General features: G+C 36.8%; 1 protein-coding gene across 6 annotated transcripts; it reads right to left on the bottom strand.

Annotated features, from left to right (window-relative positions):
* Nucleotides 1–49,537: 49,537 nt before the first annotated feature.
* Nucleotides 49,538–246,019, bottom strand: FAM124A (family with sequence similarity 124 member A). Of its 6 annotated transcripts, XM_074217173.1 has the most exons (5): nucleotides 245,885–246,019; nucleotides 244,693–244,804; nucleotides 153,011–153,042; nucleotides 98,146–98,879; nucleotides 49,538–53,936 (listed from the first exon to the last, which is right to left on the bottom strand). In XM_074217173.1, the coding sequence occupies exons 3-5, from the start codon at nucleotides 153,024–153,026 to the stop codon at nucleotides 53,127–53,129; spliced, it is 1,560 nt and encodes a 519-aa protein (XP_074073274.1). In that variant the 5' UTR covers nucleotides 153,027–153,042; nucleotides 244,693–244,804; nucleotides 245,885–246,019; the 3' UTR covers nucleotides 49,538–53,126. The 6 variants fall into 6 exon arrangements, with proteins under 6 accessions (XP_074073274.1, XP_074073275.1, XP_074073278.1 ...); XM_074217174.1 differs by lacking the exon at nucleotides 244,693–244,804; XM_074217177.1 differs by lacking the exons at nucleotides 244,693–244,804; nucleotides 245,885–246,019 and adding an exon at nucleotides 208,433–208,470.
* Nucleotides 246,020–246,997: the final 978 nt, after the last annotated feature.

Here is a 246,997-nt window from a genome sequence, read left to right as displayed (position 1 = left end):
GATGCCAAGAGCATCATGGGAAATATAGTTCTTTCTTTGGGATATGTACTTATATATCCTTCCCCCTTCCAATAAAATAAAAATCTATCATCCCAACAAATTAAACTGAGTGTCCATCTATGGCCATACATCTTGACTACAATTTCATAAAGTATATGGAACTCTTTGTATAGAAACACCTTTCCATATTAACTGTTTGTAGTTTATAATCTTAGAGGGTTACCTGTGATATTAGGCAGTAGGTGATTTGCTCATGATCCCAGAGCTAGAATGTGTGAAAGGTAGAATTTCAATTCAAGTCTTCTTATCTCCAAGCTAAACATTCTGCCTATTTGCTATCTCTTGGCCAAAAGTACATTTAAAATATACAGTAATTCACATATAGTTTACTTACAGGCTATTTTCACAGATACATAGATAACCTATAGATATATCTTATTAAGTTGATTTTAGTTATGTCCAACTCTTCGTGACTCCATTTAGGGTTTTCTCAACACAGGTACTATTGTGGTTTGCTGTGTCCTCCAACTCATTTTACAGATGAGGAAATTGTGGCAGGGTTAAGCTACTGCATAGAGCCACACAATTATTAAGAGCATGAGAACAGATTTGAACTTGGATCTTCCTTTCTCCAGGCTCAGAGCTTTATCCACTAGGCCACCTAGCTATCCTATAAGTGTAGAGTTTATAACATAGAGAGGCAAACATTTGATCAAATTCTGCCTTATATTCAGAAATATAAGACAATAACATATAGTAAACTAAAGGGATCATATGGAAAAGATATACACTATCACATGTTGGATTTTCATAAAAAGTATAAATTATAAATATGCCATTTTTTTGCTGGGGAAAATTATAGACAGCTAAAGATTCTGACAGAAGCATCAAAGAATTCATGTAAAGACTGACCCAGAAGGGATTTTAGGGACAAAAATGTTATTTTAAGTATTGTTGTGGACTAAGGGCCAGGAAACCACTGATTCCTAAACATTCTAAACATCCAAAAAGTTGAACGGTAAGGAAAGAAAAGGATGTGAGAAGTTATCTCACATCCCAAGATGTGAGTTAGCTTCCCAAAGGAAAGAAGTCATCAGAGTATAAGTAGGAATAGGGGCAGGAGAGTTTGGGGGATTAAGATCCCCCTACAGTGGACTGTCCTCCAAAGGAAGGAGAGAAGAATTGAGGAATGAGCAAGGGGGATGTAGGGAGATGTGGATGGTTTGGTAGCTCTGATTGCAGAGATGAGATAATTAAGGATAAGTAGATGAGGAGTGGTAGGTCAAAAATGATGGGGTTTCAGGGAGAGGCAAGGTACTTTATTCAAAGTTCATTGGCCTCATCTCTATAACTTGCACAATGGGATGGAGGGTGGGAAAGGGGATGTAGATCAACAACTATAAAACATATTTTTCTGTCCAACATTTCCCCTACTACACACTGAATGGTACTATCTACTTACATGTATTCCATTAGTTATTAAATGTCCATCATCTTCAAAGCACTCTACTAGACCTCAGAGGAAGGGAAAGAAAAGGTTTTTATAACTCCTGTGCTAAAATGTTAATTGCTTTTTCAATTCTTTCTTCCAGAGCTTACTGTGATTATTTTTTCTTGAATTTCCTAGTCAGGATATGGTCTAGATGTGTCCAGGAATCATCCAGGCAGGAGGTGGGGGGAAAAGTGGAAAGGGAGAAGGAACATCCTACACTTCTTCCTTCCCAATTAAATCCAATGTGTGACTGATGCAGTTAAGGAGAATCTTCAAGTCAGCTTAAGCTTTCTATCTATAGAATTTCTCCAGGTCTGATCAATTGACTATCCAATTCTAAACAAGCCTGTCTCTAGAATAAGAAGACAGACACTATGCTATATCTGGCTACACCAGCAGCTACAGTATGATCTTGGAAACATACTGGTAATAATAATAATAAAATAATAATAATAACAATAACAATAATAATAAATATTTCTATGGCATTTTCAGGTTTACACAAAGTTTTGCATACATTTTCTCATTTGCTGCTCATACAACCTGTTTTATTATTATCCCTGTTTTGAGGAAGAAACTGAGGCTCACAGGAGTTAATTGGCTTTTCCAGGATTGTTTAAGCAATAAGTACCAGAAGAAGAATTTGAATCCAAATCTCTTCCAGAACTCAGTTCAACATTCCTATTGCAATAATGAACTGCTTCTCAAATTATCATAGAGAAAGCAGTTAAAATTAACACAATTATAAGGGGAAGAGAGGCAGTGATTTGGTTGTTGCTGTAAGAATTCAGGATAAAGGCCACTAGTTCTACTTTGCCCCTCTATTACTGCTCAGTATATCACCAAGGTAATATGCAGACATCTGAGTTCAAGCAATTAGGGGCATGATGGAAATTGAAAGACATTTGCTAACTGGAACTAATACATCAAGTGGATTAAAGTAAGTCTCTAGATAGAACTTTAAAGATCTTCTGGGTCAACTCCATTTTTTTTAGATAAGGAAGTAGAATCTATTAAAAAAGGCTGACTTGGGGGCAGCTAGGTGGCACAGTGGATAGAGCACCGGCCCTGGAGTCAGGAGTACCTGAGTTCAAATCCAGCCTCAGACACTTAATAATTACCTAGCTGTGTGGGCTTGGGCAAGCCAATTAACTGTATTTGCCTTGCAAAAAAAAAAAAACAACTAAAAAAAAAAGGCTGATTTGGTCTGAGTGATTCTTCCTGTGCTGGCTAGGTGAGGCTGTGAGGCTAACTCACAAAATAGCTTAAATAACCCTTAAGGCACTAGGTAGCTCACCAAAGAGTTGTTAGCATTCCTTTTCTAGAAAGAAGTTGCCTAGCAGCTGCAATTCAGCTAGCACAGCAAGAGTTCCTATTTTGTAATATTAGAAGGACCATGGTGAAACCATGACATTTGTTCTTCATTCCTACTACTAGATCAGAATGACTGTTCACTCCCCACCCTTTGCATTAATGCATCTTATTCCTTTGCCTTTTGTTCCCTAGAATTAACAGTTCTCTGACAGTATAGCTATAAATAGCTTTATTTTATAATTGTACAATTTAGATTTTACTTCACTCTTCACTTCTCCAGGTCATTTTACAGATAAGGAAACTGAGGCAAACAAGGTTAGGTGACTTCCCCAGAATCACAGAGCAATTAAGTGTCTGAGGCTGGATTTGAACTCCGGTCTTATTCCAGGTCCATCATTCTATCCACTCTATCCATCTTATCCACCTAGATGCTCACTATGTACATAGTGGTTAACATAAACAACTATTTATTGAATGAATAGTTTGTAGACTTCCTGTGGAAAATCTGAAGATCCAAGATGACTTCTCTATGCCACTATGTTTTTAGACAACCCAACTATGAGCAGACTTGGTTTTGTAAGGCAAACTAATTTGAGCTTTTTTTTTTATTTTGCAAGGTAATGGGGTTAAGTGACTTGCCCAAGGTCACATAGCTAGTTATTATTAAGTGTCTGAGATCACATTTGAACTCAAGTCCTCCTGACTCCAGGGCCAGTGCCCTATTCACTGCACCACCTAGTTGCCCCCAAACCAGTTTGAAAAAAGAACATAAAAAACAATATAATCAGGAAGGTCAAATTTCTAGAATAACAATTTGCAAACACTCAAGTCTGTTTTGGAGTACCAAGGCCCCAGCTGCTTTTCTGTGGTGAATGGAAAACTGTGTGACTCATCTACTTAGGATAGTACCTTTCCTAAGAGATAGGGTTGCAATGGGAGCAAATCCCCTAAGGCATCCTTCCTGGAGCTCCCTAGGTCCTTCCTGACCCTTGGGCAAAGGCCGGCTGATAAACTCCCAGAAGCTGTTTTCTGAATCCATCTGGGTTTCTGAAGATTAATTCTTAAACTTTTCTGATCTGAAGTGCCTGCGTATGAAGCCAAAGAAGCATGTTAGCAAAATGCATCTAATCATGTTAGTTTTTATTAATTCGTTTCACTTTATGTACTTGAGAGTTAAGACCTCCTCAGTAGGCTATGCAAATTTATGCAAAAGAGCAGGTGGACCCATGAGTCCCAGAATTCTCCCCTGCCCCTCCCCTCAACCCTCTCCTTCACAAATACAACATTGTTCTAATTCCCTTTTGGACTCTTCAGAGCGATTTCTCTCTATACAGGAAACATACTCTCCTCTGCAGGCCTGTGCAGAATATTCATTCTATCTAATTAGCAGAGACAGCTGAGGTTATGCAGATGGAGACTGAAGAATCTGTACAGACTTGCTGAGGGAAATGGGGCTGCATCGTGCCAGAACCCTTTCCTAGCAAAGGGTTTTTTTTTTTTTTTTAACAAAGATTGAAAAATGAGAAGGGAGAGCTCGGCAGGGGGAAGGAGAACTTGGATGGAAACCGAAGAAGGGATTGTTTTAGAAAGCACTTGACTCACCTTATCCCGAAGGGAGCTTAGGCCAGATCATGGTAGCTGCAGCAAGCCTGGGGGATCTCCTCAGGATAGAGCATGGCCTCCTCATCCAACTTGGCTGGGGGCTTGGGCTTAAAGCCCCTGCTTGGACATGTGCTGCGTCTGCAGTAATCATGAAAGAGTGGATTCAGCTTTGAAGTCCCACACACCTGCTGGCTGAGGTCAGTTTAAAAAGTGGAAACAATGCTCTTTTCACATACCTTGGAGATCTTGTCAGGAGGTAGAGTTAACCAAATGGAATCCATTTTGTAATTTTTTTACATTTTATTGATTTTTTTATTACATTATGGAAAATTTCTGATTATTTCCCTTCCCCATAGAAACTTCCTTTCTTTCTAATAAAGAAGAAAATTAAGTAAAACTGACTTTGTTGACAGCATTCCATATTTATAGTTTCTCATCTCTATACAAAAGGAAGTGTTTTTCTTTATCCATACACTGGGAAAAAAAGAATGGTCATTGCATTTAATTTGAGTTCAGCTGTCTTTTAGTGTTATTTATATTACAGGAGACACTGTATATATTATTCTTTTGGTATGGCTTTCTTTAGCTAAATGGAATTTCCTTTCTCATGCCCTTGCCAGTGACCTTGAGGTTAGATTATTTTTTTTCAGGGTCACCTGTAAAGCTGAAAGACAGAATGAGGCCTATGCATAGGCAGGCAGAGGAGAGTGGTATGAGTATGTGGTATGAGTAGGGAGGCCTCTAAAGGTCTTTTTTTTTTCTTTTGGTCACTCCAAAATTTTCTGGTGCATTAGTGGTCAACATCTCCATCAAAAATTATTTACTCCATGGAGTTGTGGGAAAATCTGGGGGTGGGGTTGGAGTTCAGGATAAAAATCATTTGTTATGTGGGTTCTGTGAGAAAAAGGACCCTGAAGGAGACAAAAAAAAAAAAGATGCAAAAGGAAAAGGTTCCTCAGTAGGAGGGGGAAGGAAGGGAAAAGAATAAATTGATTAAAGCCAATAATGTGCCTAGTGTTTTAACTATCATGTGTTGAGTGCATTACAAATATCCTATCATTTGATTGCATTTGATATCATAGGGAGTGAGCCTTTTAGAACAGCATTGCTTTTCTCTGATCTTATCATCTGAATTCTTAGTACAAAATAACAGATTTTCTTTAATTCCATTTCTGAGATCTGATGACTCCCTTCTTCCCTCCCGTCCTTCCTTCCTTCTCTCCTAGCCTCCTTCCCTCTTTCCTTCCTTCCCTCCCAACCTCCTTCCTTCCTTCCTTGGAGGTTAAATGTCTCCTCTTTCTCTTCCTCTTGCTCCTTTCTGCTCCTGATTTAACACAAGAAGAATGTTCTAGGGACACAAGGTTTGCATAATTGCCCTAGAAGTCCTAGATAAAAGCAAATTCTCTAATTTCTGCTTAGCTTCTACTTATAGTTATTATCTCACAAGTAGCTGAGATGAGTGAGGGACTGCTACTCAGAAATCCTCAAATGGATTGATGCTATAGCATCTAGGTAGGCCCAGAGTATCATTCCTTTGACTCTGATTCTAAAATATACCATCAATCATTCAAAAGATATATCATCAGAGAATATCCTCTCTTACTGACACAGTGGCAAAGATAACCTGTCTTTGGGGTATAGAAGAAATCAGAGCCATACCTATTTTCTAGGTCCTTCCATTCCTTCCCAGGCCAGATAAATTATTTCATTAATATGAATTGAAACTCTCTCCACCTACAGACAACTCACTTGTGTCTTATAGTATTAGATAAGTGCCTAGGGGACACCACAACTACTGTGAATTAGAGACAGAGCTTGAATTCAGGTCTTTCCTATTTGAAGACTGGCCCTCTGTCCACTGCTCTTCAAAACATCCCAAAAGTTTCATTAGCTTTTGTGTCAATGCTGTTTCCCTGTTTTTCTTTCACACAAAAGAAATTCAAAACATTTTCTTTTCAGTTCTTTAACACTTTTTTCTATTCCTATATTAATTAATTATCTCACCAGCTAATTATGAACTTTCCTTGTGTTTTGGGGGTAGGAGACACATTTTTGACTCTGCTTATTTATTTTTGGGCTTCAGCTGCTAAAAATAAAGCGAACTGATTGACACTAACACAAAGCCAGATAACAAGATATTTCAGCAGTACGTCAGGATCTCTAAAGGCCTTTAGCAGCTTTTTTAGCCTGATTCTCTTGTGAACTGTGTGACCTTGGATAAATCAGTTAAACTCAGTTTTCTATTCTGTAAAATGGGGATAATAAAATAATGTAGCCTGGCTGTTCTGAGGATTCAGAATTAATATAAATAATATGCTTAACCAACCTAAACATGTTATTTAGCTATCAGTTATTGTTGCTAATCTAACATTGACATTATTTAACATTGAGATTTTAAGAGAGAGAGAGAGAGAGGTCTTTAAGTCTCATTAGGAAGGTCTAAATTCAATTCTTACTTCTGACACATAGGAATTGTGAGACTCAGGGTAAATCATCTAATCTCTCAGTACTTCACTCAGCTCTCTATATTGCAAATAAGTATATAACCACGTTAGTAGAAGGAGTTCCCTCATTGAGAGACAAAAGATCTCTTAGAAAATATCAATATAGCAAATCAGAGAAGACTAATTTGAAGGGACTTTAGGGATCATCTAGGCCAGTGGTCTTCAAGTTTTTTTAGTCTCAGATTCCTTTTACACTCTTTTTTAAAAAAATAACTTAAATTTTTTAAAAAATTTATTTAAGGTAGTGGGGTTAAGTGACTTGCCCAAGGCCACACAGCTAGGCAATTATTTAGTGTCTGAGATAGAATTCAAACCCAAGTCCTCCTGACTCCAGGGTCTGTGCTCTATTCACTGTGCCACCTAGCTGCCCCTCCCTTTACATTTCTAAAAATCATTGAGGACTTCCTCCACATTGAGCTTTTATATGGGTTATATCTATATATTTATTATATTTAAAATTGAAATTGATAATTTTTTAAAAATCATTTATTCATAAAATTACATAACATAGCCATTGCATGTTAATATAAATATCATATAATTTCCAAACCAAAAAATTGAGAACAGTAACATTGTTTCACTTATTTTTGAAAATCTCTTTAACATCTAGCTTAATAGAAGACAGTTGGATTCTTATACCTACTTTTGTACTTTGTCTGTAGCTATATGTTGTTTTGGTTGAAGTATATAAAGAAAATTGATATCATGCAGCTATATAGTTAGTATTTTAATAGATACAAAATGAGTGCATTTTGTAAAAGGAGTTTTGACCTTGCAGATACCCTGAAAGGGCTTTTAGGTCTCCTGGGTTCTATGGACATCAATGATTTAGGCTTCTCCAACCCCTTCCCCCTTCCATTCATACTTTTTTTGACTCTTGGCCTTTAACAGCTTAAAAAAATTATTTATTAAGCACCTTATCATGGTCATTGTATCTATTGATTGAATTGCAGCAGATAGAGTAACTGGGTCTGGAGTCAGGAAGACGCTTCTTCCTAAATTCAAATCTAACCTCAGATACTTATTAGCTGTGCAACCCTGGGCATGTCACTTAACCCTGTTTGTCTCAGTTTCTTCATCTGTAAAGTAAGCTGAAGAAGGAAATGGCAAACCACTTCGGTGTCTTTGCTAAGAAAACCCAAAATGGGATAATGAAAGTTGGATATGACTGAAAATGACTATACAACAACATGATTACGTAATTTTTTTTTCCCCTTGAGTTTCACAATAGCTTTGTTGAGGTAGGCATAAAAGTCAAATCAATCAACAGGCATTTATTAAAGACTCATCATGTACTAAGCATTCTGTTAAAATTTAGTGAAAAGAAAAAGCAAAAATTGACCACAGTGTCTGCCTTCAAGGAGCTTACATTCTGTTGGTGGAGACAATATTTACATAAATATGTATATAAAAAATCAATAAAGAGGAGATAGAAGGTAACCTTAGAGGGAAAGGTGCTACCAGCTGGGAGGACTGGGAAAGACCTGATGAAGAAAAGGATTAACCTAGATTTAGTTAAGTTTTGAGAAAGCCAGAAAGTCTAAGAGGCAAACTCGAGGAAAGAAAGTAACAAGTATAGCGGCATGATGGACAGCCATGTGCCAACACAGACAGTGATGTAAAATGTAGTGTCATATATGAGGAATAATGAGCAGGCAAGTTAGGATTAATTGACCTTTAACTGCTCTTCCAGCTATGATTAGATGTCGCATCTCTAATTAAAGAGCTTTCCACTAGGTGATCTCTCAGGACCCTCTGAATGACAGATTCTTAGGCTGGTAGATAACGCCTTATGAGTGTGGTGTGGTTGAAAGAAAGTTGGATTTGGACTAAGTATGAATTCAAGACTTTGCCACTTATCACCTCTGTGACCTTAGATAAGACATTTATTTACCTAGGAGCAGGGGTTAGAGGAATAGGGTCTCTTTGGGACCCCAGGGCAACATCTATCTCTTTGACCTTGGGCCACTTAGCCTGTTACAAAGCAATTTTTACTGCACTGTTGTGATCATTCCATCTTCTACACAAGGGTAGTATGTGAATTTTTGCCCAATATTTTACTAAAATCTAGGTTAACTATATCTATAATATTCTTTTGATCTGCTCATCTATAACCCTTTTAGTCAGATATGTTTAACATGACCTATTCTTGGTGAATGGCATTTTTTTTGAGCATCATGTTCCTTTCTCTTCTCTTTTTTGAAAACAGACTTGAGAATGATTAGAGAGAGACACAACTAGGTAATAATTGGCATATAAAGGATAGGAGTTAAGTCAGTTGCAAGCTCGGTATGGTATGGTATGATATGGTACGTTATGGTATGGTATGGTTGACATAGAAGCTAAATGAGATCTTAGGTTACATTGAGAGAAATATAATGTTCAGGACTAAGGTGAAGAAAGAGAGGAATTTAGTACTGTTATTCTACATCTGACCCCTTGTTCAGACAACATCTGGAGATGTTGTTTTTAATTCAGGGTGCTACACTTCAGGAAGAACATTAATGTTTCTGAAAGGGATCAGAGAAACATGCTTAGAATGGGAATAGATCTATAGATTATATCATAGAAAAATCTGTTAAAGAAAATAGGAATATTTTTCCTTAAAAAGACACGACTTGGGGCAGCTAGGTGGCACAGTGGATAGAGCACCGGCCCTGGAGTCAGGACTACCTGAGTTCAAATCCGGTCTTAGACACTTAATAGTTACCTAGCTGTGTGGCCTTGGGCAAGCCACTTAACCCCACTGCCTAGAAAACAGTAAAAAAAAAAAAAAAGACAGGACCTGGGTTAGTTAGGTGGCAGTAGTGACCCTAGAGTCAGAAAAAATTGAGTTAAATCTAGCCTCACACACTGTGTGACTCTACCTCAGGTTCCTCATCTCTAAAATGAGTTGAACAAGGAAAAACTATACCACTATCTTTCCCAAGAAAATTCTCAAATGGGGTCATAAATACATGAACATGAAAAAAAGTTTAAAACTGCAGGGACTTTAGGGTCATGTACTTGAATTTTCTCATTTTACATACAAAGAGACTGAAACTAAAAGCAAATAGATAACCTGTACTAGGACACTTAGTAAGTGGCAGAACCAGGAGTTGACTCCTAGTCATGTGCTTCTGAATCTACCATGTTGTTGTTGGTGTTAAGTAGCTGTTCAACCTGGCTTGTTCCATTCTGTCAATTTCTTTGCATCCTGATTTCTCACCATCTTTCTGGTTTTTTTGAACATCAAACTTATTTTGTCCCATCGATTCCTAGGAATTGGCTTCCTCCCTCTATTAGTTGTGCTGAACTGATTCTGATCTTCAATACAATACAGGCATGATTTTGGCTTTTCAAGTATGTTCCCTGTTTCCCCCAGTTATGGGATCAAAAATTTAGAGTTGGCAGTGACCTAGGTCATATTGTCCAAATCCTTCATCTCACAGATGAGAGAAGTTACCTCAGGTCATATAGGGAATGAATAGTAGATTCAAACCCAAGTTTGTGGGCTAAATCCCACACTCTTCCCAGTATACTAATGAAGTTAAGTTCTCTTGACCTGTTCCCACCCAGTCCATCTTAAGGATGTCATATTAAGTCTTTAAGAAGGTAGTCTTCTATCCAACTCATTTCAGCCTAAAGAACATGCCACGGTACTGAGCATTTGCTTCAATCAGATCCATATATATATGTATATATATGTATGTATATATAGTGTGTGTTTGTATTTGTAACCTATGCACATACATAAGTATAAATAAATATATATATGAAATGAGGCAAAGATGTTGACCATTCTGTAGTAAATAAGTGATCAATTCTTCAGAGTTCAGTTCAGAGATGTCACCCAGATTGTTAACAATCAGGGAGACAGAGAACTAACTTGAAATGTAGGAAGAGGAAGGTGCTGCCAATAACTGCTAATGACCTTAATGAGAACATCAGCTTCTCTCTTCAAATTGGAGGTTTCCCCTAGAGAGTATATAAAACCAAAGAGATCCCTTGGTTGGTACTCCCTGAATTGTTTCTTATATTCTGACTATAGAACCAATTAGGTTGGAAAGAAGAAAAGAAAAGAAAGAAGGTCAATGAAAGCTTTTTGAGACAAATATAGGGCAATACTGTGGCATTTGGTAAACTGACTTGCTTTCCCTGAATCTCTTTTTTATGTGTTGTATATATGTATCTGAAAAGTTATGTGTGTAATTCCAGTCCTCAAACTGGATGGCAAGGGATTCTGTCCTCATTAGTGGAAATCAATGTCCCTTGCCTATGTAAGGGGTGGAGTTGGGATTGGGGAAAGAGGAGACAGAGAGAGAGAGAGAGAGAATGAGAATGAATATGAATGAGAGTGAGTAATAGCTTTAATGTCTTTAAGTCTTTGAACCTGCTTCTGGCTTCCACCTTCAAGTTGGAAGACATGGATGAAATTGTAGGTTGCTAAAGGAAAAGGATCTGGGAATCCTATCTATGTTAATAATATTGTGACCCTGGGTAATTCTTGATTCATGATCTCATCAGGAAAATGTGGTTATTGTACCAGATGAATTCTATGATTATTTTGTGCTCAGTAGCCAGAATCTTATGCTTAAACTCATGTGTGTGTGTGTGTGTAAAGATTAGACAAACATAGAACCAAATAAATGATAAATACCAAATCCAATTTTATTAGCAGAAGCCTATTAATGCCGAAATCAAACAAAAGATCCCCCCAATTTGTGCACACTTCTCTTTTATCTTGATATGAAAAGAAGCAACTTCATACTTTGTGACTATCTCTAAACTACTTATTGACCCCCCTGTCAAATCTATCAGTAGTCATTCTAACATGTTTCTGCTTCTGTCTCTTCTTTTGTGCTATGGTTTCTCAAAATCTGTAGAAAAGATAGTTAATGATTTCTGTACTCCTGGCCTCCATCAGAGATCTTGGGTTTATACTAAATTCAAAAGGCCAACTACTGAACTGAGAGTTGGTGGAAAGACTTGCTAAGAATGATTGGATTTTGCAAATTAGCCTGTAGGTGGGAAGAAACCCCCACATGATTAAAAAAGGAAAGTAGCAGTTTCACCCAAGATCCTCAGGGTCAATTCTGCCAGCCTGGGCTAATTTTCATTCTTTTAGATAAAGCTTCAGAGTGTGTCACTCAGCAGCAGCAAATGAGTGGGTGATCTCGCAAAGCAAATTAAATCTTGGTAATTAATTCTCTTCATTTAGGATTGGGGATGAGAAGAGCAATGAGAACTTATGCCTGGTGTGAGAATGATAGCACTTGTGGCTTAGCCAACCGAAGCTTAAGAAGTCTCTTTAGCAAACTTATTTTTATTTCCTAGGGAAGGGTGTTGAGGGGTAGTAGTTAGAGGAGCTAATAGGAAATTCCTTCAGGGATACAGCTTACAATCCAGCTGGGTCTGGGTTTGGGTCTTATGATCAACTCTCTTGTCCATTGTTGTTGTTGCATTACTTCTTTTCCTTCCTTCCTTCCTTCCTTCCTTCCTTCCTTCCTTCCTTCCTTCCTTCCTTCCTTCCTTCCTTCCTTTTCATAAGGCAATGAGGTTAAAAGTGACTTGCCCATGGTCACACAGCTTGGTAATTATTAAGTGTCTGAGGTCAGATTTGAACTTGGGTCATCCTGACTCCAGGGCCGGTGCTGTATTCACTGTGCCACCTAGCTACTCCATATTGAGTTGTTCAGTTGTATTTGACTCTCTGTAATTCCATTTGAAGTTTTCTTGACAAAGATATTGGGATGGTTTGCCATTTCCTTCTCCAGTTTATTTTATAGATAAGGAATCTGAGACAAATAGGATTAAGCAATTTGCTCAGGGTCACATAGCTAGCAAGTGTCCTTGCCATTCTATTATTTCACCTCAGTATGCCCATCCAGTGGATTAAAAGTCACCTTCTTTCCCTTTTTATATATCATATGATACTCTTCATGATCCCTTTCTCTTGACACATGACCCATCCATTTTCTTTTTCATATAAGATTCTTTGAAAGATATAGCAGCAATTAAAGAATATGAACAGTTCTGGGAAAAGATTGCAAATATTTAGCAATCATATGAAAGAAAGAGTAGAGGACTAATAATAAGAGAAATGCAAATCAAAACAACCCTGGTTTTACCCCATACCCTGCAAATTACCAATGGTTGACAAAAACATTGGAATGTCAAGGTCAGAGGGTCACACTTGTGTATTTTTGGTGGTTGTGAATTATTATAACAATTATAACAATTCTGGAAAACTATTTAAAATTTTGCAGCTAAATACCACAAACCTTCAATTTATAAAAAAAATTAGAATTGTATGAAGTTCAATAAAGCAAAGCACAATAAAATGATGTATGCCTTTATAAACAAATAATATATAGCATAGCAAATTGGGGATAGTCTCAGAGAGAAGGTATCAAGCAAGACAAAGGAGAAGTAAAAAAGACTTCTTGAAGAAGTTAAGACTTTAGCTGAGACTTAAAGAACACAGGTGAGCCAGAGGGAGGAGAGGAGGAAGGAGAGAATTTGAAGCACAGTAAAAATCATGATCTAGACCATACCTTATTTAGTGATTCCCCAATAATCATATGGGAAGATAGGTGGCACAATGAATAGAGTGCCAGGTCCAGAAGACTGAGTTCAAATCCAGCCTCAGTGATTCCTGAGCAATCACTTAACCCTGTTTGCCTCAGTTTCTTCATCTGGAAAATGAGCTGGAGGAGGAAATGGCAAATACTTTCAGTATCTTTACCAAGAAAACCTCAAAATGGGATCACAAAGAATTGGACACAATTGAACAACATAATGGGCACATATATTGTTTCTAGTCCTTTGCTACTATAAAAAATAAAAGAGGCTTATTCCTAATAAGTGATTCTGGGGAGTACCTAGAAACAGGTGTGCTTGGTGGCTGGCTTTCCACAGCTACACTTGAACCTTGGCCTCATACTTCTTGAGTTTCAGTTTGCAGAGGACCCTTCAGTCTTCCTACTGTGCTAATCTTCATCAGGAGTTATTGATCTTTTTGTCATGTCCCTAAAAATGTTGTCTCCTATTCACACATTTTCCCTTACCCTCTATTATAGTCGCTTCTGCCAAGTCTATAGGTCTGTTCTTTCTGCCATCTTCCTGTCCTCTTTCTCTCACTCTGAAAGTCCTCTTCCCTTTTGCCCTATTAAATGACAGGTTTTCCAGTCCACTGCTTGTTGTTGGCTCCTCTTAGTCACCTACCTATACAGTTTTATACTCACATTTGTTTCCTTTTCTCCCACTTCTGTGTTGGGAAGGGTCTCATTAGAGTAAATTTTAATATTTCCTCTTAACTTCTCCTGAAAATTATCTCATATAATAAACATGGTAAGTGAATGAAACCAAATTCCAATGCCTAATATTACAAAATGTTTATTTAATTAATATATGTTGTACAGATTCATTGTTTTTCAGTCATTTCAGTTGTGTCCAACCCTTTGTGATATTTGCCATTTCTTTCTCCAAATAATTCATAGGATCATGAATTTAAAACTGAAAAGACTTTAGAAAACATCTGGTTCAACCTTCCCACCCATTTTACAAATTGTAGAAACTGAGGCTCAAAGAGGTGAGATGCCCAAAATAACACAGAGAGGATAAAGCAGAGCTATATTTTGAATATAGGCCCTCTGTCTAAAATATAAGATTTATGTTGCTACCCAGTATCCTCAGTATTTCGCTCATTCTAGGAAATTTTTTTTCTAAGTCAAGTAATTCTGAACAAAAACGAAGATGCTATTAACCTGTGTCTGCCTCTAAACAACAATATTGCCAACAGGAAACTGCAGGATTGCAATGTCTATAACTCAGGTAGAATTATAACATCTGCTCCTGTTTCCACCAACTGTAGCAATCCTTTCAAACAACGATTATATTGGGTTGTATTGTGTCTGGTTTTATTCCTCCCAGGTCTTGGCAAAAATGGGGGTAACCTAGGTAATGTGTATATGAGCGTGTTTGTGTGTGTGTGTGTGTGTGTGTGTGTGTGTGTTTCTGTATATGTGTACATTTTAATCAATAGAAGGAATATCATCCCCCTTTAATTGGTAAGTGCTCCAAGAATTAAGACAATTTAAGAACAACTAATATTTCTCTTTCTGGTGAGAATGACTGGCCCAGGATGATCAACACCCAAAGTAGCAGGAAGTTTAAAGTTACAATAATAGAGTGGGGGTGGTTATAGCTTGTCTTAGGAGGTCTTTTTTCCCCAAGAAATGAAAGGTTGGATTAGAAGAGAAATTAAATCTGGGTCTGAGAACCATCTTCAAGATGATAATTGAACCTAAAGGAGATGTTGAGATCAGATGAAATAGTATGGAAGAAGAAAAGAAGGTCCAGGACAACCCCCATGGTATATCCACATTAGTCTATAAAGGATAAACGACTTCTTTCTCCACTAATCTTTTCTATTTGCTGCTTTTTTATCTACTACTCTCTAACATTACTACTATTTTTTAAGACCCAGGTTTTTTGACTTAGAGCAGAAGGGGAATTGTTAAAATTTTTGTTCATAGCCCCAGGGCCTATTTTAGCTTTATGTAACTTGCCCTTAGAAATTAAATCTGACTTTTGCACTAAATTTAATGTAATATCACTTTTGAATTATGACCATAAAGTCTTTAAACATCTATTTCTTTAATATACCAGATCATTAGCCTTGAGTCCCTGATAAGATTTTCAGGAACAAGACTTTCATTTAATTTCAGGGGCCGAGTGGAGCTGGAGACCTTTGTCCTTCCCTCTCCACAAACCATTACTATGCCTTTAGTGACTTTTGTCCTCCCACATGTCTGGACACCAAGTTGTTATGCTTCCTACACACTTCCCTAATGACTTCAGGCAAATAGTGCCCGGTGTACAGATACAGTGTGTAGTTTATACATCATAATTATTAATTGACACACAGTAATATAAGTTCAAATAATTATCTTGAATACCCAGTTGGGACAGGTCAAAAGTTTCCTTGTTTATCCATAATAGGGATTTATTTTCTGTAAAAAACAACAAATCTATCTCCATTCCTTAGACTTAACTTGGTATGAATTTGACTGTTGTCACATTAGATTATGAAGGACAAATCAAGAAGCTACTAGAATTAATGGAAAACCCAAGTCTTTCTTCCTATTTTAGTACATTCTCCACTCACATGACAAGTTGATCTTCCTAAATCATAGGTATGATCATATATCTCTATTCAACAATCTCCAATGGTTCCCTATCAAATAAAAATTCCTCTATTTGACATTCAATCTACCCAATGTTCATATTCTCTATTGTATCAATATACAACTCATGTCATCCATGTGTTACCTGTCATTTTCTACTTCTTCCAATAACATCCATCCTGAAAAATATGATTTCTACTTTCTACTGTTTCTACTTTCCAATCTTCATACACCTTACTTACCCCCAGGTACTCTGAAATTCATTGATTCTGGCCTCCTTACTTTTTCATCTGTCTTCCAAGTCTGAAAATTTCTCCCTCCTGGCTTCCTTGGCTTCCTACCAATCTCAGCAGAGATCCCACCTTCTACTACAGGGTTAGGGAACCTTGTTTCTGCCATGGACCTTGAGTCATTCTTGAGTCATATAAAATTCTCAACTTAAAAATTAGCCATTTAATTAATTCATTTCTAAAAGCTCTTAGATTTATTGAATTCTGAATATTTGAATTTTGAGTCCCTCTTGTAATTGCCTTGGCAATGCAGACCAAATGATTTGCAGTCCTTACACAGCCAGTGGGCCAGACATTTTCTGCTCCTGTTCTCTATAAGATGCCTTTTCTGATCCCCTTTAATTTTAGTATCTTCCCTCTACTGATTATCTTCAATAATTGATTGTGTGTAGTTGTTTGCATGTGTCTCTCCCATTAGGCTATGAGGTCCTTAAGAGCTGTCTTTCTTTGTATCCTCAGCCTGAAGCACAGTTTCTGGAAGATAATAGTCACTTAATAAAGGCTTTTTGATGAATTGTCCCAAGTAGCTGATTGGCCCTTGTCCCCTCTGACTGAAGCTTCTTGGTCACATAGGTGCATATGTGGAAGTGAGGTGGGGTGGGGGGAAAGATGGAGAGGAAGGTGGAGAAGGGGCACTCCAACTTGGTAGAATACAAAAGGCTACCCAAGTCAGTTCTGCCCTGCCCTACTGAACAGATTCATTTTCCTATGGAGATTGGGTTGCATCAAGAGAAGCTAGGTGCCAATGGGAAACTAAGTAGTAAAGTGGATAGAGTCAGGAAGTCTCATCTGGAGTCAGGAAGATTCATTTTCCTGAGTTAAATCTGGCCTCAGATACTGACTGCATAATCCAGGCAAGTCGCTTTTAACCTCTTTCAGTCTCAATTTTCTCTTCTGTAAAATGGAGTTAATAATAGCACCTACCTCCCAGGATCAAATGAGATAATACAATTGTGAAGTGCTTACTTAGCACTACATGTGAGTGGCTGTTGCATGTAGGTGCTATATAAATTTTTATTATTATTATAACTACTGTTGTTATTATCTTCTCTATCAGGCTGAGTACCATGAAAGCTATGCCTTGTTTTCATTTATCCTTGACTCACTCTAAGAACCTGGGATGATGCCTTTTGTTCTTATGGGAATTTTATAGTTCCTTTCATTAATTTTTATAAGAGAGTTATTTTTTCCATAACATCATTAAGGCACAGAATACATAATTAAATGGATGAATAAAGTTCAAATTTCATTAGAGAAATTCCAGGAGACAACCTATTCCATTTAAACTTTTCAATAATAAAATTTGACCAGTTTTCATTCATCCATTCAGCAAATACTTATCAAATACTTTCACACTAGGTACAGTGCAAAGGTACTATGGGGAATACAGAGATAAATTCAAAGCTGGCTTTGTACTAATTTATTCAAGCCACAGGATACTAGAAAACCTCAGTGAAAAGAAATTGGTTTAACTTACTGCCCTGGAAAAAGTAAGTGGATAAAAAACATATAATTCCCAGGTTATCATGTAGTTGGGTGGTCAATCATCAAACTCATTATTCAGTTAGTCAGTTTGTCAATAATCATTTATTAATTTTTTACTGCATTTAGACCTTGTGCTAAATGCTGTGGATATTTCTTGGGTAGTCAAGGCAGACGGATGGAGAGTTGGAACTGTGATAGTGATAGATTATATAGGATCCTGTTACCTGGGTGAGGTTAGGCAAGTCTCTTCTTCAACCAGTGTTTCAGTTTCCTCATCTCTAAAAGGCTCTAAAGAATCACGACAGTCTTTCACCTATCTTTGTCTTTCTAGTGTTTAGCAAGGTATCTGGAACTTAGGAGGATCTTATTAATCATTGACCAACTGACCAAACTATCCAAATGTAAGTCACAGAACACTATGAGCTTGGAAAAATTAAAATTGCAAGTCAAACAAAAGCAACAGAAAGATGCATAGTGAATATAATTAGGCATTGATGTTCTTCTAATACTGACACATTCAGGAAGTGACATGAAATTATATTTTTGAGGATGGATGTGATTGGAAGAGGAAGTAGATGGCATGAGTTTTATATTGCTACAATGGAGAAAAAGAATATTGGGTAGATATCTATAGAAAATTTTTGAGAAACATATAGGCAAGAATTTCTTAAGATATGAATGATAACTTACTTGTAAAATGTTTTACACACATTAACTCAATTAATCTTCACAAAAAATCTGTGAGATAGATGTTATCATTATTCCCATTTTGTTGTTTAATCATTTCAGTTGGTCCAACTCTTTGTGTCCCCATTTGGGGTTTTCTTGGCAAAGATATAGGAATAGTCATCATTTCCTTCCCCAGCACATTTTACAGATGAGGAAATTGAGGCAAACAGGGAGGTTTAAGTGATTTGTCTAGGGTTACACAGCTAATAAGTATTCAAGGAAGTATTCAAATATGGAGGAGAGTTCCCATCAATGAACTAATAATTATGTCAACGCATGAATTTACATTCTAAATTCTTTTGTTTTAATAGGATTTGACTTTTACCAGAAATACATGGATCATTGTTTGGAGGGGGGGTGGTTAGATATCTTTTCATTAATTGAGATTTTTATTATAGTGGTATTTGAGGAAATAATACTTATTGTGCTTTCTTGTACAGGAGGAAAATTATAGAAGAAAGGAAACAAATATTTATTAAGCATCTACTATGTGGTGCATGGATAGACATTGACCCTGGAGTCAGGAGGACCTGAGTTCAAATCTGACCTCAGATACTTATTATCTGTGTGACCTTGGGCAAGATAATTAATCCTGATGGCCTGTCATCCAAGGTCATCTCCAGTGGTCCTGATTCCATCTGGCCACTGAATCTAGATGGCTCCAGAAAAGAAAGTGATGCTGAGGACTTAGCCTAGCACCCCCTCACTGAAATCCAATTAACATGCTTGTTAAGGCATCACATCTCTGATGTCATGATCTTTTTCTGGATTGAATGACAAACAGCCAAGTCTATACATTATGCAAAAAACCTTTACAAATGTTGTCTCATTTGATCCTCACATTAACAACCCTTCAGATACATATTATTGTCCTCATTTTACAATTGAGGAAACAGACAGATAAAAAGGTGAAATGACTTACTCAGGTGCTTCACAATAACTCTGTGAGGTAGGTAGTACAAATAAAAATAATAATAGCTAGCATTATTATAGGACTTATTATATTATCAGCCACTATGTTAAATACTTTATAATTGTTATTTCAGTTGATCCTCTAAACAACCTTGGAAAGTAGGACCTATTATTATTCCCCATTTACAGAAGAGGAAACTGAGACAGATGGAGGTTAAATGACATATCCAGGTCACACAACTAGTAAGTGTCTGAGGTTGGATTTGAACTCAGATCTTCTTAACTCCAGTCCTGGACATTTTAGAAGGATAAACTCACATAAATTCATGTAAGTGATTTGCCTCTGGTCTCATAGGTAGCATCAGAGATAAGATTTAGATCTAGACCATCCAATTTCCCTATTCTGTCACACAGAAAATGGTTATTTCCAAGGAAGACTTGAGCTCAAACTTCTTTTCTTTTCACTCAAGTATTTTGCTTAATTCCCAGATCACCAGAAGCCAATATTATTTCTATATTATTATATCTATTCTATTATTTCTATATCATTCTATATTCTATTATTTCTGGTCTATTATTTTTATACTATTTTTCTGTAGTCCATTATTTCTATAAATTTCAGAGTTTTAAGAGGAAAAAATCTTCCTGGACTCTGTAAAGCAAGAAACAATAATAGTCAGATATTGTCAAACTCAATTATCTCCGAACTGCTCAATTTGCCTTTGATCTTAAGGAGCTCGAAGAATTTTAAATGCTTTATCAATATTCATTTGAATTCTTTAGGTAAACTCAACACTTCATTAAGCTGAGAAATAAGAAAAGACTTGATAGACTTTCTTAAGGTCTGTCAAAGTACAAGAAAGAACCGATTATAGCTTCTTAGTCAATTCCCAAGAGGTTTTAGCCTTAGAGTCTAAAATATCTTTACTCTTTGTCCATATAGACTTCCTGATGACTGTGTTTTATGTGCATTTATGGCCACTGACACCTTCTTTGATTCACCTCCACCAATATGATACCACAGTCCTCTCTTTGCTTTAATTGGCACCAAGAGCAAGGACATTTTTTTTCCTCTGTTCAAGAGAAGCAGAACTGAGCATTCTCTATCAATGGGCCATTGTGGTACAGAAACAAATGCTTCTTTAGGGGATTAAAAAAAAGTTGGAGAAGAAACTCTGTTCTTTGCCAAAGTCCCTCGTGGGCACTCACCAAATATTATCATAGTATGCATAGACTCAGCATTGGAACAGACCTTAGAGGTTTTCGAGTCCAACCCTTTCAATTTACAGATGAGGAAACTGAGGCTGAGAGAAATTACACAGTCATAAAGCTAGTGGGAGACTGAGGTGGGATTTGATTCCATACCTAGTACTTTATTTACTCTGTTGCACCATATCAATCTGGATTGAACAGCAACAGGAATGATTTCTCTGTCAAGTTTGGTCTTTACACCCAGTTTTGTGGAGTGTTATTGCTTTATAGACTGAATTTTTTTTTATGGATCATTATAATTGGAGAGGTTTAACCTGAGACCACTTTATTTCTTTGGAATCTATCTAGTATTGTAGTTATTTGTGGATTTGGCTTATCTTTATGGCTGTGAACTATGTGAGAGTAGGGATCATCTTAATATCCTTCCCACTTCCAAGATAATGACGATTCCTGTCTGTTAACACTAGTTTGAGGATCTTGGGATTCATTTACAGAAATGTTGGATAGGTCAGTAAAATACTGTTTTCCTGTTTTAAGGTCTAATAAAAGACATCCCTCCTCCCTTCAACTAGAGGTAAGCTGGTAAATATTTATTTATGCAATATTTATATATGTATATTTATTTATACAAATAAATATTTATTAAGCATCTAATACTTAGCCAGATACTGTGCTAAGGGCAGGGAATATCATAAAGGCAAAAGGTAATCTCTGTTCTTCAGGAGTTCAAAGTCTAATTGGGGGATAGGTTATAAAGAAAGAGAGGTTTTAATATACAAACAACTATGTACAAGCAATCTATATGCAGGATAAATTGGAAACTATCCATCAGAGGAAAGGAGCTACTATTAAGGAGCATTCGGACATGGGGAAACAGAGGGAAGGAAAGAGGGGAGGAGGGCAAAAAAAGTCATCCAGTCTCAGACCCTGGAAGGGAGGTCAATTGCTGGAACTAGCTGAATGACTATGGACAAGCCATTTAACTTTTGTCTGCCTCAATTTCCTCATCTGTAAAAGAAAATAATAAATAATGAAATGAAAATGAAAATGAAAAATAATAAAATGAATATAACCTTCCCCTTGAGTTTATCATAAGGATTGAAAGATTTAGCTTAGAGCTTAGAGTGGGCACATGTTGAGTCCCTTTCTGGAATCCCTCAATCTTCCCCAGGCAAGCATTGGAGGAGCAGGAGACAAGGAAGACAAGTTTCTCCCTATACACCAAGGTCTCCAAGGTCTCCATTTATTTACCAAAATACCAGTGCTTAAATACCTTCCCAGTCTATAATCAACTCTTACTCCCAAGTAGTAAAACAAAGCTCTGGTGCTCAAGGACACCAGGTGATGATAGTTTGCAGTGGTCTGTCACACAACAGTTCCTAGCGGGTACATAATAAATATTTGTTTTCTTTCTCCCTCTCTCCCCTTTGGATATTTCAGACCATATAGGAGGAGGAAGGGGACCAGGTACGATCCTATGAGTATTTAATTTCCGATTTGGTTTATACAGGTTCACCAATATCATCTTCTCCTTAATCAATGAGTTTGGGGAAAGAGGATGATTCTTTTGTAAGTCCTAGACTAAGGAATATCAATGATACAACCATGGACAATGAGTTTGATTAGGAAGGGGACAGGTTCTCACTCAGGCAAATTTTATTGGTTTTCCATCACTGATGTCAGTCAGAATGATCCCACTCAACTCCTTTCCCTTTACTCATAATGATGGCCCTTGGTACTGACCAAGTGGAACTCTCCTCTACTCACCTGGGATTATAGGAAGATGGAAGGGCCCTTAGAAGTCATTTAATTCAACCCCCCCCATTTTATAGATGAAGAAACTGATGCCAAACTAGCTAATTGACTTGCCCAGGGCCTCAAAATTATTATTGGAAGCAGGATTTTAAGTCAAATTTAATTATGTAAACTGAACAAAAATCTATTTTCTTTCATTCCCACCTTATTCTCCATTGAAAAACAGAACAAAATTGAGAGGATGCCTTTTAATTAGGGTAAGGCTAAACATGCTGTGTTATATGATTGTGATGAAATGTTATTGTGCTATAAGAATGACAAGCACAATACTTTCAGAAAAACCTTGAAAGATTTACATGATCTGCAAGTGAAGTAAGAAGAACCAGGAGAATGTTATACCCAGTAAGATCAATAATGCATGATGAAGAACTGTGAGTAACATAGCTATTCTCAGCAATACAATTATGTAAGACAATCCAAAAGGTACCCATGATGGAGCATGTTGTCAGCCTCCAGATAAAAAACTGATACTGCTGAATACAGACTAAAACATGCTATTTTTTACTTTCATTCTTTTTTTATTTGAATCTTCTTGTAAAAAATGACTAAAATGGAAATATTTTACTTTATTGCACATGTATAAACTATATCAGTTTAACATCTCAAAGAAGGAGGGAGGGATAGAATTTGGAACTCAAAACTTTAAGAAATGCTAAAAACTTGTTTGCCATGTAAAGGGGGAAAATAAAATATATTAATTAAAAAATCAAAACCAAACCAAACCCATGAATGACATAGGATTAATCTAGCAAAACAAATTTCCACATTGGTCATATTCAAAAATTGTATGTCTCAATCTGTACCCTGGACTCAGAGGAATCACCTTGAGTTGAGTGGTATATTTCTTCATGGGTCCTCTGAATTGGTTATTTCATTGTTCAGAACCCTTTAATCAATGTAGGTTTTGAATCCAGGTATTCCTGATTACATGTTAAGCATTATAGCCATTCTATTCTGTGTTTCCTTCCAGAAATTTCCAGAAAAGGGCAGGATGTTGAACCATGTCCAGAGCAAAAATGACTTGCTGTAAAAGAAGTTAGGTTCCAAATACTATAGAGGGTTATTTTGGAGTAGTGTAGGATAATACACAAGTGACCAGACAGGACAATATATTTGGAACTGGAGAAGATCTCATTGACCATCTAGTCCAACAGTTTCATTTTATAGGTGAAGAAACTGAGTCCCTGTGTGGTTAAAGAACTTGCCAAAGGTCACTTGGCTATAGGAACAGAGCTAGAAATCTTGGGTTCTATGCTTCCAAGTTTAGAATTTTCCTCCCTATACCTTGATAGGAGAACTTTGTAGCTTTTATAATGTCAGTAGTCATTTCTCTCCTTGGACCTGTTGTGCTTGGAATCCTCCACCATTTGAATAATAGAATTTATGTTGCTGAGAATGGCTATGTTACTCACATGACACCATCTTGTAAAGCCCAATACCCTACCTTGCCTCCCTCTATTTGCCTCTTCAAGTAAAGTGAAATTTCATTCATTTCAGATACCATTGAGGGTCATGTCACCATTTCTGGACTCAATTATATTTTGACCATATTGATTTTTCCTTAATTGTGAGTCATATCTTTTCCATATCTTTCTTTTTAATGTCATAAAAGTAGTTAAGGGAGCAGAGCAAACTCTCAATCTGCTCAAGGACCTGACTTCCTATTTCTACCCTCATATCGTTTATTTGGATCACAGTTGCCTGGTTTTCTCTATTTGTCTTGGTGTCAGTTCCACTTTTGGTGACCAATGCAGTATGTTTAATTGAAGGCAAGAAAACAGTACTTGACTGATTGCAATTAGATTTGCTTCAATTCTGTCAGTAGGTGTTTCACATCATCATTTAAAGTTTTGAAGGAATTGATTGATTTGGGTCAAATATGTGCCTTTCTAAAGGATTTCAAGAGCCAAAAGTAAATTTGATTTGTCTTGAAAGAAAATGGCAGCTGGTAGAAGTTTCCAAATAGAGCACTCATAATTTTTTAACAATTTTCTGTGACATTAAGTATGTGAATAGAGGTTATAGAGATGTGTGATTGCATGGAGTGATATCTCCAAATTCATGGAACCATTAGTAATAAAATACAGCTATTTGATCTGCATGGAAAAGGAATGGAAGATATATAGAGGCATATTGGTATAGCAGATTGGGTACTGGACTGGAGTCAGGAAGACCTAGGTTCAAATCCTGCCTGAGGCACTTATTAGCTTTGTGACCTAGGTCAAGGTAAACTCAGTTTCATCATGTGTAAAATGAAGTTGTTGCACTTGTTGGTCTATGAGGTCCTTTCCAGTTCTAAATCTACACTCCCATGTCTTCACTCTCTCTTAAAAATCTGTACCAGTTGAGGAAAATATTTCAGAGCACAGATGATGAGCCATAGAGATAGGTCTTAGATGCTTTCATCAGAAAAACTCCTTATTGATGTTTCTTTATTCTTACAAATGAACTACCCAGGCCATACTAGGAGCAAGTTAACTAAGAATGTATAAAGCTTTGTGATTTTGCCAATTTTGTTAGCAAATATAGGAGGAGGTAACGGACCTCCAATGGGGCTGAGACAATGAGTAGTCAACATTGCTGGTTGGGGAGCAGCCAATGATTCTGGTTTGATTTGTAAACCCACCACATTTTTGCAATGCTGCCAATGCAGAGTAAGGAAGTAGGGAAGGGAATCAAGTAGGATTCTCTTGGCAGAAAAATATAGCACTAAGAGATTCTAGAATCTCTAATTCAATTCAGTAAGTACGAATTTATGTGATCTTCTGGAACCCCAGATATGGGAGATTGTTAGCGAAAATACATAGCATCTGGAGATGAAGTTTCTTGGAAATGATACAGCAAGGAGATCAGTGTCATGATCTTAGAATAGAGAAGGTAAAGGGTAAGAACTTGGAAAAGTAGGAGAGGACCAGGTTATGAGGAACTTTTAGGGGTTTATATTTTATATTTGAATCTAGAGATAATAGGGAGCCCCTAGAGTTTATTTAGTAGGGTGATGGTCATGTCTATCCTTTAGGAAGATTACTTTGGCAACTGAGTACAGTGAATTGGAAAAGGGCAAGACTTAAGGCAGGGTGACCAGACAGAAGGCTATTGAAATAGTTCAGGTGTGAGGTTATGAAAACCTGGACCAAGGTAGTTTTAATGTCAGAGGAGAGAAGCGAGGTACATACAAGAGATCTCACAAAGATAGAAACCATAAGACTTGGCCTCAGGTTGGCTATAGAGAATGGGGAGTAGATGATGTCATCTAGGTTGCAGCCTGAGTGGCTAGGAGGATGGCAGTGTCCTTAAGAGGAAGAGGAAAATTAAGAAGAGGTGAGGGTTTGGGGGAAAAGATAATGAGTTTGGTTGTGAATATGTTGAATCTAAGATTGGAGAGGTAAGACTGGAGGGTTATAGAGAATTCAGGGCTAAATTATCTGCATGGAGATATTGAATCCATGGGAGTTGCTAAGCCTTGGAGATATAAATACAGATAAAAACAAAGATGTTCCCTGCCCTCAAGGATTCCCTTTAAAGAGACCCTGGAACTCATGGTCTTGCCCTCTTGTCAAATGGTATAATCAAAGGAATAGAAGGAACTGATGACATGTGAATACCAGGAAGATTCAATCTTGTAGGATAATGAGATTTCCAAATGATGAGTTTCTTGGGGAAGGAAGGTATGATGGAGAATCCTAAAGAAGGACATCATCAAACAAATACAGAGGGAGAGGAGAAGAAGCTTAGGTTAAATCCATTGATAATGGATGCAACCCAGACAAAGATCCACCAAAAGAGACTGAGGAGTCATTAGGCAAGAAGAAGCAGGAAGAGAGCAGTGTTTTAAAAAAAAAAACCTAGGAAAAAGAGAGTATCAAGGAGAAGAATGTAATTTTCTGAGTCAAAGTCTTCAGAGAGGTCAAAAATGGATGAAGACTGAGAAAGGCCATTAGAGTTGGCAATTAAGAAATCACTGGTAATTTCAGAGTAAGCAGTTTCAGTTGAATGATGAGATTGGAAGACAGATTGTAGGAAGTTTGGAAGAGAGTGACAGGAAAGAATTGGAGACATTGATTGTAGACAGGTTTTTCTTTTTTTTTTGGCTATTAAACCTCTTTATTTTTTAAAATTTTTTTCTTTAATATTTATTCTCATTTTGTACAAAGAATTTTTTTACATTAATAAGATATTCTTGTTTAAGAGTAAATGAAATACCCCCTCCCCCATAAATATAGACTTGCTTGTGCGTTAAAGTAAAGGGGAGAGAAAAAATTAAAATAAAAAAATAATAGTAATAGTTGTAGGTATGGCCAGGTGGTGCATTGGACAGAGCACCAGCCCTGGAGCCACAAGCACCGGAGCCCACATCCGGCCCTGTATACCCAACAATCACCCAGCCATGTGACATGCAAGCCACCCGAACCCCACTGCTCTGCAAAAACCAAAAAAAAAAAAAAAAAGGAAAGAAAAGACCCAAAATAAAATAAAATAGTAATAATAGTAGGGGTGGCTGGGTGGCAGACAGAGCACTGGCCCTTGAGCCAGGAGCACCTGGTGCAGACAGCTTTTTCAAGAAGTTTGGCCACAAAAGGGAGGAAAGATATAGGGTAGTAGCAGGGATAGATGATTTAAGTGAGGACTATTTTTTAAGGATAGAAATGAGACAGACATGTTTATAGGCAACAGGGAAGCAGTCAGTAGACAGATTAGTGAGAGATGGAAGTCTGGAGGGGACAATCTGCTGAAGAAAATAGGTTAGAATGCCAACATTTGTATATGTCAACAGATATGATTTTGTGTTTAATAATATTAAATTCAATATTAAAATGACAAACCGGCTTTTTGTCTTAGCAAGAAAGGGTTAGGCTTACAATGAGAAAGGCTATATCTTTCATGTGAGACTTGAGTGAAGGAACAATTAGAGAGGGAAGGCATCTGAGTGATATAAGATGAGGAGCAAGGAACTGTCAATAGAAGTAGTGGTAGTGAAAGTCTACATTTCCTCACCTTACAGTCTCATTTTTCAACTTTTGATCTGACTTCTGATTTTGCCACTACACTGAGTTGCATTCCCTGAGATTATTAACTCTCTTAACTTAAATCCAATGATCTAAGTCTTGAGATTTTTATATTGTTGGTCACTCTCTCTCCTAGAAACTCTCTTCTCTCTGGGATTTTGTGATATTATTTTACTCCAATTTGTTGGGCCATTCCTTCTCCATTTCTTTGGATGAACCATCATCCATGCTTTGGCCTCTTTTTGTGATTATAGCCCAGGGCTCTGTTCTGGGATTTGTTTCTATGCATACTCTCCCAGTGATCTTATCAGGTCCCCTGTATTCAGTTATTATTATAACTAGTTAGAAAATTCTCAGATCTGCATCTATGTCCTTCATCTCTCTCTTGAGCTCCAATCCAAACATTATCAATTGCCTACCAGACATTTCAAACTCAGTATGTTCAAAACCGAATTTATTATCTTCTCTCCCACCCCAAACCTACTCCCAAATTACTCCAAACTTGTTTTTCCTCATCATCTTTCTAGACAACAGGTCTGCAAACTATCTCTCTCATATCCAAGCAGTTACCAAGTCTATTGATTCTGTTTCTCAAGCATCACTTTTATATATTTCCTCCATTCTACTCACATGACAACTACCTTAGGTCAAGTTCTCATGATGTCTTATTTGCACTATTGTTATGTTCTCCTAATTGATCTCAGGGATTTGAGTCTGTCCTCTCCAAATTGTCTTCCACATAATTTCTAAATCTATGTTCCTAAAGCACAGATCTAACCATATCACTCTTCTGCTCAAGAAACTAGTGACTTCCTTTTTCTTTTGGAATAAAATTTGGACTTGTATGAAAAGCCCTTCCCAAACCCCAACTCATTTTTCTAAACTGATCATATGTCAGTAAAATTGATGATCCCACAGTCCCCCTTTCTACTCTTTCTCCCACCTCCAGGTTTCCCCCCAGGTTGTACCCTATTTCTGTAATGTATCTCTCTCTTTAAGGCAAAACTCAAATCTCACTTCCTGTTTGATAGTCCCTATAATTAATACTTTCTCTTTCTCAAGTTGTCTTGGATTTGCCTATCTATATACATGTTAACCTTGCCCTAACTCTACTTCCTTGTGGGAAGGAAATGTTTTTCCATTTCTTTCCCAGCATCTCCAACTCTCAGCACATTTGTTGTTCATTCATTTAGTTGAGTCCAACTTTTCAATACTCCATGGATTATATTGTCCATAGGGGTTTTCTTGGGCAATTGGAGTAGTTTTCCATTTCCTATTCTTGGAGAAACTCCAGAGAGTGAAACTCTGATTGACTAGCCATGTTGTTTGAATGCCAAATATACACTTGCCAAAAAGACTATTTTATGAAGAAGTCACACAGGGCAAGTTCTCACATGGTGGTCAAGAAAAGTGATACAAGGACACTTTCAAGGTCTCTCTTAAGAACTTTGGAATTGATTTGTGGCATGGGGGACCCTGGCACAGGATCACACAGCATGGTGTGCCCTCATCAGAGAGAGTACTGTACTTTCTGAACAAAGCAGAATTGGAATAATTCAAAAGAAATGAGAAATATGCAAATTCAGAAAATCCTCCAAATAATCACAAGGACTTTTTATGACCTGTGGTAGAGCATTCTGAATTTTTATTGTTCTGATTAACCACGATCAGACTCTCTGCAATTTGACTCTACCATAGTGATGTCATTTTGGTTCTCCTCAAGAATGAAAGATACCAACCAAGGTAAACAGATGTTAAATGACTTGCCCAGAGTCACATAGTAAGTATCTAAGATTGATTTTGAACTCAGATCTTCCTTACTCCAATCCCAGTGGTGTTTCCCTTGAGCCTCCATTCAGCATGTAATAAGTGTTTAATAAAATATTAATTGGATTTTTTTAGGGTCCCTTACCTACCAATACTTTAATTTGGTTATCTTCTCTGGCACAGTGAGGGTAGGAGGTGACAAGGGGAAGAGAAGTGGATCTCCTTTCCCTTGCCCAGCCTAGGGGAAAGCCAAGGCTGGCCCTTAGGGAGTGAAGCTCCACATATAGGATCTATCCACCACTATAATATCTAGGCATTTCATGCAGCTGAGCAGCTGTGCCCAGAATTAGTTCTTTTTGAGAGTAGGATTCTTCAACGAGACTAATTGCTTTTATAATAGGACTTTCAGGGGGAAAATTCTTTCTCTCATAAAAGCAAATGGATTCCCTGCTCTGAATGCACATCTTCTACCCAGCAGGTACTGAATTACAGATGGCGTTTTATGCTCCCAATCAGGGCTTTAATGGGGAAGGAAAAGGCTCTGGATCCTCCTTCCCCTCCCCATCATTACAGCTGGAAAAGCATTTTCCCTTTTTCTCAGGGGGACAGGCTGAAAAAAACCCAGAATGGAAAAAAGGTGCCAGATCTGAGTCTCAGAGCATGGTGGCTCTTAAATTGAATGTAGTACAGAAATGTCAAATTCCAAAAATGAAAAAGTTTTTAGAAACAATAATGTTAATATACAACGCGGGGTCAGACTTAGGGGTAGGTGGACTGATCATGTTTTGGAGAAGATTTCAGGAATGTTGGGGTCTGCTCCCTCTGCCCCTAATCTCTCCAAAAGTCATTGCCAGAGTCCCATGACCTCCCATTGCAAAGATGCCAGAACTTCTTACAGGGAGAATCTGCTTTCTCATTAACTTTGGGGCATGTTGGTTATCATTTCCAAACTCTTTGGTATTCCTTATGCCTGGACCTTCCCAAGAGGGGATATAAAACATGAGGACAAATACACAAGGAAAAGTCACTCAGGAATACCAGGCCCCTGGAGGTGAACTGTTATGAAGAAAGTCTCACCTGGTTCTCTTGCTTTCCTGTCCTTACAAACATGTAATTCTGCAATTGTGGCTAGTGAGAGGCCTCTAGGGCAGCTCTGAAACCCTAGCTTTTATATTGGCAAGAGCTTCTTCCTTCCCACCCCATTTCACCCCTATCCCCCCATAATTTGCTTCTGGGTTAGTGAGAAAAACCTAAAATTCCAGTTAGAGATTCAGTCCTTTGGCTCATAAATTTGTCTTCCATAAAAATGCAAACTCCTCCTTAATGCAAACATTAAATCTTATCAGTGATTTTTAATTCAGGGTGAGGACCTGAGAGACGAAGCTGGAAGAGTTTTGGAAAGAGTATGAAGGCATTCAGTCTTCAGCCAATAGTGGTTGGTACAGAATGAGTGATTGATGCTTATGGACTGACAGATTGGAGCTATGCCACAAAAAGAGAAATTGTTGGAGCATCCTTGATTCACTTCATTAGATCAAACAACCTTGGGTGGTAGGTGCTATTACCTCCATTTTGCTTCAGAATACAACTGAGGCAGAGGATAAAATGACTAACCCAAGGTCATACAGCTAATAAGTAACACAGGTCTTCCTGATTCTAGGCCCAGTGCATTGCACAGTGTAGCTGCTCATGTCTGCATTGGACCTCAGTCTCCTCATCTGTAAAATGATGGGGCTAGACTAGATGCTCTCCCCCTACACTAACTACTTAAAGTCTCTTACTAATATGTTTTAAAAGAATGTTCTTTCTTCTTTTTTCCCCTTTAATAAAACTACTCCTGGAGGTTTTTTTCCCTGAATGGTATTAGAGACCATTGCTGATGGTGCAGAGAGAGAGGGAGAGGGGTGTATGGAGATTCATTACATTAGAAACAGATTTTCTTTTCAGCAAATTTCTCAAAAAAAAATCTCATTTTTCTTTGGAGAATGGCCTACATCCTATAATGGGAATGAGACAGAGGGCTTACTGGCCTTCTCTGCTTCTAAAGTTGAGGCCATCTTCAGCTCTGCCTTTACTTACTTCTTAACTTATTACAGTCTGGCTTGCATCCCCACTACTCAATCAAAAATGACTTTTTCCAAAGTCAGCCATGCTTCCTAATCCCCCAAATTAAAGACATCTTATTCTTCTCTTTGGCCTTTCTGTAGCATCTAACTCTCTTGCCTATCTCTCATTCAGTTTTCTTCATCTTTGGTATCTGAGATCCCAAACAGTCTAGTCTGCAATTTCCTGGGTTTTCCTTTTTACCAACCCTTGAGTGGTCTCTTCTTTATATTCTTTGATGGTATTACTTCTTTATCCTTGTGAGCATACTCAAAGACTGCGTTACCAACCTTCTTCTGCTCTTGTATATGTAAAGTTATGAGGGAGCTTAGATTTAAAAGCTATGAGTGAATTTACAGCTTTGAGGGATTTAAAGTCTTTATTTTACAGATGAGGAGATTGAGACCAAGAGACCGATGGTTAGATAGTACAGTGATGAAACAGTTTGACCAGGAGTCAGGAAGACCTGAATTCAAATATAATCTCAGACTTGTAGCTGTGGGACTTTGGGCAAGTCACTCAACCTCTGTTTGCTTTAGTTCTTTCTTTTATAAAATGAGGAATGTTACTACCTGCTCTCTCTGAGGGTTGTTATGAGGATAAATTGAAATAATATTTGTAAAATATTTAGTGAAGCAGTAAGATATCTAAGTGGTTAGAACACTGGGTCTATAGAAAGGAAGACCTGAGTTCAAATCTAGCATAAGTCACTTACTAGCTGTGTGATTCTAGGCAAGTCACTAAACCTCTGTTTGCCACTGAGAAGGAAATGGCAAACCACTCCAGTATCCTTGCCAAGAAAATTCCATGGTTAGTACTAGTGAGCTAGGGTCTGCAAGGTTTCAAAGAGTCAGACTCAAGGGAATGACTGAATGAGAAACAAACTGCTTGGCACAGAGGCTAGCAGATATTAAGCACTATATAAAGACAAGTTATTATTACTTGGCCAAGGTCATATAAACAGAACAACCTCCTTACCCTGGAAGACCTCATCCTCACTTGTAGCTTCAATGATCAGCACCAGTGTTGTCCAGTGATGGTGGAAGGAACCGGCAAGCTTTTAGTTGATTATAAACCAAAGGAGTCAGGAGCAAGTCCTATCTAATGGGCAACAGAAGAGCTTGAAAGGAAAGTGATTATATAAATAGATAAGCTTTTATATTTAATCTGTATTATGAATACTTTCTTAAGTCTAAATGATTTAAATCAGGTCTTGATTTGTAGCATTTGCTAATTTCCTACGGTAAAAATGTTCACACAGAAAATGTAACCATGATCTCTCCTGAGCCCTCCAGCTGGTTCCTGCCCACCCCTGGTCTAAAGCATTCATTTGATGCCATATGGTACTTTGTTATTAATCTTCTACATCTAGGCCCTGTCTTTTCAGCAAGTAGGAGTTCAGCAAATGAATATGAATTAGGTAGAGTCTGCAACAGTTCAAATGAGGACTCCAAGAGTTAGGTGAATAGATTTCTGGCTTGAAGTCAAGAAGGCTTGAGTTCAAACCCTGTCTTTGACATTTATTTTGTGACTTCTCTCAGTCTCAGTCTCCTCATCTGTAATATAAAGATGCTGAATTTGATGGTCTCTAAGATTTTTCCCATCTCTAAATCGATGTTCTTACAAAAATAAGGAGATCTGGTTAGTTTCTCCTTTCTCTTCATTTGCCATCAAAGGTTTCTCCAGTTGAGTGATGATGTGATAAATCAAAGGTTGCCCCAGGAAAGGGAAAAGAGAAAATCTGTGCATAGATCTTTCATGTACAAATGAGATTTATTAAGGTAGAATAACTAGAGGTACAGTAGTTTTAGGCTCCTGATCTGAAGGAAATTTAAAGATCCTTACTTTATAGCAGGTCTGTTCTTGAAACTGTTATTATAAAATATGATAGTTCCATGAGGAGGCTCCAGTGGAGAGCAAAAACTCTCTAGCAATGAACTGAGGAGCTGGGATCCCAGCCCTGGGCTAGCAAAGGTCATTTTCTTTTGTGTGGCTTCTAGAGATGTTCCATAAAAAGGGGATATAGTGAAATGCAAGGACAAGAGTCAACTATAGGCAATTATCAGAAATAAGATGAGGTCAGATGCAGTCTTCAATCAAATAAGAGAACACCATTAGAAGACATATTCCTCTGAAATGATGATGATGATGATGATGATATTTGTTCTTCATTCTTTTTTAATTTTTAATTTAATTTTTAATTTTTTTTGAATTTTACAATTCCCCTATCTCACTTCCCTCGCCCACCTCCCCACAGAAGGCAGTCTGATAGTCTTTACATTGTTTCCATGTTATACATTGATCAAAATTGAATGTGTTGAGAGAAAAATCATATCCTTAAAGAAAAAATAAAATATAAGAGATAGCAAAATTACATAATAGATAGGATAACTTTTAAAAAAAATTAAAGATAATAGTCTTTGGTTTTTGTTTAAATTCCACAATTCTTTCTTTGGATACAGATGGTATTCTCCATTGCAGATTTCCTGAAATTGACCCTGATTATTGTGCTGATGGATTGAGTAAGTCCATCAAGGTTGATCATCAACCCCATGTTGCTGTTAGTGTGTACAACGTTCTTCTGGTTCTGTTCATCTCACTCAGCATCAGTAATCTTTCCAGGCTTCTCTGAATTCCCATTCCTCCTGGTTTCCACCAACAATGTATTAGTGTCCCAGATTTCCTATATCCCTTCCAACATTGATCATTGTCCTTTCTGGTCATATTGGCCAATCTGAGAGGTGTGAGGTAGTACCTCAGAGATGCTTTAATTTGCATTTCTCTAATAAGTAATGGTTTAGAGCAATTTTTCATATGACTTTGATTTCCTCACCTGTACATTGTTTCTACATATCCTTTGACCATTTGTCAATTGGGGAATGGCTTGTTTTTTAATAAATTTGACTCAGTTCTCTATATATTTTAGAAATGAGTCCTTTGTCAGAAATACTAATTGGAAAAGTTCTTTTGATCCTGCTTACAATGGTTTTGTTTGTGCAAAAGATTTTTAATTTAATGTAATCAAAATTTTCTAGTTTGTTTTTAATGGTGTTCTCCATCTCTTCCTTGGTCATAAACTGACCATAGATCTGACAGGTAAACAATTCCTTGATCTTCTAGTTTGCTTATAATATTGTCTTTTATGTCCAAATCCTGTACCCATTTTGATCTTAGTATAAGGTATGAGATGTTGGTGTAATCCAAGTTTCTGCCACACTAACTTCCAAATTTCCCAAAGTTTTTCTTGAAGAGTGAATTTTTATCCGAGAAGCTGGACTCTTTGGGCTTATCAGACAGTAGATTACTGTAATCATTTCCTGCTATTTCTTTTTTGCACTTAATCTATTCCACTGATCCATCACTCTATTTCTTAGCCAGACAGTTTTGATGACTGATGCTTTATAATATAATTTTAGAACTGGTAAGGCTATTGTTCTTCATTCTTGAAGATCATGACACCAGGGAAGTGATGCTATGACAAGCATGTGAATTGGATTTGAGTGAAAGGGGATGTGTGTTAAGCACCAGTCTCACCTTCTCCTCCAGAGTCATCTGGGTTCAGTGACCAGATATGAATCAGGAGATAGCTTTGGATGTGAAGCAATCAGGGTTAAATGATTTGCCCAAGATCACACAGCTAGTAACTGTCAAGTGTCTGAGACTAGATTGGACTTGGGTCCTCGACTCCAGGGCTAGTGCTCTATCCATTGTACTACCTAGCTGTCCCCTGTGAAGTAAGGGAAGGAGAAAGGTGAGGAGATTCCATCCTCCAGTTCTGATCTCACATTTTCCCTCTGTTCTCCTCACTTCCCAAGGTGGGAAGAAATTAATTTCCCATTATCATTAACAAGTTATACCCCCTTGAGGGTGGCCAGCCCAAACCTTACCAGAAGTGTTGTTAGGAAAAGAGATTGTGAAGAAATGATGGAGGCCTAAGTAAGGTTGGAGCATGGTAGTGAAGATGATTGGAGGAGTGTGTTGGTAGTAGTGGTGGTGGTGGGAGATGGTCATTGGGATCCTCCAAATCCACTTGTGGTGAGAGAGAGAGAGAGAGAGAGAGAGAGAGAGAGAGAGAGAGAGAGAGAGAGAGAGAGAGAGAGAGAGAGAAGTCAATAAATATGTGAATATCTTCCCAGGTAGTCTCTGCCTCTAAATTACATGGTGAATACCAGGAAGATGATTTCCTTGGATTTTTCTCTCATGTGAGAATTAAGGAAGCTAGGTAGCTCCGTGGATAGAGCATCAAGCCTGGAATCAGGAAAAGCTGAGTTCAAATCCAGCCTTATATACTTAATAGCTATGTGACCCTGGATAAGTCATTTAGTTTCTTTTGGTCTCAGATTCCTCAGCTGTAAAATGAGACTAATAATAAGAATCAAATGAAATAATAATTGAAAAGCACTTACCAGAATGCTTGGAATATAGAAAGTGTCTGAATGTTGAATGTGATAATGATGATACTGATAAAGTTCTTGATACACCTTTCTTCTTTTAATTTCTAAATATAAATGTTAACTCATGTTCTTTTGAGATGGGGGACAATGAATTCTCAATATAAACTGATCCCAATATGGGATAAAAGTTATAAATATAGCATCGCACAAACCATATGTATACATGCCCATATTCTCTAGTAAACAGCATTAATTCATTTGCAGTCCCCAGAGAAAGGGAAAAGGTAACTGTATTTGCAATTGAAAAAAGTGTAAGAAGGAAACATCTCCTTACACACATCATAAGAAAGGTCATAGAGCCCTTGAGACAGAAATTATGAAATGAATCTCACCAACCATAATATAATAGACTTTACAATATATTTGTGTATTCTAGCTGAGAGACATTGTAGAAAAGTGCCTAGGCAGAAAGATTTGGATTCTAGGTGCATATCTCTCCTATATACTGACCTGACAAAAATTGATCCTGAGGTAGTTACTTCACATCTCAGTGTCCCAGACAATTCTCTAAGTATATTAGTCTACAGGGTGAAGAGAATTTCTACACTGAAAGTTCCCAAACCCAGTTTATTTACAGGAGAAAAAAAATCTTAGCCAAAGGTAGATGGGGTCATGCATATTGATTTAACTTTAATCTGTTTTAAGAGTACTTCTATACAGAAGAGACCAAGGCACAATTTGAAAAAAAAATGGTACCTGCTTGCTTCCTGGATGGACAGTAGGGGATGAAGAATTTCCTATATCGTTTGAGAGAGTAATACTTCTTTCATCTCACCTGGTGGGCCTTGACTTATCCATGCTGGGGCCAACTTGAGAAAGAACTTCTCTAAAATGACCTCAGAAAATTTTCTGGGAATAAAGATCAATAACTGGTCTCAGAGACTAGGGCCATCTTTCTGGGACAATGCTTTGGTTACTACTGCTCAGTTTCCTGCCTTATACTGCAGTTCTGTAACCAAAGGGAGTAGATATAACAGAGAATAATGATAAGAAGACTTTAAATTTGGTGTTTTTTTTCCCTCCACATTTCAGTTGCTGTTCACTTGCTTTTCAGTTGTGTCCATCTCTTTGTGATTCCATTGGAATTTTCTGAGTACAGATACTAGAGTGGCTTGTCATTTTCTTCTCCAGCTCATTTTATAGATGATGAAACTGTGGTACAGGATTAAGTGACTTGCCCAGGGTCACACAGGTAGTAACTGCTGAGGCCAGATTTGAACTCAGAAAAATGGCCTTCTTGACTCCAGAACCAGGCTCCATCCACTGAGCCACTTACCTGCCCTTATCCACATTTCAGAGATGTTAGAAAAAACCTTTATTGTTCTTGTATCTCATCCTGCCCACCCCCTTTTTGCACAAGTCATATCTTGCATCTGACCTGGTCTTTTCCATTTCTTCCAAATCATTTTTATAACCATCCCCCTCTCTGCCTCTTGCATCCATCAGTTATGTAAGCTAAGATGTCTTACAGTGCATGCTGTTCTAGAAACACCCGTCAGATGTAATGAAAAACATTTACAAATCAGTGAAGCTGTCATAACTCTTGATGCCAGTAGGTGCATACATAGTCCTTTATGATGAAGGGTGACACACAGCAAGAAGGAATCTCAGATGACTTAATTAAACAACAAAGAAATTCAGACAGATGTAAATTTGTTTTCTGGAAGATTATACTCAGGTTATACAAAATCATACTCTTATATCCCCATTGATTGCACCTGATGAATTAGAGGAATGTCAGACTTCCATCACTGAAGGGAACCCTGCATCTGGCACTGATCCATCCAAAACATCTTTCCCTAAAGTGTGAGATCTGTGGGGTGATGATCTGTGGAATGAGTTGCCAGCTGTCATCTTTACTACCATGCCCTAACACTCACCAAAGGGAAACATGATTTAGATTCACTTTTAAAAAGTAAATTAAATCTTATTTTTTTTTGGGGGGGGTAGTTTTGTGACATCCTAGAAATAATTGGAAATATTGAAAGCTGGGTTCTGGGCATAACTCTTTTATTAATTAGATATCTTGTCTCCTCCACTAGATTTTTCCAAGAAGCTAATCCTTCTCCTTCCTCTCTATTGTTGGACAATGACATTAAATACATGAATTGACTGATTCATACTTGCTATTATGGCTCTGCTGATTACTGAGCCTTTGGGGGGCTGCTAACATTATAGAGGGATGGGGTTGGGAGGGATGAATTGTGGGACTATCAGGGTCTGTAGGGTGGCTCTGCCTATCAGCAGAGTTAAGGAATTGAATCTGCCTATTGGTTTGATGACAAGTGTTATAAACCAACAAATGAGTCCTGACCCATGCTCTGCACTGTTGGTTATGTAGGAGGGCAGGGTGATCATGGGAGAGTCCTTGATTAAATTGAGAAACCTCTCTATACTCCACCCCCCCCCCCCCCATTGAGGAGAAGGACCATTTCTTGGAGGTAAACTCATGAGACTGATTATCAACTGCCCTTCCTCTGGCCGATAAAACCAAGTTGTTAATATTCTCTGAAGCCTTGGAGCATCTCTCCCTTTCACTCTTTCTCTCTCTCTCTCTCTCTCTCTCTCTCTCTCTCTCTCTCTCTGGAAGGGTGGATAAAGCACTTACATGTGTCCTGTGAAGGGAATTCAAGGACATTGTTGCCCTGGAACCCCAAACTCTTTGTAGAGGAGCAAAGTTTTTACATTTTTGAAGCAGTTTGATTCTAGAATCCAGTCTCTGAGCAAAGAAAGATTTCTTAGACAGCAATAACTTTGAGAGCTTCCTTGTGGGTAATTTCACATTTAAGATTTCTTAAGTCTGAGATTTTGGTTAACAAACCTACTAGAGCGATGTCCTGATACTGGGGGAAGGGAATACACATTTATCTAGTGCCTACAATTTTACAACTTTACATATTTTACACATATTATCCAAGTTGAAACTGCAAACTAGGTACTGTTATTATCCCTATTTTACAGGTAAGGAAACTGAGACCAAAAAAGAGAGAGAGAGATTTGCCTAGGGTCATACAACAAGTGACAAAGTTGTGGCTCATAAACCCTGACTTCCCAATTCTACATCTATTTTTCTTTTCTCTATAACCTTCTGCCTCTAGGATAATAATTCACATTTATATAGCACTTTATGGTTTACGAAGATGGAAGTAAATAAATGAAAATCTAACCAGGACTCATTTCCAGCTAATACATTATACAGAATATCATTTATTCGCCAGGGCTTCTGTTGCCTTCTCTGTGAATCCTCTGGGTCTAGTGTACAGGCAGTGCTCACATTTTCCTCTAATGTATTCCTGGAAACCATCCATTCCTTTCTGCCCCTACTGCCACCAACCTAATTTGTGTGCTTGTCACCTCATATATAGACTGTTATCATAGCTTACCTTCAGTTTATCATATCCAACCCATACTACATACAACTATCAATGCAATCTACTTCTTGGTTTGTAATGATCTCTTTTAATTTGCATATTCAAAGGCTTCCCATTTCCACAGAAATAGCCTTAAACGTCAAGGTTCTTCATAATTTGATCTCCCTTCCTATTCAGCCAGCCTTGTTTCCCACTATTCTCCAAATGCTTGTAAAATTGTGCTCCAAGTCTTATAAAATGGGCATAAATAAATTGTATACGTCAGTTATTTATACAGAGGACTCCAATGAACTATAAAGAGTACCTGCAATACATAAAAAGAGGTAGAGGACCTAGAGCTCTTGAATAAGCTGTCTAGCAGGTTTGAACTGACACCGTCTTTCTCTTGATAGATTTCCTGTAAGCAAATAGAAATCAAAATCCAAATAGTAGTTACTTCATAATTTTTTTTGCAGCTGGTGGCAGAGGTGAGGTTGAAGATGATGGCATTTCTTTTGTTGAAAAATATTTTTAAATGTAAGGACTGATACAATATTTCTCCCCTTTACTTTTGTGCATTTTCTCAATTTATTCAAAGCTGCAAGTTATACAAAATCAAGCCATTACTTAGAATCAGGTCATAAAAATGCCATTAGAAAAAAAATGTGCTGTTAATTCAGTCTTTTCTCAGCTTGCTCTGCCATCTCTAACCCAGGCTTTCTAGCTGACCTGCTAAGACTGGATGATGCAGAAGGTGCTAGACCTGATTGAGGCTCCAGAAACACAGGGCCAGGAGTCTTATTTTTTCCCTTTTATCTGCTCTGCTTCTTTCACCACATGATATAACAGAGCAGGCCAGCTTTTAGTACAGCAAAAATGTCTTTCATGTGTGACCACAGGCTACCAGGAGCAGAGAGATAAAACTGACTTTCAACTTCTTGTACTCACAACATTGACACATATCATTTGACATTGCATTGGTAAACTCTAAAACTCATACCTGACCATTTGCTTCAAATTCTCTCTTCCTCTTACTAGAGAATCTCTAAAACAGTCAAAAGAAGACAATCTGACTAAACATGCTCCTTTGTCTTACCTCCTAGGGTCATTCTGAGGTTCAAATGAGATAATATTTGTGATGCACTTAACTCTGACATATAGGAGGAGGTTAATAAAATTTTTCTGCCTCTGTCCTCCCCTCGCTTCCTTCCCTTCCCTCCCTTCCTTGTTGTTGTCTTCCTTCCTCCCTCTCTTCCCTTTTCCAAAAATGCAAATGAAGAGTTAATGCACTGACATTTGGAGGGATGGAGGATAGAGTACCAGATTTTCCAAAACCTTTATACAAAATAGCACCTTATTTCTCAGTGTACTCCATTTTGCAAGTGCAGTTCTGCTTGGTTTCAACTCTCTGGAATTAGATGCCCCTGAACTGGGTTACTGCACCCCTTCCCCCAAGTTTTCCCATCTTTCCTGGCTTCTTTTGTATATTATTTACTCCTTTAGAATATAAGTTCATTGTGGGAAGAAATTTTCTTTTTATTAATTGTATCCCCAGCACTTAGGACGGTGTTTAGAATGTAGTAGGCACTTTATTAATAAATGATCTTTGGGTTAGTTTTAATCAAAACAATAGGACATGGGAATTGAGTAGTTGAGGGATTAGAAAGTTATGGGATTTGAGGAGGCATTAATATATATGACAGGCCTTGGGCTAAGTGTGAGAATACAAAGGAAGGAAAAATAGACCTTTCCCTACCAGAGCTTTACATTCCAATGTATGGGAAATAACATGGTAATAACTAATTATTAATATAGCATATATTATATCAAGTAGGCTATAACTAATTATGATACATAAGTTATAAATATAATAAATGATATATTATCATATATCATAGAATACATATATATCTTTTATACTGTAGATGTCATATAAACTTACTTTATTTAAATTAATATAGATATAGAATAAATTGATATTATATATTGCTAGATTTATATTACCAATATTAATTCTATAATAACATTTCTTTTAGGTCAATATATTTATTAATAAATAGGTATCTATATAAGTATACATTTATTGATATTCATATATTTTATATATTAATAAACATTTATTGTATATTTTTAATATGGCATCTATAGTATAGAAAATACTCTTAAAGAGGAAGGTATTAGCAGTGGGGCCCAAGAAGGGCCCCTGAAAGAAGGCAAGATTTAAGCTAGTTTAAAGTCCCCTTAGGGCAGGAGATGGGAAGGAGAAAAAGACCATAAGCCAAGTAACGAACACATTAAGGAAGGAAGAGAATGTTTACCCAGAAGCAACTTGATGACACAGTGGATAGAGCACTGGACCTCAGGGACACCTGAGTTTAGATACCAACTAGTAAATCATATATTTATAAGTTGTGAGACTCTGTAAGTCACTTAAACTTTGTCTGCTTCAGTGCTTTGTAGAATAGCTGGTACATAGTAGGCACTTGGCAAATGCTCATTCAATAAAATTGTTCAGTGTTCTGGTTGATTAACCAAATAGGTTCTATTCATGACCTCTTAAAGCACTGCTGAAGCATGATTCTAACTTCTTGGTAGATTGCAGAATGAGGCATAGCCAATATGTTGATTTGTTTCTATTGTACTTTATGACAAAGGAGAAGTCTATTGGTTGTGGTAGTGGGAAACAATGGAAATTGACAATAATTATATAAAAAGCAGCAAAGAAAATTTTTTTTTAAAGAAAAGGTAGCAAAGTTGGAGTCAGGTGATTTTTGGTTCTGTCTTTAATCAACTCTGTGGCCTTGGATAAGGTCATTTCATCTTTCTGGGTCTTAGATTTTTCAAATAAAAAATGAAAGAACTGGATTAGGTGTTGTCTAAGTTTCCTTCTGACTCTACCATTCTTTTACTGGAATTTTACTTACCAGATTTTCATGATCATACCAAAACCTGAATTAACAAGAAACAAATATCCCCCCCCGCCGGGGACATCCTGGAGAGGAAAAATTGTAAGTGAAATTATTTAAAATGGTCACCTATGAAGAATTAGGAAAGGGTAAGAAAGTCTCAGGACAAAGAGAAAGATGAGGTGAAAACTAAGGTGGAGGAATGGGAGAATCCCCATAAGTAGGACTCTATTGTAAAGGTATAGTGATTTAATAGTTGTATCCTTATAGCAGTGCCTGTTTATTTGTTAGGTTTAGACACTTGGATGAGAGTATTCCATAAGGAAATCTACCTTCTTTTTCTGATTCTGTAAACTTAGCCTCTCTTAATCTCAGTTGCCTTACTGAGAAATGAATAGGGTAAACTTACTGCTGAGGGTAACTGGTCTGGTTGGCAGCCTATTTCTTATTAGGAGCTTGAAAAAGAAATGATCTTCATGTAAAACTCTCTTATGTTTGAGTAGAATAGTTCAGTTTTGCTCCTGCCTGCAGCTGCTTATACATGGACTTTTGCCATGGGGATCATTTAGGCCAGCAACAAGAGCTATAAGGGTATGATCAATTCAGAGGAAGCTTTTTAGAAAGCAAGTCATTCATATATGATGGGCCACATGGATGATCCAAATGTTCCAAAATGAGATTCTGATTTGGCTTGGCTTACACTCCTGACATGGCTTTCTTGACTCTGAACCTATAACAAAGAAACTAACCTTGGCTTTCCCCCTTGGACCCTCTGGTCTCTGGGAATCTACAGAAAAACTGTTCTGGATAAAACATTTCCCCACTGTCCCAAAGTGGGAAAGTTTCAGCCAATGCTAAGTGGTTCACTCAGTCACAGTCCATGATAGGTATTGACTCTGATCCCTAAGATGAAGCAGGTAGAATAATTATCTTTAGGACTGATCATCCTGGGATCAGCCTGAAAGATTAGTCCTAAGAGTTAAGAAATATTACATTAAAATTTAAGGGCAACATTCAAAAGATTTCCTAAATCATTTATTAGGGAAGGGAGAGAAGAGGAATAAACCTCGCAATAACACTGTGAGATAAGTTTTGAAGTATACAAGGCAAACAGGTTAAGTGATTTGTCAAAGGTCACACAGCTACCATGTAATTAAAATTGGATTTGAACTCAAATGCAAGACCCTAAGCATTAGACTAGGTACAAGTCATAATCAGAGATTTAAAGTTGGAAGAAACCTTAGGAACATTGAATCTAACCCCTTTATTCTAAGTATAAAGAAAATGAGGGACAGAAAAGTTATGTGATTTGTTCCGGGTCATATAGCTAAGTGTTTGAGGAAGAATATGTTTCCTCTCTGCTGGGGCTAGTAAAGCAGAGAGAGGGTTTATAAAGATGAAATATGATCAGTTTTCTGCCCTTAAAACCATACAATCTAAAAGGGAATTGAGGCATGTACACACACATACATACACACACATTGTGATTTAAATTAGCACATAGGAAAGGTCAACCAGAGAAACTTCAGAGATCTTAATAAGTCATTTGCCAACATTTTCACTCCATCATCCTTTCCTTACCTTCCCACTGAAAAGGGCAGTATATTTCTTAACAGATGAATCTTTACAATATGTAGCACTAAAGCACATTACAGTTGGGAGGTTGTCTTCCACAAGGTGAAAACTAGCAATGAGAGAGGGATTATGACAAGATCGGCTGAGGGTAACTCTTTGCTCTTTCTTCCCTACACATTCAAAACTGGTTCCTTTGAAAACTCCTGTCCCAACTGTTTTTTTGTTATTCACACTTATTGCCTGTGAGGTTCCCAGGGCTCTGTGGGCAATGTCTGAGTGCTACATATGATAGGAGTTATTTAGACCAAAGAGTTTTATTAATATAAACTTTGCCTATTTCCTTTATGAAGTCACTATGCTCCAAGAGAGAGATTCTTCTGTGTAACCACATCAAAATACATGTCAACTTAATGTTGTTCTAAGTTTTATGGATGACTTTGGAGGTTATGAAAAGGAGAGCCTGTAGAGAAAATGCTGAAGGTGATGATGAAAATTGATTTCCTGTCTTGGTACTTGGAAACAGGAAGAATCATAGAATCATGGAATTTTGGAGCTGTTAGGGACCTTTAAAGAGAATTTAATCTAGACTTTTTCCTGTAGGAATTAAGGTTCAAAGAGATTGGCACTAGGTTTACATAGCTAGTCAGTGGCCAAACTGAGTTTGACCCCAATGTCCTTTTCAGTGTACCATAAAACCATAAAATTCTACAAATATAATATGCTCAATCAATTAAGAGCAAATTATTGCATGTAGCAATTTTTATGTTCTATTTCAAATAAGTGGAATTAAGTTGATTTACTTTGGACCCTTTAAGTCAGCTTGTGTTTTTTGCCAGTAGCTTTGTAGGTGAAGGTCAGGGAAAATGGCAGTACCCAAGCAGCATGGAAACGCTGCCCAAAGCTGCAGGGAAATGTAGCAGTGTGGGGTAAACATAAGGTTTAGCTGAGAAAACAGGTTTTGCAAGTCTGAGTCCATAAACCAAAAAAACCCCAACAAGAACAACTCTAAAGAGCAAATAGAGAGTGTTAGAAGGTAGAAACATTACAGGTAATACAATCTTCTGTTTGTATGGAGTTATGGTCCATTTGCATTTGGAATATGGTATTGAGTTGTAGTCACTATAGGATATACAAACTGATGAAAGTCTGGGAAAAGGCTGGACATGATTGTGGGGAGATTGGGATTCATCACTTATGAAAAATTGTCAATTTTAAAAATTAACATTAGGAAAAATCATGACTAATATTACATACTCCTGGAAACTATATTCATTTCCTGGTCCAAGGAGAGTTTTTGATAGAATAGAAATCAGAAGGCCATTTTGATTAAAGTTTTACGGATCTTGATTGGTCATGGAGAAGGTGAACATAAACAGATTGGGGAGGAGAGGAGGGAGCAGTGTTTCTTTTGGATTGTTTCCTTGACTGACCTTTTAATGCAGTTTTATTAAGTCAACATTGAATGTTTAACCTGGCCAATTTCACAGCACTAGGCTTTGGGAAATTAAAAGAATCTTACCTAAGTATCCATTCAGGCCAGCTGAGTGGTTTTGTTTTGGGGACAATATTTAACAAATATTTGTTGGCAAGTTATACTGGTGAGGGTTCTAGCAATGAATAAGATGTTGTCTCTGCCTTCCATGGAGAAGCTAGTCCAGGAGGATTCAACTAGAATGACAAAAGAAGTGAATGAATGAATGAAAAGGTATTTAAATGCCAACCACTCCTCTAAATGTGGGAGAAATATATACAGAAATACCTCAAGAAACTTACATTCTATTGCTGGAAACTAACTAACTAACTAACTAACTATATACACACACATATATTATACGTTTACATACACTATACATTCATACACATGCATGCATATACTCTATACACATATAATATGGATATAAGTATACACATGTAACACATAATGCATATATACATAATTTGTAAACACAATGTATATATTACATAGATGCATGTATACATGCCTATACACATATACAGATAGTATATTACAATATGTATATAATATACATAGACATTTTATTCACAGACCATATATATGTGTGTGTGTGTATATATATATGTGTATATATATATGTATATATATATATCCACTCATTTATAGTGCATGCGTGTGCATGAATGTATGCATGAGTATATACTCCTGGAAGCAGTGATCATGTGACTGGTGACTACAGAAGGGAGCCACGGTCAGAGAAGTCACAAGGGTGGTGAGTGGAATAATAAGGCAGTTTATTAATATACCTTCCCCATAGATAATAGTAGGGACAATTTGATTATAGTATTTGGAGAAAGAGGTAGGAAATACTGGGGGTGGGCTGGGGAAATAGAGGTCAGTAGACCTGAAGTTGACCAGGAGAAAATGAGGATGAATGTGGATATACTTTTAGGGAGTACCTTTTCAGAAATTAGGTAATAGAATGCAGGAGAAAGACTTTAGCCTGGAGCAAGTTGCAGGATGATTCAGAGTAGTCTAGATGGGGAAAGCCTGGTTGACACAGGAGCGAAGAGGGAAGCTGATTTTTGAAAAGGAAGAGACTCATTTTTTTTTTTCTTTTTTATTCTGTTACTTTTCCCACAACATGATAAAAATGGAAATATATTTAGCATAGTTATGCATGTATAACCTACTTTAGAATGCTCTCTGTTAGGAGTGGGGGGGGGAGGGAAGGAAGGAGGGAGAAAAATGTGAAATGCAAAAACCTTACAAAAAATGACTGTTTAAAACTATCTTTACATATAGTTGGAAAAACAAATAATTAAAAAAAGGAAAGGAAAGGAAAGGACTAATGATCCAAGAATTAATACATCAAGGGTTTTGAAGAGGGGAAAACATGGCTGAAGAGTACTTGTAAAGGGTCAACCTTAGAAGATGGGCTGGATGCTACAATGGATAGAGCTAGGTGGTATAAGGATAGAGCACTGGGCTTGGAGCCAGGAAGAGTCATCTTTATGAGTTCAAATTCAGTCTCAGATACTAGCTCTGTGACCCTGGGCAAGTCACTTTACCCTGCATGTTTCCTCATCTGTAAAATGAGGAGGAAATGGCAAACCCTTCCAGTATTTTTGCCAAGAAAACTCCAAATGGGGTCATAAAGAGACAGACAAAACTGAAAAAAAATTGAATATTAGATCAATAATTCCATCTCCTTTGAGTTGAGAAGCTCTAAGCTTTAGTCTGATGGTGGAAGTACAGGTTCTTTAACATGGCCCAGGTCTGCCATGCATTTTTGGATCCAGAGTTAGGATTCCTCTAACCTATAACCTCCCTCTGAAGATCTGAGAATTAAGATGATATTCTTGAGGTCTCCCCACCCACTAACCCAAAAAAATGCCTTGGAAGTGGCATTATTCAGGTAAGTATTTACTGAAAACCTATTATGTATATTGAATTGTAGTGTGCTGGAATGAGCAGTGAACTGGGAGTCTCAAAAGCTGAGTTCAAATCTAGATTCTGCTAATAATTGGTAGGTCAAAGCATTTATTAATTGGTATGCTTCAGGGATTGTAATAGAAGCAAGACATTCCCCGTTATGATGGACCTTACATCTAAGGGGGTGAGATAACATGTGTAGGAAGAAAGGGAAGAGTAGGGGTACCCTTGGAGCATGTTGAGAAAATTGTGAGTATCATGGAAGCCTGGTTCCCAGCAAGGCTCACCTGTCTAAAAACCTTGATGGGCAAAGTGTGAAGAGTCACATTAATCTGATGTTTCTACATTTCTATAAGGAGTAAGATGCTAAAGGCATTATTTGCTTTATCAGATGATGAATATTTGAATGAACAAAGGATGAGTAAGTTTATCAACTTGGAGTACTCTAAGTATGATAATAAATAAATGAATGAATGAGCAAATAAATTAATATTAGATAATAGATAATAATATTATCTTTCCTAGTACCTACTATGGGCCTGTGCTCCTAGTACCTACTATGGGCCTGTGCTCTAAGTCCTGGGGATACAAACAAAGACCTGCTCTTCAGGAAATCACAGAATAGAACAGAGACCATCCCCTGCCTGGGATAGAGAGTGAGGTGAGAAAGTTTCATGAACTACTTCAATAGGTTTATATATAGATATAGATATATTTAGAGAGAAACAGATAAGACAGCTAGATATAGATATAGATAGATGATATAGATAGATTGATGGATATAGAGATAGATGTAGATAGATAAGTATATATAGATAATGGATAGTTATGGATAGACAGATATAGATATCGGTAGATATAGATAGACATATAGATAAGACAGATTTCATATATAGGTATAAATATAGATTATATAGACAGATGAATATAGATAGACATTACATAGATAAAGACAGATAAATATAGATATAGTCAAGAATCTGAGCAGATTGGTGTCCCCAAGGTATGGTGGGTAGGTGTTTTGAGAACATTTATCTTCCATTGCTAAGGCTGGGCAGGAGATATTATACAGAGAAAGATACTGGATTTGTTTTTAGAAGTTCCCATCTTAGCTCTGCTCCTGTCTGTGACCTTGGTAAATCATCCTACTCAGAGGACACTAGTTAATTTGCACCTGGGCCACTTCAACAGTGGCCTGACCTCATAAAATGAACCCCAGGGACTCCAATTCAATAATCTCTACATATGAAAAAGAAGGGGGGATGGACTCAATGATTTCTAATAGAACTTCCAATTTTATACCTACAAACTTCTGAACACAATATTCTTTCCCTTGCTTCCCAAGTCCTGCAGTTGAAAGACTGGACAGAGAAGGAAGGTGACATGGTTTGCTACTCTGTCTCCTAGATTAAGAACTCTTTCAGATTGCATGCTTTTGACATTAATTAGTAAAAATATAGCCTTCTCTATGAGAACAGTAGCCACCAGATGGCACCAAGAGCTTTCATGGAGTAAGCTGCAAGTTTGCACTTGAGGCAAGATGCAGGAACTAGATGGAAAGAAAGACCAGGCACTATAGGGGGTGGCTGGGAGTGCTAGAACATGTAGAGAACCTGCTCACAGGAGACCAGACCTCATAGCCAAGAGTTGTCTCTTGGATCTGTTATCCAAGGCTGCATGTCCCTGTCCCCTCCAGGGCTTCAAGTCATTGGCTGTAATTCTAGGCTTAGTCTCCTTATGACTTCTCACAGTTTCATTGTGATGATGAAATTGGTGATGATGAAATTATCTGGAAAGATGCCTCTGTGTAGCCAAGAATTTCATACCCCAACCACATCATACCACACCTCCCATAATTTATACAGTCGATTTCAATTTAGGTCTAGACATTGGGCAAAGCTTTCAGTAGGGGACAAGGGAGCTGTTTTCCATTTCATTTCCATAGTCTTTTAAATTTATAGCATTGGTGATTTCAATACGAATAATGCAATGAACATCAGGGAGGAGCAGTATTAAGTGGAGAATAACCTATCTGTAAGTAGCTGTTTATCCTGTGCTTTCTAAGGCAGTGCAGAAGCATGTGCAGGAATTTCCCTGAAAAAAAATAGCCAAGTGATGAAATGATAGAAGGAGTCAGAGTTAAGAACTTATCAGTTGTATGACCTTGGGAAAGTCTTTAGTTTTCTCATCTTTAAAATGGGAATAATATAACTGTTACCTTTCAGGATTTGTTGTGAAGATTTTATGTATGTAATACAATATATTTTATACACTCTAAATTATAAACATATAAATAATATAATATATTATTTATATGCATATAAATAATATAACATTTTAACATATAAATAACAGAATGTACATTATTTATAAGCATATAAATAATAGAACATATATTATTTATACATAAAATAATTTTCAATACATCAAATAATACATAATATTTATAAAGTCCTTTATAAGCCCTAAATTATTATACAAATTATTATCATAAAGACAAAAAGACTGGAAGTAAAATGTAGCAACACAAGGGAGATTAGATTTCCCACTCTGCCAAATACATTATATCACAGGCATATAGGTTTTTAGAGTCTGAAGAGAGACTTATAAAATTGTCTTTTCTGGTTATTTCTTTTTCCTTATCCCCTTAAGTAGTGAATTAACCCTTAGGTCAGTAGCTTCCATTCCATGGACTAAGTGGTAGCTTTTACTATTGCTAACATAGAAATGTGAAAATGTTGCTTATGTTTATAGAATCATGGATCACTGGAGCTGAAAAGAACTTTAGAAATAATTTAATTCAACAACTTCATTTTACGGTTGTGAAAATTGAGGCCTAGAGGGGTGAATGACTTGCCCAAGGTCACATAATTGGTGTTTAATCTAGGATTTAATCCACATCATGATTCCTATTCCAAGTATTCCTTCACTACAACTAAATTCTTATACCTATAAATTTTTAATGCTTCAATTTTTATGGTCAGAAATTATGGCTTTTAAAATGAATTTTGTAATCATGACTCTAAATCTCAGATAATAAACCTCAAAAGAAGATAGAAGAATTTACATAGTACTTATTCAGTGAATATGGTATTCATAGCAATATGCAGACAATAAATTGTTTAAGTATTCTTTGAACTTATAAATCCTTTTCTACTTGAGAATATCCATGTATTTTGTTCATTTTTTTTTTTTTGGTGATTTTAATGAACAGTTGCTACCTCTGACCACATTTACACCTTTGTGAGGGTCCTACACTTGACATTGTTTTTCCCTGGTAGTCCAGGTTCCCCACTGTGTTTTCTGGGACTGTATTTCTCTTGAACTGCCTTCTTATTGTGCCCCCACCCCCACCTCTACCCTGGACAGCCATCATCTGGGGAAACAACTCCTGTGGCCATTCCAACTAACTACTGACTGGTCATCACCTATAAGTCACTAAGGGAGACACAAGGTGACCTGTGGCAGACAAGATAAAATTTCACCACTCCATCAACTACCATCTTTTTTTTGGACTCAGAGATAGCTCACAAATTTGAATTCACAAGCCTTGGGAATGTCAGCACCCTCCCCTACCCACTTAATTACATAACCAGAATTTGTATACTTTGTGTGCAGTAAGCACATCATAAATGTTTTTTCATTCATTCATTCATTCATTGCTTTTTAATTCCTTACCTTTATCTATCTATCTATTTATTTATTTGTTTGTTTGTTTATTTATTGATCTGCTTGGTCCTTCTCTGCTCATTAATATGTTACTTATAATTTCTAGCTTATGGGGTAGAAAGAAGATGGGGAAAGGGAAGATATATCTAGGAACTAGAGTGAAGCTAGCTATTGTCTTCAGTAACTTTTAGCTTTATACCATGTTAGTCTTGATTTAGGTGGTTTTATTGAAATTACAGACCAATTATAAACCATTACGTATCAACCTTAGAAGCTGTTAAAAGTATTTATCTTTTGATGCAGGGGGAGGAGGAGGGGAGAGAGGGGATGTAGGTATTGAATAAGTTTGTGCCCAAAATACCACTGTAGGCTGAGAAGAAAATATCTCCTTCATGTACCAAACTGGAACTGGCAAGGCCAAATTTATCCTTCCTTCCTAAATGAGGTGACTAGTCTCTGGGGCAAACCTAGCCACATCCCTAGTGCCAAGGCTCAGCAGAGCCATAAACGAAATCCTGTTGGACTTAAACATTTTTCATACTATAAAAGGCATGGACAAAAGGCAGCCTGATTCCCATTCTTAATTCAAGCCTCTATAAGTGCATAGCAGGACAGTAATCTGTAAGTGAAAAACCATCACAATTTCTGTTGAGAATGGGACTGAAGATTTGGGAGGGTGGGGTGAACACTAATGTTAATTTTTTTGTCTTTAATTTTCATTTCTGTTCCTCACTATAATTGAACTGTGATAAGTTTTCACATTTTTTTAAAAAGAAAATCTTAGGAAGTTTAACCCAAAGAGGATGAGAAAGTTTAATTCCCCATTTTCATGTAGAAGGGGGATAATAAGTAATAATAACTAATAATTACCATAGGACTTTTAAGCTTTTGCAAAGTGCTTTGCATGTTTCATCTCATTTGATCCTCATGTCAACTCTGTAAGATTGGTGCTATTATTATTCCCATTTTTACAAATGAGGAAACTGAAGCAGAGGTTAAGTGACTTGCCCAGGATCACAGTAAGTGTATGAGGCAACATTTGAACTTAGATTTTTCTGACCCCAAGTTCTGTACTCTATCCACTGTGTCACCTAGTTATGGGCATAAGATGTTGTATATCCTGACAGGCTTTGCTGATGGTCTGATTAATTTTGCTAAACTGATTTTTTTCTTCTTTCTTTTTAATTCTTTTTATAAGGAATGGCTCAATGAGAGGAATAGCAGATGTTTTTGGAAATGAAGGTGCTGCAAAGACAAAATATAGCAATAAAAATATAAAAAATAAAACCTTAAAAGGATGAAATTTCACTATTACCTGAGGGAACATGATTTTGGGTTAATGGGGGTCCATATCTATTTTGTGTGTGTTGATTTGGAATTAGGAAGACCTGGGTTTGAATTTTGCCTCAGATACCAGTTATCCCTTAACCCCTCTGAGCCCTTGTTTCTTCAGCTGCAAAATGGGATAATAGTGCTTATCTTATAGTCCTAAGTGTGACCTATTATTATTAATACTCAAGAGAGCACCACAAGTTTAGGACAGTAGATTAACCTCTAAGATGTTCCTTTTATATAGTAAATATGTTCCTGAAAAGACAAAAGCAAATGCAAATTGTGTAAAGTGAGTCACATTTTAAATGTACTAAGGCAACTTGTGACTTAAAGGAATTCTATTGTCTTTTCATAAGCACTTCATATTTAGGTGTTTTTTTGGTGATAAAATTTGCAAATTTTTACTTTGTTAGAGACCTATGAAACTTCTTCAAGTTATCAAAAAGAACCATTGTTGGTTACTAACAAGATCACTTTTCAGGACAGCCAGAATATTATATTTTATCATATTATATAGTCATTATATTCATATTAATAATTATATCCATTATATTGTAAATGAAATATTTTGCACATTTCTTATAAAAGTAATAAAGCATCTTCTATGTTTCTAAATTCCAACATCTCAGCTTTAATTATTTTGCTTCATAGGTATAAGAATTATCAAACCATAATTACATGGGTTGGCTCATTTTTTTTTTCATTTCAGGTGGTAAAAAGATATGCTTGAATTATGCAAGCAATAAATATGTCTGTAAGTTGAGTTTCTTTTTAAAACAATATTCGGCAACTTAAAGATATGCATTATTGGCAAAACAACATCAATGTTTCTTCATTGTCTCTGAAAAGAGAGCAGCTCTTTGCTAAAAAGTAATGATTATATTATACATGTTTCAAATTTCTTAGAAAGAGGTCAAGTAATTCATTTCCAGAGGAGTATAGATTTGCTACATAAATACTCGCAGTATTTGTAACAGCACCGCAATGGGGATGAGGGTAGGTGAGAGTTTTTTGAGGCGCCATATATGGGGTAATAGTGAGGAAAACTTCAAATGTAGAATTCTTCTATTTCATGTGTCGGGGGTCCAGAAGACTCTGCAAGTTGTTGGAGGTTGTCACTAGTTTGCTTGACTTCTGAAGAATGGGAAATGGGGGTCTCAAAGGTCTCCTTGAGTGTAGAGGAAGATGCGAAAGGAGAGGCTTCAGGTGATGGGGGGGAGCTGGATGACCCTTCAGTAAATGAGGAAAGGGAAGTACAGGAGGCCTCTGCTGGCTGACCACTTGAAGCTGATAGAGGCCTTCCTTTGGAAGCCTCCTGCTTTGGCCCATGGGGGTGACATTTTCTCGGAGGGAGAAAAGTTTCCAAATTATTGCAAAATCCGCTAGGAGCTGAATAGGCTGAGACCACAGACAAGTCTGAGAAGGAAAGTTTTAGGCCTGTGTCCACATCTGTTTCCTGGGCACCTTCTAAATCATCAACAGACAGCTTGGGGGTCTGTTTCTGTTCTGATGCTGCTTCTGCTGGGAAGTCTCTGTTTAAAAACCAGAGTGGTTCAACTGAGGGCAAGGAGTCGGAGGCAGCTCCTTCAGTGGGCAGACAAAACAAGGACTTACTCCTCTGGAATGACCAGGGAGGCTGATGAGTGTTGTGGTTCCTTTGAGTCCGTCTTCTCTGATCCCCAGTAGGTAGGTCAGGCTGGTAGAGCCCATTGACTGGGCTGCCTAATTGTTGCTGCTGGCTGCTACTGAGTGTTCGGCTCCGTGGAATGAAGCTAGATGAAGGGATGAAGGAAGAAGTCTTTTCTGCGTAGCCATAAAGCTTATTGGTTTTAGAAGATTTTCTATATAAACTGTGTGCCTGTTGGGAAAACAGGAAATATTCCATCAATATGGGATTGTTAGGCTCCCAATGACACAGTTGCAATGTTATATTTGTTCTTTACCTAGTTATACATGTGTAGCCCATATCTGATTGCCTACCATCTCAGGGAGGAGGCAGGAAAATTAATGCATGTACATATAATAACATATCAGCCTACTTGCTGTCTTGGGGAGGAGGGAAGAAAGGCAGAGAGGGAGAAAAATTTGGAACTCAAAATCTTACAAAAACGAATGTCCAAAACTAGCTTTACATCTAATTAAAAAAATAAAGTATGTCATTAAAATTAAAACCATATTATGCTTGCTATATAAGTCAATCTCTTGAATCATTGGAAAAGCATAAAGGATTACAGTGTAAACTCAAAGCAAAGAGAATACCATGCTTAGATGTACAATAAAAATATTAATACTACTATTATAACAAAAATATCATGATTACTAATATTAATAATTTAAGTATACTGTACTTATGTCAGTCAAAAAAAATCCTATTAAACTTATAGAAATGATCAACCTAGCCTAAGCATCAAGAACTTTCAGAAATAGTACTTTATAAATTATGTGGGATGATCCAAACTCATGGTGAAATGAAATGTATCAAAAAGGAGATTTTTTGCCATTCCTGAACAATAAATTCATTTAAACATCAGAGAAGAGTGTAATGCTATTATCAGAGATGGAATAGCCTATTTTCTTTCTTTCCAGAGGTGTATTAATATAGCGAAAGGAGCAATGAATTTGGTGTCAGAGGAGCAGAGATTCAAATCCCAGCTCTGCTTACTTACTATCAGTTTTGTCAAATATATAACAGGGAGAGGGGTGTACACCATGATATCTTGAGTTCTTTCCACCTATAAATCTATGACCCTAGGAAACCAGGAAAAAATATGGACAGAAGTGGTAGTAGTAGTAGTAGTAGTAGTAGTAGTAGTAGTAGTAGTAGTAGTAGTAGTAGTAAGTAGTAGTAAGAAATTATGAAGGAGGGCAACATAGTTAGATTAAAGAGACCAGTGGTAACTACCTAATGACCTTTGGGAAGTAAATTAAACTTGTTGGGCCTCAGTTTCCTCAATTGTAAAATGAGAAGGTTAGATAAGATGCCCTCTGAGGTCCTTTCCAATCTCTAAGGCAGGGGTCATAGGGAGGCGATGGTAGCTCCTTATTTCATACTCCCTATCCTTTGGTATTACAATACATGTGGAGTAAGCAAGTCACATCTTATATTATAGATTGGATTACAGAACTACATGCATGTAGTTTTGGTTATATCAAAGTGAAAAAGTTCATACTTACAACAACCTGTTTAATTTTAAGATAAAATTCTAGCCACAACAGAGGACACTAAACAAACCCTGAAATGGGTGAAGCACAATTAAAAAAATATTTAATATTACATGAATTTTGGCCCAGAAGCCTACAAACAATTAAGTGGTATTGATTGCTCTCTCTCCCTAATACCCTATCCACTTTTTATGGTAACAGGACTGTCCAGTAAGTGATGAGAGTCATTAACCAAGGCTTAATCCAAACTGCCACAGAATCTCTGCAGGGTCTTGGGCACTTGCCCATCTTTCAGTTCTAATTCCTGTCCTTTTGTTTTCTATCTACTGCTTTCAGAAATTCAGAAAAGAAACCTTGCTGTTTACTGTTGCTTAGTCTCTACAAACCTTGCCTTGAATCTAAACAGCCACTTGTACCAGGAGTCCTGTCCTAGCTTCCCCCATTGTATTATCTGGAGTCTGGTACAATGTCAGTATTCATAAATGCTTATTGATCAACTGATTTCAGTCAATCACTCCAAACAGGACCCACACAGAAGGACTGGAGAGAATGGTTCTTTCTATGCTTTGGTTCCTGATTTATGAATTCTTAAGGTACTGCCCAGAATAACTTTCTCTAGATAACTTATTATTCTTTAAACATTGACCTAGTGCTTTATTAAAGCGCTCTCCACAAAATAGGGGAGAGCCCCCTGTTAGGGGGCAGCTAGGTGGTACAGAGGATACAGCACCGACCCTGAAGTCAGGAGGACCCAAGTTCAAATCCAGCCTCAGACATTTAATAATTACCTGACTGTGTGACCTTGGGCAAGTCACTCTAACTCCATTGCCTTAAATAAATAAAATTTAAGGAAAAAACATCCCTGTAATGCAGGGCATACAAACAATTCCCTTTTACAATACAAGAATGTGAAACTGCTGAAATGGCTTGCTCAGGGTCACTCAACTAGCATGCGTGATGGTCAGAGCTGAGCTCTGAATCCAGTTCTCTTGGCTCCAAGTCCAGAATCAATAAACCTCATAGCTCTAATAATGTTCACATAGATAAAAAGTCTTGAAGCTTGTAAAGAGAGTTAGTATGGCATAGAGGACAGAGAATGACACTGGAGTCACAAAGACCTCAGTTCCAATTCTGATCATGTTAATTGATAAGTCAATTAACCTCTCAGTGCTCTGGGAAGTTCTCTAATATTTATAAGGAGTTCCATTTTGATATCAGAAGAGTCAAACACCCATATGCCAACTACCACACTCCCTAGCAACAGAACAATGTTGAGATGTAATTGGGAAAGATTTAACCAAATAAATAAAAATACAATAAAGCAGAAAATATTAATACATCAAGTCAATATGTAAACTTCAAGTACCTCAGTATGGTTTAGTGGCCCCCTTTTGATTTGTTTATCACTGTCTTACATAGATCAAGTGATGCATCCAGATTTTTTAAAAAAAATTACAAAAAGCACTTTCCTCACCACCTTCTAAAGTAGGAAACATGAATTTAACCCTCTTCTATGATGAAGCTTCAGGCACTAGCAATCAATTTTTTCATGTATAAAATGAGGAACTTTACGGCTCCAGAGAGCACTTAGCAAAAAGGCTGACTTCCCCATGCTTCTTGCAGAATGGGTGACTTCTGTTTCTCTTAACTCTCTTCCTTAATGTGAGTGGCAATGCTTATCATAGTATGGTGGTCTGATCTTTATGGATTTATTCAATTAATCTCTTGGCTCAGCCCCTACCCATCAGAAAAATACTATTCTCTTTATTTTCTGTTATATTTCGATGAATCCTAATCAGGTGAATATGGAATAATGGAGTTAACCCAGAAACATGGTTTAACTTCAGATAGTTTAACTTCAAAAAAGCAAAAAGAGAAAAAACCCTAAAATTTGGAAAAAAGAAAACAGCTATCATGTGGGCTGTGCCTTCAGCTCTTCCAAAATCCATGCATTCTTTTAGTTTTGCTTTTTTAAAAGATTTTATTTATTCTGAGTTTTACAAATTTTCCCCCAATCTTCCTTCCCTCCCCTCCCCCCAAGAAGGCAGTCTGTTAGTCTGTACAATGTTTTCATGGTATACATTGATCTAAGTTGAATGTGATGAGAAAGAAATCATATCTTTCTATTTGCTTATGTTTTAAGGGAGAATTCATCCCATTCACATTCACAGTTATAATTACTAACTCTTTATTGCCCTTCATGCTATCTTCCCTCTGTATTTTCCCCTTTTTTCCCTTTATCACATTCTTTTAGTTTTAAGGTGTACCCTAGATCCAGGAGTTGCTGGACATAGTTCATGTGTTTAATCTCAAATTTCCCTATTAGCTGCTCCAATTAGAAATTAGCTAGCATTCCAACTGTTTCCAACTATTCCAAAACATTTTCCAATCATTTCCCATTTAACCTCATAATGGAACAATGTCCATTAGTTAAGTAACTTAGAAACTGTGTGTGATCTGCTTTTCTACTCAATAATTTGGCTTTTTTTTCAGCTGCTACTTTGTCTCATGACTGTTATGGATACTCGTAGAGCAGGCATTTAATAAATAAATGCATGCTTCTTTCCTTCCAAAGGGTCCTACCTTCCAGTTTATAACTTTTGGAGCAGTTGATGAAGTTCCTACAGCTATCATTTCCCCAATGAGCTCTTTACTCCTCCTCCTAGTTACCAAAAAGAATTTTTGTAGGTCTCTAACAAGTCGTTTTCCAGACAACCAGAATATTGTATTTCATCATATTATATATTCATATTAATTATATCAATTATATCATCTACATGTAATATTTTGCATACTTCTTATACTTTATATTTTTTTAGGTTTTTTGCAAGGCAAATGGGGTTAAGTGGCTTGCCCAAGGCCACACAGCTAGGTCATTATTAAGTGTCTGAGGCTGGATTTGAATCCAGGTACTCCTGACTCCAGGGCTGGTGCTTTATCCACTGTGCCACCTAGCCACCCCTGCATATTTCTTATAAAAGTAATAAAGCATCTCCCATGTTTCCAAATTTTAGCATCCTGGCTTTAATTATTTGCCTACATAGTTGTAAGATTTATCAAACAATAATTTCATAGCTTGGTTCACTTTTTTTCCATTTCAGGTGGTAAGAAAATATGCTTGAGTTATTAAGCAAGTAATAAATTATGTTGGTAAATTGAATCTCTTTTTAAAAAAAATTTATAATGTAAAGATACAAGTTATGGACATAACAATGTCTGTATGGCAAGATAAAAGTCAAGACACTGACAATAGTCTACGATGCAGTGACAGATCTTGGCATCTTGGATATCTGACCAAACTCTATGGGCTCCATCCTGCTTTAACCACTCCGTGGTCATTGAAAGAAATTGTTATCTTCCACCATTTTGCCAGTGCAAGTCTTCACGTACTTGGGATAGACATTCCCCTAATGCACCTCTAGTTTGAAGCTTATCAGTTTACCTCAACCTGGTTCAGCCCTTTTGCTGAGATAGTTTACCATGGGTGACTGTTGTGCATGCTATAGTTTCTTGGAGCCATAGGTGAGAATTGGGTGACAGGTGGACACCAAAAGTGGTTTAGCAGCCCTGAAAAGCACTCAGTAAGCTCTTACACCACATGTGCTAGTTCTTCTGACTCTCCCATCTATACTCCCCCTACCCCCATACACTTTTGGCATGCCTGTGTTGATTATATTTAATTTTCTAAGAATATGTTGTTTTCCCCCAAGGGAATTCAAGGTCCTTTAAAGCAGAAACTGTTTTGTTTTTGTCTCTGTACATCTAGAACTAGCACAGTGTTGGCTCACAGTATGAATTTAGTAAATGAATGAATGCTTGTTGAATTAAATTGTGGTGCTCATGGATTTGTTATGATATCAGATATCTTTGTAAGGCTGCTGTATTTGGAGATATCACTTTCCTGTACTTTTCCTGTATTTGACACATCATAGCAAATTAAATTTCTTCAGTACTATAATATAATAAAAAAACCAATATTTAAATTTCAGTAGCTCAAAGATGGAGATTTTGTTTAAATGATTCAGAAGGGCTCTGCTAGGGTTTGCCAGCAATGGAAAGAAATGAGAAAATATAATGGTTGTTTCAGTTGGGTTTTTTTCACCTTTCTTCTTGAAGACAGTAATGAGGCCATCATCAAAATCTTTTCATAGAGACTTTAGCAACATATAAAAACCAATAAATTCTTGATTTGCCAAGCTAATCATTTCAACATTTGGAATGTAGAGGAAGTGAAAAAAGGAAACCACAAGGAGGAGCTGACTGGTTAAAAAAAAAATTTAAAAAACTGGTAAGGGAAACTTTCTGAGACTGATCTTATCTTCAAGGTCAGGATAGATAAGGAGAGGGTTTCTAAGAACAGTCTGACATTGACCCAAGAGGTCAGGAAAACAGATCTTAGAGAGATCAAAGATAGGGTATGTAGGTTCTCATAGTCTGAAGGAGAGTTAGAACATTCTTGATGAAATTCTCCTGATGTTGAGCAGGACTTGTGGTTTAGATCAGAGTTGGATAGGATGACATCCAAGGTCCTCTCTGTATCTCAGTATTTCAATGAATCCAAGATCTTATCAATATGAAGACCCCTCCCCTGAACCAAGAAATCAGAACCCATCCATAACTATGCATCCTATGTGATTTCTATCACTGTAATTCATAAAAAGCCTCCCCAAAGGATTCTCTTAATCCTCCAGGTTTTCCACTGGTTTCCTTAACATAAAAAAATTTTAATGCTATCTTTTGTTTTTATATCACCTACATTTCCCATTGTTTCTTTTATCCTCCCCAAAATCTCTCCCTTATAATAAAGAATAAAAAAGGATAAAGGAAAAAATCAGTAAAACTGACCAATAAATTAAAGAAGTTTGATGTTATATGCAATATTCCATGCTCATGTACCTCAACTCTGCAAGAAGGGAGGGGGAAAATATCTTCTTTGGAACCAGTTTGTTCATAAGCACCTAGGTAGTACAGTAGATAGAGTGTTGGACTTGGAATTAGTATGTCTTGAGTTCAAATTTGACCTTTAAATTTACAAATTGTGTGACCCTGGGCAAGTCAATTAAGTCTATCTGCCTCAGCTTCCTCATTTGTAAAATGAGGATGATAATGAAGAGTTAAATCTTTGTGCAATACCATGATAAAATGCTGAAATAAGGGAAAATGCTTCTGGACACTCTTAAAATCAGAATGTCTTCAGGATAAGAAAAAGGACTTGAATCAATATTATGTCAAATAGGGAAAATGTCTGGTTAAAAAGAAGATGCCAGAGTTATATGATTGAGAGTATGAAATTGGGACAATGTGGGAGAATCTTGTACTTTCTCATAGAGTACATACCATGAATGTATTTAGCCTATGCATATATACATTCTGGCTATTGCATATGACAATTGATAAATTCAGTAATTTGAGATAATTTCTGCCCTTTGATTTTTACAACCCAAGCATAATAGTACCCACCTACCAGGGTTATTGTGAAGAAAAAAAATGAAGCAATATTTATAAAACACTCTGTAAGCCTTAAAGCACTGTATAAATACTTGTTTTTAATTACACAATCTTTAATTTTTATTGCTTTGTTGTTGTGGTCATTGTGTAAACTTTTCTCCTGGTTCTTCTTACTTTACTTTTCATCAATTAGTAAATATCTACCATGCTTCTCTGAATTATTTCTTCTAAGATGGGAGCATTCCATTATATCCTTGTCCCCCCAAGTTATTTAGATATTTTCCAAATAGATGGGCATCTACTTTATTTTCAGTTCTTTATGCAAGTGCTGGAACAAAGTATATATCTGTCAAAGTTATGGAGGACTAGAATGGGCTGGAATAAATCTGATGAAGGAGGCCCCCCCCCCCAGATTTTATATATTTATAGAAGGAAAAAAATTCATCTTATCAATTTGACTAAATAAGTAAGTCCTTCAGAAAAGGAAGATTTTGTGCATGAACTTTGCTTCCAAAAAATTTTGTAAAAGCTATGGCCAGAAAAATAGAACAAAACAAAAAAAGCTAAGCTCTGCTGGATATTCCCAGGAGTGTCAGTTCTCTCTGGTTCCCTAGGTCCCTCTCTTACTATTTGGGAAAAAAAATCTATCTTTATTTGCAACTTTTGCAGGAGTTTTTTCCAGGCTTTTCAAAGAATATGCTCATTATAAAGATTCCTGCTCCATGAGTCTATGTTTTTAAAAAGTCCCTACTGCCATTAGTTCATGGTGAGCTAAAGGGCAGTGTTCATCGCATGACCTTTCAAAAGACTATCCAAATTTTTCCACTATTTTGGAATTTGATTGTATTGAATATGATTCACAGTAATGGTCCATTGTCTGAGAATTGGGAATATTTGTTTTATAGATATTTGTTACTATAGTATTTGGAATGGTGTGCTGTTTATTTTTTTTAATCTTATAATTCATGTCGTAGTTGGAATGGCTCATATGGTAATCATTTGAAAAGAAGACAACTATATCAGGAAGGAAAATTTACCTATGCAGTGAGAGGAGGATCATTTGCACACAAATGAACTCCAGTTAAATGGCAAAGTATAGCAGAAGCCCTTGTAATGGAAGTCAGAAGACCTGGTTTCAAGTTCCCACCTCTACTGGTGATTCTATTACTTAGTACTCGTGATAATAAATCACACTTACATGACACTCATTTTGATGTTCAGATGCCAGTCCCTGTGCAGATGCTCTTCCTTGAGAGCAAGAACCTATAAGTGAACTTGTCTCTAATTCAGATATATTGACCCAGAACAAATCCACTCTTATAAATTCTTTCATGGGTTGTTCCACACTTAGTTATAAACTGTGGGTGTGTTGAGGGTGGGGGAGATCCTATTTTTTTTTCCTGTAAGGCAATGGGGTTAAGTGGCTTGCCCAAGGCCACACAGCTAGGTAATTATTAAGTGTCTGAGGTTGGATTTGAACTCAGGTACTCCTGACTCCAGGGCCAATGCTCTATCCACTGTGCCACCTAGTTGCCCCAGGTAGGGGAGATACTATGGATGAAACCCTGAACTCATCCATACTCACCATGCATCCCACCCTCCATATACATCATGAATTCTCAGTCATTCCTTCTCTCTTAAACCAAATAAAACCCCCAAAATGCACATTGGCACTCTATGGTGCTGTAGGAAAATGTAGGATTTGAAGCCAGAAGACCAGAGTTCAAATCTTAGTTCTGCCTTTTGTTACTTTATAGGACCATGGTTAAGTTGCAATTTTTGTGTTTCTAAAATGAGAGAATTGGATTAACTGATTTCTGGTGTCCCTTCCTAATTCCACCAATAATTACTATGAGCTAATAATGGCTGTTGATTTTTGTACTTGCCACCCTCATGAATTCTACCATATTAATAGTCCTCTTTTCAATAAACTCCAGGGCTCCTTATCATCCCCAGGATCAAACAAAAAATTCTAACATTTAAAGCCCTTTATAACTTGGCCCTTCACTACCTTTCCAGTCTTTCCTGCCACCTTTCAATCCCAATGACACTGGCTCCTAAGCTTTTCCTTGAACAAGACCCTTCATTTTCTCTGACTGACCCCCAGGCTTGGAATGCTCTCCCTACTCATCTCTGCCTTCTGGCTTTCTTCAAATTTCAATTTAAGTACTGTCTTCTACAGAAAGCCAATCTCAACCTTTCTTCATTATAACATCTTTGGCTCTTTTTAGTATTTCTTATCGATCGTGTAACTATGTCCTAGAGGGCAAGTTTTGTCCTTGTCTCTCTTTTTATTACTCTTAGCATAGAACTTAGGACATGAATGCTTATAGACTGACTGTCATAGTGCTCAGATTAGCCTCTAATTCATCCACAATGTCTCATATGCCAGTCCTATGCTTATTTCCTGATGTCATTGAATGTGCCTTGTGGAAGTATAGTTAATTCTCTTGAAATTGCCCAAGAACAGTGAAAAGTATGGAAGATATCTTCTCAAGTAGACAGAAACCTTTGTCTGTCTTGCCTTTAGGGTCCCAGTTTCTCAGACTCTTTCTTCATACAATGTTATGCCTTGTTAGACAAGGCAATTTTTAGAGGGAACTATAACTAAAGGAATGGAAGTGACTTGCACAAGGTCACACAGCTAATAATCAGTAGACCCAGGATTCAAATTCAGGTCTTCAGATTTCTTTTCTTTTCTTTTCTTTTTTTGTTAAAGCAGTGGAGTTAAGTGACTTCCCCAAGATCACACATAATAAGTATCAAGTATCTGGGGTCAAATTTGAACTACAGGGCTTGACCACAGGGCTGGTGCTCTATCCACTGCATCACCTAGCTGCCCATGGGTCTTCTAATTTCAAGACCAATAATACTCTTTCATATTGTTTTTCAACTTTCTTTTCCATAATTGTATCCTTAAGTGCTTGGAATATAGTAGGTGTTTTTTAAAAGTTTATTGATTGACTAACTAGCCAGGAAATCTTAAGCAAGTCGTTAAATTTCTTCCAGCTTTAGTTTTTTTCCCATCCTCAAAATGAGAGAAAGAACAGGGGGACTTGTCGAAGAAGGATTCCAAAGAGTTAGGCTGTAGTCCTGGTTTGACCTAATAACTGTGTGACCAGGGATAAGTCACTTCTACTTAGCTTCAATAATCAGATTACTGGGATTCAACTCGATAATTTTTCTTTTTTCTATCTGTAACATTATGGGTTGGTGACTAGATACTGGGCATATGATTCCATGATTACATAGGGCTAGTCCAAGGGAAATATACATATACTCAGAAAGTCAAGAGGAGACAACAGTAGAGATTTTGGATCAGGGGAAGGTATTCTGGACAGGATGCCAAGGTAGGGGTGTCCATCTTCATCTGGAATGGGGGATAGCCTCGGAGCAGTCCTGGAGTCAAGATGCTGTGTGGATAGGCTTCTATGATCCGGATTGCCCCTCAGTTTGGGAGGGGTAGGCTGATAGTGATTAGACCAGAACTGGAGCAACTGATAAGCCCAAGGGATTCAATTACCCTTTAAAAAAGTGTATGGAAACAATAGAGACTAGAAATGAATAATCACCTGGGGTGTCACAGAATGGACCCTTCCAGAATGAATAATAACCAGTGAACTTCATTATTTTGGAAGTCTATCCTGGACTCCCTGGGGTCACCTTAGAATTTTCCTCACAGGCTACTTCCAGTGACATTAACAAATTTACTGTTGTATTAGCTTCCTTTCCTTTTGAAGAAAGAAAGAGAGGAGAGACAGGGGTTCACATTCCCAGATACCCCTACTCAAATGGTTCATGGGTTCAGGGAATTCCTTTGATGTGAGGAGTAAACACCTTTCACTAAGTAACCAAATAGCTTTCCATAAATTAACCTGTCCAAGAATGCCAAGGAAATGGAGATGGATTTTCCTGGCAGAGAGATCTGGTTCCCTCCCAGAAATCAGCATAAAACTAGACTCCAGGGCAAGTCCTAAGGTTTTTGATCTAACTTCTGCAGACAGCTGGCACACAAGTGGAAATACATTCAGTGAATGTTTTTGGAATATAGGAAGGTCATTAGCATGGCTGCTGAGGTCAGAGATGAATCTATGCCTTTTCATGGTTCTTAATGACATAGTCAGTGAAAGGAAAGAGAACTTGTCATCATCTAGTCAACAAGTTCTTAGATTGTTTAAAATATTTTGTTAACTACTTCAATATAGTTATTCCTTTGTAATGCAATAGTTTTATACATTTAGAACTCTTATTTTGAGATGTGTTGTTCAATTGTGTTGGACTCTTCATGATTCCATTCGGGATTTTCTTGGTAAAGACATGGGAATGATTTACCATTTCCTTCTCTACCTCATCTTGCAGATGAGGAAACTGAGGTCAATGGAGTTAAGTGACTTGCCCAAGGTCACAGAGCTAATAAATGTCAGAGATTGGATTTGAACGCAAGAAGATGAGTCTTTTTGACTGCAGGCCCAGCACACTATCCATTTAACCAGTGCATCACTTTGCCAACTTGCTGCCCCTGTTCTAAGAAAGGGTTTCTCTATGTTGCTAGAGGGGTCATGACTCCAAATTGCTTGAGAAGAGTCCTTTTCTAGTCCATGTCCCTGCAGATGGACAGCCATAATGTGTGTGTGTGTGTGTGTGTGTGTGTGTGTGTGTGTGTGTGTGTGTATCTAATGTAGAAAATACCCCAGGGAGATGATTCCACAACTTCAGCTATAGTTTAATAATTCTAATGACAAAATTCTATTTAATTTGTCTTTTCATCCTCTTATTTCCCCTTCTACTCTTCTGGAACTTTATTTCTTCTTCCACTAGTACAAAAGCACATTCTTTTGTTCTCTTCTGTCAAAATACAGTACAATACAATATCACAGTATCATTTTCTGTGTAATAATGATTTGTCCAAGAAAATCACAAACCCAGGACCTAAAAGAAATCCCAGAATGACAAGTGGCAATTAACTACAGGGATTAATAAAAATCAGTCCATTAGAAGGAGAAGAATAGTTCATTTATATACCTTATCTGGCCTTTCACTAGCCTTCAGGGGGTTGGTTATCCCATTTATCTTGAATGTAGTGGGCTCAGGCAAAGCTTGAGCTTTGTCCAATTTAGTACTATGTGTCCCAGTAGAAGGAGATGAAAACAGTTTGGAGAGGGAGAAAATGGCATACTGGTAATAAGAATACCACAAATTTGTATAGAAAAGTGCTACAGATGAGACCTCTAAAACCCCCTTTTTAGCTCTAAATCTATGACCTGTTATTTCATTTGGTGTTGGCAGGGTCAGTGATAATTTCATTTTACAAGTGATTCCACAGAGATTGAAAGAATAAGCGATACCCATGGTTTACTAATATGGCAGAGTTGGGACTAGATGTTCTGTCCAATGTCCTTTTGAAATCATGCTGTTTCTACTGAAAACAATATTGCTTCAAAATATACAACAATCAATTTTTTGAGGAATAATTTTTGAAAACTAGTTTTTTTGAAAGTAAGAAAACAAGAAACTAGTTGTAAGAAAGTGATCAATGTATGGGTGAATATTGAGAATATGGATACACATATAAATACAGATACATGGATGTACATGGAGGGGAGGTTTATTTGTTGTTGAGTCTGATTCTCTGAGATTCCATTTGGAGTGTTCTTGGCAAAGATACTTGAGTGGTTTGCCATTTCCTTTTCCAACTCATCTTATAGATGAAGAAACTGAGACAAATAGGGTTAAGTGACTTGCTCAGGGTCACAGAGCTAGTAGTATTTGAACCAGATTTGAACTTAGGAAAGTGAATCTCCCTGACTTCAGACCTGGCACTCTAACACTGCACCACCTAGTTGCCTTCTAAGGCTGAAGGTATTGATAATTGCTTTGGTGGAAGGAGTACTCACAAGAACAATAATAATGATAATAAAAGTCATTATTGTCTGATGGTCACTTAGGGAGGCTGGCCCTTGGATAACACATGGTCCATTACTATACCTGTACTCAAAAGTATTTCTTGCTGAGTTAGAATTGTTAGAGCTTAAATTCTACTGTCACAGTTATAGAGAAGTATCAGTCTAAGATGCTAGAGGTGATAATGTTATGAAGTTTCCTCAACTCTATAGTCCTTGATAATATTATACTAACACCTGATACCTTCAAACTATTTGGGATGGTGATGGAGGAGTATAGAATAACTTCCTCCTCCTTCTCTTGACTCCAGCCAAGGATAAGCATTGGGGGAGCATCTTTCTGTTCATTAACAGAAGAGATCCCTCTTGATTTATAACTGTGGACTCTAAATAAGTCATGTGGACTAGATTGAGGAGGCGGTCTTTGATTTAATAATGGATTAGGTTTCCTTTAATTCAAATCTCTGTTCTTGGGAAAAATTCAGAATGTAGAAGGAAAGCAATATTGTCTCTACCCTTGGGAGTAGAGCCGGGGAATAGTCATGGATCCTAGCTAAAGCCCAAAAGATTAGGAGCATATGACCTAATAGGACCAGCAGGAGTCGTCAGGGTTTCAAGACCAAAGTCATCTGAAAATTTTCTCTTGGATCATTTTATTTTCCAGTCAACCATTAAACCCTAGCTTCTTGGCACTGTTCTGAGCTTTCATTTCTCTTGGGTTAAATAGAGGAGAAGAGACTGGTTCTTCTCTTTTCTCTCAGGTTGAGCAGAGAAGATGATTGGTCATATACTCACATTCTCTTAGTTTTTTTTCTTTTGGCTACAGCTGAGGAGAAAAGACATGGTTATGCTCTTGTGCCTTCTCCTTTTTTTTTTCCTTTCTTCCTTGTCAGTTGGAATCTCTCTCTCTCTCTCTCTCTCTCTCTCTCTCTCTCTCTCTCTCTCTCTCTCTCTCCATCTCTCTCCATCTCTCTCCTTTGCTCTTCTGGAGGGCAGAATGGTGAGGAAAACTGTTAACTCCTCAACTGCTGACGAAGTAGCTGGCAGACATCATCTTCCTTATTCTTTCTTTGTCTCCCTCTATATGGATTTGGGAAATCAATGCAGACTTATCAAGGTAGACCATACTATCACTACCATATACTCCTTTCTAAGTATTTATTATTAATACATTGTCCTCTTTTCAGGAATTATTTGGTGCCTTATATTTTTAGGATTATTGCTAAAAATTCTATTTTCATCATATCCAAGTCATTTTTGATAGATTTGTATGCTTGTATTGAGCTAGGAATTTCCCATGGTAGCCCATGTGTTTGATAGGTCTCAACTTTTACTGGATTTATATCTTCATTATTGAGCTAATAATTTCCCCTGGTAGCCAATATGCCTGATAGTTTCCATTAAATCTCTCTCTTTTTTTCTGTCTCTTGGGCAAAATTTATCTTTATTTCATGGGATTCAGCCTTTCAGGTACTCTTATGGACTATACCTAGAAGAACTTGCAAAAATTGGTCCCCCAATGATTTGGGATGCAGGTAGGCTTGTAACAATGATTAATAAACACTTTTAAATTACAATTTCCTCTCTCTTCCCTTCTCACTCATAATAATAACAAACATTTATATATCCCTATAAGATTTGCAAAACGTTCCTCACGGCAATCCTGAAAGGTAGGCAGTTCAAGTATTATACTTACAAATTATAGTTAAAGACACTGAGGTTCTAGTGTGTTAAATGACTTGTCAAGATCATAAAGCTAATATCTATGGAAAATAACTTGCTAGGAAAACAAAGTATCTGTCAAAATTTGAATTTGAACTGAGATTTTGGACTCTTTTTTTTTTTTTTTGGTCTCATACTCAATACCAAATTGCTTTTCAAGAATAGGTTCTAATTAGTTGTGACTGATTCCGTCTGACCCCTTTTGGGCTTTTCTTGGCCCATAGTTTGCCATTTCCTTCTTTATTCTACTTTAAAGATGAGGAAACTGAGGTAAAGAGGGTTAATCTAACTTGCTCAGGGTTACAGAGCTAATAAGTATCTGCATCTGGACTAGAACTCAGTTCTTGCTGGCTTCAGACTTAATCTAACCACTGCGCTATTTTGCTCCCTATAACTTGTTATGCAGCTATAGAAGTGTCCTAACCCAGACTATTTTGTTTCTTATGAAGTATAAAATATGAGATTATTCACACGAATTGCTAAAATGGTCATGAAGGTGAGTTTTGTGCATTTGAAGGGTATTCCACTCATATACTTTACAATATTACCATTCTTCTTTCTTGAATAGGAAGGTTTAAAGTTAACCCTGCACATCACAGAATTCATCCTCATCTATACTTAATGATTTCCTTCAGTAAGTAGGAATCAAGTCAGCCATGTCTTTAATACATACTAAACTTAGGAGCCATGAAAAAAACATTAAAATTGAAGATGAAGCATTAAAAAAAGTTTGTCTTCATCCTGTCTTATGTTCTACTATGTAAATGGACATATTCTTTTTTCTTTTTTTGATTTGTATTTAAGTTTAAAATTAATTTTAAAAATCCTATTATCTTTTTTCAAAGAGTTATATACAATATAAAATAGGCCTTGCTGAATGGTCAAACCCAAAGAGCAATTACTGGTGAAATAATGTCAACCTTGGGGGGAGATTTCTAATAAAATATCTCTAGGAAGTTGTGTTTTGGCCTTTGCATTTAATATTCTCATCAATGTCTTGAATGAAGTTAGAGATGACATAAGTATCAAGTTGTCAGCCAACACAAAACAGAAAGAACCTAGATTTCCTCCCCCAAATTCAATACAATGTTGAGGTAAGCTGAATAACATGAAATTAAAACAAAATGCAAGGTATCCCAAAAATCTTAATGTGATTTTAAGCTATTAAAGTTGAACACTGTACTAAGACTTTTGGGACACCCTGTATTAGATCTTTTACTAGAGCTAAAGTATTTATTAAGTCATTAAATATCCAGAAGACCTAATAGGAGATGAATAATACACTGGGTAATAATCAATTCAAAAAGATCTTGATAGGACAGAACTGAATATAAGAAGTTGAAATGTGAAATTAATTTTTTGAACTCATATGTAAGATTCTTAATTCATTATCTGGAAAAGATGTTGGGGTGGAGTGGTGATGTTTGGAGATGTTTGACCTATAGGAAGGAACACCTGCTGAGACAATACTCCCACACTCAGGAGACATTGTTTGTTCAGGCAGAACCAGCAGCATTGAAAGAAAGTGGCAAAGAAGTAAATTTTGGTTCAATATTAAGTAAAGTTCTTAAAATAAGAGCCATTCAATTTGGAATAGGTGACTTTGACAAGGAGGGAGATCCTCCTCACCTGAGTTCTTGGTGTGTGTGTGTGTGTGTGTGTGTGTGTGTGTGTGTGTGTGTGTGTTTGCAAAAGTGATAGGTTTAAGTGACTTCTCCAAGGTCACTCAGCTAGTAAGTATGAAGTTATGAAGTCAGATTTGAACTCAGGTCTTCCTGGCTCCAGGGCTAGTGCTCTGTCCACTGTACCACTTAGTTGTCCCCTCACCTGAGTTTTTCAAGCAAAAACTATGTGACTGCTTTTCAAATGTTTTGCAGTTGGAATTTATTTGGGTTATGAACTGAATTGTAAGGGTTCTGAGGTCCCATCCATCCTTGAAATTCTGTATTCTGTATTAATGATGTGTTGACCTAGCCATTTTATGAATACACTCCAAGGAATCAATCAATCTCTCTCTCTCTCTCTCTCTCTCTCTCTCTCTCTCTCTCTCTCTCTCTCTCTCTCTCTCTCTCTCTCACATACACACACACACACACAGACATCCCCAGCAGGATAGTGGATACACAGTGAGCCTCTTCCACCTGCTCTGTACTAGAATAATCAAAAACATTTATTAACAGTATTTTGGTGATTCTGTATCACTTCTTTCTGGATGATGTCAAAAATCTTAGATTTACTGAATAGCTCTGAACTTGGCAGATTTTGGAATAGGAGGGGGTGGTGGTGATGCTATGCATCTGTGTGTGGGGGAACACAGCTATGGAATTCTTACCATTAAATATCTAGGCACTTAAAAAATTCCATTAAATTCTTAGATTGGGGGAAAGTATAAAAGAGAATTTAACCTAGCTGTCTAGTTTTTATTACCTTCCTCACAAGGATTTTCAACAAACCTCATAGGTATTTATAAATACCTAAATCAAAGGGATGTTCATATTCTCAGAACTTTAGGTCACAGATGGATGTGGAATTTTCAGAAAAAGAGATCTGAAGGTTTGTCTTAGGTGGTTAGACTAGACCAAAGATTAGAACTGATCTTTACCTGGCTACTGGACCCAGATGGCCCCAAAGGAGAAAGTGAAGTTGGTGACTTTGCACAGCAGCCCCATTACTAAAATCCAGTTCATTCATTTCTGAGAGGACTTGGAACTTATTGACTTTTTTCGATTCAATTATTAAGATAAATATCCCTCTGGACACACAATATTTTTGCTTGATAAGTAGCATTTTATATGAAAAAATATTATAATATTACATAGTATAGTAAAAAAAAGACTTGAATTCAGATTTCCATATTCTGAAACCTTGGGTAGGTCAGATCTTCTGATCTATAAAATGAAAATGATAATACTCCTTATTCCACGGCAATAGGGAGAAAGACTAGATCTATGATTATTCTGCTATAGAGTAAGAAAATTCCCTCTATTCAGGCAGTATATTGTATTTAATAGTCTTTGAGAGCTGCTCCAAATCCTGATAATTTAAATGACTTAAACTCTGTGGTCCCACAACCTGTATTCATCAGAGGAAGAATTTGAAATCACAACTCCCTGACTTTAAAGGTCCATTATGTCATGCTACTTCACATAGTTATTTCAAGGCCCTATAGATTCTTACTGGACCCTTTGAATACCTGCCTTCTTGCTTTCTATACTTCTTTGGTAGCTACTATACAACCAGTAGCCCATTATAATTTTGCTTTGTTATGAATAATAAGAGAACTAAACTCTTCCTTGCTAGAGTGAAAACAAGAATCAATGATAAATGGCATTTCTCAGGTTGAGAATTGCCAATGAGGATGCTACAGGGACTGGCTTTATTTATCACCCACAGTCACACTTGGGAAAAGGTGGAAAGCAGGGTATTAAGTCAAGCTCACAGAGTATATTAAATTGAAAAGAGTATGAGCATTGAAGTGCTAAGAAACAACCAGGTTATTAATCTGCATTATACATTTAGAAAGCTTATAAATCTAAATAGGAAACAACAGAAGGACCCCTAACTCTAATAAGCTAACTCATATATTTGGGGAAAAACAGACTGAAACATAAATATTTGATGCTAGTGGGAGATGTGCAGAGTAAGAAAGTGAAAAGGAGGAAATTTCTTTGACAAAAGAGGAAGTTGTTTCTCCAACTATATAAATCTGATGAAGTTATTTCTGGATATTTTTATTTGAATATTTTTAGTATGGCATACATAACACATTCTTTGTATTGGTTGTCATTCTCACTCACAAGAAGCAGAGCTGAGCATACCAAGTGGTTCCTATTTTCAGGAAGGGTGAGTAGAATTTTCCCATTGGATATTTTAAGTTTGGGAAAAGGAGAATTTCTTCCTATAGTTTATGGACAGGTCTACATAGCAAATAAAAAGCAATTAACCAGATAAAGAAAATTTTAAAAATCCAGTTTTAAAAATTACTTGGGAAATCTTAGGCAGGAAATTTGGTAGGGGGGAGGGAATAGGATGAATTCCTCAAATAATTGCTTCAGTTCTCCATTTTTCTTTGCTTTGACAATTATCTTATTGATTTAAACATTAGTCTAAGATGGTCTCTATTGTCATTTCTCTAACATCATATTTAGGGGTCATGCTTGAATGCTGTGTAATGGGGTCCTGAAGAGTAGGGTAGATACCCTTACCCTCCCCCTCTCCCTCCCCCCAAAACCACCACCACCCTCCTCCATCACTACTACCACTACCACCTATAGGATGAGGGTTGAATACAGCCTACTACCTGGTTTTGTACCTGTAAGTTAAGAATATAATTTTATTTTATTTTTTGTAATAAAACCCATTTTAGGTCCAGGGCCATACAAAATCAGGTAGGAGAATTTGACACTTAGGTGTAGTTTCCTGTCTGCCTCCTTTAATCAAAAAGACCTGGGTTCAAGTCCTACCTCTGACAAATACTGACATTTTTCTCATGGGAAAAGCATCTAAGCTCTCAATGCTCTAGACTAGACAACTCTCAAGAACTTAAAATTTCTTTTTAAAACAAACATCTACCTTCTCTCCCTTTCATCTCCCCCAATAAAAAAGCATAAAACCCCAAATCTCTCATTACAAGCATTATAGTTAAGATGAACAAATTTCTACATAGGCCAAGTCCAAAAATACATACATATATACATACATACATACATCTATCTATCTATCTATCTATCTATCTATCTATCTATCTATCTATCTATCTATCTATCATCTATCTATCTATCTACCTATCTACTATCTGTCAGTCTATCTGGATGTATGTATGTCTCAATCTGCCCTGTGAGTCCATTACTCTTTTATCAGGAGTAAGATGAGCTGCTTCATCATGAACCCTCTGGAATCACGATTAGACATGTTGTTGATTAAAGATCCCAAGACTGAAGACTCTAGGTTATAGAGAAGATGACAACCTGCAAAGGGAGGGTTTGCTCATCTGGAAGTTCTCTGCACCAATAAATGGCAAGTCCAGTCTCTGCCCTAAAGCCTTCAGCTGAAATGATCAAACCAAGAGATATCAGATGAGACCAAAGAGTCACAGATCAAGCAAATATTAGCCAAAGAGTCCCAAGATGATATTAGTCTTGAGCAAATTTATTTTAACTGTTGACTCATTGATTCTCCAAGAGGGAACTAATTACTTTCGCAGAAATTTTTGAGGTTATGGTCACCATCCTTCATTTTAGAAGCTGGACTGCTTTGGGGGCTATGCCATTCCCAATCCAAAGAACAAAAGTGGTGTTCCAATTTGGATAATGTATACGCATGAGTGGCCCAGAGGATAGAGTGGCGGGTGTAGAATCAGGAAGACTCAAGTTCAGATCCAGCTTCAGACACTTAGTAATAGTATAACCCTGAGGAAGTCACTGAATGTCTGTCTATCTCAATTTCCTCAGCTGTGAAATGAAAAGCATAATAGCACCCACCTCTTAGGTGGTTGTGAGGATGAAATGAGATTATAATTTGTACTTAGCTGGGTGCTTGACTAAGTACTACATTCATGTTAGTTATTGTTGTAGTTAAATGAGACATTTATAAAGTGCTTGGTATAGCCTGGCACATATTATTGTAGAATTTAAAGTTGGCTTTATGGTCTTTGATGGAAATTGGAGGAAGACCTACCTTCCCTCCTCTTAACATATGCAGGCTATTTTATTCCTTCTTTCCAACTCTGAATCATTTAGTCCAGTGTTGGACTTTATGGCCCAGAATTTGATATTTAGCAAACACTAAATAAATACTTGGTTAGTTGAATTGAATTCTAACCTTCTAGGACCTCAGTTATAAAATGAGTTTATCGGTAACATTCTTTTTATATCTGTAATTCTGTGATCTGACCAGGAGTTTGAAAGAATATTGCCTATCGAGGCATAGTAGCTCAACAATCTTAGAATATTCATATACAGGCTTTTTCTATGATAAAAATATCTAGTTTATTTGCCACACTGCAACATGATAGTTGGGTCTTTCTCATATACATAGATGATCCCAAGATTCCACTTCTCCATAGTCTTCAATGACTCCTAATTGCCTACTGAATAAATACTAGCCACCTTATCTTGACATTAATGCCCTTTCTAATCTTGCTCTGACCAATTTTGTATTTTTATCTGTCATGTATCTCTTAGACTCCCATATCCCCTATCCTCCAATTAAATAGGAATCTCCACTGTGGCCAAACACATTTTAAAATTTTTATTTATTTAAGGCAATGGGGTTAAGTGACTTGCCCAAGGTCACACAGCCAGGCAATTATTAAGTGTCCTCAGGTCCTCCTGAGTTCAGGGCTTGTACTCTATCCACTGTGCCACCTAGCTGTCCAGCCAAACACATTCTTACCTAATGCCACTGCCTATGACCAAAACATCCACCTGCTGGTTCCATCTTCTCAAGACCTCCTACTCAACCTTTAAGGTCTGGCTGAAATGTCTTCATGAAATCTTCCTTGACCTCCCCCTAGCATGAAGCAATCTCTCCTTCATGACAGATGTTTTATACTCTTCTAATCTAGGTTATTAAATTCCAATTTGTATCATATCTATTTGAGGAGATATCTTCTCTCTCTCTCCAGTTATTACTGATCTGACCTTGGGCAAGCCAAACAATTTATCTTCTCTCAGTTCTTTTTTCTCTGAAATGGGAAGTATAAAATTTACTCTACCTAATTCATAGGATTGTGAAGAGAAAAGAGCTCTGTAGAGTATAAAGCACCATGTTAATAGAAGCTATTATTACAAGACTCAAGGTAGGAGCCATGTTCTAATCACTGTATCTCTCCCAGTTCCAGTAAATTGGTTTTACAAACATATTGAACAAAACAGCTACTTGACTTGCAAAGCTGGTTCTGGCTACAGTCACACTGACCAGCCTTTCCTTTGCCCCTCTTCTCCTGTGACAACTATCACTAGGTTGGCAGAAAATGATACTCAGGGTTAGTTCCCTCAGAAACAGATTCACACACATGGAGATAGGACAAAAGGAGGAGAGAGTTTATTTAATTTCTTCAGTCCTTTGTTAGATTTCCCTTCATCTGAGACCTATTTTCCATATGGCTAGGACATAATGCTTATTTTAATGACCACTTGTCCTTTTACAAAAACTTTCCCCTCAAGTAATAGACTGTAAACAAAATAATAAATGTGTGACTTAGAGACAGACCAGGTTTAGAATCTATGAACCCCATTGTACAAATTAACAGCAAAATTGTGTGATGATCAAATATGATGGATTTAGCTCTCCTCAGCTGTACAATAATCAAAGACAATGTTAAAGGACATGTAATAGAAAATACTATCCACATCCAGAGAAAGAACTATGGAGTCTGAATGTAGACCAAAGCATACCATATTCCATTTAAAAACATTATATTATGCTTTGTATTTTTTAGCTTTCTCATGGTTTTGTATTTCCTTTTGTTCTAATTCATCTGTCACAACCTGAATGATATGGAAATATGTTTAACATGGTTATATCAGATGCTTACTGTCAAGGGGAAAGAGAGAAGGAGAAAAATGTGGAACTCAAAATCTTACAAAAAGATGAATGCTGAAAAATGATCTTTGTATGTATTGGAATAATTAAATAAATTTAATTTTTTTTAAAAAAAAAGAACCTGTGAACTCCTATGTGAATATATGTATTTTCCCAATAATCCTTACAATTGATGGGTACTCACTTATGCTATTTTCTGAAAATGTCTGACTCCTGAGGTTTGAAACACCTATAGTACATTGTTCCATTACGGCTGAAAAAGGGAAAATCAGAGAGAAGGTCCTTTCCTATGGATGCTTCTCCCATCGCCCCATCCCCCTCATCTTCTATGTCTGTTCTAGTTACTTTGCCAATCTACATTTTAGTAGAAAAGACCAAATGAATCCCACTCTTCTTTCACTGTTTGGATGTTTTAGGCAGTATCTATTACCTCCCTTGAACCTGACCCAAAGTTGTCTCTCATACACTTGCAATGTCTGTGCCAGAAATAAAATGCCACCAGGATCAGAGGAGGCTTAGTTCACCGAGAGAACAAAGGTCTATCACAGGAAAAAAATGAACACACAGACCTCAGTCTAAACTTTTCATAGCAAAGGCAGAGTTAATCCTTTCCTTGAATTTTCTTGACTGGAAAACAAAAAAAGAATCCTGATTAGGTAGATTAAATTTATGATAATAATTCCCTTCCCTTGCAAGTATACTTTAGAAATATGATGCTAGATTTTTTTACTAAACTGAAACTATTACCTAAATAGATAGGGGAATTCAATTCCATCCCGTCCAATACAAACAAACACTTAATAAGTTCATGCTTTTTACAAGGCTCTGTGTGAAGCTCTTGGGTACAATTTGGAATTTGTGAAGACTGAGTTCCCTGAGGGGTAGAATTTTTTTCTCCTTTTCGTTGTAATCTCCATTGCTTAGTAGTGTGTGGCACATAATAGGCACTTAATAAATGTTGACTAATAATAAACAACAGACTAACCACAAAGATGAAAATAGAATAGTCTCTTAGATGCATGAAAGAGCTTACTTTTTTAACCTGAAAGGAAGAAATATATATAATAATATCAACAATATATAGTTTTATATATATTTGGCATATATAACAATATATAAATAAAATAAATATGAAGAAATTTGGATTTGAATTCTGACACTAGCAGTGTAGCCTTTGGGGAAAAAAGGTACCCTATCAGAGCCTTAAATCTGTTTATCTATAAAATGGGGATAATAATTCTTGCCCTTCTTCCTTTATAGGGAAAGAAGGTACTCCATAAGTATCAAAGCTCCACAGGAATTTGTGTCATTGTTAAGTGTGCTGATTAGCTTGCATCCAATTGATGTCAAATTTAAATTTTTGAATCCAAACAAATATTTCATAAAAGGCCCTTTTGCCCCTTGTTAAATGCAAGATGAGCAGCTCTCTGGTATAGAAGAGGTTCTTCCCTTTATACCCTTCACCTTTCTCACAAGGCATGGGATATTCAAGAAGCTCTCAAACCAGTGGGTTCTGGGAATTTGGATATGCTCAACTGTGGACAGGAACTTATTTAGCTGCCTTATTCTTCCCCAAATAGACATAGTAGGACAGATCACGAGACTTGCCAGAGGTGTGTGAAGGATCAATCAACATCAATATCAATCAAAGTAATATCAATTCTTAGTACTCAGGAGTATGATGCTGTGTGGGATTCTGCAAAGAAAGTTAAGGAAAGAATTTTTTTTTTTTTTTAGCTTTTTGGCAAGGCAAATGGGATTAAGTGGCTTGCCCAAGGCCACACAGCTAGGTAATTATTAAGTGTCTGAAGTCGGATTTGAACTCAGGTACTTCTGACTCCAGGGCTGGTGCTCTATCCACTGCACCACCTAGCTGCCCCAAAAGAACTTTTTCTTAAGGAGAGGGAAAGTTAAGCTACTCATGTAAATATAAGCACCTAAAGAAAGACTTTTTTAAAGGAGATACTCAAAAAATTTGTTGTTCAGTTGCTTCAGTCACAGACCCTCTGTGACCCCAATTGGAGTTTTTCTATGTAGTAGTTTTTTTTTTCTTTCTCCAACTTTTTTGACAGATGGGGAAACCACAGTAAACAAGATTAAGTGACTAATAAGTGTCTGAGTTCTAATTGGAATTCCCTTTCTCCTGACTTCTGAGCTGGTGCCACCACTGTACCACCAAGATTCTTTATAGACATAAAGTAGGTTTATTAGTGTCTCTATTTTCAGAGGTGAAAATATACTGCTCTTCCAGTTCCCATCCATGTCTTAATTTGTAATTGGTTTTGGCCTGGTGAAAGTTTTAATTGGTAGGACTGGAGAAGATTTAAAACAAATTCTGGGCTATGGAAAGACTTGCAGGAACTGATGCTGAGTGAAGTGAGTAGAACAGGAGAACATTGTACTCTAAAAATGTGATGATTGACTATGATGGACTTAACTCCTGACAATAGTTTGGTGATCAAGAAAATACACGATAGAAAATACTAAGCACATTCAGAGAAAAAATTATGGTATCTGAATGCAGGCCAAAGCATACTATTTTCACCACTGAAAATTTGATTTTTACTTTTCCTTCTCAGAATTTCCCCCTTTATTCTGGTTCTTCTTTCAAGGCATGACTAATATGGAAATATGTATAACATGATTGTATAACATGTATACTATATCAGATTATTTGCTATCCTAGGGTGGGGGAGAGGGAAGAGTAGGATGGAGAAAACTTTACAAAAATGAATATTGAAAACTATATCTTTAAATATAATTGTTTTTTTTTTAAGTTTTTGCAAGGCAATGGGGTTAAGGGGCTTGCCCAAGGCCACACAACTATGTAATTATTAAGTGTCTGAGGTCACATTTGAACTCAGGTACTCCTGACTCCAGGGCCGGTGCTCTATCCACTGCATCCCCTAGCCACCCCTATCTTTAAATATAATTGAAAAAATAATAAAAGAAAAATTCTGGGCCAGGGCTAGATGTGAGTTTTCTTTGGGAGAGTTAAGATCAAAAAAGACCCAACTCCACCAATGTACCTGGGACATGGCATGAAAAGAAGGGTGGGGTGAAGTGAAGAGAATGGAAAGAAGAGGCCAAATAGATTCCTGGCCTAGACTTCTGGAAGATGGGGGTGGAGGGGGATTGAGTGTTCTAGTAAATGTTTAACCACGGACTCAAGGGGGAAATATGTGCCTGATGTGTGTGCATAAATTTTTAAGTTTGATCCGCATTGCTTTGATTAGTTTGATCTTCCATTTTCATACTGAAAATTTAACAATCAATTTCCTTCCACAGTGCAGGCTTGCCCCAACCTCAACTCTGCTCCAGGGACTTTTCTTTCATTGAACTTAATGTACTTCTGGGATTAAATAAAAATTTTACTTACTCAGATAAAATTTAACGAATTATAGGGGTGATGAAAACAGTGCACTTGAAAGGAGATAAGGTTTAGATTGTGGCAAGGTAATTAGGGAGGCTAAAAAAAAGATTTCACCTTTATATAGTTTTTTTAATGTATCATATATTGTGCTAAGCACTTTACAATTATTATCTCATTTGTCCTCCTATAACCCTGGGAGGTTATTTGCTATTTATTATCCCCATTTTCCAGATGAGGAAATTGAGGCAAAAAGAAGTTAAGTGACTTGCTCAGTGTCACAACTGATAAATGCCTGAGGCTGTATTTGAACTTCAGGCCTCCCTTACTCCAAGTTTAACTATTTGCTACTGAGCTGTCTCAACAATCCTATAAACTTAAGTTCTGTTTATACATCTTGTATTTCTCTTTCATTCTCCTTAGCTCTCCAAGCAAATGAAATCCACTGATAACTTTTTCTTCAACTTCCATTTAATCTCTGGGCTTCTAACAATAGCTTTTCAATGACCAGTTCCCACTCTCTGACAAGGTCAACAAAAATCATCTTCCTTAAACTTCTGGGATAATCCTATTCCTTGTTCAGTGACTCCTAATCCAGTCTGTAAGGTTTGACAACAACTGACCCTAGGAGGTGTAGCTTATCACTTTCATTTCAAGTCTATGCTCTTGTCACAAGAAAAATAAATTGCTATTAATAATATGTTTGTTTTTCTCTCTTTTTCTTGCCATGTCATGGATTTTGCTGATCAGTCAACTCTTTGTGACCTCATTTGGGGTTTTCTTGGCAAAGATACTGGACTGGTCACCACTTTCTTCTTCTCCAGTTCATTTTAAGATTAGAAACTAAGGCAAACAGGGACACAGGGCTAGTAAGTGTCTGAGGCCAGATTTGAATTGAGAAAGATGAGTCTTTCCTGACTTCAGGCTCAGGACTGTTGAGCCACCTATCTGCTCTATCTCTTATGGTATCCGCTCTATTAATTTCTTCAAAACCTAGATGAGTTGTTTCTAGGCAATCTAATTCACAATTTATAATTTATAGTAATTTAGCCTTCATAATATATTTCTAAAATTGTAATTCTGTTTGAGCCCCATATCTGTTTGAATACCTTTAAAAGGTAACTCCAGTGAGAAACGGTAGCAAGCCTGGTTGATTTCAAATTGGAGCTGGATCAAATCCTGGTTCTTTCACTAACTACCTGTGTACCCCAAGGCAAGTCATTTAAACACTCTGGGACTCAGTTTTCTTCTCCATAAAATGACCTAGTTGGACTAGCTGACCTCTAAGATCCTTTGTAGGTTCCAGGGGTGAGTGTACTAGAGTCAGCTTGAACCAGTTTACACGAACCAATTATTAACTTTTCAGTGTGAGCATTTATACTTGGGGAATCAGAAAATACTACTTATCAGGGCTTGATATAGTATTCTCTTGATTGTCTAAAGAGAGAGATGGAGAAAATGTTAATAATGCAATTTAAATTAAAAGCGAGCCTTATTTTTTCTTTTGATTCTAAATCTATCATCTTTGTAGGAGCTAAAATTATTGAATTTCCTCATGTCTATATAATATGAACACAGTATAGTAGCTAAGTTCATTTTCCATTGTATTTGAACAGTCACAAATGAATAGCACAATTCTTGAATTAAATTCACCTTTCCTTGAATTATACATTATAACAGTATGTTTGTGCTGATTTTCTTTTTAAGTCCCTAAGCATAGCACTATTTTTGAAAATGGTACAATTTGATTATCACATAGTTTACAAAAAAGAGTACTATATTTGGAGTCAAGAGAATTGGTTTTGAGTCATATTTCTGATACTTGCTCTGATGCTGAGCAAGTCAGTCAACCTCCCTAAGCCTCCATTTTCTCAATGGATAAAATAAAGATAAATAATATATAAATTACCTACCTCACGGATTTGATGAGAAGAGCACAATATCAATGTGAGTTACCATTTTCACCACTGATCTAAAACAAACTTTTAGAGATCAGCTTATCCCACTACTCATTTCAACTCCCTCTAAGCTAACTGAGACAAATGGTTATCTATAATTAAACCAGCTATCCTTTCCTCTTTGATTTTCCAGTCAATAATAGTAACTCCTTCCTACTTTTCCCCTTGAATTAATTTTTTTGCCATTTAAAAATGTATGTTAGTATCTGTATTTTTGTATATTTGCATATTTTCTGTTTGAGTCCCATATCTGCTTGAATACCCTTATTTGGGTTCTGTGTATTAGATTGTAACTCCAGTGAGAAACGGTAGCAAGCCTGGTTGATTTCAGATTGGAGTTGAATCAAACCCTAGTTCTTTCTCTATCTACCTGTGTACCCCAAGGCAAGTCATTTAATCATTCTGGGACTCAGTTTGCCTCACCTTTCATGGGAGTCCTTTACTCATCACCCTAAGTTGCTAGACCCTATCCCCTGAAGTTGGGGGACAGTTAGGTGGTATAGTAGATAGGGTGCATGGTCTGGAGTCAGGATGACTCATCTTTCTGAGTTCAAATCTAGACTCTGATACTTACTAACTGTGTGACCCTGAGAAAATCATTTAACCCTGTTTGTCTCAGTTTCCTCATCTGAAGATTGAGCTGAAGAAGGAAATGGCAAACCACTCCAGGATTCCTACCAAGAAAACCCTGTATGGAGCCATGAAGAAGAGTCAGACACAGTTAGACAATAACATTCATTCCCTGAATTATCTTGTACTTATTTTACATATACTTCATATAGAGTTATATGCATACATGCTACCTCAATAGAACATAAGCTTTTTGAAAAGCAAGCACTGATTCCTTTTTATGTTTGTAATTCCCTCATTTGGCATAGGACTTGACCTGTAATAGAGCTACTGCTTGATTGATTTCTATAAGCCTTTTTTTAAAGGTTTTTGCAAGGCAAATGGGGTTAAGTGGCTTGCCCAAGGCCACACAGCTAGGAAATTATTAAGTGTCTGAGACCAGATTTGAATCCAGGTACTCCTGACTCCAAGGCTGGTGCTTTATCCACTGCACCACCTAGCTGCCCCTTTCTATAAGCCTTTTACAAATTCTATAAGCAAAACTAGACCCAGTTCAGAGTGGACCAGTACCAAATATAGGAGATGAGACCACTCCTGAATCTTACCCATCCCTCCATTATTCAGTAGCTCAGAATTAAGTTACCTTTCTAAACAGAAGCATTGCACTGCCCCCTCATATGCTATTGAGTCATTTAAGTCCTTTGTCCTTTCTTGACAAAGACATTGGACTAGTTTGCTATTTCTTTCTCTAGCTCATTTTCCAGATGAGAAAACTGAGGCAAACAGGGTGAAGTGACTTGCCCAGGGTCACACAGCTAGTAAGTATCTGAATCTGGATTTGAACTCAGATCTTTCTGACTCCAGGGCCAACACTATCCATTGTGCCGTCTAGTTACCCACAATAGCCGTCCACTCATATACAACTTACTTAAATGTAATTTTAAATCTGGAAAGGAGATAATCTTGCCTGAATCCCACATAAATGGAAAAAAATATGGGACAAGAAAGATTGTGAAACATTCCTTCCTAGAAATGTTCAGAAAGAGAAAAAATGGTCAGTTGTATAGGAAGGATCAGGTGTGCCTCCAGTCCAACTCTAGGTATTTTATTTCCTTTTCTATTTCAGCAAAAGGTTTCTTTCCCTTTTCAAGAAAGTCCTATTTTGTTTGCCTGGAAGTCTTCTATTTTCTAAGTATTTCAGAGTAACTACAAATGGTTAAACTGATCATGAATTATTGTATTTCTTTCTTTCTTTTTTTTTTTTTTTAGGTTTTTGCAAGGCAAATGGGGTTAAGTGGCTTGCCCAAGGCCACACAGCTAGGTAATTATAAAGTGTCTGAGACCGGATTTGAACCCAGGTACTCCTGACTCCAGGGCCGGTGCTTTATCCACTGCACCACTTAGCTGCCCATTATGAAGTATTATATTTCAAAGAAAAATATGAAATGCAAGATTTCTGGAATAACTGAATTATGTCAGGGACTAAGAATTTTGCAGGTAGACTACATTTGGATTAAAATTTATTCTTACAGTGTCACAAATCCATCTTTAGAAGAGGTCTCTGGGGTCAGTAAATCTTCTCAATTTATCAATGAGGTCCTAAACCAGGAAAGTTAAGAGACTTACTGATCTAGGGTCACACAGGAAGCAAATTTTGAGGTAAGTAGGAATTCCAGTCCTGTGATTCCAAGAACAAAATTTTGCTCATTCTTTCATGGGAAAAAATTCCTTGGGTGATAAGTGAAGGTATGTAGGATGCAATATCTCTCTTTAAATATTCCAAGTAATGCCATATAGCAGAGAGATTAGATTTGTTCCTTTTGGCCACAAGGAAAGAAGTAGGAGACAAGGGTGAAACTAGAGGTAGATTAGGGCTTGAGTTTGCTATAAAGAAAAAGTTTCCTAATAATTACAAAAATGAAAAAAATAGAGCTGTCTCATAAGGTAGTAAATTTCCCATCACTGGGAGGATTCAAGTGAATTCTCTGCAGTAGATCTAGGGAATATCAATCAATTGATAGGCATTTGTTAAGAATCTATTAGGCCAGGGCAGCTATTTGCCTTGCAAAAAAACTTAAAAAAAAAGAATCTATTAGGCCCCTGGCACTAGGAATACAAATATAGAAATAAGGAAGTCCCTGCCTTCAAGGAACTTAAAATAGGATATTATGATAGTTTGCTGGAGGTATTGTGGAGGAGACTTTTAATTGAGTACAGGTTGACTTAGATGACTTCAGGATCCCTTCTAATATTGAAATTATTTGTTTTAGACATGGCCTATTTTTTGAGATAAGTTTAAATTGTAAGCATATATTAAGGTTCTGTGCTGATTTCAATGATTGCTTTAAATATTAATCACTTCAAAAGATTCCTTCAAAGGATTTTTCCAGCCTAAGGTTACATGTGAATATTTAAAAAGCAATTATAGTTTTAAGATATTTCCAATTTGAAAAAATGTTTCACTATCTTCTAAAAATTATCATTTCACTTTTCTCCAATTGACACAATCTAGGAATATTTTTTCTTAGAGTCCAGAAGTCAAAATATATTTTGAGACTACAGAATCAGCCCCCACAGTAGGGAGGAAAGATGAACACAGACCTGCTCAGGCACCTCCTGCAGAGATTCATACAAAAGGAGAGTGGTTCCTTCTTCATGGTCAAACCCAGGAACACCATAGCCCTAATGAGGCACTCTGGATAGAAAGTCAAGGTTCGTGAATTTAACCACTAGAGGGGTGCTGACAGCTGTCATCGTCAGGATGGCACAGATGGCCAAAATGATTATTCTTACCCCTGGTGCCCGAGGGGGTTTTCTCTCCACTAGAACAGAACAATCTAACTGCTCTTTCCCTCCTATCCAGAGCCCTTGTCAAAAACAATTCATATATACTGTCAAAAAAACCAAAACAAAACCAGAAAAGCTAAAATGTATAAAATACTTTACAATATACAATTACCTTATATACAGTATTTCATTTGAACTTCCCCACATCTCACCAACTTGGTATTTCAAGATGATATTTCCCCAATTTTACAAATGAGTAAACTGAGTCCCAGAAAAATTAAATGATGTAATCATGGTTAAGAAATGGATTTTGAACCCAGCATTTCCTGATACTAGCTCCAGGGTTTTTTCCCAGCAGAGCATTAACTTTGGAGTTAAAGGACCTCCAGGTGAAGTCTGCTTCTGATATCATCTGTATGACTTTGGCCAAGTCACTTACTGTCTCTGAAATTCAATTTCTTCACCTATTAAAAGAGGAGATTTATCCAGATGGTTTTTAAAGGTTCTTTTCTGTTTCTAAATATAAGATTCTATGATCCTATTTTATATCATTTGTGTATATGCCATATCCTCAATAGGAGGATAGATCTGATAATCTGATATATATATATATAGATATATATAGATATATATATGAAATATCTGATTTTTAAGAGTAATTAGAGGGGTGGCTAGGTGGCGCAGTGGATAGAGCACCAGCCCCGGAGTCAGGAATACCTGAGTTCAAATCTGACCTCAGACACTTAATAATTACCCAGCTGTGTGGCCTTGAGCAAACCACTTGACCCCATTGCCTAGCAAAAAAATAAAAATTAAAAAAGAGTAATTAGAACATCTCTAAATTAGGGGATGGAAATTTATGACAATATGACAAATATGATGCTCATATTTCCAGGACACTCTATTCACTGTTATAGAATATCCACAGTTGCAGTAACAAATGCGCATTATTTAAAGAAAAAAGAAAAACTGAAATATAAATGAAGAACCCTGACCCATGATGTCATTGTTATAGGAGACTTTCAATAAGGCTACTCCTTCCATCAGTCTCTGCAATTTATAACCTTAGAGCTGTTTCTGGAGGTACAGAGTCATGTCAGTGAGGAAACTGAACCCAGGTCTTCCTGACTACAAGAATGCCATGCTGGGGTGGCTAGGTGGCGTAGTGGATAAAGCACCAGCCTTGGAGTCAGGAGTACCTGGGTTCAAATCCGGTCTCAGCCACTTAATAATTACCTAGCTGTGTGGCCTTGGGCAAGCCACTTAACCCCGTTTGCCTTGCAAAAACCTAAAAAAAAAGAATGCCATGCTTCCTCTCCCAAGCCCATGCTATTATATAGCAAAAACCACCCAATGTGCTGAAAGTATATTCATTCCTAAACAAAGCAGACAACGTACAGTTCTGCATCCAAAGGGAATCATTCATATTTCTTCACCCCTGTTTCCCTTATCCATAAATCCACTGAACCAATTTAGTATTTCACTTATATGTGTGATTAACATTCTCATTGTAACTCATGTAGTGATGGGATGACATTGTTGGCAATTCATCTGGGACTTGTCAGCTGTGGAACAGATGCAGTGCTTTCCTAGCCTAGGAACAATAGCACAGTGAGGAGCAGGATACTCAAGACATTCAGCCATATACACCATAGAAAAGAGAAGGCAGAAAAATAAGAGGCTTGTATTAATAGAGCACAGTTACTTTGGTGGGGGCTTATAGGATTATCATTTAACCTCTATTGTATCTGTCCCCTTCAAACATACAAGGAAAGAAATCAAAATTTGTCCTTTATTGGAAGAACACCCATCATCAGAGAGGTGATGCCATGACAAGCACATGAATTAGATTTGAGTGAGGGGAAGCTGTGCTAAGTCACCAGTTTCACTTTCTCTTCCAGAACCATCTGGGTACAGTGTGATTAGTTTCTCAAAAGCAGAAATGAGAAAACCCTCTCCTTGAAGAGAGAATCCTGAAGCCCCTTTTCAGGGGAGAATCATTTCCCTAAATTAGGGGATAGAAACTCATGACATACATAGAAAAAACTGGAAAGAATCAGTGAACCAATTGATAAATGGTCAAAGGATATGGACAGTTTCCAAATGAAGACATTAAAGTTATATATATATATACATATATATATATATATATGTATATATATATATATGTATAATCATATGAGAAAATGCTCCAAATCATTATTGTTAGAGAATGCAAATTAAAACAACAATGAAGTATCATCCCACACCTATTAGATTAGCCTAAATGAGAAAAAGGAATGGGACAATGATGCATTGCTGGTGGAGTTGTGAATGGATCCAGCCTTTCTGGAGAACAATATGGAACTATGCCCAAAGAGCAATAGAACTGTTCATACCCCTTGACCCAGCAATTTCAATTCTAGGGCCATATCCAGAAGAAACTGTAAAAAATGGGAAAAGTCCAATATATTCCAAAATATTCATAGTAGTTCTTTTTTTGTAGTGGCAAGGAATTGTAAATTGAGGGGATGTCCATCAATTGGGGAATAGATAAGCAAGTTATGCTACATGAATATTATGGAATATTATTGTTCTGTGAGAGACCCTAAATGGTTGGACTCTAGAGAAGCATGGAATGACTTACAGGATCTGATGCTGAGTTAAAGGAGTAGAGTCAAGAGAACAATGTCCACATCAGCAATATGAGATGAACAACATTGATGGAAGCAATTCCTCTCGACAATCCAGAGAGCTAGTATGACTGTTATTTGACTGGTTATGGACTATATTATCTCCAACCAGAGGAAGAAAAACAAAATACAGAAAAAACAACCCTTCTGAACCTGATGAACACTTTATAAAAATTATCTTTTGCATCTCTTTCCCTTAATCCTTATTCCTCATACCCAAAATTAATAATTTGTAAATATGTTTAACAAAATATGTATGTAAAATGCTAACCTGATTATTCCTTGCTGAAGGGAGGGAGGTGGGAAGGGAGGGTGGAGGGAAAATTTGTAACTTGGAAATATGCATATACAAATGGATGAAAACAAATAAATAAATTTAAAACAAAACAAAAAAAAGAATCAGTGAACCAAATTTGTCTCCAAAGAGGAGTTGAAATGCAACTCCTTTTCTTCTTTGTAGAGGTTGCAGATTACGATGCAATATGCTTGGATGGTCCAACTTCGAAAATGTATGGATTAGTTTGACATGTTTTCATTGGCCTTTTTCTTGACTACAAATGATGATTCTTTGGGTAGGTGAGGAAGGAGGGATATATTTGAAAAGCAAGGTGATTGAAAACAAAAATTTTTCTAAAAGATTCAGTCAATTCATAGACTCTTTTCACCACAAGTGTTGTATTTCAGACCACTCTGTTTTTTACCTCTTCATAGCCAAAGAACGATGATTGGAAATTCCAAAAAGTTACCTTTAATTCAGTAAGTTCTGGGATTATACTGGGACCATATTTGGAAAATATTTGATTGTGAAATAATGACTCTAAATTTTGGGGAGAGTTTGCTTTTATACATTATACTCTTGAAAAGTGGTCCTGTTTCTGACCCCAGAGGAGGAAATTTTTTCTATTTGCTTAAATCTCTGGAAGACATCTAGTTGGAGATTAATATCCATCTGTACTTCCCAATGGGGGAAACAAGAACTGGGTTGATACTTAAATATCAAAATACATATTATAACAGTTAATTTTATTTAAAAATTAGGTAATACAATTAGATTAAAAATTAGATTAAAAATAAATTAAAAATAAGATTTTTCTGTTATAAAATCATAAGATGTTGAATTAGAAGAAGCTATCATAGTCCAACTTTTTCATTTATTTTAAATAAGAAAATAGAGTTCCAATGAATTTAAATAACTTGCTCAAGGTCATTGAGTTCATAAATGAGAAATCTGGAAACTAAATCTAGACTCTCTGACTCCAAATTCATGCTTTTTTTTTTCATGGAATCATAGTATTAAAAAAATACAGTGTGAAAATTTATGTTTCAGAAGATGGAACTACACAGTTTGCATAGCCATAGTAATATATTCTTGTTAAAATAAAAAAAAAAGAAAAAATGCATCATTGAAAATGAAATTATAGGGGTGGCTAGGTGACACAGTGGATAGGACACTTTTCCTGGAGTCAGGAGTACCTGGATTCAAATCCATCCTCAGACACCTAATAATTACCTATCTGTGTGGTCTTGGGGAAGCCACTTAACCCCATTGCCTTGTAAAAAAAACCTTAAAAAAAAAGAAAGTGAAATTATTTGCTCAAAATGAATGTTTTTAAGAGAAATTTTAAAAATTATACCTAAACTATTTCATATATATATATATATATATATATATGTATATATATATTATGTTCTAGATTCCTTCATCATGGTCACATTGTGTTGCATTAAATGCACTCATATATATTTTTTAAAAATAAAAGAATCTTTAAAAGAATTGAGCAAACTATGAACAAGGTAATGATGCTAGACAGCAACAAAGGATTCATGATGAAAATGTTCTCCACCTCCAGAGAGAGAACCAATGAACTCTGAGTAAGACTGAAGCATACTTTTTTGTTTTTTTATCATTTCTTTTTTGAGTGCTTATTTTCTTTTGAATACAGTTAACATGCAATTATATATATATGTATATATATACATATATATATATATATAAAATTGATATATTGCTTGTCTTCTCAAGGAGTGGGAGAAGATGAGGAGGGAGAATTTGGAACTTAAACTTTTTTAAAAATGAATGTTAAAATTTTTTTACATATAATTGGGAAATATCTCATGAAATAAATTTTTTTTTTAAAAAAAGAATTGGCCAACTGGATCTGCTCTCTATTAACAAAGGGCTGTTGAACAACTTCAGACACCAAACCATTTGAAATCTCTCCCTTAAAAGGATGGGAATGCTTAATCCCTTTTGGAAACCCACTGAAAAGGGAATATTGTGCTTCCTGGCATAAGTACCATGGTTGGGTGGGGACTTGGATGCCTGGCTGCCACAGCATCACCTGCTATTCTAAGAGCACCCACACACAACTGACAGCAGCTGTTTCTTTGGAACATGCAGAATATGATATGTTTTAGAGCAATGCCCTAGAGAGAACAAATTAAGTAGACCATGTGAGACAAAGAGATATGTTTTGAAAGAGTTCAAGCAGAAATTTTAAACTCTCTTTCTTACTTTTCTCCTTCCCTCTGGGAGGTAGCGTGGTAAGGTGGAAAGGCACTTATCAAGCTTTGGAGTCCTGCCACCTTACTACTTTTCTGCTCTTGTCAATTCAATTAGCTTTCTGGGCCTTAGTTTCCTCATCTGTTAAAGGAGAAGGTTGAACTAGATGGCCATCCTGGTTCTATGAACTTATGAATGTTTCTAAGAAGTCTGACAGTAAGTCATTCCCAAGACCATTGGTCAGATCTATTGTATCTTTTAAGAAAATCTCTCTACCTTCCCAGTCTGCAGCAATTCCAAGGTCACCCAACTCTGGCAGGAGTATCAAACCAAACTCTTGGAAACTCTTTTTTGGCATTGATTTTCCAAACACTTTGGTATCATGCATGGGGAAATAAAACCCAGGTTGGGCAAAATTAACTACAGTCATATATATAGCTAATATTTATATGGTGCTCTACATTTTTCAGAACATTCTACATAAATTAATCAATTTATACAATCAGAACTTAGAGACAATCAAGTTCAAATTTCTCATTGTGTACCGATGAGGAAATTGAGACTAAGAGAAGTGTGACTTGCTCAAGGTCACACAGCCAGCTATTCGTAGAGCCCAGACTAAATGAAACTCATGTCTTGTTACCAGGTTGGTGCTCATTCCAGTATACCATATTGATGATCAAGGACCTGGTTGGTATTTTTCACTCAAGTGCTGCGAAGTACCTTCTTTTAAGTACAATAGTAAGGGGAGGAAGAACAGGGAAATGTACACTAATGGGCTCAGGTCCTTCTCAGAATAGTGGTGAAAGGCTGTCATAGTCTATCCACATATTTGAGTTTCAGAGGACAAATCCAAGTGATGATGATCATTCTCTGATGGAGAGACTTCTTCCTGTTCCCTACCTCAGTCCATAGTTCAATGGTTCTGCAGCTGCATGTCAAATTACTAGGAATTACTAGGAAACTAGACAAAGACCCAGGCAGTGCTCAGACACAGACACAACAAGACAGCTGTTTTTGGAGTTTCTTGGGTATGTTTTTCCTTTTGTACCATTTTTCAGTCATTTTGTTCATGTCCAAATCTCCCATCGAGAGTTTTCTTGGCAAAGATACTCAAATGGTTTGCCATTTCCTTTTCCAACTTGTTTAACAGATGAGGAAACTGGGGCAAAAAGGGTGGAGTGATTTGTCCAAGTCACCCAGTTAGTGAGTCTGAGGATAGAAATGAATTCATGAAGACTTCCTGACTTAAGACATGGAACTCTATCCACTACACCACCTAAATATTGCTTAGTATTGTGTGGTCTTTTTAAAAAAATATTTATTTAAGGTAATGGGGTTAAGTGACTTGCCCAAGGTCACACAACTAGGCAATTATTAAGTGTCTGAGCCAGGATTTGAACTCAGGTCCTCCTGACTCCAGGACCAGTTCTCTATCTCCTGGCTTCCCCCAATGTTCCTTAGTATCATGGCTAAACACTAATAACAATAGTATTTATACAGCACCAACAATGTGCTCAGTGCTTTACAACTATTAACTCATAATTTCACAACAATCCTAGGATATAGGGTCGGTTATTACCTCATTTTACAGTTGAGGAAACTGAGGAAAACAGAAGTTATGACTTTGCCCAGGGTCATATGACCAGTAAATATCTAAGATTGGATCTGAACTCAAATCTTCTTGATTTCAAGCCCTGTATTTTTTCCATTGAGCCTCCTAGCTGCCTGCTTCATTCTCCATCCTATCACTTCCATCTCAGGGATGACTGCATGCCAAACTATTTTCCATAAGAAGTCTTTTGAGACTATATTGCTGTTAGCTGACCCATCTGGTACCTTTGGTCCATAATTAACCAGTGAATTTATGCAGCAAGGTCAGTGGAAACTTTGCCTTTCATTGATAGTTGTGAGTTTAAAGGTGCCAGTAGTGCTAGTCACGTCTCCTTCAACATGACTTCCATACTAATGTTGCTTTTCATTCCACTTCAAGACCAGAATGTTTTATTCTAAGTTATTTGATTCAGTTTTCCAAAGTAAAGTCTGAACAAAAATTTAATCACACCAAAAATGACAACTTTATAGCTTCTCAGTGAAGATTTCAGAACCATCTAGAGGAACTCATTTCAATATTCAGAACCTTCATTTTGTATCAGTTATATTTTTTCTATATGAATTTAACCTATGGCCTCAATTTAAGCCCATTCCCTTATCCAACCTCAGTGATGATATCTGTGATATATATATATATATATATATATATATATATATATATATATATATATGAATCTCACTTCTCTGGGCCTCAGTTTCTTTATCTGTAAAATGGGGATAATAAATACACAATACCTACTTCACAAGGTTGTTATTGGTAAGATGCTTTATAAACCACAGACAAGCTATTAATTCTGTTCCTTGAACAGTCATTTCCTCCCATATTATATTATAGTGTCGTGTGGATTTTTTCCCAGTAAGTATTGGAGTACATGGTTGTTGAGGTCCCTTTTATCTAGATTCTGTGTTAACTTTCCCTATATTACAGAATGAAAAACTGAGACCTAGAAAGAATAATTTACTTCTTTAAAGACTTTTGTTATTATTTTGTTGAGTTCTATAAAGTATTGCTTTGATAGTTTGATTTATGTTGCATTCAAACTGTAAGTTAACTTTAGGAGAATTATCATTTATATTATATTGGCACAGCCTTGAGTTTTGAATATTCTTCCAACTTTTTCTTTGGAATATTCTTTAAATATTCTTGCAACTATTTCCTTAGAAAAGGAAAGTAATGGTTAAGAATGAAGAGATAATAGCACCTCAAGCCTCAAACTATTATAAAACAATTGTCATTAAGATTATTTACTATTGTCTAAAAGAATAGAAAAATGTATCTATGTAATCCAGGGAGAATTGGAAACATGGAGTTCAACCCCATGTTTGATAAATGGGAAGCATTATTTTACTTATCTCTATTTGTTAAAGATTTCTGGAAAAAAGTTGGAAGTGGACTGGCAAAAATTATCTAAGAGTTATACTAAGTGTTTTACACTAAAATCCCACAATATGTTCAAGGTGAACATATGACATTTATCATAGGAAAAATCATCTTAAAAACTATAGAAGCAGCAAGTTATATACTTTTCATAAGCAGAAGTAGGAGGTATATTTATAATGAAGCACAGAATAGAGGCAATTACAGAAGATTAGATAGGTAACTGAACTTTCTGCACAATTATTGCCATCTAGAATAAGAATGAAAATAGTCAAAAATGTGTGTATAGTTTGTCAAATTCTTTCCCCAATAAAATGTGATTAAAGAATGTGAACAAACAGTTCTCAAAGGAATTGTAAATTATGATCCTTATAATGTCACTGTCACTAATCATAAGAAAATTATATATATATATATATAATTCTTAAATCACTTCCACATTCAAAGACAAAACAAAAACAAATTCTTAGCTGGCTACAAATCCCCATTCCCTTCTTACACATACCATCTTTTGTTTCACATTGCATGCACTCACTCAGCAGAGCACTTACATACAAGAGAAGTAGTATGGCATAGTAGAGAGCTGAGCTTAGACCTAGGAGGACATGCATTCAAGTCTTGCCTTAGATGAATACTGATAGTGTGACCCTTGGTAAATCAATGCCTAAGGCAAAAGACTATATATTGCAAAGACATTGCCAACCTGCACTGGTTACAGGGAGTTTACTATGTCAGTGAAATCGCAGGTACAAGTTCTTTCTCTTACCCTTACCTAGCATTGGGCTAGGTGCTGTGAAGAATGAAAAAATGTGCAAGATATCTGCCCTCCATGAACTTACAATATAACAGTGTCAGTGAGGTGGGCATAGCCCATAGTATTGGACTTTGGGGTCAAAGAGATTTGAATTCAAATCCTACCTCAGATATTTACTAGCTCTGTGACCCTGGGCAAATCACTTAATCTCTGACTGCTTCAGTTTCCCCGAATTATAAAGGGGGATGATTATAGCACCAAACTCCCAGGATTTTTGTGAACACAAATGAGACAACATGTTATATCCTTGCAAATCTTTTTTTTTTTTTTTTTGCAAGACAATGGAGTTAAGTGGTTTGTCCAAGGCCACACAGCTAGGTAATTATTAAGTGTCTGAGGCTGGATTTGAACTCAGATCCTCCTGACTCCAAGACTGGTGCTCTATCCACTGTACCACCTAGCTGCCCCTATCCTTGCAAATCTTAAAGCATTATATAAATAATAATGATAGATAGCTACTAAAAATAACCACAAAGTCTTCTAAATTCACGGCCAAAATACTAGGTCCCATAGAACCTAGTATGTTTCTTCATGTCTACTTCTTTGCTTCTGCTATTGTCACAGCTTTTGTATCTCTTGATCTTGGATACTATGAAGAAGAGAGGGAAGAGAAAAGGAATAAGCATTTATATAGAACTTACTATGGGGTAGGTTCTGTGCTAAATGCTTTAAAAATATTTCATTTAATCCTCACAAAACTTCTAAGAGGTAGGTGTTATTATTGTCATCATTACTTCACAGATGAAAAAATTGAGGCAAACAGAGGTTAAGTGACTTGCTCAGGGTCACACAGCTGGTATGTATATGAATATGGATTTGAACTTAGGTCTCCCAGACTCCAGGCAGAGTACTGTAATTGTGCCACCTAGTTGCCTCTTTGCCTCTAAAGAAGAGACAGAGAAGAGGAATCTAGACACCTATCACCTCATCAGAACTCAGCCTTAATTATATCTAAATTTTGGGTTGGTGCTGTATGGTTCTAATGAAAGCATTTCTGCCACCCTATCTTAAGCCACACAATGTTAGGAGAATTTATAAACATAATTTAATGTCAAATTTTTCTTTCCTTTGAAGAGGAAATATAATCTTGCTTCAAATACAAATATCTACCTAAAGGGGAAGCAGTCTTCCTGAAACATGGGAGAGGGGAAGTTGGGTTAAGTTGATTAAGCTGAGAATGAAACACAATCTGTATTTTATGTAAGCAATTAAACAATATTCAGTTGAGCCAGTCTTCCACCCTGAATTCCCACAAACTGAACAAAAGACTTTGGCAGAAACTTTAGTAGAAAAAGCAGCTTAGGAGAGAGAATGCTTTAAGCTGTAGACTCCTGGAAAATATGGATAAAAACAGGTTTTCTATTACTGTTCTCCCACCAGATGTTGTGGTCCATACCCATAATCCCTGTTACCAAGGGAGGGTGAGGCTGGTAGGTGGCTGGAGCTCAGGAGTTAATGAATGACTAACGGTTTCAAACTGATAGGATGCATGCACCAAGTCTGTCATGAGTATGGTAAACCCCCAGGAAAGGAAATAGGGTTCCCAGTGCCCTAGGGAGGGTCAAACTGACCCAGGTTGCGAAAATGGAACTGTGTTTGACTTCCATGTTCACCAACAATGGGGTTGACCCCTTTCATTTCCAGTGTGGGGTGAATAGGGAGACACAATCTTTAAAAGCAAATGAAAAAATAAATTAGAATAAAATGAATAAATAAATGAATAAATTCTCCCTCTACTACATTCATCTTATCCACAAATACTTTAATGATAACCATACAAGGTATTATCAACTTTTGGAGATTCCTTTAAAGAGTCTAGAGGCTCCTTATTTTGTGATAAAGAAAGGATTCTTTTCTACTACAATCTACAAATGTTACCTTGTCAAACTAAGCATTAAGTATGAGTTATGATTCCGACATGGTTATTTTAAAAGGGTCAGTTACTCCTTTCTGTCCACATTGATTTTCTCTCCTCCACACCAAGTTCCCTTTGATGTCATGCATTACTGAGCCCAGAGGACAGCTTCATTTCTCTCATGTTCTTCACACTTTGATGCCAAAGCCTCAAAAGTTTCTCCTTGGACAAATTTGAGGGACTAGATTTGTGTGTGGTTCCTCTTTGAAATACATTTCTCAGAGGTCACTCTGAACCAAATACAGGTCAAGCTTTTAGACTCTGCCTCTTCCTTGGTTATTGGGTGGATCAAAGGGGGAAAACAAAAAGATTCTCAATTTTTGAATTGTTTCAGTTGCATAAATCATTTCAGCAAACATTTGATTCTTTCTGCTCTATCAACATTATAAAATGCTAGCATTCACGAGTTTTGTTTCAATGCCACTGTCCTGCCAAATGGTGCAGATTTAGGCCCACAAAGAACATGGGCAGTCTAAGGCCAGATATTCCTTCATCATCAACCTGTGCACCTCATGAGTACAGATCATAATTTTGTACAAAGCTGAGTTTGGATTATTTGTAAAAGTCTAAAAACATTTTCATATTAGAAAAATGATTATAGAAGCAGGATGGCAAAGTTGATAGGGATTTGATATCAAAATCTGGAAGATTTGGGTTCATATTCTACCAACAACACATACCAATTGTATGAACCTGGGCAGGTCATTTATTTTCTCACTGTCCCCAGCAAAGCTCTAAAACTGCGAATTGCAGAGTGGCTACATTGGTAGAGGGAGGTTCTCCATTTAGAATTTCCTTAAACTAATGAAGTCACAGGCCTGGTCTCTATCCCTATTAAAAATGATTAGAGATCAAAAATTAGCTTTGCAGTTTTTTGTTATTGAATATAAAATAATACATGATTGAATGAAAAAACACATGTATTAGGGACTTATGTGACTGTCATATTTTTATGGCTCCATGTATTCAGCACAATTCCGGAACATTATTCAGCCAGCATTGATAATGAGACTGAATAATTCAGATCTCGAGGTGGCCCTATTTTTGGCTTGAATTATGTAGCCTGATTGTTCTAAGAAATTAACCACATCATTGCCAAATTGTCATTTTCTTTCATTCTGTGGGAACATAGACCATATTTAAAGCCAAATGCAACAGAAATTGTATAGCTTCACCTGAATAGGGTTAGGTTAACTTTTTGTGACTTCAGCAAAAAAAAGATGAAAATGGTAATAATATTTTCCCTAATAGCAAATAGTTTTCTTTTTCTCCATAGCTATCATTTGGGAACTCAAAACCTGACAACCACTATAGAATGGTTGGATCTCAGTTTCTTTTAGGTCTCAGTTTCCTAATTTATGCAACAAAGAAGTTATACTTCTAGACCTTTCAGTACCCTTCTAACACTATGATTTCCAGGAAGGTTTCTAAATTTTGGAGTGAATTCTTTTTGGTTTAAAAATATCTTGAATTTGGAAAGCACACATATTCAAGTAGATTCCAGACAGATAAGGGATGGATTTAGGATATAAATTTTGAATTTTTGGAGCACAATTAAATCACTAATTGGCTATAAGGATCTAGGAAATCCACAGGTGGCATGGGGAGTCAGGGGAAGAGGGGTTATGCATGACTACAGTTATTACTATTAAAGATATCATATATCATATACTGTACTATATTATATACACTTATATGTTATATAACATCATATCATATCTTATAAAATATAATTATTGCTTATATATCTGTCTACTGCACCCAGATGACTCTGCAGGAAAAAGTGAGGCTGGCGACATTGCACAGCACCTCCTTACTCAAATCCAATTCACATGCATATCATAGCATCACTTCCCTGATTGTCATGGTCTTCTTTGAGAATGAAGGAGAAACAACAATATTAAATACTTATATTACATATTATATATACATTTTATATAATTTATATATACAATTATAATTATTAGAGAGAGGTATATAGTCAGTTGAGCAGATTTCATTGAACTTCATTTCTCTTCCCTTACCAAGGCTAACCAATAAAATCAAGTCCATAATTTCTCATAAATAATTTACTCTTTAGATAAACTTATAAAAGATTTTTTTAATATATTGCTCAATCTAACAACCACAAATAATGCCAATGCCTCTTTCCGAACTAATTGGGGACAAGAAGTTATGGAATGATGAATAAATCCCTGTATTGGAAAATGATGTATTTTGCAATCAACAAGCAGTAGGTGGGCACTTTCTGTAGTTTCTGCTTGAGGCCCCAGAATTGTAACTGCTGATAACTCATTGAACTCAAGAAGTTGCTTCAAGGAATATATTGGCCTCATTATAAATTATGCAGCATCAGTTCTATCAGAACTTGTCAGACACCTCAACTAGAACTCACTGGTATTCCTTTCTGAAAGTGCAGCTGGAAATATATAGGTAAATGAAAAGCCACTCAAAGAAAACTGATTGCACCAACCTGAGGGACCAAAGGAAAATGAAATGGTTCATTGGAGAGATTTCTTCAGGTTTCTTTCTGTGTTTGATCCAGAGGACGAACAACCTACCTTGAACTTTTCAGCAAAGAAAAGTGGGTGGGGCAAAGAGTGAACATGTACTTTTTAAAAACTTATTTCTTACAGGATCTAAAGATGGCAATATGAGCTAGTTCACCAAATTTCCCCTTACCCACAGACAGACATAGAACACAGATACCTGCAAAAGGATCTTGTTTCCATCATGATCTTCTGTCTGCCATCTTCCTTCACTTATTGGGCTACATGGATTGGGCAAAAGAGGGACCAGCTGCCCGATGTCCTTTACTCGGAACTCTAGCACAGAGGAGTCGGTGGGCACTGGTGTTTGGCCAGTGGGGAGTCTTTTCAGAGAGAACTGGATGTCTACATCCATATTTGAGTAAATGTGGAAAATGCAAAAGTCTGACTTCCTCTGACTTGGGTTCCTTTTCAGGATTAACTCATAGAGCTTCAGAATGTCAGCAAAGTTCTCATGCCGGCAGTAGATGGTGAACCGCACAATTTCTTTCCCATAGTGCACTGGACGAATGGCCCATAGTGGGGTTCCTGGGGCCAGAGTGAAGAAATCCTGACTGCAGGGTAGGTAGGGGAGAAACCTGCCATGGACTCTTTCTGTGTGGTGGTAGTGCCAAGGTGGCCTCTGGAAAGTTTCATGGAGTTCCAAAATCTGCTCCTCTCCATATTCCTCTTGTAGGAAGAGCACAACAGCCAGGGCTGGCTGAGAAACCTTGTTCTGTCTCTTCCGTTTCCGAGGTACTCTCCTTTCAGACACACGGAAGAGCTGGAGATCCGGGTGGACCCAAGCCAAGACCTTGTCAATGGCCTCCTGAAGGGCCTTGGATTCACCTGGGTCTGTGATAACATGGACGCTGACTAGGAAGGGATCCTGGGTATCTTCCACAGAAAGCTCACCTGAGAGAATCAACAGGAACACAGCATTAATAGGGAAAATTTTCTCATTTGTGTGCTCAGGAACCTTTTATAGGAAGGACCAAACAGAAAGAGGAGAGTCATACATGCCACTCAGATTACTCTCTATGAGTTCTGCCCATGACTGTGTCAGCATTATTGGGAGATGAAACTAAATTAAGACCCCCCCCCCCCCCCCCCAGGGAAAATCAGCCTGCAGCTAACTTTTTGTTTGGGAAGGACTCTCATATGACATTTGATCAACCTCAGAATACTGAACTGTGGAAATAGAAAATGAAGCTTCAAGCTTAGTCATGTTAGTAAGGAGCAATGAGGGATAAGACAATTGTGCAGAATAATAACATATATATATATATATATATATATATATATATATATATATATGTATGTATGTATATATAGTACTTTGAGGTTTGCTTTATCTGCATTATTTTCATTTGATCCTTAAGGCAATCTTAGGAGATAAAGGGTTATTATTAACCCCATTTTACAGATGTAGAAATTAAGGCTAAGGGAAGTTGTAATTGGACCAGTGTCATGCAGACTATAAATGATTGAGATAGGATTTGAACCAGGACTTCCTGTATATATTTCATTAATTTGTTCTATCGGCTTGGCTTCTATTTTTCTTCTTTGTTTATCTTTTCCAAATATTGCCTTCCATGAATACCCCTATTCCCCCCTCTTTAGATGTTCTTTAATTTGGGGGGGGAGGAGAAGCCTGGACCTGTGACTTCATTGTCATAGGGAATCAACATTGAAAAAAAATTTCCTCTAGATGTGGGAAAATTGGAATACCAACACACTGTTAGTGGAGTTGTTAACTAATCCAGTCATTCTGGAGAACAATTAGTAACTATGCCCAAAGGAATATAAAACTGTGCATACTCTTTGACACAGTGATGCAGTAGATGCATGAGTGCACATGTATGACCTATATCAAATTACCTGCTTCCTCATTGAGGGGAGAGAATTTGGAACTCAAAAATTTTTAAAATGAATGTTAAAATTGTTTTTGTGTGTAAATGGAAAAAAAATTGAAAAATTGAAAAAGAAAAAAGAAAAAGAAAATTCCCTTTACCAATCCAAATTAGCAACTACCCTGTATCTTGTATTCTTTTAATGTTTTTGATGTCATGGATCTCTTTGGCAACTGTACAGCCTAAAAAGATTCCTTCTTAGGAATAATATCTTCAAATAATAAGAAATACCTGGGATTACAAAAGAAATCATATGTATTAAAAGAAAGATGTATTTTTTCCCTACCTAAGTTCATGAAATATATCTGTGGACCCCAAATTAAAAATTCCTGGTTTAGAGAATTGCCTTTAGTCACTGATAAATTTAGCAAAATAACTTTCTTGAAATTATATAACCAGCTTAAGACATGGGTAGGACCTGAATTCAAGTCTTCCTGATTCCAAGACTATATCTCTAGCTATACTGTCTCTCTACATTTATATGATAGTTGAATACCAACATAAGGGTATGATCAACTCTACCTCATTTAAACAGCTCCCCAAGAATGATGACCAAGAATTGGTTAGTATGGGATTTATTGTAGGAGCAAAGATTAAAAAAAAGTTTTAGAAATGAAATAGTTGTCAGATTCAAACTATAAAACTGATAGGTATCTACTGTTAATTGTATTCAGTTGTGTCTGAATCTTTTTTACCACATTTGGGGTTTTCTAGAAATAGATACTGAAATGGTTTGAAATTTCCTTCTTTAGTTCATTTTACAAATGAGGAAACGGAGGCAAACAGGGTTAAATGACTTGCCCAGTTTTGCAAAACTAGTAAGTGTCTAAGATCAAATTTGAACTCAGGAAGATGTCTTCCTGGCCCAGCACTCTCTTCTCTGTGTCATCCTGGCTGTCTTACTACCTACTTACCATAGAGATAACTATTTCCAAGGTGCTTACATCAGTGTTTGCATAGAGTTACATTTACTCACATCAAGACCTCCTATAACATGTATGTCTTCCTCATTTCCTCATAGAAGGAAGTTAAGGCAAAATGAAGAAATAAAAGGAAGTCACTTGATCAAGGTCACAAAAGGACCTAGTTTCCTCTTCTCGGTTCTTTTCAGACAATGTCATGTCTTTATTACCTACACTATGTAAAAACTTTCAATAGACCATGAGAAAGATTTGTAGCTTCTTCTGTGTTGGAATTCTCTCAGCTAAAAGCAGATCTTGGAAAAGGTTCATATATGAGTTGACTAACACTAGGATAAATTAAATGTCTTGTCCAACAATTTAAAAGACTTGTAATGGATAATACCAGCCACATCCAGAGAAAGAATTATGGAGAATGAATGCAGACCAAACTATTTTTAATTTAAAAAATTGATTTTATATTTTACATTTTTTTACCTTCTCGTGGTTTTTTCTTTTTGTTCAAATTCTTCTTGGACAACATGATTAATATGGAAATATATTTAACATAATTATACAAGTATAACTTAGATTGTTCTCTGTCAAGGGGAAGGGAAAGGGAAGGGAAAGAGGGAGAAAAATTGAAACTCAAAACCTTACCAAAAAATGACTATTGAAGACTATCTTTATCTGTAGTTGGAAAAATCAATAAATGAATTTATTTTTTTAATGTCTTATCTAAGGTTATACAGCTAGTAAGAATCAGAGGCCAGTTCTGTAAACCCTAAATTCTGAACCCAACACTATCCACTACACAAATCTGCTTCTCTCAATTAAAAAAATATATATTTAACAGATGGTTTAAAAGGTAAGAAAACCCAACTAAAACAAATAAACATATTTATCTCAAATCTATGACATGAAGCAACAAGATCGAGATACTGAAAGGAATACTCAAACTAATAAAAATTTGATGAAAAAAGAAAAAGTAACAAGTTCAGATGAATTTGGGATCTGAATAGCTGTAACTTTCTGAAACACATGGGCTAGGTAGAAATGCATAGCTCTCTAAATCATCATTCTTCCTTTTCTAAGCCTATTTATTTATATTCTAAGACACATTGAAGTAAGTAAATGAAGTCTTTGGTGCTAAGAAGTCCATGTCAAAGAAACAAGGGAGAAAGTCACATGTTACTTAGTTTTCTCCCACCACTAAAGTAATTAAGACCGCCCTTCCTTATCCCCTTTCAAGGGACCTAAAAAATAAACATACAAAAATTTTAAAATACACAATTTCTAGCCAAGGTGGCTCTCTGAAAGAAGGTCACTAGCTATAGCATACTTTCTCCAGTAACAACCTGAAATTCATTCCAGGATAATGATTGGGAATAATAATGATCAGGAAATTCAATGAGAAACTATAGTGACTTCTCCCACCTAACAGTTAATATAGGAAAGGAGATTGTCTGTACCAACACAGGCAAACAAGCCAACAGCTTCTCAACATGATCAGAGACAGATACAAGTAACCCCAGGGAGTTCTGAAAAGCTCGTGGTGAAAAAAGTCCCAGGATGAAGACTCCCTGGGAGTGATAATGACCAGTGAGACATGGACATTCTCTGGGCCTTTAGTACTTTTCTGTCATGTGGAGAGGGCTCTGAAGATCCAATGCTTAGAATCCCTAAGATCCAGGGGGCTCTAGAAAGTAGAGATAAGAACAAGAACTAGAGGACCCAGAGGATCCATCATTGCAAAAGTACAGCAGGGGGAAAAAGAGATCTAAAAAACAGAAAAAGACCTACATGTACAAAAATATTTACAGCAGCTCTTTAAATAGTGGTTAGGATTTGAAAAACGGAGGGGATTGTCCATCAACTGGACGATGGCTGAACAAGTTATAGTATATGAATGTGATGGAAAAGTCTGGAAAGACTTGCATGAACTGATGTTGAATGAAGTGAGAAGAATCAAAAGAATATTCTATATATTGGCAGCAACATTGTGAGATGATCAGCTATGATAGATGTAGCTCTTCTCAACAGTTCAGTAATAAAGGATAATCCTGAGAGATTACATTCAGAGGAAAAAAACTAGTCTAAATGCAGAGAAAAGCATACTATGTCTTTTTAAAAATATTTTCTTTTATGTTTTTCTTTCTTTCTCATGATTCCCCCCACCCTAGTTCTAATTCCTCTTTCACAATATAGAAATATGTTAAACACAATTGTGTATGTACAACCTATATAAAGTTGTTTGATACCATGGGAAATGGAGAAGGAAAAGAAGGTGGTAGAAAAATGTGGAAATCAAAAACTTGCAAAAGGATGAATGTAGAAAACTACCTTTGAATGTAATTGAAAAAATAAATAATTTTTTTTAAAAGTACAGGAGGGAAAGGGTCTGACCTTGGAAAAATCCCACTTTAGAAACTAAAGCTGTAGAGATTATTAAACCAAAGTAAAGATCAACTAGCATCCAAAATTACTTCAAATCTAGAGATTTCTCCCAAAAGAGGGAGAGAATAGTTTTACAGAATTGTAAGCACTTAAAAACCCCCCATTATTTTCCCATAAAAATTACATGAATACTTTGAAGTATTATGCAAGAGATAAAATAGTACAAAACAAAAAAAACCATGAAATATAAACTCTGGAGGAAAAATTAGAATGATAATTAGAAGAGAACATGATGAATATTATCTAAGAGATTTCCAAAAAAGGAATAAACAAATCAATGACTCCATGAGATAGTAAGAAATATTAGGACAAAATCAAAAGCCTGAAAAAAGAAGCTGAAAATGTAAGATATTTGCTTTCAACAACAATTAACTTGAAAAACAGGTTATATAAATGAGGAATCACTGAACTTCCTATACATTGTTTTTTTCTAAAAACTGAATATTATATTTCAAAAATCATAAGTGAACATTGTCCATTAAGATATATTAGAACCAGAAGACAGAGTAAAGATAGAAAGAATCCATCAATAACACCCTTAAAGAAAAATTACAGCAATGTCATGGCCCAAATCCAGAGCTCCCACATCAAAGGAAAAAAAACCCTGTTAAGTTTCCAGATAAAAACCATTTAAGTACCAAGGAACCAGAGCTAAGATCAGAGAAGACTTGGCAGCTTCTACAACAAATGAGAGGAAATCTTGGAATAAAATATTCCAAAAGTCAAAAGAGATAGTCTTACAACAAATAATAACTTACTCAGCAAGGCTGACCAATTATACAGGGTGGGGAATGGACCTTTAATAAAATAGAGAACTTTCAAGCATTCCAGATGGGGGGAAACCAAGCAGAATTAAAACACAAATACAAGAGCCAAGAGAAACCCAGAAAGGGAAATTTATTTGAGCAATTGAAAAAAGCCATATGATGTTGTAGTGTTAATATCCTAATGGGAGAGAAGAAACAAGTGTCTGTTCAGAACCTTAATCTCGTCCAAGTGTACTGATGGAATTAAATAAGGAAAACATTTGAAGGGAGGGAAATGTTGATTTTATCATGATGGTTTTAAAAGGGTAAAAAGGAGGAAGGAAAAGAAATGAAAAAAAGAATACTGAAAGGAGGGGAAAGAAGATGGAACTTGCTATTTCTCATAATTAGGGTGAGTGAAAACTGTACATGGAGGAAGGAATCAGGTGAGTGGGTAGCAGATGATACCCTTATCTAAATTATGCTCTTATCACTCTTATTTGAAACAATAAAAAGAAGGTCAAACACACATATACACACACACACACACAAACCCCACACACATATATACATACATACATACATACATACATACATACATACACAGGGTTTTCTGTAGAAATAAATCTATCTCAAGAATGAAATCAGTGGAAGTAGAAGTAGAAGTAAGAGAAAATGATGTTCTGTGGTAGTATAATAACCAAGAAGGAATAGACACAAGCAAAACAGACTTCCTGGTCCTGAAATAGGGTAAAGAGAGAGGGGAAAAAAGAACTAGGATCTATGGGAACACCTTGGATGTTCTCTTAGATACTTGAGGAATGGATAAATAAATTGTAGGATGTGAATGTAATGGAATATTACTGTACCATAAGAAAATGACAAAAGAGATGATCTTTGGGTGATATGAACTGAAGCAGTATGAAGCTAGCACAACCAGGATGATAATTTATATAAGAACAATAATATTTTAGGTTTTTTGCAAGGCAAACGGGGTTAAGTGGCTTGCCCAAGGCCACACATCTAGGCAATTATTAAGTGTCTGAGACCGAATTTGAACCGAGGTACTCCTGACTCCAGGGCTGGTGCTTTATCCACTGTGCCACCTAGCCACCTGAACAATAATATTTTAAAGAAAAAACCGTTAAAGACTTAAGAACTAAGATCAATGCAACAATTTCTTTAGAAGACCAATAACAGAGTATATTATCCATCTCCTCACTTAGAGATGAGGGGCTCAAGTACAGAAAGAGATATATTTTTGTGCATAGCCACTATGCAGTTTTGTTTTCCTTGCCTTAGTTATTGCTAGATTTTTTCTTTCTCTATGTTTTTAAGTGGGAAGATATAGTTGGGGATTGAAGTGGTTTAGCAATAGCGACGTCACAAAAACAACCATTGAAATATTTTTAAAAACACATAAAAGAGTACATTAGGGAGTTCAGAAAGGAAACAGAGAAGCAGAACAGTTTTGAAAGTAATAGGGAATTTGTTTTACATATATATGTATTTATATATGTATATTTGCACATATATTTCAAAGCAAATGGTATGAAATAAAGATTCATGATTTTATAAACAATCTTCTCTTTGTTTTCTGCCAAGTGTTTGGACATGCTCTTTTAGGTATTTAAATTAAAATAAAAAATAAAATGATAATAAAAAGAAAAATATGCACTTGAAAGATAGAAATTATTGCATGAACAAATACCAACTACCTGAAACTCAGTAGTGCTAATTCATATAATTAGCTTTGTTACTTGTATATTTTCCATAGGTCTCGGTAACAAAGTAGATAGAGTACCAAGCTTAGAGACAGGAAGATTCATCTTCCTGATTTCAAATCTATCTTCAGATACTTGCAAATCACTCCAGTATCATTGCCAAGAAAACCCCAAATAAGTCATGAAGAGCCGGACACAACTGAAAGGATTGAACGATAACAACAACTGTAGATCTACTGAACATAAAGCTGTCTAGCCATGTTTTCCAAAAGGATTAGCAGAAAAATGCTCACTGTGGCTATCATCCAATTCACTAGCTCTTACGTCTGTGAAGATTCTGGTCCCATGCATAACTATATTAGGAAGAGTTGATTTTCAACAGAAAAATAAACTCATTGTACCCTAGGGCAAAATCATGGGTGCAAGGTCTAGGATCCCAGGGTGGAGAACAGAGAGGAGGCTGAGGCAAATACATGTTTATTTGATGTGCTGTGTAGAGTCAAAGATTAAAGTCCAGATTTGTGGTGAATTTTTGATTTTTTCATGTTCAAATACCCAACTTCAGGGAAATGATGAGCAATCTTCCAGCAGAGCTATTGGTTTTATGTTCATCTCTCCAGGCGAGGCACAAGGGAACCATTGGTGAGCCATATACTTGTCTGCAGTCCACTCTTATTCTTGGTGCTATGAAATGTTTGGGAATAAAAGAGGTGAAGCCTCTATGTCAATGCTCTGCCAGTTTATTTTTTTAAGTAGGTTAGGGGCATGATTGCTAGGTCATTTGGCCCAAATCTAAGTTTATTGCCTAGCTTGGTTACAGTCAGAGCATCTTCTTTCAAAACAATGAAATGAGGTCCTTTTAGTCCTGAAAGAACGTATCTCTGGAGTTGACTGTTTAAATTGATTTAACCTTGCAACACTAAAACTTTCGGGAATATTTCATCAAAACAATACTGCTACTTGTTTCAAGATCCGTAGATTTTTAATTCAGTTAACTTTGTTTCATAAGGGATGTATTAAGCAAAAAAGAACTAATTTGAATTTTAAAAGGTTTTCGGACAGATTAAGTGAATTTTACCCAAGAGATATCATTTAACTCAGAGACAACTTATCTTTGCTGTTGTTGTATATTGTTTCAATCCTTTTCAAAGACTCTTCATGACTTCATTTAGGAAATTCTTGGCAAAGATACTGGAATGATTTGTCATTTCTTCTCCAACTCATTTTACAGATGAGGAAAATGAGGTAGACAGAATTAAGTGACTTGTTCAGAGTCACACAGCTAATATCTGAAGCTGCGTTTGAACTCAGGTCCTCCTGATTCCAGGCCCAGTGCTTTATCTACTGTACTACCTATCTACTCAGATGTCTCATCAGGGTTATACTAAACTTTGTGCCTAGTTATGTTAAGAATATTCATATAAATTATAAGGGACAATCTTGTTGCCAAAGAAAAGTTGAGACAACACTTCTTCCCTACCCCTTTTTGTAGGAGTGAAAGAATACAGAAATGGAATAACACATATACTGCCAGTTTTGATTGAGATGTTAATTGGTTTTGCTGAACAGCTTTAAAAAATTTCTTTCTTACATTTCTTTGAAAGTATAATGACTCACTGATTGGTAGATGGTGGGATGGAGGATAGATGCAAATGAGGATGATTTAACAACAAAGGATAGCAGTAAAAATCAAATTAAAAAATATAGACTGAGATGGGTAGACTAAATTGATCATTGGATCTTCAGTCCTAACATCTACAGAAAAATTTTTCATTCTTTGTCATAATCAGAGCAATGTTGCCATATGGCTCAGAACTACAGAGACTCAGGGATGTTACCTTTGGAAAAGGTCCTCTAGGAGACCTTAGCATAACATGGTGGTAATTACCCTGGACTTGGAGTCAAAAGACCTTAGTTTGACTATTAATTTTAGGGAACTTACAGTCAATTTGCCTAGGGCAAAGTCACTTAACTTCTCTGGGACTCAATTTTCTCATCTGTAAAATGGGAAGGTAGATAACCTCCAAGGTCTTCTTTCTTGCTGTAAATATATGACTCTTGGACAGCTAAGTTTTCATCCCAACTCTTATATTAGAATCTCAGTATTTATTTATTTATTTATTAAAACATACTTGAGATAAGAAATCCAAAATAAAATAGTATCAGCCCTCAAGGAGCTCACAGTCTGTGGAGGAGATAACATGTACATATATGAATATCTACAAAATAAATGCATGGCAATTGGGGGAAGCAGGAGGTACTAGAGGCTAGAGAGAGATTAGTGAATGCTTAATGTAAAAGACGGTGTTTGAATTGTTTTGAAAAAAAAACCATAAGGAGACTTGTGGCCAAGATGGTGGAGAGAAGACAGGCACAGTTCTAAAGTCTCCTGATCTTTCCCCATCTATCGTATGAAAAAAACCTCTTAACAGAAATCCAACCCACAAAACCTAGAAAGAAAAGCCAGGAGAAAGAACATCTACCTCAGGATTTGTCTCCTGCAGCATCTTTGGCCAAATTCAGGCTGGTGAGTCTGGGCTCAGAGGACAGTTCAGCCCCGGATCAGCCAGATTAGCAGCTGAAGTGGAGCTGGGAGTCTGAGGGCCCAAGAGCCCGACCTACTGGATCAGCGGTGGGGCTAGATGGCAGGGGCTTGAGTCAACTAGGGAGCAGAAGCACTGGTGTTGGTGCTGTCCCTCTGGAGCTTGCTGACAGGGCTGGGGGGAGAGTTCCAGTGCAGGAGAGCTGCAGACACCATCCCTGGGCTCCTCGGGTCTGAGGAAATCTGAGTCCTCACCTCCATTGCCTCTGAGACCTCTTCCCAGAACAAACAATTGCAGAATAATTCTGCCTCAGGCCCAGGTGTGTGAGCAGAAGAATCAGCCCAGCTGACAATCTGGAGAGGAATGACCTCAGGCTAGAGTAAAGCCCACCATTGATTGAAGGCAAAAGAATTCAATAGCTCCAACTCCTCCCTTCAAGCAAAGGGAGAAGGCCTCAATCAAGGTCACAGACACTCCAGAGAAGGCAATCAGCACCTCCTACTGGCCAGCCAGAGAAATTGCATTCAGTGAGTAAAGCCTTTAGCGAACCCAAGCCCCTGTGAACCAGCCCCTCCCCAACTCAAGGTCTTATCAAAATGAAGAAGGGTCAGCGGAAAGGTGGATCCATAGAAAAATTCTTGGAAGGGAAAGACCCTAACTCAGAAAGACCTGGAACCTTTGAGGAGAATACAAACTGGTCTTCAGCACAGAAAGACTTCCTTGAAGAAATAAGGAAGGAGCTTAAAAATCAACTGGAAAATTTGGGAGAGACAATTAATACCTTGCAACAAGAAAACAAATCCTTAGAAAACACAATTGGACAGATACAAAAGGAGAATAAATCTCTCAGATCCTCAATTGGGCAAATGCAAAAAGAAAATAATTCTCTCAAAACCTCAATTGGTCAAATGGAAGGCTCTTTCAAAAGTAGAATTGACCAATTGGAAAAGGAGTTGCAAAAGGTTAATGAAGAAAACTCCTCCCTAAAAAAAAATGGAGTCTGCAGAAACTAATGACTCCATGAGAGAGCAAGAGCTAGTTAAACAAAATCAAAAAATAGAAAAAATAGAAGAAAATGTAAACTACCTCATCAACAAAACCACTGACCTTGAGAATAGGTCGAGGAGGGGCAACCTGAGAATTATAGGACTTCCTGAAAACACTTAAGAGAAAAAAAAAAGCCTCGACTTAATATTACAGGATCTAGTGATGGAAAAATGCCCTGATACCATGGAGCCAGAGGGCAAAGTAGTTATTGAAAGAATACATCGATCCCCTCCAGAAAAAACATCCTAAAATGAAAACAGCAAGGAATGTTGTGGCCAAACTCCAGAACTATCAGATAAAAAAGAAAATCCTACAAGCAGCCAGAAAGAAACAATTTAAATATCAAGCAGCCACAGTAAGGATCATGTAGGACCTGGTTGCATCAACATTAAGGGACGGAAGGGCCTGGAACAAGATATTTTGAAGAGCAAGGGAGCTTGGAATGCAGCCAACAATCTACTATCCCACAAAGCTGAGCCTTCTCTTCAAGGGAAAAAAGAGGGACATTTAAAAAAATGGAAGATTTCCAAAAATTCCTGATGAAAAGACCAGAGCTAAATAGAAAATTTGGACATCAAACAGGAGGTTCAAGAGACACATGAAAAGGTTAAAAAAAGGGGGGGATGATAAAAGAAAAAACCTACTATCCAGTAAGTTGAAACTGGCTATATCCCAGCATGGGGAAAAAGATTCTCATAAATCCTGAGAATTGTAACTCTAACAGAGAGAATATACCTAGCCAGAAATGATGGACATTCATGATCTATCCATGAGACTGCTATCTAATGGGATGTAACTGGCTTTAACCCCACTTGGGAGAAAGACTCTAATAACTCTCAAGAATTTTAACTCTATTAGAATGTACTTAACTAGAAGTGACAGATACTCAGAATTTTCTATGACTCAGATAGAATGATCTAAAAAAACCCACTACCTCCTTAAAAAGGGGGACAGGAAAGAGACAGGAGGAGGGAGGGGATTAAATGGGGTAAATTTCATTACACTAAGAGGTACAAAATACCTGTGGTAATAGAGGGGAAGAAGGGAGCAGATAAGAAACACCTGAATCTTTTTCTCCTCAGACTTGGCTTAAAGTCAACCTACACATACTCAGTTAACTTATAAAGCATCTAACCTTTCAAGGATTAAAAGGGGAAAAAGGGAGGGGGGAATGGAGAAAGGGGAGGGGAGTGGGGAAAAAAGGGGAATCAACAAAAGGAAGGGAAAAGGGAAAAAGGGAAAGGGGAAAGAAAGGGGAGGGGTGATATAGGAGGGCAAACACACTGAAGGGGGTGATACTCAGAAACAAAATACTGGGGAATATGGATAAAGGCGGGGAAGGGGGGAAATACAAACAAAGGGAAGATAGCACAGAGGGCGATACAGAATAACTTTGAATGTGAATGGGATGAACTCTCCCTTGAAATGTAAGTGAATAGCAGAGTGGATTAAAAACCAGAATCCTACAATATGCTGCTTACAAGAAACTCATTTGAAGCAGAGATACATATAGAATGAGGGTAAAAGTTTGGAGCAAAATATATTTTGCTTCAGCTGAAGCAAAAAAAGCGGTGGTAGCAATCCTTATCTCAGACAAAGCAACAAAAAAATAGATAGCATTAAAAGAGATAAGGAAGGAAACTTTATCCTCCTAAAATGTACCATGGACAATAAAGTTATTTCAATACTGAATATATATGCACCCAGTGGGATAGCATCCAAATTCTTAGAGGAGAAGCTGAAAGAACTACAGGAAGATATAGACAGCAAAACTCTACTAGTGGGAGACCTCAACCTCCCACTCTCAGATCTAGATAGAGTCATAAAATAAACAAGAAAGAAGTTAAGGAGGTAAATAGATTATTAGAAAAATTAAATGGGGTAGACTTATGGAGGAAACTGAATGGGGATAGAAAGGAATACACCTTTTTCTCTTCAGTACATGGAACTTATACAAATATTGACCATGTACTAGGACATAAAAACCTAATGATCAACTGCAGAAAGGCAGAAATAGTGAATACATCTTTCTCAGATCACAATGCAATAAAAGCCATATGCAATACTGGGCCAAGGAGATATAGACCCAGAACAAATTGGAGACTGAATAACCTCATTTTAAAAAATGAATGGACCAAAAAACAAATTATAGAAAGAATTAACTATTTTATCCTAGATAATGACAATAATGAAACAACATACCAAAACCTATGGGATTCATTCAAAGTGACTCTCAGGGGATATATTATAGCTTTAAATGCTTACATGAATAAATTGGAGAAAGAGAAAATCAATGAACTAAGCATGCAGCTAAAAAAATTAGAGAAAGAAGAAATCAAAAATCCCCAATTAAATACCAAATTAGAAATTCAAAAATCGAAAGCAAAAAAACTATTGAATTAATAAATAAAAACAAAAGTTGGTATTATGAAAAACCAATAAAAATTGATAAACCTCTGGTCAATTTGATTAAAAAAAAGAAAGAAGAAAACCAAATTGCTAGTATCATAAATGAAAAAGGTGAACTCACCACCAATGAGGAGGAAATTAAAGTAATAATTTGAAATTATTTTGCCCAACTCTATGCCAATAAATTTGATAATCTAAGTGAAATGGATGAATATTTACAAAAATATAAGTTGCCCAGGTTAAATGAAGAAGAGATTAAATACCTAAACAACCCTATCTCAGAAAAAGAAATTCAACAAGCCAGCATTGAACTCCCTAAGTAAAAATCTCCAGGGCCTGATGGATAGCATTTGGTTCCAATTCTATATAAACTCTTTGGAAAAATAGGGAAAGATGGAACTCTACCTAACTCTTTCTATGAAACCAATATGGTGCTGTTACCTAAACCAGGAAGAGTTAAAACAGAGAAAGAAAATTATAGACCTATCTCCCTGATGAATATAGATGCAAAAATCTTAAATAAAATCTTAGCAAAACGATTACAACAAGTTATCACTAGGATAATACATTATGATCAAATAGGATTTATTCCAGGAATGTAGGGTTGGTTCAACATTAGGAAAACTGTTAGTATACTCAATTATATCAACAACAAACCTATCAGAAATTATATGATCATATCAATAGATGCCGAAAAAGCTTTTGACAAAATACAGCATCCATTCCTACTAAAAACACTAGAGACTGTAGGAATAAATGGACTGTTCCTTAGAATAATTAGCAGTATCTATCTGAAACCATCAACAAGCATTATATTCAATGGGGAGAGGCTAGAGGCATTCCCAATAAGATCAGGGGTGAAACAAGGGTGCCCATTATCACCACTACTATTCAATATTGTATTAGAAATGTTAGCTTCAGCAATTAGAGAAGAAAAAGAAATGGAAGGAATTAGAATTGGGAAAGAAGAGACAAAACTCTCACTCTTTGCAGATGACATGATGGTCTACCTAGAGAATCCCAAGAAATCATCCAAAAAACTACTGGAAACAATTAGCAATTTTAGCAAAGTTGCAGGATATAAAATAAATCCTCATAAATCCTCATGTTTTCTATATATATCTAGCAAGAAACAGCAGGAAGAGCTAGAAAGAGAAATCCCATTCAAAGTAACCTCAGACAGTGTAAAATATTTGGGAGTCTATTTGCCAAGACAGACTCAGAATCTTTTTGAAAACAATTATAAAACACTTCTCACACAAATTAAATCAGATTTAAATAACTGGGCAAATATCAACTGCTCATGGATAGGTAGAGCTAATATAATAAAAATGACAATTCTACCAAAACTAAACTATCTGTTTAGTGCCCTACCAATCAAAATTCCAAAAATTTACTTTAATGAGTTAGAAAAAAAATTGTAAGTAAATTCATATGGAGAAATAAAATGTCAAGAATTTCCAGGAGCTTAATGAAAAAAAGTGCAAAAGGAGGTGATTTAGCCCTACCTGATCTAAAATTATATTATAAAACATCAGTCATCAAAACTGTTTGGTATTGGCTAAGAAATACAGTGGTGGACCAGTGGACTAGACTAAACGTAAAAGCAGGAGATTATTATAGTAATCTGCTGTTTGATAAACCTAAAGAGTCCAGCTATTGGGATAAAAACTCCTTCTTTGATAAAAACTGCTGGGATAATTGGAAGTTAGTATGGAAGAAACTTAGATTAGATCAACACCTAACACCCTTTACCAAGATAAGATCCAAATGGTTACAGGACTTAGACATAAAAAGCAATGCTATAAGCAAATTAGAAGATCAAGGACTAGTTTACCTGTCAGATCTATGGAAAGGGGAGCAGTTTATGATTAAGGAAGAGTTGGAGAACATCACCAAAAACCAATTAGATGATTTCGATTATATTAAATTAAAAAGCTTTTGCACAGATAAAACCACTGTAACCAAGATCAAAAGAAATGTAGTAAACTGGGAAACAATCTTTACAACTAATGATTCCAACAAAGGACTCATTTCTAAAATACACAGAGAACTGAGTCCTATTTTTAAAACAAAAAGCCATTCCCCAATTGACAAATGGTCAAAGGATATGCAAGGCAATTTACAGATGAGGAGATCAAAGCAATCCATTGCCATATGAAAAAATGCTCTAAATCATTAATTATTAGAGAAATGCAAATTAAAGCTTCTCTGAGGTACCACCTCACACCTCTCAGATTGGCCAATATGACCAGAAAGGATAATGATCATTGTTGGAAGGGTTGTGGGAAATCTGGGACACCATTACACTGTTGGTGGAGCTGTGAACTCATCCAACCTTTCTGGAGAGCTATTTGGAACTAAACTCAAAGGGCAACAAAAATGTGCATACCCTTTGATCCAGCAATACCACTACTGGGTCTATATCCTGAAGAGATGATGAAAAAGGGTAAAAACATCACTTATACAAAATATTTATAGCAGCCCTGTTTGTGGTGGCAAAGAATTGGAAAGCAAGTAAAGGTCCTTCAATTGAGGAATGGCTTAGCAAACTGTGGTATATGTATGTCATGGAACACTATTGATCTATTAGAAACCAGGAGGGACAGGATTTCAGGGAAGCCTGGAGGGATTTGCATAAACTGATGCTGAGTGAGATGAGCAGAACCAGAAAAACACTGTACACACTAACAGCAACATGGGACTGATGATCAACCTTGAAGCACTCTCTCATTCCGTCAGTGCAACAATCGGGAACAATTTTGGGCTGTCTGCAAAGGAGAGTGCCATCTGTATCCAGATAAGGAGATGTGGAGTTTGAAACAAAGTTCAAGGACTATTCCCTTTGATTTAGAAAAAAAACAGATATCTTATTGTCTGATCTTGTTACCTCTTTGACTTCTCTTCTTTAAGGATATGATTTCTCTCTCATCACACTCAATTTGGATCAAGGTACAACATGGAAACAAAGTAAGGACTGACAGATTGATTTCCGTGGGGGGGGTTGGGGGAGGGAAGTAAGATTGGGGGGGAAATTGTAAAACTCAAATAACATCTTTAATAAAAATAAATTTTAAAAAAAATAAAAAAAATAAGGATTCTGAGGGGTGGAGGTGAGACAAAATTGCATTGTAAGAATATAGGAGAGTCACTGAAAAGGCATGGGGGCATCTAGGTGAGGCAGTGGATAGAGCACTAGCCTTAGAATCAAGAGAAACTGAGTTAAAATCTGGCCTCAGATACTTGCTAGCTGTGTGATCCTGGGCAAGTCACTCTGATTACCTCCAAAAGAAAAAAAAAAAGAAAAAGCATAGAGATGGGATGTGGAGGTATGTGAGAGACTGTCATAGGTGAGGAACAGCAAGGTCAATCTAGCAGGACTATAGCATCTGAGATAGAGAATAATATATAAAGATACTGAAAATGTAGGTTGGAGTCATATTGTGAAAGTCTTTAAAAATCAGAATAGTTTTTATTTGATCTGAAAGTCATTAGGGAACCAAGGGACAATATTGTAGAAAGAGGTGACAAGATCAGAACTTTGATTTAGGAAAATCACTTTAGTAGATTTATAGAAAATGAATTGAAGTAGGGAAGAGACTTGAGGCGGGGAGCTCAATTAAAAAGTTGTTGCAGCAGTCCAGATTCAGGCCTGGACTAAGGGAGTGGGCATATGAGTAGAGAAAAGAATACTATGAATGTAGAAACAGCAGGATATGTGAGATCTCTATGTGGGATAAAGAAGAAAAAAGAGACAATGAGGCTGAGACTCTGGGTGACTGGAAGAATGACAGTAGTCTTGACAGAAATAGGCATGTTATCAGAACACAGTGTTAATAGGGTCATGAGCTTTAGCCATGTTGGGGATAGTTGGCTTCCATCTGCTTCCTACCCACAAGTTGTGTCCTTGACTCTGGTCAGCTGCCTGGCAAATGTGGGCACTTAGCCATAAGGGATAGTTAGTGAGAGAATGCATTTGGATCTATGTAAATTTTTTATTTCTCCTAGAAAAAAAATAACTCCAAATTGCAGTTTATTCAGTCCAATTACTTTGCCTTCTCCCTTTGGCTGCATGCCCTTTGGCCATTTCACCAATATTTATGCTACTATCAGAAGAGCATAGGAAACAAAAAATGCTCTAACTAAAACCAATTAATTTTTCCACTTGTCAGCTACTCTGCAAGAGATTTATCTGGGGGAAGGATGTTGACATTATGCACTAAAATGAGGTTTAGGGATTTTATGTGAATTTCAATTATCTAAGCTACCTTTGCCTCCTATGACTATGAATAAATGTGATTTGTCTATATATTAATTGATGCTCAGACATAATGAAACAGGGAGGACAAAGACCTCTGAATAGTTGGGGAGCAAGAAAATCACTTAGGAAAAGACAGTCCCCTATCTGATGTTTTCTTATTGATGTCACCTCTTGAAAAGGAGCAATGACAGGGTACTGAAAGAGAAAGTAGCTTTTTGAAAATTGGGTATTAAAAAAAAGCAGAACAGTGAAGCAAAGATAATTGATCCAGTGCTAAGAAACAGCTTGAAAATTAATATAAAGATAATTAAACTCTCCACTAAACAAAATCATCAATGATGTGACCAGTTTCCCACCTTCTCTTAGTGAGACAAAGGTTTCTGAGAAGATAGTAACAATATTCATTCTTCATATCTATATGGATGAATGAAACCTTCCTGCCAAGATACTGAAACAAAGAGATAAGACAGAAATTTTAGCCAAGATACCTTTCCTTCAAGTTGTTATATCTGTACCCAAAAAGCAAGCAGATAAAAAAAATAAAGGATTGAAAATGACCTCTCTACCTTCCCTTTGTTCATCAAAGAACTAGTGGATGTAAATACCCAGACTATCTCTTATATAGAGACCATGTATGAGGATCAACTTTGGCATTAGTATTCTAGAACTGAGGGTGAAAAGTCCTTCCATGGCAATAATCATATTTAGGTGTTAAGATGATCAGTCCACTAGAGAAAATAAGCATAGTAAACCAGCAGAAACAAAGTGTTATAATAAAAGAGGGGAAAGAAAATTATGTCACTCATCCATAGTTAATGAGTATTAATAATTAATAATAGTTTTGCTTTCTAGGAGCAGAGATACAGCTTTTTCATCTTCATGCCTTTCATTATAATCTTCCTCTAGGATCTCTCACACCAGCTGCTCAGAGAAGGAAAAAAAAGAAACCCCCAAACCCCATCTAGGGCTACTACCCCAAACACAAAAGAAAAAGAACTCAAACCCTTCTATGGTGGATTAAAGTAGATTCACAGTGAATTTAGCAAAGGTGTCTGATCTTCCCAAAAAAAATCATCATCATCATCATCATCATCATCATCATCATCATCATCATCAACAACAACAACAACAACACAATCTAATGGAGGAGAAAAGAAAAATATAACTCTTTTTCATACAATAATAATATTATCTCTTTCCTCTCCCTTTGATTTTGCCCCAATGAGATTCTGCTTCTGGGATTGAACAAGAGGATCAAAAATAAATAAGGAGGACAGAAAATGTTTAAGGAAGATTAAGAAGAATCAAGGAAGATTTGGGGAAAGAACTTGAAGTCTGCTCAAGAAAAAGGAGAAGGTAGTTGGCAAGACAAGAGGTAAGTGAAGGAATTAGGTGATAGACTAGTGAGTGGGGTAAATTAGTGAAACAGAAGACTGACACATGTCTGAAGGGGAGGTAGGTGTGACTGGAATTGTTGAGACTAAGGAACAGAAGTTGAGTCCCATTATCAAATAATTTAAGGCAGACAAGTGCTTATAAAAGGTTTAATTAGATTGAAGTAAGTGTAAATACCAGTGAGTAGTTTCTTTTAAGGGTTAAGACTAAAAATCTCAACCATTATGGAGAGTCGTAATCGCACAGTGTGAGATGTTTACATTTATGCTATGCTTTATGCTATTTCCCTTCTGGAATTGAAGGATTTAAAAAAACAGAAATACCTCTCTACATTTTTTTCTTTTAATTTTTTGTTGGGCAATAGGGTTGAGTGACTTGCCCAAGTTCACATAGCTAGTAAGAGTATTAAGTGTTGAAGGCTGTGTTTGAACTCTGGTCCTCCTGATTCCAGGGTCTGTGATCTATCTACTTCATCACTTAACTGCCCCTATCCTCTAGGATTTTAAGGGAAATGAAATTTCCAAAGGAAAGAGAATCTAGATTTCAAAGGATAACCAAAAGGAATTAAAGTGGAAGGGTGCGGGCTAACCATTATCTAGATATTAGAGAATGAAGGAGTATTAACTAAGAAAAAAACAGTTCTGTTATAAATATAAATATATCTCACTATCAAAATTGTATTATTTTGACTCCTTTGGGGAGAATAAATATCTAATCTCCTCTGAAGAGTAGAAATTGAAAACAAGATAATTTGGGTTTACTGTCAGGAAAATCTTTCCAATAATTAAAGCAGTCCAATTTATTTTGTATATCATTTGTACTTAATTATTTGAATGTTGTCTTTCCCAATAGATCATAAGCTCCCTAAGGACAGGGTATCAGAATTTAGCATAGTGCTTAAAAAATAGTACAAATATTTATTGATCCAACTGAATCTATCATTTGTAGAGGTAATAGTTTTTTTTATCCTTCGAGGTCAAGTAGAGGTTGGACAACTGCTTATTGGGCATATTAAACAGTGGAGACACTTTTCAAGTATGGGTTGGATTTGATGGCAGAGATGGTCCCTTTCAAATTCTGTGCTTTTGTGATTCTGACTCCTGGAAACCAATAAAACCTAGCAAAATAAAGCATCACACATGGTTTAGTTCAGTTAGTTCAAAGATGCCATTTACCGAATAAATGGGGAATAATTAAAAGAGAGAAGGCATTAGAATTAAGAGGAATTAGGAAAGTTTTCCTGTAGGAAGATTTTTAGCTGGGACTACAAACCAGGAGGTAGTGATGAGGAGAAAGTGCATTCTAGGCATGGGGGTCAGCCAGAGAAAATTCTCGATGAGAACACCAGCTGTCTTGTTCAAGGAGGAGCAAGGAAGCTAATATCACTGGAAGAGAAAGGGATATGGGAGGAGGATAATAGAGAAGAGTGGACTCCATTGCCTAGAAAGACTTGAAAAGGGGGCAGATAGGTTGAAAAAGGGTTTGGAATGTCAGAGGATTTTATATTTGATCCTGCTTTCCTCAAGCAATAACAACCAAATAGAAAAAAAGCATATATATGCATCTTTAATGTGCTATTATTCTTTTCCTATTTAGTATCATTTTTTTCTTTCATGTTTTTTATTTTCTGTTGTATGGATCTGACTTGACTAATGAAGTTGACTTGAAAGAGAAACTTTAAAAACACACAAACATTATTTTATATTTATTTCAATTATTTTTTCAGCAAACCTTGACTAAATATGGGCAAGAACTTTTTTTATTTTTACTTTTATAATTCCAGCACCTAGCCTAGAGCCTGGAATCTAGAAGGACTTTAATAAGTGCAACTGAAACTCAAATTTATGTTACATAATCTTCACTGAGTCGTCACTGCAGTAGGGCATTCTTTTATAGCTACTTAAGTGACTTTTTTCCTGTACCCTATTAGATTCCTTATTCTGCCCACCATAGCAGTTATTCCAAATCTTTTCATTCCTCTTAAGCCTACTCCCCTTTCCCATTTTTCAAAAATTTGAGATGAGTTCCCTCTTCTTCCTACTTCCACATCTCATATCATCAGATGTCTCCTCTCATTTTCTCTTTCACCCCATCTTACTTGAGAAGTTGGTCCTTTTTAAAGTCAATCTTAAAGTCATCCTTAATCCTATTGTTACCATCTTTTCCTGAAATTTGACCCCTCTGTCATCCCTACTTTTTCTTTAATTTTCAATCTCTCCCTGTCTTCTAGTTGCCTACCTTTGCCTACAAATTCCATTATCTTCTACATGCTTAGAAAAATCCTCGCTTGATCTGACCATCTGCAATAGCTAGCTTCCTATACCCTTCTACTTCTTCCAGGTTAAATTCCCTTAAAAAGTTGTATACACTTGGTGCCTCCACTTTCTCTATTCATTCTTTTTTGTTTGTTTTTTTGTAAGATCAAGTGTGACTTGACCAAGGTCACACAGCTAGGTAATTATTAAGTGCCAGAGGTCATGGAACTCAGGTCCTCTAGATTCCAGGGCTGGTGCTCCATCCACTGCGCCACCTAGCTGCCCTCTAGTTACTTTTCTAAACTCTGCAATATGATTCTAATTTCATTATTCTAATCAAATCTAATTTCATCACGGAATACAAAAGACTCACTTCACCATTTAATGGAAAATATTCTCTCCAAAGTTATCAGTGATCTCTTAATTTTCAAATCTAACAGCCTTTTCTCAATTCTCCTTTACCTCTCTTTAGCCTCTTACTGGCAAATCATCCTTTTCTCTGCATCCTCTGTTCTCAAGGTTTTCATGACATTGTTTTCTCTTGTTTTCCTCCTACCTGCCTGACTGCTTCTTCTTGGTCTCTTTAGCTGGATCCTTATCCAAATCACATCTACTAATCTTGGGTGCTTGCTGATGGTCTATCCTAGACTCTCTTGTCCTTATATGTATTTCACTTGGTGATGTCATTAGCTTCCAAAGATTCAATTATCATTTTGATGTGAATGATTCCAAGTTCCATGTAACCTATTCTTCTCTCTTTTCTATGCTCCAATTTTACATTACCAACTCCTACTGAGCATCTCAAATGGAATGCCCTATAGACATCTCAAATTTAACACATCCCAAACTAGAACTTATTATCTTTCCTCTCAAACCCTCTCTTTCAAACTTTCATATATTGTTGAAGGCACTGCCATCCTCCCATTCATCCATGCTTAGAAGTTCAGTGCTGAGCCTGGAGTTAGGAGGACTCATCTTCCTGAGTTCAAATCCGGCTCCAGACACTAGCTGTGTGACCCTGGATAAGTTACTTAACTTTTTGCCTCAGTTTCACTATCTGTAATATGATTTAGAGCAGAAAAGAGCAAAGCAATCTAGTATTTTTGCCAAGAAAACCCAAATGGGGTCATAAAGAGTTAGACAAAGCTGAACAACAATATCCTCCTTTAATTCATTTCTACTTATTTGTTATCCACTCTTGTTTCTACCTTCACAATATCTTTTTTGTATGTCTTTGTCTCTCTACTCACACTGCTGCCAACCAGGTGAATCTCTTCTCACTTTATGCCTCAACTATTTTTTTTCTTTTTTTGTTTTTTGCAAGGTAAAGTGACTTGCCCAAAGTCACACAGAGAGGAAATTATTAATTGTCTGAGGCCACTTTTGAACTCAGGTCTGCCGGACTCTAGGGCCAGTGCTATATCCATTGCTCCACTTAGTTGCCCCTGCCTTGACTGTTTTCGGTAGTCTTCTAGTAGGTCTCCTTCAAGTCTTTCCTGACTCCACTCCATCCTTCACTTGGATGCTGGGATAAGTGATTACGTTTCATTTTTTACGTTATTGTGGGAAACTGAGGGAAGTAGTTTATATCTTACAGGGAAGATGAAGAAAGAAGCAATAGTGATAGAATCTGAGGAATGTTGAATGTTGATTTACATCTTACTAGGAACTAGGGGAATTTTTCTCTCTATAGAGAGGAAGGGGATGGACTGGCACAGGAAAACAAGGGACCATTAGCAGGTTAGCAGGTTGAGTGAATTAGTGAATGAAGTGACACCAGTAGTCAGATTTATACATCTGTGTTATCCCTTGCGAAGTCAGATAATGGGGAAGGGAAGGTTTGATAAGGAATTTGAACCCATGTAGGGGGAGAATTGGGTACTTCGAATAGGTGTTTGACCTTGGCATTACCAAGCCAATTGGGGACATGGGACAAGAGATAAAAAAGTCTTCTAGACAGGAGATAAAAAGTCCTGATTTTATGTACCAGGTGTGCCCATTTCTACTATGGACACCCATCTCTAAGGATGTTTTAATAAAAAGATCTCCTTTGGTCCACTAATGGTGGTTCTGAGTTCTTAACAAGGTGCTTGTTTCTTACAAATGCCAATGTCATCTTTCTAAAGTATGTCACTCTCCTTTTAAATCAACCCCAGTGGTTCCCTGTTAATTCCAGGATCAAGAATAAAATACTTTGTGTGACTTTTAAAGTCCTTTAGAATCTCATCCCTTCCCACCTTCACAGACATTAACATTCTTAATTTTCTTCATACTTGTGACTCCACAACCCAATTTCAAGTCTTTTCATTGGTTGGCCCCTAGCCTAGATGGATCTATATCCTCATCTCCACTTCCTTCCCTGGCTTCTTCAAGCTAGATTAAACCCCACCTACTGCAAGAAGCCCTTTCTGGTCTCTCCTCACCCCAACTTCAACCAATGATGCCTACCTCAAATGCCCTCCCTCTGATTTTCCCTTTCATATTTTGTATGTATATATTATGAATATATTTTTTGAATATAGTACCCCCCAATTAGAATGTGAGTTTTTAAAGTACAGGGTGATAGTTTTTGCCTTTCCTTGTAACCCCAGTGCCTAAGCAAATATTGAGTACCTAACAAATGTTCCTTGTCTGGTTGACTTTTTGTCAGAAGGAAGGGAGAAGGACTGGACGTTTGGAAACAGAGTGATAGAGTATGCAGGTACCCAGTAATATTACTGCTGGGGAGACACATACATAATTATAGCCATACATATATAGTTCCTCCCATCCTCCTGAGAAGCATAAAGGTATAAACACAGCTGGGGAATAGCAAACCATGTTTTTGTTGTTTTAAATTAGCCACTGTGTGACTGTCCCTGGACTATACCAGCACTAGTGACTGTCTTTCTGTCCTTCTTTCACTATCTACATTATGACTAGTAAATATTTCTCATTATCATCTCTGTCAATGTCATCTTATTAGTATTTCTATATTACTAAGACTTGTCCCAGACCTGGGATTTCATCCAGACTATGAAAGACTTTAAATGCTAAAAAGATGATTTTAAATTTTAGCCTAGAAACACATAGGGACCTATTGAAGTCTCTTGAGATGGTTAGACTTCTCCTTTAAGAAGATCAATTTGACAGCTCTGCGGAAGATGGCAAATAGGAGAAGTAAGATATTGGATGTTAGAAGACCAATTAGACCCCTGTGCTAATCTTTGCGTGAAGGTCTGAATTAGCATGCTGGTCTACTGAAGGCTCAGGGAAGAACAAAAGGAATAGCTGTGAAGGTCCATTTAAGACTAACATCACCACAATTGTGTGATTTCCTTGAAGTTTTCCTAGCAAAGATACTGGAGTGGTTTGCCATTTCTTTCTCTAGTTCATTTATAGATGAGGAAACTCCGGCAAACAGGGTTAAGTGACTTGCCTAGGGTCATAGAGCTGAAAAGTATCTGATGCTGAATTTGAACTCAGAAAGATCAGTCTTCCTGACTCGCACCTACCTACCATAACTCTTTAAATTTACCAATGAAGAAACTTAGGCCTAGAGAGGTTAAGTGATTTGCCTAATGTTTCATAAGTACTGAGTGGCAGGATGTCCCAAAAGTCTCAGTGCAGTTTTTAAATTTTAAGTTTACAAGGTATTCCATAGGCTTAGTACAGTTATAAGTTACAAGCTTAAAAATGCATTAAGATTTTAGGATACTTAGGAAGCTGAGACTTCGAGACTTCAGGCTGAGAGTTCTATCCACAGCACTGTCTATCTAATCCCCAGAGAAGGAATACTTAAGAATAATTGTATTATGGAAATAAATGAAATATAAGAGTTTCAAAGGCAGAGAGCAGTGTAACGTTGAACTGGCCACCAGAAGGGTCAAGACTTTGAATGGAGAAATGTGGAATAATGGTGGGTGACAAATGATGGGACTGTCACAACAGAGAGGGGTATATTAGCTTTCAGTGAGGATGCATACATTGGCTGGGGTGGGGGTGGGATGAGGCACAGGAATAGCTAAAAGGACACAGATGATGGCCATATAAAGGAATTGGCCATATAAAGTTCCTTCCACCATTGAAGAACTGCTCCTGGTTTCAAACACACAGTCTTAGGATAATGAATGATTTGCTTGTGGTCAATATATTTAAGAAGCAGTACTCAAATATGGCATTTCTTCCAAGGCTGAGACTTTATCCTCTATACCACACTGTCTGTTTTTGTTCTACTGGCTGCCCATCTAGGGTGGATGGTTGCTGGCTGGGGAGTAGGTGAATTAAAGGAATTAAATAAATAATACCCACAAGATCTGGTAAGGGGGTTGATCAAAAGTGTTACATAAATAGACAGGGGTAAAATTTTATCTCCATGAAAGCAGGTCAGAAGTCTTTCCAGAGGGAGGACAGATGACAAATGGCTTATCCCTTCAGGGGATATCAAGCCAGGGTTCTATCCCTAAATGGCCAAGAAGCCAGGAAGGCTGTTCAGAAGGCTCAAGACAACTGACTTAGGGGAGGAACCTAAAGGGAGGAGATGGTTCTCTATTAGAACTTTGCTAGTCAGAGAGTCCAATATCTGACACATACTTATACTGAGCAACAATTCAGCCAGAATTCAGTCCAATATTCTGTTCTTAGAGCAATAATGTGGATAACAATACTGCCACTATCTGTCTCACATGGTTGTTGGAAGGAAAGTGCTTTGTAAACATTAACCGCTTTATAGGGTATCCCAAAAGTCTCAGTGTTAGTTTGAAGCTTTTAAAGTTACAGGCTTACTGCAGTTGCAAGCTTTAAGAGTTGTATGCAGGTGATCGTTTTATTATGAAAAGAAGCAAAACCCCATGCTCTTCTGAATTATTGCTTACACTACAGATGAAGAGCTTTACTCAATTTGGAGATTAGCGACATTAATACAGACATTAATCAAGGGATCTGTCATTACTTATGAGTATAGCAACTCCCAGACACCAGCTGTTGGGCACCCAGCACATTGGGAAGCCAATGAAACCTAGAAATGGACAGAGGGACAGAACTTGGCTGATCAAAGCTGCTGACATATTGGTGTCTGGGACTTTATTTCTGGAAAATTGGACCTAAACTTTTGTGGAGACCTTTTCCACCTCAAATGCCAGAGGTGGAAAATATCTTGATTGCATCATATTGCTTATTAGCTCAGTTACTCTGCCAATGGGACTCTTCTTCCAGAAAGGGGTCAAATGGCAGAAGTCTTGGTTGTGACCATGATGAATAGGTCACTATTAGATAGACCCAGACTGAAGAGGGAGAAGAGAACGATGAGAAAAAAAAAGAATTAAACTAAATAATTAAATAGAAATGGTAAAGTAAGAGAGGCAGCATAAGAGTAATAGTAAGTTATCCACAAAGTAATGAAAACCTGGGTTTAAGACTTACTTCTGACTCATGCTAGTTCTATAATCATGGGCAAATCACATCACTTTTCTCTGTCCCAGAGAATTCCTCCAAAATCAGTGGTGCAGATTAGATGCTGGTAGACATTGGGGTAGGGGTGGGAGATTTCTTCTCTCTAAAATCCTTATGTTGACAAAATTTCAGGTTTTTATAAAAAAAAGGAAAATAATATTACTGAATGGTCTTCCCAGTCTCTGCTGTCAGGAAAAATGTAATTTCTTAAGTTTCTAAATTTCTTATTGCTCACGACAAAAACTGGTGAGCAGGGAATTGTGAATTGCAGAATGGTGATGTAAATGACTCTCAACATAACTCCCAAACCTTAATAATTCAAACTAACAATAAATGCAAAGATACTAGTATTAAAATAGCAAATAAGAAGTAAAGATAGTAAACAAGCTCACACAATGTAAAGTCTTCTGAAATAAAAGAGAGCTGAATGAAGACCAAAGTCCTTAACTGTCCTATGCAATCTATTAGACAAGTCTCCATTTTGATCTTTGGTGGCAACTTAGAGGCATTTCCTAACTCTAATGTGAGAAGAATGTTGAATTAGTCTAGCTCCATGACAAAGAATATTATAGGATTTAGAGCTGGAAAAAACATCAGAGACTTAGACTAATCCCATGGAGCTGCCACCCCCCACTCCCAACTAGGGAATTTAATAATTTGTCTATGGTCAAAAAAGCAGTATGTGTGTGTGGGAGGGGGAAGGGAAGAGAGGTGAATACTGGTCCACTATACAATGAGAAGATAAACAACTTTATGTGGATGAGACACAGCAATGCAAAGGAGAGAGGAGTATAATAAACTTAGCTATAGCATCTTCCCAGGTAGTGAGGTAACACAGCAGGTAGCTAGATGGTACAATGGATAGAGTGCCAGACTCCTCTTCCTGAGTTCAAATCTGGCTTCAGACATTTACTAGCAGTTTCATCCTGGGCTAGTCACTTAATCCTGTTTGTCTCAATTTACTCTGCTGTAAAATGAGCTTCAGAAGGAAATGGAATACTGCTTCTTTGCCAAGAAAATTCCAAATGGGGTCACAAAGACTCAGATATATCTGAAAACAACCAAACAATGAAAGCAATGATATCTCACAAGTGGAACTTTCATTTATATACTGCTACTTGAGTTTGCTGATAAAAAAATCAACTCTCTAGGGGGAAAAAAAAAAGATGAGAGCTCATTTTAAAGTTTAATCTGCATTATTAGCATTTTCTCCATTACCTTCTTAAATCTAGATTACCAAAGAAAAACAATTAATCAAGCCCTTGCCTTTTTTTCTGAGGTGTAAATAATCTTCCAGAAAATTTAACAATCAGGAAGATTCGATACCAGCTGACTCCACTCCACCACTGCTTCATAGCCTTCAATGCTTTGAATATTTTGAAGGAAGGTTTTGAACTTGTCCCACCTTAGTGACCTGTGCTGGAGAAAATGGTTACAGAAGTGGTTGAGGAAGGGACCAAACTGTGTAGAAGTACAACACAAGGAAAGAACAATTGATAAGAGACAACCAGGATGGGTGGTAAAGCCCAAGCTAAAAAAAAAACAAACCTAAAATAAAAAGAGACCTATAAACAAGAAAGACGAAAACCAGAAAAGTATGAAAAATAATGTCTAAATATGCAAAAAGGGAAAGCAGTGTAAAAATCCCCAGTGGGGGGAAAAAGATAGTAAGAAGACTACTAGGAATAATTGAATGACAGTAAGAAAATTCAGAACGGTTCTAAAGAGAAATAAGAAAATTTTAAAAAGGAAATAAGAGTGTAAATGAGGATCAAAATTTAGGTAGAAATCAGAGCTGGTTCTCACGAAAATGACATGAGGAACAGAGGAAGAAATTTAGAATACATATTAGAAAATCTGTCCAAAACTGTAGAGGCTCTGATAAAGAGAATGGTAATTATAAAATTCAAAACTATATATGTGGGGGAAAATTTGATAGAACAAAGTATGTTTTTTGATTTGATAGATTTGATAGAAAAAAGTATCTTGTAAGAACATGTGACTTCTATAAAATCCAAAATAATCAACCTTAGGGACAGGATATATAAAGATAATTTAAAAATCCTGGGTCTCCCAGGAAAACATGGCATATTGAACAACCTGAAAAATGTATTGCAATGAATAACACAACCAAATAGTTTATAAATAATGAAAAATAGACATTAAAGTAGTAGTTAATAGAATTTACAATTACTATCAGAAAAAAATCCCAAGATTCAATCATGAAGGAATAATAATTAAAATACAGTTAAACTTCATGATATGGAGTCAAAAAATATTGGAAGATGTCAAGAAAAAGATGTTTAGCTTTCAAAAAAAGATTAATTTAAATAATCCAGTATTACTTTTTTGCTGAAACAGAATTGAAAAAGAAATTGGAATGTGATATTCCAAAAAATCAAGGATTAGGATATATTCCAAAATAATATAATCTATGAGACTGAACATCAATGAAACAAAAACCCACTTTCAGCAAAAGGGGAGCATTTTGTTTAATCCTCAAAAAGAAATACAGTGTTGAGCTGACAATTTGACATGTAAATCTATTCAATAAGAGAAATAGAAGAAAAGTAAATAAATATAGTGAAAAATCAAAGGCTAACTAAACAATGAAATCCATACTCTTAGGATTCCAGGAAAGGTAAGGTTTCTATTTTTAAAAAAATAATCTTGCATTTTTTTAAGTACCAAGAGAGAACAAGGAGAGATCAACTAGGGCAAAGGTTCTTAATCTTTAATCAGTAGACTTGTTTTACTTGATTTTTTGGTAACTGTTTTTCAATAAAATATTACAAATATTATTCTCAATGGTGGGGTAGGGAACTGGAGGTGAATTTCCTTAGGTGGGAGAATGACTGGGCAATATCATATCATGTGTAAGTGGAGGGGGTGGAGAACAAAGGTATCTTCATCATGGGTTTCATTCGGGGGAGTGAGCCCTTCAGATCACCTTCTCTGAGTAAGACTTGTGTTTTCTAGCTCTCAATCTCATCCTAAGAGAGAGAATGTCTGGATCCCATGTATATCCAACATCCAGTATGGACAGGGAAATATAAATCTAGAAGTAAGGTATATAAATAGTAAGACAGGAAATAGATGAATGCAAGGTTATAGAATGGAGTCTGTGACTTAAAAAATATAGTGACTTTCACAATGTGGTCCCAAAAGATTTACAAGATACCGCCAAATATTATTTTATTTGATCTGAATCAAAAACAGTCAAGGATTCATTGATAGATACTAATACCAATCATATATAAAAAGAGAAACATTTTAATAATCTGTTTATTATATGCTCAGAGTATGTAAAAATCAAAGATTCCTGATAACATTTCAGCATCCCTATAGGATTCCCAGTTACATCAGTAAGATGAATACATTTGGAATTCCACAGAAGGCAAAGGAACAGAGAAAAAATTATATATAAAAGAACCAAGAGCAGAAGGGGAACATCTATAATAATAATAATAATAATAATAATAATAATAATAATAATAATAATAATAGATTAAATGATAACCAATCAAAAATGCTAGGAGATTTAACTGGAATTTGCAGGAAGACAAAACAGAAACAAACTAGATAACTACAGGTTTACAGTTGATGTTTCAGCTTAAGTAAATAGGGAGAATAGAGTTGAGTCAAAAATTCTTCTATCACTGACCAGTTAATTGCCTAAATTAAAGTTTGATGTCCCTGCTAAATTCTGCAACTGCTAGCTTGTGATGTGATCAGCTGTCTTAAAAAAATTTCAGCAGTACTAAAATGCTTTTACCACAATCCTCAAAATACTGTATAATAGCCATAGCACTACAAAAAGGTTATATAACTTTCCCATGATCACATAGCTGACTGTATCAGGGACAAAATTTGAACCCATATTTTTCATGGAAAATATACTTTCTACTCTACCATGTTTTTTTCAATACTAATAATGCTAAGAACAGAGATCCATTTGAGAATTAAGGCAATATGAAAGATGTTAAAGTAACTAAGTGGCACAGTAGATAGGATGCTGGACCTGGAGTTAGGAAGATTCATCTTCCTGAGTTCAAAACTGGTCTCAGACACTTAATCCTGTTTGCCTCAGTTTATTCATCTGTAAAATGTGCTGAAGAAGGAAATGGCAAACTTTTCCAGTATCATTGCCAAGAAATGACCAAATAGGATCAGAAGGAGACAGACATTCCTGAAAAAACGAACTCAATAATGACAAAAGATATTAGCTAAACACCATCAAGTTTTATATAGTTTGAAATGTTATACATGAAGTTTCAAATCTTCCAGTTCAAAATCTATCATTGATCTCGATAGCAAATTCTGAAATTTTGTCATTCGTTCACTTATCCTCACTCATTCATTTATCTATCCATCAATCTATCTCTATCTTCCTGTTTATTTATGAGGCAGGTCTCCTTAATTTTTCCAGGCTAGGAGCACAAAGATCATTCATAGGCCAACCCCACTTTCCAATATTTATCAGCACAGAAGTCCTTCAATCCAGAGATGCATCATATTGGTACTAGACATGGACTAGACTGACTTCAGTTCTACTATCCTTTAGAACTCCTAAGCTTATGCAATCTATCAGTCTCTGGAATTACAAGGCATGCTCCATGACAACTGGCAAATTTTAATTAATTTTAAGATAAAAAAATACATTTATGCAAGCAGCAATTTGAAAATCAAATAGTCTTTTGGAACCTCTGTACCATAAAAGATCTGAAATTATGCCTTACACATTTAATAGGAACCCAGAAATATGTTGAATAAACTTTTATATCTGTTACTGATATTTTAGTGTCTACACTAATTAAATATGGAATGGAGGCAATTATTTATACCAGAGATGTCAATCATTCTGTCAGTGCAGTCACAACACTCTAGAGTGGTACCCTACCCCTCACCAGATTAAAATGTAATTGGGAAATAGTTAATAAAATAAATATAAATATAATAGAGTTGATATTAATATATATTTTTCTACATCAATATAAGGCCAGCAGGAATCTTTATATATGGCTGGGTGTTCCTGTTTTCATTTGAATTTGACACCACTCATCTATACCATTCAAGGAAATACTGCTTTTTTTCTCAAATTATGTCAAAGATTTTGATATTGCTTTACTTCATATTGCTAGTGCAGGCCAGTCTAATATAAAAAGGGCAGAGGACTTTGAAGCCCTTTCCAGAAGGACTTTGGAAGGACCAGTGAAATCTATGAATCAGCACATATTTGACTGCTTCTTAAGGTGGAAATATAAAACAACAATAATAAAAGTGCTTTAAGGTTTGCTTATCTTGATCTTCACATAATCTTGTTAGATAGATAAATTATTATTCCCATTTTACAGCTGAGAAAACTGAGGAAGACAGAGGTTAAGGGATTGCAACAGGGTCACACAACTAGCAAGTGTCTAAGACCTGATGTGAATTTAGTCACTGTTCCAATTTTTTGTTTTTTGCAAGGCAATGGGGTTAAGTACTTGTCCAAGGCCACACAGCCAGGCAATTATTAAGTGTCTGAGGCCATATTTGAACTCAGGTCCTCCTGACTACATGGCCGGTGCTCTATCCACTGTACCACATAGTTGCCCTACTGTTCCAATTTCACAGTCTAGCTGTGAGCTCAACCAAGTCATCCACCCTCACCAGCTTTTGTTTTAAATTGGTAAATGGTAGAAGTTCTAATATAAGATCCTATGATCTACTCTGAGCCTCTCTCATTGTATAGATTATGAAACTGAGGCCCAGGGAGACTGAGACTTATCTAAGGTCATACAAATACTGACAGAGATGAGATTTGAAGTTGGGCTCTTTGATTATAGGCAATACTTTTTCCACCATGTCAGTCAAATGGTATTGTTCCCCCTAGTCCTAAATCCAGGGAAGTCATCTTTCCAACCATTGTGCTCTCAACTTTAAACATAAAGCTCCTAAAGTATTTTGTTTTTAACAATCAATCCATCAAGAAGAATTTATTTTGGCCCCTTTGATGTGCTGATATTGGAGATACAAAACCAAAATAGTTGCTAGAGGAATTAATGTTCTATTGAGGGAGACAATGTCTGCTTCTATAGGTAGGGTGGGATTGTTGTCATTGTTCATTTTATTTCTGTCTGACTGTTTGAGACAGCATTTGAGGTTTTCTTGGTGAAGATACTAGAATGGTTTGTTGTTTGCTTCTCCGGTTCATTTTACAGAAGAGGAAACTGAGGCAAACAGGGTTAAGTGACTTGCCCAGGGTCATGCAGCTACTAAGCATCTGAGATTCGATTTGAACTCAGGAAGGAGGATGAGTCTTCCTGATTCTGGCACAGAATTCTATCCTTTATGCCACCTAGCTGCCCCTCTAGGAATGGGAGAATGAAAGGGTCAGGAACTGGACCTGTCATTCCATTGCTATGGGAATCTCAAGGATGAAGAAACTCCCTTCAATGAAGGTTTATACCTCTGGAATTTATAATCTCAGAGAACTGCCTAGAGCAATAGCTTCCAACTCAAATAAAAAAAAGGTTGTGTAAACCAAATAAAATTTCCCTACAGACCTCATAAAGACTTAGAAAATCATGCATTAATATTTTCTATGTTCTGAAGTAGTATTTTTATGTATTTCATGAACTATTTACCAATTATATTTTCATTTCATGGGGGCGGGGGAAGGGGAGGAAACTCTGGAGTGTTATAGATAGCAAGGCAGGTGTTGGAAACCTCTGGTTCAGAGAACTGTGTGAGGTTAAGGGACTTACCAGAGACATAAAATAAGTTTATGTCATAGGCAGAACTAGACCCCAGCCCAATCAGTCTCCAAGGCCTCTAGCTATACATACACAGTGAGGATATAAAATTTAAATCAATAATATATAAAATAGATACCAGGTGATGAAAGAATTAAGCCATTGTAGTTGAAGGGTCTAAAAAGTATCTAAGTATATTTCAGGCATTTTTATTTCCCTTAATTATTTGGGATTTAGAACCATTCCTCCCACAATTTTTGGTCAGCTAAAAAGTCTTTTAATATTAATTTCACTGGAACAAAAGTTGTCCCCTGGGATACAAAAATTTACTTGAGTCTTAATTTTCCTTAAATAAGAAGTTAGAGGAAGAATCTCAACTGTCCCAGATGCCTCAGACATGTAAATTCTTCTCTTCCTTCTACAATCAGCCTGTGAATCCTCTAAATGACGTTTAATCTGACAGCAGATTTAGTTTACTTATTGTATGACAGTTTTGTTTCTGTAGAGAATGTATGAGTGTGTTTGTTTAACTAAGTTCATTCTTTATGACAGAAGAAAGTATGGGATTTTGAATCTATCTTTTTAACTTTTAAGAGGAATGTACATGATCACAGTATGTCAAAGAATTATTTCTTCATTGCTCTAAGGTAATTTTGTTTATGAGAATCCTTATCAGAATCCTTGTGAAGGTTCAGGTTCTCTCTGATGCCTTGAACATAGTAATAAAGCCTAGGTTTTTGTCCCGATAATTTCTGTGTCATGGTAAATATATATTTGGCAGCTGTTCCCCATCACATGAATTCAGAGAGGAGATATTTCTCCCAGGAAAAAATAGAAGGCAATGCTTGTCCTGAGACTTGATGAAGAGCAAATGAATTCTAGGCAAAAGGGACAGTTGATGCAAGTGTATAGAGATGGGAAATGAAGCAGTTATGTTCATGAGAAACAGTTTGACTACCTAGACTGCAAAATGTATGCATTAAAACTGGGAAAAGTATGTTGTAAGTGATTTCAAATGCCAAACACTGCAGTTTACATCTGATCCCAGAGACAATATGGAGCCGCTGGAATCTATTCATAAGGGGAATGATACAGGCAGATTTGCAAAGCAAACAATTCCCTAGGAGTTGCAAGCACTAGTTTGTTTAACAGCTACTCTTTATTTTCCTCAAAGATCTTGAACTTTCTGGACATATGTCATAGGAATTTGCAAAAGCATATCATCATTGGAGCCAAGAATTTAGGATTTCAGCTAATTCCATTGTCTGGAGCTGTTAGGGCTACAGTATTCCCACAATATATCCCCCCCTCTTTCCCTTCTTCTGATGGAACCCAAAGAATCAATGGTTCACAAAGACTGAATTATAACCAGAGAATAAGGAAATTTCCTGAAAAAATTTATCCAACTTTATGGCTGCCTTGATAAGATTTTTTTTCCTACTTGGGGATGGAAGGAAGGCATTATATAAATCTATTCAGTTGGAAAACAAAAAAAGAGAGAAAGCAGCATGATATAGTGAGAACTTGGACTCAGAAGTTCAAGTCATAGCTCTAGCTTTAGCTACAGAACCTTAGGTGAGTCATTTAATTTCTCTGACTCTCAGTTTCTTCACCTGTAAAATGGGACTAATAATAATTGAACTATATATTTTAGGGGATCATTGTTAAGAAAACATTTTATAGAACAATGAAATGAATGATCACTAATTCAGCATATATAAAATATCTTCTAAGTGCACATTACTGGTATGTTATATAATGCTGGTGAACACTGAATGAATTGAGATCATACAAAAAAAAATCACAAACTCTATTCTAAGTCTATCATTTGGTAGGTGAGGAAGCTGACCTAAATAAAGGAAGTAATTTAGCAAAATCATATAAGAAGTATACAGTAGAACTGAAATTTGGACCCAGGCTCTCTGAATACAAATTTAATTCTCTTTGTACTGTCATTATCTACTGGGAAGATGGGGTAAGAGTAGAGTATGGAACTGGAAGGATAGGAAAGACTATAGTAGCCTGAAAAAGAGGAGTCATAAGATTTTGTGCTAGAAAGGACCTTAGAGAGGTAGCTGGATGGTGCAATGGATAGAGCCCTGGCCCTGGAGTCAAGAGGATCTGAATTCAGATCCAATATCAGACATTTAATAATTACCTAGCTGTGTGATTAGGCTACCTAGATGTCTTGCCAAAAACAAACAAACAAACAAACAAAAAAACAAAGAATGTTAGATATCATCTACAAACTCCACATTTAATGGATGAGAAAGTTAAGGGTTAAGGCTTTGAAATGACCTGCCTAAAATTCAAGAGATAGAATAAACAGCACATCTGACATTCTAATCCAAGTCTTCTGATTTAATGTTTGCTGCTCCTGATGTATCAGATACCACCTTAGTGAATTATAATCCAACACACTGATCTTCTCTGTAGCACAGATCAATTTTAAGGACCAAATCTCATTCTTTTCTGAGACTTCCATTCTCATTTACAATAGCCCTGCCTATGAGGCTACTTCCTGCTCACCTAAAACACACTAGATGCCTCTAGCTTAATTCAATAATGACAGATTACTTGTTTTAAACTAAGTCCCTGAAGGGGCATGGGATGAAGAGCATGTAGTCTATTTTCTTTTTAAATTATTCAGAAAAATACTTTTAGTACTCCCTTAATGAACTATCTTCTCATTTTGAAACTATTAAATAGATTAGGAGATAGTCTGAGCTGAGCTTGTGAAATTTTTTATACAAGTAGAAAATTTTGTTTTATTTAAAATATTTTAATTTACTTTTTCAATTATATGTATTAATTTTTAATATTCATTTAAAAATTTTTTTTGAGTTTCACATTTTTTCCTTTACTCCTCCTCCCTCCTTAAGATGATAAGCACTTTGAAATAGATTATATATGTATAATCATGTACATAAGTAGAGAATTTTAGAACTGGAGTGCCTTTATAGATTATCTGATTCAACCTTTTAATTTTCCAGATTAGGAAACTAAGGGTCAGAGAGGTCAGGGGCTTTGTCAAAAGGACTATGTAAGTAGTAAATGACAAAGCTGGTATTCAGACACAAGTCTTCTGACATCAGATCCAGTTTTCCTTCCATTAACTACACTGGTTCAAGTTAAAACTCTAGGAATTTACAGAAATAATCTATAGAGATGCTATGGAAATAGGTGAATAAAATTTTATTTTTCTCTAGGTAAATGAAACTATTCATGAGGTAGGACCAAACCGTGGCTTCTAATCCAAAAGAAAAAAATTCATATAGGTGATGATTAGGACAGAAAAATTGAGGATCAGAGGGGTTTTATATATAAATAAAATTATATTTATATATATAGAAAGGTTTCCATAAAATAAAAGAGGATTCAAAGGAGTCAGAGGGAATGGTTGATAAAGAGAATCTCTAGTTGACATTGTCTTCCTTCCTTCCTTCTTTCCTTCCTTTCTTCCTTCTTCCTTCCTTCTTCTTCTTCTTCCTCCTTCCTTCCTTCCTTCCTTCCTTCCTTCCTTCCTTCCTTCCTTCCTTCCTTTCTTCCTGCCTTCCTTCCTGCCTTCCTCCCTTCCTTTCTTTCTTTTTCTCTGTTTCCATTTCCTTCTTTCTCTCTGTCTGTCTCTGTCTGTCTGTCTGTCTCTGTCTCTTTGTCTCTCTGTCTCTGTCTCTGTCTCTGTCTCTCTCTCTGTCTCTCTCTCTCTCTCTCTCTCTCTCTCTCAGTGTCTGTCTCTCTTTCTGCTTGTCTGTGCCACAAGTGTAGTCAGGAAGATCTGAGTTCAGCTGTGACTTCAGACACTTACTGGGCAAGTCACATAATCTTGTTTGCCTCATTCTTTGTCTATAAAATGAATTGTAGAAGGAAATGGAAAACCATTCTAGAATCTTTGCCAAGAACACCTCAAATGGGGTCATGAAGAATCAAATACAACTGAAAATGACTAAACAACAACTCTCACTACCTTCCCACTTTTCTCTTTTTGTCTCTCTTCCTTTCCATCTTTTTTCCAGATACTAGAATTTCCTGAAACTTCAAGGCCCTATATGATGTAACTCTATAATAAACTACTTATTCACTTATCTATCCTCAATTCAGTAGTTAGACCCATGCCTAGTATATTGTACTTAAAGTTGTTGAACTGAATTCCTTTACTAGGATGGCAATAATGGAACATGATAAACATGGAGAAATCCATGAAACAGGATATGTAACAATAACAGCACCAAGAGTGATGACTAGGCCAGATTTGTTTTTCCTCATGTCTATTCTAAACAATAAATATATAGTTAATGGAATAGAGTTTCATTGGCAAACCAAAGGATATTATAGATTTTTCCTTTTTAGCAAAGTAAAGGTTATTTTTAAGGTAAATTTTGGTTGTAATAGTACCTCAAAGCAATTTTTGAAAGCCCTTTTACTAATAAATTTATTTTTATGTATTCTATCTCTTCTTTGATTGCTAGAATTTCTGCTTTTGTGTTTAGTTGGGGCTTTTAATTTGTTGCTTTCCTAGTTTGCTTTTAATTGCCTAGACAATCTATTAATCTGGTGTTCTTTTTTTGTTGTTGTTGCTCCACAGAGCAGTGGTTTCTGATACATAATAGATGCTAATAAACATTTAATTATGGATCAAAAGAGTTTAGAAATATACATTTTCTCCTCATCCTCCTCCTGAATTTCCATAGGGATATCTCTAAAGTTTTGGGAGGTTGTCTCATTGTTGAACCTCCAGGATCAAATGAAAATTCTTTTGTTTGACATTTAAAGCATTCACAAACTCCCCCTTCCAACCTTTCCAGTTGACTTATACTTTACTCCCCATTTCTCTCAATCTGCCTTCTTGCAACACTGGCCTGCTCAACAGTGTCTTGAATATCACACTTCTCATATCAAGCTCCATCTCCCCTCTCCATGCCTTTGAACTGGCTGTCCCCTAAGGCTTGAATATATTCTCTCTTTGACTCTGCTTCTTGAATTCAAAAGTCAGACTTAAGTTATCACCTTCGTGAAGTCATTCCTTGTTGCCCACAGCTACTAGTGGATCTTTTCCTCAACTACCTTGCATTCACTTTGTATATATTCTGGAAGTATTCACACGTCCATGTTGTCTCTCCCTTTAGAATGTCTGTATCTCAAAGGACTAGCACGTTACCTGGACTGATGAGCAATACTCCTGGAATCCTTTCAGCTAACTCCAAACATATACATAAGCAATACCAAATTTCCTGCTGCTGTTGAAACTAAGCAAACTCAATGGCTAAAATTACTCCTTACAAAAACCAGCAAATAGGCTCCTGTTTTATCCAAAATTTTCTGTGATGGGAACAAGAGATTATTCAGCAAAAGACTGTGTACTGAACACACAGTGTAAATTAGAAATGCTGAAGTATAGCTTCCATTTAAAATTGCATCCAGGTAAGGCACAGATTTACTATGTAGAAGATAAGATATTTTCCACTGTGTTAAATTCACAAAGGAAATATCAAATTAATCCGACTTCTATAAACCCTGCTATCTCTTTGAGGGAATTGGTGACAAATCCTGTCTCTTTATGTGAGTAAAATCTGTAAGTCACTACCTCCCGTTACAGAACAGAAGAAAAACAAACGATTGTCATTAATTTTAGTCTGAATTTGACTCTTGAATGTTGTACACAGCTCATGTACAATATTCTAAATCATCCATTAATTTTGCAACATGTAATCAGCTCTTCAATTTCCTCGCTTATTAAAGAAAAACCCATCCAGCCTTTTTAAAAAACCAGCTCACTCACATTAGCTAATTTCTTTTTAATGCAGAAAAGCTGAGCAGATGTGCACAAAAGCAGATGTGGGCACTTGAGGCTTTCAAAATTCCTATTATAGCTTCAGCTATCAAAGCATGCTATGTTTCCATTTCTTCAAATTACAAGGTAATGATGTAATTAAAGTTAGGTTAGCAAACACGAGTGAGGGAAAGAACCCATTGCCATAATTATTGGGGAAAAAGGTTAGTGAGAAAAAAGCAGCAATGTGTGATCTGGATTCCTTCTGGACTACTCAGTAAGAGAATTTAAACCCTGCTAATGAAAAAGCAGTCTGTCAGGCAGAATGAATTCATAATTTCCAACTCTAGACTTCCTGTATATCCAACACAGGACAATTAACCTTTATGCGCCTCTGGTTCCCACTTTGAGAAATGGTGGCTCTCTTAGCTTATGGGCTGACACTGGACTATGGTAAACCTCAAAGTTTATATAAGGCTGAGGAAGGGGGCAGACTTTGTTTCTGGACAGTGTGGGAGTGACTACTTATAACCATCTGTTTCCATGTGCCACAAACATATGGGAGCCATGGACACCCTAGGGGAATTTTCGTGTGGGCAGAACACTGAACCCAACTCACCATCCCCACCTTCTGTGTCTGAAAGTGTATTGAATAGTATTAAGCCTTATTTATACAGGCGACATATAGACTATTCAACCAGAGGTTTAAAAGGAAAAATAGTGGCATCCCTTCTTTTCTTCTTCACCAAACAATATGCTCAGATGCAAGGAAGGGCTAATGTGAATAATCTCATTTACCTTATGCTTATTCTGAGTCGTAAGATCTGAAGATCAAGGGTACCACAATAATAATAGTTGGCATTTGTATGATGATGATGATGATGATGATGATGATGATGATTGATGTCCTTCATTCTCAAAGAAGAATTGGAATGGAGTGCTAAGTCACCAGCCTCATTTTCTTTTCTAGAGTCATCTGAGTCCAGATAGCCCTGGATGGGGTTAAGTGACTTATCCAAGGTCACACAGCTAGTATGAATCAAGTGTCTGAGGTTGGATTTGAATCCAGGTTCTCCTGACTCCAGTACCAGTACTGCATCACTTAATTGTCCAAACATTTAATAAGCATCAGTATTCAGAATTTATATACCAGAATCTAGAAAGATTTTATAAAGCAAGATCAGTCTCTTTTTTTAAGAGATCCCTTGGTAAGTTGCTCAGAAATAAAGTGGATGCTGAAAAGAAAAGTACTTAAAAGAGTGCAAAGTGCTTATAAGTATCTTATTTGATTCTCTTGCACTTCTGAGATAGGGGCAGCTAGGTAGCACAGCAGCACAATGGCTAGAGTTCTGGGGCCTGAAGTCAAGAAGACTTCTCTTACTAGCTAGATGTCCCTGGGCAAGTCACCCATCCCTGTTTGTCTCAGTTTCCTCATCTATAAAATGAATTGGAGAAAGAAATGGTATACCACTCCAGTACTTTTGCACTTTAAAAATAGAGTCACAATTGCACAAGGAGTCATATAGAGCTGAGAAAATTGCACCAATTCTAGAGTGTACAATTTTACTGAGAGAGAAACTGAGGCAGACATGTACAATCACTTGTCTAGAGTTAAGAACTACTAAGTGTTTGAGGCCATATTTGAATTGAGGTCTTCCTGATTCCAAGTCCAATACTTTATTCCTTACACTACCTAGTTGTCATCAAAAATACCTGTGCTGATGACAATATGTCTACTATGAAAATACAAAGTAGAATACTCAAGATTATAGCGCCCTTAACAAAAAGAAAGAAAAAAAGGAAAACTGAGCCTTTCAGGTCTGAATAGTTTAATAACCACAGTTTTGTTTATGAGGAAATATTTAGTCCTATCATGATGAGAATTTCACTAGCATGACATGGAAGTATTGAGTTTCCTTGGCATAAGTGTTGTTTATCTTTCCTCCTGTTTATAAACCTTGCCCCTCTTGTTTAAATCCATAAGAACCCAAACTATACACTGCGGCTTGCTAATCTCCTAACCAGACCTTCTGGAAACAGTTTAATATTCTGACAAGGTAAATTCAGTCCATCTTCCTCAGAACAGATTGTGATTACTAAAGATTTACTAAGTGCCAATGATGCATCTCACTTTTTTTTCAGAAAATGTTAAGAAAAATTCTGTCTGGTCTGTCAATCTAAAAAAAAAAAGACAGAGACACATTTAAATGGGGGCGGGGAACCCTCAAACAAAACTGATGTTAGCCAGAAAAGACTTAGGGAAGGACAATAGACACATCATGGTTCTTTCTAGATAAGACCATCCTAGTAGAAAGGGGCAGACTGGCTGAGTATCTACAAATGAGCACACCCTTCACTATTCATACATCCTCACCTCACATATTATCTTTGTACCAAAGGGAATAAGGTAAAGCCTGCTGCTGCCAACACGCATGCTGTTGCTATAGTAACAGACATATAGATGAGAAAAGCTTATGCTTTCTCATTAATGCTTGAAGGCCAAAATAAGTATTTTTCATACTATACTAACCAACTTCCTTCTCCTAAGCTTTTAATGTGACTCACAGGAAGCAATGTGAAAGAGGATTTCTATCTTTAAGAAGATCATCTCATTGACATGCAAATTGATTTAAATCTGATTTCAGTTAAGAGAAGAATGAGCTGAGAGGGTCTATGGCTGGGCCTGAAAAGACGGCCATTAAGTGTTAGTGCCTGATACTACAGGAAGAACTTGTAATAATTTCTTTCATGGAAATATAAACACCATCATTTATATATCATTTGGTTAAATATATAAATTCACATTCACACCAAAGTCATGAGGCATTCATTATAAATGAGACATCTTATTCCATGAACTCAGGTGGAGTTATGGCAAAAAATGGCATTACCTTCTGAAGATACACAACATACAATGTGTACAGGAAAATTAATGTCTCATACCAATCAGATAATTTATTTTTGTGTTTGTTAACCCTTTGTTTCTTAAAAACTGATAAAAGCCTCATTCTTTCAGAAATAATGGCATTGCTTGAGATGGCAATTGGCTTAAACAGAAAGAACACTCATATCAATGAAATTATAGATTTATTCATGTAGCAACAACAACAAAGAGGCCAAGCTGGCTGAACCAGTGAGACCACGGTGGGTGTGAACTCTGGATCTGATTAGTCCTGGGTATAAAGGAGAGAGTGCAATATGCATATTAAAGAACAACTATAAAACCGGAGGGGGGGTGGAATTTCATTTTCTGCCATCTTCTTCAGTAAAGAGTTGGTCAAGGATGCATGTACACATTATGTACTTTGCATTCATGCTAAAGTTACCACACAAGAATGGAATATGTCACACGGCCAATCTATAGTATAAATGATTCCAGTGGCAGAAACCTATAACACAATTGGCTGAACAGACTGCCAGAACCAAACACTAATTCCTCTCAGGACTGACAAATGATGCTTGTAAAAGTGCAGTGGTAATCCCTGCTTTTGGGTAACACTGATGAAATTGTGGGGGGTGGGGAGTGCGAAGGGTAAAATTTCTGAGCTGTTTGCCAGCTGTGGAGAAAACTAAGCAAAATCTTCTGATAGGATAAATAACAAAGTTATTACCCTTATAAGAAGGTTAATCAAGGCCATTCATGCCAGACACTACAGTTTTCAGACTACTGAACAGAAACCTGAAAACACTCAATTATTTGCCCAAGAAAGATCTCATTTCCATGGAGGTGAAATTTCGAGAATCTACTTTGAAAATACTTTTCCTTATGCTTAGATCCACATTGCTGAGGTTGAGCTGAAGTTCTGAGCCCCCTAAGTAAAAATTTTTGGAAAGGTCACCTTTGTAATCTTTTATTCCTTGAAGCAAATAACCAGAGGCTAAGAATAAAGGTAGAACTGAGGAGTATTGCACATACTCACCTAGAAATAAATAACACAGCATCTGAAAGTGAGAATTCTACTGATTTTTAAGTAGAAAAATATTGAAAATGGGACACTGATACCTGTTGTACATTTGTGATCACACACACACACACACACACACACACACACACACACACACACACTTCCCAGCTAGAGAAATAAAATAAAAAACAATGGTGATACTGGAGAACCAATCAACAAACATTTTTTAAGTTCCCATTTTTTGCCTGATACTTACAATCTCTTAGGGCAAACAGCATGTATACACACATCTATAGATGTATAGGTAAAGTTATTTCTGGGACAGCTAGTTGGTGCAGTGCATAAAATACCAGGCTTGGAGTCAGGAAGATCTTAGTTTAAATCTAGCCTCAGACATTTATTAGCTGAATGACCCTGGGCAAGTCATGTAATTCCAATTTGCCTCAGTTTCTCAACATAAAATGATCATTTCCACTGGAGAAAGAAATGACAAACCACTCCAGTTTCTTTGCCCATGGACAAATCCATGGAGTTACAAAGAGTTGGACACAAATGAACAACATAGTATATTTGTGTATGGATATATGTTTATACACATCCCCACATATAACACATGTACACACATGTCCACTACAAATCTGTAGGTATACATGCTTAAATACAACTATGTTTGGATATATATATATATATATATACATATGTTTATATACACATATATATTTATACATACATATATTTATACATATATATCACAGGTATATTTGTACTTACATATACAACTATGCCTACATATATTCTCACATAAACACATATTCTCACATAAACAAATATCTCTGAAATAGATATAAGCTCATTTGGGATGGGAAGCTCACAGTTATGGTGATCAGGAAAAACTCCTTGTAAATGGTAGTGGTTGAACTGAGTCTTAAAGGAAACTAGGAGATTTTTCAAACACTTTCTTGATAATCCTTACCCCTGCTTTGTGAATTCTAGCTCATTTTCCCTAGTTCCCCTTACATGAAAATGCCCACTATGTTTTTGTTTTTAAGCCTCTTCTCTATATACATATTCTGTTTAATTGGAGAAGGGATGATTGAATTTGCTCCTTTGGCTCCAATGATCACTTCCTACTCAGATGATTCCCAGATGTCTATCTTCATCCCAATTTCTCTGCCCAAAACTCCTGTAATTTATTTTCAATTGCTTATTGGCTATCTCCACTATAAAATGGGAATAAGTATAGCACTTACCTCCCAGGGTTGTTGTGAGGACCAAATGAGAAAATATTTGTAAAGTTCAGTGTCTGGCACACAGTAGGAGCTTAATAAATGCTTATTTCCTTCCTAGATGCCCTTCTGGTTCTTGAAACTCAGTATCACCAGGGTTTAACTGGTCATTTTCCTTCCAAAAGCTACCCCTCCCCTGACCTTTTCTATTTCAATTGATAGTATAACTATCCTCCCAGTCATCTAGGATTAAAAATCCAAGAATTGCTTTTGACGTTTCCTTCTCTCATGCCTTCCATTCCCTAATCAGCTGCCAAGTCTTTTGGATGATATTTCTGCAGTTTTTCACACTGGTATCTTTCTTCTCACTATAACCACCAAAGTTAAGATACCTTTTCTCACTTTTACCTTCAACAAGAGACAAGATGAGAAAATGAATTTCCTTCCTTCTGGTGGAGTGCTGCTTCCATTTTCAGACAAGACCAATGTGTCAGTTTTACTTAACGTTTTTTCTTTGTTAAAAAGAACATTTATTAGAAAGGGGATGTGCAAGCAATATATTCTAGAACGACATAATGTAAAACAAAAGTCATGAATCAAACTTTTTAGAATGAGGATTTCACAAAACAAACTTCCCATTTCCTTGACTAGAGAATGCACTTAAAACTCTCACCCAGACGGTTGAGTTAGGTTTGCAGATTGAGTGGATATATTGGAAAATCATTTTTTGAATCTCATGCCTAGGGAAGTATAAACCCTTTGTGAGTGACAGAAGTCTAGGGATTTTCCTAACTTTAAAAGTGAAAAGTCCCTCAGGAATTGAAAAGGGTTATCTGCAAATCTGTTTGGCATTCCTTCTGATCCTTACTAACAGTCCTCTAGGACCACCGAGGGTGGACAAATGACCCCCTACTTTGTCAAGCTAGCAGCTGCTTATGGGGCTACCAGCAATTCCTCATTGCCCTTCCATCAAGAACTAGAGTTTCTTGCCTCAGAACATAGAACATTTTTTTTCCTTTTTCTTTGTTTTTTTCTTTTATGCTGGCTATTGCAAGGCAATGGGGTTAAGTGACTTGCCCAAGGTCACACAGTTAGGTAATTGTTAAGTGTCTGAGGATGGATTTGATTCCAGGACTGATGCTCTATCCACTGTGCCACCTAGCTTCTCCCCATTTTTTCCTTTTTTCAATAGAAAATAACTACAATCAGCAATTTGACAAAGATGACAAAAGGATGACTATGAGAGAAATATTATGGAAAAATAGGTACTTAATAGTTATGAATTGGACTGACAATTTTGAAAAGCAATTTGGAATAATGCTATGAACGCAATAAAAATGTCATAAAGTGATAGTTATTAAAGTGAAAAGGACCTCAACTGCCCTTTAACATAACCTTTTCATGTTAAGATGAGGAATCCAAGACCCAGATAGGTTAAGTTACTTGCTTAAAGTCAAATAGGTCATGTTAGAAACAGGATATCCTTTGATCCAGAGATTTCAATGCCAAGTATATATCCCAAGGGGGTCAATTACAAAATAAAAAGTACCATATTCATCAAAAAATAGCTACACAAGTTTTTTTGTAGTAATAAAGTACTGTTAAAAGGGAAGGTTCATATTAATTGAGGAATGGCTAATAAAATTATGCTGCATGAATGGAATAGAATATAACTTTGTTTTAAGAAGTGATAAATCAGGGGGCAGCTAGGTGGTGCAGTGGATAGAGCACCGGCCCTGGAGTCAGGAGGACCTGTGTTCAAATCCAACCTCAGACACTTAATAATTACCTAGCTGTATGGCCTTGGGCAAGCCACTTAACTGCATTTGCCTTGCAAAAATCTAAAAAAAAAAAGTGATAAACAAGATGAAATAAACATAGAAGACTCATGAAATGATACAAAGTAAAGTGAACAGAAGCAGATATATACAAATAGATGTAATAACTATAATGTAAATGAAAAAACTACAAAATAATTGCAAGAAAATGCTATAAAATTATAAATGATCAAGTTTGATTCCTAAGGAAAAAATATGAGAAGATACCTCCCTCCTTTCTTTGCAGAGGTGAGGAGCTGGAGTATAGGATGTAACAAGTAATGTCAGAATTGGGGGGTCTGGGGTATTGAACACTGCAGGTAATGTAAGACTCTATTATGTCAGTTAGTTTTACTGAACTGGTTTTTTTTTTATCTTCTATCTTTAAGAATGAATCCATGGGAAAAGGAAGGTGGTGAAATATATGGAGAAATTTAGGTGATAAAAAATAAATGAACATTTTTTTTCAAAAAGAACAAATCATATTTGTGAACAAAATCATTGTTTACCCTCTGAAAATAACTTATTATGCTAGTGAAGTAAACCAAATCAGACCAGGACTAAAAACTCTTTTACTGATTCATTTAAAAATTTTAATCTTTTCTTTCTTCATAATTATTTAATGATATTTAAAGAAAAATGATCAATCTGAATGTTTTTGATTGCTCAAGCAATGATAGTAATCATTCTGAATGCCTCATGAAAAGAAGAGAATTTACTAATGACATCTAGTTGGAACTTAAAAAAATATTTTCTCACAGAAAAAAATGTTACAAATTTGTTTCTGGTCCCAGATCAGTCTATAAAAACCTAGTTAATCCAGAATGCACCTGGCATATATATTGTAGGACTTCAGTACAGCATAAACTTCTATGGATAGCAATGTCTCTATAGGGAAGTGTATTCCAAACACCAACTTGTCATACCAGAAGCACATCATCCTTCCTCCTACAATGGCACCAGTGTCTTCTCCAACTTTCTCTCCTAGACATTATCAGTGACTCTCTTAGCATAGGGCTCCTGCCAGGATATAGGATTATAGATTTTCACTTGAAAGAGACATTAAAGGTCATTTAGTATAACAATGCAAGTGTGTGTGTGTGTGTGTGTGTGTGTGTGTGTGTGTGTGTGTGTGTGGTTTTAAGATCACAAAGGTAGTAAGAAGACAGGACTGGGATTCAAACTTAGGTCCTCTGACTTCAAATCTAGTGCTCTATCTAGAGATCAAATGGGAGGGATGAGGGCTACAGTATTTAAGATTTAATGAATATGGGATAGCTGGAGACTGAGATGTTAAGATCATGGGTAGGGAAGGATGGTTGCTCAGTTTGCTTCTCTCTCCCTTTCAACCTCACCATTATCTCCACTAAAGACCAAAGTCTTTGCCCTGGGTTGGTCCTTGTGTGAACTGAGGATCAAGGGTTATGGTGAGGGAGGACTTGGTTCCAGGCAGCAAAGTCTTCTGCAGCAAGAGAAAAAGTAAATGGAGAGGAAATGGAGAACACTTCTTATTTTTATAAGTAATTTTAATGAAAAGGAGAGTAGAATATCACTCTACTATTTGGGCAGATGTTAGCATAGAAGAAAGAAATATATGCCAGGTGAATTCTGGGAAACTTGGGCAGATATGTATGAGATGATACAGAACTAAGAGAACAATTTATAGAATGACTATAAGCATATAAACAACTTTTAAAGATAACTCTGATAATGCAATAACCAGGCATTTCTTTCCTCCCCACCCGTTTAACAGAGAGGAGATGGACTAGAGACACAGAATGAGACATATATTTTCAGACACAGAGAATGTATGGAATTGTTTTATTTCTGTAACCTTGTGTCAGAATTATCATGTTGGTGGAGATGCAAAATCCATTAACTACTGATATTAGGGGAATGGGGTATTTAGGACTGTTTGCTGTGAATCTTGGGAGAGGAAGAAAGAAGCCAGGTCTACAGTTAGAGACTGTGGAGTTTCTTCCTTCATCTAGGCCCCATGAAGAGTTTTTTTCAGCTTCTAACACTTAGCTGCCTACTGATTTGTATTTTCCTAAAAGATGCTGAGAAAAGGTTGTGGCAACAATACAGGTAACATTAAGTTAGAAGAAAACTCAAAAGAATCTGTGTCCAGTAAGTGTAATGATGACTAGATCTAATGGGGAGAGATGGTCCCATTTACCTGTGAGAGACAACATCCTTCTCCTAGAACTCCAAGTTGGAGAAGGAAGCAAGTGCCTTGACTTCTCTCTGGGAGAGGAAGGAATTAAATAAAAGTAGTCAACTAGTTCTCAAATGCAGTAGGCAGTATCTTATGCTACCCTGCCTGCATATATCCAAGATTATTTCCCACCTCCCATTGCTTCTCTGTTCTTTCCCTCAAAGATGTTTATTTACATTTTCTATAAGAAGAAATTAGTGGCTACTAACCTCATTGGGTGACTAATATTATCCCCAGCTATGACAAACAGAAACTAGGGAGGCAGTCTGAGAAAAGTCCAAGGCTCATCTAATCCTTAGCATGAGGCAGTCAAACAATGATTTCTTCTCTGAAAAACCTTTTCAGTTACATTGCAATAATACTCCTTAGTCAGTCTATCTATTTGGTAAGCAGAAAAATGTTCCTAATATGAATCAAAATCTCTTAGTCTAGAGATATTTTGGCGCCTACTCAGAGCAAAGAAGAAGAGAGGAGTATCCTTCTGGAATCATTTATTGGTACACACTGGATTCCCTCCCCTTTAAGCAGCAGTTTTACAGATGGGTGAAGATATTTGTAGAGTAAGAGATCTTGCTCAGTCCCCTCTCTCTATATCTACATCCATTACTTGTATTTTATATTACAGATAGAGGTTAGTATCCATGGAATTATTATTAGTTTCTCCCAAAGAGAACAATATTCTCAAAATGTATATGTGGGAGACTGGGACCAAGTCTAATTTTCTTAAATCATGGGGAGGTAGGATTCATTCATTCATTTCTTAAATCATTGGGAGGAGATACTTTTATTCAATTTTACACTAGACTATGCTTTTTGTTACAGGAAAGGGCTTCTATTTGTTGGGATAGGGAGTCTTGAGGTAGGGATGGAAAAAGAAGAAAAGAAAGAGTGTTATTGAGTTATTAAAAGTCTGCACAGAAGAAAACAGAAGGAAGTTCAAGAGGGATTATTAAATTTAATATCAGTAGATTTGCTGTTTCAGGTACAATCATCTTTTTATTATACTATGTTATGGAAATACTAGTTTTAATTCCATAAAATAAAAATAAAATAAAATAAAATTAAATTGAAATTCTGAAAACAGAAAAAGTTTGCTATTGTTAAGTTTGATATGCATATATATATATTTAGGTTTTTGCAAGGCAAATGGGATTAAGTGGCTTGCCCAAGGCCACACAGCTAGGTAATTATTAAATGTTTGAGACCGGATTTGAACCCAGGTACTCCTGACTCCAGGGCCGGTGCTTTATCCACTGCACCACCTAGCCGCCCCTGATATGCATATTTTTAAAGCAAAACATGTAAAAGAAGTTCAAGTTTAATGTGCAAACTTTTTCTGTTCTCTGCATACTGAAATGTTTGTGTTTGTTGAGGTTGGTCAAGTTCAAAATTAAAAGAAAAATTAGAATAAAAAGGAATATTTGTCAGGCATTCCTCAGTCAAGGCATACAAGGGCCATATCTATATTTGATCTAGTAGTCCCAATTTTTTGCTCCCAAGTCTGCTTAAACAAAATGTACTTATAACACATCTTTAAATATGGGACAGGGCTACACATCTATGCATCTTGTGAGTCCCAGAAGAGTCTCTAACAAGCACCATATGCTGCAGGGAGTAGCTTTTCTCAGCTGAGTAGCACTATAAGAAAGAAAACAAGAAGGGGCTACAGAAGATAGTGAAGGCAGAGGAAGGAAGAAGAGGAAAGGGAGACACTCCTCTTGTCAGGATGGAAGGAGACTTGCAGCAGAGCAGTCTAGCCCCATATAGTTCAGATAAAGAGAGCTCAGAGGGAGGACCACTAAGAAGAATCTTCCCTCCTTGTCCAGGGCAAAATAGTCAGACAGGCCTATGTTACCCCTGGCGAGCCTCACTGCATGGAAGATGAGTTAGCTCCCATAGGGGACTATGTGCCAGACACATAAATGGTCCCCAAAGTGTAGCCAGTTCTTCATTTCAGGAGCAAATCTCTGACACACGGCTAACAAAAACAATCCAGTTTCTATTGCTTTCATCAAAAGATCAACTTCAGGCTAAATAACATGGAATCGTGTTATCAGAGGCTTCTTTTTCAAAATTCTTCCTCCTGTCTCATTATTTTTATTTTATTTCAGATTTTGTTTAAAGTTTAAAAAAAGTTGGCTACATTCTCCCCATCTATACTGATGTTTATGTCTAAAGGATTCATTCAGAGGCAAATGTTTCTCTAAATACTGAATATCATTTAAACAAAACCACCATGCTCTCTACATACAGACACATTAGAGGGAACTATCCCATGAAGCTTCTTTGTATATTAGGAGAGTATAACCATGTAGATCCAGTGAACTGGTTTTCTGTTTGCTTTAATGAACTTCAGCCTTCAAATGCTTTATTAAAAGTTGACCTTGCTGAAAACCTTAACATATTTTCTTCTACATTCCCCACCCCTTCAAGGTAATTAAACTTAAAGATCATAGAGCTGGAGAGCCTTAGCTCTCCTGTTATAAATGAAGAAGCTTATTCTCAAGAGGGCAAGTGATTCAGTCTAATCAAGAAGCATTTATTAAGCCTCCCCCACTTTGTGGCAGACACTGTATTAAGCCTGGGGATATAAAGAAAGGCAAAAGACTGGCTCTCAAGAATCTCACAGTCTAATGGGGGGGGGGAGAATAACATGCAAAGAAACTGTATACATATATATATGTATACATATATATATATGTATACATATATATACATATACATATATATATGTATATGCTAAATTGGAGATTGTCTCAGAGGGAAGGCACTAACATTGAGGGGTATGAGGAAAGACATCTTGTAGAAGGTGGGATTTTGGTTGGGACAAGACAGAAGTCAGGGAAACCAGGGTGTAGAGATGAGGAAAAAGATCATTCTGAGAATGAGAAACTATAATGAAATTGCTCAGTCAGGGAAAAGTCTTGTGCAGGGAATCGCAAGGATGCCAAGTGTCACTGGATTGCAGAGTATGGGGGAAGTGGGATTCAAATATAAGAAGACTGGAAAGGTAAGAGGGAGACCAGGTTATGAAGGGTCTTGAATGCCAAACAGAGGATTTTGGTATTTCATTCTGTAAGTGATAGGAAGACCCTGGCATGCTTAGATATATGCTTTAGGAACATGAATTAGACACTTGAGTGGAGGATGGAATGGGATGGAGAAAGATTCAAGGCAGGAAGACTAATCAGCAGGCTTTCAAAATAGTCCAGGAGAGAGAAGATGACAGCCTGTACCAGAGTGGTAGCAATGTCAAAAAAAAGGGGTGTACATAAGAAATATATTTTTTGTTTTTTTTTTTTTTAGGTTTTTGCAAGGCAAACGGGGTTAAGTGGCTTGCCCAAGGCCACACAGCTAGGTAATTACTAAGTGTCAGAGACCGGATTTGAACCCAGGTACTCCTGACTCCAAGGCTGGTGCTTTATCCACTATGCCACCTAGCTGCCCCCATAAGAAATATTTTGAAGATAAAACCAATAGGACTGGACAAGAGAATGGACTGTGGAAAGAAAATGAAGAGTCAAGGATGACAACTGGAGTTGAAAGTCTAGGTGACTAGCAAAATGGTGGTAACTTCCATAGTTATAGAAGAGATAGCGAAGGGGAGGGTTTTGGGGGTAAGATAGAGAATTCAGTTTTAAATAAGCCAGGCTTAATGTATTTATAGATATCCTGTTAAATATGTCAAATTTGAAGTAGGAGATTCAAGTTGAGAGATTAGGAGATAGATTCAGGCTAGATGATTAGATCTGAGAATCATTATTATAGAGATGATCATTGAATCCATGATAGCTAATGAGATCATCAAACAAAATTGTCTAGATGGAAAAAGGTAAGAAAGCCCAGGACAGATAACCATAGTTATTGGATGTAACTAGGCTGAGCAAAGGATTCTGATAAATAATTAGAAAGGTAGGAGAAGCAACAGGCTAGATTAGTGTCACAGACAGCTAGAGGGAAGAGAGTATCAGGGAGAACATTGTGTCTGACAGTGTCAAATACTGCAGAGAAGTCAAGAAAGATTGAAAAAAATGCCATTAGCATTAGGAACTCAGAAATCATTGGTAAATTTAGAGAGAAGAATTTCAGCTGAATAATGAACTAGAATGAGAGCAAAGAGAGTTAAAGTGTTGATTGCAGATAGCTTTTTTAAGTTTAGCCACAGGAGGAAAGAGATATGTGAAACAATAGCTTGTAGGGGTGGATGGATCAAGTGAGGGTTTTTTGAGGATAAGGGACTTGAAGGCATATTTGTGGGCAATAGGAAAACAGCCATTAGACAGGAGCGATTAAAAAGAAATGTAGGAGTGAAGATGATAAGGACAATCTGCTGAAGAAGATAGGATGGGATGGGTTCACTTGTGCATGAAGAGGGGTTTGCCTTGGCAAGAAGGGTAATCTTCTTGTGAGATAGAGGCAAAGGAGGAATAACAAAAGGGATTAGAATGATATGAGGTGAGAAGGAAGAGAGAAGATAGTAGTCTTGGCAAATGGCCCCAATTTTTTAAAAGAGAAGTATTAATTAACATCTTCAGCTAAGAGTATGAGGTGAGTGTGCGTGTGTGTGTGTGTGTGGGGGGGGGAGTAGAGGCACAATGGGAGTCTTGAGGAAGGATGAAAACATTGACAAAAGACATTGTAGTGAGTAGGAGTCAATTTGTTGTTGTTACTCATTTTTAGTCTTAAATGATTTTCCATGATCCCAGTTAGGCTTTTTGTGACAGAAATCCTGGAGTGATTTGGCATTTCCTTCTCTAGCTCATTTTTATAGATGAGGAACTAAGGCAAATAAGATTAAGTGATTTGTCCAGGGTCACATAGTATCTAAGACTGGATTTGAGTTCATAAAGATGAACCTCCCTGATTCCAAGCCCAGTGCTTTGTCCACTGCACCACCTAGCTGTCCTCAAGTGAATTGATTAGGGAGATATAAAAAGATTGATATTGCTTTGCTCAACTGCACAGTTGAGGTTATGTGACATAACTTTGTAGTGGACCCAGTCAGAAGTTTCATGACTGCCTTAGTTTCTTTCAAGAGAATGTAAATGGGAGTTAAAACACAAATCTGAAAATAATTCAAAGCCAAGGTTAACAGGGCAAAATAGGTAATAAGATAAGAGGGCAAGAGATTTGTGAAGAGAGCAATCAACATAGAGTTGAAATGTTTTATCAAGGGCCAAGATGGGTAAGGGAGAAGGTGATGGCCTGGTAAAGAACTGAAGGATGGAGGAATTGGAGATCATGGTGAAGATAAAGCCAGAGTTTTGGGTAGCAAGGCAGAGGGAAAGGTGGAATGATTGTGATCAGATAAAAGAATTCATTTAGTTCCAACAATCCAAAAGTAGTAATGAAACCAGGGCTTGAAATCAAGTCACGAGATTGTAGGTATATAGCTAGATGCGACCTTAGAGGCCATGTAACCCAATATCCCCATTTCATAGAGAATTCAGTTTTGAATAAGCTAAGTTTAATATAGCTTGAAAGGCTAAGTGACTTATCCAAAGTCACACAGATAATAAAGGGTAGAGTCAAGATTCAAATCCAGATGTACTGATTCCAAATGCAGCCTCCTTTCACTTGCAAAATGTTTTCTGACTCCAATTCTAGAGATTTTGCCCCATTTATTTCATGCTGCTATGATTCTCTTAAAGATCTCCACCAAAGAATTTTTAAGGAAGAGGATGGAATTTAGTATTTGATAGTCTTGTTATTTTTGCCATAATTAATAATATCTTACATTTAAGAACATTTTATGGTTTATACACTATTTTAATAAAATAACCTTATAATCATACAGTTTATGAATGTCCAACCTTTTAGCTCTTCTGAACTGCATTGCCCAACAAAAAAATTGCCAAGGGCTGCATATAGAATTTAAGATTTATTTATAGATACAATGTAACCTATATTATCAATGATAACCTATGTTACACAAAATGATAACATATTATGCAATAATTAAATGTGGTGATGCTACATAAATGGACTTTGAGGGTTGCATGCAACCCTTAGATTGGACACACCTACTCTAGAGTACCCAAAGTAGTATCCAAATATCCAAACTATACAAAGGAAATGTGTGAAGGTCATACAAGTAATATCCCTTCCATTTTACAGATGAGAAAACAGACTCAGAATGGTTACGTATGTGGCCCCACAAATAGCAGATGTCAGATTTTTGACTGGTATCCAAGTCTTCTGACTTGAGATTCAGTCTTTCCTTTCATTGTCCCATATGTACATTAAAGAGATAGAAACAATAGGAATAATGAAAAAAGTTTTTTAAGTGATACTCACTGCTAGTAGAGGACATATGGCTGTAGTCTGACCTGAAATATAAAAATCTTAGTATAAGTATTGTTGTACCATTTAATTTTTCTTTATCCAAACAATAGCAACAAATTCACATTCATATAGCACAATAAGCTTTCCAGAGCACTTCCCAACAGCATCCTTGTGTGGTAACATAATTCCCCCCATTTTATGTAACAGACTTTGAAATAAACTCTGAAAAGATAGATGACCTGCCCATTATCATATAGCTAGTAAGTTAATCACAAAACAAGAATGTTAAACCACAACTCCCAACTCCAAAATCAAAGCTGTTTCCACTTGATCTGATGGTTCCTTTATGTATGTGTTACACATATAGTCTCATACAAGGTTCACCAGGCTAAAATCTATGCATTTATTTTTAAAATTGTAATTGCTTATTTTGGGGCTGGGCATCTGCCATTTAAAGTTTCATCAGACTAAATTCCAAAAAATAGTAAGAGTTGATATTTCCCCATACACATCCACTAATTTTGGGTATCTGCCAAAGTTTTGTCTCAGTCCTTCTCTTTCCCTATTCTCTTTCTGTGACTCCCATCACCTCATATGAGTTTGATTACCATCACTGAGCTATTTATATTCTCCTTGCCTCTCTCTTGAGCTCCTGTCTTACATAAAAACTACTTATTTGATATTTCCAACTGGATATCCTAAGCATCTCAAATTCAATGTCCAAATGACAACTCATCATACATCCTACTTCCCACTCACTCCTCTTCCAAACTTCCCTTTTTATTATCAATGACTATCATATTTTCAATCATTCAAGTTCAAAATCTTGATATCTATTCCTCTCTCTTTCATTCCAAATAACATTACCAAATCTTATCATTTTGATTTCTATAAGATTAATTTATGCAGCCATCACAATAATTCAGGCCCTGATTACCTTTTTACCAGGATTATTTATTGTGGTTGTCTCTTTCCCTCAAATCTCTCTAATCCATCTTGATGCATCCAAGGGAGTAGTTTTTGTAAAATACTCTTCTGGTGTCACCCTCCTCCTCAATAAATTCCAAAGGTTCCCATCACCTTAAGACCAGAGATAAACTCCTGCTAAACATTTAAATGTCTTCCCAAACTGGTTCTGTTCTATCACTCCAGACTTCCTACCATATTGACCTACTCATTGTTCCACATTCACAACACTTGATTTTCCATCTGGATGCCTTTGCATTGGCTGCCTCACATGTCTGGAATGCACTCCCTCCTCCCCTCCTCTCTAAAGCCCTAGTTTCCTATAAGGCAGTTCAAACACTACCTCCCTCCCTCATGAAGCCTGTTCTTGTTCTCCAGTTGCTAGGATACCTAGGATTCATTTTGTATGGAATCTGTGTATGTTTGTATGTCTACATGTTGTCTCTCCCATGAAAATATAAACCCTTTGAGTAAAGATTCCCTTTAATTCACTTTCATCTTCGTATTTCTCTGCTATTTTGCATAGTGATTGGCACTTAATAATTATTTAATAATTGATTATTGAATGATGTTAAAGATTGATATGTGAACATTCCTCACAATTATGCAATAAAAGTCACTAAAATGTTGATATCATTTGACCTTGAAATAACCTACTAATAGATCAATATTCTGAGAAGACTGAGAATAGACAGACTCTATGAATTGTAAGTTTCTTGAAGAAAGGGACTATCTTTTACCTCTTTTTTGTATGTTCTTAACATAGTAGTACCTGGTAAATTGTTATCTCCTGATGAGCCAACAGATTCACAGTATCACTTCTTGTCATGGAAATAATGATAACTAAAATTTATGAAGCACTAAAAATGTGCTAGAGGATTATGAATTTTATCTTATTTGGGAGGTAAAGTGATTATTATTCCCATTTTTACAGAAGGGAAAACTGGGGCAACAGAGGTTAAGTGACTTGTCCAGACATACATCTAGTAAGTGTTTGAGGCTGGATTTGAATTCATATCCATTTGACACAGACCTGGAGTGCTATCTATTGTACCACCTAGCTGTCCAGAAAAAAATATCTGGAAATATAGATGTCCAACATCTGAGGAACAGTCTAATAAATTGTAGAATTTGCATATGCATACAACAAAACAAATATAAGAATTCAGAGAAACACAGGAGGATTACTGGGGTGGAATAGAGAACAGTGAAACAATACACACAAATGATTACATAATGTAAATGAAAACAACACTAAAAACTGAATTCAGATTAAATGCAATTACCCATCATTTCCCAGCCTTTTCTAAGCCATTCACCCAATCTCTGGTCATTTCCTTCATCTCCTTCCATAGGAACTCAGACTTTGTGTTCAGGGTACTCAGTTCAGAAAAGTAACTTTTGATTTCTCTTGTCCTTAACCAGTCCACCCACAACATTTCTAAACCATGTGACTGTGTTCAAATCTTCCCAGCTCAACAGCCTGCTCTCTCTTAGGTATTGTCTTTGCTCTTAATAATGCAAGCAAGAACAGTCTTGATGGTCTTAAGGTGTTGATTTTGCCCATTAGAATACAAGCAAGAGCTGCCTTGCTGGTTTGTATTTGTGACCACAAGGTTTATTTATTTAACACAGTACCTATCAATTAGAAGACACTTAAGAAATGTTTTTCCTGCTTGCATTAATTGATCCTGAAATTTAATCTGGGTAGAGAAGAGATTACAGGTGTGGATTGCTGCATATTATATCTGACATGATTTTGCTTAACTATTGTTCTTTGTTAAGTGAGAGGAATTTATGGGAAATCATGGAACAGGTTATAAAAACAAAAAGATTGAATAAAACATATAAAAGTTTGCCTAACTATAATTTTGTAAATTTTCTAGTTCAATGATTATCATTCTTAATCCACATACAACTCAGGGAAATTGTCATTTGGTTATGGTGGCATAAATGGTAAATTAAGTTTGAAACATAGTTTAAAACCCGTTTACTGGGCACTGTTGCATTTGAAAATTAAAGTAAACTGAGACAATGGTCCGGGCTTGATCAACTTATTAGTTAGCCTAGCAGTATCCAAAATATTGGGTTTATGAGCTCTCAATTACCAAAACACCCAAGTAGGGCTTATTAGTCTCTGTACATTTTGGACAAGTGCAAGAGAAAAAAGAAAGAGATGGGTAGGTGGGAAAGACAATGTAATAAGTTATAGAGTAGATGATCTCATGGGGTCAGGACAACATGATTGATCACAGTAAGGAAATTGGGCTATCACTCATGTGAGGCTAGCAATCAATCCATTCGGCAATTAACAAATGTTTATTGTTTTATGGGATTCATCCAGCATCTAGTAATCTTTGCTAGGGGATCAAAACTACTAGACTTGCTGTCTCCTTGGAAGACAGGAAAATTCCACTAATTGTTCAGGAATAGGCAAGGACATTTGACATTTTTGGCAGGGGATTGGACTAAGTTAACTTGTGGGATTTAAAGATAACAAACAGATGTACTGGAAGCATCCTAGGGGCTACCTATATGAGAGATAACAGCTTTTCATTTAATTGTAACTTTAGACTAATTCAGAGGAAAAGTTAAATGCCTGAACCCAACTCAAGATCATAGAAAGGTGGCTTTAGGCAGATGCAGACTCAATTATAAAAAAAAATGCAGTGTAAAATCAAATACATTACAGAATTAATACAGTAGAAATCAATATGGGAGAACCTTGTACTAATAATAAATTTGATCTTTTTGTCACCATTTCAACTGCCTCTCTATGGAAATGTAAAACTGTAGCACACAGTAATATTAGAAACAGACATGCATAAATATAAAATACAAACATAAACCTTATAAACTTTCCTGTACTGTTGGCATAAAGTAAATCACGGTGCCAGAAGAAAATCCTTCACAGTGGCACTTTCTACTTTGGCAGTAGAAGGTAGTTATCACTGTTGTGTCTTTGGCACAATGAGGAAGGGCATTTTGAACTATTTCACCTCAAAAAGAAAACCTGCAGGAGTGCCAGAGTAGCAGGGGAAGAAAGAGGTGATGTAGGGATTGGTGTGAAACTGCTTATTACAAGCTCTATCCATACTGAATTCAGATCAGAAAAAGGGAACCTAAAAATCCTTCATGACTTTATCTCCTTTTAGTTTCTACTCTTTAGGCATGGATTCAAAGATGTGCCTAATTTGGGACTTGATTCATGAATTTAAGTCATATATACATAGGGGAAGATCCAGAAGGCTCAATTGATCACTTTAATGAGTTTATAAGGTGGTAAGCCTTTGAGACTGTGGTTGTATGTGCCTGTAGCAGGTATAGATATGCTTATTATCATCTTGTTAAGAGGATTGGAGTCATAGGGTTAGGACTCAGGATATTTCAGTGTATCCTCCAAGCCTGAAGCTCAATTACATGAGTCTAAGGGAGTTGAATTATTCCTCTTCGCAATTATTCTAGTTTCACTTTTCCTTTTTAGTTTTGCTTTCCTCAAAAAAAGGAAAGATGGAGGAGTGGATAGAGCCCTGAGCCTGGAGTTAGGAAGACCTGAGCTCAAATCCACCCTCAGACACTTACCAGCTATGAGACCATGGGTGAGTCACTTAACCCCTGTCTGCCTCAGTTTCCTTATCTATAAGATGGGGATAATGATAGTGCAAATCTTCAAGGTTTGTTGTAAAGATTTGTAAAGTTCTTTTCTATTATATTGTATATTGTATTGTATATTATATATATGTATATATATATATATATATACATTGTATATGGGGGAAGAGAGAGAGAAGAGAAGGAGGAAGAGACAGAGAGAAACAGAGTCAGAGAGAGACAGATACACAGAGAGGGACTGATAAGCAGTAGGCATGAACCTTGAGAACTTTGTAGGATTATGTGTTGTTGCTTTTTTTGGGGGGGGGAGTAGAGTGATTATAAGTTCAAGAGTCTTGGGCTATGAAAATTATAGACATCCACAATGGATTGAGGAATGTCTCATGTACAGTGCCATGGACTCCATGCATGGACAATTCTGGGGGAAACAATCCCCAAAATGGCAGCTCCTGCATCAAGTGAATTACCTGACATCATGGAACCTTCCCCTAATTCCAGAGAGCTATTCAGAATTGAAGCTATGGATCAATTCACCCAAAGGAATTGCTCTTTAACTGTGAAACTAATAATTAACTGGGGCATGAGGATAGTTAAAAAAAATTGTTTCTTGTTTGGATTTAAAAACTCATTTAAATTCAACTCTAGCCTACATTCAAAAACTTACTCCCTTTCATACTATGCTTTAGTTAAACTTGCCCTATTTCTTTGCTGGGCTAGCTAGATGGTACAGTAGATAGAGTGCCTGGCCTGGAGCTAGGGAGGCTCCTCTTCTTGAGTTCAAATTTAGCCTCAGACACTTATTAGCTGCCCAATTCTGGACAAATCACTTGGATCTGTTTACCTCAGTTTCCTCATCTGCAAAATGAACTAGAGAAGGAAATGGTAGATCACTTTTTTTGTATCTCTGCCAAGAAAACCTCAGATGGAGTCACCAAATCTCAGACACAACTGAAAAATGACTGAGGAATCACAATTTTGCTTGTTATTCTCTCTATATGTCAAGCCAGTTTTGAACTTTGCATATTATGACTCCCAAACGTTGAAAGCACTACTTCCTCATTTGTCTTATATAATTTCTAGTTTGCTTCAAAACAGTTCAAGTGGCTCTTATATGCTTATCTGGATTCCCTTGGTTGCTAGAGGCTTTTTTTTAAGGTTTTTGCAAGGCAAATGGAGTTAAGTGGTTTGCCCAAGGCCACACAGCTAGGTAATTATTAAGTGTCTGAGGCTGGATTTGAACTCAGGTACTCCTGACTCCAGGTCTGGTGCTCTATCCACTGCATCACCTAGCTGCCCCTGCTAGAGGCTTTTCAATGGAGATTATTTTACATCTGTTGTTACTGTTGTTCGGTTGTTTCAGTCATATCTGAACCTTTTCAAGCTTATTTAACAAATGTGGCAAACAGGTTTAAGTGCCCAGGGTCAGACAGATAGCTTATATCTGAGACTAGATTTGAACACAGGAAGATGAGAGCCCAAGTACATCATTCTATCCATTATATCATCTAGCTGCCCTTTCCAATACTTTGTGTATATTTCAGATTCATTTTTAAGCATAGATGCTTAAAAGTCAAACTTTGAGAGAAAGAAGTGTCTTATTTTCATCTTTGATTCCAACCCCAGAACAAGGCCTGGCCCATAATAGATTTTTTTTTTTAGTTTTTGCAAGGCAATGTGATCAAATGACTTGCCCCAGGTCACACAGCTAAGTAATCATTGAATGTCTGAGGCCATATTTGAACTCAGGTCCTCCTGACTTCGGGGCTGGTGCTCTATTCACTGTGTCACCTAGCTGCGCCCCCCCCCCCCCATAATAGATCCTTAATAAATACTTGATGACTGAATCAATTTGGTAAACTTGCCTGCAATAAGCCTTTGATTAGGACTTTTGATTGCAGCTCCATAAAGCATATAGGCATATCTCTAGAGCAGGAATTCTTTTAACTTGGTTCCTGGGAACTTGCTTTTGAAAACATTTTGACAGCTATAGTTCAATAAAATTGATACTATATTTTTATGTATTTAAAAATATTTTTTTCTGAAAAGGGATCCATAAGTTTCACCAGACTGCCAAAGGGGTCCATGATACAAAAATGATTAAGAACCCCTCCCCTAGAGGATATGTTTTAATAATAGAGATGCAGGATAAATTGGTTGACTTGGACTCTTGGCAGAATAAACCCTTGCTGGAAGGAAACATCCTTATATGTTGTTCTATAAAAAGAAACCAGCAAAACTGCTCATCCCTTTTCCTCCTATCGTACTGCTGAAAAAGTTCTGAGAATGCATCCGGAAAGAAGTAATCCTTCTTCTCACTCAAGAGTTTCTTTGTGGCAGAAACATGTGGTAAGAAGGATGTGCTCACTCACATGGCCCAAGAGTGGAGTTCCTAGACAATATCATTCCTGAATCTTAGCTTCCTAGTTAAAGGAGGAAACATTTCATAGGTAACAGATCTTGGAAGGAATCTGGTCTTCTTTCCAAATGGTGGAAGTTATCTGAGGATGAGTGAGAGAAAAAGAGGAAAAGAAAGGAGAGGAGGGGAGGGGAGGGCAGAAGAGAAGAGGAGAGGAGAGGAGAGGAGGGGAGGGGAGAGAAGAGTGCATTTGACTTTGATTATGGGAATAATGAAGAGAGACTAAAGATACAATATAGAAGAGTAAAGGCCTTTGAATTGTTTTTACAATGAGTTATTTGGATATTGTAGGTCCAAGAAAATAGTCAGATTGCTTGTCAAGCATTTCCAAATGTGTTTCCTTTCCAACCTCTTCAGAGCTTATATGGGATATGGGAAACCGTAAAATGAAGGTCCCTTCCAGCTCTAAACCAATGATCCTATGAATTATATTCATAGAGTTTTAAACACAAAATATATTCCAAGTTTTTTCTATGTATGAGGCTAATATACTAATTTCTTGGTTTTAAGATGATTCACATAAATTGTTATTTAAGTAATCCCAGCACTTGTTATGTTAGAACATCTTTATTATACTATTAGATTTAGCAAGCACTTTCCCTAAAACAATCCTGAAATGTAAATAGTGGAAACTCTATTCCCATTTTACAAATAAGGAAACTGAAGATAAGGTGAAATGACTTCCCCAGTGTCACAGCTGGCATGACATTTGAGTCACAGTTCTAAACTTTTTCTCTTGACCCTGGATCCTGCACTCTCTCCATCATGATATGCATTCTGGTCTTCAACAACACTCTTCATAGATCCCAAGTCAGCCTTGTTGATCAGATTAAGACCTGGGTAACTCAATGACAAAGGCATTAGGATGAATTGATGTATTCCTCCTAATTTTACTGAAGTGTATACTCCATCATATTTTCAACCCTCAGCTATCATTAGAACCTAAAATGCCATGATTCTTTCCAATTTAAAAAAAAAATTGAACATATTGAACTAAAAATATTTTCAAAAGTATTCCTGTTGCTTATTTAAATGACCTAACATAGAACATAGTGCCAGTAGAACAGAAGGGAAAGAAAATAGCATTTGGCTTTCTCTTATCAAATGAACTTCCTTAGTAATTATAGAATTTGAAACATATAAGAATCACCCAGTCCAATTACCTTCTTTAATGCATATGAAAATTGAAAAACAGAAAGGACTAAATGATTTTTCTCAAGGTTATACAGTCAGCTAGTGACAAAACTGAGGTAAGAGCTCACTTTCCTGTCTTACTAATCTGCTACATCGCAATCTTATATTTGAATTTTTAAAAATACAAATGCAACATTTCATTCAAAGAATGTCCATTTTTTGCAACCAATATATGACAAATCGACTTGGCTAGTTCTATTATGATTCTTAGAATGTATAATGACTAGAGATAAAATACTATAACAATTTTATAATAACTTTTAAGAGTAATTTTCTAGTTTTCTCAGTTGAAATGAAATCTCAAAGCACATGAGAAGATGTGACAGAACACATAGATTAACAAATATCATATAATAATCATTTTGTTTAGTCATTATTTAGTCATGTTCAATTCTTCATGATCCCATCTGGGATATTCTTGGCAAAGATAATGGTTTGGTTTGCCTTTTTCTTCTTCAGCTCATTTTACAGATGAGGAAACTGAGGCAAATGGAGTAAATGATTTGCCCAGGTCACAAAGCTAGTAAGTGTCTGAGGCTGGATTTGAACTCAGGAAGATGATTCTTCCTGACTCTAGGTTTGGCACTGTGTCCATGGTGCCACCTAGTATAATCATAGAACTTAGAATGAACTAAAGTTCATTTGCAATCAAATTCACTCATTTTAGAAGGAAACTAAAGTCAGTCCCACAAATATCATGACTTACCTAGGATTACCAGGTGGTAAGTAATCAGAATTTGATCCCATGTTTTATTAAGTTCAAAGTTAGTGTCCACTCTATACCATGCCACACTCATCTCCAATTTGTTTCAGTGGTTTTGGATAGAGTAGAACCTGTTTCATTTCTTATTTTGTCTCTTCAGCACCTGTCATGGTGCCTGGAATACCATAGGTACTTCAAAATGCTTCTTTATTGACTGAGTAATATATTTAACAAGTTTTATATGGCATACATTTTATGAATAACAAAATGGTATATGTTGCACTTTAGTACTAACATTACCTTGGTATGTATGAATACACATACACACATATAATACATATACATATATATATATATATACATATACACACACAGATCCAACTCTAATTTAGATATCTTAATATGAACAATAAGCTAGGTGTCATATAAGAACCTTTTGCTCTAGCCAGTCTCTAATTTGAGAGCCTCTTGAGAGGCCTTCAATAAGGCATAACACTATGGGGGCCGAAAAGTTAAGATTGATTTACTCCATGACTCCATGGTTATGTTGTTAGTAGATAGAACTAAACTGCACTAATTTGTCCACAGCAGAGAAATGGGGCAATTTATCCTAATGGCTGGCATTGGTCTTGAAATCAAGAAGACTTGGGTTCAAATTCTATCCTTGACACTTTCTAGATATGTGATTTAGGTAAGTCCCACACAAAAGATCATAACTTATAAGCTCACCCAGTTGACCTGGGATCTCCTCATCACCCTCTTCCCTACATTAACATGTTATACATATTTGGTGAGCACAAATAGTGAAAAGAAGAGTTTTTTGGCTAATTTCTGAGTTTCCAATTATATTTTCTAACACTTTCTTTCCTAGGAAATTGGCATAAACTTTAAGATTATAATTGATAAACTACTTTCCCTTTATGCTTATAACTCCCTGTATCACAAATCTTATTGGTATTAACTTTTGGTAAGTGTCCAGGGAACAGATAATATATAAATTTGATTAACTAAGGGAAACAAAGATCTATAGTAAGTAATAAATGTATCACCTTCTTTTGATCAGAAAGAAGAAATTCTGTGACTTCTCCCTGCCTTTTCCCCTATCTATTTCAAACTTAATTTTTTCATCTTATTCTTTCTTTACCCATTTTAAAAACATTAGATTCATGGCCTGGCTCTCCTCCCTCAATTCTATGATATCATCAGCTGGAGGGGAGCCCTAGGTAAAGGGTACCAGATGACCCTGCTTCTGTAGTTCAGGGATGACGTGAAGGGGGTGATTCTTCAATGCTTGATTACGTCTGAAGAAATGAATCCACTTAGTGTAGTTCTACTCAAAAGAGTTGGTTTAGTGGACAAATCTTGCTAACGGCCATTCTAAAGCCAAGCCTCGCTTGTTCTATTTCCTTTATGTAGATATAAAACAATCTGGCCTATCCCTTTGTTAAGGGGATTCAGTTTCTTAAAATACTCTCTACTACTGCCTAACAGTCTGCTTGTCAGCCATAGGCACTAAAAAGCAAACTGAAGTACAAAGCTGGCTTTCAAGTGAATTTGGGAAATTGTGCCTTCCAACCGAAATCAATTACAGCTGAAGAATACCTCCTTGCTTACAGTCTTGGCTTGAAGGATGTGTTGGGCAGCACCAAGCAAAGAAAAGAATGTCAGGGCATAAAAACATGAGAATTAATTAAAGACTGAAAGGGTACAATTATTTGAACAAATTAACAGTATATATAGGTAGCTGGGTAGATGACACTGGACATAATATGTTTCTTTGTTTATTCTGATCTATAACATTTTGCTGGGCAGATGGGCAAAAAGCCAATCGAGTATTAAATAATGAATGACAAAGTCTATTCTTTTGATAGCTTTCTTTTTTTAGATCAACACAAGGCGTTTTTAACTGTCACTTTCAATCAAAATGATTAATTGCAATTTATATTTATTGTGATGTATTACCATATGGGCAGCTAGGTGGTACGGTGGATAAGTGTTGGGCCTGATACCCAGAAGACCCTCAGCTACTTCTAGCTGACCTTGGGCAAGTCACTTATACCTGTTTACCTCAGTCGCCACATCTGTAAGATGGATTGTAAAAAGAAATAGCAAATCATTTTGGTATATTTTCCAAAATGGGGACATGAAAAGTTAGATTTGATTGAACAACAATTATTGGATAGAGGGGAAGGATATGGCAGGAGAAAGACTTTGGGTGAAAAAGTGGTATTTGGGCTAGGTTCTGATAAGGACTAGAGATTCTAAGAGGCAGAGGGGAGGAGGGTGTACTCTCCACCCATGAGAAATGGGAGACAGAATGACATAGGTACTGATTAGCAAGAAGGCCAATTTAGTTAAAATACCACATGTAAAGATGTGAATAGCTAATGAAATGAACTAATGTGATAAGGTTAAAAAGGCTGAGGGATGTCTCTATAAGCTTTACATTGCTGAAAAAATATGAGCTAACATTATTATATAGAAATATGGAAAAGAAATAGAAGGAAAGAGAATAATTATTTAATAAACACTTAATATGTAACAGGAACTTTTAAATAAATATTATCTCATTAGATTCTTACAGCAACTCTTCTAAGTTGCTGCTCTTATTATTATTATTCCTATTTTACAGTTGAACAAACTGAGGCAAGCAGAGGTTAAATGACTTGCCCAAGGTCATACAGCTAACATGTGACAGAGGGCAGACTGGGACTCAGGTTTTCTTATCCATTGCACCAACCTAGCTACCCATATGGTAGCATAGCACCATAAACTAATCAGTTTGAATGAAAGTGACAGTTAAAAACTTGCCTTGTGTTGCAAGAGAGCTATTAAAAAGATAGATGTATCAGAGGGTAGATTTAGAACTTAGATCTTCCTGACAAGTCCCAGCTGTCTGTCTACTGAGCCACTTTATAGTTAAGCCATTTAGGGATGAAATAAATGAATTAATAGCATTTATTAAGTACTTACCATGGACCAAGCCACTGTGCTAAACACTGAGATACTCTTTGTCCTTAATGAATTAATTACCAGGTATTTACTTATATGTTAGATTGTGTTAAGTGATAAAGATACCAATTAAGACAAGAAACACTAATCCCTGACCTCAGGAAACATATATTTCCATGAGGGAGATACCATATAAATTATGAGGTATTGTTGCTCAGTCTTGCCTCCTCTTCATGATCCCACTTGGAATTTTCTTGGCAAAGTTACAGGAATAGCTTGCCATTTCCTTGCTCATTTTCTAGATGAAGAGACTGAGGCAAAATGGGTAAATTGAATTTGTCCAGGGTCACATAGCTAAGTAAGTATCTGAGGCCAGACTTGAACTCAAGAATTGACTTTTTTTATTTTTTAGGTTTTTGCAAGGCAATGGGGTTAAGTGGCTTGCCCAAGGCCACACAGCTAGGTAATTGTTAAATGTCTGAGGTTGGATTTGAACTCAGGTACTCCTGACTCCAGGGCCAATGCTCTATCCACTACACTACCTAGCCGCCCCCAGACTTGAACTCATGAAGATGAATCTTGCCCAGTCCTCTATCCGAAGTGCCACCTAGCTGCCCCACAAATCACTAGGTACATATAAGATATATAGGGGGAGAGAGAGAGAGAGAGAGAGAGAGAGAGAGAGAGAGAGAGAGGAGGGGACCCTCAAAGAGGATGGAAAGAGTGGGGTTAAAGGGAAGACAAACCACAAAGGGCCTCATCCAGAATGTGAACTTTGTTCTGAGTTTTTAAGGCAGCTGAGGAAACGATGAGGTAGAGATGAGAGAGGGCAGAGCATTCTGGGCTTGGCAGCACTGTCAGTGATAAGACAAAATCAAAGATAGAATGTGAGGAACACCAAGGTCATTGTGAATGGAGAGGAGTGAAGCACAGGAAGGCAGTAAAGAAAAGAAAGGGTTAGGATATAAATGACTTTAAATTCCAAACAAAGTTTATATTTGATCTCAGAGATAACAGGGAATCACCAGAATGCACTGAGTAAGGGAGTGACCAGATCAGACCTATATTTTACTAGAAATTACCTCAGCTGCTTAGCAAAGGATGGAGTGAAATGGGGAGATCAACCAGAAAACCACTGTAGTAACCCAGGCAAAATTCTGAAGTAAGGTGGTTTCTATATGATTGGAGAGGAAAAAGATGGTTGTGAAATGTCACAAAGGAAGATTTGAAAAGAAATTGGATGTATGGGACAAATAAGAATGTGAGGAGTCAACAATGACAACAAATTTGTGAACCTGGATGACTGGAAGAATGGTGGTACTCTGGATAGTGATTGGAAAGATGGAAGGAAAGGGAGGAGATGAGATTCTGTTTCAGATATGTTGAGTTTGAAATGTTTTTAGTTTGAGATGTTCAAAAGGCAGTTGGAGATGACCTCAAATGAGAGACTAGAGTTGTATATATAGATCTAGGCAATGATAATTGAACCCATGGGAGCTGATAAGGCCACCAAGTTAAATAATGTAAAGTAAAAAATAAAAGAAGGTCCAGAAAAGAGCCTAGTTATTCATGGACAGTGACATGGATGAAGAAACAGCTGAAGACAGAGAAGTCTTTAGAAAGATAGAAAGAGAATCAGAAGAGAACAACCATGAAAATCTAGTGAGGAAAGAGTATCCAAGAGGAGATGATCAATAGTGTCAAAGGCTTCTCACTCACAGAGAAGAAGGAAGAAAACAAGTAATTCTTTACTGTGCTTCAGGTGTTATTTTCTCTCTATTCTCACTTTATATATATTTGTTTGAATGTTGTTTGAAAGGATGGTGATGTTCTGATAGTAAAGCAAAAAGATAAAAAAATGGAAAAGATAGGAGAGAGATTTATATAGATTAGTACTGTGCTAATAGTATCTCAATTGATTCTCACAACAATCCTGGGAAGTAGGTGATATTATTATCCTCATTTTACAGTTGAAGAAACTGAGGCAAAGTTTTACTTGCCCAAGATCATGTAGTTAGTAAACATTTGAGGCTATATTTGAACTCAGGTCTTCCTAGTTCCAGTCCTCTATCTACCTAGTCAAGAAAGAGAAAAATTGAGAAGAGGTATTAGGAGACCCAATTAACAGACTAATTAGTACCTTTGGAGAGTGATGTTTCAGTTAAGTAATAAAATCAGAATCAAGATGGCAGAAAGATTAGAAGTGAGAAAGAGGAGTGAAAGTTATGACTGAAGGTCTCATTCTCAAGGAATTTAGTTACAAATGGAAGGAGAGATATAGGACAATTGTTAATGGTGGTGATTTTAAGGATGGGGAGAAATGGGCATATTTCTAGGCAGAAGGGAAGGGGCCAGTAGATAGAGGAAGACTGAAAATTAGTGAAGAAGGAGTGATGATAATAAGGGAAATTTGCTAGAGAAATCAGGTAGTGATAGAATCAAGGACACAAAGGTTACCTTAGTAAGGCAAAGTCTACCTCATCTGGATATTCATGGACAGTGAGTGTGACATGGATGAAGAAACAGCTGAAGAGACAGAGGAGACATTGGATGGAAAGAAAGAGAATCAGAACAATATCATGAAAATCTTTTTATTTGAGACTCAAGAAGAGGTGGTAATAGAAGAAGACATGGAGAAGAGGGAACCTTTTGATAAAAGGTTTCTCCTTCTCTCTCTCTGAAGAAATATTAGTTAAGGTCATCTGTAGAGAGGATAGCAGGCTTAAGGAGAGACAGGAAGGTTTAATAAGTTGTTGTAGAGAACTGTCTTGCTGTAGTGAGGTCCCAGTTGAGATTAGATTGCACAAACCTGAAAATTCATTTGCATAGTTTCATGATTTCTTTCAGCTCCATTCAGCAAAAAAGAATATTTGAGGAGGAGTGAGACTCAACTTTGGAATTTGGTAAGGCATGATCAGCAAGAGGCCATGTAGGTAAAAATAAAGAATAGAACAGAGGTTTTTTTTTTTTTTTTACTATCAAGTGAACATTATCAAGTTATTCACTATCAAGTTCACTACTAAGAGTTGGTTAAGCAAGGGGTTGAGAGAAGGAAGAAGAGTGTAGCTGATGGAAGGATGGTCTCCTGAGAAAGAGTTGAGGGGTGCATGGAAGTCCTACCAAGGATAAAAATAGGTATATGGGGGGTGTTAAAAAGTATGGGGAAAGAGGGAACAATAAAAGATTATGATTAGAGGGAAAAATTTCAGAGGCCCTGAAGAAGAAAGTAGAACTCTTCTGGGAGATGGCAAGATCAATGGTTTGATTATCTCTGTGTGAGATGGAGTGATGGAACATGGAAACTGAGTAAGACTAAGGAAGCAGGGTTTGAACTAACTATGAGTAACTTGTTTATTATGGCTTCTTGGAAACATATTCCAGGTCATAGGAGGAAGAAGGTATTTGAAGGGATATCAATATGCATGTTGAAGTCCTCTAATTTGAGATGGGAAGGTGAGAAAGAGTATGAGCCAAACATTGAACTCATTCAAAAAGAAAACAAGATAATTGGGGGTCAAGACATAATGACCATCAATATTTGAAAAGGGGAATAAATTGTAAATCATGGATCTCAAAAGGGGAAAAGTTATTTAAAGTGACAATGAAGAACTAAGAGCATTCTGATTTAATAAGTAGTGAATTATAGGGGGGTATGAAAGTGTGGTAAGCATTGGATAAGATGGTGAGGGAAGTGATGTTATCTGGAGAGAGCTATTATCCTTGAAGGACAGAAGATGGAAGGAGTGAGAAACAAGAAGATTATAAATGAATTCAAGGATCTTGCATTTAATAGGAGAGATATACATATAGTATAGTGATGGCCAAGACATGGAGCTATGGTCTGAGAAGTCATAAAGACATTGTGTGGAATAATAGAGCAGTCCCTTTCCAGAGATAATGGCAGAATTAATTATAATTCAAGATTATATTCTGACATATGAGCTACATGAACATAGATAATCACACTGCTTAAAACTATATTATAGATGGGTTACTGATTCATTGCAGGAGGACGTTTTTACATTAGAGGAATTGAAATCACAGGCCTCTATGGAACTAAATAAGGGATCTGGTAGACAAGATAGAGAATTGTTATGAAAGTTTTTGGGGATTTAAATCCCACTAAACTCAAACCAAAAGTTAACAAATTTTTTCTATTGACTGAGATATCAGAAAACAGGTTGAACTCTGAAGTAGCCAACAATTATTAGAGAAAAGAGTAAAGGGTTAGATCTGGTAAAAGGAATTTTGTTTTGTGACAGGGAACTGAAAAAAAAATAGAGAATCTAGAGAGAACTTTTTAGGTCACAAATCAAAGATTTAAATATACATGATCATTTAAAACAACAGGAAAAAAAAGCCAATGTGTCAAACATCAGGCAACTTAATAAAACTAAAGCTATCTTAGATGCATCTTTTCTACTTTTCTTCTCAAAGTTTAAGGATAATATTGAGAGAATAAAAATTCTTCAACTAAGCCTGTACTGTGGTAGCCACAGTTTTAGTATCACAGATTCTAAAGAGCTCCATAAAACCATAAACATTAACAACCCATTGAAGGCAGACATAAGCAGATGTCCTGCTGACTGTCTAAGTCTAAAAGATAATGTCACCATCTGGGTCAGTGCCTTCCACCAGCCCAGCTAAAGTCCCCCCCCCCCCTTTTTTTGCTGTTTTAGACAGAAATTGCACGTTGGAAGTGAATTGAAATGTTAGAAGTTTGAACTAACTATGAGTACGTTGTTTAATAAGGCTTTTTGGAAACGTATTCCAGGTCATAGCAGGAAGAAAAAACAAAAAACCTTAAAATGAAAATTAAATGGTTAAATTGTTAAATTTTATAAATCCGTGAAAAACAATTTAACCCCCCCCCTTGAAACTTAGAATTATATGGTCTTTTTACATTATATTTTGAAGCTTTTGAAGTCAAAGTTGAGCACTAAAAGGGAAGTCCCTCAGCAAAGTCAAATTTCTCAGGTTTGGGATGGGGAAGTCAAACTTGCACCCAGAGGCTCTCCCAACTCCAGTGCTAAATCCTCCAGAGTTTTATTTAGGTTCATTCTAAGACTTGTGCTCTCCTCTCTAGGAACTCCCTGAAATCTGCCTTGCAGTTCAGCTAAACCCCAGAGTAAGTCCTAAATGGCCCCAGGCTCTTTCTCTAGCTTGGGAATAACCTGTTTCTTAAGGAGATCTCAGTCCCTGAAGAGATGCCCGCCTTTGTCTTCCAGGTCACCCCAGGTCGCTAGCAATATCCCGAGGGCTGAGTAAGGGAGACCCAGGGAAGTCCAGCCCCAGATCGGAGCCGGGTAGGAAGCACTGGCAGGAGCAGTAAGCCTTTTGTCCTAGACAGGAAAAGAGTGGTGCGTAGGAAAAGAGTCATTATTCTTCTACTGATATTTTGAGCTCCTTATTTTATTTTGCTGGCTGATAGGAAATGATATGTCACTTCAATAATCAAAAGGGTATTGTCCTGGTTTGCCCACCTCTTCTTTATCTCCAAAGTTGAGAGTCTGAAACTCAGGAAGGGAGGGAGACACCCAGTGATTCAACAGAGGTGGGAAGACTGGCGGGGCGGCAAGGGGAGAGGGTATGGCCGGGGCGGGGGGGACCCCAAACAAACCTCGATCAGTCGCAGTGAAAGCCCTCGCATGTGGGCATGGATGGCCACATCTATGGCCACAGACCCCCGTAGGTGTGCCGACATACTGACACAAGGACGAATGAGTGTGTCCTTGTCGGACCAGATGGGAGCAGTCTTTTCTTAGCCTGCCCAAACATCCCAGGCAGAAGGTGGTCGCTTGGGCCAGAAGAAAGGCAGCCCAGGGCAGCAACAAGTGCACCCCCATCTGGGGCTCCCTGCCTGGGCGGTGCAGCGGCGGGAGCCGGGCGGGGGGCAGCTGGGTGTCGGAGGGGGCGTGCAAGAGCGTCTCCCGCCCCCCCGGGGCCACTCCGAGACAGGCCCCCCAACACAAGAGGGCTCCTCCGGCTACCCCCAGCCCCGCTTCGGTTTGGGGCTCTGCTTCCCTGGGAACCGCCTGCACCCCCCTAAACTTCTGCTTCCCGAGGGACCGCTCTTTCTTTCCCCCTGGGGGTGCTTCGGCTACAGCCCAGCCCCGAGGGCGAGGTGACCCCCACCTGTAAACTCTGCCCGCTCCCCCCGGCGCCCCCCTCGGCCGGCGGAGACAGAGGGGGGCCCCGGCGGGCGGGACCCCCGCAGCCCTCCTCACCCGCCGGTCTCGGCTCCCGAGTCCACGCAGTCATCCTCCTCCTCCTCCTCGCCCCCGGCCGCCTTGGGGTCCTCGGCGGGACCCCGGGCCGGCGGCGGGGGCATCATCCTCGCCTTCCCTGCTGGCCGCGGGCGGGGGGCAGCATCGGGGCTCCGGCCGCCGCCGCCTCCTTTCTCCGCCTCCTCCTTTCTCCTGGCAGAGCCGAGCACATCGGGTGCCAGAGCGGCCCCCTCCCTCTTCCTCCGCCTCCCCTTCCCCTGCTGCCTCTGTGGCCACGCTCCACCCTCCCAGCGGGCGTGTGGGGTGTGTGTGTGTGTGTGTGTGTGTGTGTGTGTGTGTGTGTGTGTGTGTGTATGTGTGTATGTGGTGTGTGTGTGTGTGTGTATGTGGTGTGTGTGTGTGGTGTGTGTGGTGTGTGTGCATGGATGGACGTTTCCATGTCTACACAGCACTGTGCACATTTCCCCTCCTTTCCATGGTTTCTTTCAGCTCAAGGATTCTTTGTGATAAGATAACCACCATGATGTCATGCCTAGGATGCTGCAGGTGAAGAACCCGAGTTCAAATTCCGCTCATTCTTCCCTATGACCATGGGCAAATCACACTGTGCTTCGGTTTTCCTTTCTGCAAAACTGAATAAGATTGTTCTCAAATATGCCATCCAGCTCCCCATCATGATGCGATGCAAAAATGAATGGACTGGATTCTCTAAAGTTCCATTCAGCTATAAATCGGAGATACCTGGCCTCGATTTTCTTATCTGCAAAATGAGTTACACTCTATCCCTTCTATCTCTGTCTCAAATGCTATGGAGGGTGGGTACTTCTATCAGCATCTATCAAGGAACTCACACTAAGCCCCCAGTCTCCCCAAATTATGCTCGAAATAGTCGAGACAACTTTGAAGGTGAGATAAGCTGCTCGGGCATCTTTTCCGCCAGTGACTTGGCTTTAACACATCGGTGGTTTTCTTCTTTTTTTCCTCCATAGTTTGCAACACTGAATTCATTATTACCTATTTCCAGATCAGTCTAACAAGGGCTATCCACACCACAAGACTGTTCCCCTCTCTATCTTAATTTAAAAAAAAGCATTCATTAAAACAAATAAACCGGGATCATACTTGTCTCCAGGGTTTGTTGTATTAATGAGATCACTGGTATCTGTAAATCACCTTGAACTCCAGAGAAAAAAATCCTAATAAGTGGGAGGCTACTCTATTCCAGGATAATTAGCAAAGACTTTCCTGCTGGAACAGCCCTCCAGAGGTCAAAGTAGTCCTCACCCCCAGCTGGCAAGCTGGAGTTCATTGAAATTACCCAGTGATGATACCCAGAATATCATCTTCTGTACATCCTGCAGGACTTGGATAGTTCTCTAAGGACTGCCTTTATGTGCAGCTAAGAAGCCTGGCTCTGCTTTTTTTTCTTTCTTACTCACTCTAGGAAAAGCTTAAACCAAATTCATCACTTTAAGCTGGTAAAATCGATAGAGGGACCTGATGAAGTTGAATAAGAAAATACCTATAAGGGATTTTATCTCTTACAGAGCAGTGTTATTATAAAGCATCTGGGCCCTTAGCATAGCTTTCCCAGTTTGGAGACATTCTGTGGGACAGCACCCACTCTAAATCAAAGCTTAAAAGCAGCCATCTCCCAACTGACTGTATATACCTTTTGCCAGTAAGCAAGCCAGAGGAACATTACTTAAAAACAAAAACCATTTAATCAAATAGCATAACTCTTCTCAGCACATGGTAATATATCGTCTCACAGTTTACCTATGGGAAGAGTGAGCCTTAAAAAAAATTGTACTTTTTGGCACCCTAGCAAATATCCCTCCTTGTTGGAGAGAAATAGAACTTTTTCTTCCTAGTTTTCTCTACTTTTTTGAAGGACAAAATTGTCACTAAGGCAAGTCAATAAATTATTGACTGCTCTGCTTTACGAAGAGAGAATTCACCAGCAGATGTCCAAATAATAGAAGACTGTCCCCCACCCCCAGATCTCATCATTATTATGTCAAGTGCCAGGCTTGTAATCTGTTTTCTTAATTTCTCATCTATTTTCCTTTTCACTTCAAGTGGTCTGTAGTGTACATAATGTCTCCCTGGAGGGAGGCCTCCAATTCTGTGTCCCAGAAATAAGAACTTGATCTGTACTGTTTTACATTTTTATCAGTAATTTGGATGAAAGTATAGTTATATATTTGTTATATTTGCAGATAACACAAAGCTCAGAGAAACTACTAACCTACACCACCCACCCAGTCTCTTTGTTTTTAATTGGTTTTTTAAATGAAAAGAAATCTATTTTCTTTCTCTCGTTTCTTTCCCCATCTCATTGAAAAGAAAAAGAAAACAATCTTGTAACAAATATGTGTAGTCAAGCAAAAGAAATTCTCTCATTGGTTGTACACATATAAATCTGTTCACTTCACTGTGCATAGTTCTTACAAGTCTTTCCATTTCATTTTGAAATCATTGATTTCATAATTTCTTGGACCACAATGCTATTCCATCACATTTATACATCATAACTTATTCAGTCATTGTTCTATCGATTGCCAGTTTTTTAGTTTCCAGTTTTTTGCCACAACCAAAAAAGTGTCATAATTTTTTTTTTCATATGAAAGACCTCTTCCAATTTCTTTTATTCCTTTTGTATATAAACCTAGTATGGTAGAGCTGGGTGAAAGGACTATTTGATAACTTTTTGTGTTGAATTTTTGAATTGTTTCCCAGACTAGTTGTATCCATTCATAGGTCCATTAAGACAACATCTATGTGCCTGTTTCTCTATAATCCCTCATTTTCCTTTTTTAAAATCATCTTTCGAATCTGATGGATATGAGGCAGAACTTCAGAATTTCTTTAATTTGCATTTCTCTAATTAGGAATAATCTGAAGCATTTTTTCATTATTTTGAAATGATGAAGAGAAGTAAGAACAAAGGGGGCTTAGCTGTGCCTCAATTTATGCTATAGAGCTATAATTCTCAAAACCATTTGATCCCAGTTACCAAATAGTTCATTTAGTGGAATCAAGTAGTTACACAACATAGGTTATGGGTCTGAGAATTTGAGCATGTAGTTCTTAGGAAAGAAAGCCTATATGAATGTGTGTGTGTGTGTGTGTGTGTGTGTGTGTGTGTGTGTGTGTGTGTGTATGTTACAGTGATTCTTGCTTCCTTCTTGGGTATACATACCAAAGATTAGTCATGAATTTTAGAGTAAAAAATTTTAAGAGAGGGAAAAGACTAAAAAAAACAAGAAAATATAAGTTCATCTGGTGATAGAAGTAGGATTAAGGAGTAAAATTGACAAAATTTCTTGTATTGGTTGTGGTTGTTGTAATAATGATGAATTTTGTTGTGATTGTGATTGAATCAGTTCAGTCCAGTCTGCATCTTTGTGATGTCATTCAGGGTTTTCTTAGCAAAGATAGTAGAGTGGTTTGCCATTCTCCAGTTCATTTTATGATGAGAAACTAGGGCAAACAGGGGTAACTGATTGGCCCAGAGTCACACAACTGGTGTCTGAGGCTGGAATTGAACTCATGAAGATGAGTCTTTCTGATTCCAAATCCAATGCCCTATCTATTGAGCCACCTAACTTCCATTTCTTATTTCCAACCTTGCTACCTCAGCAGAAAAAAGATCAGCAGCAGTTATAAATGAGGTGAACATTCACCATCTATACAACCAGCAGTATCAAGAGTCAATAAATAGAAATTTATTAAGCATCAACAATATGGGGAGCCCTGTGCTAGGTATTGAAAGAGAGCTAAAGGAGAAGTCATCTTATTTTGGAAAAGTCATTCTCTAGACAAATAAAGTCTTGAAAAAAATGAGGGGAAAAACCTAGAAATTATTTTTGCCAAGTCCTAGAAGAGCCTGCCACATAGAATGTAAATATTATGACCACTGCAAGAAAAATGATCAACTATTGGCAAATTGAGTTAGACAAAGGAAACCACTAGTGTTACATGTAAGCGGAAGGAGAACAGATGGCAGAAGGATAAATGAAGCTAAAGATAAGCTGTTAAGAGTTAGAAAGTCTCAGGACAATACAAACAGCTCTGCTTTAATGAATGAAAGCTTAGTTCCTGCTCCTTGTGCTATCCAGTCCTTCCCAGTACAAAGCACTCAAAGGTATCAGTTTAGATTCCTAAGTGCAATATCACAGTTTCAAGTTTAGACTACCTAATTTCCAGGGACAAAATGGAGTACCATTTCTCAGAATGCTTGGAAAAACAAGGCAGTTGTTTCAGTCAAGTCTGACACTTCTGAGCTACTGAATCTTCTCAGTCTATCTAATGAAATTATAGAATACAAAAAAGGCAGGTAATGAAGATATAAAAAGCTCACTCCTGCTAGATTCTGAGTTGCCTATTTGAAGCTTATAAAGGACAGTAAGGGACACCTGGTGGTGCATTAGAGTGTCTGGCTTGGAGTTAGGAAGCTCATCTTAGTTCAACATTGACTTCAGACGGATTGATGCCATGGGAAGGGATGCCATGACAAACAAGAGAATTGGATTTGAGTGAGGGAGTCACCTAAGTTACCAGTTTCGCTTTCTCCTCAAAAGTCATCTGGGTCCAGTAACCAGATATGAATTAGGACGATTAGAGATGGCCCTGGATGTGAGACAATCAGGGTCAAGTGATTTGTCCATGGTTATGTAGTTAGACAAGAATCTGACCTCAGACACTTACTAGCTGGGTGACCCTGGGGAAGTCACTTAACCCTGTTTATCTCAGTTTCCTCATCTGTAAAATGAGTTAGAGAAGGAAATGTCAAACATTTCCAATATCTTTTGTCAAATGGTGCCACAAAGAGCCAGACATGACTGAAAAAAAAAGGCTAAACAGCAAGAAGGACAGTAGAGGTGAACCTTAGAAGACAAAGAAATAGGGTTGAGGCTTAACAAGCAATGGTCCTACCCATCCTTTTCTATGGTGCAGTGGTAGAGCACTGGCCTTGGGGTCAGGAGGATAGGAGTTTGAATCCCTCTGCAGACATTTGACTCTTACTAGCTGTGTGACCTTGGGCAAGTCACTTAACCCTGACTGCCTCTCATCCAGGCCCATCTCCAGTCATCCTGATTCATATTTGGCCACTCCTCCAGAGATGGCCCTGGAGGACAAAGTGAAGCTGGTGACTTAGAATAGCACTCCCTCACTCAAATCCAGTTCATGTGTTTGTCATGGCATCATTTCTCTGATGTCATGGTCTTCAAGAATGAAGGACAAGCATCATCATCATCATCATCATCATCATCATCATCATCATCTTATTGCAATGGGAAAATGGGAGGGACTTGGGTTTTCTAAGGGGGGGAGCTGAATCTCCTAGCACTAAATTGTAGAGTCAGTCAAGAAGAAAGCCAAGTGTAGAGAGAGAATCCTGATTTTGATGACTCCCAAGTTTCTCTGGCAGAGTGAGTAAAGATGGGGAGAACTCTGAGGATAGGGTTGCAAATTTGATTCTCCCCTTACTGTCTGTGTGATCTTTGGCAAGTGACTCCTCTAGGCCACAGTTTTCTTGTTTCTGGGATCCTGTTCATGATTTAAGCTACACCAAGAAGATGGTAATTCCAAAATAACTGTAAGCAATACCTCAGAGGAAAAAGAATTTAATCATAAGGACTGTAAAATTACTACTCTGGTGTCAGAGCAGATAGAAAGCTTTCCTTTAAGCCAGGAAGAAATGGGTTCAAGTACTAGTTCTGGGGAAATCAGGGCACTACACAACGTTCATAATATAAGTTGAAGAGGAGGAACTGAACTTCATTAGTAAAGGAGTTCCTCAGGGAATTTTCTATACTAATCAAATCATAGTCTACTACCTATCCCCTAAGATCGCTGAAGGAAAAATTTGGAAGGAGAATAAATAGCTTAGATGAAGATGAAAAATCCTACCCAATAATGGAAAATTAGAATGAAGCAGGCAGAACTCAATGATTCAGTGAGACAATGAGAAATAGTACAACAAAATAATAAAATTAAGTAAGATCATAAAGGGAAAAAATCCAGAAGTCCAAAACTATTTATAGTTCTTTTTGTGATGGCAAAGAATTAGAAACTGAGGGGATATTCATTAATTGGGGAATGACTGAACAAGTTATGGTATATGAATATGATGGAGTGCTATTTTTTTTTTAGTTTTTTCAAGGCAATGGGGTTAAGTGCTTTTGCCCAAGGCCACACAGCTAGGTAAGTATTAAGTGTCTGAGGCCAGATTTGAACTCAAGTACTCCTGACTCCAGGGCTGGTGCTCTATCCACTATGCCACCTAGCTTCCCCGAGTACTATTTTTCTGTAAGAAATCATGAGCAGATGGATTTCAGAAGAATCTGGAAAGACTTACATGGACTGATGCTTAGTGAAGTGAGCCGAACTACTACACATAGAAACAGCAACATTGTGTGATGATCAACTAAACAGACTTAGTTCTTCTCAGCAATGCAATTATCAAAGACAATTCCAAAAGATTTATGATGAAAAAATGCCATCCACGTCCAGAGAAAGAACTATGAAGCCTGACTATGAATACAAACCAAAGATACTATTTTCACTTTTTTAAATTTTGTTGTTTTCTTTTTCTTTCTCACTATTTTTTCCCTTTTGTTTAAATTCTTCTTTCACAACATGACTAATAGGGAAACATGTTTAACTGGATTGTACATGTATAATCCATATCAGATTTCTGGATGTCATTTAGAAGGAGGATGGAAGGGAGGAAGAGAGGAAAATGTGGAACTCAAAATTTTACAAAAAAAAATGAATGTTGAAAAACTATCTTTACCTGTAAGAAAAAAAAGAAAAATTAAAAAAATGAAAACCTAAACAAAATATAATGTACTTGCTATATTACATGACTGTCTGCAAACCATGACCAAATAAATAATCATCTTGAACACTCTATTTCAGTAAAATCATAAAAAGGAATTTTACCCTGATTTGTTACATTCAGAAAGCAAAGTGAAACTGAAAACCTCAAAAATGAAAATTTCCAGTAATATCATAGCTAAAATCTGGTTTCTAGGCCAAAGAAGTTTTTCCAAAAACTAGAAAGATTTCAAGTTCTCAGGAACCACTGGCAAGATCACACAAGACCTAGAAGTCACTGTTTTAAAGGCAAGAAAATCAGACCAAAGAGAATTACAATCATGATTATTTAGCCTATAAGATTAAGTAGAATCCTATGAAAAATGGGGGAGGGGGTTGAGAAGATAGGAGGATTATACCTTAATAGAAGAGAGGATTTTTGAGTACTTTTTTTGCAAGGCAATGGGGTTAAGTGACTTGCCCAAGGTCACACAGCTAGGTAATTATTAAGTGTCTGAAGCTGAATTTGAACTCAGGTCCTTCTGACTCTAGGGCCAGTACTCTATCCATTGTGCCACCTAGCTACCCCTATTCTTGAGTATTTTTAAAGAAAAGATCAGATTTGAATAGATGAGCATTTATTAAGTGCTTACTATGTTCTAATCGTTGTGTTAGGTACTGGAGATAAATATAAGAAAACAATTCAGATTCTTTAATAAATGTTCTAATAAAATATGAAAGTACGTTTAAGGGGATGGAAAAACAAAAGGAGGGTTATGTGTGCATTAATGTGACCAGGTTATAGAGTGGAATTAGATACAACAAGTCACATCATAAGCAAATTAAAGGAATAGAGGAGATAATTTTCACAGCTATGGAGAGGGGAAGATTTCTTTACCAAACAAGAGAGTGAGAGAATCAAAGGAGATAGAATGCTTTGATTAAGTAAAAAATGAAAAGTATTTGCAAGATCAATGCAGTTAAAATTGAAAAGGAAACAGTTTATTTGAAAACAATTTTTAAAGCAACTTTCTCTAATAAAGGTATAAAATATGAAATTTATTATGGAATCTGATTCAAATCTGCAAGAATATGAGCCATTTTCTAATTGATATACAGTTAAAGCATATGAACAGGTAGCACTCAAGGGGAAAAAACCTAAGCTATCAAAAGCCATATGAAAATGAAATTCTCTAAATCAACAGTAATGAGATGAATGAAAATTAAAACAATATAAAGTTTCATCTCATACCCATCAGTTTGGCAAATCTGACAATGAAAAGTGACTATTGTTGGAGTGACTACAGGAAGTAATACACACTGATATACTGTTGGTGAAACTATGATGTAATACAGCTATTCTGAAAAGCAGTTTGGAATTTTGCCACAAAGGTCACTAAATTATGAATAAGTTTCTTCCAGATATTCCACTACTAGGCAGAGACCTCAAAGAGATCAAAGAACTCATGTATCCAAAAATGTTCATAGTAGCACTTTCGTTGGAGTAAAGAATTCAAAATAAGGGGAGACCTAAATCTAAACATTGGGAAATTGCTGAACAAATTATGGCATATGAATACAATAGAATACTATTATGCCTTAAGAAATGATAAAAAGGATGGGATAATAAAAACTTCAGAAGGTTTATTTGAACTAATATGGAGTGAAATGAACAGAACCAGTAAAATAATTTATCCATTCATGGGATACAACTTTATAAAGAAAAATAACTTTGAAAAACTTAAGAATTATGACAAATGCATCGACCAATTAGGACCACCAGAGACCAATGATGAAACATGCTCTCCACTTCTTAACAAAGAGGTAACAGACTGGACCTGTTAAATGATGCACTTATTTTTGGACATGGCCAAATTGAGGATTGGTTTTATATCCCTATGTTTCTTTATTACAAGAAGAGATTGGGGGGTGGGGGAGAGGAGTATAATGATAGAATATAGTATAGTAATAGAAATAAAACAAAAGAAAGACAGGAGTCATTGAAGAATTCTAAAACATTCACAGAAGAAAGCAATGGAAATATAAATGAGAAATACATCTTAGAAAATAAAATGGTGAATTTGTTGTATATTTTTAAAAATCCTGTTTGCAATTGATACCAACAGTTTTATATCTAACCTTTTTCTATTCCTTTAAAACAGTAATATTTATGTTTGTTGGTGTTTTCAAGTTCAGAAAAATAAAAATAACTTTAAAAATAAGTTTTCTCTTTGCAAATGAATTCATTTTTCCCTTATTCTTTCTGATTATTCATCTCCAGTTCTGGCAACATATCTTGCTTTATTGCGCCATAGTTCTGGGAGGGTTGTTGCTGTCATTTGTTTCAATCATGTCTGATTCTTCATGACTCCATTGGGATTTTCTTGGCAGAAGACACCAGAATGATTTGCCATTTCCTTCTCCAGTTCATTTTACAGATGAGGAAACTGAGACAAATGGTGAACTGACTCACCAGGGTCACACAGCTAATAAGTATCTGAGACCAGATTTGAACTCAGGAAGATGAGACTTTCTGGCTCTGGATTTTGAATGCACTTTTCCACTGATGTGCTCTCTGGGAGGATAGAGACTGTGAAATGTTGGAAGTAGTTATTGACATACACATCCAAGTGATGGGAACAGCAGGAAACTCAGGAAAAACAATCCAGGAACAAAACTCCTGGCATCACCTTGCTCTCCCCTGACTCTAAGGTCTCATCTGGGTCCCTCTGCCTTATACCCATAAGACAATACTTGAATTGTGTAGTTCTGTCTGAGGAAATGAGATTGATTAATCAACTTCTCAAGCTCTCCTCCTGTTCCATGGCTTTTGGCAATCACTTAAACTGTCTAGACTTGAGTTACATTATCTATAAAAGGAGTTAGACTAGGTGATCTCTGAGACTCCTTTCAGCTTTAGATCTCTGACTCTAAGATCCCACTATTCCATGTCTAGCAAAGGTTCAAGTTTATGAGGCTTTAGTTTTTTTCCCCAAGGAATGAATTAGGAGGATAAAAAGAATATATGATTTTGTTTTATTTTATTTCTCACTGTATGCTTAGGCATAGTGACCAACTAGAGTGTTTGGGAAAGTCTTAGGGAATGGAGCTCTGATAATAAACAAGCAAGGTCAAAACACCTTAGTCAACCAGACAACCATTGACCATGTATATGGAATTTCAGATAAAAAAACCTGTTAAATTCAATAGAACATTAGTCTTTTCTTACACATTACAAAAGGGGAGCTGTTAAAAAATTTAAAAGAAAACTTAGAAATATATCTACATATTTTTGTCCATGAGATATGAAATATTTGGATGTTTCAAAATATCTAGATGTTTGTTATCATATAAACAAAATACACAAACATTTGATCAGCTTTGTCATCATTCATCTTGCTTTTTGGCTTTGCTTTAAGACTTTCCCAATCATAATTTCTTTTTTCAAAATGACTGATCCAATGCTCCACCTCTCTAGTTTCATTCTACAATCTTATGATTGTATGTAATTCCTTGGATAACTATGCAATGACCAGATTCAATTTTCCCAGATTTACAGATAACATATTAGTTCATATATTCTTTATTAGTATGAAGTCCAATATGAGATAAATACCAAATTAGTATTGTCTTCTCTAAGACCTGCAATAATCTTGGCATTGTCAGCATCCTTAGTGATGAAATAATTTCTCCAAATCACTGAAAAATATGCTTGGAAAACAAATACAAAGATACATTTTCCCCATTGTCAGTCCTAGGAGGAAAAAATGATGTGTCCATGGAATTTCACAATGTAGACTTGTCTTTTCTATTGAACCTTAATAGGATCTCGGAATCAGCATGGAGAATGAAGAAAAACTGAGACAATAGGAGCTAGGTGGCAGAGTGGTAAGAGTGCTAGACTTGGAGTCAGGAAGCGTAATCTTCCTGAGTTCAAATTTAATCTTACACTTATTAGTTAGCTAGCTGTGTGACCTTGCTCAAGTCATTTAATTCTGTTTGTCCCCATTTTCTCATTTTTAAAAATGACCTGGAGAAGCAAATGGCAAACTACTCCATATCTTTGTCAAGAAAACCCTAAATGGGTTTCGATGTGTTTGAAGATGACTGAACAACCACAGCAGGATCATTCAAATTACCCATCTATCAGCTGCTATTATCTATCAGCCCTATCCAAGACAACTGAAAAATAAAAATAAAGGAAGAGGATAAACAAATAAAATCAATAAACACATGGAAAAATTATATGCTATATTCTGTACCTAAAGACTACCCCAACAGAAGTTGGAGCAGGTGTCTTCATCTATCTTTTCTTTGGGGCCTAGGAGTTTTATTCACTTTGCATTAGTTCATTTATATCTTTTCATGAAAAACATATTCTTTCAGAGATTTCATTATTTTAACAGATAGGTAAATACAAGTGTATTTGTGGAGAGAAGGAGCATTAACAGCTAGGGGAATCAAGAAAGGATTTGGCAACTGGGTTGAGCCTTAAAAACAGTTAATGATGCTAAGAGAATGGAGCCTCTTGATTTTCTCACCTTCAAAATGAGAGATTATAGCACCTGTCATTACTTTACTGGGGTGCAGTGAGGATCAAATGAGAATGTCAGTAAAAATCTTTGTAAACCCCTAATGTGATATAAAAACATTAGCTAATATTTAGTAATGCCCTCCTTAGGATTGCAGGCTTTCAAGTTTTCTACTAGTCTCCTGTACCAGCTCAGGGGGAGGAAGGAGAAAAGGAAAACCTCATCATAGGTAGATTTAAAAGTGATTTTTCCAAAAAATGTTTGTCTTCCAGAAGGAAAACCTTAGTTATATTTCCAGGTCAAGCAATCGTGCCATTGAATGACAGGGCTAAGCCCTCTATCTCTTATTTTCTTACTTCAGTAAATGAAGATGTTTTAATATCTCTGCAGATAGTAAGCTGAAACCATAATTTATTAAATAGTACTCTGAAGTACCATTTGCACAGTGGCAGAATTGGATTAATAATTCAATTTGATTCAATAAGCATTCAGTTAATGGAGCCGATTCTTCTTATTGTGTAATCCTCAATGCATTCCTTAGTCACAAAGAGGAAAAAAGAGAGCAGAAGAGCCTTTTTGGAATCTCAGCAGGGGGAAAGATTCTGGCTATGCTCCTGGTGGCCTGGCTGTACCCAGTAGTGAGGCATTCCTTGAACACACAATTAGTACAGGGAAGAAAAGCCTATGCTCACAGGAATAGTAATGGCATGCACCCAGGAATCTGGTGCTAGCTGGGCTCCCTTATTTTGTGGGTTTTTTCAAAGAGGAAACAGATACTGCAGCCTATACAGAGTGAGGCTCACCCAAGTTAGGAGGTGGGTGACAAGCTCTGTCTCTTTGGTCACCTGTGTTTATCCATAGTTTTAAGGCAAGTCTTGGAAGTTGGGGTTCTTAACCTGGGTTTCACTGTCTATGAAGACATTTCAGGAGGTATGAACCTGAGTAGGGAAAAAAAAATTACTTTTCTATTTTCATTAACCTCTAAAATTTAAAATAATTGAAAGAAATACTAAATTTTATTTAGATCTAGTATTTCCTTCCATTATTTTAAAAATATTATTTTGAGAAGTGGTCTATAGGCTAAACTAAATTGCCAGATGGGTTTACAACAAAAAGGTGAAGGTTCACAGTTCTAAAAGAAATATGACAGAACTTAAGTACCAATAAATCAAGAAAACAAAATAAAAACTCTATATATGATGAATAGAAAAATGGCAAAAATAAAACAAACCAGATTATTTATAAATATTGTATCATTTTAGGTAACCCTCTCCTATAACTCACTTAAAATCACAATTCATAATCCTCCAAAGATGTATTTATTTCTACTGACCAGCTACAGGATAAAAAACTATTTCAATCAGAGAATTTGAAAGTTAGAATAGACATTAGTCATTGGTTTAATAAAGTTTAAATAACATATTCAAAGAATAAATTTCTGTAAAAAAAGTCTGGTTTCTTACTATTGTAAGAACTGGAATGTCATCTCTTCATATGTTAATTACAAACTCAGGAAGACAAATAACTAGAAAAATGGAAACCTGTCCTGTTTTGCTTATACTTTAATCCAGGTAAGAGATAACTATGCATCCTCCTTTAGCCAAGATAGCATTGTATAAAGATGATATTGTTTGAGGAGCAATTGTGACACCTAATAGACTGACCTCCCAAGGGAGTTTAATGTTTTCCTTATCCTTTTTTATGTATAAATATTCCTGGCTCCCTCTGCCTCAGGTGGACATCTCCAAAGATAGCCACCACCTATGGGTTTTCTTGGTAAATCCTAGAGAATAAATTTACTATTTCTGTCATGTTATCTTAACTAAATTATTAAGTTTCACAGGGGTCAATGCTTATAATGTATATTCATAAGATATTCCCATGATATCTCCAACAAATGGTCATCTCTGCTTGAAGACTTCCCAGGATTGTGAATCCAGCATCTCTCAAAAAGCCCATTCTACTTTGAGACCACAAAGCCAATAAAATGATGGCAAAGATTTCACATCCCATCCCTTTGTGTAGATAGGATGCTCTGATCTAAAAGTTACAATTCCACCTGTAGGGTAGAACACATATACTTAGAACACATGAACATGATACATATATAGAGGTTTCACATGTAGGGAGCACATTTAGCCAGGGAACATGTATAGAGGGGGTACACACCATGTGCATACATTTGCAGAGCTCATGTAGGGACATGTATGATTTGGACTTATATTGGCATCTTTATCTCCCCCCCCCCCCATTTCTGTCCAGTTGCCCCCATCCTCTGAAAATGCTCTCTACTTCTTTCTGCTGATTGTTACATTTCTGTTTTCCATTACTCTCAGTCATTATTATCTCTGCTAGCCATCTTTATTGGTTTTGTTTCCATTACTTGGATGTGGTGGTTAGAAAGCCTCTTGCTGATAGGGCCAGGGTGAAACTCTTTTTGTGCATAACCTTGAGAGCTTTGAGCACTATATTCAGCCAAATAGCCAATAAAAGTCAGATAATATGGAAGACTCTTTTCTGCAAATCCTTTGAAGGAGAAAATAGAAGCCAAAAATTGGTGTCAGAACAGGGAATAGAATCCAGGTCTCCTGACTTCCAGGTCAGGCTCTTTTGACCAAATGGCTGAAATTCATTTTTTGAGTATAGTCAAATTTCACTTCTTATTCTTTCCAAAGAATCAGATACAATTTTCATAATTCAGGACAAATAACTGAGTGGGAATCTTTTGTCTTACTGACTCAAGGTGTAATTAAAGCATTTTAAGTCCAAGATAAATGTTTAATCCATCTTCTGCACAGAAAATTTTCAAACTCTTGATAGCAGTTATCATCATTTCTCCCACCTCATCACTCATCTTCAGAGTTTTCTCTTCTGTGGGATAAATATCCTTGGCACCTTCAACCAATGCTTGATTTCTAGTTTTTTCATCATCTAGATCAGGGGGTGGAGGACCTTTTTTCTGTCAAGAGCCATATGAATATTTGTAACATCATTCATGGACCATTCAAAATTATCAATTTAAAAATTAAAAAGTTCCTAGATTTATTGAATTTTGAGTCCCTACCAACAGATATTTAACCCTGTTTGCCTCTATTTTCTCATCTCTAAAATGAATTAGAGAAGGAAATGGTAAACTACTCCAATATCTTTGCCAAGAAAACCCCAAATGGGGTCACAAAGGGTTGGATACAATTGGAAATGATTGAACAATAATACCTCAGAGAGTCCTTGTTTCTAAAATATGGCACTCATATTTGTACCCGATATCCTAAATAAGGTCTAATCAGAGTGACATATAATGGGAAAATCACTTCTTTCTTTTAGCCATTATGGTTTTCTCAATGCAGCTCAAGATCATAATAGCTTTGTCTGTCTAACTAATCACAGTGTTGACTCATATTAAACTTTCAATCCAGTTATACCTACAGGTCTTTCTAGTCACCTCCTCTCCATCCTGTACTTGAGTAGTTTGATTTCTTTAATCCAAGTACTAGAGATCTTTCTTTAACTTGAAGTAGATCCATTAATCATTTCTTTTTTCTATTTATTCAACCAATTTTGAGTCTGTCTAACTGTACTACTCGATAACCCATATTTCCTTATCTTATATTTAGGAATTACTAAATTGCTGAGATTTTGTCTTCTGAAATAGGGACAAGGCTCAGTTCTCCTAACTAATCCTTATGTAGAGAATGAGGAATTTTTGTAAATGTGATTATACAACAAATGTTCAGAGTAAGCAATAGACACTTTCTCTTAGTTTAATGCAATTGGTGATGAAATGGGAATACTTAATAGTGTGTGTGTGGTAAGATAGAAATCCCAGGATATCAACCTTTGTTCCTATGAGATCCCAGAACCCCATGAAGCTGTCCCTAACCAAAGAAAAGAGACCATCTGATAGCTTTGTACTTTAATAAATTTATCTTGATAAGAAGGTCAGTAGGTCCTTAGGGATGTCAAGGACCAGTAAGATCACTGGGTACTAACAAACCTCACTAGAATATGGGGGAGTAGAGAGGCCACTCTTACAGCAAATGGATTGGTACTTTGGGGAAAGGACTAGTAAAAAAACATTAAAGCAGCACTACCTTCACCCCTAATTGCCAATCCCCCAATTTCAAGTTGGAAGTTGAGTTTGAAGGGATTTTTTTTTGTTATTATCTCACTCTGTGTGATCACAGCATTGTCCATTGTTTTTCTTGGCAAATATACTGTAATGGTTTGCCATTTCCTTCTCCAGTGGATTAAGGCAAATAGAGGTTAAGGGACAGCTGGAAAAGTGTCTGAGGTCACCTTAAAGTCAGGTCTTCCTGACTCCAGCACATTCCACTGAGCTTGTAGCACTGCTCATCACACAGTAGAGAAAGAAGTCTGCAGAGACAAGAAGAATGAAGGACTTAATATGACCGACCATGGACACTTTCTTTAAAATGGGAATGTCAGGAAGAGCTGACCAATCACAGGAGGGGTCTGTAGGAACTGAGAGTTCCAGTCTGCTGGATCTCAAGTGTAGAAGGATTTTCTAGGATGAGAAATCATCAATGGTGGAGAAATAAGCCCAGGAATGGAACTTGGAGAAGTTTGGTCAAGGCTCAGTCTTTATCAATGACCCTTTCCTATAATCAAATCTTGGTTTCAGGATTTAGGAGAAACAGGTGAGTGGAAGGGATTTACCTCCTGGGTAAATTCTAGTGCTGTATTCCCAGGGCAGTTTATTAATTACATTTTTTGGAAGTTAGGAGAGGGCAGAATAAGAGGTTTCTGATGAGAAACTTCCTTCACCATTGCAAATGAGTATTTTCTTTGCAACTTTTAGACTTGAAAGAGTTGCCCATGGCACTATTAGACCAGAGTGGTACTTGCATCCAGATCTTTCTAACTCCAAGGTCAGATTTTAAAAATCTACTGTGATTTTATTTGTTTTTATTTATTATATTAAACCTTCTGAAAAGCTGGAGTGTGAAAAGAGGAAGTTAAACAGATGAGCATATGTTCTTTAATGGATTAGTAGTCTTGGTTTAATTTTTCAATGAGATAAAAGAGCATAAATTTAGGGGTAAAGACAAGCCAGTGAGTGAGAAGGCTTCTGTAAAACTGGAAAGATGGGGAAAGAGGGAGAATTAAGCCCAGTTAATTCATAGTTGAATTCAGGACACCCCTAAATTCAGAACTTTATTTGCTATTCTTTTTGAATCATTTATGTAAAACTGAATTTTTTTTTTTTTTTTAAGTCTAGACTTACCAGAGAGCTCATTGGAATGGAGGAACTCCCTCCCCATTAGTTAGAGTGTCCATTAGTAACATATCATGTTGATAGGTTAAGTAACTATCTCATTGTCTGTGAAGTGTCAACTGGAGGACTTGAATCCAAGTCTTTCTATCTCCAGGGCCAACCCTATAACAGATGGCTTTACTAAGAAGAAAATACCCTTAAAAACAAAAGATTAGATCACATCGATGGTCCCTTTTTTTTTTTTTTGCACAATAAATGTATTTATTTGTTGATGTTCAAGCCCAGATTTAGAGGCAGAAAGAAATAAATTCGTCAGTGAGGAAGAACTTAAAATCTCCCTTCTGGGTCTCATTAAAATAGGATTTGCTCACATCTACTAGAGATGATTGATAAAAAAGAAGGATGTGGAAGATGATTTGTCCAGTTTTCCTGGAAGTACTGCTTAAATTTGAAGATTTATTGTTGCTATTGTTTTATAAGAACTTGAAAGGCTGAATTTTTCTACCTTCATAGGCATTCTGTGGCCTTGTATTCCACTTTCTATACAAGGCCAATATCTTGCCCTCACTCTTATGAAACTTTTGGCCCACACAGAAGCTGTGTGCATGTTATCAAAATATCCTGATGAAAAGTTACAAATTCAGTCACACTTTGCATTCTTGCTCAGCTTGTTACTAAACCCCAACATTGTGCAGTCAGATGATACCACTCTGGTTCCATCATTGTCATTGCCATCCACCAATCTCCAGGTTCTCCTCCCAGTTTAGCTTCTTTATTGTTTGATTGATTTTTAAAGTATTATTTTATTTTTTGATTGATATTCAGTCACACTTTGCATTCTTGCTCAGCTTGTTACTAAACCCCCCCAACATTGCGCAGTCAGATGATACCACTCTGGTTCCATCATTGTCATTGCCATCCACCAATCTTCAGGTTCTCCTCCCAGTTTAGCTTCTTTTTTGTTTGATTGTTTTTTTAAGTATTATTTTATTTTTTGATTGATATTCAGTCACACTTTGCATTCTTGCTCAGCTTGTTACTAAACCCCAACATTGTGCAGTCAGATGATACCACTCTGGTTCCATCATTGTCATTGCCATCCACCAATTTCCAGGTTCTCCTCCCAGTTTAGCTTCTTTTTTGTTTGATTGTTTTTTTAAGTATTATTTTATTTTTTGATTGATATTTTATTTTATTTTTCCATTTATATTAATATTCATTGCATATTCATTGCATTCACCTTCATATTTATAAGTTATATAATTTTCTTTCATCCTCCCTTCTGCCTTTCCCCTCAGTAGAGGGGAGTCTAGTGGATATTGTACATATATGTTTATGTTTAATGTGATTACAAATTCATTATTTTATGTGTAAGGAATTAGGACTAAAGAAAAAGAAAGAAAACTATGGGATAGGAAGGAAAAACATAAGAGAAAATTTTAAAAAGTGAACATAGTGTTCATTCAGATTCTGTGCTGGGATTTTCCCCCATCTGAATGTGGATGATATTGTTCATAACAGGTTTCCTAGGCTTGTCCTAGCTCTCTGAACTGATGAGAAGAGCTGCGTTAATCATAGTTGATAAACTCACAATATTGTAGTTAAAGTGTACAATGTTGTCTTGGGTCCCTAGACCATACTTTGAAAACTACTAATGTAGTGGATATAGATTGGACTTGAAGTGAGGATAGTCTGAGTCTCTTTCCATACTTCTCTAGAGTCCAAGGATTCATGGGTTTTTTTTTTTTAATAGAATAATAGTATTCCATAACAATCATATACAATAACTTGTTCAGCCATTCCACAATTGAACGTTCCCTCAATTTTCTATTCTTTGCCACTTCAAAAAGAGCTACTACAAATATTTTGGAACATTTCCCATTTTTTGTGATTTCTTCTGGATGTAGACCTAATATTGGTATTGCTGGGTCAATGGGTATGATCAGTTTTATTGTTCTTTGGGCTTAGTTCCAGATGGCTCTCCAGAATGGTTGGATTAGTTCACAACTCCAGCTGTGGTTTTATTTTGCATCATTCATTTAAATTTCGTTTGTCATTCCCCAAACACTGAGCACATATTTTCCCTCAAGTCTGTGACTTGAATAAGTCCCTTAATCTCTGTGGGCCTCGGTTTTCTCATCTTTAAACTGAAGAAGCTGGGATAGATGATCTCAGAATCCCCTTTAGATCTAGATCTATGATTTAGATCCATCATTGTTTAAGGTCTTAGCTTGTAGTTTTCCTTTCTATTCCAAGTATTATCAATTCTCTGGGGAGGTCTTCAATATTAATATTTATAATTTTATTGTGACCTCCCATTCCTTGACTCTTCCTATTTCCTTGTTCTAGCTCTATAGTGAGAATATATTTATTCCCAAACTAATCTTGACTCCTTGGTTTGCTACTTGAATGATTGACTATTCATAATAATTACTCTAATTATTTTGTCTCTTATCTTCCAATGTTTCTGACTTATTGACTTTTTTTTTTAGGTTTTTGCAAGGCAAATGGGGTTAAGTGGCTTGCCCAAGGCCACACAGCTAGGTAATTATTAAGTGTCTGAGGCCGGATTTGAACCCAGGTACTCCTGACTCCAGGGCTGGTGCTTTATCCACTATGCCACCTAGCTGCCCCACTTATTGACTTTCAATCCTGAGTTTGTTCTGCCCTCTGACTTGTTCACTTCTCCAACAAAATCAACAGTTAACAGGACAAGTTAATAAAACTTTGATCAGTTTTAGTGGTCATGGTATGTACCATATTGTCTCAGGGACTGTCCATAAAAGTTCCTCGATGAATGTAGCTTTTGTGTTGAATAAATAAATAAATAAATAAATGCTTCTACTGCTAAATTGAGATGATCCATGCTAATACTGGACAGAGCATCTCAGACAGATAAGCTGATATGTCAAGCTGCTTCTCTGCTCTGCTTCTAAATTGTTTCTTCACTCAATTGGTCTTGCTCCTCAATAGCAAGTATAGTACCCATCAAGGCAGCTAGTGGCATAGTTGATGGCTTGCTGGGCTTGTAGTAAGGAAGACCTGAGTTCAAATTCAGCCTCAGGAACTTACCAACTGTGTGAGCAGGGCAAATTACTTCAGTCTTTCTCAGTTTCTTCCACTGTAAAATGGGGATAATAATAAGACCTACTTCTTAGGGTTGTTTTGAGGATTAAATAATATAAGATTTGCAAAAAAAAAAAACTTTGCACTTTGCCAGGTCCATAATAGGTACATAATAATTGCTTTTTTCTTTCTTCCTTCTACCATAACTAACTGCAAGTTTTTCTGATATGTACTCCTGAAGGCTCTCTCTCTCTCTTCTACTCTCCTTTCTTACCTTTCCCCTGTCCTCTATTTCCCTTTCCCCCTTCCCTCCTCCCCTTTCCACTCTCCTCCCTTCACCCCTCTTCTTATCTCTTCTTTCTCCTCATCTTTTTTCCTCCCTTCTCCTCCCCTCCTTATCTCTCCTCAACAGCAGATAATGATAAAAAGAGAACTTCAGCTTCTCTTTAGTTAATCAAATCCTCTTAGCAAACAGATAAGAGGAGAGAAAAAGAAGCTTGAGAGAGAGGGCTTTCTTTGATACATACCAATTAACTTCTCTAACTAACTAATAAATTAGATTCATTAGCTGGGTCCTTTCTGAAGAAAACCTCACTTTATCTTATAGTTCATAATCAAATTCTCATCTCTTTTATCAAGTTATAATTAGGCAAAGTGCATATGCCCCATAATCATAAAATAATACTCTATGTCTTCAGTTGATAACCTCAAGTTCTCCAGTTTCCATATACAAATGAATAGCACATCATAGCACAAATCAAGGAGGCAAATTTTGTTCTCTAATCACTCCAAAGTTCTATAACTTGTCATATATAGATGAGCAACAGCTGTCTTAGCAAACAGAGTTAGACTTAATTCAGTAGCTACTTTCTCAGAATAGAGACAAATTTATGACATACAAATCAAGGATCAACCACAACCCTGCTTAAGATGGAGTCATAAATGTAGAGTTGGGCAGACCAAGTCTGTTATTTTAGAGATGATGATGTGAGGCTCAAAGTGATTAAGTGTTCTTTTCAGAGTAACAGAGTTAATAAGAATATGAGTTAGAATTTAGACTCAGACTATCAAGTCCAGTCTATATCCCCTAGATTAGTAGTTTTCAAGGTATGGTCTAGGAATTTGTGGTGATCTCTGTGACCCTGATGGGAGATCCATGAGCTCAAAATGGTTTTTTATAACAGTGTTAAGACATTATATGTGTATGTATGTGTGTGTGTGTGTGTATGTGTATGGGTGTGTGTTAAGACATTTATATTTTAGTTGTGTCTGACAGTTTGTGACCCCATTTGGGGTTTTCTTGGCAAAGATACTGGATGGAGTAGTTTGCCATTTCCTTTCCCAGTTCATTTTGTAAATGAGCAAACTGAGGCAATCATGGTTAAGTGATTTACCCCAGATCGCACAACAGAGTCAGCACTCTATCCACTGTACCGCCTAGCAACCAAAAATTTTTAATTGATAAATTAATAATAAATAAAGCCCTCATAATCAAAAGCTCTTTATGATTCTTATTATTTTTTAAGTTAGTAAAAGCATCTGAAGACCAAAGTGTTTGAGAATTACTACGCTATGCTACCTGTTTTTACAGTTCGCAGGGTCACAGTAGATCCAGAAGTGCCATTTTGATATTTTTATCTCTCTAAGGCTCCATGAAGACAAGAACCATGTCTTTTCCAATTTTAAATAATAATGTCATTAACAAAATAGCTAATATTTATGTAGCATTTTGAGTTTAAAAAAGCACTCCCCCCCCAACACGTAATATGTACTCTGTGTAGAGCAAATAGATATTTTAAAATGGCTTGTTGAGGTTGTAAGTCAATGATTGGCTAACTTTTCTCTTTTTTATCCAGATGTTTGGTGTCAAATAGTACAGCCAGAAAAGATCGAGAATGACAGATGAATCTCTTGATACTAAACTTTAACTTGGACCAAGATCTCTGATTCTGACTCAAAAACATACAGAGAATGTGGCTTCCATGTTAGCAGAAATCAAAGTCAGCCAAAAAGGAGATGAAAGCCAGACAAGAGTCTGGGAAATTTGTCAAAAAGATTTTTAAAAATTTCTCTAGCTAGAGATGAATGATGATGTTACGGCAGAGATCAAACAGTCATTGGAAATGAAAACTGCATGAGAAGCAAAGGTCAAGGATTGCAAGAGGACGGGCAGAATTGAAGAAGACTTCAGTGAAATAGGCTGGGAAAATATTTTCTGAAAATCAAGAAAGGTAGAAAAGAAAGAAAATAGAATTTTATGAACAGTTTGATCTCTTATTTTTACCTGTAAACTAGGTCAGGTTTTGAAACTTGCTTGAAGCAAAGGGCACAGGCACAGCAAATTGCATTTAAATTCAGTATCAGGTTCAGTGGAATTATTTTTTTTAACAGCATGTATTTTAACTTGAATAGTTAAAATCTTCTGCAATGCAAGGGATAAAGAAAATTAAAGGACCTGATTTATATTTTAAATATCAAAATAATAACTGACACTTATATGTGTTTTTAGATTTACAAAGTAACACACATACATGCATACATGTATATGCATACATGAAAACATACATAACTTTGATTCTCATAGTTTTCATGATACCTACTAGAGTTATTTTAGAGATGAGAAAATTGAAGATCATAGAAGTTACAAATTTCCTATGATCATACATCTAATTACTATCAAAGGTCAAAGGTAGGACTCATATGCAAGTCTTTCCTGATTCCAAATTCAGATACTTTTCACTTTTTGTCCTTAATGCTTAATACATTGCCCAGCACATAGTGGGCACTTAATAAAAATTTGATGCCTTGACTGTAGAGTTATTAGATTGTAAACTATAAAGATATACTTAAAGATATTCCATATTTTGCATATCCTCCACTGCCTGGCACAATGCTTTGTGAAGAATAGAGACATTATATTAAGTGTGTTGAAGTAGATTAATGAATTAAGCAGCATCATGTTGATGATTAATTTATTAATAATAGAAATAATGGTAATCATAACACTAGTGTAAATAGCTCAATTAACAGACTAAACTCTGTTCTTGAACATATATGAAGAATAACTATAGTGGAATAAGATTGATGTCTTTAGCAGTTATATCAAGACCTGTTCTAAATAGCTGTATAACTCTGGTGGAGTTATTTAATCCTGATTCCCTTAAAAAAAAAAGACCTTTGATTTGAATGACCTCCTTACCACAAGAATTATACTGGGGATCATTGTATACCCAGGAATGAGTGGGACATAGAAGATAGAGTGGTAGTTTGAAAGGATCCAGGAAGACCTGGATTCAAGTCCTTGCCTTGGATATATTCTCTCTGTGTGACTGAATAAATCACATAACTTTTCTATATCTGAGACAACTATCTCTTTTATAAAATTATTTTACAATTAGTAACCATTTTTTCCTTCTCCCTCCAATTTCTCTCCAACTTGAGAGGGGAAAAAACAATCCAACATACTTTGTAACAAATATCTCTATCTATCTATCTATCTATCTATCTATCTATCTATCTATCTATCTATCTATCTATCGTCAAGCAAAACAAATACCCACACTGTCATGTCTAAAAATGTTTGTCTCATTCTGCAACTTAAGTCCATTACCTCTTTTTCGGTAGGCATAGTTCATCATTAGTGTTCAAGAATTGCATTAATCAGAATTCTGAAGTCTTTCAAAGCTGTTTGTTTTTACAGCATTGTTATTTTATATATTGTTATTATATATTATATGTTATATTATATATTATATTATATATTATGTTATATTATCTATTATATGTTATATTATATATGGTTCTGTTCACTTAACTCTACATCAGTTTATGCTAGTCTTCCCCATTTTCTCTGAACCTATCCTTTTCATTATTTCTTATAGCCTAACAGTAGCTTCCTACATTCCTATAGTATAATATAGTTAGTCATAAATCCAAATGATGGACACCCACTTCATTTCCCATTTTTTGCCATCTCAGAAAAGAACTGCTGCAAATATTTCTTTACATTTTGGTTTCTTTTTTTCTTTGGCCTCTTTATGTATATACTAGTAGAGGTGTCACTGGGTCAAAGTATATATGACTTAGGGGAATTAAGTCCAAATTTCTTTCCAGAATGATTGGACCAATATACAACTCCACCAGCAAAGCAGTAATATGCTTGCTTTCCCACAATCCCTCCAATGTTTATTATTTTCCCTTTTTTTCCACTATGGTCAATCAAATGGGAATTAAATGAAACTTCAGAGTTACTTCAATTTTCATTTCCTTATTTATTAGGAATTTTGAGCATTTTTTTCCATATGTTATAGAGAACTCCTGAGGAAACTCTTTAAATTATTAGTCTTTCTACTCCTGAGAAATCTCAGGTTTTGATGTATTGTGTGCATAAAATTAAATTACAGATGAAACCAATTTCTCTATGCCTTCCTTAATGAAATCCGAAAGGGTACTGAGCAACTTTATTTCCTGAACTGTCAAATTTCTTCTTTTCCTTACTTTCCTGTTCAGAAAAGCTATATAGATGATCACTAGAAATGTTAGCAATTCATTTTGATGGTGGCACAGAATTTCTATATTCCTGTAACCATGGTTATCCACTGAACTGATGGGTCAGCACCCTCAGATTGTCCAAAGTGAGAGGTGTTAGTGTTTACATAGCCTTAGGTCTGAACTTGAAGAGGATTCTTTTAGAACTAATGGATAATCAAATCTCTGGTTTCTGCATTTCAAAATTATTAGTTTTTTGCTTTTGCTTTTGGAGGCAATTGGGGTAAAGTGATTTGCCCAGATTCACACAACTAGTAAGTGTTTGATACCAGTTTTGAACTCAGATGCTCCTGTCTCCAGGGCTGGTGCTTGGATTTTAAAGATTATTAACCTGTGAGGTGCTTGATAGCTTTTTCTTCTTAGGTCTGGGAGCCTTTGTCTAGCTGAGTAGCTCTTACCTTGTGCACTTTGAATAAACATTCACAGATGAAAAAACATTTTGTCCAGTTGGAAATTGTCTGAGTACTAACAGTTTTCATTTGTATTTACTTTTTATTATAACTAATGGCCAATAGAAATATAACTAGGAATAACCAAAAGAAACCCAGTGTGAGCAGGAAAGGGAACTGTAAGGATAAATGAAAGGAGACTACATACTGTCCTATGGTTATTCTTTTCAATGTCATTGTATGTGTGTATGGCAGGCTGTGACAATATATTTGGAATGTGACGATTTCAACATTTCTGGGAGTTGCATTTTCAAGGAAGATAACCTGACTACACACACACACACACACACACACACACACACACACACACACACTCACACTCATAACTGATCCTTTTCCTCTTTTTTAAATTTAAGAAAGCATGTTTATTTTTTCTTATTGATATTTTATTTTCCAATTACATGTTATGTTTTTCAATATTCATCTGCAGCATATTTATGTTACACAATTTTCTTTCACCCTTCCTTCCCACCTCTTCTCCTCAGTAGCTAATAGTCTAGTGAATATTGTACATGTACATTTGTATTTAATATATTTATATTAATTTAAATTACAGTAGCTTTACATTAGTCATTTTCTTTATGAAGATTTAGGATTAAGGAAAAAGAAAGAAAACCATGGGATAGAAAGAAAAATATAAGAGAAATTTTTAAAAGCTGAACATAGTGTTCATTCAGATTCTGTAGTTTATTTTTTGTTTTGTTTTTCTTCCTCTAAAGTGGACAGCATTGTCCTTAACGTATCTCCCAGGGTTGTCCTGGCTCTCTGAACTTCTGACAGGAGCTGTGTCCATCAAAGTTGATCAATTCACAATGTTGTTGTTAACATGTACAATGTTCTCATGGTTCTGCTCCCTTCACTCAGCTTGAGTTCCTATAATCAATTCCATGCTTCTCTAGAGTTTGACCATTCAGTTCTATAAGAAAAGTTCTATAAGAAAATAGAACAATAATACTCCATAACATTCATATCCCAATTGATGAGCATCCCCTCAATTTCTAATTCTTTGCCCCTACAAAAAGCTGCTATGAATATTTTGAAACATGTGAGACCACATTTTTTATGATTTCTTCTGTATAAAGGCCTAGTATTAGTATTGCTAGGTCAAAGGCTATGATCAGTTTTATTGCTCTTTGGACAAAGTTCCATAGTGCTCTCCAGAATGGTTCAATGAGTTCACAACTCCACCAGTGTATTAATATCCCAATCCTCCCATAACCTCTCCTACAGTTATCATCTTCCTTTTTGTCATCTTAGGTGTGAGGTAGTACCTCATAGTTGTTTCAATTTGCATTTCTCTAATCAGTAATGATTTGGAACATTTTTTCATATGATTATATATAGCTTTAATTTCTTCATTTGAAAACTATCTGTTCATATCCTTTGACCATGTATCAATTGGGGAATGACTTGTAATCTTATAAATTTGATTCAATTCTCCATATGTTTTAGAACTGAGTCCTTTATCAGAACCCCTAGCTGTGAAAATTGTTTCCCAGCATTCTCTTTTCCTTCTAATTTTGGCAATGTTGACTTTAACTGAGCAAAACCCTTTTTTAACCTAATATAGTAAAAATCATCCATTTTGCAATTCATATATTTCTTGTTTGGTCACAAGTCTCTCCTATTTCCACAGATCTAACAGATCTTGATCTGTTGATTATGTTGATAGGGGTTAGCCCTTTATGTCTAAATCTTGTTCTCATTTTGATCTTATTTTGTTATAGGGTGTGAAATGTGGGTCTATGCCTAGTTTTGGCATACTATTTTCCAGTTTTCCCAACAACTTTTGTCAAATAGCAATTTCTTATCCCAGAACCTAATATATTTGGGTTTGTCAAACAATAGATTACTATAGTCCTTTACTGCTGTTTCTTTTGGACCTATCCTAATCCACTGGTCCATAACTGTATTTCTCAACCAGAACCAGGCAGTTTTGATGATTACTGCTTTATAGCATAGTTTTTATATCTGGAAGAGCTAGGCCACCTTCTTTTTACATTTCATTTTCATCAGTTTTCTTGATATTCTTGACTTTTTATTGCTCCAGATGAATGTGATTACTATTTTTTCTAGCTTGGTAAAATCATTATTTGGTAGTTTGATTGGTATGACATTGAATAAGTAATTTAATTTGAGCAGAATTGTTATTTTTATTATATTAGATCAGCCTAACCAAGAGCAATTGACATTTTCCCAATTATTTAGAACTGACTTTATTTGTGTGAAAAGTGTTTTGTAATTGTGTTTCTGGGTTTGTCTTGGGAGGTAGATTTCCAAGTATTTTATGCTGTCTGCAGTTACTTTTTTTTTTTTTTAGGTTTTTGGCAAGGCAAATGGGGTTAAGTGGCTTGCCCAAGGCCACACAGCTAGGTAATTACTAAGTGTCTGAGACCGGATTTGAACTCAGGTACTCCTGACTCCAGGGCCGGTCCTTTATCCACTGTGCCACCTAGCCGCCCTGTCTGCAGTTACTTTAAATAAATTGCTCTTTCTATCACTTGCACTTGGACTTTGTTGTTCATATATAGAAATGCTGATGGTTTATGTGGGTTTATTTTATAATCTGCTACTTTGCTGAATTTATTGTTTCAAGTAGTGTTTTAGATGACTTTCTAGGGTTCTCTAAGTATACCATCATATCTTTGCAAAGAGTAAAAGTTTTACTTCCTCAGTGCCAGTTCTAATTCCTTCAATTTCTTTTTCTTCATTAATTGCTAAAGCTAACATTTCTAATACCATATTGAATAGTAATGGTGATAATGGGTATCCTTGTTTCACTTCTGATCTTATTGGAAATGCTTTTAGTTTATTCCCATTACATATAATATTTGTTGATGGTTTTAGATGGATAACAGCTCATTATTTTTAAGGAAAATCCCATTTATTCCTATACTCTCTAGAATTTTAAATAGGAAATGATGTATTTTGTCAAAGACTTTCTCAGAATCTATTGAGATAATCATATGATTTCTGTTGCTTTTAGGTTTTTGTTTTTTGTTTTTGCAAGGCAAATGGGGTTAAGTGGCTTGCCCAAGGCCACACAGCTAGGTAATTATTAAGTGTCTGAGACCACATTTGAATTCAGGTACTCCTGACTCCAGGGCCAGTGCTTTATCCACTATGCCACCTAGCCACCCCTTTCTGTTGCTTTTGTTGTTTATATGTTCAGTTATGTTGAGTGTTTTCCAAATATTTAACCATCCCTGCCTACCTGGTATAAATCTTACCTGACCATGGAATATTATCTTCATAATAATTTGATGTAATCTTTTTGCTAACATTTTTATTTGAGAGTTTTGCATCAATGTTCATTAGAGAGATTGGTTCATAATTTCTTTTGTTTTGACTCTTCCTGGTTTACATATCAGCACCATATTGATGTCATAAAAGGAATTTGTCAGAACTCCTACTTTTAAAAATATTAATTGTTCCTTAAATGTTTGGTAGAAATCTATCTGGACCTGAAGAATTTATTTTAGGAAGTTTATTGGTGGACTTTTCAATTTCTTTTTATGAAATGGGATTATTTAAATATTTTACTTCCTCTTCTGTTAATCTGGGTAGTTCGTATTTTTGTAAATATTCATCCATTTTACTCAAGTAATCAAATTTATTGACATTCAGTTGAGCGTTATATCTTTGAATTATCGCTTTAATTTCCTCCTCATTGGTAGTGAGTTCATTTTTTGAGTTTCTTTTTTCTTTTCAAATTTAAGGCAATAGGATTAAGTGACTTGCCCAAAGTCACACAGTTAGGCAATTATTAAGTGTCTGAGACCAGATTTGAACTCAGGTACTCCTGACTCCAAGACCAAAGCTCTATGCACTGCACCACCTAGTTGCCTCTGAATTTCATTTTTGATATTGATAATTTAGCATTCTTTTTTCTTTTTTTTAAAATAAGATCAACCAAAGGTTTATTTATTTTATTAGTTTTTTCATAAAACCAGCTCTTAGTTTTCTTTATCAGATCAATGGTATTCTTGCTTTCAATTTTATTAATCTCTCCTTTGATTTTCAGAATTTCTAATTTAGTATTTATTTGAGGATCTTTAATTTGTTTTTTTCTCTAGTTTTTTAGTTGTATACCAAATTCATTGATCTCTTTCTCTATTTTATTCATATAAGCATTCAGAGATATAAAATTTCCCCTAAAAACTGCTTTGCCTGTATCTCATAAATTTTGGCATGATGTCTCAGTGTTATCATTTTCTTGAATGAAATGATTATTTCTATGATTAGTTGTTTGATCCATTCATTCTTTAAAATTAAGCTATTTAATTTCCAATTAATTTTTAATTTATCTTTCCATGGCTCTTTATTACATGTAATTTTTATTGTTTCATGATCTGAAAAGTATGCATTTATTATTTCTGCTTTTCAACATTTGATTGTAAGATTTTTTAATGGTTTAGTACATGGTCATTTTTGGTATTGGTGCCATATACTGCAGAAAAAAAAAGACATATTCTTTTCTATCCCCATTCAGTTTTCTCCAGACATCTTTCATATCTAAGTTTTCTAATATTTTATTCTTAATTTGCTTTTGTTTATTTTGTAGTTAGATTTATCTAGTTCTGAGTGTTGGAGATTGAGGTTCCTCCACTGTTATAGTTTTGCTGTCTATGTTTCCTTGTAATTCATTCAGCTTCTCCTCTAAGAATTTGGATGCTATATCACTAGTTGTATATATGTATAATAATGATATAACTTCACTGTCTATGATGCCTTTTAAGAAGATGTAGTTTCTTTTCTTATCCCTTTTAATGAGATCTATTTTTGCTTTTGCTTTGTCTGAGATCAGGATCACTACCCTGATTTTTTTACTTCTGCTAAAATATAATATATTTTTCTCCTTTACCTGTGTGTCTCTCTTTCTGCTTCAAATGTGTTTCTTGGACACCCACAATGTAGGATTTTGATTTTTAATCCATTCTGCTATATGCTTCTGTTTTATGGGAGAGTTCATTCTATTCACAGTTACGATTAAAATTTCAAATTTTGTATTTCCCTCCATGCTATCTTTCTTCTTTTGTACTTTTCTCTTTCCTTTCCTCTTATTCCTCCTCACCAATGTTTTTCTCCCTTTCCCCTTCGATTTTCTTTTAAATTTTAACTTCGTTTACTTTCATCTATACCTTCACTTTCCCTTTTATCAGTTGCCTCTTTCCTTTTCTTTCCCTTTCTCCTCTAGTTCCCTGTAGGGTGGGATAGATTTTTAAAACCAATTGGGAATGTATGTTATTCTCTATCTGGGACAAATCTATTAAGCAGCATTTGCTCACTGTTCATACCCTCCCTTCTTTCCCTCTATCATAATACATTTTTGTGCCTCTTTAGCTATTTATCCCCTAATACCTAACCTTTTCCTAGTATAGTCCTTATTTTTATATTTTTATTATTTTAATACTGTCTTGTACTTACATCCCCTTCCTTAAAATATACTCCTTTTATCTGACCTGATAGTACTCTTTTCAAAGTTTGATTGAATGATTGATAAGCAGCATTGCCTCATAGTCACTAAGTAACCTTCCTCTTCTGTTTCATTAGAAATATTCTTCTCAAGAGTCATGGATCACATCAAATTATAATCACTTTATACCTTACCCTCTTTTCAAGTACCCTCTATTTAAACAGAATCCCCATGAGCCAAAGCATCATGCAAAGCCAAATCATTTCATGAATCATTTATAGCTCCCCAACCATATTTCCTCCAATTGTAGCCAAAGCATCAAGCAAAGCAAAATCTCTTCATGATATTTTTCATGACCAGTCCCTCTAAGTAAACTCTTTCCCTTTCTCTATGTAGTACTATAACAATAGCCCTCCCCAACCAAAGTATCAGGTACACTCTCTCCCACTGTTCCTTTAGTACCCCAACCATGGTACTAAAACCCTCATTAACTAAAGTATGGATTAAGACAAGATCACTTCCTAATCTCTTTATGTCCAACCCTTCTAAGTAATCTATCACTCTCTGTCCCTATTGTACTATAAACCTCTAGGTATCTAGTAAAGTCACTTCTGTTTTAATTATGGATAGATCCTCTAAGTACTGGGACACCCTGAAGATCTCGCTTATGAATTTTAGAATTGCTTGTAAAGCATGGGAGATACTAGTACTGGACCACTCAGCATAGGGTACCCTCATCAGAGAAAGTGCTGAGCTCTATGAGCAAGGCAGAATTAAGTAGTACAAAGGAAACATGCGATACATAAGTTTAAACAACCCAGGTATTTATCTGTATTATTTGTGCCAGACCCTTGGTAGAACATTCTGAGCTCATATTGGTTTGATGAGTCATTGTCAGGTGCACTATAATTTATCTGAAATAGAAGTGACAGTATTTTGGTGTTCTTTGATAATGAAGGACAAGAAACAACTATATCCATAACCACTAAGTAGAATCTCTTCAACTATATTCAACCTTTTAAGGTTCTCACGTGTTACAACTGCTATCTTTCCTTGTAGGGTTATATTCAATTTAGTGTTCTTGACTAACATTTGTCCACCCCCCCCCCACCCCATTTCCTTTCATATTTTTATGTATCTCTTGAGTCTTGTATTTGGAGATAAAATTCCCCTGTTCAGCTATTTTTTTTAAATCAGGAAATTTTAGTTCTATATTTCATTAAACATACATCTTTTCCTTAAAAGAATATGCTGAATTTTGCAGGGTAATATTCTTGGTTGTAATCAAAGGACCTTTGCCCTTCAAAGTATCATATTCCAGAAACTCTGATCTATTAATGTTGAAGCAGATAAGTCCTGCATAATTCTATTTATGTTTCCTTTGTATTTAAACTGCTTCTTTTTGGCTGCTTGCTCTACTTTCTCCTTTATTTGAAAATTCTGGAATTTAGCTATGATGTCCTTGGAGTTTTTATCCCAGGGGCCTCTTTCTGGGGGTGTTCTATGTATTCTTTCAAGTACTATTTTGTCTTCTTGATTTAGTATAGTGGGCCATTTTTCCTTGCTAATTTCCTGAAAGATGTTTTCCAGGCTCTTTTTTTTTAATCTAGGCTTTCTGGCAGACCAATAATTTGTATATTATCTCTCTTGTATCTATTTTCCAGGCCATTTATTTTTCCTAAAAAGGTGCTTTACATTTTCTTCATTTTTTTTCAGTCTTTTGATGGAATCTTGGTATCTCATGGATTCATTTGGTTCTATTTGTCCTATTTGAAAAAAATTCTAATTTTTAGGGTTTTATTTTCTTTGGTTAGCTTTTGTGTTTCCTTTTCTAGTTGGCTAATTTTACTTTTTACTGAGTTGCATTCCCTTTCCAGTTCATTGATTTGAGTTTTAGATGAGGTGAAGTCCTTTACCAGTTGGTTGATTTTATTTTTTGAAGAATTGCATTCTTTTTACTGGCTGGTTATTTTTACTTTTAAAGGAGTTGATTTCTCTGGTCAATTTTTCATAATTTTCCTGCATGGCTCTCATTTCTTTTTTTCCATTTTTCTTCTTCCTCTCTTCTTTGATTTTAAAATATTTTTTTAAAGCTCTTCTATGAGGTTTTGGATTTGAATACAATTCATAGACTATTTTGAAACTTCCCATGTAGGTAACTTGTCACTGCTTTCTTCCTCTGAGATGGCATTTTTATCTTCTCCATCAACACAGCAGTTTTCTATGATTAGCTTTTTTGTTCATTTTGATTATTGAGCTCTGCTTCTGGGGTATAGGGAGTATAGTCCTGAGTTTTTTGTGCTCATGTTGGCTTATTGCTAGCCAAGATGTTGCCTATGTAGAGGTTTGTTTTCTCCTTTATGTCCAGGCTCTGCCTCATTGTTCTCAGAGTTCAGACTTTGTCTGAGGTTGGCACCCTCCCTGCTTACTTGCTATCTAGATGTTGGGATCTGTGCTGCTGTCTAGCTGCCAGGACCTGGGCTGTACTGTGGCTAAAAGCCACTCTCTGACTTTCCTGCTCTCCTGCCTAGCTGGGCTTTACTTCCCCTTCCCGTCCCCCACAAGAGACAGACCTTCACTGAAAATCCTTCATGATGTCTACAATTGAAAATTTGTTTCAATCTTGTGGGATTTTTTAAGGTAGAATCTGTAGTTTTAATGTCTGTGTAGAGGCTTCATTTAACATAATGTAGGGGAAAGTGGGAGCATGCCAACTTCATTCCTCCATCTTATCTCTGCCCTGTAATCCTTTTCCTTTCTTTCTTCTTCCCATACATAATGAATCCAATCTATACTGACTCCTCTAGGATCATATACAAGCTTCTCAAATGTTTTACATTTCAAATCCCTTACAATGAGGTTTCAACCTACCATTCTAGTCTCATTATACATATTCTTCACCATGTATTCTATAATTTATCCAGTCTGTATTTGTTTATCACACACAATGTTCCATTTTGTCCTACTAAATGATCTCTTAAAATCTTTGTTTTTTTCAAAGCTCAGTTCAAACACCACCTTTCATGATTCTCCCCAAATACTAGTGACTCTTCCCCCAAATTACTTTATATTTATTTTTTATACATTTGGTATTTACATTATTGTGTACAACTTGTCCCCCCATCCTCCTATAGTTACTTGAGGTAAGACTAAATAATTTTTATCTTTTTGTGTCCAGAACATACTAATCTTTTAAAGGCTTGTTTACTGGTGAATTGAGTGATTCATCCAGTGTTGTTTAAAGTTATTAGTACCAAAAAAGAGTCAATTGGTTAACAAACATGCCAGGCATTCTGTAAAGGGCAACATCTCTATAGTTTGGTATAAAACATGAAACTAGGACACAAGTTTCCATTTCCTTTAACTGAAAAACTAGCAATTTTTGGTCACTGTTGGGGAGTAGAACAAAGGTCCTCAGTCTCACAATTCAGAGGATAAAACCACTCAGCTTAATAAGAACTAGCCAGAGGACATCAGAAGTTCCATAGGGAAGCAAGAGGCAACCTGAACAGAGTTGACATGACTACATGTTCCCCTAAGGGGGCAGTTAGATGGCACAACAGTTAGAGTGCTGGACCTGAAGTCAGAAAGACTTGAGTTCAAATCAAGTCTCAGACACTTATGTGACCCTAGTCAAGTCACTTAACCCTGTTTACTCATTTGTAAAATGAACTGGAGAAGAAAATGTCAAACCATTCTAGTAATTTTGCTAAGAACCACCCCCCCCACAAGGCTGCAAAGAATTGGACATGACTGAAACTACTATACAGCAGGAGGTTTTCTTGGCTTTGGAGTTTCTTTACCTATAGATATGGGTATGTCAATATATTATGTATATTCATGTATATGTATAGCTAGGTATATATGTATGTGCTTATGTATAATTTCCCCCATATATATATATATATATATATATATATATATATATATATATATACATTTTTCTCATGTATGCTTTATTTTTCATTTCTTTCAGTTGTGTATATGTGACCACTATGTGTCCCTTTCCCACTGATACTATGATAATGCATGAGAAAGTGTAACTTTGGATGTATAGGAGGAATCTTTATTATCTTTTATTTTTCTATGCCATTTAATGAAATGTCTTTTGTTTTGAAAAAAAATGCCTTCTGTTGACTGTTCTGTTGATGCTAATGAGGGGTTCATACCTTAAGGATTTGAATGGTTGTCAACCCACAATATATCTTGAACCTAAAGTAAGTTTTAATGTAGGAAGGGATCCAGCTGCTATACTTAAGGACAAAATTAAAAGCAATTTTGAGAAAATGGGTATTGGTAAGTGTCCAATCAGAGAGAACTGACCTAGTCATAGTGAATGGTTTCTCCTTTATTGTCTATGAAAGAGTGGAATTTTGAACAGAACAGAACTATCTTGGTATATCCGTCAGTTCCTGAACTCTTGATGTAGGGAAGGGAAGCTAAGGTAAAAAGGAAAAAGATTTTCTTCTCAAAAAATAGAAACCTAGCATAAGGGGTGCCTGAATTTATAGCTTCTTAAACAATTGGGGTTTTATTCTATCTCTTTAAGCAAATCTCTATGAGGAGCATGCAATTCTATAGTTTTATCTTCAATAGATTAACATGTCTCCTCTTGCTGTTCAACTTTCTTGAGGATGTGACTAATGTCCAAAGCTCTTGGACCTTCCACTGAAAGAGTTAAAATAATCCAAACACTTCATTACTCTAATGCATGTGTGATTTGTTTCATCTATATAAACATTTCTTCTAATGATGCTTATCATAGCCTATCTATACCTGCCCATCTTCAATAATTATGATCTATTTCTTCCTTTAATTCACTATGGGGTTCCACCCAATATATTAGGTCATTCCCTTGACATCACAAAGATACCAATGAAACTCAAGGGTTTTCCATTAATTATCTTTCACTGCCACTATGTAATAGGTCTATTGTCCCATTTATTTAACACTGCTTTTCTTGAGTGATGCCTTACAACCTGTAGTTTCATCCATCATTTGCCTTTGCATCCTCCTTTTGATTATTAACCTCATTTGTTTAGAGACTTCCCTAACTTGCCTCTCTGGTCTACTTCATCTCCTGATCAATAATCTTCCCAAAGAACGTTAAAAAGGCCCTAGGATGATTCCAAGTGGAAATAAGAGATTTTGTTAGGAAAAAAAGTGATGTTTCTGTTGTTGCTCTTAGTTTATGAGATGAACAGACACCTGATCTAACGCCTACCCTTTTTTATCTTACAGAACAGATAGTGAGCATACCAATGGAAGAATACCACACAATTGTATGATTGTGTTAAAGTCTGGTTTTAACTATTGTCTTTTCTCCCTAAATCCTGTAAGTAAATATTTGTGTATGAATGAGTGTGATATATCATGTTAAATTCAAATACCTTGATACATATTTCTTTCTGTTAAAACATTTTAAAAATTATTGATAATTTCTGTTTTTATATACTACTCGAATTTCTCCCAGTATCCTTCTTCCCTCTTAAAGAATCATTCCATATAAACAATATTTTTTTTAAAAAAGACAAAAATCAAAAAAGTGATTAATACTGAAAACATATGCTATTTGTCACATTCATGTATCTTTTGAACAAAACAGGAATGGAATGGGAATTTATTTTCCCATACATCTTCTTTGGAGCTATGTTTGGTCTTTGTAATTTTTCAACATTCAGTCTGGAGTGCTTTGTGGTTGCACTTTCTATTTACATTGTTACATCCAATGTTTGTATATGTTTTCTTGGCATGACTTACTTCACTCTGAATGAGATCATGTAGTTCTTTCCATGTTTTTCTGCATTCATCATATTTATAGTTTTTATGGTCCAGTACATTCTATTATAGTCACATACCATAGTTTCTTTAGTCATTTCCCAATCAATAGAAATCTATTTTTTGTTTCCAGTTCTTTGTTGTCACAAAAAGTGCTGCTCTGAATATTTTGGTGGATATAGGGATTTTCTTTTTATCGATGACTTTCTTGGAGCATAGCCTAGTAGTGGAGTTTCTGGTTCAAAGAGTATGAATAGTTTCAACACTTTATTTGAGTAATTCTAAATCACTTTATAAATCATGGTACTGATTCATAGCTCTACCAAGAGTGTACTATCTTCCTCCAAACACCTCCAAAATTGATTATTCTCATCTTTTGATATCTTTGCCAATTGGCAAGCTATGATGTAAAAACTCAGCATTGTTTTGATTTGCATTATTTTATTAATGCTTTATAGTAGTCTTGCATATGGTTGTTAATAACTTGCAATTTTTCCTTTGAGAATGATTTCTCCAAAAATCTGCATTTCTTTTATTATTAGTGCTTATAGAATTTTTCTTATGGTTAATAGTTTGCAATTATTTTGACTTTTAATTGTTTTATATATTTATATGTATGTGGGTATGTGAATATTTATCTGTTGTCTATATATCCTAAATAATAAACCATTATCTAAGAAGTTTGATGAAAGAATTTTCCCCATTGATCACTTTCCTTCTTAACCTAGCTGCATTAACCTTGCTTGTTAAGAAAATTTCAGTCTTATATAATCAAATTATCTATTTTATCTTTTGTAATTGTCTCTCTTCTTTGTTTGATAAAGAATATATCTCCTACCAATAGCTATAAAAGGCATGTGATATTGTACTTCATACACTTTGAATAATGTTTTCATAACCCTGTACACTGCCTCTGCTTGCAGAATTCCAACCATCTGTTTTGGCTGATAAATTTTGTAATATTGAGGGACAAATTGAACTACATGACATTCTATTTCCCAAAACATACACAGCATCTTTTCAGGCAAATTGTCCTAAATATATAAAGCTCATGTTAAGTTTCAGCTACATCTGGTAGGCAGAGTATATTCTGAGCTCATGCTGTACATTTCTTCTCTTTGCTTCCAGATGTTATTGTATCAACACACTGGGAACACACTATCATGTACCAAGGTAGACCACTTTTTGGTTCTTTCTTCAAATGCAGCACATTAGGTTGTCCCAGTAGGGCTTTCTTGAACTAGAACCAAAAACTCTAATACTGGACATGCTGTTAAATTCAGATGTCTAGAGATCAGAGTCCCTTTGACTCCTGGACTCTAAGACTGATTCTGCCATTTAAAATGGGACCATAACTTGAAATAGTACTAAAATAGTACATTTTCATTTTATCATCTAAGAAAAGGAAGTTGAAGACAGATTTGTCTATATTATAAGATAGATTCCTAAGGAGTTTTCCATCATCAGAATCCTATATGCGTCTGTTAAAGCTGTGATTACTTTGCACCAACCTTAAGAGTCCTCACTTTGCTTGTGAAGAATTTGTCCTTTTCATTCCATTAAAAGCACAGATAAAGCATTGCTGGAGAGGAAAAAGGAAGGATGGGCATTTGCAAGGGGAGTGTGTTGGTGGGGAAGGGTATCTGTACTTCCTCCTGATCAATAATCTCCCTACAAATTGAAGAGACACAAGGATGACTCCAAGTGCAAATAAGAGCTTTTGTTAGAAACAAAAGTTTTTGTTTATTTGCTATCCATCTATGCAGTCTTAGGTCATGTATAGAACTGATATCCAAACCAACCCCTACATTTTATCTTAAAGTGAACATACCAATAAAAGAATACCACGCAATTGTAAAATTGCTTTAAAGTTTGGTTTTAACTATTGACTTTTCTCCCTAACTCCTGTAATTTTAAATATATGTGTGCTATAAAGAGGTAGGTTTTTATTCCCACAGTTAGAATTCCATTCCTATGACAAGGAAATCATCAGGGGGTGCATTGCTTCTCATACTCCCTTGGCTGAGTGTTTCCTTAATATAAACTCATACCTAGCTGGATATTGAGTCAATCAGCTCTAGAGCTTTCTAGTTCTTTTCAGTCATGCTTGAAAAAATCAAATTTTGGAACTAGGTGTTTCACACTGAGAGGCAGCAAAGTACCAATTAAGTTATAGGACTGTGAAAGCTTCTCTGATCCACAGCATCAGAGACTAACAATAAAAGCTGGAAAGTGTGATAATAGAGAGAACCTCACAGTTCTAGTCCAAAATCTAATAATCAAGTACCAAAATTAAATTATAAATTTTATTGATGTCCTTTATATTATAACCATTTCTAAAGATATGACTCTCTCAACTTCCACCACCCCAAACCAAAGTTCCCTCCTTTATAGTAAAGAAAAACAATTGATCAAAACCTAATAAGCACAAGTGAGAGTGTATTTAATATTCTATACCCATAGTCCCCACCTCCATTCCCACCCCCTCCACCAAATCAGGGAAGTGCTTTTCCTCAATGAGACAGGTTTTCTTATATGGCTTATAAAAAGTTTTGAACATTGGAATCCACATATGAGTTTTCAAGGAAGTTTAGCATGAAAAATGCAGAACTTATTTGGAAGTATACATTTAAAAGATCATAGATCTAGTCCAATCACCTCATTTTACAGGTGAGGAAACTGAGTCTTATAGTATTTAAATGACTTTCTCAAGGTCACAGAGGCATTGAATACAGAGGAATTCTTTCTATCATACCTACCAATATGTTTGATTACAAGGCAATTGTTTTATTGGAAGAGGACTGGATTTAGAATTAGATGACCTGGATTCAAATTCCAGCTCTTCCATTTACTCTCTGTGTGACCTTGGACAAGGCATTTGATTTTCTTGAGCCTCAGTTTCCTCATCTATAAAATTAGAAGGAGTTGAACTACATATGGCTTCCAAGGTTCTTTCCTCCTATAATTCTGTGGTAACATGCACCTCAACTTGACTTTTGATTCAACCAAATCAGATTTATTTCTGACACTTAACAGGGTCTTTAACTCATCACACAAAGCTGGGTCTGGAGTTAGGAAGAACTGAGTTCAAATCTGATCTCAGACACTTGACTGGGCAAGTTGCTTAACCCTGTTTGCCTCAGCTTCCTCATTTGTAGCTGGAGAAGGAAATGGCAAACCACTTTGATATCTCGACCAAGAAAACCACAGACAAGGTCACAAAGAGTCAGAGACCACTTGAATAACACAATAGGAAGTTTTATTTCTGTGTCTCCCTCCCTCTCCACTCCCAACTCTTAACACCATTTTTTAAATAGCCTGACCTATATCCTTCAGCCTTCATGGGAGGATGTAGATGAGTCTTAGTCTTCTTATGATGCTTCAATTACTCCCTCTGCTATTAGTTTTCTGGCATGAATTTTACAGTGGAATTCTTTAAGTCCCTACAGCCATTGGAATAGAATTTACTTTTTAGTTCCAGCTGTGTCAGTTGTGTAAACACAGGCAAGTTGTTTCATCTTACTAAACATCAGTTTCCTCATCTGTACAAACTGGGATAATGATGCTCTCGCCACCTATTTCACAAGGTTTTTTTTTGAAAGTCTAGCAGAGAAGATAGAGAAATGATTGATTGAGGCCATTAGGACTATGCTTCATTACCCCTTCTTACTTATCTATTTTGGTTTGTCTCAGTTCAGGCTCTGGTTATTTACCAGAAGTATTCTTTCCATTCTAAGAGCTCCTTAGCCATACTTACTTATTTGGAGTCACAGGAGACTGCCTGGAGCAGTGGAGAGTTGAGCTGGCCATATAACCCAAAGTCATATACTCAATTCCAGTCTAAGGGAGGAGGAAGACCTGGGACTTTTTGACTCCAGTATCAGCTCTCTATCCACTATGCCACCCTTAAATAAGTGGTTGCTTCAGGGATAATTGTTCATTTGAGTTCTTTGTTTAGTCATATCTGACTCTTTGTAATCCTATATGCAGTTTTCTTGGCAAAGATACTGGAATGCTTTGTCATTTCCTTTTTCAGCTCATTTTGTAGATGAGGAAGTTGAGGCAAACAGGGTCACATGGTAAGAGTCTGAGGATGGATTTGAATTTAGGTCTTTCCAACTCTAGACTTGGTGCTCTCCCACTGTGCCACCTAGCTGCCCAGGTTCTAAATTGGGGTTTCCTTTAAAAGGGGAAGATAGAAGAAGTCCCCAAATGTACAATATGAATTAAGTTTAGGACTAGACATTTATTCCCAAATAAAAAGCAATGGTAGCCATAAGAGAATTATTGTGTACATTAACAGAGCAATTGAAACACAATTCACTATTTTAACTTAGTACTACAGTACAGTCAACTGGGAGGTTACTCAAGCCACATTGGAGCATAAACATAAATTAGGCAGCTTACATTTTGATACTCCAGGAAGGGCACACCCAAGAGAGACAGAGGCTATCAAAGGCTCACTATAAATCTGACTAGTTTTTGGAGTCCAGACTTCAGGCTCCTACTACCATAATGACAGGGTAAAAAAAGGACACTCCTTCCTTCTCCACTGAAATCACTTCTTGTAACCTGAAGGTATGTAGTCAAGTAGGCCACCAGCTGCCTGGCCTTCAACTAAGTGTGACACTCTTTCTCCCCTCTACACCTCCCACCCCCATCAATGGCTCTTCTGGATTAATAATTAGATAATGAGAAGATTCTGAGCAGATGAGTCATACAAGACTAGAAGTTCTGGACTTAGAATTTGGTTGGATTGTGCCATGAACCTAATCTTCCCTCCCCTCCCCCAGAGACTGAGGTGGTTTGGGGATGGGGATTATTCTCTCAAGTGGCAGGGGTGATTTTGTATATTTATTCTTATTTTAACCTTTGAATTAAATATTCCTTTGTAAAAACTAATCCGACTGTGGAGTGGTGAACTAGAACTAGAGTGATGAGGATCCCTAAAACTGAAGGAAAATTAGGAGGGGCTAGAGATAATTGATTGGTTATTTAATTCTTGTCCTCCTTTATCAAAGAAAACCAAATTGACATTACTATGTTAGATATGAGTTACAGTGTATTCGACTGTGGCTGGTCAGTCCAAAATGAGTTCAGCATGCTCTACCACAGGCTAGGCAAAAATGGTATATGTGAACACTTGGGGTGGGTACTCTAAACTTACATATCTCATGTTTCCTTAGAGCTGCTTCTATTCTGTCTTGCTTGTAGAGCACAGCACCCTAGGGTACACTATGCTGGACAGTCCTGTGCAGTGTCTTCCATGTTGCACAATCAGTTCCAAAGTTCTTAAGAAAGACCTTTAGGTTGTCCTGGTATTGTTTTTTCTGATCCCCTTGTGAGCATTTGCACTGTATGAGCTCTCCATAAAATGGTCTTTTTGGAAAGCATATGTCTGGCATTTTGATAACATCGTAGTTGTACTCTCTGTAGTGATGTTGGAATGCTAGGCAGTTTAATTGAGAAAGAACCTCAGTGTCTGGTATCTTCTCCTGCCAGGTGATCCTCAGAACCTTCCTAAGATAATTTAAATGGAAGCCTTTCAGTTTCCTGACAAGGCACTGATAGACTGCCCAGGTTTCACAGACTGAAGCAATGAGGTCAGCACAATGGCTCTGTAGACCTTCAGTTGTAGTCAATTTAATACTTCTTCTGTCCCATACTTTCTTTCAGAGTCTCCCAAATACTGAGCTAGCTCTGGCAATGTGTGTGTGTCAGCCTCATTGTCAATGTGTACCTCCTTGGAAAGGATACTGCCAAGGTAAGTGAACTTGTCCACACTATTCAAAACTTTCATTTGCTGTAATAAATGGTTCCACATATGGATGGTGTGGGAGGTTACTCAAGTCACATTGGAGCATAAATATAAATTAGGCAGCTTACATTTTGATACTCCAGAAAGAGCACACCCTGATGGAGTACCTGTGTTATCTTGATGTTAATTATTAGGCCAAAATTAGCACAAGTAACAGAGAATTGATCCATACTTTTCTGCATCTCAGTTTCAGAGGCTTCATTGAGGACAAAATCATCTGCAAAAAGAAGATAATACCCCTCCCTCCTCTTTAGTCTTGGCTTGTAGCCTTTTCAAGTTGAAGAATTTAATGTAATAGCTGACCTTGATGTTCATCCTCAATGAAGGCATTTGATAACATGGATGAAAATATCATGCTAAAAAATATGGGAGCAAAGACACACCCTTCTTTTACTCTATTAGTGACTGGGAAATCTCTAGAACATCATCCACTATCTAGAACCTGGACATGCATGCCATAATGAAAATGACATATAATACTGATGAACTTCTCCAGGCAACCAAATTTCAGCACAATTTTCCATAAGCTCTCGTGACTGACAGTATCAAAGACCTTGGTCAGATCTATGAATGTTATATACTGACCTCTCTTCTGCTCCTGGCATTTTCCCTGAAGTTGTCAGGAAGCAAACACCATATCAACTTTCTGAAGCTACACTGGCTCTCAGGGAGATGACCATCTTCCAGGTGAAGGATCACCCTATTGAGAAGGACTCTGGGAAGAATCTTGCCAGAAATGACTAAAAGAGAAACATCCCTGTGATTGTCAAAAGACAATCTATTCCCTTTGTCTTTATGGAGCTGTACAATTGGGGATAACCTCTTCAAACCATATAACATGGAAAATTTCAGTCAACTTTTGGATGAGCAATAGAACCCCCCACCTTGGGTAAATCTCAGCTGGAATAGAATCAGCATCAGATACTTTGCCACCTGAAAGGAGTGTAATGGCTTTCAAAATCTCTTCTTCAGTTGGAGCTTCAGCTAGGGATGGATTGACTTCTGCTTGAGATAAAAGGTTAATTACTTCTGCATTGATTGATGATGGTCTGTTAAGAACATTAAAGACATGTTCAAATCTCTCTAGGATCTCATCCCTAGCACTAATCAACGTAGCTTTATCAGCCCTGAGTAGTTGAGATACCAAAAATCTTTGGCCCAGCAATAGTCTTCAGGACATCATAGAAGTATTTTGGATTATTACTATCTGTATAAAACTGAATTTTATCTGCATTCTTACTCAGCCAAGAATCTCTCTAAGCTTCATTTGTACTTTACTTTTGATGGAATTAAATGCTGCCTTTCTAGAAATGGATGAACTGTCCTGATGATTAACTCTATGGAATTCTCCTTTTCATTTAACATCTTCTGAATTTCCCCATCATTTTCATCAAACTAGTCTTGATATTTGTGAGTGTTCTGACCCAGATAAGCAAATACAGTTCTATACATTAAATCTCTCAAAGCTGCCTACTTTTTTCTGCTCTACTGTTGCCGACTTATTGGCTCAATTTTCCCTCCAAGTTAGCAACAAACTGTTCAGCTAAGCACTCTAATCTCTTGAGATAAATTCTTATGGTAGTCAGTCACTTTGCCTTGGGGCCTTTGCTTAGAGAGGATGAGTCTGTGATCTGTCCAGTACTCTGCACCACACATTGCCTTCATAAATTTTTTTTTTTTACTTCATTAGGGTTTATCATAGTGGAAACATAGACACTGATGATGTTGACACATGGGGTTTTCCTGAAAGTGGAAATCCCATGGTGAGCCTGTCATTCACAGTTTTTGATAGACATTCAAATTTGTTGACTAGATTAGTTTTCATTACTCTTCACTGTACTCCCTTTGACTATAGCTAGTGATAACGGGAGAGACTAGGACCCCCCCCAAAAAAAAAATCCTTAAGAATAATGGAAAATCCTGGAGGAGGAGTGAGATGTAACATTCTTGGTTTTCAGGCAGTAGGAGACAGAGTAGTCATTCTTATATTTGGAAATGAGTATGTCAGACTTATGGAGCTATATTTTGTACCAACTACCATTACCTCCTTATTAATTATTAGTTATTGCCAGTTGCCACTGGACTCTGATGACTCCAGAGAAGAGAGTGAGGCTGATGACTTGTCTAGCCTTGCCTCACTTAAATTCAACTCACGTGCATGTCAAGCTATTACCTTCTTGCTGTCATAGGTCCTCTTTGAGAGTGAAGGATGAACAGCAACAGCAAGAATTGCCACTTTCTAGAAGTTACTTAAAGCTGACTAAAATGATTCTCAACTGATAATCTTAGGGAGAAAATTCAATGATTGGGACTCAAGCATTAGTAAATCATCTTTGAATCTTAAAGGGCACTTTAGGAGATGAGATGTAGCAAGAAGAAGAGATGTAGCAAGTTTAGCTTAGGAAATCTGATTCATTAGTGGAATGGGAGTGGGACTAAGGATACTTAGAACTTTCATGGGCTAATCTAAAGAGTTGTTAGAATCAATTAAGGTAAAATCCATTATTCATTTCTCAGCACTTAAAAGTTCTATGTATATGCCAGCTATTCTTATTGTCATACATTATATAATTATCTCAGAGTACTCTGAAGCCACTCAAAGTCCTTTAGTTATGAACAGTCTAATGCGAAGCTTTCCTTTAAGTCAGGAAAATAAGGATGATGTTTGTTGTCTTTCATTCTTGAAGACAACAGGGAGATGATTCTTTGACAGGTACATGAATTGAATTTGAGTGAAGGGGTGATAAGTTATCAATCTCATTTCCTCCTCCAAATTCATCTGGGTCCAATGACTAGATGTGAATCCATTTGAGTGGAGATGACCCTGGATATGAAGAAATCAGGGTTAGGTGACTTTCCCAAAGTCACACAACTAGTAAGTGTCAAGTGTCTTAAGGCAGGATTTGAATCCATGTCCTCCCGACTCCAGGACTGGTGCTCTATTCACTGTGCCATCTAGCTGCTTGGAAGAGAGCAAATGAGAGAGGGGATGGGAAACTGATCTCTGAGGCACCAGCAGTTTATGCAACACTTAAAGAAATGTCTTAACCAAACAAGGCATGTGCTCTTGTCTTGCCTCTTATTCATATTGGTTATGTGACTCTGGGTCATCTACTCAAATCCTCTTTGTAGAGGCAGACAACTTTCTATGAGGAAATAATAGTGATAGCTAACATGCACAATAGTGCCTGTTATATGTTGGGTATTGTGTTGAGTGCTTTAGAAATATTATCTCATTTGATCAACCCAATTCAATCCAAGAAACATTAAGCATCTACTATGTGCTAAGCACTAGGGATATAATTAATAAACAAGAAAGATAGTCTCTGACCTTAAGGAGCTTACAATACAAAGCAGGATACAACACAGAAAAGAAGACAGGGAAAGGGGTGAAGGGGAACAAGGCACCAGGAAGTTTCTTGTTCTATGCAGTTGAAACCAGTCAAGGCACAAGTTGCAAAGTGGAATAAGCTGAGTCTCGTTTCTTCTTTCTCTAAACGAAGGTATCTGTAAGAATTAGGTACTCCATCTTCCAGTCCTCTGGTCAGTAGGGAAAAGAGCTTGAAGAAGATAGTGCCAATCAAAACTTGAGTTAGTCACATAAAGGTGAATTTAGAATGGATGATCTTATTCTGAGAGGACATCTTATTCCACTGAGTTGAAACCAAATAGGACAATGGATGCAAAACAGAATATCAATAACAAAGAATCAACAACCCTGGAATGTAGGTGCTATTATTATCCCCATTTTACAATTGAGGAAATTATACCAAACAATGGTTATTTTGTCTTTGCAAATGTCATCTGCCCAAGGTCACAGAGGTAAAGTTAGAGGCAGATCACCTTTGAGGGAAGGAATGTCCTGGCTGGCACTTCCATGTACCAGTGATCTCCAAAGTGTAGGCAACATACTCCTAATGGGCTCTGGCATAGTCTGAAGAGATTCCAAGGGAGTACTCATCGGAGTGTGGGAAGATAGGGCACATTCCACCTTTCCAGTGGTAATCAATTTCTGGGGCTGGTCTGCAGAAACTCTGCTTTATCCTAATCTCATCATTAACATGTAAAACTCTCCCACTTTGTCCCTTTTTATATCTGGTCTCCTGAGGCTGCAGAGTGGTAAGTTTCACCTCCCTTCCTTCACAAGGAGTCAGCCCCTTAGGGTAAATTGTGATCCAGGATCCAGTCACATTGGAAAAATACCCCTATTCCTCCCCCCATTTAGTGTACTCAATTTGTCCCCCAGACCACCTTGGTTTCAATAGGTTCCCCTTGGAACAGAGCTCTGCATTCCAGACCAGTGGTTGGCAAGGAAAAGCCTATCTCTTCCTACTTTCCCTTTTCATTTTTATTGGGATAGAGTCCTTACTATAAGGAGGCATGGTTAGATTGAGATCATTGCAGGTCTGGTGGCAAAGTGGATAGAGCATTTGCCTTGGAATCAGGAGGACTTAGTTCAAATCCCATCTCAGACACTTGACTCTTACTAGCTATTTTCCTTGGGGAAGTCACTTAAGATTGCCTCATATCCAGCACCAGCTCCAGTCTTCCTGATCCATAGCTGGCAACTGGACCCAAATGGCAACAGAGGAGAAAATGGTGACTTATTACAGCAACCTCTCACTCAAATGCAATTCATGTGTTTGCCATGGCATCACCTTCCCTGATTTCATGGTCTTCTTTGAGAATGAAGGACAGTCAGTTAGGAAATGGCTGAACAAATGTTGCTGTATGTAAGTGATGGAACACTATTGTTCTATAAGAAATCATGAGGGACAGGATTTCAGAAAAGCCTGGAAAGACTTGCATGAACTGATGCTGAGTGAGATGAGCAGAACCAGAAGAATATTATATGCCTTAACAACATGGGGAGATGATCAACCTTAAGGGATTGACTCACTCCATCAAGGCAATAGTCAGGGACAATTTTGGGGGATATATGATAGAGAATATCATCTGTATTCAGAGAAGGAACACTGGAGTTTAAGCAAAGACCAAGGATTGTTATATTGAATTTTTAAAAAGTTTACTTATGCATTGCATAATTTTGCTATCTCATATATTTTCTTTCTTCCTTATGGATGTTTTTTTCTCTCAAACATTCAATTGTGATATATGCATATCATGGAAACAAATGTAAAGACTATATCAGATTGCCTTCTGTTGGAGGGAAGGAGGAGGGAAGGGAGGAAGGGGAAAATTGTAAAAGTCAAAACCTTGCAAACAATAATTGGTAGAAACTACTATTGTATGTAATTGGAAAACAAAATATTTATGTAATAAAAAAAGAGAATGAAGAACAGACATCATCATCATTATAATATTCTCCGTCCTCTCCTCCCAAAGTATCTCTCCTCTGAATTTCCTATTTCAGTTGCTGATACCACCCACATCTTCCACTCTCCCAGGTTTTCAACCTCCTTTTTACCTTTGACTTATCACTCAACTGAGATTATTCTCTCCAAAATTACCAAAGATCTTTCAGTAGCTGAATTTAATGTTTTTTCTTGGTTCTCGTGCTTCTTGTCCCTTTTACAATGTTTGACTTTTTGACCACTCTCTCTCCTCACTTGGAGTTTTTTGGATTTGGAATTTATTTGTTGAAAATATGAAAAAGTAACCAACAACTTCTTAATAGTTTTCAAGAAAACTTGATTGACATTAAGGAAGATGAAAATTTACCAGAAAAATTTCAGCAAACATCTTTATATAATTGGTGGATGGGAATTGAAGAATGAGTACTATAATTTTGTAAGTATAACCAGAGGTGGACTTCTTCCATTTGAATCTATGGATCTTTGTGGGGTATTTCTTTCAGTTATGACAACAGAATACCATTAAAACAAAATTTTGAAATAAAATAAAATAAGAATCAGACCTTTGAATCACTGTATCACAAAATTTCAAATCAAGACAATCAAAAATAATGAAACACATTCAGTCAAATCACTCCCATTGAAGATATTGTTCATTTTAGTTAGAACCAAAACATTTTTATATCATTAATAAATAATATCTTCAAATCTTATTTAATATTTTAGAGCAAAATTTATAATATATACCTATACACACTTATTAGCATAGCAACTATTAGTATAGTCAACTGTAACCAATGAATATATATTAAGTACCTAATCTGTATTATGTGCCAGACACTGTATTAAGTTCTAGGTATATAAATAACCTTCTAAAGGGCTCACAATCTAATAGAAGAGGAAATATGAAAGTATTCAAATGCAAACAAGAGGGTGTATGTGTGTGTGTGTGTGTTTTGTGTGTGTATATAAAATAATTTGGAGAAGATACTATCATTAAGGGATATCAGGAAAGACTTCTTGTAGAAGATAGGATGTTCACTTGTACAAAAATATTCATAGCAGCCTGTTTGTGGTGGCAAAGAAAAGGAAATTTAGAGAATGTTCTTCAATTGGGGAATGGCTTAACAAACTGTGGTATATGTATGTGATGGCACACTATTATTCTATTAGAAGCCAGGAGGGATGGGAATTCAGGGAAGCCTGGAAGAATCTGCATGAACTGATGCCGAGTGAGAAGAACCAGAAGAGCATTGTACACCCTAACAGCAACATGGGCATGATGATCAACCTTAATGGACTTGTTCATTCCATCAGTACAACAATCAGGCACAATTTGGGGGTATCTGTGATGGGGAATACCATCCGTATCCAGAGAAAGAATTGTGGAGTTTGAACAAGACCAAAGACTATTACCTTTAATTAAAAAAAAAGTTATCTTATTATGTAATTTTGCTATCTCTTATATTTTATTTTTCTTCCTTAAGGATATGAATTTTCTCTCTGTTCACATTCAACTTGGATCAATGTATACCTTGGAAACAAAGTAAAGACTAATAGACGGCCTTCTGTGGAGGTGGGGTGGGGAGAGGAGAAGCAAGATTAGGGGAAAAATTGTAAAATTCAAAATAAATAAAATCTTTCTTTTATAAAAAAGTAGGATGTTAGAGGAAATTTAAAGGAAGTCAGAGAAGACATGAGACAGAGAAGAAAAAGAACTTCAGGCAAGGGGTTAAAGTCAGTGAAAATGCACAGAATTGGGAGATTCTGTCCTCTGTGAAGAACTGCAAAAAGCCATTGATCTTATAGGGATGAGGTGTAAATAGACTGGAGAAGTGTGAAAGGACCAGATTATGGAGAGATTTAAAAGCCAAATGGAGAATTTTAGATATGATCTTGGAGGCAATAGGTAGCAAGTGGAGTTTACTAAATAGAAGAATGACATGGTCAGAGTTGTGCTTTAGGAAAATCATTTTGGCAGAAGAGTGGAGGAGGGACTAGAGTAAAGTGAAATGAGGTAGTGAAATCAGTTGAAAGGCTGTTACAATTATCTATGTGTGAGGTGATGAACCTAAGAAGGGATGCAGAGTGATGAAAGTAGGGAAAAAATAACAGTAGGCAAACTGATTACAGTTATGTAAATAAGTCACACTAACAGTGAATATACAGAAAACAGGAAAATGGAACCAAGAGTACAAGTCTGATTAAGTTAATTTCATGTCCATATTTTTGTTAAACTATGAATGATGGAAGTTTACAGTTTCCTGACCTAATATTTTGAAGTCATGGGAACAAATCTTTTAATGTATTTTTTCCCATTTAATAGAAAACACATGGATCTCTGAAATAAAATGCAGTTATCCCAAATAACATTTCAGAAAATGGAGAAGGACTGGGGGCCCAAGAATGAAGCATGGAAGAGATCAAGAATCAACAGCTACTCTGGTGGGGAGATGACCTAAAGACTTCCATAATAGTCATACCATCTCACTGGAAGTTCCCTGGTGAGACGTTCTTGTTCTGTTTTCATAGCCTAAGAAGCAAACATAAATTTAACAAAACCAGTGGAATTGGATACCATTCAATTTGAAATCACAAAGTAGCTACCTTTGCATGGGAGTTCAGGGTCATGAGGCAGGTTGCCTTTATCTTGCTTACAAAGAAACATTCCCCAACAAAATATGTCAGATATTCTTAATAGGGCAAAATTGCTATTCATCTGCTTCTTGGTCACATTGAAGAGACTGTGGACAGGGCAGTAAGCAAACTCTAAAGAAGAAATTTGGGCTTCAGGAAGCATGATGTTGGCAGTCTGGGATACCATGTTGCTCAAGGGCAGTCGTTAAAGAATGCTAACAGATAACTATTTGATCAGGGAACAGAGTGGAGCAAACCGGTACTAGGAACAGTGTCTCAATGTCCAAATGGATTCTTAACTCTCACTTACATCTTTGTTTTTGTTCTTTTGGCTTAAAATTTTTATGCCATTTTTAATTAATGAGAATTTACTTTTCTCCCTCCAATTAAAAAAACAACAAAAGAAAAAAAACACTTGTAATAATACACATAGTTAGGGAAAACAAATTTCAACATTATCTGTGTCCAAGAATGTAGATCTCAGTCTTCATGTTGAATCTATCACCTCTATCAAGAGGTAGGTAAAACACTTCATTGCATTCATGTGGAATCTTCCTTCGTCATTGTATTGATAAGAATTCTTATATCTTTCCAAGTTATCTATTTTGTCAATGTTGTTATTTTCTACAACACCATTTTCAATGATTTATTTCTGTCACTTTGAAGGGATATTTTCCCAACAAAAGTCAATGGCTAGACAATCAGCAAGCTGACCTTGTTAAAGTCATGGACCCTTAAAGGTTCTTAGGCAGTCAGGCCCATCCCCTGTCTTGCTTTTAGCATGTAACAAAGAAAAGCAGTATAGAGAAATAACCATTATAGTAACACTAACAATTCCTTTTTATGGAGACTTTTAAGGCTTGAAAATACTTATAAAGAGGAATCAATCAAATGAAAAAAGAATACAAACCTTATTCAGAAAAATTGTATCAGTGTTGAATGTACATCCCTTTAAGTAGAGGCAATGAATGTGACCTAGTGGAGAGAGCTGACTCAAAGTCAGGAAGAACTATACAGTTGACCCTTTTCTTTAACATATACTGACTGTATGTATGACATATATGACTCTGGAGAAGTAACTTAATTCTCTCTGTGACGCAGACAGCTCTTTGAGACAATAGCCACAGAGAAGTTTCCAAACTATGTTTTCTCACACTGGAGTTATACTAATGGAAACATAGCTTCCCTACCCCTATAAACATACAATTATTCTCCACTAAAGTTCTGATTCATTGCCTTAGTAATGATATTAAAGTGACCCTGGCAAGGGGAACTTTTCGAGCAAACAGTTAATTCTGGCAGGTCCCTCCAAGCTAATGAGGGCTCAAATAATCCAAGGAAGAATAGGAATGTGAGAATTAGCCTACCGTGTCTTAGATTAGGTCACCACGGACAATTTTGTTTATCTGTTTGTTTTCACACCATCATAAAGATGATTTACTAAGGATTGGAGTGGTTGGAGAAGGTAGGGTCTCTGTTGACCATACCTCGGCTCTCCTGAAAACAATACAGTTCTGAATAAAAAGCACTGATGAAAAATTAATGATGAACACACAATTGATTTGACCTTAAATCACTTAATGCATGGGAAAATGCCATGGGCATTCATAATTACAGTAACTTTGAATTGCTCATGAAATGATTTGACAGACAAGACAGTATTAGCAGCAAGGGCTGATAGAGATGATAGGGACAGAGAGACAGAGAGATAGAGATATTGAGGAAAAAAGAGAAATATAGAGAAAAAAAATTGAGAGTGATAGAGATTGAGACAGAAGAGAGAGAGAGATGTATGCTGGATTCTGATTTCTGACAGCTAATCATATCTCTACTATTTCTCATATAAGGGTCATTCTTTCCATTTTACCCTACCATTATAGAAGGCCTGAGAGGTTGAGCAAACCAAAGAATAATTCTGGGGTTCATTTTAATGCATTTGTCCTTTTAGCCATCACTTTGCCATCTCCAGTTGCCCTGATCCATATCTGGCCACTAAACCCAGATGGCTCCAGAGTAGAAGGTGAAGTTGGTGACTTAGTACAACATCCCCCTCACTCATATCCAATTCATGTGCTTATCATGGCACCTCAATGATGTCAGGTCTTCTTTGAGAAGGAAAGTCAAATAGCAACAACAACAGCTCTCCCTCCCTCTCACCCCATCTCTTTTTACCTTCTCTTGATATCTGTTTTATCAGTGATGGTCAGTAAACACAAGTGGTACTGCTATCTGAGACACATGGAAAACTACTTCGGGGGAGAAGCCAGAGATCCTAGGAGAGGACATCACCACTCCAAGGGCTAGCAGATGACCTGGACTTGATTGAAATTCTGTATATCCATTTAAATACTAAAAATCAGTTTTTTCTTTCTTTTTTTCTTCAGAGGATGGCCCAGTTTTTTCACATTTGAAGGGGGTGTTCTAGTCAGGATTTGAAAACAGTGTTGATGAGAAAGTGAAAGAGGAGCCAATTTATACAGTCATAAGAAAATGAATGTTGGGGGCTCACCAGTTTCTGTTGAGTTTTTGGGAATTTTGAGGGTAGCAGCCACCATGTTAGGAAGCAATAAAACACTTGAATCGCCTCTATTGTAAAAAGAGATTTGTTGTCCAGGAGGTACAATTAAATTGTGTCTCTATGATGCCAAACCAACAAGTAGATGTAGTTAATCCAATGGAATAGCCATCAATTCAATGAAACAATCAACAGCAGGGAGTAAGTGGGGGAGTGTAGATCAATGAAGTCAGCCATTTCATTGAATTGACAGATTGTTTCAGGTCAATTAAGGCACTTTAGTTATCCTGTTATTGCTTAAAAAATAGTGTCATAAGACACAGAGAAAGAACATAGAATAAGACAATCAATCCATGTCCAATAAGAGGATGAGATAGTTTGACTTTCCATGCCTACTATGTATAAGACAATGACAAGACAAGACAAAAGACAGTTTGCCAGTAATAAAAAATGGATATTTTAGGGGCAGGGAAAGGCCCTAGTATCATAGATTTAAAGATAATAAAGGATTTTAGAGATTATCTAATTCAACCTCATTGTGCAGATTAGGAAACTGACATCTTGGATTAACCTGGTATGTCTAAGTATTTTGTTTCTGGACTATAATACCTCTTTCTAGGACTACTCTAATAGTTTCCTATTTAGTCTCCCTATCTCATGTTTGTACCCACTTTAATCCATTCTCTATACATCTATCAAAGTTATCTTCCTGAAGCACAGCTCTGTGTCACACCCTCTCCCTTCACTCAGTAAACTCTAATAGTGACCTATATTACCAGAATCAAAAATAAACTCTTCTGTTTGACATCTAAAGCCCTTTTCTGTTTATCTGCAATATAAGACTATTTAATGAAGGCTCATATCTGAGAGCATTAACAGGAGTCTCTGCTTTAGATATGTGGAGCCTTGAGGAACTTACTTTGCATTCCTTTTGTTTTGTTTTTGTTTTTGCAAGACAGAGGGAGTTAAGTGACTTGCCCAAGATCACAGAGCTGTTAAGTATCTGAGGTCAAATTTGAACTCAGGTTCTCCTGAATCTAGGGGCACTGCTCTGTCCACTGTACCTAGGAACTTACTTCTAGAAGCAGGAAGGAAACCAGACTCTCTCCTTCATAGTATGTACAGATATTCTGTGACTATTTCCTTCCACTGATGAGTGAAGAAGAGCTTTTTGACTGGCCGTGGAGTTGGAACTGATGACATCTACAAAATGCATTCCCTGACCATATCCTCTCCCTCTCTGTCTCTCTCTTTCTCTGTCTCTCTGTCTCTGTCTCTGTCTCTGTCTCTGTCTCTGTCTCTGCCTCTCTCTCTCTCTCTCTCTCTCTCTCTCTGTGATAAAAGCAAGGATGGCTTAAGCCTCTGGATAGGAGAGTTAGTACCATCAGCCTAGTCTGAACACCTGAGCTACAAGCACATGTGATTATTTTCCCTCCCCCTTTTGTCTCATTCTTTCATGCTTTTTGAGAGAATATGTATTGGAAAGGGAATAGAATAAGATATGACCCTGTGAACACCAAAGAGTTGGAAGAATTACCAGCGGTCCAAAAAGTAGTCTGTAATACAGTTTGTCAGCATCTCAGCCCAGTGGGGTGGACAACCTCAAGGAACCTCTCCGGTGAAACCCAATTAAGGTAGCTTATTGGATCCAGTAGCTCTGGAAGCAGAGGTGAGACTTGTTCAGCTCTATTTACTGTATTTAGAATACTGTAAAAATACTATATTTAGAAGTAAACTTTGTGGGGCTGGATTCCTTAAAGCAAATAATTACGTTTGATCTTTAATATTTATATTTTTTAAGATTTCTGACATTTTTTTCCTTCTTATGCATTCTATGATCCAGTTATATTGGTTTGCTTACTATTACATGGGGATCAATGGAAATTCCCTGAGACTCTGTTATACTTTGTATGCTCTCTCTCTCTCTCTCTCTCTCTCTCTCTCTCTCTCTCTCTTTAGGGACTGAGGTGGCAGAGAGGAGATATTCAGAGAGATGTTTTGAACTTTGATCCTTACTTTTCAGTAAATATCCTTTTGTAAAAGCTAATAAATATTAATTAGCTATCACTATCAAAGAGCTATCAAGTGGCTAAATTGATAGTGGGTCACTAATTATTAGCATTGACCTTAGCAAATGACATTGGAAGGAAAGCACAAGAATTGGGAAACTGTCTGACCTAGGAGCAATCTTCCTGACCAAGGAGAGTCTGATCTTGTCTGAGGAGTTCACTCAGAAATCTATGGGCTGGGGGTGGAGCCAAGATGGTGACATGAAGGGATCCAGTCTTAGGAGCTCTCTGATAAAAACTCATAAACTAAGGACTCTAACTAAACTTTCGAGAGACAGAACCCACAAAGGGACCCAGTGAGTCAGTTCTCCTACTCAAGGTTACCTGGAAAAGAGCAGAAAGGCTCTGCTCCCCAGGGCCGGAGGGGTGGCTGGAAGAGGGGGGTGGCCTGCCAGAGCCAAAGAACTTCAGCCTCCTGGAGGCAGCCCCAGGGCGCTGGGAGCCTCAGCTCATAGCAGCTGGGGAGTCTCCTGAGCTGCACCCCGGGGAGCACCAGGCACAAAGTGGGGGAACAGCGGGGGACCTTTGCCAGAGCAAGCACATGGAGCCCAGCCCTCAGGGCACACAGCCAGCAGCCTGGTCTTTCAGCAGCCCAAATCCAGGAAACAGAAGCAGGTGGAGCCTGTAAGCAGGAGCCCCCAGGGCATGAGCCCATTGAACTGAGGGAGGGGAGTGAAGAGAGACTGCAGAGCTCTGTCCTCTGCCCCTGGAACAGGACTCTGGAGCTCTGACCACATTCAGATCCTGATCCCAGTCTAGGCCCCCCCATAGAACAGTAGGGCCCACCCACCTCGGCCCCGTGGCAGAGGGGGGCGCTTCTGGTCATTCACAGACCAGGAGGGAGGACAGAACCTCACACACTAAGACCCTTGTGGGAGTGTCCCCAAAGCTCAGGAAATACCCCCAAAAAACAGGCTTAGGCTGGGAAAATGAACAAAGAAACAAGAGGAAGACCATTGAGAAATATTTTGCAAATGAGCCCAAGAAGGATCAAAATACTCAGTCTGAGGATGAGGAAGCACAAGCTCCTGCATCTAAAGACTCCAAGAAAAACAGAAATTGGGCTCAGGCTATGATAGAGCTCAAAAAAGACTTTGAAAATCAAATGAGGGAGTTGGAAGAAAAATTGGGAAAAGAAAGGAGAGAGATGCAGGAAAAACATGAATATGAAGTCAGCAGCTTAGTCAAGGAAATCCAAAAAAATGCTGAAGAAAACAGCATGCTAAAAACCAGCTTAGGTCAAATGGATAAAACAGTTCAAAAAGTTATTGAGTAGAAGAATGCTTTAAAAAGCAAAATTGGCCAGATGGAAAAAGAGATAAGAAAACTCTCTGAGGAGAACAAATCCTTCAGACAAAGAATAGAATTCAGGGAGATTGATGAATTTACCAGAAATCAGGAATCAATACTTCAAAACAAAAAAAATGAAAAATTAGAAGGAAATGTGAAATATCTCATTGAAAAAACAACTGATATGGAAAACAGACTTAGGAAAGATAATTTGAAAATTATTGGAATACCTGAAAGTCATGATCAGGAAAAGAGCCTTGACATCATTTTCAAAGAATTACTACAGGAAAATTGCCCTGATATTCTAGAAGCAGAGGGCAAAATAGAAATGGAGAGAATCCACCGATCCCCCCGGAGAAAGAGATCCCAAAAAACCAACCCCCAGGAATATTATAGCCAAGTTCCAGAACTCCCAAGTCAAAGAGAAAATATTACAAGCAGTCAGAGGGACACAGTTGCAGTCAGGATCACACAGGACTTAGCAGCAGCTACATTGGAAGCTCGTAGGGCTTGGAATACAATATACCGGAAGGCAAAAGAGCTTAGAATGCAGCCAAGAATGAACTACCCAGAAAGGCTGAATGTCCTCTTCCAGGGAAAAAGATGGACTTTCAATGAACCAGGGGAATTTCAAAGGTTCATTTTGGAATGGCCAGAGCTGAACAGAAGGTTTGATCTTCAGATACAGGACTCAGGTGAAGCATGGAGATTGGAGGAGAGGGGGGAAATATGAGGTATTTAATGAGGATGAACTGCATGTATAGAAAAATGATACTGATAATATTCATATGAACCATCTCAGTTAATAGAGCAGGTAGAGGGAGCTTTTATAGTTGAAGCACAGGAGAAAGTTGAATTCGAAGATAAAATATGCTGTAAAAATGGAGTCAATAAGAAAAAAGGTAAATGGAATGGGAGAAAGGAAAAGGAGAGGGGGAATAGTCCAAGCTATTTCACATAATAAGATTTTTTTTTATTACAATGAGCTATTGCAATGATATGGAAGGGGGGAGGCAAGGGGGAATGAGGGAACCTTTGCTCTCATCAGAGATGGCTAGGAGAGGAAACAGCAAATATACTCAATGGGGTATAGACATCTGGAGTAAGAAGGAGGGGGAGCAGGGGGAAGGGGTGGGGATGTGAATAAAGGAGGAAAGGATGGACCATGGGGGGACAGTGGTCAGATATAACACATTTTCTTTTTTTTACTTCTTGCAAGGGGCTGGGATTGGATGGCCTGCTCAGGACCATAGGGCCTGGTGGATTCTGGGCCTAAGGGGTGGTATGGGGGCTCAGGGCTTCTTGGCCCCAGGACCGGGGATCTGTCTGCTGCGCCACTCAGAAACCCTACAGCAGAGTCAGAGTGAAAGGAGAGAGAAAAAGAGTACATGGTCGTGGAGAAATAAGAAAGGAGGGAGTTGTGATCAGCAATGGCAACATTGGAAAAATATGGAAGTAACTTTTGTGATGGACTTATCATAAAGAATGTGATCCACTCACGACAGAGTTGATGGTGTTGGAACAAAGACTGAAGCACATTTTTTGTTATTATTATTTGGGGGAGGGTGCAGGGCAAGTGGGGCTGGGTGGCCTGCCTGGGGCCACATAGCAGGGTGATCTTTGGGTGGCTGGGGCCGGATTCGGACCCAGGTGCTCCTGGCTCAAGGGCCAATGGTCTGTCTGCCACCCAGCCACCCCTACTATTATTACTATTTTATTTTATTTTGGGTCTTTTTTTTCCCTTCTTTTTGGTTTTTGCAGGGCAGTGGTGATCGGGTGGCTTGCATGTCACATGGCTGGGTGATTATTGGGTTTATGAGGCTGGATATGGGCTTGGGTGCTTGTGGCTCCAGGGCTGTTGCTTCATCCATTGTGCCACCTGGCCATACCTACAATTACTATTATTTTTTTAATTTTAATTTTTTTTCTCTCCCCTTTACTTTTTCGCCCAAGCAAGTCTATCTATATTCATGGGGGGAGGGGTATTTTGTTTACTTGTAAACAAGTATATTTTATTAATGTAAAGAAAAACATTTGTACAAAATGAGAATAAAAAAAACTGAATAAAAAAAAGAAATCTATGGGCAATCAAGAGAAATGTTGGAATATTGGAACCTTCTCATCTGCCTAGAGTTCCAGTGTGCAGGGTGGCCAATGTATGTGATGTAGTGTGTATGTATGTATACTATAGTATGCATGTGGTATTGTGGATAGAGTACTTGCCTTGGAGTCAGGAGGAACTGAATTTGAATCTGACCTCAGACACTTGATACTTACTAGGTGTTTGAACTTGGACAAGTTACTTAACCCTGACCACCCCACATTCCAGGCCATCTCCAGTTATCTTGATTCATATCTGGCCAGGGACCTAGTTGGCTCCCAAGAAAAAAAGGAGTTTGGTGACTTTGCATTGCAGGCCTCACTCAAATCCAATTCATATGCATGTTATGCCATCACCTCCCTGATGTCATTGTCCAATTGGAGAACAAAGGACAAACAACAATAAGAGTTCCATTGGAACTCGTTCACCATTCAAATTCTTCTCTCCTTTCCTATCTCTCTCATCTGTTTTTCTCTCCCATAACTCTCTAAGACCTTCAGGATTCACATTTCCACATAGCCAGCATCTCAGGACTGTCCTTCAGTGGACCTCTTAATCCCTTCTGCACAGGAGGCTATCTATATCCCTTTCAAGATCTCACACATTCTTTCTCTATGGTCCAGCTGTCTTGGTTTGTTTACTTTCTCCTTCATTCCTCACCCATCTCCATGGCTTCACACTTGTGTCCCAAGGCCTGGAATGCTTTCTCTCTCCTCACCTCACCTTCTAGAATCCTTGCTTCCTTCCAACTTAACTGAAATACCACCTCCTGCAGGAGACCTTCCTCAGTTCGCTGAACTACAGTACCTTCCCTAACCTACTGGTAGCCTTCTTTATGCAACCTATTTAAATATGTGTTGTCTTCAAAGGCTTCTCTTTGTCTTTGAGTCCCCTATCACTTAGCAAATTGCAAACCTCATATTAAGGGCTTAATAAATGTGTTAATTGATTGACTGAACATGCAGCTAGTTAGTGACAGAGGTAGTACAAGGACCCTAATGTCTGGATTGAGATTGTTGCTCTTCTCCCATGCTTTACTGCTTTTCCTGGCTTAAACTCATTTAAATTTGAGCAAGGGCTATTGAATTATGGATCAGGCAACTAGAAGTCTGAAGTTTATTCCTCACTTTATGCCAATTTACTCATGATGCAGCTTTGGAGAAAACTCTTGGCAACATATTAGGGTGACTGATTAAAGGCAAGAATGACTATTGTGTTGACCCAGGGCTTGTAAGGTTTGAACAACTCAAACCAGGGGTAAATTATTCTGTTCAAGAAATGATCTTTAAGACTCTTATAAAGCCTTGAGAGTTTTTGCTCTGAAATTTAGGAAAACAACCAAGAACAAAAGTTCTATCTGAGAGATTTGTGCCTGTTCTCCTCTAAAAGTAAAAAAAAAAATATGTGTATATCATTAGGTGAATACATCTTGGTAGTATTCCTGACATATTCCTGAAAGGGTCTTGCTGTGTATAAAATAAAAAATCTTGCCAAGGCCATGCAGGTCTAGGCTATGCGCCAAGGGACAATCCTATAAACAAGGCCATGATTAATCAGAAGGCCAAAGCACTTTCAAGTGAAGGTTAAAAGTATGGGAAATAGAAACCACCCCAGTTCCCTACCAATTAAAACTCAGAAAAACCCAAAGCAGAGATCAAAAAGCAGAGGGTCAGAGACAACATTCCAGAAGAAAGCACTGAAAAAAAAGAAATGAATAGATCATATTATCTCTGCCCACAAAGATAATGTCATCATATATCACTGCCTCACCTTTAGTATTTAATACAAAATTTATTAAATGCCTGTTATATGTTGACCTCAGGGGATTAAAAAAAAAGACAAACATGAAATTGTCCTTGCTTGCTTCTAGAGAATATAATATACTCACAGATTAGTAAATATAGACTATATGCATAGCAACAGAAAGTAATCACAAGAGCTAGGAAGCTCTAAAAATTAGGGGAATAATCAAGAAAGACCCTGTGGGGGAGGTATGTAAAATATGTTTGACAAGCAGGGTAAACTAAAGTGCCTAATACAAGGAAGGCAAATTTGACCTCCCAAATGACATTGAGACATTAGTAGAGTGAGTCCCTTGATTAGACTATGACTTGGGAACAGTGTACTTGATTTGGAAGAGATAGGAGAGGTTGGTGTTGGGCGAGGGAAAATAGGTTGGAAACAAAGGATGAAAAGGATGTATATTATAAGAAGATATACAATCAGGTAAGGAAATTCAGGCCTTGAGTGGAGGAAAAAATGGAGGAGAATATTTAGATAAAGATCAACTGAGATAGAAATGAAATTCATACAGCTATCGAACATATTTTCTTGCAGATATCACTGAATCAAAGTTGAATGAAGCCCTATGTATAAAAACCTGATGTTAATTCCAGGCTAAGAGGAACTCAGTACCTGACTTCCTATAAAACCACTTTATGAGATGAGAGGGATTAATCAGCTTAATCACTTTGGAGGAACAGGATATATTGATTACCTGTTTCTCAGATCCTTTGAATAAGACTTTTATTATTCTGAAAAAGCAAACCACACTTCAATTTCTTGTCCAAGACCTTTTGTGAAGTCATATAAAACATATTTTTATATTAACATGTTGCAAAAAAATATGAAAAATTTTTAAAAGTGGAAAAAAAGTTTTAATTTGCATTTAGAGTTCAGCTTTCTTTCTGGAGGTGACTAGCATTTTTTTTTTTATCATGAGTCCTTTAGTATTAGGACCAAAGATTCTTAATCTGGTGTTTATGGATTTGTTTTCCTTTTTTAAAAAAATTGATAATTATACTTCCATATAATTGTTCCATTGGTATTCCTAGGCAAAAAACATTATTCTGAGATAATGGAATCTATAGGCTTTACTAGAATGCAAAAAGGATCCATGACACAGAGTCTAAGAAAACTTGCCCTAAATAAAGAATGTAGCAGAGAGTTGGAAATATTTATTTTATCTTTTAGGTGAGAGACCAACAGTGCAATAAATACAGAAAATTTCCTTTGTTTATGATGAAACTTGGCACCATGGTGTGCTGAGTTCTACAAACAAAATCAGATAATAAGAAAAGCCTGCATTGGAAACCAGCTAGTTGTAGTATACGCTCCAGTGGAAGAGATCCAGATTCTGTTATGAAACAAAGGAGACCTCAGTTTGGTAACCATGGCAGGATGACATGGCCCTCAAACTGTGAATGAGTAGCAGGATAAATGAGATATTTGGCAGTCTTTCTCTTGCAGTCATTTAAAATGGCCACACACAAGCTATAGCCACACTTGCAGGAGAGGTCAATCACTAAAAAATGGTGCTGTGGGGAAAATCACCAGGGGAAAACAATCCATATCCCTTTGCTTCACACTCAATCTTCTCCTCTTCCTAAAGTGAAAGATACCCAGCAGATTTCTGGGTAGTCTAATGTAGTTCAGAGTCTGGGTGTGATGCAGAGAGACAAGGGATGTCAAATTTTGACAAGTTTGGTTCTGTCACTGAGTTTTCAGTTTTCAGTCATGTCTGACTTTTCATAAACCCATTTGGGATTTTCTTGACAAGGATAGTGAAATGGTTTGCCATTTTCTTATTTTTTATACATAAGGAAACTGAGGCAAACAGGGTTAAGTAACTTGTTCAGGGATCTACAACTAGTTGGTGTATGAGACCAGATTTGAATTCAGAAAGATGTTTTCTTCCTGCTTCCAGGTCTGGAACTCTCCTCTGCTCTACCAAGTACTCTTTGTTTGAGCCACCTAGATCCATTTTTACTGGGGACAGAAAAAAAGGAGAATTTGTTGCTTTGAAGATTTGACTCTTCGAACAAATTGTAATGGAATTGAGTTCCATTAATCTAGAGAGGAGTTAGTATGAGTAAAATGTTGGATTTGAATTCATATTATGTAAGAGACTGTTTGATGATCTTTAATGACAAAATTCAAATGGATTAGTCACTAGGTAAAACTCAGAGGGTCTCTGCTCTACTGGAAGGGGTGTTTTTTGTAAATATTAAGAGAGGATGCTGGGAGAAAGAGCACAGTTTTGGAAGAATCAGGGAACAAGAATCTACTCCTAACAGAGATACTGACTGTTGGATAAGTCATTAAACCTTGCTTTTGTCAAGTTTTAGAAAGCTGAATATTTATAACCTGCTTGAAACAGATTTGGAAGCTGGAGGGATATATTGGAGCCAATTGTCTATCTTCCAACCTCATCCTCACTCCCATCCCTAAACCTCACTCTCATTCTCACTGTTACATGAAAAAGCTTTGAGAGATGTGATTTCTGGTTAATTAATCACTTTATTTATCAAGTGGGCAGATAATTAATAAAAGGGGTGAGTGCTACTCTTGAATGCCAAAGATCCCTCATGATACCCACTTGAAACTTTATATGTCCTTGGAAGAGTGGGTATTCCTGAGGGTGACAATCAATTCTGATTGGTTAACAGCTAATGAGAAGGATGAATATTATGAGAGGTGGACTCATTCTAAGGAGGGGTAGGGGGATGTGACTGTGATCATATTCACTCCTGCACCAACCCTAGTCTGGAACAAACTAGATAAAGGATCTATCCCCACCCAATCTTGATTAGATAGAACACAATGGACCAGAATTTACCTTAGATTAAATTCTTTGTAAGGTTCTCTAACTGGGTGAGGTGATCATTCTAAGATTTCAACTCATTATCTACTTTGCCCTTTAGAGAATTGTGATCTAATCTCCAGATGAGGAAGGGAAAATATTCTGGATCTCCTCAAGATGAATGATTAACTATTTAATAATGATTTCTTTCATCACTCCATCACCCTCTCTCTCCTTACTCTTTCACCCTCACTTTCAACCTAATTCCTTACCACAGACACAGAGGGAGGGGCAGGGTCAAAACTCCTCCAGGACAACCTGGTAATTTGCCTCTAGGACGAATGCTGTAGTGAATAGAACCCCTAAAAGTATCATCTCAGAGTGAGCTTCTCTTGCCTTCTTCATTAGCTACAACCCTGCTGAATGTCTCTCTCTCTCCTTTACTACTAGTATAAAAATCTCTATAGTTCTAGTCTGAAGAAAGGAAGATCATGTCTGCCTGAAATAGAGAAAGAACTAAAATAGAGTAAACTAAATAAGAGGAGCCGCAACGTTTCTGCAGCTGCCTCTCATACAAAACGGAAACTGCTAGAAGAATGGTCTTTCTGCAACCCACATTTTAAGGGACAGAAGAGGAGAGGAGGGGTAGCTACGTGGCACAGCAAGATAAAGGACCAGGCTTGACATCAGGGAGACTCCTTGTCATGAGTTCAAATCTGTCCCCTGACACTTACTAGCTGTGTGACCCTAGGAAAGCCATTTAACTCTGTGTGCCTCAGTTTTCTCATCTGCAAAATGAGTTGAGGGAGGAAATGACAAATTACTTTAGTATGTTTGTCAAGAAAACTCCAAATGGGATCCCAGAGAATTGGACTTGACTGAAAAATTACTCAACAATAGAGAAGAAGAATAACTAGACATGAATACTCATGATTGGTTGATTAATAAATACTTGTGATTTACTGACTGGTTGAAATGACTTATGACTGGCTACATAGCTCAGAACTAATGCTTAAAGGAGCTAGAGAATGCCCACTATAGATATTGGTTGCCTCTTTTGGTATATTTTCTGGCCACTATATAACAGGTAGGGAGGCAGGAAATAATATCTTGTGCATTCTTAAGATTGTACAGAGTCACATATGAACTATAAATTCCAGGGAAATGCCCATATGATTCCAGAACTATGCCCATAGACTATGTCTATATAAAAACAAAGAAATGACTAATTTTTAGGATGATGATCATCATGATGCATGTGGCATTTAAAGAACCAATTTCTGTGCAGATGGTGGCTAATCTGTGTTACTCCTTCTGATTTAGTTATAACTGTGCCAAATCAATGCAATGCTTAGGGTGGGGTATATATGCTTTATTGCACTTGCCATTATGTTATTGTTTGACTTTTGTCCTTGAAGAAGACCATGACATTCAGAAGATGATGCCGTGTTGTAAGTGAATTGGATTTAAGTGAAGTAGGGCTGCGTAAGGTCACTTTCTCCTCCTGAGCCATCTGGGACCAATGGCAAGATATAGATGAAGATGACTGGCAATAGCCCCAGAGGCCCCCTTGGTCTTTCCCAGGCTTCAGTTTGCCCATTTAGTGATTAAGGGAAGGTTTTTGTCATTATACAGACATAACCCCTCAATAGGAGGGAAATATTTTTGGTATAGTGTTGAAATTTTATGCAATTGATACAGATATTTGTATCACATTTGGGATGAAATATCTTCGGCAAGTTACTGCACAGGGAAACAAACCAAATGTTAGAATTGTACTTAGAGATGAGCAGAACCAGAAGAACATTTTACACCCTAACAGCAACGTGAGGGTGATGATCAACCTTAATGGACTCGCTCATTCCATCATTGCAACAATGAGGGACAATTTTGGGCTCTCTGCAATGGAGAATACCATCTGTATCCAGAGAAAGAATTGTGGAGTTTGAACAAAGACCAAAGACTATTACCTTTAATTTTAAAAAAAATCATTATCTTATTATATAATTTTACTCTCTTGTACTTTATTTTTCTTCATTAAAGATATGATTTCTTTCTTATAACATTCAACAGAGATCAATGTATACCATGGAAACAAAGTAAAGACTAACAGACTGCCTTCTGGGGGGGGGGGGCTGGGGGGGGTGAGATTAGGGGAGAAATTGTAAAATTCAAAATAAATAAATAAATAAATAAATAAATAAATAACTTTAAAAAAGAAAAATAAATAAAAATACACTAGTACATAAAACAAGAACTGTACTTATAGAGACCATATTCCTCAATGCCAAATTGTCTTAAAACCTATATATGTTGTATAAAAACATGCAAAAACTAGAACAAGAAGGATAAAATTTTTCTGATAACCTGTGTAAAAGACTTTTATGGAAATAGGACTGATCCCCATAAGCAGACTTTATGATAAATGAAAACCTGAAAAATAATAACCTTTCTGGTATGAGGTCTAAAACTTTATATTAGACTCCTGTTAGAAGCAAAAGACCTGAAATCTAGTTTTGAATCCTCTGCTTGCCATCTTCCCTACCATCACCACCTCAACTTACGAGCTATTTGGCTTATTTGGAGACTGTTCTATCATCTATAAAATGGAGACAATCACTTGTACCAACTGTCTGACAGGTTGTTAATGTTCTTTGCTAACCTAAAAGTTCTCTATAAAATATGTTATTAGTGTTTGTAGCTTTTGTGAAGATTGGCTATTTCTTTAAAACTGGATAGAGGGGGCAGCTAGGTTGTGCAGTGGATAGAGCACCAGTTGTGGAGAAAGCAATGACCTTGGAGTCAGGAGTACCTGAGTTCAAATCTGGTCTCAGACACTTAATAATTACTTAGCTGTGTGGCCTTGGGTAAGCCACTTAACCCTATTTGCCTTGCAAAAGCCTTACAAAAAAAACTGGATAGAGGCATTTCAAGACTATACTGTTTTCATAGGAATGTGTCTAAGGATTGTTTTTTATGCATTCAAAAATCCCAAACTTACATGGTGTTATCTTTTTGTGTAGTATCTGTTTCAACATTTAGACTATAATCTCCTTGAGAAGAACCTAGGTATATTTGTATTGCTAAGGCTCACCACAGTTCCTCCTTTATCCCAAAATGAATATTGGTTGTGGGAGACAGTACTGCAAAAATTCTGATTGTTATCATAAGTCACCATAACCAAAGAATTCATTACCATTGCCTAACCTGATGGTGATCAAAAACTCTACTCACTGAGACTTGTTCTGGGGTGGTAGATGTAGCTTGTCACTGGGACTAGATTTGAAGTCTTTCTACTTTGATAGAAGCTGCAGCATTTGTATTTTGTTGACACGAGTTTTTGATAACTCCTGGTCAACAGACTGTGACTACTGCAGAATCTACTGTAGGAATTCAGTGACCCCTGGGCAGGTCTTGAATGCTGAGTGTTTCTTACTGACTAAAACAGCATTAATCACATACCCAGAAAAAAGATGCGGAATGTGAAGGAAGGAAGAGCTTGAGGAGAACTTGGACAGATATGATGTAAAGGTAAAAAATAATGCAGACAGTTTTGAACTGTAAGACTGTTGTTCCTTTCGCTTCTCAGATTTTACTTTTTTCATTTATTTATTTTGAATTAAAGAAACTAAAAAGTTAACAATTGCACCTACATAATCCTGAAGGATCCTCAATGAGTTGTCCTATTTTTCATGTATTCAAATATAAAAATAAAAGATGTTTGGATAAACAGAAAAATAACTCCAAATCCCAAGGGAGAGGTTCTCAAGATCACCATTTCTGTATCTTATTTAAATCTTTCATTTTTACCAATGTTGAAGACTCTTGAGGTTGAAACTCCTACCAATGCAGATTAGCAAGCATTGTGCAATTTAGAGTCCTCTAAGGTTGCCTGAGGCACTATTAGGTTAAGTAACGTGACCAGAATCAAATAGTAGATGTCAGTGTGTTGGAGGTGTATTTCTTCCAAACTCCAAGAGCAGATTTCAATCTCTCCTCTCTCTCTCTCTCTCTCTCTCTCTCTCTCTCTCTCCCCTCATTCTCTCTTACTTTCCTCTATTCTCTCTCTTCTCTGTCTTATAGAGAAGATACTATTTATTCTTTATTAATAGTGTTGAATCTAGATTTATGTGGCTAGACAATTATCTAAGCCCAAAGTTTCTGTAGGAAAGCACAGTGATTGAAATGGTGAGATCCCACTCAGGACTTGTTTTGCTTGGGTCCACTCAAAATTTTGGGTTCCTCAATTAAATTGACTTGCTATCTAATATATACCTTGAACTGCCCTTCTCTTGGAGACTTCCTACTCCCTGAATAAGATCAAGCAGGGAAATGTCCTGCAGTGGTGTCCATGACTGGGGGGGAGTTTGAAACTGGATTTGCACTGAATTGGCCTAATAGTGGAAATCATGTGCAAACCTCCTTTCAGTGAGGCAGATATATTAACTGCCTTATTTGGTGTTTTTTTTTTCCAGGCAGTTAAAATCAAGGTCAGCAATACCTATATCTTATATATAATTATGGAATATGAACATATATAATAAAATGTTGTACAAATATTACTCTGGTGATCTACAGATAAATAGCAACAGGCACACACATTGTACCACTCAACTCAGTTTGTGAGGGACTGAACAATCTGAGGTGAGGCACAGCCTTGCTTCACGTCTTTCCCTATATTTGAGGCTAAAACATGCAAATTCAAACTGTTTTATCTATGAAAATGGATGGAATCATATAAGAATTACAAATATAAGAGAGTTCAGTGAGCAACTATTAATATTTTATCTATCATTTTTCTACTTTTCACAATGTCAGGAAAGGCTCTCCCACCTCTGCCTTCCCTGACATTGTATTCCTGTCCTTATGGTCATGTCTGAAATTTATATAATGTAAACTCACAAAGACTCATAGAGTGAGCCAAATCAGTTTTCCTACTTTTCCCCCTATCAATCAATCTAATAAATTTATTTCTGAAATTATTTCAGATTCTGGGGTTCATTCTTATGACTAACAATCTCTATTCTATCTATGTGTGCATAGATGTATTATATGTATATGTGACTATTGATTTGCATTGGTTAAATTTCATTATAATAAAATCTTTACAATTGTGCCAGTGTTATTTGTTAAACTCAAATTGAAGGATTCCCTGTAGCGATTCTCCAGATGTTCAGGTTTTTTTGTTTGTTTTTTTGCAAAGGACATTGTACTTATTGCATCAAGCCCTAAGGCATTGCAAAACTTTCTGGAAGAGATTTGAAATCACTCAAAATGATTTGCTCAGACTATACACACAAGAAAGATCAAATGGATGAAAAATATCTATTTCCCATGACATTTAATTGAATGGCCAACTTATAGAGCTTTTCTATCAGCATATCTAGTTGAGATCAATGTGATAAATAGATGTTGAATTGGCACAGAATTAAGCAGGAAAAAAGACAAATTGGATTGCTTCTCTGAAACTGGAAAGTTCTAATGAACTAAACATTTTCTGTGAACAAAAGTTTATTTTGTTTTATGAATAAATTTTTATTGATATCTTTTGTTTTAAAATTTATCTTCTCCCCCTTTACAAAGAATTTGCCTTTGTAACAAAGAAGAAAAAATTTAAACAGTTCAGCAAAACCACCACATCCCAAAAGTCTGCCATCTATGCAGTGTTCCATGACCATAATGGAAAACCAACTTTAAAGGGGAAGGTTTTTTCTTAAAACTCTTCTTTAGGGTCAAAGTTGATCATTACACAATTTCACATTTACTTTCAATTATTTTTTATTATAGCTGTCCTTTCTTTTTACATTGTTTTTGTCAAGTATATTGTTTTGGTTCTGCTTACTTTCCTTTACATTAGGTTATATTTCTTCTTTGTATTCTTCATAACCATTATTTCTTCAGTTTAGTAGGAAGGAAGGAAATAAGCATTTATTAATCCTGTTCTGTGATAAGTGCTTTACAAGTTTTACCTCATTTGATCCTCACAGCAACCCCAGAAGGTAGGTATTGTTATTGTCTCCATTTAATAGATGAAGAAACTGAGATAGACAAAGGTTAAGTGACTTGCCTATGTTCACACAGATAGTGAAGAGTCTGTGACTGGATTTGAACTCAAGTCTTCCTAACTCCAGGTCCATTGCTCTATATCCACTGTGCCACCTAACTGGTTCATAGGAATATTTCATTTCATTCATTATTTATGATACCCCACAGTCAATAAGCATCTTTTTAAGAGTTATTTTCTTCTACAAAAGTACTGTTATAAACATTTTTATGTATATAACTTCTTTCTTTTTAGCATTTGCCACCTTGAGGGTTTATATCTAAAAATGAGATCTCTGGGTTAATGGTTACAGACACTCTTGTTGCTTTCTTTGCAAAATTTCAAACTGATTTCTTGAATAGTGGAATCAAGTCACAATTTCACCAACAATGCATCAATGTACCTGTTTTTTCAACCCTACTCTGACATTGAATATTCCCATTTCTCATTCTCTTTGTCAATTAATGGGGTGTAATGTTAAACCAAAGAGTTTTTTGATTCATATTTCTCTTTGCTGGTTTGTTTCTTGTCTCTTGTTATCAAAGGAGAACAAAGTGACATCACTATTAGAGACAAGTTAGAGTGTGTCTGACTCTGGCTGATCAGACCAATATGAGCTTAGAATGCTCTATCATAAGATGGGAACAAATAGTCCATATGGACACATGGGGTGGTTACTCAAAACTTACATGTGCCACATTTCCTTCAATTCTGCCTTGCTCATTGAGCACAGTACCCTCTTTGTTGAGGGCATACCATTCTCAGAGGTCCTGTGCCAGTGTCTCCCATGCTTAAATTCTGAAGTTCTTAAGAGAGACCTTCAGAGGGTCCCTATATTGTTTTTTCTGAGCCCCCCCCCCCCCAATGAGTGCTTCGCCTATTCTCCATAGAATAGTCTTTTTTGACAAACTTAGGTTTGGAACATTCTTTCATATGATTATTAATAGTTTGAAATTTGTCTATTCAGAACTACCTATTCCCACCTTTTGATCAGTTATCTATAGGGCATTGGAAAAGGACATATTTTGTTTTGTTTTGTTTTTTTAGGTTTTTGCAAGGCAAATGGGGTTAAGTGGCTTGCCCAAGGCCACACAGCTAGGCAATTATTAAGCACCTGAGACCAGATTTGAACCCAGGTACTCCTGACTCCAAGGCAGGTGCTTTATTCACTATGCCACCTAGCCGCCCCAGGACATATTTTTAATATCATTATTTTACTGATGATATTTGACTGTAAGGTATCAGACACATCTGTCTCTAAGGAATTGAAAATCAGTATCGTCCAGGAAGCAATGGAGAGACATTTGATGGATGTGAGCAGGTTGTAGCAAATATCCAATGAAGAACCAAGGAAGACTTGAGTAAAAGATACCATTAAGGAAATTTTCATAGAAAAGAGAAGACAAGCTTGTCACATGGCAAAGGTGACAGATAAAAGGTGGACAAAGTGCTTTACTGTGTGCTTACAATGTCAGTGGAATAGGGTTTGAGTTGAGTAGAATACCATCTACAAATTATGGAGACAAAACTACTCAGAGTGAGCAGGCATGGTATACAATAGGAGCTGAATCAGTGTTTATTGACCTGTCTTGTGGGTTGTTTCCCTGGAAAGAACATTCAATTTGATGAACTCTCAAATGAATTTTTTTTGAGTTCATGAGTGTGTATGCATACACATATATATGTATATTTAACAATATAACATATGAACATGCCTGCAAATTATTAATAGGTATACATTTATATAATACGTTTTTGTTTAATTACTAGATAAAAATGCTGACTTGTGACAGATAGGCTTGCCTTTTTCTTCTCAATTGCTTAATACAATTTAAAACCCCACTTCTTTGAAATTCTGCTATTTCACCTAGCTTTATATCCTGGAAGATATAGTCGACTAATTGGAGCCAGGTTGGCATTGGTCAAACAAAATGAAAACAGAGATAATTAGAAAAATTCAGTGGGAAGACTGGTTATTATTTTATCCCTAGTAGAAATGATTCAGAATAGTGCCTCTGATCTTCCTTTTCAGGTTTCAGTTTCCACCCCAAAAGAAGGTTTATTTAAGGTCTTTTCTCAAAGAGTGTCAATGGGAATGATTTTCGAGCTGACTTCATTTGTATTTACAGCTCAGATTTGTTGAGTGTCCTGTACAGTCTTCTTTCACTTTGCTAAACCTTCAGATTAAAGAAGACCCAAAAAAACCAAGAGTCTAATTTCTCAAGTTTTTCTTTTCTTTTATCTTTGAATAGCCAATCAATGACCCATGAGATGTTTTATTGAATTCCTCACTCAAACCTGTGAGCCATAATGCTTGTTGACAATGTTTCTACATTCATCTTTAAAAAATTCTCTGCAAAACCTTCCTAGTCCAATTAAATCCCTTGGTAATGCTGAAACCCACACTTTAGAGAGCAAGAACCCCATCTAGTGGAAAAGAAAAAAAAAGTGGTTTCTGTGTTTCTTTGAGGCAACAATATCATGGTAGTAACCTCTCGGAGGAAAAAGCACCATCCAATAAGCCCAGGACCAGAAGAAAACCTTGAGAAACCTCATTCTTAATCAGTGTGACAGAGAGAGCTGGGAAGGACTCAATCAGCCTTTTCAAAAGAGAAAAAAAAAGAGAAATCTAGAGCCTATGCTTGATCAGGCTCTCAAGGGGAAGGAAAACTGATTTTGGTGTGTGTGTGTGTGTGTGTGTGTGTGTGTGTGTGTGTGTGTGTGTGTGTGTGTGTGTGTGAAGACAAAGATGCTAAAGATACCTGATCTTTGACAAATAGACTTAGGTGCTGTTCTATACCCAGAAGGGATTGTGAAGGTTGCCCATGTCAACCTGCTTCCTTTCACTGATGAGAACCCAAGATCCAAGGGATTGGGGACATTTTAAAGAAGGTGCTTTATCATCACCCCACCCCCCCAGCTGTCTGATCTAATAGTTCACAGACAGATGACATTTCATAAGAGACATGAAAAAGTCTTGGGGAAACCTGCCTTGACTTTTTTCTCCTGAGGCTTTGGTAGCATATCTGCCCTGCCATTAATATTGCAAGAACAGCTTAAGCTGGAGCCCTGAGCTAGATGACATCTGCAAATATATTTCTATGAGGCTCACAAAGTCTTTGCAGAGAAGCAAACATAGAAGGGAAATGCAGATCAATTGTCAAGATTTTCCCACCTGAAGACCTTTCCCCATGATCAATCTATGAGTCTCTGCAGCCAAGAGCTCATGAGACCTCCTTGCTGGGTGATGGAACGACTTCCTGCTAATGAGATGGGGGACATGTTCATAGGGATTGGGACTTCTCTTTCCTGCATAGAATATTGAGATGGGAAGGGGTGGGGGACAGGCACTCTGTGTGTGTGTGTGTGTGTGTGTGTGTGTGACCATATTGCATAAGGAAAAAATGTTTCTTACATGTGTTCCCATTGTGACCTTTTGTCCTGAGGTGATACCAAGCACAACCACAACCAGTACAATTGCTCTAAATGGGCAAACAGATGAGATGATGAGCTTGGAGTCAAAAGGCCTGAGTACAGTCACTCACTAGCTGGATAGCCTCAGGGAAAATCAAATTATTTCTTTGGGCCTGAGTCAGGAATTTGTTGACTGGATGACCTTCATAGGCCTTTATCATTCTCAGATTCTGAAACCCACTTTCCTTATCTCATAAGAATTTGTTGTAAGGCACAGATGGAAGAAAATATGGTATAAATGGAAAGTATTAAGTGCACTTTAATTTCCTCATGTGATATTATGCTTGCTATAAATGCACTTTCATTTCCATTTTTCCTTCAGGGAATATGATATGACTCAGGGTGGGAGTAATGATGAGGGCAAAGATGGTAAAGGCCAAGGAATCCACTGGGTTTGAAAGTATTCTGTGGTTCCATCACACTCACAGAACATTAAAGCTTCAAGGAACCTTAAGACATTCACCAGTTCAGAAATCTTTTATTTTGTTTGCTATTTTTTCAATAGCTTTCCTTTATAGGACTGAAGCTCAGAGAGTTTAGATAGCATAGACATATAATAGTGATGAGGGCAAAGAGGATGAGGGCCAAGGAATCCACTGGGTCTGGAGGTACTTTGTGGTTCCATCACACTCACAGAACATTAAAGCTTCAAGGAATTTTAAGAAATATGCTAGCTCAAAACCCTTTATTTTATTTTGTTTGCTTTTTTTCAGTAGCTTTATTTTATAGGACTGAAGCTTAGAATTTAGATAGCATAGACATATAGTAGTGATGAGGGCAAAGAGGGTGAGGGCCAAGGAATCCACTGGGTCTCTGAGTACTCTGAGGTTCCATCATACTCAGAGGAACCTTAGTTTTATTTTATAGGACTGAAGCTCAGACAGTTTAGATATCATAGATAAATAGTAGGAGAGCCAGGATTAGAAACCAGGTGTCCAGGTTTGTAGTTCTTCCTATACTCATATATAGGAGAACTACTGTGGTTTGGATGTGTCTCTGGAGAGTTGGACAGGACAGTGAGCCAGATTCTCTCCAGGAAACTGAACACACACACAAATTATAGATAATAGGGAAAGCATCATAATATTAGAAGCAGACGATTGTCTTGATTTTAGAGAGATGTGGAGTTTATAAAAATATTTTTAGCTATTCTCTTTCCTATAGAAAAAGAAAAGCATGCTTAAGGGGGTGACAATTCAGGAATGGTTGAACAAAAATGTTCTACTAGTGTAATAGAATATTATTATACCGTAAAAATGAAGAGATAATTTCAGAGAAATCTGGGAAAACTTGTGTGAAATGTTACAGAGTAAAGTGAGAAGATCCAGGAGAACAATTTGAACATTAACAACTTTATATTGTAAAGATGAGCAACTTTAAAAGACTTAAGAATCTTGAACAATCTTGACAAACCCTGATTCCAAAGGACTGAATTTGAGGACCTTCTACCCTCCTCCTGAAAAGGAAGAAATAGACTGAAATTACAGAATGATACTCATATTTTTGGATATGGCCGATGAAAGAATTTATTTTATTTGGCTCTATATGTTACAAAGATCTTGTTTTTCTTTTCAGCATATTCGGGGTGTGGTGGGGTGTGAGGGGAGAGAAAAGGAAGCTAGAGTTAAGGTACCAAAAATTAAAAAGGAAGAAAAGATCAAATGTACAGAAGAAAAGAGATGGGTTTATTATTTCCAGAATGACAAGACTCAGAAAAATAATAAACTGCCCTAGGACCAAAGACCAGTGACAAACTTTAGTTGGGGTATTTTAAATCATGAAAGGGGCCTCTTGGGGGTCTTTGCAGCCAGCTCATGTCATGGCATAGCTAGGTGGCACAATGGAGTGCTGGACCTGGAGTCAGGAAGACCTGAGTTCAAATGTGGCTATATAAATGTCAGCTGTTATTCTCAACTATACATCTTACTTGGTTAAGTTTTCATGGCCAAGGAAGTTTTCAGCAACTTTGATGTGAAGTGATTTGAGGAGACAGACCCTTGAGGATCATTTTGCAGCAAATGGAACATAGCTCATAGAAACTGAAAGGAAATGAAGAATCCCCTTGTTGCACAAATCTGTTCCCAGCCCTATGTGAGATTAAGTCTGTGAATGCTTCTTAACCTTTTTAATTCTGAAGACCATTCTTAGAGAGTAACCCATTCAAATCACCTGTTCCTATTCAATTTATAAGGGACTGCCATATGCAAGGTCTAATTCTAATCTGTGAAACTGGAGTCTTAAGAATAACTCCCCTTCTTTTCCTATTCATTGCCCATCCCTTTTCACAGCATATTAAACTCTGCTCTGCCCCTGAACTGACAGAGAGCTTCCATGGGGATAAAAAGCTGACAAGACAACAAGCACAAGAGAAGGGAGCTAAGAGAGGAGAGGGAGCAGGAGAGAAGAGAATTAGGGAATAGGAGAGGAAGAGAGTATATGTACCATTACCCATCCTCTTAATTAAATGGATTGTTGGATTAATCCTTGGATATTCCTGAGTATAAGGCAGTTGTCTTGTCCCAGAGAAAAAAGAGATCATCTCTGACCAACCTGAGGTAGATAGGTCCTCACTAGAGTTTGCTCCCAAAGTAAGTCTGGTGCTCCTAGCCTGAGAATATCAATCTTCAAGGCTTTTGAAAGATCACACCATAGTGATGGTAACAAAAGAATGCATATATGGTCCCCAAACCACAAGCTCTATAGACATATTCTCCATTATTTCAACTCTCCACCCACCATGTTTACTCTTCCCAAATTTTCTGCTCATTGACAAACGTAGGGGCAGCTTGGTGGCACAGTGGATAAAGCACCGACCCTGCAGTCAGGAGGACCTGAGTTCAAATCCGACCTCAAACACTTAGTAATTACTTAGCTGTGTGGCCTTGGGCAAGCCACTTAACCTCCTTGCCTAGCAAACACAAAAAAATAGACAAAGACAAACAGAAAGAAGGGTACCCTTGCCAATGATTAAATGATTCACTTAGACTTGTTTCTTTCTTTCTGGGATGTTTGGTGGGAGGAGAAGAGAAATGGAAGCTGATTAGATAAGGAGTGCTAATGAACACTAGAAGGAAATCAAAGGCAACTGAAGGAGTTAATAAGCCCAGAAGGAATATTACCTTTAAAGGTAGTAAAGGCGACTTTATTCTGCCAGAGCTCCCCAACCTTGAAGGAAGTCTTGTTTTTGCTCCCTCTTTCCATGGCAGGAGCAGCAGCAGCAGCAGGGGTGGCATTGACTTTCTAATCTGTCATGATTTATGTGGCAATCCAGTATGAATTGTGAACTCTTAGTGGACTATAAGGGCACAGTGATCTAAGCAGTGGGTCACAATCCCTTTTTTTGCATCTATCTGTGACTAATCTGACACCCTCTCCCTGTTAGTTTTCTGAAGTTTGAGGGGTAGAAGCTGAGTTGGGACCTGGTGTGGTCTATTATGAAGATGATATAATTTCATATTTTTTTTTTGTATTCAATGCCTTGTATTTTAATTATGTGTCTAGTGAATAGTATGGTGCTTTTCCTCATCTTGACAAATTGTTTTTCATTTGGGCTTAACATGAAATAAAAGTGATCTCATAATACCTGGATCTAAGAGAAAGGGATTGCCAGAGAATGGGGACAAAATAGACAAAGAAGCTAACTAGGAATAAGGGTAACGGGAAGGTGGTGTTAGGGAGATCAAAATCTCAATGAGTACGTTGGAAGTGTAATACCTTCTCCAGAATACTTAACACACACTCATGGGTTGAGTCCCCAGAGGATGGATGTTACTTTGGGTTCTTGTGGTAATTGTGTGGGTATAACTCATGGGCCTTTAGCTCTTAGCAAAGGCTTTTTACAAAAAAGACAGTGAAAGCAGTAGCTACAGAATACACTTTTCCCAAATTACCTGGAAGTATACACTCCTAAAAAACATATAGCATACATAGGAAATGAAGTATACATGTAGGGGACATATATGGCAGGTAACTCAAAGTTACTGGGGTTGCAGGACTTGGAAGACCTGATTCTCTTCCTAAGATCATTGTGCAGGTCCCTTTCAGTCCAACATCTCTTCTTTCCAGGATGCTAGGGATCTGATCTACTTAAATGGGTTCCAAGGGTTCTATTCCTTAAAGTTGCTAATATTCTTGGGTTCCCATCTCTTCATATCCATATGTGTTGGGAAAGTGAGTCTCTGCTTCTTAAGTGTCAAAGGAGATGGATTCCACTTCAAAATGACTGAAGGAGG

This window comes from Macrotis lagotis, chromosome 1, assembly GCF_037893015.1.
Source record: "Macrotis lagotis isolate mMagLag1 chromosome 1, bilby.v1.9.chrom.fasta, whole genome shotgun sequence".
Classification (NCBI taxonomy): Eukaryota; Metazoa; Chordata; class Mammalia; order Peramelemorphia; family Peramelidae; genus Macrotis; species Macrotis lagotis.
This window is presented reverse-complemented; position numbering and strand designations above follow the sequence as displayed.

What these genes read in the sequence shown, in the direction of transcription:
- FAM124A (XM_074217172.1), bottom strand. Translation starts at nt 171,175, where the DNA reads ATGATGCCCCCGCCGCCGGCCCGGGGTCCCGCCGAGGACCCCAAGGCG. An exon ending in TCGGGAGCCGAGACCGGCGG is followed by an intron (nt 153,043 to 171,068) that starts GTGAGGAGGGCT and finishes TTTATATTTCAG; the next exon opens with GTCAGACTACAGCCATATGT. An exon ending in GAAACAAGATCCTTTTGCAG is followed by an intron (nt 53,937 to 98,145) that starts GTATCTGTGTTC and finishes TTTTCCCAACAG; the next exon opens with GCACACAGTTTATATAGAAA.